The sequence below is a fragment of the Mustela lutreola genome, chromosome 4 (genome assembly GCF_030435805.1).
Source record: "Mustela lutreola isolate mMusLut2 chromosome 4, mMusLut2.pri, whole genome shotgun sequence".
NCBI lineage: Eukaryota > Metazoa > Chordata > Mammalia > Carnivora > Mustelidae > Mustela > Mustela lutreola.
Window position 1 is genome coordinate 177,009,327 of NC_081293.1, and position 288,358 is coordinate 177,297,684.

General features: G+C 34.7%; 1 protein-coding gene across 1 annotated transcript; it reads left to right on the forward strand.

Annotated features, from left to right (window-relative positions):
- The first annotated feature begins 6,668 nt into the window (after window positions 1-6,668).
- On the forward strand, window positions 6,669-7,866 carry LOC131829711 (solute carrier family 25 member 3-like). Its single transcript, XM_059171755.1, has one exon. The coding sequence runs from the start codon at window positions 6,728-6,730 to the stop codon at window positions 7,811-7,813; it is 1,086 nt and encodes a 361-aa protein (XP_059027738.1). The 5' UTR covers window positions 6,669-6,727; the 3' UTR covers window positions 7,814-7,866.
- The last annotated feature ends 280,492 nt before the right edge of the window (window positions 7,867-288,358 follow it).

Below are 288,358 nucleotides of genomic sequence, written 5' to 3' on the forward strand. Positions count from 1 at the left end.
TTCTTACTCATATTGGCCAGAAATTTGTCACATGATCTCTCAAGTGGAATGGGAGAATAGACAAATGGCCATGAGAAAAGTGAGAAAAAGTGAGGTTATGGCATAAAACAGGAAATGGAGAATAGATTTATGAGTAGGCACCTAGACTCTTATTGCAGGAGATAATCCTGGAAGAGAGGAGACTAATTAAATTACTTTTTTTTTTTTCCTGGTAATGTGTACTAGAGAATATAGTATAGAGTCAAATAATTAGAAGGAAATTGAAAGATATTTATGAGGTATCATTACAATGATTAGTGATTTTTTTGAACATGGGGAAGGGGTTGAGTAAGAAGGGAAATACCAGGGTAATTTTGAATACTTGAGTTACGGAGTAGCTAGAGGAACTAGTTTGGATAAAAATGGTTAATTCAATTTAAATGAGATTATGGCTGAGGTACATTAGAACTAATTGTAGATTTAGCAAATAATTACAAACACAGGTCTGGAGAGGTAAGCAGAAGGTGAGAGAGTAATATGAATATTGGTGTCATTTTGAAGAAATCTGAATGTTATTGGCAAGAAAAATATAGAAAAGATCTGAAGGGGAACAAATTGAAATGATTTCCTTATTCTTGTTTATGAAATATTGGGGAAGGGATAATTGAAGATTTTGATGTTAAATCATCAGCAGAAAGGAAGACACCGAAATAGAATGAATTACCAGAAGAGTCAGTGTTGAGAAAAGGAATGGTATGGAAATTTGGACTGTATGAGGGAAACCCCTCTTATTGTAATGGAAAGTGGGAGAAAAGACAGTAACCTCCCTCCCAAAAAACCCCCATGTATTTGTAGTTGTGGGACATAAAGTACAATAACTCATTGTTATTGGCTTCTACTTTCTCAATGAAGTAGAATATGTGATCACTTGGTGATAAAGATATATGTATGGATTAGGATGAGTTTTAGAATAATAGATTTCTTTTTTAAAGTTTGTCTCCTAAATTGTGTGGAATCAAATGCTCTTGATGTCAGAAACAAAGCAAGGATACCCATCTTATCAACTCTATTCAACATTGTATTGGAGGTTCTAGCCATTGCAATAAAACAAGAAATAGAAATAAAAGTCATAAAGATCAGAAAGGATGAAATCAAAGCATTTCTATTTACGGAAAGTATGATTGTTTAATAGAAAATGCTAAGTGCCATGGACTGAATTATGTCCCCCTAAAATTTATACATTGAACCCTTAATCCCCAATGTGGTGGTAATTGGGGATGGGGCTTGGGGAAGTATAAGGCTTAGATGAAGTTATGAGGGTGGGATTAATGCCCATATAAGAAGAGACATCAGAAAATTTGCTTCATCTCCCTTCACCAAGTGAGGGCACAGCAAGCAGGTGGCCACAAGCCAGGAAAAGGGCCTTCATCCTTGGAGAATAAAATTGACCAGCACTTTGATCTTGACTTTACAGCCTCAAAAACTATGAGAAATAAATCCCTGGGTTTAAGCCACAGGAATTTCAGTTTTTTTGGTATGGCATCCCATGCAAACTAATACACTAAACTACCTGAAAATCAGTGTAGCGGACTAATCAGGCAAAAAATAATACTGTATTTTAAAAATTTTAACAGCAATATAAAAATGAAATTTAAATAAATATAAATAAAATTTAATAAAAGTAGTGTGGTATCAAGAAAGCCCACTTAGGAATAAATTTGAGAAAAGTCATGCAAAAACTATACAGAAATGATAACACCTTGCTCAGGAAACTTATAATTCTATAATGCAGAGTTTTATAATTTTTATGAATTGGGAGATTTGATATTTTTACATTACCAATTGCCCCCACATTTTTCAATGGATTCAACATAATGTAAATTATGATCACAGAAGGCTGCTGCTGCTTTTTTTTTTTTTTTGAAGAAACTGACAAAATAATACTGAATTTATCTGGATGTGCAAAACACTAAGAAGTGTCTAAATAATTTTGAAAAAGAAGACCAAAAGTTGGAGGACTTACATTACTTGATTTCAAGAACTACTATAAATAAACAATAATAAAGCCATGCCCATTCTAACTTTTAGGATCTCATTCTTTCCCAGTTATCACCCTGTGAGTCTGGGAATTAAGTTTCTGTTGTAGTTCAGACACTCAGACGATGATTTTCTAATGTTTGGGTTTCATACATCTCAGCTCTGTGGCCAGAGGAGATAAACAGTCTCTTTCAAGGCAGATAAAGAAGCTGTTAGGTCATTCGTGCAGTGCTTGGGCTGGGAGTTTGGATTTCTGAGCTTATTTTCTTGTTCCCCACTTTGTTCAGTGACATTAGGAACAACCAGCCAACCTTATGTTTTTCATTGGTTTGGCAAAAAAGTGCTAAAGTATCACAGAGATGGTCAGACTTTCAGATCTTCGCCTCTTATAAGTGTTTGATTGGGAGTATACAGTGGATATGTTTTGTGTATTTTTATTGCCAGATCATGCCACAGACTCTCACTGTTTTGCTGAAAATAGAGTCATTTTTTGTCTTTACATGTAGTCAGATTAGGGAAGCAATTAAACATATGCCTACTTTTTGACCAAGCCATTCCACTTGTACATATTTACCTCAGGAAGATAAATGCACATGTCCACCAAAAGACTTGTACAAGAATGTTTATAGCAGCTTTATTTGTAATAGCTACATATTAGAAACGACTTAAATGCCATCAATGGAAGAATGTTTAAAAAAAATGTAGTATATTTATTAAATGAAAGATCTATAATAGGGGCATCTGGGTGGCTCAGTTGGTTAGGCATCAGCTTTTGGCTCAGATCATGATCCCAGGGTCTTGGGATCTAGCTCTGTATCTGGCTCCCTGTTCGGCAGGGAGTCTGCTTCTCCCTCTGCTCCTCTCCCTGCTTGTGCTCTCTCTCTCTCTGTCAAATAAATGAATGGAATCTTAAGAAAAGAAAAGAAAAGAAAAGAAACAACTATAATAAAAGGGAATGAACAAATAGGCAACAATACAGATGAATCTAACAGTTATAATGCTAATTGAAAGAAACTAGTCTTTTATTAGGAAACTAGTAAAACTAACCTGATCTAATATTTGTAAAACTAATCTGTGGTGGGGAAAAAAAAAATCAGAACACTGGTTACCTCTGTAGAAAGGGGATTCAGTAGGAAGGGACATGAGAGAATTTTTTGTTCTGAAATAAATCTATATCTTGATTGGGGTGTGGATTACATGGATATCATTTATGAAAATTGGACTCTTAAGATTTGTGTTTTTTTATATATGGAAATTTCATTTAAAGAACTGAGAAGTGGGGGCCTGCTGAGTGAAAATTTTAAAAGAAACAAACATGGCAGATGAGTGATGTTTGTTAATGCAGATGATGGTTGTGTTGGGGTTCACTATGGTATGTGATTTACTTTGTATATATTTGGAATTCTCCATGATATGAATTTAAAACAATCTTTAGAGAACTGGGAGAGTGAAATGCCAACAGGCCCTTGTAGGTACCATTGGGGTTCAAAGGAGTTGGCTTCCAGGGTTGTAGAATATCTCCGATCTGCTTAAATGGAGGCTTGGTAAAAAGTGACAGTGGAATTGAACAAAGGCTCAAGTTTTTGCTCAGTGATTGATGAAAGAACAATAGATCATGTAATGCAGGCTGGGAAAGGAAGAGAATTAGCTTCCATGGAGCTAATAGGTGGAGAAAAAATACTGAGGTGTTTTGTGAGACCAAAAAAATCATTTATGGAGAGAAGCTGATTGAGAGAGTTGGAATTAAATGATACTGTGGTTAGAAAAATTAAAAAATTATAAAAAATAAAAAATAAAAAAAAAGAAAGCGAGATAACTGATTTTATTATTTCAGATAATGAAGGATGATAAATTAAGGTATATATTTGACTGTAAATACAATATTGTGTTCTAAATTCAGAGACACAAATTAAAAAAAAAAAAACTGCCCTGTTTCAACCACTCCATTCTTAAATATAAAGAGGGAATCATTAAATAGGCTTATGAAGAAACTGAAAGGAAGTTCTTATCTGACAACTAATATTAAAAATTCCTAGAATACATAGTTGTAAAGAAGCAGTTTTATGGAAAATGGAGTATTGGCAGATCATAAATCATGTAAAAATGCTGCTGTCAGTTTGTGGAAAGTTTAACTTGTTCTGCTTTTCAGAGCTAAGCTTCAGTGCATATCAGATGGTGGAATTTGGCCCCTAGTGCTATTCAGTCTTTTTCTGTGTGGTCAGTAATTCAGATTGTCACACAGAAAGTGCCCTTGGCAGAGATGCTAGATCACATGGGTATTGAAAAAAGAAATGCACAGGAATTCTATTTGATTTTCATTTTTTTAGGTACCATAGGAGATAAGATGACAACAGTTTAACTAGCTCTAATTAATTCCAATATGCAGAAAAACTACCAATCCTTGTGAAGTGGCTATATATAGAAATCCCATATATATTACCTCATTTAACCCTTAAAATGGCTTTGTGAGATTATCCTTATTGTCCTTGTTCTGAGGTATTTAATAATTCAGAAACCTTAAGTGATTTTAAAAAGGCCAAAATATTAGTGACAGAGCTGGGATACAAATCTAAGTTTTTCATATTCCAAAATCTTTGCATATTCTGTTATGGGAGGATTAATATGGATGTCCTAAATATTATTCATAAAAGCAAATCTGAGTAATAAGCGGAGTATTGCACATTAAAATGAGAAGAGCTCTTAGAATTTAAAGCTTGATTTGACTTTCATACATTTTGCCTTTGTTCTCTTGGACATACTTACAATTTTAGTTTTATGTTATTTCATTTCATCTGGAAAATTTCACTAGTCCTTTTGGCTTAAAATGATTTTTACAGGCCTCTTTTGGGGTGAGGCTACTATTAAGAATTTAAAACTGGGAAGACTTACCTTTACCCACCATTTCACAGGATGCCAAGCAAATGGCAGACCATGATTTGGATATATATTTTATTGCAATTGATTTAGCAAATAGCATGCAAGAATTAAGACAGCGTAGGCTGGTGCTGTGCAAGGAAGTTCTGCAGCAGCTGGAAGCATGTGGTCACTAGCTCTTTCAGCATCTTTTAGTAATTTGGACTTGACTTGGAGTGGGGCTAAGACATAATGGTTTGGGAGCTCACCCTTTGCCATTCTTCACATGTATGGATTTCCCATAAAAGTAGTCTTGCAAAATAGAGGGGATGTCTGAGTAGGAATGTTGCCTAGGAAAGTTGAATTCTAATTCTTGTATGTCAGCTGCAATTATATAGATAACTAGAAAGCCTGGACCATAGCAGCCCTTCCACCTGTGGTGAGAAGGATTTGATTCTGACTTGCTCATTGGCAGCCAGCCAGCCAGCTACTGGAGTAATTCAGTGGACAATTCTATTTGTCTTTCCAAAAATGCATTTATTTAATTTTGGCACCTGACTTATGTATGATGCTTGGAGGGTGGGTGTTGGGAAGAAACCCAATGAATATAAACAATGTATCACTGGTGTCCAAAATTGGAGAGCAAATTTTCAGAATTAATGTGTGAATGTCAAGGGTCCACCAGAAGAATAAAAGAGCAACAGGTGATACAAAAAGAGAAACAACAAAATATTCTTTTTTTTAAACTGTCTTATTATAAAGAAAATTATTGCTTATAACAGGATGTAATTGAAGAGTAAATAAACTACAGTTTGATAAGGAAGTATGTTTCTATGTAGAGAGTGGTTTTGCTTAGCTTAACATTTTTTTTTAAATTTTTAAATTTTTTTTTTTTAAGACTTTTTATTTATTTATTTGACAGACAGAGATCACAAGTAGGCAAAGAGGCAGGCAGAGAGAGAGGAGGAAGCAGGCTCCCTGCTGAGCAGAGAGCCCGATGTGGGACTCGATCCCAGGACCCTGAGATCATGACCTGAGCCGAAGGCAGCGGCTTAACCCACTGAGCCACCCAGGCGCCCAGCTTAACATTTTATAAATGATTACTTTTTTAAGTTCGATTTGATTTTTTGTATTACACTTTCAGTGATACTGGCTGAAATATATCATGAGGTTAATTAAGTTTCTTATTTTAGTTACCAGCAAGTATGGCAATAATTTTGTTTGGGAGACAAGATGAAATATCCATGTAGTCCAGCTGTAAGTTAGTGTGGTTCTAATCAAGCAGATGCTAACTATATTTTTGCTCATTGATTGTATAATTGATTGTATAGTTTATGTGTACAGTTGTGAAATCTAAGTGCTAACCTGGTATTTGACCATAGAGGTCAAAATTATATAGCATATAGAAAGGATTATTGGTGATAGTGGTGACATTGAAATCTCTCTAATCAAGAGCACTGAAATCTATTTGATCAGTAGACTGTTGTAGGTCTCTCTTTGGGCTAACTTTACATATATAAACATTCTATGGTTCTGAATGATTCTCTATTCATTTTCTGTACTGGAGGAATTAGAATATGAAATTATTGTCTCTTTGTAGTTACACTGTCTGAAACAATAGTAAATTGAGAACATAGAAACTGCAGTTTTAATTGTATTACTGATTTATAAAGGTTAGATTTTGATTTCTTCACTGAAAACCAAGGAAAGCTTTGTTGTCCTAAATAATGCAAAGATCAGTTATATATTTATTAAATTTTCCATCTTTAATACTGGTTAATAAGATTAGTAAGAGATGGCTCTGTGAGCCGCAGCCTTTCCGAGGGAGCGGTTGTGTGTTTGCCATCTTAGGAAGAAGATGTTCTCGTCCGTGGCGCATCTGGCGCGGGCGAACCCCTTCAATGCGCCCCACCTGCAGCTGGTACACGATGGCCTCACGGGCCACCGCAGCAGCCCCGCGGCGCCCCCGGGCCCGCCCCGACGTTCCCGCAATCTGGCAGCAGCCGCTGTGGAAGAGTACAGTTGCGAATATGGCTCCATGAAGTTTTATGCTCTGTGTGGCTTTGGTGGGGTCTTAAGTTGTGGTCTGACACACACTGCTGTCGTTCCTCTGGATTTAGTGAAATTCCGAATGCAGGTGGACCCCCAGAAGTACAAGGGCATATTTAATGGATTCTCAGTTACACTGAAAGAGGATGGTGTTCGTGGTTTGGCTAAAGGATGGGCTCCAACTTTCATTGGCTACTCTATGCAGGGGCTCTGCAAGTTTGGTTTTTATGAAGTTTTCAAAGTCTTGTATAGCAACATGCTTGGGGAGGAGAATGCCTATCTCTGGTGCACATCACTATATTTGGCTTCTTCTGCCAGTGCTGAATTCTTTGCTGACATTGCCCTGGCTCCTATGGAAGCTGCTAAGTTTCGAATTCAAACCCAGCCAGGTTATGCCAACACTTTGAGGGATGCAGCTCCCAAAATGTATAAAGAAGAAGGCTTAAAAGCATTCTACAAGGGCATTGCTCCTCTCTGGATGAGACAGATACCATACACCATGATGAAATTTGCCTGCTTTGAACGTACTGTTGAAGCATTGTACAAGTTTGTGGTTCCCAAGCCCCGAAGTGAATGTACAAAGGCAGAGCAACTGGTTGTAACATTTGTGGCAGGTTACATAGCTGGAGTGTTCTGTGCAATTGTTTCTCACCCTGCTGATTCTGTGGTATCTGTGTTGAATAAGGAGAAAGGTAGCAGTGCTTCTCAAGTCCTTCAGAGACTTGGATTTAAAGGTGTATGGAAGGGACTCTTTGCCCGTATCATCATGATTGGCACTCTGACTGCACTACAGTGGTTCATCTATGACTCTGTGAAGGTCTACTTCAGGCTCCCTCGCCCTCCTCCACCTGAAATGCCAGAGTCTCTGAAGAAGAAGCTTGGGTTAACTCAGTAGAATGATCAAAGCAAATGTGGACTGAATCTGCTTGTTGATCAGTGTTGAGGAAAGTACAAGAGGAACTTTTATATATTTGACAGTGTAGGAAATTGTCTATTCCTGGTATAATTACTGTAGTACTCCTGCCAAAGGCGAGAGTTTCAGACCCACTGTTGAAATAAACCCAACTGCTCATGAAAAAAAAAAAAAAAAAGATTAGTAAGAGATGGATAATGAGTGAAAAGAGTGATGGGTGAAGATGTAGTTACTTCTAATACATACCTCTAAAACACACACACACACACACACACACACACACAGATACACACAATATATATATACAGCTAGTATATTGCATAATAAAGATTATAAATTTTCAATAAAAATGGAAAGATAAAATAAAGATAAAATAAGAAAATGAATTTAAAATCATTGACTATTACCTAATTTATTGCTTATAGAATCTTAGATATTCGCTGTTCTTAAGATATAAAACACTTGGACCTAAGAATAATTCATTGCATATATATTGTGATACAGTAGTAAGAATATAACAGTGAGTAGATGTGATTGATAAGCATTTTAACATTGGGGTTTTAGACTTAAAAAATAATTTAAGATTCTCCTAAACCAGTTAGTCAGAATAAATATAGTCAAAGACACTTTGACCAGCGCAGGAGAAACTAGCATGAATTTATTGTATACCTTTAAAGACTATTATGTTTAGGGGGCACCTGGGTGGCTCAGTGGGTTAAAGCCTCTGCCTTCGGCTCGGGTCATGATCCCGGGGTCCTGGGATCGAGCCCCGCGTCGGGCTCTCTGCTCAGCGGGGAGCCTGCTTCCCTTCCTCTCTCTCTGCATGCCTCTCAGCCTACTTGTGTCTACTACTGTCTGTCCAATGGATAAATAAAATCTTTAAAAAAAAAAAAGACTATTATGTTTATACTTTAACCTATGTTCACATATATGAATTCTTTGACATAATAAACATTATTCATGTGTTTTGAAATTTCATAATTAGTTTAATTCTTCATATGTTTTGGCAAATGATTTACTCAACATTATATTTCTGTGTTCTGTTTAAATAGATATGCATGTATCTAATACATTAATTTTAACCATGATACAGTTTTCCATCCTCTCTGTTCTGTAACTGACCATTCCACTACATGGGCCTTCATTTGTTTCCAAAGAGGACTATAAAAAGAAGTTTTGTAAAATATCTCCTTTTTCACATGCAGAAAATAAACCAGCATCTACATGCATTGAAGAATTGCTTAGTCTCATATTTAGGTATAGATATGAATTTTATTAGCTGCTGATTTACAGTTGTGCTGTCAACAGTAATATGTGAATTATTTCTCCAGACACTTGTCAATACTTGATATTACAAGATTAGTTTTCCTGCAAATTTGATATTTGTGAAATAAAGTTTTATTACTATGTTTAATATATATATCTTTTATTTAATATGTATTTCTTTGTTTAATAAGTATGTCTTTGATTATTATTAAAGTTAATGTTTATTTCATATGTTTGTAACACTTATGAAAAATCGGAATCCAGTGTGGTACATTAGTAAGGCAATTTTATTCCTTCCTTTCAGATGCCCAAAAAACACCCAAATATTGGTTCCTTTTTCCAAATCTTTGGATAAAAAAGCCCCATTTTCTTTTAGATCACTCTTACATAATAAATACATAAAATATGTCTGTCTCTTCTAATTTCATAACACTCTCACATCAGTAATTAAGCTTCATAACAGAGGAAGGAAAATAAGAAACACAGTTTATGTGAATAGAACTTCACAGATTTGGTAGTTGTTTAAATGTCTCATGAGGTGCCTGCTGGTTTCTTGAGAAACGTGTTGCTGCTGCTGAGTATCTCTTATCTTTAGTTATCCTTCATAATGTTTCCTCCAAGGGGCGACTTAAGACTTGACTCGGCTCTTGATTCAGGGTAACACATCTAGCATAGTCTCTCTGTTATGGTACAATGCTCCTCTCAATGACCATCTCAGTTCCAAGTCTCAAACTTGTGTTTTTACCGGGACAAAATTTGGAATTTCAGGCTCTGCCTGAAGCAATTCCCTTTTTTGGCAAGGGCTGTCAAAGCAGCCAGTCAGCTACAGTCTTTCACGTTCTTAGGCGTTGGTACTCAACTGTGAAAGTGCTCTGTAGGCTTGAATCCCATGACACCGCATTCAGCAAATTATTCCTCTCTAATTTCCACTCTCTCCCTTTTTTCAGCACCAGGGTTTTTATAACCTTGTTGTGATAGCCGACAGGGCACAAGCACAGGTATTCCTTTACACTGTTTTCAAAACCTGCCTATATATTTGTTTGTTTTTGTCTTTACAGTATAGTTTCTTGGTTTTTTTTTTTAAGTTTTTATTTAAATTCCAGTTAGTTAACGTACAGTGTTATATTAGTTTCAGGTTTACAATTTAGTGATTCAGCACTTCCATGCAATACCCAGTGCTCATCACAGCAATTGCACTCCTCAATCCCCATCACCTTTTAAACTGCTTTAGCTAGTTAATTTGGCATATATTTCCTTAAAAATACTTGTTTAAGACCATGGGTGGGTTGGGACCTAGGTCGTGCAGTTGTTTGAGTGACTGACTCTTGGTTTCAGTTGAGGTTGTGATTATCAGGGTCATGAGATGGAGCCCTGCATTTTCTGCTTGAGATTCTCCCTCTTTGCCTCTGCCCCTCTCACTCAGTCACTCTCGCTCTCAGATCTTAAAAACAAACAAACAAAACAACAAAAAACAATGATGGGTGGGTAAAAGGATTCATTAAAAAAATTATCTTAGAAGATCTGGCTTTCTTCTGTGAACTCTATATTCACTGGATCGTTTATATTTTTCTGTTGGATTCGTAAGAATCAACTTTTATTCTGGAAGCAATTCTTACATTTATTGCAAATAGGTTCTCAGAGTTCACTGCTTAAATGTTGTTTTTTGTATTACAGAGCTGTCTCATTTAGAAATAGTCAGATCTATCAAATTTTTCATTTATGAGCTTTCCTAAGATTTCAAATCCTTTCTTACTTTGTTATGTGAAAGAAGCTCTACTTTGGAGGCAATCAAGATATTTCAATTCTTTTTTTTTTTTTTCAGTATAATTATAACCAGATCATTGTGAGAAAAATATTTGTATCTACATATTATCAGAGTATCTTCCAAATGATTAATTTTGAAGACTGATATATTCCTATCAGGAAATAAGGGTGAATTATAAGAAATGAAGGATTCACTAAACACCAAGTTTGATCAGATTGAAATATTTTACAACTGGAAACAATGTGAATAAATTTGTTATATTTTATCAGTTAAATCATAAATATTGTGAGACATCTTCTCAGTGGTATAAAAAGGTTTAAAATACATATGGAGTGGATCCTTTTTTTGAATTTTTCTTATAAAGTTTATTGAAAACTTCTAACCATAAACTTTAAAAATGATAATCACTGTTTCAATACTGTTTTCACTGAAATGGGGAGTCAGTATGAGAGGGAAACCCACATAAATATGTTTTTATTATTTACATTAGGAGGACTATTAGAATATAATATCTTAGTTATCTTGACTGATTAAGGCTTTCCATTCAGTTTTTTTCATCCATCTTTTTATTCAGTTCATCGCTATCCTTTTAACTCTTCAGTTTGTCTGTGTGGCATCTCAAAGTGAAGGCTGTGCTCTCATGGATGGGGGACAAACTGAATAAAGAGGCAATTTCATGTATTTTTCCTAAGATTTTTGGCTTCATTTACAACTTAGTAACAGTCTTCTCAGTATTTTTGGTGTTACCCTAAGTGAATTGATAGTAATCTACACAATTTTTTTTTCAAAGATCAATCTGCTCAGTTCCCAGGACTCTTTTTAATTGTTTAAAAATCTTAAACTTGTGTATGTATGTGGCGGGGGCAAGTTGGGTGGAATATTTGTGTAATATCCATTCAGAGTCAGGCAGTTTTCAAAATTGGAGTCTGTTTCCTGAAAATAATCACACAGATTGGTATCCTTTTCCAGTATTAGAGTGTTTAGTTGTCATAGCTTCTATTTTCTTCCTGACAGAACCACTTCTGTTGTTACTTTGACATTGTGGGTTCCAAACATCAGTGTAGGCATCATCAACCATTCACGTTCACAACTGCTCAGCTGCCTAGCAAGGTACCCAGGACTGCATGATCTCCCTGATGAAATGAATGATTCTACCTTAAAAAGGTAAAATGATAACCTGTAACAGAGATGACTGTGGTCTTGAACATAAAGATCTCTGCGGTGCATTGAAATGGGAATGAGGAGTGAGAATAAAAAAGCAAATGTTGAGGGACGCCTGGGTGGCTCAGTTGGTTGAGCAGCTGCCTTCGGCTCAGGTCATGATCCCAGCGTCCTCGGATCTAGTCCCACATTGGGCTCCTTGCTCAGCGGGGAGCCTGCTTCTCCCTCTGACTCTGCCTGCCATTCTGTCTGCCTGTGTTCTCTCTCTCTCTGATAAATAAATAAATCTTTAAAAAAAAAAAAAAGCAAATGTTGAACTGCAGCTTTTTAAGCATAGAGTTTTGTGTACCAAGGACTGTTACAGAACGTCATTTGTCAGAATCACCTAGGTCTGCTATTTTAAAAGAAAAGGCTTATTTTGAGTAAAAACATAAATCAAATACTATAAAAATAAAATAAGTCTCAAAGTGTACCTGACATTCTTGGTAAAGTATAAAAGTAGAAGTAGAGATGGGTGAAGAATATTGTTGGGGTGAAAGAGAAGACAGGATTGAAATGAGGAAGAGGGAGCTCTCTTTGATACGTGTTCTACCTTTAATATCATCTTTTCAGGTGACTATTACTTTAAATTTCAGTGTGCTCCTTCTTCAAAATGAAACTGTATAATATACTCTGTGTTGCATATTACTAATAATGAGTAAGTGATTGTAGAATCATCAAATATTTTTCCTGGGTGTGAAGTTAGAAGAAAGCTCAAGAGGAAATTAGAGAGTAGATCATTGGATAATAATTAAGAGCAAATGTGTACATAAGAGGGACAGGTTGTCATATAAGGTAGAAAAGATTATTAAAAGGCCACAGACTGACATTAATACTGGAAAACTATTCCTTTCTCTGTTTCTCCTCTCCCTCCTTCTCTTTTCCCCATTTACCTGAAATGCTGTATCATTGAAGTGAAAATTGGCCAAGTTCCTAGGTAAAGTATCCAACTGGGGAGATTCCAAGGAGGTTTAGGGGAAGATTGAGAGAGACAGTGATACTTATTTTTGTTCTGTTTTTCACTGGTGATAAATAATGAAGAAGACATGGAAATCATGGTGACATTCTTTTATCAGATAGTTCCTTGGGAAGAATGTAGCTATAGGCAGGGTAACTGTAGCTTTTGAAGACTAATATATATTGCATAAGACAAACGCACATTTTGCAAATGGCATTTTGTGTGGATTACTTTTTGGTACATTGGGCATATTTATTTATTTGGTTAACTTCATGGTTTTTTTTTTCATTGTTGCTAGAAATAATATATAAGTAAATGATTTCTTTATTTTTTATTCAAGTGTTTGTGATTGTGTTCATAATTGATCTAGGACATAAGTGTAGAATTTAAACTCAGCTACCTGAATGCTCTGAAATGTAATTTCCAGAATTCTACTAGTGTTAACACTATAGTTAATGTATCATACATCAAAGTTAGAGTAGACTCCATGGTGTATAATTCTGGAAAAGAATAAACATAAGGTATTTCTTAAAGATTTGAGATTATATTTATTGGTGACTATGCTTGAGGGGAAAATAGAATGATAGATGAATAGATGGATAGATAGATAGTAATAATAATCTTATTTACTGACTTGAATGTTTGAAATCTGGATGCCAGGGAAATGCCTCTGGGGAATTTAGGTTTACAAACCATTAGAACTGCATGTGAAAAAAATATTCAACTCAAGGCTGCATATAATCAGTAATTAGTTTTCACATGCAAACACAGCATTTTAAAATCACAAAACTAATTAGCCACTTTACGATCCAATAATATTTTGTGTGTTTATTAAGCCCATAGGATTATTTTTTATTAGAAATGAATAGCTATTAAAATAGTACCTATTCAATGGCTCCCATTTTTCGAATATATTTTATGTACAGATTCTGTTTTATTGCATATATTAAATCCTGAATTGAAGTTAATATATTCAAAATAATTTTTTGCATGAAAATGCAAGTACTTTTTATTACCTCATTATCTAAAATTTCTAGAATTTACAATATAAAAGCAATTCTTAATTATCTAATGGGCAGATTAGCTTGCATTGGGTTTAGTCAATTGTGCACTCAGTTCTGGTCTTCCTCTGGTCAAGGCAGAAGCAGAATTGAGTAAAGACTGTATGTGTACATGTGTGCATGTATTCACATGGTTAATGTGTGCATGTGGGGGTTTGTGTGAGTAAGGGAGGGAGAATGAGAAGAGAGGGAAGGAGGAGAGGAGGGAAAGAAGAGAAGAAGAAAAGTGAATGGGGAGAGAAGGTGAGAGAAGACTTATGTGGTTTGTAACAAATTACTTAATATTTTTAGCGTTGTGTATGTAGGCCGCACTAATTAATCTCTAAGGTCCCTAAATAAATTAGAATACTTTCAGCTACAACTAACAGAACACCCAACTAAAAATGGTTAAATCAATAAGTGGTTTATTTTTCTTATGTCTAGAAGCACAGAGAAAGGATGATTCTATGGCTGATTAATTTGATGACTCAGTGATATTACCAAAGACCTAAGTTCTTCCATCTGTTTTACCTGCATCTTGAGGTGCTTTTTGTTGTTTGTTTGTTTTTCTTTTAGGGTAGATTTCCTCCTAATTCAGTATAATGCCACATTTCCAGACACCACTTCCTTACTTAGTCCTCTTTAGCGTTAGAAAAGGGAAATTTTTCTTCATGTTTCCGACTGAAAAACTAAGAAGCTCTTTCCTAGAAGCTCTTCGGTATTCTTCCTCTTATTGACTAAAATTATATCACATATGTAGCCAAAGTAGTAACAGGTAAGGAGAACAGAATTTCCAGGACGGCTTACGCTATTCAGTAGCCACCCACTTGTTCAGTGAACAGATGACCAAGTGGTCAGAGAGCAACTGAACAAATAGAGGAAAACTCTCCCAGCCACCAAGAAGAAAGTGGCTTTGAATTAGCAGCCAGGTTTTTGATGTCAGTCCCTTCTAATTTTTAAGAATCTGTATTTCTAAATTTATATTAGAATAGTTAACACTTGGGGTGCCTGGGTGGCTCTGTTGGTTAAATCTCCAACTCTAGATTTTGTCTCAGGTCATGATCCCCTGCTCAGCAGGGAGTCTGCTAGAGATTCTCTTCTCCTCCTTCGGGCCCTCCCCCTGCTTTCTCTCTCTTTCTCTAAAATAAATAAATCTTTAACACTGATTTCCTTTAGGCAGACAGCATGCCTGTGTCATTTTTTTTTTCCTTCTTGGTCTCTTTTAGATTTAGTTATTTCAGTGAACTAATTATGAGAAAAGATTAAATCAAGGCTATATGTATGTGTATATGTATGTGTGTGTTATGGAGGGAGGGAGAGAGGGAGAAAGTGAGAAAAAGCATATTCCTCATTACATGCTCAGAGAGAAAGTTATTGAGTATTAGTAGGTTGCTGGCGTCTTTGTAATTCTCTAATGGCTTTATGTGACAATAGATCCATTGCACTTTATAGACTTTGAACCTACAATTTCTGTGTATGCGTCTGTAAGAGAAAAACCTCAGCAAAAATGAATGTCACTAGTACTTAAGCAAAACTCTAGTAGTACAGTATGTGTACAAGTAGCCACAAAGAGAAAAAAGTTACAGTTCTGACAATGTGGATGGGTAATGATGGAATATAGTGGTAGGACAATGTTTGAGATGTGGAACCCTATATTCTTTAGGCTTGTTCAGTTTAATATACTTTTATGCAAGTTGAGACTTTAAATAGGCAATTGGATATATGAGTCTAGATTTCAGGAGAAGTATAATATCTAGAGTCATTTATTTTAGGTTAATTGGTATTTACTTAGTCTTTGAGGTTGTGGGACTGAATGTGATCACTCTGTTATAGAGAAGAAAGTAGAGCCCAGAGCTAAGCCCTAGATAGTTTGACACTTAAAAGTAAAGCTAGAGAAGTTAGTCAGGAGAAAACTAAAACAAAAGCAAAAGAAACAAGACCAAACAAGGCACTGAGTAGCAGAAAATCCTGCAGTTGTCATGGAATGTAAGATACATGCTTAATTGTGGTTTTTTGGCAATAGGCATAATAAAATGAAAATCAATTAAGCAAACATTTCATAGGACAATAAGAGATAATCTGTTTACTTACCCCTGTGCAATTTATAGTTATCTGGTGATTAAAAAAAAAAAAAAAAAAAAAGACCACAGATTCTTTAGCATTTCCCTTGTTAAGTGGTATGCCCCTGTCTTCTGTCCTTTGTATCTATTTGGGAAGCTTGGGTACCTCATTTGTAACCAAAAGAGTTCAGGAGAAGTTATGTTTCATGGTTTCCAAAACTAGGATATAAAAGTTAATGCAGCTGTGTATTTCTGTTTGGTTTGCTTGTGCCTAGAGCCCTGAGCCACTGTATATGAAGTTCAACTGCTCTGCGGCTGCCATGCTGTGAGGAAGCTCAGGCCACATGGAGTGGCCACTTAGAAGTGCTTTAGTAAACAGCCTCAACTGAAATTCCATCTGAGTTCTAGAATCATCTGAAAGCCATGTGAATAAGCCAAAATGGCAATTATCTGGGAATTAGCTAGAGCAAACTAGAGCACCTGCATGTAGCCTGAGGCTCCTCGGAGCATGGTGGCCTCAGGATAGTAGAATTTTTCACATGGAGTTTCAGAACTCCAAAAGACTATAACAGCAAACAAGTAGAACATTCAGATAATTACAGTCCCCGCCACCAGCTGATTATAGCCACAGAGAAACCCCAAGCAAGAACTTCCATCTGAGCCCTTTCATAATTAAATCCTAACCCACAGAATCTGTAGCCTAATAAAATGGATGTTTATGTCAATAAATTTTGTGGCAGCTTGTTGTTCAGCAATAGCGACTGGAATAATCTCACACTCATTACATAGTTTCATTCTACATTTTTTGTTTTATTTGACAGAGAGAGAGATCACAAGTAGGCAGAGAGGCAAGCAGAGAGAGAGGGGGAAGCAGGCTCCCCACTGAGAAGAGAGCCCAATGTGGGGCTCGATCCCAGGACCCTGAGATCATGACCCAAGCCAAAGGCAGTGGCTTAACCCACTGAGCCACCCAGGTGCCCCCATAGTTTCATTCTAAAAATACATTTGATAAATAAACACCAGGATATTTTAAATTCCATTTTTAGATGATAATGTAAGTGTCATACTGCTTAAGCAATTATTCATAGGTTACACATCAAGAATATATATATGGACTAGAAGCCAGGTCTTTTGTCATATTTATATGTTCATATTACATTGCATCATTTTTTAAAGATTCTATTTATTTATTTGAGAAAGAGAGAGAGAGATCACGAGCAGGGCGAGAGCTAGAGGGAGAAACAGAGTCCTCACTGTGTGGGGAGCCCAATGTGGGATTCAGTCACAGGACTCTGAGATTGTGACCTGAGTCAAAGGCAAACGCTTAACTGACTGAGCCACCCAGGTTCTTCATATTACATTGTATCTTACTGTTTCTCTATGAAATAGATCTACAAGTGTTTTAAAATAAAATTCTTTTATTCAGTAAATATGCTGAGTACTCTGATAGGTATTGATAATTTAGTAATGATAGGAATTGATTTTTCTCCCTGAGGTATTTATAGTCTAGAAGGAATACAGGAATTTAATCCTACAAATGTAACACAATCTAATAGATTTTATTATGTTGGTTTAGATGAGTTGTGAAGTAATTATGGGAATAGCACAGAGATTAGATGAAAAACCGAATGTATCTGTCAGGCTGTGGAGGGGCAGTGGTAACTGGAGGCACAGAAAATGGTAAAGAAATAATAGCCATAAGAGTTTAATTAAAATGTCTGATTTATTGTATTGGTTAAGTTCTGTGTGAATCAATAACTGGTTTGGGGTACATAATGTAAATTTCTACATTGAAAAAGAACAAGACAACTGAGATAAGGAATGATCTCTTAAAACTAGAAATACTCAATTAAGTTTACAAAAAGAAAAATGGGGAAAAAAAGAAAAAAGGGAATGGTATATCCATTTATTAAGCTGATAGAAAAAGACTGATAGAAAAAGAACTCCTTCACCCAGTTTTTCTCATATCCTCATACCTGTTTACTGCACTTGTACACATAGGTAGAGAGAAAGGGGACAGAAATCATCTTCACACTCTTTGAAGATTAGCTGGGTGGGCCCTAAATCTAAGAATGAGGCAGAGGGAGATCACAGATGGAAGAGCAGATACCTTTGCCTCCCCACTTTTCTAAGGCACTCTCTCTTCCCTTCCTGTCACATCTAGCATAATAACATGAAGGACCAAAGCTTTTGGAAGAAAAAGCCCAGAGATTTGAGCTGTAGACTCTTTCTTCTTTGGGCTCCATAACAAATCATTGCTTGAAGACAAGGAATGTAACAACTCTGCCATATTTCTGAGGTTAAAGAGGAAAAACTACATGGACAAAAATTTAGTATCTCAGGCAAGATGATTGTGGACATTTCTTTTGAAATCATGAAATACACTTTGAATTCAATATATGTCATTTACTTCTTGGAATTACATATTTTTCAATGGAAATAAAGATATTTCAGAACCCTATGTGCTTGAATGTTCTTTTTTGTGTTAACAGGGAAGATTCTCCTTACACTGACCCCACAGTACTTTCTAACAGGGTTCTCCCTAATCCTATAGGTGTACATGTTTGGGAAGAAGAGTTGGATATTATTTTTTCCCCAAGCATTCAATACTCCTCTCTGTGCAAGTCTTGTACTCCTGAATCACTGGCAGACTTCTTAGCGGTGTGACTTCTCTTGGCCAATGGATATGAACAGATATGACATCCCACTTTTGAAAGAAGCTCTAAGAGTCCATTGTGATGCCATATTGCTCTTTTTTTTTTCCCCAAATACAGCCTAATATTGTTCTGGATATGGGCTGCTTCTTGAGACTCTATTCTAGTGTGGAACAGGGTTCCTGGCTGAAGTCTGGCTGAACAGGGTTGTAGCCAAACCATAGCTGACAGGTAACATAGGTAAGAGATAAAGCTTGTGTTGTCAGCCATGGCTGTTCTGTGTTTGTTTTGTTACACAACATAACATTTATCTTACTTGGTTGATACAGAATTCCTGTAGTTAAGAAATCAAAGGAATCTACTGGAGATTTATTCTTGCATTTGGTATTAAGAATATATACTAAACATGCAGGCAGTACAAAAATCTGACCCATAAAAATAACATTATTTTAGGGGCGCCTGGGTGGCTCAGTGGGTTAAGCCACTGCCTTCGGCTCAGGTCATGATCTCAGGGTCCTGGGATCGAGTCCCACATCGGGCTCTCTGCTCAGCAGGAAGCCTGCTTCCTTCTCTCACTCTCTATCTGCCTGCCTCTCTGCCTACTTGTGATCTCTGTCTGTCAAATAAATAAAATCTTTAAAAAAAAATAACATTATTTTAATATTAAACAAACTTATCATTCCCAAAAGACCTCTGAACAGATCTTTATTGGTGTCTTGGAGACGATATAATAGAAGCCTTGATATCTCCTCCTCATTTTCACTCACTCTTAATGAGCCTGATGCTTTGGAGGGATGATGACAGAATATCCTGATTATGAGACTTTCAAACATACTGTGTTGGAGTCATTCTATCAGAAATATCTCAGACCACTAGAGAATTGAGGGAGGATTTATTTTTGAGTGTCTTTACTTTGATATAGCAAGCTTTGCCAGAGAGACAGCTCCTCATTGGGGTGAGACTAGGGAATGGAGCATGGAAGAGATGGATGGTCAGGAGTCATGGAGAACATAGAGTGGCTTGTATCTATGACCATGTTCTGCTTCTTTTCATTCCTGATTAAGAACTGTCAGGATACCATAAAGATCACCTGGAAGACAAAAATCACTTAGAACAAACATTGTAAACGGTCTGCTTGATGGAACACCACTTGATCACTTGTATTTTCTCCTTCATTTTTAAATTTTTCTATTTAGGATTGATGAAATTGGGAAAGGAGCTAACAGTTACAGAGTTTATGTAAGCACAGGATAGAAGTTGAGGTTATGGGCTATGGAGATGTGCTGTTTATATTTGGATCTAAACTCCACCAGTATATAGTTATGCAACACTTGGGTATTTGTTTGCCACTGTACAGAGAAGTCTTCATCCGTCAAATAGGGTTAACACTGTCTTTTGGAAGATTATAATAAAGGTTAGTAGTAAACGAGTCAATATATGGCAAGTGCTTAGAATAGTTCGTGATATACAGTAAGCTTATATATGTATCATATAGTAATTTTTTGTTTAAATCTCTTAAAATCCGCATGAGTTAGGCAATGGTATGCAGTTTTACTCCTGAGAAAACTGAAGCACACAATGTTTAATCAGTTTTATCAAGGTCATTCAATTAACAGATTGTTAATTCCAGAATATAAATGTGTCTGTCTTACAACATATATGTCCATGTTCAATGAGACGGGCTGTAGCTGGCTTACTTAAATAAAAGGGAGAGCAGAGCATTAGCTAGAAATGTAATAAATGTGCTAAAATGAATTGTGGGAAAGCAAATTTAAGATGCTGATTCAAATTAAAAAATAAAATGGGAGAAAAGATCAGTGATCGAGGTGAAAGAACAGTGTTTTTCCATTAATCTCCCAATTGTTTGTTTGTTTGTTTTAACCAAAAATGGGAGGTACAATGAGGAGTTACCCAAAAGTTCATTACGCTGTGCTCCCAATTTCCCAATCCGGAACCTTCCACTAACTTTATTGGAGCTACTACCCTTTAGGAACCACCAATTTTCAAGTCAGGTCTAGCATGTCTGGCCTCCTTTTGCACTGGTCTATGACACTTATGAGAACTCTGTTTAATTTTTAATTTCTTGCAACATTCATTGTAGGGAGATTTAGAAAGTGCAGCAACCTAACTCCTGAGCTTGTACAAGTGACCAGGTTTTTCAAGGTATGATCCAGACTAAACCTGTGAAACTTGCCCAACCTGCACATTTGGGCAATTAAGAAAAATATCAAAGCAGCCCTGAAGCTTTGAAATATAAGAAAATTATATTAGGACGTGGGGAATACCACGTCCTAATCAGTTAGGGTATACAGCTGAAATGAAGGGACAATTCAAATAAACATCCCATGTTTTACATTAACTCATTGTCTAATACTCCTAGGGAAACATGTTTTAGGGAGTTTAATTGTAAAAACCCACAGCTGGTACTTCTTCTGTACCAGCTAGCAGTTTACAGAGATGCAAAAAGAATTTAAGGCATTCTTTCTTTTTCTTGTTCACATTCATTATTTTATATATTGGATTTGTGCTAAACCTCTAATGCTGGAACCAGATTCCTTCTAGCACAGTCTTCTATACAATTAAGTACTCAGTAGGTGAGTTTTCATTAATGGGAGTAACTTCAAGGAAGGGTTGTATTTGATGCATCTCAATGTCCTCTCTGGAACTGCACCCAGCATTTATTCTGACAGCTGTCTTACAATTTTCACACTTGGGTTCTTGACAATGTTAAGAATTTTATTCATGTTCAAACTGAGGGATGGCTTACATCTCAGCATTTTGTAATTATTTTACTTTACCTCCTATGTCCTGGGGTCATTTATGTTGTGTTCTCTCAGTCTGCTCAGGAATATTCCAAAGCCAGTGTACTTCATGCTATTGACCTTCAGAATCTAAGGAGTTGATGTTGACTAAAATCCCAGCTGCCAGTAGGAAAGGGTAAAGAGTCTGGGCAAGTTAGAATTGTCTGAGAGCAGGTTTTTTTTCTCTTCTCTTGGTCTATGGAATGACAGGGGTCATGCAGCAAAACTCAATTTCTTACTCTTCAACAAAGGTTAATAAATGTGCCTTCGCTCTCTCTGAAAAAAAAAAAAAAAGTCGTGGTGGTTAATTAGATGACAATTATGAAACTCTTTAGTGACTCGGAGAAATTCTTGATGCATATGAATGAATGGCATGCCAGGAGGATTTTTCCCTCTGCAACTTTGAAGAGTAGTCAAAACCATTGAGACGTGTTTTCTGTATTTTGTCATAAATGTAATCTTTAAACTGTGGGTCTCATGACAGTTACTGTAGAACACTGGATGAAATAGTGGTTTTGCATGCCTGATAAGGAAATATCTTCCCATTTAGATTATCTAATGTTTATGCAATATATGGTGGGAAATTCCTTCCTAAGGTAGTAAAATACATATTATATTTATATATGAATATAGTATAAAACTTTTGGGCTACTAAAAAGGAGCCCATTAAAACAAAGACAAATAACAAACTTGAAGTAGGTATAATCTAAAATGATAAAGGATTAATACCTTTATTTTGTTTTTAAATCTTTACCCATCACTAAGAAAACCCCCAAAATGTTATAGATAAAATAGCTTAGAATGTAAAATCTACAAAATTAGAAAAATAAATAGATATGCCAAACATATGAAAAATACACTTACATGTACTAGTAATCAAAAAAATACAAAGAAAAACAATAATCTGATGTAATTTTTCCCATCTTTGCACTTGATAAAGTTTAAAATAGCTAATAACAGATATCTTTATGCCTGTGTGGAATACACTGCAAAGTTTTGTCATTAGGTACCAAAAACCTAAAATAAAATAAAATAAAATAAAATAAAATAAAATAAAATAAAATAAAATAGTAAAGTAAAATAAAATAATAAAATAAAACTTGATCCAAAATTCTATATTTGCAATTTATTCTAAGAGAAATTAAGTTGACTAAAATACATGAAAGAGCATGTATATTACAACATTTTTAGTTTTATTAGTAGCCTTTAATACAGATTTAAATAAATTATTCTGTACTTCAAAAAAGTAGCAGGCAGTTATTAAATAGAGATAGGTAGGTAAATAGGTAGACAGAGAGATAATAGGACATTCATGGAAAACTCGGTTTTACACATACATATGCACACACATGCATGTAAATGCACATATACTAATTTGTCTATAAACAAGATATACTTCATGTTAAATCAAAAGAGAAGGAAAGGCTGGGCGCCTGGGTGGCTCAGTGGGTTAAAGCCTCTGCCTTCAACTCGGGTCATGATCTCAGGGTCCTGGGATCGAGCCCCACATCGGGCTCTCTGCTCAGTAGGGAGCCTGCTTCCCTTCCTTTCTCTCTGCCTGCTTCTCTGCCTACTTGTGATCTGTCTGTCAAATAAATAAATAAAATCTTTAAAAAAAAAAAGAGAAAGAAAGCCTAAGGCAGTCAACAAATAAAAGTTATGTAAACATTAATATCAAAATCAAAATCATGAGCAATACAAGACATGCAGTAGTGGTTATGATTTTGAGAATTGGAACCAAGATTCAGAAAATCTCCCTCTTTCTTACACTCCCTTGAATCAAAGCTATCATCAAATTATGTAACTTCTCAAATGACCAAAACCTGTGAGAAGATGCCTTATCAGTTGCATGAAGGAAGATATCATTTGTTTCATGCATTTTTGTATGTGAGGGCAGTGCTGACTGAAACCAAACTGCAAAGTAGTTATCCCTGGCTTTCCAGTTATAAACCTTTATTCTCACTTCAGTCATATTTTGTACCTTTGAAAAACTGCTCTCAAAAAAAAAAAAAAAAAAAAAGCTCTGAAACTCATTAGCAGGAAAATATAAATTGTAACCTGACCTAAGATATTTGTATTTCATCTCTTAGAATTATCTACAGCAACATTTTCGGATTTAGGGAGCCTGGGGAGAGGTATTAGGAAATCTCCCATTCTGCCAAAACACACTGTGTTGGTGGTTTCCTCCTCTATCTCTGTCCCCTGCAGGGGCCCTGGCATGCACTGATATCTAGGGAAGTGGCCAGACTGCTTACAGGCCTTAAGCAAAGAGTCAGTTTCAAATTATCCTATCAGTCCAGGACTATAAGGGAGAAGTCAGCTTGCCTTCCAAGTCCAAAATGACTAAGAAAACTTAGCAGAGAGGATTCTTTTATAAAACTAAATTTGCCTATATTTCTGACTTTCCAAATGTACTGGGGTTTTCAAGGACTTTTAGATGTGGCTAAAATGCCCTGCAGACTGTTCACTTGGTTTTAAGTTGTGGATGAGACAATAAGGCCAGTCAAGATCTCTGAAGATCTTTTTCTCTACTCATCTAAATTATTTTGCATATGTTACTTACAACAATCTTATAAGGCTGGAATCCTTACTTTATCTTCATTTTACAAATTTAGAAAAAAACTCAGAAAAGAAAGGAAAGTGTTGCTTTGGCTTTGTGTCTTTTTATGGAAAAAAAACAGAATTTCAATCCAAGCAGTTTAATGCCAAGAGTCTGCATTCTCCCCTGAAGCCCTAAGAAGGTTAGTAAGCTTCTCTCTTCATCTCCACTGCTGGGTAATACTTTACTCCAGCTAAGTTTTAACTTGAGCAGGTATTACCACTAGTACTGGTTTGCCATTTCCCAAATAATCCTCTTATAGAACACAAAATAAAATGTAAATGTCTGTTGTTACGCTTATGTATCATCTTCAAGTTCATACACACATTGATTCATTAAAAAATGTATTGAATTATCTGAAGGTACATGCCTGTTTTTTAAAAAATGAATCACACTGTACATATTACTGTGCCACTGATATTTTTCACCAAGATACACACATACATGTATGTGCTTGTGTGTGTGCATGTGTGTGTATAGGTACACACACATATATATATGGACATCTCCTCTGTCACGGAATTTGTCTTACTGTTTCTGTATTTATTATATTATAAGCTGATGATTCTCCTTCTAGATACCTGTCTTCTCGTTTAAACTCTTTAATTATGTTTTCTCTAATCTTTTTCATTCTAACTCATTATGTGTTGATTATGTCTTCATTAACAAACATTTCCTAAGCCCTTTCCATGTGCTGGGTACTGTTTTAGGTGCCTGAAGTAGAGAGAGGTATTTAGATGTGTACCTGCCATCTTGGAACTTAACATACTTATTATTGTCTGATAATATTTCCACTTGATCTTTCACACCATTTAGATTTTAGAAGTTGCCTTGTTTGTTTTTATTTAATCTTTTTGTGGTTAAAAAGTCATTTTTAAAAAAATACTGGAAGGCTTTTTACACTGTAATTTTATGTCACTTAGACTTTTAATTATAAATATATTTAAAAAGTTACCATATTATCCATTTGTTAACCTTCCATAGGAGCCAGTGATTTTATACTTTCTGCTAGATATCCCTCCTACAGTCTACTGATCCTCTTTCAGTGAGCTGACATGTATTATTTTTTAAATTAGTTTTTAAATGACAGTTTATTTAGTGTTCTTTCATTTTCATTTACATTTTATTTTGTGTTCTATAAGAGGATTATTTGGGAAATGGCAAACCAGTACTAATGGTAATACCTGCTCAAGTTAAAACTAGCTGGGGTAAAGTATTACCCAGCAGTGGAGATGAAGAGAGAAGCTTACTAACCTTCTTAGGGCTTCAGGGGAGAATATATCACTTTCTCCTCTGATAACATTTTCCCAGCTCTTGCCTCCCCAGAGGAGGAATCTCTTCACTTGCCCTCTCTTCTACAGATCCCTTTGAAATCACGGCTTTGAGTGTTGTTTATTCTAGGTTTTGTGAATGTGTTACTACTGTTCTTTTAATGTAGAGAGACAGGGTGTACGATAATATTTCAGGGTGGTAAGTTCATTCTCATAATTCTATTTGTTGCATCTTTCTTTATTCCCACCCTCATCCTGCTCTTTTTTCTTTGTACAACAGAAATATGAAAGCAAAATTATCAGAGCTAGTGAAATAATCAAGTATTGCAGTGATCTGAAAGACATAATTCAGTTGGTATTACTAATTTTCATCTAATATGTCCAATAATTATGGTTTAGTATTTTTCCCTTGTTGTATATATATTTAAGTTTTTACTTTAAAAATTTATACAAAAGCATCAGAGAACAAAGTCAGGCTTACTAGCTTATGCCCGGGGGCCACATCTTTAATAACATCATTTGTGAAAGTGTATCTCTGCATATTTGTGAACGCAGCCTTGCATGTGTACTGCTTAAGGGGGAGATGTCATCTGATACTTCAATGTATTCTTTTCACATTAACACAGATCACAGCTGGCAGAAATGTATTGGCTTTTTAGATTTTTTTTTTTTAGGTCCTTACACCAGTTAGATAATAAAATGGGCAGATATTAAAGTATCAGGTTGGGTTATAGGAACTGAGAGCAAAATGTCATCTCATGATGAATGAGAAAATTCAGCTGAAACTTTCTTCCTTTAGGGGTTTGTTCTAGTAAGAGCAGAGCACAACTAAATGGTGTTTTTTGCTCAAAGGAATATTTTCATATATGGTGGGTGGCATCATTCTCTCTGCTTGTGTTGCTTATATTTTCAGTAACCATTGTATTTTGTATTACCTGATTATTAAAACAAAATATGCTAAAATTTGCTTAAAACTCAAGACCTAGATTCCTCATTTTGTTTTTATTTATTTATTTATTTATCTTGCTGAGCTGAAATTTTTATGCCATTTACTTAAAGAGGAAGTAAGCACTCAATAAGAGTTTTATAATTGTGTAATTCGTGACACCAATTTTTAATAAACATAATCATATATATGTATGAAATGTATTTTACATCCCATTGTGAGGCTTCTATCTTCAAATACTCATATATATATTAATTTATGGTTTTAAGAGCTAGAAAGAAACAGTAGGACTTTTAAAAATTAAGTATGTAAACTAAGCGAGGTAATGTAGATAATGATATCTCATGCCAAAGACAACTAAAATTTGTTTCAAGCTGGAGTGCCTATGCTAATCAAGAGAGGCTGTAAATAAATGTACCAAATATTTGCTTCATTCACCTTGTATGCACCTGAAGAAACTTGTTTTCATATAGACATTTACCTTCAATATTTACAATAGGTGGTAATTACAGGCTTGCTGTGTAGTTCTTTGCAACATCCATTCCATATATGTCATATTGCAAACAATCCGTTACAATGAGAGGGTTTTTAAATTTCCTATGAAGTATTTGTATAAAATAAATACATAACTATAAATGGTTATTAATTTTCTACTTGTATATATATATATGTTTTGTATTATTTTATGTATTTACATTTATTTGATTGAAGATGCGAATGGTTGTGAAAATCTGCCACTTTACTTTCAGAGAGTCTGATGAGGTACACATTTACACATACACACACAAACACACAGGCACACACACACACACACAATCATAGAAAATAAACTAAAAAATATGAAAAATAATATTGAAACCTAAATCTCACTCTGCTTTCTATTGTTTACCCACATACTTTTGAGCTTTTTGGTTCATCTACCAAATGGAAAATTATTTACTTCCTATACATGCTGTAAAAAACACAAACTATTTCACACACCATAAAATACATTTGCAACAAATGTTTTTCACACTCTCCTGAGGAGCTACCTGTCTTTAAACATAGTAATTGAATTACACTCAACTGAACTAATTTTATTGGGGCAGATGAATATGATCAGACTGGCCTAAAGCTACAAATGAACCACAAATCTTCCCTAACATTTTAACTTTTGATTTAAAAACTGGGCTCTAACAGTTCTGTAAGTTTTCCTTCATTTTAGAAACCACACAATCATTTGAGTTTATGACTGTAACTGTTCCCAGCTGTGTTGTAGAAATGCATTAAATGAGAATGTGAAATATAAAAACAAATCTCATCTTATTCAATGCTATCAAATAAACCAATACTAAAATGAAACCATATCGCTGTTGAGGGCATGGGGGAAAAAAAAAGACATTCAGTGTGAAGAGATTCAGTGTGAATCTGGACTACCATAATTTCAGTCTTTTCACTTAAAACATGATAGATTATAGTAGATAATGCATTACCTGTTCTTGTTAAGGACCCCTAAACTTTACCTTATTATACAATAGGTATGCACATTGAAGGATTTTATAGACATATATAGTACAACATGATATGATATAACAACATAATATAATATGGTATAATAATGTATAAATGACTAAATCCTGTGGAGGAAAAAATGAAGTAAAACTTTTTGAGATAACGTATGGAAAAGGCTAATCGATTGCCACTCAGCTATTTGTAATAAACCATTCCCTACAGAAACTGAAGTGCAAGATATAGGTCTTATATGTTTTAATGTTTGAGGGATCAACCAAGAATTGCATAATTCTTGTTATGATTGAAAGGAATAGAAAAAACATTTTGGGAGTATAGATAAATAGGTAAAACACTGACTTGACATAAAGGCTTACAGTTAAAACTACATGTAGTAGAAAACCTGTATTTCATGTAATACTTCAGTGTTCAGTTTAATTTGACATACCTAAATTGTGAATCCCATATTTTTATCCCTTATATTACATGGGTAACAAAAGACACAGTTCTATTAGAAATCAGTTTGACAAAGGTAATAAGAAAGCAATGTTTTGGTAATATGTATTTTTCATATAAATAATATAATTTAAAAGTCTAATTTTAAGTGTGTAGGTTACATTTTTTCTCATTTACCTAATCATGAATATTAATGTAATCATCAATGCAAAAATGTAACTGAGTTAGCTCTTGTGTATATGTTGTGTTTAGAGGAAAGAAGGGAGAATTAGCTCTTACTGATTTTCTACTCTGTGCCAACACCAAAATTATAAACTAAATGTGTTCTAAAGAAGGTACCTTAAATTCTTATAACAAACATAAAATAGATATTTTATTCCCTTAAGTAAAATCACTGGAAAAAACTGAAGTTCATTTATCCATTGAGTCAGTAAGTCAACATTTATTGATCCTCTGCTAAATTCCAAGTAATATTCTTGGTTTTGATAACACAATTGTGAAAATGACAGGTAAGGTCTTTGTTTTTATAGAACATGTATTTAAATAAGTGAAACTTGACAAAAACCTTCAAATTAAAACAAGGTGAACTAAAATACTTCTAAGTTAGTAAAAATGAAACTCTTCACTGAGGTGATTATAAAAATTTTCTGTTTCAAAATCCAGTTTCATGTATTTGACTTTCTGCATTAAATCTGGATCTATCCATAAGTACTAAAATTGTATGGTACTGTAATCAACTGATATTCATCTAATGACTTCTGATAATGTACTTATGATAATGTATATAATGAGCTGTGCCTTCTCAATTTAGTCAAAACCTTTACTCCCTTTGTCTTCTTTACATATTCCTAGAAATATGTAGGAATCTGTCTGATAATTTCAAAGGTAATAAGTAAGTCTCTGATGTAAATAGCTTACTGTGTTTAGACTTTCATAACATTTCTTTATTTTTCTAGATAACATTAGTTTTACTTTATTTTTTTTAATTTTTATATTGCATTCCACTTAGTTAATATATAGTGTAATATTAGTTTCAGGTGAACTATGTGGTTTTAAACTTGTATGATGGCAATGGCACAAACATTTAAATTCCGCATTTACCCCTCAGCTTATTTGTTAATTTTTGCATTTATGTAACTGCACATATGCATGCTCTTTTAAGTCAAAACTTTGACATTCATTTTTTTCTTGTTGGCACACCTATCCTCTTATTGAGATTTCCTTTATGTATTTTGGCTTTAACTCTGACTGTCACTGCTACTGACTGGTACTGTACAGAGCATGCTAAACTTAGAAACCCAGATCCAAGAACTAATGAAAACATTTTTATTAATGGCATTTTCCTTTATTCCAACAAATCTATAATAAAATCATATGTTATACAAATTGGAAACTAATATGTGTTCTATTAATATTAATAGATCTAGAAGGTAGAATAGAAGGTACCTAATTAAACATCTATTTATTACTCTTCCTTAATATTAATGATGTGTAAAATATTAGTTGGTCCTTAGTGTTCTTACCAAGGGACCCTTGTATTGGCTGACTAGGATTGAAACCAGCTCCTATGCTGGTTTCTACCAGCTCTGCCTAAGTTGAATTTTTAGCACAGCTGCCCTCAGGCATTGGACTTGATACCCTCTCTCTTAGCTCTAACAGCACATGTTAAAACCCAATTTCATGATGTCACCAATTCTTCTTTCTTCTTAACATCTTTGGGTATGGATTATGACCATTCTCCCTTATTCTCAAGTTTGGAAATGTGGAATTACAGAAACTCTCTTTAACAGTACATTTATTACACAAAAGTGCACTCTGGCCCCAAAAGTGATTTACCCAAATCCAATCAGGTATGGAAAGTAACAAATCCTCATGACCCTACCCTTTAGTTCAGGATTCTTTCTGCTTGACTCATTTACCCACTTCACCCACTATATACATTTCTTAAATCCTAAAGGTTTTCCTTATAGCTTTTTTTATTTTTTATTTTGTTCATTCTGCATAATACCACTTTTCTGATTGAGGCCTGAGTGTCACATGTTAGATATGTCAGCTTGTGTCACACTTCTTATAGTTCTTTTTAAAATATATACCTGAATGAAAATGTGCCATTTTTTTGGCTCCCCTGTATCCAAATACACTTCCTAGTTTGGAGTAGTTTTCCACCATATGAGTGATTGTGGGTGGTGATATCCACATCCCCAACCCCATCCAGAACTTAAGCTTACTTACTAACCTAAACTTTACTTAAACTTACTTACTAACCTAAACTTTACTTACTCTGAAAATGAGGACAGAGATAAGTGACCTAGGTTCAGCCAAAGACTTCGGAGTGAAAGCTAGTGGTTATACTTTTCCCTAGCAATACAATAGGTTAACTATCCTGAAATCACCCCGCTTACTCTGGAATAGATGCTTTTTGTCAGATTGCTTCACCTGTCTTTAGTTGTAGCTGAAAATCTTATGCTCATCCACCCACAATATTTATTATGTTCAAGCTTAAAACTAATAGTGTGCACACAAAATATTTGGCCAATGGTATAGATCATAGAACAGAGAAAGTATGATAAACACAGATGAGGTAAAAGCCAAACTCTATTGGCAGCTGAGCTAAAAAAAGCAGTAACAGTTCTTAATGTTTATAATAAATCCTTGAGTCTGAGCATGGGCTAAGAGGCTTTAAAAAACTGTCTCTAACTCCTGGGCCTCATTGGATATCGCCCTCTACTTTCACACCAGTGTATTTCTTACTTACAGTCCTGCAGTCTCACACATTGGAATTCTTAATTTTTCCTAGAACATGTCAGGCTTATTCCAATTTCATATATTTGTTATTGCATGAATATATGTACATACTTTCCATTGGCAATGTACTAACTTTAAAAGATAAGTATAATATAATTTTAACCTGTGCATAGTGAAATAGTATTTTTTGCCCACACCCATGAATAGTATTTTGGCAGGCTAAAGAAAAAGTGTTCCAGTGACAAATCTGGTACAGTAATAATTTATTATTTTTATTTATAAATAACTTCTGTCTGAATATTTTTATAATATTCTCTTTATTCTAAGGGTTAAAATATTTAAGGAGGAAATAACTTTGGGAATACACCTTTATTTTTTAAAAAATTCCTTAACATACAGAAATCTTTTTTTTTTTTTTTAAGATTTTATTTATTTGACAGACAGAGATCACAAGAAGGCAGAGAGGCAGGCAGAGAAAGGAGGAAGCAGGCTTCCCACTGAGCAGAGAGCCCGATGCGGGGCTCGATCCCAGGACCCTGGGATCATGACCCAAGCTGAAGGCAGAGGCTTTAATCCACTGAGCCACCCAGGCGCCCCATGGAGAAAGTGTATAATTGTGGCTTCCCTTGATTCAGAAAAATGGTTTCCTAATATATTTGATATATATTCTTTCCATTTTGTAGACACTCTGTCATTTGAATATTTGATCTCTTGGATCTATCTCAAGTATATTTTAGTTTAATAATTTTTGCTTTTTTTATTTCTAAGTTTTAATTCTAATTTTTAGTATTTATCTTGTGAATTATGATACATATACTTTTAAATTTTATTTTTAATTTATAACTTTCTAGTTTTTACATTGTCCTTTTCAAAAACTGCTTAATTTTTAACTTCTCACTTAAAATTGACTTTTTAAAAGTCTTTAATGTATTAACTATGGTTAAATTGGAGTTGTTAGAATTTATTACAATCTACACTACTTTAAATTCTATCAAAAAGGCTCAGTGTAAATTCATGTTTTATTTTCCCCCAAATGTACATGACAAGACCAATGATTATTGATAGCATGGTGTATTTTCTCTGTTACCAGACTTGGGGTGACTGACTGGCAGGGGAAGTAACAAATGGAGTAGTCCCTTTCCCAGTAAGTTGGTAGCTGAAAAGAGGTAGAACCTTTGGGGTGCCTGGGTGGCGCAGTGGGTTAAAGCCTCTACCTTTAGCTCAGGTTATGATCTCAGGGTCCTGGGATTGAGCCCTGCATTGGGCTCTCTGCTCAGCAGGGAGCCTGCTGCCCCCTCTCTCTCTGCCTGCCTCTCTGCCTACTTGTGATATCTTCCTGTGAAATAAATAAATAATACCTAAAAAAAAAAAGGTGGAAACTTCTATTTTATTTTATTTTTTTTTAAAGATTTTATTTATTTATTTGACAGAGAGAAATCACAAGTAGACGGAAATGCAGGCAGAGAGAGAGAGAGAGAGGGAAGCAGGCTCCCTGCTGAGTAGAGAGCCCCATGCGGGACTCGATCCCAGGACCCTGAGATCATAACCTGAGCCGAAGGCAGTGGCTTAACACACTGAGCCACCCAGGCGCCTCGAAACTTCTATTTTAATAGTGGAAGAGGGAATACTGAGTCCTCAGAGTTGTGCTTTGAGAGCAGATAGACCATTCCCTTCCATTTGAGGAGAACAGTTGATATCAGGAGGCTAGTTTGAGGATAGTCTGCATAGGAAGACAGATGGAGTAGGAGAACATTCAAGAAGAATTAAATTCCTCCTGGACATAAGAAATTTAAGAAATTTCTTAAACTCAGTGTAATTTACTGGCCATTTCAGAAACCACTAGGAATATCTCATTTCATGCATAATGTAGACCCCTTTCTGCTGCTTTTTTTGAGTTTATTGCCATCATGTCAAGCACCATCATACTATGATACATGGCAGCTGTTTTCCCTTGCACTCTCAATTTGCACTTCTCAGGAGATAGGCTTTCTTCACTGTATAGCCTTCAAATACGGTTTTTATCAAAGGCCTAGAGGAGAACATAGGCAGTAACCTCTTAAACATCAGCCACAGTGACTTCTTTCAAGACCTGTCTCCAGGGGCACCTGGGTGGCTCACTGGGTTAAGCTGCTGCCTTTGGCTCAGGTCATGATCTCAGGGTCCTGGGATCGAGTCCCGCATTGGGCTCTCTGCTCAGCAGGGAGCCTGCTTCCCGTTCTCTCTCTGCCTGCCTCTCCATCTACTTGTGATTTCTCTCTGTCAAATAAATACATAAAATCTTAAAAAAAAAAAAAAAAAAGTCATGTCTCCAAAGGCAAAGGAAACAAAAGTAAAATGAACTTTTGGAACTTCATCAAGATCAAAAGCTTTTGCACAGCAAAGGAAACAGTCAACAAAACAAAGAGACAACTCACAGAATGGGAGAAGGTATTTGCAAATGACATACAAACAAAAGGCTGATATTCAAGATCTATAAAGAACAACTCAAACTCAACAACCTAAAAACAGATAGTCACATGAAAAAATGGGCAGAAGACATGAACAGACACTTTTCCAAAGAAGACATACAAATGACTAACAGACATATGAAAAAATGTTTATCAGTAGCCATCAGGGAAATTCAGATAAAAACCACATTGAGATACCACCTTACACCAGTTAGAATGGCCAAAATTAACAAGACAAGAAACAACAAGTGTTGGAGAGGATGTGGAAAAATCTTCTTACACTGTTGGTGAGAATGCAAGTTGGTGCAGCCACTTTGGAAAATAGTGTGGAGATTCCTTAAGAAATTAAAAATAGAGCTACCATATGACCCTGCAATAGCACTACTAGGTATTTACTGCAAGTAAACAGATGTAGTGAAAAGAAGGGCCATCTGTATCCCAATGTTCATAGCAGCAATGGCCACAATTGCCAAACTGTGGCAGTATATATATACACATATGTATATATTTATATATATACATACATACATACACACACACAATGGAGTATTATGCCTCCATCGAAAGGATGAATACCCAACTTTTGTATCAACATGGACAGGACTGGAGAAGATTATGCTGAGTGAAAGAAGTCAAACAGAGTCAATTATCACATGCTTTCACTTACTTGTGGAACATTAGGAATAACATGGAGAACATTAGGAGAAGGAAAGGAAAGGAAAGGAAAAGTGAATTGGGGGAAATCAAAGGGGGAGACGAAGCATGAGAGACCCGACTCTGAGAAACAAACTGAGGGTTTTAGAGGGGAGGGGAGTGGGAGGATGGGTGAACCTAGTGGTAGGTATTAAGGAGGGCATGCATTGCATAGAGCACTGGGTGTGCTCTATCATAAATGATAAATTTTGGAACACTGAAGAAATAAAATAAAAAAAATATGGCTTTTAGTTGAATAGTTGAGTTGTCATTGGAAGAAATTAAGAAACAGTGATAATCTCCAATATGCTATTAAGCTTTCATCTTTCAAAAAAGAAATCTAAGAAAAATTATACATAGCACATCCTTGTTTTCAGAACCAAACCTACCAAGAACTGGTAGTATATTTTGCTCCTTTACAAAATCAGAGATAAACAAATAGATAAATAATCTCTCTTTTTCTTTCCATTAGAATATACTGTCAAACACACTCCAAACTAGATCTTCTGAATCTGGAACCTAGTGTTTTAGGAAATAATTTGCATTTTTAGAAGCTATATAGGTAATTACTGATAGGTTTATGAACCAGTGATGAAAGTTAACAGTCCCCAAGTTAATTTTGTGCCTGATGACTGGAAATCGTCTTTCTCTAATCAAAGCAGCTCAAAGCCTAGGAGTTCAGAGTTCTTCCCTCCTCCATCAGTAATGATGCCTCAGGTATCTATAAGATCCATTTGATGTTTACACTAAAGTTTTCAGAAATATTAAAATCTTTCTGAAATATTTGGAGTGTCATTTATACTGTTCCTAATTCAAGTATCATAGAAATATAAGATCAAGCTGATTATGATAAAAATTAATTTAAGGGGAGAAGTGGGATTCAAAGAAATACATACGGTTAACTTAAATTGAGAGAAAAATGTAGAGGCATTGTTTCGTAATTAGAAAAGAGTTAGAGTCACTAATGACAAAGTTGTTTTCCAGCAGAGAGATTGCTTGACATAGAAGAAAATGTGTTAATTAAACTCAGTCAGAGCAAACAATGCACTATCAAAATTTTAAATAGCTTTAAAAGTCATGAGATTAAAAAAAAATTGAAAAATGATTTTTTAAATTTGACAAACCAAAGAGTAACCTAATAAGAAGGACAATGTTACGAATTTCTACTTCTTTTTTTTTTATCCTCAAGCTAAAATAAAATTGTAAAGTATTTTAAAAAGGTATGGCAGATATGGAAAACCTTCACTTAAGACTTATGTCCTTAAAATAGATGGTGTGTACTTAAATCATGAATTTAGTAATTGAAAAGAATGCAATTTCTACCATATTGTGAATATAAACAATGAAACAGTTTCACTACTTTTTACAATGTTTCAACTCTGGGGTCCCTGGGTGACTCAGTCAGTTAAATGTCTGTGTTAGGCTTAGGTCATGATCCCAGGGTCCTGGGATCCAGACCTACGTTGGGCTTCCTGCTTATTAGGGGAGTCTGTTTCTCTCTCTGCCCCAGCTCATGTACTCTCGCTCACTCTCTCAAATAAATAAATAAGATCTTAAAAAAATAGATGGTATGATAAAGCAATAGAGTCATACAAATGCTGGGATCATGACCTGAGCCGAAGGCAGCTGCTTAACCAACTTAGCCACCCAGGCGTCCCATAAATTCAGTTTTTACTTCATGGTGCTTTGGCAAATAAATAAGCATACAAAAACTTTCTCAAAAGAGAAAGCAAAAAATAAATAAATAATAATAACAACAACAACAACAAAACCCTGAAAATTTTGAGAAACACACAAAGCTGCCAGTCTTAACTTTCTGTAAGAGGCACCTTGAGAGTGAATAAAGCCACCACATCCTTGGAATTGTACCATATCTTGTTCTTTCTTACCTGTTATGCTTTTCCTTGGCTCACATGCTTTTGGTTTTGTGATAACACTTTCAGTTTCATAATTTGACTTCTCTTCTCTTTTCCATTGTATCTTTCCCCCAGATTTAGAGTTATTCTTTTCAGTTCTCATCCCAAATACTACTACTAATTTTCACCTTAAATAAGATTCAGAGAATCCTATGCAGCTTGGGACCTGGCCCTTGTCCCAGTAGGCAGGAGATACAGCTCAAAGTATCAGAACCAAGGCACTGTGTGTAATCTGTACAGCTTGTTCTATTCATACTTCTTAACAGACTGTGTAGTTTAGATGAATCCCCTACACGTGGATGTTGAATAGGAGAGTACAACTTGTCTTAGATTCCTGGCAGAAATGGAATCAGTTGGGGGTAAAAAAACAACATCAAATTTCCCAGAGTTCAAATGGGAGATACTAAACTATTTGCATTAGAGGACTCAAAAGCAAATCAATGACACTTCTTCAACCAATATTTAGCCTATGTCTTTGAAAAGATAGGAGGTTGATCAGAGAGAGTGAGTTAGAATTCCTTTGAAGAGAATTGTCAGAATGATTTATGCATCATTGTACCTCTGTAGGAAAAGCATGTGAGAAGCCTCAAGGAGTATTTACCAGGAGCACAGAATAACATCTTAACCCCAGAACAATTATTGCTGATCTGTAAAACAACTTAATGCTACTTGCATTGCTACAAAAGTGGAGTAGGTAAGAAAGTTCTTAAATTGTTCCAGGTCTCCTAGACTTAGAAGGGATGAAGACCCTGTTTTTTAGTTTTATCTGGAAAAGTGAAAAAGGTGAGTCTGGTTAAAAGTGTGTGTGTAATCAGAGAAAGGTTGATGACATAGTTGGAATACCCTGGACTTCTAGAATCGGGGCAAGAGGGAAGGGACGATAGTAAAGCTAGAGCCAGTTTCAAATACTTTTCAGAGAGAGGCATCCATTGAGGTAGAGAGACCCCAACAGTAGAAGCCATTGAATGGTGAACATGAGAACTGAAAGAGCCAACTGACACCTGTCTCCTTACTTTATCTCTTTTCATCAGTCCTTATGTGGAGGAATTTGTAACAGCATAATGATCAGAGGAGTAAAGCATAATGATCAGAGGAGTAAAGCATAAAACAAGATGAAAACAGGAAAAGGGCAAACTGCATATAGTTGATTGCAGGTGTCCCTGACTGCTCTGAGCTGAATTGTGTAAAGAGGGAGAAATTTTTAAATTGGAAAATGACCTTATGTTTGGATTTAGATCACTGGGATTATTAATACATAATGAAGGAACTGTTCTAATGCACAGTTTTTCTTGGGAAACTATAGGATTTGGCTTCTGTATCATCCAGTTATGGAAAGGGATATTTTACATTGTAGTCTTAAAAGTAGTAATGAGAATATGTAAAGTTTATTGTGTATATAACTGAAGGAGGCCCATCCATTTGATAATCTACATACACTTGATTTTTTCATTCAGGGAGTTTTAACAGCCTCTTGAAATCTCATGAGTAGGTGAAAATTCTAGTATCAAAAAGTAAATCAATTGAAAAAAAAACCTACAAATTGATATAAAACGTTTACAATTTAAAAGAATATAGGACATTAGAAAGTACTATTTAACTCCTACTAACAAAAAAGTAGTGTTTCTCCAAGTTTGATGTATGATAAACGTGGATTAGAATCTTAGAGGTAAAGGGGGAGTGAAGGTTAAAGAAAGATGTAAATATTTGTATCACATTCCAGATCTCTTATTCAATCAGAGCCTCTGGGTGCTGAGCCCAGAAATTCCATAAGGTCCTTTTATGGTACCTACCAACAAAAATTTGAGAATCTTCTAGAGAAAAGAATAAAGGGAAGAAGCAATGTGAAGATAATAAAATCAGTTTGAGACTCATAAACGACAAATACTGTTTTGCTGAATTATCTTTAACCAGATACTTGTTTTCAGTATCTTTTATTTATATACTTTATGGACAACATTGTCATAACAATTTTACACTAAAAGGATACAAAATGGCAAATGTTCAGGATATCTGGAATGTCTCTCTTTGCTCTGTTTTCAACATGAAGTTTTAGTTCTGTCTAATCACTAAAACAACATTAATTTGCTTATTAACCTGCTATCCTTGATTGCGCTGAATGGTAATAATTTAATTATCAACTAAAAGGGTTCAAATTTAGCTTAGCTATTTGAGACACTATTAGATTTTGAGATTCCACTGTTTGGTAATTTTGGCTCTACATAATTGATTGTATTTCCTGTCTTTTTTTTTAAAGTAGGCTTCACGCCCCACGTGGTGCCCAGTGTGAGGGGCCTGAACTCAGGACCCTAATAACAAAACCTGAGCTGAGATCAAGAGTCAGACACCATCCAACTGAGCCATCCAGGCACCCCATGTCATTTTTGAAATTACTTATTCTAAAACATTACATAGTTTTCCCTTGTATTATAAGTTGAATTGTGCTCCCCCCACCCCATATATGTTGAAGTCCTAACTCTCAGGACTTCAGAATGAGACCTTATTTGGAAATATGGTTATTGCATATGTAATTAGTTGAGATTAGTTTATCTTAAGAATGGTTCCTTGGGGGTGCCTGGCTGGCTCAGTCAGTGGAGCTTATAACTCTTGATCTCAGGGCCATGAGTTCAAACCCCACATTGAGTGTAGAGATTGCTGAAAAATAAAATCTTAAAAAAAAAAAAAAAAAAAAAAGATGGGGCACCTGGGTGGCTCAGTAGGTTAAAGCCTCTTCCTTCAGCTCAGGTCCTGATCCCAGGGTCCTTGGATCGAGTCCCACATTGGGAACTCTGCTCAGCAGGAGCCTGCTTCCCCCCTCCCCACACTGTCTGCCTTTCTGCCTACTCATGATCTCTGTCTGTCAAATAAAATCTAAAAATATTTAAAAATTTAAAAAATTAAAAAAAAATGAATGGGTTCTTCATCCAATATGACTCCTATACTTATTAGAAGAGACACAGACACAGAGACACAAAGAGAAAATATAGCCTCTATGACAATGGAGGCAGAGATTATAATGATTCATCTACAAACCAAGGAATACCAAGGATTGCCAACAGAAACCAGAGCTAGCTGAGGAAAGGTAGGATTCTTTCCTGTAGGTTTCATGGCCCTACGGAGATTGGATTTTGAACTTCTAGAATCCAGGACTATGAGACAATAAATTTAAATTGTTTAGAGCAACCCACTTTGTGGTACTGTGTTAGAGCAGCCCTAGGAATTTAATATGTCTTGTATAAGTACAGATAATATTAAATAAAGTGCAATATTTTTTTAAAAAAGGAAATTTACAAATTTGGGTTTTTTTTAAAAAAGATTTATTTATTTATTTGACAGAGAGAGACACAGATAGAGAGGGAACACAAACACAGGGAGTGGAAGAAGGAGAAGAAGGCTTCCTGCCAAGCAGAGAGCCTGATGCAGGGCTTGATCCCAGGACCCTGGGATCATGACCTAAGCTGAATACAGATGCTTAACACCTGAGTGACCCAGGTGCCCCTACAAATTTGTTTTCTTAACAGGAAAATGTATTTTTAATGTTTTGATTCATAAATGTTTATTATAAGCATGTGAGGACAGTAACAGATATCTTTGTATTTTGACAATTTGCATAAGCTTAGTAAACTAATTTTAAACTTATGCAAGTAAGTTCAATATGACAATATTAGGGAAATAATGTAAAATATTTGTTACATTTGAAAGAATACTTACAGATACATTGATGAAAGTCATAGATGGTATCTTAGAGATTGAAATGGCTTACCTGAATAGAGATGTGTTTGATATGCGAACATGTGAACATGTGTCTCTAAGTTACTCAGGCATTGGGTATATTTATTTTATTTGTTCACATTCTCAAGTATCTTCTTGAGGAGGGACTCACCTCATATCTTCACTACCATCTCATTAATATATCTTTAAAAAAAAAAGTACAAAGCAGTATGATGCATAATAATCCTAGTAGGGGTATATTAGGTGTTAATCAGGGCACTATAGTTTTAATGAAATAACTAAATAAATGAATATTGAACAAAGCTGAAGACAGACAAACTTAAGATTTTAAAATGCATCTTACTGTATGTTTTTTTTTTCTTTTTTCAAAGATTTTTCTTTTTTCTGGAGAATTTTTTTTTTTTTAAACATATAATGTATTTTTATCCCCAGGGGTACAGGTCTCTGAATCGCTAGGTTTACACACTTCACAGCACTTACCCCATAGCACATACCCTCCCCAATGTCCATAACCCCACCCCCCTCTCCCAAACCCCTACCCCCCAGCATCCCTCATTGTGAGATTAGGAGTCACTTATGGTTTGTCTCCCTCCCAATCCCATCTTGTCATTCATTCTTCTCCTACCCGCTTAACCCCCCATGCTGCATCTCTACTTCCTCATATCAGGGAGATCATATGACAGTTGTCTTTCTCCACTTGACTTATTTTGCTAAGCATGATGCCCTCTAGTTCCATCAACGTCGTCGCAAATGGCAAGATTTCATTTCTTTTGATGGCTGCATAGTATTCCATTGTGTATATATACCACATCTTCTTGATCCATTCATCTGTGGATGGACATCTAGGTTCCTCCCATAGTTTGGCTATTGTAGACATTGCTGCTATAAACATTCGGGTGCACGTGCCCCTTCGGATCACTTCGTTTGTATCTTTAGGGTAAATACCCAGTAGTGCAATTGCTGGGTCATAGGGTAGTTCTATTTTCAACATTTAGAGGAACCTCCAAGCTGTTTTCCAGAGTGGCTGCACCAGCTTGCATTCCCACCAACAGTGTAGGAGGGTTCCCCTTTCTCCACATCCTCACCAGCATCTGTCATTTCCTGACTTGTTAATTTTAGACATTCTGAGTGGTGTGAGGTGATATCTCATTGTGGTTTTGATTTGTATTTCCCTGATGCCAAGTGATGTGGAGCACTTTTTTATGTGTCTGTTGGCCATCTGGATGTCTTCTTTGCAAAAATATCTGTCCATGTCTTCTGACCATTTCTTGATTGGATTATTTATTCCTTGGGTGTTGAGTTTGCTAAGTTCTTTATAGATTTTGGACACTAGCCCTTTATCTGATATGTTGTTTGCAAATATCTTCTCCCATTCTGTTGGTTGTCTTTTGCTTTTGTTAACTGTTTCCTTTGCTGTGCAAAAGCTTTTGATCTTGATAAAATCCCAATAGTTCATTTTTGCCCTTGCTTCACTTGCCTTTGGCGATGTTCCTAGGAAGACATTGCTGCGGCTGAGGTTGAAGAGGTTGCTGCCTGTGTTCTCCTCAAGGATTTTGATGGATTCCTTTTGCACATTTAGGTCCTTCATCCATTTTGAGTCTATTTTCATGTGTGGTGTAAGGAAATGGTCCAATTTCATTTTTCTGCATATGACTGTCCAATTTTCCCAACACCATTTATTGAAGAGGCTGTCTTTTTTCCATTGGACATTCTTTCCTGCTTTGTCAAAGATTAGTTGACCATAGAGTTGAGGGTCTATTTCTGGGCTCTCTATTCTGTTCCATTGATCTATGTGTCTGTTTTTGTGCCAGTACCATGCTGTCTTGATGATGACAGCTTTGTAATAGAGCTTGAAGTCTTGAATTGTGATGCCACCAACTTTGGCTTTTTTTTTTCAATATTCCTTTGGCTATTAGAGGTCTTTTCTGGTTTCACATAAATTTTAGGATTATTTGTTCCATTTCTTTGAAAAAAAATGGATGGTATTTTGATAGGAATTGCATTGAATGTGTAGATTGCTTTACGTAGCATAGACATTTTCACAATATTTGTTCTTCCAATCCAGGAACATGGAACATTTTTCCATTTCTTTGTGTCTTCCTCAATTTCTTTCATGAGTACTTTATAGTTTTATGAGTATAGATTCTGTGCCTCTTTGGTTAGGTTTATTCCTATGGTTTGGGGTGCAGATATAAATGGGATTGACTCCTTAATTTCTCTTTCTTCTGTCTTCTTGTTGGTGTATAGAAATGCAACTGATTTCTGTGCATTGATTTTATATCCTGACACTTTACTGAATTCCTGTACAAGTTCTAGCAGTTTTGGAGTGGAATCTTTTGGGTTTTCCACATATAGTATCATATCATTTGCGAAGAGTGAGAGTTTGACTTCTTCTTTGCCGATTTGGATGCCTTTAATTTCTTTTGTTTGATTGCTGAGGCTAGGACTTCTAGTACTATGTTGAATAGCAGTGGTGATAATGGACATCCCTGCCATGTTTCTGACCTTAGCGGAAAAGCTTTCAGTTTTTCTCCATTCAGAATGATATTTGCAGTGGGTTTTTCATAGATGGCTTTGATAATATTGAGGTATGTGCCCTCTATCCTTACACTTTGAAGAGTTTTGATCAGAAAGGGATGCTGTACTTTTTCCAATGCTTTTTCAGCATCTATTGAGAGTATCATATGGTTCTTGTTCTTTCTTTTATTGATATATTGTATCACATTGATTGATTTGTGGATGTTGAACCAACCTTGCAGCCCTGGAATAAATCCCACTTGGTCGTGGTGAATAATCCTTTTAATGTACTGTTGAATCCTATTGGCTAGTATTTTGGTGAGAATTTTCGCATCTGTGTTCATCAAGGATATTGGTCTTTAATTCTCTTTTTTGATGGGATCCTTGTCTGGTTTTGGGATCAAGGTGATGCTGGCCTCATAAAATGAGTTTGGAAGTTTTCCTTCCATTTCTATTTTTTGGACCAGTTTCAGGAGAATAGGAATTAGTTCTTCTTTAAATGTTTGGTAGAATTCCCCCAGGAAGCCATCTGGCCCTGGGCTTTTGTTTGGAGATTTTTGATGACTGTTTCCATCTCCTTATTGGTTATGGTTCTGTTCAGGTTTTCTATTTCTTCCTGGTTAAGTTGTGGTAGTTTATAAGTCTCTAGAAATGCATCCATTTCTTCCAGATTGTCAAATTTGTTTGCGTAGAGTTGCTCATAGTATGTTCTTATAATTATTTGTATCCATTCTGATACCCTGTGTCTTTTGATTGGGGCATTTAGCCCATTAACATTCAGGGTAACTATTGAGAGATATGAATTTAGTGCCATGGTATTGCCTGTAAGGTGACTGTTACTGTATATTGTCTCTGTTCCTTTCTGATCTACTACTTTTAGGCTCTCTCTTTGCTTAGTGTACCCCTTTCAATATTTCCTGTAGAGCTGGTTTGGTGTTTGCAAATTCTTTCAGTTTTTGTTTTTCCTGGAAGCTTTTTATCTCTCCTTCTATTTTCAATGATAGACTAGGTCCAGTAGCTGTTTTTCCCTCTTTTGCTCAGCTGCTTTATTCTCTGTCATTTGGTCTTCTATCACTAATTCTTTCTTCTGCCTCATTTATCCTAGCAGTGAGAGCCTCCATTTTTTATTGCACCTCATTAATAGCTTTTTTGATTTCAACTTGGTTAGATTTTTAGTTCTTTTATTTCTCCAGAAAGGGCTTTTATATCTCCTGAGAGGGCTTCTCTAATATCTTCCATGCCTTTTTCGAGCCTGGCTAGAACCTTGAGAATTGTCATTCTGAACTCTAGATCTGACCTATTACCAATGTCTGTATTGATTAGGTCCCTAGCCTTCGGTACTGCCTCTTGTTCTTTTTTTTGTGTTGAGTTTTTGTGCCTTGTCATTTTGTCCAGATAAGAGTATATGAAGGAGCAAGTAAAATACTAAAAGGGTGGCAAAGACCCCAGGAAAATATGCTTTAACCAAATCACAAGAGACCCTAAATCATTGGGTGTGGGGGGGAGAAATCAGATGAGAAGAGGTTCAGAAAAAAAAAAAAAAAGAAACAATTAAAAAAGAAAATGAATAAAGAAAAAATATAAAAAAGAAAAAAAGTATATATATATATATTAGATAAACTAGTTAAAAACGTTAAAAAGAAAAGGGTAATGGCCAAAAAAATTTAGCAGAAGAAGAAAAAAAATTGAAAAAAAAAAAACAAATTAAATTAACTGCAAGACTAATGAATCATGGGGAGAACGCCATGAGTTCAGTGCTTTGCTTTCTCTTCCTCTGGAATTCTGTTGCTCTCCTTGGTTTTGAACCTGCACTCCTTGGTAGGTGAACTTGGTCCTGGATGGATTTCTTGTTGATCTTCTAGGGGAGGGCCCTATTGTAGTGATTCTCAAGTGTCTTTGCCCCAGCGGGAGTTGCACCACCCTTACCAGGGGCCAGGCTGAGTAATCTGCTCGGGTTTGCTTTCGGGAGCTTTTGTTTCCTGAATGCTTTCCGTAGAGTTCTGGAGGATGGGAATGAAAATGGTGGCCTCCCAGTCTCCGGCCCGGAGGAGCCGAGAGCTCAGGGCCCCACTCCCCAGTGTGCCCCCAGAGAAGCGCCCAATAACCCCCATCTCCCTGGCCTCCGGCCACGCTCTGAGCCCACCCAGGCTCACTCCTCAGCTCTGTCTCTGTAGCCGGCTTCCCCGTTCTAACACCTGCAAGCTCTGTGACACTCAGACACCCCCAATTCCCCTGCGACCCTGTGGGACCTGGGGCCACGCTGACCCCACGTGGGCTTCACCCCAGTCCAGCCTACAGAGCAATGTCCCTCAGTGGAACAGACTTCCAAAAGTCCCAATTTTGTGCTCTGTTGTTCTGCCGTCTGCCAGGAGCCAGCCCCTCCCCCCCGTGGTCCATTATCCCGTCACTTTGGACCCACCTCTCTGCCAGTCCTACCCTTCAGAAAGTGATTGGCTTTCTGTTTCTAGAATTGCTGCTCTTCTTCTCTTTTATCTCCCCCTGGATTTGTAGGTGTCTGCAATGTTTAGATAAGCTATCTAGCTGATCCCCTGCTACCTGATGTAGACTCAGCCTGCTACTTCTCCGCCATCTTCTTTACTGTATGTTCAATAGGATTTATAAAACAAAACAATCTCTGCTAAGTATAACCACACATGATGGTAAGATTAATGAGTCAGGCAAAAAGATTTTTAATATCTAGAGAGGAAAAGAGGAATCTAGATTCGTGGGGACAGATGTCAGAAATTACATCATTTTAACTTCTGAGACAAAAATGATGTTAAACACTTAGATTAATGGAACAAAATAGAAATCCCAGAAATAAACCCAGAAATATTTGGTCTACTAATCTTCAAAAAGGAAGCAAGAATATGCAGTGAAAGACAGTCTCTTCAACAAATGATGCTGGGAAAACTGGACAACTACATAAAAAAGAGTGAAACTGGACCACTTTCTTTCACCACACACAAAAAGTCAAAATGAATTGAAGACCTAAATATGAGACCTGAAACCATAAAAACCTAGAAGAGAGCACAGGTAGAAATTTCTCTGACATTGGCTGTAACAACATCTTTCTAGTTGTGTCTCCTGAGGCAAGGGAAACAAAAACAAAAACAAACTACTGGGACTTCATCAAGTTAAAAAGCTTCTGCACAGTGAAGGAAGCAACCAAAAAAACAAAAATACAACCTACTGAATGAGAAAGATATTTGCAAATAACATATCTAATAAAGGGTTAGCTTCTAAAATACATAAAAAACTGATAGAATTTAACACCCCAAAACCAAATAATCTAATTTAAAAATGAGCAGAAGACATGATAGTTCTCCAAAGAAGACATTCAAATAGTCAACAAACATATGAAAAGATGCCTAACATCACTTGTCATCAGAGAAATGCTAATGAAAACCACAATGAGGTCTCACACCTGGCAGAATGGCTAAAATCTACAGCACAAGAAACAAATGTTGGCTAGGAAGTGGAGAAAAAGAACACTTTTGCACTGTTGGTAGGAATGCGAACTGGTGAAGCCACTGTAGAAGACAGTGTGGAGGACCCTTAAACAATTAAAAATAGAATACCCTATGATCCAGTAATGGTACTACTGGGTATTTAACCAAAGAACAGGAAAACACTAGTTTGAAGGGATGTATGTACCCTATAAAAATGCCAAATTATAGCAGCCTATGCATTCATAAATAGATGAATGGATAAAGAATACATGATATATATCTACTGCTATATATCTCTGGATGTGGTACGCAGACTCTGTGTGTGCACACAGATTCACACAATGGAATATTATTCAGCCATAAAAAATAAAATCTTGCTATTTGCAATAGTATGGTTGGATCTAGAGATTATAATGCTAAGCAAAACAAGCCAGTCAGAGAAAGATAAATACCATATGATTTCACTCATATGTGGAATTTAAAATACAAGACAAAATGAACAAAGAGGAAAAAGGGAGACAAAAACCAAAAAACTAGAACAAACCTTAGAGAAAAAACGGGTGATTACCAGAAGGGATGTGAGTAGAGGGGTGGGTGAAATAGTTAAATGTAAGAGTACACTTATCTTTTTTTTATTTTTAAAATTTTACTATTTAGAGGTAGGAAGGAGCAGAGGGAGAGGAACAAGCACACTTCATACTAAGTGCGGAGCCTGATGCAGGGCTCAATCTTACTTCCCTGAGATCATTACCTAAGCCAAAGTCAAGAGTAGGTCACCCAACTGACTAAGCCACTCAGACACTACTTGAGTACACTTATCTTGATGAGCACTGAGTAATTTATGGAATTGTTGGGTCACTATATTTATTATCTGACACTAATATAACACTGTATTTTTTTATTATAATTTTTTATTTTTTATAAACATGTATTTTTATAAACTGTATTTTAACTACATTGTAATTAAAATTGTTTAAAAATGGTTTGAAATGTGAATCCTATATCCTATACACAAGTTGCCAATTGTGTATTAGGACAGTTTAAGATAATTTTAGGAATAGGAGATCTTAATTTATTTCCTCATCGTGTTTTGTGACATGACTTCTCTTTACATTTTTAAAATTACTGCAGCAGAAGAAAGAAATATCACAAGAAAGAGAAAGATACAGATTTTGGGAAAGAGTAGAACTAACCTAAAGTAGAGCGATAAGGAACCATAGAGTAAAGTTATGCATTTGACCCAAAAAGCAACTTATCAAATTAGAGCAGCAATCAGTAGATCTCTAGAGCAAGTAAAGATGCATACACACAGAAGAGAATTTCAGTCAAGAAATATTTGGTTAAGGACTAAGAAAACTTTGATGGTAAGATTTAAAAATACTTAAAAACAGTTATTACAAATTCCAAGAAATTATCAATAAAAACTAAATATCACAACCAAAAAAATGGTATGATTTTGAAAATCATATTATTCTTAAATTCTTATAATCAATTATAAGAATAAAGTCAACTTGATTTTAATGTTTGAACCATTCTGTCTTAAACATCACAAATTTAGAATCAATATAAATTACAAAGTCCAATACATTATTTTATATTTTACAATGAATAGTTACAGGATCATAATGATTTATTAATATTAAGGACATCTAAGAATTACTAAGGCAATGAGAATATTATGGGCCAAGATCCTATTAAGAAATGATAATCTCTGTGGTAAGCATAACATCTTAAGCTGTATTTCCTATAAAACTGTTTGCCAGTTCACAAAGTATCTGTGGCACATGGCTAAGAAGTTGAGAAGACAGTTACAGAGAGTGGGAGTTGAGAAATCTTTTGGTAATCTCTTAAAACTGAAGAGAGAACAGTGTAGAATTCGGAGATGGCAAGGTAGCCATGCCTGGAGGAATCAGGATCCTTAAGAGAAGTGAAGCACAGAGAAGTAAGCCTCATACACTATACTACTCTTCTGTTTGAGTCACCTGCACATACATAAATGCTGCAGGGTGAAAGGATAAAAAGACACGAAAACAGCTTAAGGTAAGCACAGCTCCTGGCAGTCACATGTTTCTAGAGATAAAAATATTTTTCAGGACCTTCCCAGAATGCAGATATTTTGTCAGCATCCAGCCCCTCACCTGGTACAAGTCAAGGGATTTAGCTTAGGATTAAGAACAAATCAGAAAAATTCCTGAAAATACAGCTTTGATTGCAGTTTCTGATTTAATTTAAGGTTATCTACATTAAAACTTACTGATAATCATAAACTAAAACAAACTTCCTAGATGTAGATAACATTATCTAGAAGAGATGTAGACATTTTTTAAAAGATTTCTAAATTTTGCAAGTAAAGTATTTGGTGTTTAATGAACTATCACCATGCATACAAAGAAACAGATCAGAAAAAAAAATATAGAGAATTACATTGTTATTCACATACAGTTTAGGGAAATTCAAACTTAAAAAAAAACCCTGAAATTCTTATATTTAGCAAAATAAATGATTCCAGAAAACTAGAATTCCAGAGAACTAGGCTTTAGAAAAAACACAGTGACAATTCTAGAGCTGAACAATGTAATATGTCTAATTAAGAGCTCAGTAGATGAGTTTAACATTAGAAAGAATAGAACTAAGTAGATGAATAGTGAATTGGAAAATGGGCCAATAGAAAACACCTAATCTGGAACATAGAAAGTCAAACAAATGGAAAATACAGAAAACAAAACAACAAACAGGTGATAGTTGAAAGAATTTTAACAAGTATAATCTGAGCTCTAACTGCTGTGGAAAGAATGGGACATTCAGTCAAATTCAGGAAGAACTAAGAACTCTAATAATGTGAAGAAAACATACCTGAGTTCTTTATAGTTAGCATGACTATATGTGGTAGTTTATGATATGTGATAGTTTATCACAGTTTGCATAAATAATACTGGGTTGTGTATGTATGTTTGTTTTTTTTTTCTGGTGTCATATTTAATGCTTTACTCTTTCCTTCCTAAATGCTTCCAAGTTGTTTCCAAAAACATATTAACATATTAATTTGGCGTGGGGAAGAACCAATTCAGTCCAAACAACATTGTTAAAGAAAATTGAAATTAAAAACCATATGAAGCTACTAGTTTGATATAAAGTAGGATAAAATTGCTTTTCACAAAATAAGAAAAATTATGAATGGCTGAAAACATAATGATACTTTAAGTTTTAGTTTTAAAAGAAAGTATACTTTAATGTGATTTATGTTATTCTCTTGGTTAAAATGAGAGAGAAACAGAAAGGGAGGAAGAAAAGGAGGAGAAAGAATAGAAGAAGAAGAAGAAGGGAAGAGAGAAGAGGGAGAAAATTGAGAGTGAAATGAATATGGCATTTTGATAGTTCTTTGAGCATGTAAAATGATAAAATGTAAAAAAGAATTTGATAGTTCTTTGAGCATGTAAAACATTAGTGTGTTTGTGTGTATCCTCACACTTATATTGTATTTATGAATATACACATGTAGATTTAAAAATAGAAATACAAATGCATAAGATAAATATGCACACATAGATGTTTGTAAATGTGTGTATATACATACATATGCATATATAGTATAGGAGAATGCACAAAGTTATATAAAATCTAAAGATGTAAAAATGTTCATTGCTGTATGTTTATATTTTTAAAAATGGCAATCTGAATGTTTTTTATTTCTATCTTTGTGTTTTTACCCAGTTTTCAACAATTATTTGTTATTCTTATAATAGGAAACAAACACAATCTTTCAAAACATTTACATTACTTTTCTCTTACTTCTTTTGAGATTACCGAAATATAACAAATGATTTTCAGTCATGGCAAGGATTTAGTAAAGGAATTTACATGCTGATTGAAGTAAAATATCATGGATTTCTTGAGGGGAAAACATTGAGTCTACGAGAGCTTCAAAATTTCGTTGAGTATATTGCTGGTTTTGATAGCTTTGTGTCTATATTCTTAATAGGAGTGCCACCATACAGCATGTAGCAAATGAGAAACAGGCTGCCCAGGAAGTTGAGAAGGAAAGCCCCAAGAAATAAAACTCTCAGATGTTTGAGTTGGACCTTTGGGGCAGTAAAGGAATCATAAATCAACCTCACCAGAGGATCGTGGAAGGTGTGAAAAATAAGATACCTGTACCACTTCTTGGTGGAAAGTAATGAGTAGAATTAATAGAATAATTGTTTCTAAGGAGAAGATAAACAGCAGATAGACAAATACATGTATCTTTATGATATAAAGAGACATTATATATAGATACATTTTTTATAATTATTTTTATCTGAGCAATACAGAAATTATAAAATATATCTTTTACAACCAGGCCCCCCAATTAACCAAAATACATAATTTAGTAAATATATTACTAATGATATTTCTAGTCTTTATATTTATACTTATATATAAAATAATTTAAAAATGTATAATAACTAACACTAGGACTTCCTGTATGGCAAGCTTTGTGGAAAATATTTATTGATATCTTCCTAACAACTCCTTTGTGATAAATACTACTGTTTTCCTTATTTTAGAGATGACTGAATTAAACCACAGAGAAGTTAAATAAGTTTCCCTATATAACACAGCTATAAATTGGCTGAACAAGGATTTGAACCCAAACATCTGGCACCAGGTGGTTCATTCTTAACCATTAGGACAGGTGCTTAGTTAATTTGCTTATTCAGTAAATGATTGTTGAACAGTACTATGTTCCAGGCATAGTTTTAGACCTGTGGAAGTACAGCAGTGAATTCTCTAACTTCACAGAATTCATGAATTAGTTGGAATTCAATTAGTAAACAAGACAAATAAAAATCTTGTATGCTGTATTTTGGGCAACTTAAAGAAATAAATAGTGAAGGGTAGAGGATTAGGCTTAGGGTACACATAAAAATAGGATGACCATAGAAGAGTTTGTTAAGAAAGCAAAATTTTAATGAAGACCTCCAAGAATTGAGGAAGTAAAACAAGGTGTTACATTGGGAAAGATTATTCCAGGCAGTGGGAATAGCAAATGTGAATGCTCTGAGATGGGACTGTTACCGGCATTGGGAATGGCAAGCTGGTCAGTTATGTTTGTGACAGAAGGTATAGTATGGACTATATAGTAGGGGATGATGTAAGGCTAGATAATGGTTCCTGAAGACCCACAGTATGAATTTGCTCTTTACCATGAATGGAATGGGAAATGATGGAAAAGTTTTGAGCAGAGAATCGATATGCTATGAATTCAATTTTTAACGGGTACAGTGGTAAGTCAGTTTTTATTAGCTTTTCAGTTTTTCCATAGTAATTGGTGTATTGAGGTTTTCTTGAATAAATAGAATGTATTTTCCTAGAAAATCATTCCGGGATAAACATGCCATCTATTTTTGTTCTGTTGAATTTTAATTTCAACTGAAATTTTTGGTTGTTTGGGGCTTAGGGTGGTTCTTTATGCTCCATCTGCTGTCTTCATTACATCTTATATTTAACAGCATATATACTGAGTATCTTAAGTTGTAAAAAATTTTTTTCTTAAATTATGATTTATCATTCTAATTTCATCATTTTTATTTTAAGAAAAGTAAAGAAATTGAAAAAGAGCAAGAGAACTATTAGTATGTATCAGTTTACATGCTTTAAGCCTCTAGCATTATGATGTGTCAGTAAAAGTTATTTTAACAATATGAACTCTTAATTATTTCATTTAATATAAAGTCTAGAAATGGGCCTTGCTAAATTCTGTAGGATTTTGTCAACTTGGTTTTATCTTGTGGCTGTCTTTAATTTAAAAGAAGTCATGATCTTGGGGTCCTGGGATTGAGTCCCGCATGGGACTCTGCTCCACATGGAGCCTGCTTCTCTCTTTGAAGTTCCCGCTACTTGTGTGCACTCACTTGCTCTCTCTCTCTTCCTCACACATAAATAAATAAAATACCTTTTTAAAAAAAGAGGAGGGAGTGAGAGGGAGGGGAAAGAAGAAGAGGAGGGAGGAGCTACAGAAACTTCCTAGTTTGTATCATGTCTTAAGTATTAGCATACAAGTCAGAATACAAAGGGCCTCTCTTTTTTTATCTTTTAAAGATTATATTTACTTATTTGAGACAGGTGGGGAGATAGAAAGAGCATGAGTGGTGGGGAGGGGCACGGGGAGAAGGAAAAGCAGACTCCCCACTGAGCATGGAGCCCAGCATGGGACTGGATCCCAGGACCCTGGGATCATGACCCAAGCCAAAAGCAGATGCTTAACCATTTGAGCCACCCAGGTGTGCCCCAAAAGGTCCTATCTTTTTTTCAAGGAGAAAGATTTTATACAGAAGACTCTCAAAGAGTTCCCATGTGTCTCATTGGCAACGAGTTAGTTCATCACAAGCCTACCTCTAAAGCAAATTGTACAAATGAATAAGTTAACACCATTGTGCTAGAACAAAGTTCTGTATTCAATCAGGTAAATCTTTTTCCTGATCTCTCTAAAGAAACACATAGCCATTACCAGCATGTTTGTACACTAAGAATGTGGACATACCTGGACTTTATGGAGATAACTGGGCTCTTACTATGAATTTACACTAATCTAATATGCAACACATGTACACTTTTCAGAATGGGAGCTTATCAAGTTCAACTGATCTGTTGAAATTTGACTAGATTTACTCACAATATAGTCATGTGACTCTGTGACCCATTATGCACTTGTTTCCCCAGTTTCTGACTGCTTAGATAGAATGGACATACTCCATTCAACCTTGCAGAAAAACCATTCATGACCTGGAATAAGGACCATTAATATAGAAAATGTTAAACAAAACCTTTACATTCGCCCTCCTATCAATATAGCATTATATACATGTTCACTTGGCAATCCATTTTTACATGACTAGGGAAAAAAAAACTTTAGGCTGCCTCACCATTAACTATTTTTGAGACGAAAAGAGGGGAATTTCTTTTTGTATTTAGTAATTATATTACATGATATATGTGGGTTTTGTGGTATGTGTGTGTGTGTGTGTGTGTGTGTGTGTGTGTGTTGTGTTTTTTTTGTTTTTTGGTGGTATCTGTATTTCCTTTTTAAAATAATGGGAATTATAGTACTGAGAGAAATTGAAAATATATCAAAATAGGGTACATTTAACACAGTACTGAAAAGAACATTTATAGGACTATATGTTTACAATAGAAAAGAGGAGGGCACCTGGGTGGCTCAGTCAGTTAAGCATCTGCCTTTCACTCAGGTCATGATCCCTGAGTCCCAGGATCAAGTCCCACATTGGGCTTTTTGCTCAGCAGGGAGTCTGCTTCTCTCTCAGCCCTTCACCCCACTCTCGTGCTCTCTCTCTCTCAAATAAATAAAATCCTTAAAAAAAAAAAAGAGGAAATTCAGTAATCTAAGTTTCTACCTTAAGAAAACAGAAAAAAGAGAGCAAAATAAACCCTAAGTAGGCAGAAAGAAAGAAATAATAGAGTCACAACTCAATAAAATCAAAAAGAGGAAAATAGTCGAGAAAATAAATGAAACCAAAAGCTATTTCTTTGAAATAATAAGATTAATGAACCTCTAGCCAGGCTAACCAACAGATCTCTCTTTTTCTCTCTCGATCACACAAATATCTAATACCTGAAATGAAAGGGAGATCACCATCACTAAGACAATGGATATTAAAATTAAAATATAAAATGAGAAACTATATGCCAATAAATTTTGTAGTTTATATGAAATAAACCAATTCCTTGGAAGATATGATATAGTTCACCAAAATTCATGCAATGAGAAATGGATAATATGAATTTACCTATATATATTAATAAAGAATTGAATCAGTAATTGATAATCTTCCAAAAAAGAAAATACTAAGGCCAGATGGTTTCACTAGTGAGTTTTACTGACACTTAAGGAAGAAATTAGAGCAATTCTCTGTATTGTTTTCCAAAAGAGATTGCAAATCATTTGATGAGGCCAGAATTACCATAAAACTAAAACGAGATTAATTATGAGAATGGAAAATTAAAAACCAATTATTTCTCATGAACACAGATGAAACATTGTCAACAAAATAATTAGCAAATCAAATCCAACAATGTGTAAAAAGAATAATATATTATGACCAAGTGGGATTTATTACAATTATGCAAGCCTGGTTTAACATTTGAAAATAAATCAATAAAATTCACAGTATCAGTAGTCTAAGAAAAATTATTCAGTAAAATCAGTAGATGCAGAAAAAGTATTTGACCAAATCCAACATCCATTCATGACTAAAAACTCTGAGCACTAGGAATAGAAGGGGACTTCCGTGACTTGAAAAAGAACACACACATTGTACACACACATTATATACAAAAACCTCTAGCAAGAACATATTTAATTATTACAAGTTGAGTGCTTTCCCTTTAAGAACAAGACAAGAATGTTTGCACTCACCATAATTATTCAAAATGGTACTGGTAGTTCTAATAGCACAAGAAGCAAGGCAAAAAGAAACAAAAACAAAACATAAAAAGACATAAAAATTGCAAAGAGGAAAATAAAGCTGTTCTCATTTACAAAGGACATGACAGTCTACACAGAAAACCCTAAGTATTATATACAGGAACTCTTACAGCTAAGTGAATTCAGCAGGTTCTCAGGATACAAGATTAATACAAACAAAATCAGTCTAATTTCTATATATGAACAATTAATACATGGATACCAAAATTAAGAAGAAAATACCATTTATAATTGATCCAATTAAAATGAAATGCTTGGATATAAACCTAATAAAACATATAGGATGTGTATGTTGAAGATTATAAAATCATTATGAAAGAAATCAAAGAAGACCTAAATAAATGGAGTAAAATATCATGTTCATGGATTATAAGACTCAACATTAGTAAACTGTCAATTCTCTCCAAATTGATCTATCGGCTTAATGCTATTCTTACTAAAATCTCAGTATGTTTTTTGTAGACATTTTAGGTATATTCTAAAAATGATAGGGAAAAGAACAAGACCTAATTCAGATATAACAATTTCGAATAAAAACAATGAAATGAGATTAATCACTCGCTCATGTTAAAGTGTACTCTGTAGTTAGAATAATTAAGGCATTTTGATACCAGAAGAGGAATACATAGATCACTGAGCTATATCAGTGGAAAAAACTAGAAAGCCCAGAAGGAGTTCTGCACAAATATGCCCTACTGATTTTTAACCAAGATGAAACAGCAATCCATCCAATGGAGGAAGAATAGCACTTTAAATAAAGGATGTTGGAACAAGTAAGCATCCAGAGTTGTTATCGCCATCCTCCAAAAAGGAACCTCAGACTAAACCTCAAACATTATACCAAAATTAACTCAAAATTGATCATGGACCTAAACGTAAGCGTGAAAATATAGAACATTCGCAAAGAAGTAAAAAAGAAAAAAGAGGAAAAGGCACAGAGTTCTTAGACTTAATGTCAAATGCATAATCTGTACAAATGAAAAAATTGGCAAATTGTACTTTTTGAAATTAAAGAACTTTTACTCTATGAAAAGCCCTATTAAAAGGATGCATAGACAAACTATACTTGGAGAAAATCTTTGCAAACCACATTTCTGACAAAGGATTAATATCTAGAATATAGGAAGAAACCTAAAATTCAAAAGAAAGATGCAAAAAGTCCAATTAAAAAATGAGCAAAATACGTGAGTAGGCATTTAACTGTAAAGTATGTATAGATAGTAAATATATAGATGACAAGCTGTTAAACATCATTAACCATTAGGGAAAAGCAATATTATCTGGCAGAATGGCTAAAGTAAAGAATAATAATAGCGAATTCTGGCGAGGTTGCAGAAAAATTGAGTCACTATACACACTATTGTTGGGAATGCAAAATAGTGTATCCACTCTGAAATATTATAATAGTTTCTTAAACAATTAAACATATAATGGAGCACCTGAGTGGGTCAGTTGGTTAAGCATCTGCTTATGGCTCAGGCCGTAATCCTGGGCTCCTGGGATTGAGCCCTGTATTGGGTGGGGAACCTATGTTTCCCTCTCCCTCTGCTCCTTCCTGGCTTTTTTCCCCTCCTTCTCTCTCATTCTCTCCCTGTCTTGAATGAATAAATAAAATCCTACAACAAACAAACATATAATGACATTGTGGCCTGGAAAATTTAATCCTGGGCATTTATCCCAGAGACCTAATAATTTACATTCGTACTAAACTTATAAACAAATGCTCATAGTATCTCTGTTTATGATATCCCCAAAATGAAAGCAAACCAAATGTCCTTTATTAGGTGAATGGTTAAATGATCTGCTTAAATCCATGTCATGGAATATTACTTGACAAAAAAAAAAAAAAAAAAAGATTGGTAACACAAAACTTGTTTGACTCTCAGAAGAATTATGCTGAGTAAAAAAGGCTAATCTCAAAATACAGTTTGTAATTATATGATCAAATTTATATAACATTCTTGAAATGATGGGATTATAGAGCTGTAGAACAAAAATTAATGATTGCTAGGAGTTATGAAAAAGAAGCAGGAGAGAGATGGATGTGGATAAAAAAGAGTAGCAGCACAAGACATCTTTGTGATGAAACTGTTCTTATATGAATATGGTGACAATCATAGGATTCTACATGTAAAATAAAATGGCACATACCTGAACACATACATGCACACACACGTATACACACATAAATTAAAATCGGTAAAATGCAAACATGGATGGTGGATTGTATCAATGTCAATTTCCTGGTTGTATTATGTTACTGTAGCTTTGTAAGATGTATCTTTCTCTGTATTATTTCTTAAAAGTGAAAGTGAATCTACAATTATCTCAAATTAAGTAGTTTTAAAACTGCCTAACAAACATTAAAAGAATAGCTTTCATAATTTAAAATTTTTAATATCTTTATTTTGATAAGATTATTTATTTATATATTTATTTATTTGAGAGAGCTTGCTTGAGCGAGGTGGGAGGGCCAGAGGGAGAGGGAGGAGCAGACTCCACTCTGAGCAGGGAGCCTGATGCAGAGCTAGATCCCAGGACTGTGAGAATCATAACCTGAGCCAAAGATTGATGCTTAATCAACTGAGCCACCCAGGCACCCCGAAAACTATCAATATCTTTAAAAACAAAATGAAGACTATCAAATAATCTAAATTAGAGCATAGATAATTATGTATTATTCAAATTTACACTAAACATCAGTTTTTCATACCTTAATTACTAAACTTTTATGTAAGCTGTATTTTATAATGTCAATGAAAAAAAGGAATTGAAGATAATTTTTGCATGTCTGAATTCTTTTAAATATCTACCATAAAATGATCAAAGTGTGACATTTTCATTCCTGAGAGGGCCATCTAGTTGTACCTGAAGCGAATTTTAAACATGTGAAATGCCTCCTAATTGAATTGGTTTATTAGGGTATTTGTGAAAGTTTAATTCATGTAAGTGACATTTAGTAAAATATATGTTTTCCCATTTGTTAGCTTATTTATCCTTACTCAACAGCATATCACAGCAAATTTGCCAAAGAGTAGCTTGAATATTTGCTTGTTTCTGAGGACATTTTATTTACTGTTTTTATATTCATAAATGTCTTGGTGCTGGCTTTAGTAATTTTTCATTAGAGAGTGTATTTCGTATATAACCGATTAAACACAACAGTTTGTAGTTTCTTTTATGTAATTGCTTGCTATATGTAGTTCTGTTTATTTTGCAAGTATCTAGCACATAATCACATTCAGCTATGTTACCTATGGTAATAAAAATGCACTTAAGATGTACATGCTAAATACTGCGTCTGTTATCTTTGGTTCAGAATCAGAAAAGAAACGACCAAAAGTCTTGAAATTTATTTCAATGCGTTCAAAGTACAAAATAATTTTTAGAACACTAATATAAATGTATTTGTTGGTAAAATCATTGAAAAATGTAATACCTTTGGGATAAACAGCATATAGAGAAACATTGCAGATACTAGAATTTCATATATTTAATTAATTTTAACCCTATTTCTAAATATCTCCTATCCAATCTATGCAGCAGAGTATGTTCATGCATGTGATCCATCTCATGCTTGAGTGGTCCCTTGAGTCCTGGGAGAGTGAAGTAAGAAGGCTGGAAGCAGAAATTATTTTGCGTGCAGCATCACAGAATACTTCTTTTATATCCAATAAATCTTTAAAGCTACAAGAATCAACTTCTTACCAAGTTTGACAAGGCTTATATTCCATGAATTCAGAGCATCAATAAACATCCCAGCTAGCCTTCTAATATTTTCAGTACTTCCACTTCTCCCTTCCAGCATTAGCCTTTAAACACCAACATCTATTTGACAGTGTGGGTTCTTTTATTTGTTTTAATATATCACCTAATGGGTATATTAAAAAACCAAAGCCACTCTGGAGGACAGATACCTAAAGGAAACTGAAATAAAAGACGTAGGGATAGGGCAAGTCCTTATTTTGTAAAAATTTGGAAATGAAAATTTGTACTCTCAAGAAATTGTTATTATTGGTAAACGTTTCACTTGCCTGTCTTTCACTTAACGCTATACTCTGACATTCTTTTATAATCTTCCTTTTTGCTATACCTCCAGCTCCACATCCTTCTGAGGATGCTTCTACCTTGTATACTGTTTCCCTTAACTTTGGTTCAGTAAGTCCTCCTCTCTATAGATACGTGTGCTCTGAATTGTTCTTCAAAATATTGAATATAAACAATCCTATTTCATAAAGATTGTAGGATGAGTGGCACTTGTTTCTTTCCATTTCTATTCTGTGATTTTGCTTACAGAAATCTGCATTACAATAGTGATAAAAGAGAATATAATAACGCATGTGTTTCAAATAAGAAGCACTCCTAAATTCCCCTGTCCTCTGATTTGGTGGTACATTCTGTCTCTGGTAAAGTCAAGATCATTAAGAAGAAAATTTCAAATAATATTTATATTTCAAGCATATAGGTCTCTGTAAGTATTAGTAGTTGTAACTTTACCAATAAACAGAACCGAGTGCCCGTTTTATACCATATACTCTATTAGGTGTTGCAGGAACCCACTAATGGACACTATAACTTTAAATAACCTTCTAAAAAAAAAAAAAAACACAAAACTACCTTACCTTAAACAAAATGAAGCATAATTAATTGAGGAAATTAATATTAACAAAATGGTAATTGACATAGGATTTGGGGGAGTACTAGTGCAGTGAATAAATTGAAAAAATAAAATAATATGAATGTATTACTTGCTTACCACAAAATAGGACATTACTATTTGAGGAAACTAAGAAGGGTTGTATGAATTCTAAAAATTTAAGCCAAGTTTGTATAAAACAGACTGTCTTCTGAACTTCTGTAATTGTGTTTAATATGTCAGGGGTATATACCTTTAATATATCCATGTAGAATGACTTAGGAAGACCATGTGTAGGTCACCAACATATCAATCCATATTCCAACTTCTTTCCCCCTAAGTTTTCCTTCTTATTTTGTTGAGAAGGTCAGAACCTCAGGTCACTACTAAACCCCTAACTGCCCTTATTGAGTTCTGATGACAAGCTGTGAAGGCAGTTTTTCTAGTTTTAGCATTTGCCTATTGGCAGGCTCCCAGGGAAACAATGCTGGAAGATTTTAAATTGCCCTTGGGTTTGTCATACAATTTTTCTTCCAGAAGCCGGGATTTAAGTGGCTGTTCTCTCTTCTTTCACTCACTTTTCTTTTTATTCTTTATTATTTCTCCTAAATTTTATTGTGTTTATGTAGAAGAAAATGCTAATCACCTTCAATGACAAAAACCCTTTTTATTGCTATGCTTGCACTTACATAATCAAACTTGTAATTTGGCCTAAGAAGGTGAGCTCTCCCTCCTCAAATCACCCATTCTTCCTTTGAAATGCACTTATATAAATAATGAAAATCATAATATTCTCCATGAAATTCATTTAATTTTTCCTAATTTTTCCAAATTTAGTGTATAACTTAGAGAAAAATAATTTGTACCTGTACTATTGTTTTTTTCTTCTGGAATTTTATTGGGACATAAGTGAAATTTCTACTTCACCATGTTCACTTCACAGAGGGTAAATACTCCTGAATTTGTGATAATCTTCTCATAAAGGATATTGTCTAGGGTTAAGCAAAATATAGTCATTATCGAAATTGTAAAAAATACACATACATGCTGAAAAATTAACTTCTATGAAAGTGGCATACTTTACTAAAATGGGAATATGTGATATTTAATATTAATAAGTTTAATCAGTAACTTTTAAAGGGACATAAGTCTTATTGGATTAGTTTCTATACATTTAAGTACTTTTTAAATTAGAAAACTATATTTCACAAGTTGAATTTGAAAATGGAAGGGCTTTGTAGAAATTTTAATGGTCAATATATTTTTGTTTTAGTTGCCTTAACATGTTTAGCATTTTGTACTGTCTTGAGTTAGAGATACATTTTTTTCATGCTAGCAGCCTCTAGGCTATTCTTCAGCAAATTTTGTGTACTAGAGGTATTCATCATTAGATGAATAGATAGAGATAGAGATAGCTTCTGACATTCATCTTCTCTTAAACTATAACTTTTTACGAACCTTAGATATGGTTTCATTTTTTTCATTTAGAGGATTTTAAGTTTATTCTTATATTTTTAAACAATCATAAACTTGCAAAACAAGAGGTAGAGTATAGAAAAATCATTCCTGACTTTTCTGATAGTAAGTTATTAACCTATGTCCATCATTCCTGAATACTCCAGGGTATATTTTCTATAAATGAAGGGACATTCCTCTAACCTTAGTGGGACCAATATAATAAGGAAATTTACATTGATACATACAATCATCTGATCTTTAAAGACTGTTCATTCTGGAGTAGTTTCCCAGCCTTTCCTTGACTTTCAGTAGGTTAATACTTTTGAAAATGTAGCCTAATCATTTTAAAGAATGTCTCTAAATATGAATTTGCTGGACAGTCCCTCATGATTATATGCAGCCTACACTTTCTGATGAGAATGCCACAGATACATGCTGCATGGTTTTCATTGCATCCTATCAGGTCAGACAAAATTTCTATTTGTACCATAATTGAGGATGCTCACTTTGATCATTTGATTAATGTAGTGTCCGCCAGATTTCTACACTGAAAAATTATTTTTGCTCCTTTGTAAATGTGATTTAGGTTTCACTTTGAAAATACATAAATAACTTTACTCACCAAACTTTCAACTTACTTCATTTATTTATTTATTTATTAATATCTATATGATGGGTGACAAAAACAAATCCTAGTTTGCCCAGGATTGGGGATTTCTTAGCATTCAGTCTTTCAGTACCAACAGTGGAATAGTATTGGACATATGTACATGTCTTTATGTTGAAAAATGTTTCTCTTTATATTGAGTAAATGCATAGAAATGAAATGCCTGAGAATTATGGCAAGCATATGCTTAATATTTTATGAGACTTCCAAATATTTTTTCTAAAGTAGTTGTACCGTTTTTAGTTCCTGCCAGCAATGTGTTACATTCTAGCAGTATCACATCTACTACAAAACTTTGTATAGACAATTCTTATCATTTTAGCCAGTCTCATAAATGTGTAACAGTGTAGAGCCCCTTATGACTTTGGTTTGCATTCCCCTGATGACAAATATTGTTAAATACTTTATCATGTGCTTATTGACCAACTTATCTGTCCAAATACTTGTACTTTTTAAAATGGGTTGTTCACCTTCTTAAAAGTGATTCATAAGGTTGCTTAATGTATTCTGGCTACAGATATGTCACATATATGTACTAAACCTGTTTCCATTTGGTGGCTTGCTTTTTTGTTTCCTTCATGACGTCTTTTTTTTTTTAATAATTTTTTTTAAAGATATTTTTTATTTATTTGCCAGAGACAGAGGGAGAGAGAGCGAGCACAGGCAGACAAAGAGGCAGGCAGAGGCAGAGGGAGAAGCAGGCTCCCTGCCGAGCAAGGAGCCCGATGTGGGACTCGATCCCAGGACCCTGGGATCATGACCTGAGCCGAAGGCAGCTGCTTAACCAACTGAGCCACCCAGGCGTCCCACATGACGTCTTTTGAAGATAAAATATTCCTATTTTGAGAGACTCTAGTTTCTCATTTGTTCCATTATGACTTGCATTTCTTGTGTCTTACCTAAGAAATCTTTGTTTACCCAAGAGAACAAAGATCTTCATTTATGTTTTCTACAGGAAGTATTATAATTTTAGCTTTTTAAAAAAAATTTTTAATAAACATATAATGTAATTTTAGCCCCAAAGGTACAGGTCTGTGACTCGCCAGGTTTACACACTTCACAGCACTCACCACAGCATACCCCTCCCCAATGTCCATAACCCCACCACCCTCTCCCAACCTCTCTTCCCCCAGCAACCCTCAGTTTGTTCTGCAAGATTAAGAGTCTCTTATGGTTTTTCTCCCTCCCAATCCCATCTAGTTTCATTTATTCTTTTCTTACCCCCCAAACTCCCCACATTGCATCTCCACTTCCTCATATCAGGGAGAGCATATCATAGTTGTCTTTCTCCAACTGACTTATTTTGCTCAGCATAATACCCTCTAGTTCCATCTACATTGTTGCAAATGGCAAGATTTCATTTCTTTTGATGGCTGCATAGTATTCTATTGAATATATATACCACTTCTTCTTTATCCATTCATCTTTTGATGGACATCTAGGTTCTTTCTGTAGTTTGGCTATTGTGGACATTGCTGCTATAAACATTTGGGTGCACGTGCCCCTTCAGATCACTGTGTTTGTATCTTTATGGTAAATACCCAGTAGTGCAATTGCTGGATCATAGGGTAGCTCTATTTTCAACTTTTTGAGGAACCTCCATGCTTTTCTCCAGAGTGGTCACAACAGCTTGCATTCCCACCAAGAGTGTAGGAGTGCTCCCCTTTCTCCATATCCTCACCAGCATCTGTCATTTCCTGACTTGTTAATTTTAGATATTTGCAAATATCTTCTCCCATTCTGTCAGTTGTTTTTTGGTTTTGATAACTGTTTCCTTTGCTGTGCAAAAGCTTTTGATCTTGATGAAATCCCAATAGTTCATTTTTGCCCTTGCTTCCCTTGCCTTTGGCGATGTTCCTAGGAAGACGTTGCTGCGGCTGAGATCAAAGAAGTTGCTGCCTGTGTTCTCCTCAAGGATTTTGATGGATTCCTTTCTCACATTGAGGTCCTTCATCCATTTTGAGTCTATTTTCGTGTGTAGTGTAAGAAAATGGTCCAATTTCATTTTTCTGCATGTGGCTTTCCAATTTTTACAGATTGGAGATACTGTCTTTTTTCCATTGGACATTCTTCCCTGCTTTGTCAAAGATTAGTTGACCATTGAGTTGAGGGTCTATTTATGGGCTCTCTGTTCTGTTCCGTTGATCTATGTGTCTGTTTTTGTGCCAGTACCATGCTGTCTTGATGATGACAGCTTTGTAATAGAGCTTGAAGTCTTGAATTGTGATGCCACCACAATTGGCTTTCTTTGTCAATATTCCTTTGGTCTTTTCTGGTTCCATATAAATTTTAGGATCATTTGTTCCATTACTTTAAAACAATGGATGGGATTTTGATAGGGATTTCATTAAATGTGTAGATTGCTTTAGGTAGCATAGACATTATCATAATATTTGTTTTTCCAATCTAGGAGCATGGAACATTTTCCCATTTCTTTGTGTCTTCCTCAATTTCTTTCATGAGTACTTTATAGTTTTCTGAGTATAGATTCTTTGCCTCTTTGGTTAGGTTTATTCCTAGGTGTCTTATGGTTTCGGGTGCAGTTGTAAATGGGATTGACTCCTTAATTTCTCTTTCTTCTGTCTTATTGTTGGTGTAAAGTAATGCAACTGATTTTTGTGCATTAATTTTATATCCTGACACTGTACTGAATTCCTGTATAAGTTCTAACAGTTTTGGAGTGGAGTCTTTTGGGTTTTCCTCATATAGTATCATATCATCTGCAAAGAGTGAGAGTTTGACTTCTTCTTTGCTGATTTGGGTGCCTTTAATTTCTTTTTGTTGTCTGATTGCTGAGGCTAGGACTTCTAGTACTATGTTGAATAGCAGTGGCAATAATGGACATCCCTGCTGTGTTTCTGACCTTAGTGGAAAAGCTATCAGTTTTTCTCCATTGAGAATGATATTTTCAGTGGGTTAATTCTTTTTTAAATATTTGGTAGAATTCCCCTGGGAAGCCGTCTGGCCCTGGACTCTTGTTTATTTGGAGATTTTTGATGACTGTTTCAATCTCCTTACTGATTATGGGTATGTTCAGGTTTTCTATTTCTTCCTGGTTCAGTTGTGGTAGTTTATATGTCTCTTGGAATGCATCCATTTCTTCCAGATTGTCAAATTTGTTGGCGTAGAGTTGTTCATAGTATGTTCTTATAGTTGTTAGTATTTCTGTGGTGTTGGCTGTGATCTCTCCTCTTTCATTCATGATTTTATTTATTTGGGTCCTTTCTCTTTTCTTTTTGATAAGTCTGTCCAGGGGTTTATCAATATTATTAATTCTTTCAAAGAACCAGCTCCTAGTTTCATTGACTTTTTCTTTTTCTTTTTTTTTTTTTTTTTGGTTTCTATTTCATTGATTCTGCTCTGATCTTTATTATTTCTCTTCTCCTACTGGGTTAAGGCTTTCTTTGTTGTTCTTTCTCCATCTCCTTTAGATGTAGGGTTAGGTTGTGTATTTGAGACCTTTCTTATTTCTTGAGAAAGGCTTATATCACTCTATATTTTTCTCTCAGGACTGCCTTTGCTGTGTCCCACAGATTTTGAGCCGTTGTGTTTTCATTATCATTTGTTTCCATGAATTTTTTTCAATTCTTCTTTAATTGGTTGACCTGGTCAACCAATTCTAAAGAATGACTGGTTGACCCATTCATTCTTTAGAAGGACGCCTGGGTGGCTCAGTGGGTTAAGCCGCTGCCTTCGGCTCAGGTCTGATCTCAGGGTCCTGGGATCGAGCCCCGCATCGGGCTCTCTGCTCAGCAGGGAGCCTGCTTCCCTCTCTCTCTCTCTCTGCCTGCCTCTCCATCTACTTGTGATTTCTCTCTGTTAAATAAATAAATAAAAATCTTTAAAAAAAAAAAAAAATAGAAGGATGCTGTTTAGTCTTCATGTATTTGGGTTCTTTCCAAATTTCCTCTTGTGATTGAGTTCTAGCTTCAGAGCATTGTGGTCTGAAAATGTGCAGGGAATGGTCCCAGTCTTTTGATACCAGTTGAGACCTGATTTATGACCCAGAATGTGATCTATTCTGGAGAATGTTCCATGTGCACTAGAGAAGAATGTGTATTCTGTTGCTTTTGGATGGAATGTTCTGAATATGTACATCTGTGATGTCAATCTGGTCCAGTGTGTCATTTAAGATCTTTATTTCCTTGTTGATATTTTGCTTGGATGATCTCTCCATTTCAGTGAGGGGAGTGTTAAAGTCCCCTACTGATATTGTGTTATTGTTGATGTGTGTCTTTTTTATTATTTTGTTATTAATTGGTTTATATAGTTGGCTGATCCCATGTTAGGGGCATAGATATTTAAAATTGTTAGATCTTCTTGCTGGACAGACCCTTTGAGTATGTTATACTGTCCTTCCTCATATCTTATTATAGTCTTTGCTTTAAATCTAATTAATATGATATAAGGATTGCCACCCCAGCTTTCTTCTGATGTCCATTAGCATGGTAAATTGTTTTTCCTCCCTTTATTTTAAATCTGGGGTTGTCTTTGGGTCTAAAATGAGTTTCTTGTAGGCAGCATATTGATGGGTTTTGTTTTTTTATCCATTCTGATACCCTGTGTCTTTTGATTGGGGCATTTAGCCCATTTACATTCAGGGTAACTACTGAGAGATATGAATTTAGTGCCATTGTATTGTCTGTGAGGTGACTGTTACTGTATATTGTCTCTGTTCCTTCCCGGTCTACTACTTATAAGCTCTCTCTTTGCTTAGAGGACCCCTTTCAATATTTCCTGTAGGGCTGGTTTGGTGTTTGCAAATTCTTTCAGTTTTTGTTTTTCCTGGAAGCTTTTTATCTCTAATTCTATTTTCAATGACAGCCTAGCCGAATATAGTATTCTTGGCTGCATGTTTTTCTCGTTTAATGCCTTGAATGTATCACGCCAGTTCTTTCTGGCCTGCCAGGTCTCTGTGGATAAGTCCGCAGCCAATCTAATATTTTTACCATTGTATGTTACAGACTTCTTGTCCCGGGCTGCTTTCAGGATTTTCTCTTTGTTGCTAAGACTTGTAATATTTACTATTAGGTGACGGTGTGTGGACCTATTCTTATTGATTTTGAGGGGGCTTCTCTGAACCTCCTGGATTTTGATGCTTGTTCTCTTTGCCATATTAGGGAAATTCTCTGCAATAATTCTCTCCAGTATACCTTCTGCTCCTCTCTCTCTCTCTCTCTCTTCTTCTTCTTCTGGAATCCCAATTATTCTAATGTTGTTTCGTCTTATGGTGGCACTTATTTCTCAAATTCTCCCCTCATGGTCCAGTATTTGTTTGTCTCTGTTTTTCTCAGCTTCTTTATTCTCTGTCATTTGGTCTTCTATATCACTAATTCTTTCTTATGCCTCATTTATCCTAGCAGTAAGAGCCTCCATTTTTTTATTGTACCTCATTAATAGGTTTTTTAAAAATTCAACTTGATTAGATTTTAGTTCTTTTATTTCTCCAGAAAGGGCTTTTATCTCTTCAGAGATGGTTTCTCTAATATCTTCCATGCCTTTTTCAAGCCCAGCTAGAACATTGAGAATTGCTATTCTGAACTGTAGATCTGACATATTACCAATGCCTGTATTGATTAAGTCCCTAGCCTTTGGTACTGCCTCTGTTCTTGTTCTTCAGTGCCACCTCTTTGTGGTGAGTTTTTCTGCCTTGTCATTTTGTCTAGATAAGAATATATGAAGGAGCAAATAAAATACTAAATGGGTGGCAAAGACCCCAGGAAAATGTGCTTTAACCAAATCAGAAGAGACCCTAAATCGTGGGGGGAGAAAGTGGATAAAAAGAAGTTCAGGAAAAAAAAATTAGAAAAAGAAAGCAAATAAAAAATATGAAAAAGAAAAAAAAAGAAATATATATGTATATATACATATATATATATATTAGACTGATGACTAGAGCAAGGTCACCCACTTAATTTTGGGAGAATTTTGGTCTCCTAGAAGAAACTACCTCCCAAATTTTAAAGAATGAAAAACATATATTTAGGTAAACACAATAAAGGGATGGAATATGCCTATAAAGATGAAAACATTTTTTTTAATTTCTAAAAAAGGAGTTGATAAAGTAAGTTGGTTGGTAGAATAAAGGAAAAGAAAATGGAGAGAATTTGCTCAGGCTGGAGACTAGAAAAAGCCCAGAGCTAGATTTAGGGCATATTTTGATCTATTAGAAGAAGTAGTACCCCAAATTTTTTAGAAGAAAAAACCCTATGTGTATACAAAAGATAAAGTTAGATAACAATGAAGGATAAAATATGACTATAATAATGAAGGTTCAAAAAATATTATCATTTTTTTATGAAAGGTATTATTAAGATAAACTAGTTAAAAAACGTTAAAAGAGGAAAGGGTAAAAGTTAAAAAAAATTAGCAGAAGAAAAAAAAATTAAAAAAAGTTATTTAACTGCAAGACTAAAGAATCATGGGGAGAAAGTCATGAATTCCATGCTTTGCTTTCTCCTCTGGAATTTCGCTGCTCTCCTTGGTTAGTGAACTTGGTCTTGGCTGGATTTCTCATTGATCTTCTGGGGGAGGGGCCTGTTGTAGTGATCTCAAGTGTCTTTGCCTGATGCAGAATTGCACCGCCCTTATGGGGCCAGGCTAAGTAATCCCCTCGGGTTCACTTTTGGGAGCTTTTGGTCCCTGAATGCTTTCCGTAGAGTTCCGAAGAATGGGAATGAAAATGGCGGCTTCCCAATCTCTGGCCCGGAGGAGCCTAGAGCCAGGATCCCACTCCTCATTGCACCCTCAGAGAAAAGCGCTCAATCACTCCTGTCTCTCTGGCTTCTGACCGTGCTTGTAGAAAAGCACTCAATCACTCTGGTCTTGCTGGCCTCCTGCCTTGCTCCGAGTTCACCCAGCCTGTGACCAAGCGTCTCTGTCTCTGGCACTCAGCTCCACATGGTGTCTTCGGACCCTGCAGATTCCTGAACTCCCCCAGGGGTGTCTCCCTGGATCTTGTGGGGACCTCACTCACATAGCAGTGGCCTGTGCCATGGCTTATGGTCCAAGGTAACCCCGAGTTGAGAGCTCACTCCTCAGCTCTGTCTCTGTAGTCAGCTTCCCCTCTCTAATACCTGCAAGCTCTGCGACACTCAGACACCCCCGATCCTTCTGTGACCCCACAGGACCTGGGGCCACACTGACCCCACGTGGGCTTCACACTGGTTTAGTCTCTGGAGCAGACTTTTGAAAGTCCTGATATAGTGCTCTGTTGTTCTGCCGCTTGCCAGGAGCCAGCCCCTCCCCACCGTGATATATCTTCCCGTGGCTTGGATTCACTTCTCTGCCTGTCCTGCCTTTCAGAAAGTGGTCGATTTTCTGCTTCTAGAATTGTTGCTCTTCTTCTCTTCACTCTCCTGCTGGATTTGTAAGGGTTTGCAGTGGTTTGATAAGCTATCTAGCTGATCTCCTGCTACCTGATGTCATCTCAGCCTGCTACTTCTCCACCATCTTGACCTCTCCCCCTATAATTTTACCTTTTAAGTTTAGCCTCTGATCCAGTTCAAGTTAATTTTGGTGTATGTTCATTTTTCTCTTAGTTGTATAACCAAATACTTCTAGCATGATTTTTTTGAAAAACCTTTTCTTTTACCATTGAATTGCCTTGAGATCTTTGTTGAAAATTAATTGGATATATATCCAATGTTTCTGAATTCTGTCCCATTAATCTATATGTCTCTTCTTTCACTGATATCATGCTTTTTGGTGATTTTACACTTATATTTTGCCTTGAAATTAGGTAATGTAATCAGACCACTGGATACTTCTTTTTCACAACTGCTTTGGCTCTAGTGGGTCATTTATATTTCTATAAGATTTAGAACCATCATCAATGTCTCCAAAAATATCTTTAGTAATGTTGATAGTTATTTCCTTGAATCAATAAAATGAATGATTTTCCCAAAGTATAACAAGGTATGTTCAATTTTAGTGTTTTTTGAGTTAGCAGTGTTCTATAGATTTCAGTGTAGAGATACTGCATGGCTTTTGTGAATTTATTCCTGAGTATCTTATTTCATTTTTCTGTTGTGAATGAAACTTTTAAATTTTATTTTACAATTGTTTTGTGCTAGTTTAAAAAGCATACACTTCTTTTCTTACTAATGGAATATAGATATTCTAACTTTTAATATCCTTTTCTATTACTTGTCAGCTGTATCATACTAGGGTCAATCTTTGTTATTTTTCTTGTTGTGATCATGAGTCTTGTTGTCTGCTTCTTTGCCTACTTTTTAGCAGGGTGCCAATGTAGATTTTCCTTATGGATGCTGGATATTTCTACATGCTATACATATTCTTGAGTCAGCTAATGCTGTCAGTTTCCTCGAAGCAACTTAGAACTTCTAGATCTTCCTTTTAAGGTTTTAAGTGGGAACAGTGCATTATTTTATCTAAGATTTGTTTGCCTTCCCATCTGAGATAAAACCTGTCTGAGTAATATCAGTGTCCCATAAAATGCAAGGTTTTCTAATCTGGCTATTATTAAAAGACATTATTCTTGGTAGTTTGTGAACTGGGATTATTTTCCCCTTTAATCCTTTTGGGTAACTCCTCTTATTTCAGATAATTCATTATTTTTCAAAAATGTCACTGAATATGGAATTCTCAATTGACATATTTCCTTTTTATTTCAGCACTGCAAAGATATTTTTCACTATCTTTCAACCTCTGAGATATTTGATAAGAGGTAAGTGATCATTGGCATTATATTTCATGTTTATGTAATTTATAATTTTTACATGAATTCTTTTTTTTATTATTACTCCCCCTTTCCTAAAATCTCTCTGTTTTTTTTCACTTTCCCTAGCTCTCCACTTAAGGTTCCCCTCAAGGTTTTATAACTATATTTTGCTGCAGAATAAGCTTATTAAGAATGTGCATCACATTGGAGGCACTTCCTTAGGGAGATAACAGATACCATATTTACAAATGACATATGTAAAGTGTTTTTTAAAAAAATAAAATAAAGGAATAAAAATAAGTAAAAGGGACTATCAGCCAAGAAATCTTCTACTAAAACTATCATTCAAAAATAAAAGAATAATAAAGACATTAACTGATAAATAAAAACTAAGAGAATCCAGTGTTAGCATATGTGCTCTACTAGAAATACTAATGAAAGTTTTTCAGGCTGAACTGAAAGAAAAATAGTTAATGACTCACATAGCATGGAGGAATAAAGAGAGTGGTAAAGATGATGATGCAAGTAAGTAGTAATGATAGAATATATATAATCTTTGAAACTCTTAGCTTCTCTATTCTCATTTAAAAGATAACTGCATAAAGCAGTTACTATAAGACTATCTCAGTGGGCTATGGTGTATAAAGAGGTAGCTAGTTTGGCAAATAGTATTACAAAGGAGGATGGAAGGGAAGGAACTATACTGGAGCAAAGATTCTGTGTATTAATAAAATTAACTTGGTATTAATTGAATGATGTTGTTTTAAATGTTGGAAATTAATTGGAATCCCAATGGCAACTCCCAAGAAGTCCAAAAAATGTAGAGAGGAAACAACACAGGAACTGGAATAATATACTAGAAAACATCTACTTTCAGTAAACCTCTACATAAAAGCCACAGATTGGTAGAATTAGTTTTTAAAAACTTGATTCAATGTATCTTTTCTACAAGAGACAAACTTTAGATTCAAAAAGAGCTGGAATGGTTATCCTAACATCAGATGAAATAGACATTAAGAAAATACTACTACTAGAGAAAGAAGGATGTGACAAAGAGTTCAGTCCATTAAGAAGATGTAACAGTTAATAATAAAAAAAGATATAACAGTTATAGCCACATATGTACAGACATATATAGGGACACCCACATATAGGGACAGACCACAAGATACATGAAGCTAAACTGAGAACTGAAAAATACATAATTAAACAGCATCCTTATATTAAAAAGGGCAAAAGATCTTTAATCAATGATGTAAGTTTCCATATTAAGAAAATAGAAAGAAAAAGAGCAAGTTATACACAAAGCAAACATAGGAAAGGAAATGAAAAACACTAGAATGGAACTAAATAAAACAAGGAAGAGAATAATGATAGAGAAAATAATTAAAACCAAAAGTAGTTGTTCAAAAATATTAACAGATTTGACAAATCTTTTGTTAGACTGATCAAGAAAAAAAAAAAGACTCGTTACTAAAATAGAAAATGAAAGAACATTAGTCTTGACGTTACAGAAATAGAAAGATTTTAAGGGACTAGTGTCAACAACAGTTTATCAATAAATTAGATAACTTAGATGTCACAGATTTTTCTGTGATGTTTGGCAGGAACAGAGTAGGTATCACTGAGAAGTTGTTGTTGTTGTTTTTTAATCTTGGTAGGCGTCTCTTTTCCTCGCCCTTTAGCTAGATGTAACAGGGTTTTTTTGCTGTTGTTTTCGGTCTGCAGTCAGTTGATATTTCCAGATTGCTGCTTCTTCAGCTCCAGTGCTGAGATATAGGAGATAAAAAGAAACCCCAGGGAACTCACTACTGTGTCATTTCCTGTGTCCCGATGTCCCTAGCTGGTCTGCCTTCTCTTCACACTTGAGATTTTTTTTGTTATGTTATATATATATATTCCTTAGGATTTTTTGTTGTTACTAATATATTAAGTATTAAAAATGGGTTAAATAAGTGATGTGGATTAGGGAGTATGCTTACTGTGGTGAGCACTGAGTGTTATATGGAAGTGTTGAAACACTATGTTGTACACCTGAAACTATTATTACACTGTGTGTTAACTAACTGGGTTTTAGATAAAAAGCTTTAAAAAGTATTAAAAATAGAACAAAGCATGTCTCCTTCATCCTCCTGGGAGCATAAACATCCCTGACTTTTAACATAGGTTTAAAATCACCTTTTTGTGTTTTATTATTTTGATTTGCTATTATTAGAATACTTTACCAGTGTCACATTACTTTTTAGAAATTATAAAGAATTTCTGGCCTTAAACATGCTCATTTCTGGTAAAAGAATTATTTGCAATTGACAACGGTCAGTGTCATGTTTAGAGTATCTCTCTAAATGTATATTAGATAAAGTTTGTTAACTAGTTTATTGAAATCTTATGTATTTTTATAATTTTTAAATTTATTTTTTAATCTGACAATTAGAGTATTATATTAGAATGTCACTGTCAAATTCTAGGTGAATTTGTTTCTTCTTAGAATTCTGTTCTTAATTTTTTGTTATAGATTTCAAGCTTTGTTATTAGGTCAATGTACCATCTTAGTTTTTATTTTTAGTTTTGAAAACTTGTTCCTTTTTTCATTATATAGTATACCATAGTATCGCTCTCATTATTACTTTTACCTGAATATCTATTTCTTCTGATAACAATATTTCTTTAACAAATTTCTTTTGTTTAATAATTATCTGTTTACCCATTTAGCTGTTCTTTTATTCTTGGAGTTTTGATTCACTTAATTTTAGTGTTTTCTTGCACTTTTTCATTTTATTTGATTGTGTACATTTGGGTGAATTTGATCCATGTTATGGAAAATTGATATTTTTTTAAATTTTTTAAAGATTTTATTTATTTACTTGACAGACAGATCACAAGTAGGCAGAGAGGCAGGCAGAGAGAGAGAGGAGGAAGCAGGCTCCCCATTGAGCAGAAAGCCTGATGCGGGGCTTGATCCCAGGACCCTGAGATCATGAGCTGAGCTGAAGGCAGATGCTTTAACCCACTGAGCCACCCAGGCACCCCAGAAAATTGATATATTTAAATTGATTTGCACCACACTTATTCAGCGTTTTCTGTTTGTCATAAATTGTCTTAACTTTATATTTTCTCATTTTGACCTTTCATTCGTGTCACAATGTATTTTTCATTTTATAGATTAATTTCCTTTGTAAATGGTTAACTTAACATTTTAACATTGTATATCACTCATAAAATAATTGAAGTTATTAAACATATCTGTCTTCCTCACAAACAAGAAAATGACCTTGGCATGCTTAAACCTCTGACTGAAATAATACCTCCCATATTCCTTATTACTGCCTATAATTTTCTCTCTATTAAACATAAAATAATTTTACATAGTCTCTATTTTTTACAGGAAAATTTTTTTAAGATTAATTTATTTATTTGAGAAAGAGGAGGGGAGGGACAGAGAGAGAGAATCTCAAGCAGACTCACTGCTGAGCACAGAGACTGAATGCAGAGTTTCCTCCCTGGAGCCTAAACCAAGAGTCTGACTGAACCAGGTGCCCCCACAGGATATGTTAGCATGCCTATTTTATTTTACAAATACATTTTTTTTCTTTTTTACAAATTTTTACAAATATATTTTTCAGACTCTATAGATAGCCGAAGCACCATTTTATTCTGAAGTCTAGTTCAGGTGCTTGTCACACATGTCACACATGTTACCCGTGTCACCTAAACAGTGAACATCTAGCCTCTGCTGGGTTTAGATCTGCAACTTTATATCTATAGATGGTATGAAACACGAGCACCTATGCCACCTCTCCAAACGTGTTCTGATCTACTTCTGCTTTAGTCTCCTCATTTGCATCTCTTGTTTTTCAGTTATGGCTTTATGCTTTTATCTTGTTCACAGTAAATTTTTTTTTTTTTTCATGTTGCTGGCCCATGGTCGATGGGGTTTCTTTCTGAAATCATACTACCATTAAAGGGAATTTGAGAATTTTATTGTCACTCTGCCATTCTCCTTTTAACTAGGGCTACTTGAGTCACCTGGGATACTGTTAAGATTTAGTAGATCTGGGTGGAGCCTAGGATTTCTGCACTTCTAGCAAGCTCCCAGGTTTTGCCATGCTGCTGATCCGTGGAACACACTTTGAGTAATAAAGCTTTAAATATCTATGCCATTTTCTCACAGTAATGAGATTGATGATTACAGCATTCTGCTTACTTTGATCAGGTTTGACCAAGAGCTTATTATAAACTCTTCATTCTTCCAGAGTAGTCATGTTTGCCCCTGCCTTGGAATTAGCCCCTTTAGGAAATAGAATCATCTAAAAATTAATTTTGAGACAGTTGATGATAGGTGAATTTTCATCTCTGTTCTTTTAGCATTTAAATCAAATTAAGCTCACTAAATGATAAAATGTGTCAGCTTACTACTTGTAACCAATCTATACAGATTATCTTGGATAATCAACTGGAAAGTGGTATTTGTGGATAAAATATATGTAGTAGTTCATGACCAGTACATGTTCTATAAAAAAGCATTTATTTTTTAATTCTTGACTTCACTAATGTCTTTAATCAGTAAAGTCCTACTTGAGGGAAATAGCATTTATTTGCTTCTATCTATCTATACAACAAAAGTTTATGTGTAAAAGCAGAACTAATTCTAAGGTTTGTAAGATTTTGAGTAATATATCTTTGCTAACACTCTGCAATAATGTGACAATGAAACCAATGGCTGTCATATAAAACCCTTAAAAACTGTTATGTTTCAAAGCACAAATCACCCTTGTCATCTGATTTCCAAAGAAGATGGTTCTCTCAATCCGGAAACATTTGTTTATGTTCCGCTCATTCATCAAATAACTGAAGGCTGTCCTGCATTTTTATTTATCTTATTTATGTGGTAGGGTCATAATAACGAAGTTCTTATTTTTTTTTTTTTAAGATTTTATTTATTTATTTCAGAGAGAGAGAGAGGGAACACAAGTAGGCAGGCGGGGGGCGGAGGAAAGCAGACTCCCCGCTGAGCAGAGACACCCCCCCCCAAATGCCGGGCTCAATCCCAGGACTCTGAGATCATGACCTGAGCTGAAAGCAGAGGCTTAACCCACTGAGCCACCCAGGCACCCCAACAATGAAGGTCTTATTAAGGGAACTATATTTTAAATCCTAAAATGACTGCTGAACAGAATGGAATCAGTAAAGTTGTGACTGCTTACATTTCACGCACATTGTACCCTGGGAAAAACTGCTGCCAGGTGGCTAGTAAATGGTGTTTACATCCTAACTTTATTATAGAAACTAAAATATATTAATTCATGAGTAAGAGTAACAATTTTTAGCATATTTTCTGTTCCTACTAGGAAGAGTCCAAATTTTCCTAAGGAATAATATTTTACATAATAAAATGGCCTTGAGGAGTTCCACCAATGTCATTTATAGACACAAACAAGTCTTCCTTCAGCATTAGTCATACAGTGACATTGAAAACTCTGGCTTATATAAACATATTCATTGTATTCATTAAAGTAAAATTCCATTCCCTTTTCCTTTCATTTCCATATGTCTCCATTCCACTACCAAGTCAGTGATGCAGCACAAGAATCTTGCCCCAAACACACATTTGCTTATTTTGGATCCTTTCTTACAGTGTGTCATAGAACAGCTGGTCAAGTATAGCTACCTTCTGTGGCTATAATTCTAGTGCTGGGGGATAGTTCCTTCTATTTTTATAAAAAAGGAATATTATTTTCTTTTAGAATCCTAGAATAATCTTATATCATTAAATTGTTACTATAAAATAATTGGGGAGATTATAAGAATTAGAATAACATTGCTAGAACAGACTGTAGAACAGATAATGGCATGACAACACTAAAAATGAACTTGCTTTCTCTGCTCAGAATTAGTATTTGTCAGCTGTCATTTTAAAATGGCCAGCTGAAAATTCCACTTACTATTATTTCAAAGAATTAGGATTATTTAATTATAAATACTGCATATGCTGTTGATTCAGAAATAATGCATTAGCATTTCAGTATTTGTGCATAAGAAAGATATTGACAGACTGGAGGTAAGGAGTGAAAGAAAGAAAGACAGAAATGTTATTTGTGAATAGCTGGACCTATTTAAATATTTATTAGAGTCTATTTTAGAATTTTTTCTATTGTGTTTCTTAGCTAAATATAATTGCTAGTTCTATAATTTGCTAGAGGTAATTTTGAGTTTGTTGTACATGGATCAAAATAAATATTTCTAGTACTATCTTGGAAGCTAATTCCTTTGAATCTCACACTTCTGTTGCCTGATTACAGGGCATTTTATTTACACTGAAATTGTGATTTTTCAAAAGCCAGCTATAAAATGCAAATTTTAGAGGAGCAAAAAACAGAATGAAATTAGATAACATTATAAATCAATATCATTTATATTATATAGCAAACAAAATTTGTACTTTCTTTCCAAAGACTTGATACTTCAAAATACATGCTCTTTTAGTATTCTGTTTACTGTTTACAGGACTGTAACAACAGATAATTGCTGAAGTTTATGTTAAGTAGGACAGCTGAAATGATGGCTACCAGCCTCTTAAACTACAGGGCATTTAAAATGCCTGGGGTTTTGCCTTTTAATAATATTTTTGAGGGCGCCTGGGTGGCTCAGTTTAGCAACTGCCTTCAACTCAGGTCATGATCCCAGGGTCCTGGGATCAAGCAGGGCATCAGGCTTCCTGCTCAGCAGGAAGCTTGCTTCTCCCTCTCCCTCTTCCTCTCTGACTCCCTTTGCTAGAGTTTCCTCTCTTACTGTCTTTCTCTGTCAAATAAATAAATTAAATTAAATTAAATTAAATAATAAGAACAATATTTTTAAAAACTGGGCTGTTTTGAAGAGACATACATAATCCTTCTCTATGCTTGGCACACCATGCTAAACCTAATTTAATGAAAAGAGAAAGGAGAGAGGTAGGGATAGTGAAAGGACCACATAAGCCAAAATTCTGTAAAACTCTGTGTGATGCCCCTGGAATAAATCTAGTTGGGAAACCCATGCTCAAGCATGGGCTGAGGAAACAGCCTTTGTTGATTTATGACCATACAGTATACACATAAAAATAACTGAAATATCGTTATAGGACACAGATAAATAAGAGTAGGGATTGTTGCACACAGATATTTCTTGGGAAGAATCATGATTAGAGCACTGCAAACAATCCAACATGTTGAACTATAAAGAAATTAAAATTGAATCAAAAGCATCAGAGTAGGCAGCATCACAGACTCATTCTTTTTATCTGAAGGTATAAGTTTGGACAAGTTTTGTGAAAATTCTTGAATAAGAGAGTTCTCAAAATGGGTTTCTGGGTACAATATGTCAAGCAATATTTATAATATCACCAAACTTGTCATAGAAGTTTTGTAGGAAAAAGTCTTTCAGTGAAGAATGGTTTCCTCCCAGGCGTTAGAAATGAAAATCAGAAATGCAATAATTAAGGACCCCAAATCAGGGGTTCCTTATTCTCTTTTTGTTTCACTTCTTTGGAGGTAAGAAAAAAGGAAAATAATTTGAAAAAATGAAAAGAGAAAAGAATAGCAGAGGAAGGCATAAAGAATAGTAGTTTTCCCTTATAGAAATGGGAAAGTGGGAACAGTCACCAAAGAGGGCTCTAACTCCGCTTCAAGCAATCAGTCTGGGGGAAAATGAGTTAGGATAGATTTCCCATAATATATTCCAAATTTTGGAACCATTTTATAGATTTATCTACTTAAATAAATGTTTTGATGATCTTTCCACTACAGTAAACACAATTACTTTAATATCTTTTTAACTGTAGAGCTTTTCTGTTCAGTATGATAGCCACTAGCCATGTATTGCTTTTAAGTACTTTGAATGTAGCTGGTCTGAACTGAGAGGTATAATTGTAAAATGCTCCATTTCAAAGACTCAGTATGCAAAATGTAAAATATCTTATTAACATTTTATCTTGATTACATGGTAAAATCATATTTTCAATATATCAGGTTAAATAGAATACATTAAAATTAATTTTACCTGTTTCTTTGAGTTTTATGACGTGGTAATAGAAAGTTTAAAATTACACACATGGCTAACATATATGGCACCAGTTATATTTGTTTTGGACAGTGCTGGCATTCTGACCAAGATTGTCACATACATAAGTGGACCCATACCCAAAATCTGAGCAAATTCAGTTCCTTTTTAGAGACTTGTGACATAGCCGTGCATACGCATTCACCTCTCAGGGACTGGGACAATTCTCTTTTCAAACCAATAAAGATATTAACAAATAATTACTTATTTTCTCAGTGTGAGAAAGGTACTATTAAGCAATTGGGATAGTAGGGGACAAAGAAAGACACAGACCTTCCAGTTACAAGTATGTATTTTAGAGGAGAAGATAGAAAGTAAACAACATTAGTTATAGAAATCAGCTGAGTTAGGTACTAGGGAGAAGTGTGGTGTCTTTTGCTCTGGATATGTGGGGGACCTGACCTAGTCAACATGTCTCTCCTGTTACCAGGTACACCACTGTGAACATAAAAGATGGTATTTTTAAAATGTAAACAAACAAAGAGATTATTTTATTTTTAATATTACCATAAAATTCTGTTTAGCCAGTGAGTTATGTTTTTAACTTACTATATCATATTTCAGGAATTTTAAAAGCATAAAGAATTTAAAAACATACTTTTAAAATACTGTATCTCAAAGACAACTGTATATAGCTAAGGCTTAATAGATTCTGATTTTGTCTATGAATAGTGACTATACATTCTAGAAAATAAATGATCTCATTATATTTCTTTATAAATAGGTACTCTCCTTACACTAAAATTGAACTACCTTTCAAGTAAAAATCAGAGACACTTTGTCTAGGAAAGTGTATCATGGATTCGTTTGCTGAGATTGATAGAACTGCTGTGTTAGTATACTACATTCATTTTAGTTTTGCAAAGTGTATTTAAGTATGCATTGCTAATGAGGGACAACACCACATTGGAAAGATCATGTGTTTTGATTTAATATCAATAAACCTTGTACCATGTCTGTTAATGTGTGTTTTAAATGTTGTCTGTTGGCTTTTGTTTCCAAATGTTATGACCCTTTTGCCTCTATCCAACTAATGTAGTCACTTGTCTTCAGAAACCCTGAAGACTTTTATCTGTATAGACTTTTTTTATAGGTGTGCTTTTATCATATATTATATTTGTATATTGACTTAACCATTCAAACTATAATATGCACGAACTGGCAGTTTGTGAGCTTCATAATAAATCAGTGTTTTAATATATATCATTATAGTATAGAAACATGGTTTTCAGTACATGTTTATTGCATAAATTATTGAAGATTCATTCATTTAAAATGCTAAAACTTTACTTTTTAGCAGATATTTTATAGGCTGCTAGGAAGTAGTTCTAAAAGTAAAATAAGAAACAAAAGTATAAAATTTCAGTGATGTAAAAAGGTTTATGTAGTCAGTGTATATGAAAGAATTAATAAATATAGATATCATAGATATGCTTAATACAAAATATATATTTATATTAGGACTTATAGGAAAATGAGGAGCTAAGTGTGTTCTCTTGTGTGCTAGGCTGATTCTTTGTCTTCTAGAGAATAGGAAGTTTTTAGTAATTTTATTGATCTGGGTTATAGCAAATAACTTTTAAAACATATTGTTACACAGCTGTTACTAAAGGTATATGCATAAATTAAAACTTTATTTGATGCTGAAGTAATGTTATTCTGGGCATGTCTGTAAGTGTCTTATAGAGCACAATAGAAATAATCCTTAAAAAGTCAATGAATTAACCAAAAATTTATTGAAAGAATTTGCTGCTTCTAATTGATTAATTGGGTTCTAGTTTTCAGAAAAATGAAGGAAATATCTCCATTTCTCTTAGAAAGTAAGAGAACTCACTAATTATTCCAAAATAAAAATATAAATTGTTAAGTTGCAGAAGTGTAGAGGGACTTTTAACTCAGTATTTTTGCTATATTTTTTAATAGTAAGGAAAGCATGTGAAGAGCTTGAAGGTAAAAGTTTACACTTGGAAAGAGATAGAAGTTAAAAAGTGGACATCCAGAAAGGTATAAGTTTGCAAGAAAAGTATTCTTTCTTAGTGGGAAGTTACCTTCCCGTTATTTATTTTCTTAATTTTTATTGAAGAAGACTTTTCTTCTTTTATTTCTATTCTGCTCCAATTTACTGATTTAACAAATATATAATGAGGAGCTAGTTCAGTAACTAACATGGGCGCTTGAGATGTGTCAGACACAAGGTAAAATGTCCTATCACTTAATAGTCAAACAAATCGTATAAGTACAGATACCCCTCCCCTGCCTTACAGAGATTAGGATGCTAAATTCCAGAGAGATTAAATAACTTGCATGTGGTCCCATGATAGTAGTAGAAATGAGACTGAAAGAATCATTTTACCCCAAAGCTCTCATTCTCAGATGTTACAGAGGTAAAAACTTTCAGGCATTGAACTGGAAGCTAGGTCTATAATGTCTTTATCTGTTTATTTTTTGCCTCCCTTCACCCAGAGGTAAATTCTAGATTCCCAATGCTTAAAATAATGACTCACCATGTAGACAGTGTGAAATAGATATTTGTTGAATTAAAGAAAAAAGGGGAGAAGTGGGGGGAGGGAAGGAAAGAGGGGGAGGGTAGGAAAGAGGGGAGATAAGAAAGAAGGGGCAGGAAGGAGGTAAAGGGGGAGCAAAGAAGGGAAGGAAAGAAGGAAAGGTTCTGAATGAGATATGTCTGAATGTTCCCTCCTCTCTTCTATTTGTTTTATTCTCTCTACCTCACTAAGTATCACGGGCCTGGCAAGGGACTACCTATTATTTTGTCTTATTTTGTTTTATATGTCTGTGAGATGCACAGCTTGAGCACTTTGAAATTTTTTATCTGACCATTTCATCCTCACATAAAAGTAGACTCTCAAAAAAAAAATAGACTCTCATTATTAAGAAGATACAATCCTAGCATTAATAGTGACTTGCAGACAAATCACTTAACAGTTTGGTTCTATTATCTCATTCCTCTCAACCCACATCAGTGGTTTCAGTGAGTTCAAGATTCTGAACTCTCCTAGCTATTGCAAAATGATGACACATACTTTGATATCCATATGATATTCCTCTGCTTTGAATGTCATTTTCTGTCCTTTTTGCCTGAAAAGCTTCTGCTCACCCTTCAGTTAGTTATCACCTTCCTTGGAAACCTCACAGTAGTGTGCTGCACACGCAGCTGTCTGCTCTGGAGACCCTTACATAGCTGCCGTCCTCATGCTTTTATCCTTTCACACATTGTATTATAGGAATTGTTGACGTGTACTAGATGAAAAGTCTAAAATATTGAGGATCATGTTTGCTTCATCTTTAAAAATTCCATAGCTGAATTCTTGACACATGGTGTATATGGATTCAGTATATTTTTGTCAATTGTATGAATAAATTGTCTACAGGATTTCAAAATGGGCAAAATAGGATGCATTGTAAAAGTCCTGCTAGGGTTCTACTTAACAAATCATCATTTATCATGAGACCCAAATGACAGGGAAAAACGGGCCTACCTTTTTTTTTTTTTAAAAAGAGACAAAACTTACTGTAATGAATGTTAAATAAGACCATAAGTATTATTCAACAAAGCCCTATTGTAGTAAATTTTGTTTTCTAACACTGGAAGAATTTTTTATATCTCTCACATATACTTATATATGCTATTTATGCCAGGGATGTTGTGCTCATTTATTTATTCATTCTTCAATTTATTAAACATTGTCATTGGGTGACAATGTGTTAGGTGTGAAATAAAAACCATATCAGATATTGCTCTTCTGTGTTAGAAGGCCTTGAATCTGGTGTGAGTGGAGTAAAAGTTTTGTGTGGCTGTAATGGGGTGAGCAAAGGTGTGAATAAAAGGAGTGTGAAAATTGCTGAGAGTAGATTTTAAGCACTTTCAAACAACAACAAAATAGGAGCTAACTTTGTGAGGTAATGAAAGTGTTTATTATCTTGATCTTGGTATAACCATGCTACAGCTTGTATGTATATCAAATGTATAAAATGTACAAAGATGTACATTCTAAGTATTCGGAATCATATATGTCAATTTGGGAGGAAAATTGAGTTTGGAGGGGAAAATGTTTGGGAGGAAAAAGATCTGTAGAAAATCCTGAACACTGGTAATTAAACTAGTAAGTAAAGCATTAAAAAAAATGTGTGGATATGTCTGTAGAACTAAACCATGAATGATTATTTTATGAGTAATGTACGTGATTTAGTTTTTTACCCCTAATAATAGCAAAATAATCAGGTATTTTAAGCATGTTGGTGGCAGTTCATTTTTTAAAAGAGGTATTTGTTTGGATAATGAATATGAATTAATGAACACTGAAACTTTGAGAACAGTTAGATATTAACAGTAATCTAGGCAAGCAGGTTGATGGTTTTGACTAATGATATGGCAATGAAGAAGGAAAGAAGTAAGATTTAGGAGATAGAATTGCCAGAATGTAGTGGTAGATTGGATGCAAAGTATATAAGAGAAAGTCAGTTGTTTAAGAATATGGTAATTAACGTGGAATTAGAAGAAAGGAGGGAGAGTATCAGTTGCACCAAATTTTAAACTAAATTAACTTTATAAGATATATAAATAAATATTATAGCAGCAAGTAGAATTTAAAAATGTTTTTGTTGATGCATATAGTAATAAGCATCAATTTAGTGATTATCACTTGATTAACTTTTGATTGTGTTCTTAAATTTTGCCAAGACCAGTTCCACCATAACCTAATTAGAGCTATCTGCAGTTAATATCTAAATTTTCCTTGCCTTGGAATTCATTTTGGCTGACTGTTTTGTTCCCCAACAGTCAATGGAGTTGGAAAAATACTCTTCTGCTGCCTTAAGCTAGAAGGCAAAAATGCCTGGAGATTATGAGACCTCTTGATGTTTAACTGTCATTTTTCCATGGCATAACCTCACTATGTTGTGTGAGGAAAGTATTCCAGATACAATCATTAAAACTCTCTAGTGCTTATGACCCTCAACCATCCCACTAAGCTGTGCCATATTCATGAAATAATGTGCAGTTTGTAAGCTTGTATCTATACTTGTGATACTATATCCAGTCTGTAAGCAAGTCTGACTCTTATCTTCACCATATGCACCTTTCAGCATTGCCACTCTGATGCCCCTAAATAACGTGTTTGAATTAAGCAACTCCCTCAACCCTCAGCTCTCACTAGCAGCCAGTCAGTTATTGGAATGTGGATGCCAGAAATCGAAGAAGAATTTAGCATTCTCCATGAACTCATTCATTTTATTTTTTTAATTTTTCTTTTTTATTTTTTTCCTATTTTTTTCCATTGTGGCAAAATACACATAACATAAAGTTGACCATCTTAACTATTTTTAGCACTGACACATTCATAATGTGCAGCCCTTACCATCACCACTCTCTAACTCTTTCATCTAGTAAAACTCTTGAAATTTGAAAGTTTCAACATCTTGAAACATCTTGAAATTCTCCATCTGTTAAACAGTACCCTGCCCCTCTCTCCCCACAAAGTCCCTGGAAATCATCATTCTGCTTTCTGGCCTCTATAGTTTTGACTGTGCTACATAGCTCATATAAATGGAATCATATGGTATTTGTCTTTTTTTGTTAGTGGCTTGTTTCACTCACTGTAATTGGTTTGCTTATTTTAGACTGCTTTATGATGCAGAAGAAAAGGCTGCCACTGTAGCACCTAATTGTCACACTAAAATTCTGTCTGCCCTCTGTCCCTTCAGTCATACCCTTTGAAATAGGAGACCTTGCACTGTCTACACTTTTCCCAGGAAACTTAAATAAATGAAAATTCTCCTACTGCTCCAAGTTCTTCAGCTATATAGTATGCCTCTTTTTCAATATTCCTTTGGTGATTTTGTGACTTCTCGGTGGCTAATTTTTTTATGTCAGCAAGAGAAGATTAGAATTATTTAGCAGATTTGTCATGGTTACAGTATTCCACATAAAATTTTAGTATTTTGGTACCTTTACACAATTAATATTTTTGTTTGTATTTTTTATAAACATAATTTAGGATTAGTCAGGAAGCAACATTTTTGGATTAAAACATCATTTCAGAAAACAGAATTACATGTGCTTGATGATGTTGTAAATGTTAATTCCAGTTTTACATAAATCTAAAATGTTTGATAGATTTTCAACTTTACCTTATCTTGTTCTGCCTTGATTGTGGGAGTGGAGATATCTGTTGCATGGCATTTAAAGTTCAAGAGAACTGATTGTAGATTGAAAAGATTAACCCCAAAATAATGCTGCCGTTACTATTACCTGGCATTTTTAGTAGATTGGCCTTTCAGATTCTGAAATATTTTAATCTCCCTGTAAGACTGATTGCATTTGAATAAGGTGGCCCTGAAATTATTGTATGGTAATTAGAAACATGCTAGTGGTTTAAATTGGCAAATCACTGTGTATTATTAACTGCTGCTCTGTTTGTTATGTGAATACTTCAGGTTGCTGCCTTGTGCAATGTATGAATTGCTAAAGGGATAAATAATTTACTTTCAAGGCAGTTGGCTGCCACTATCTAGGTTAACTCCATGTTTCATAAAAATATTGCGATATCTTAGCTGATTTTTTGAATTCTTTGATCTTGTCAGCACTTTCTTAAGTTAAGCATTTAGTTTAATTCTTATCTTAATCTGTCTACAAAAGTTCAGAAAATTATTATCCCTGAACAGTTTGTGAAGAATAGGTATTGACTGTTCTTTAAATATTTGGTAGATTTCCCCTGTGAGACCATCTGGCTCTGGACTTTTGTTTGTTGGGAGATTTGGGATTGCTTATATAATTTCTCTGCTCTTATGGGTCTGTTCAAGTTTTCTCTTTCCTCCTGTTTCACTTTTGGTTGTTTACATGTTTCTAGGAATGTATCTGTTTCTTCCAGATAACCGAATTTGTTGGGTATATAATTTTTCACAATATTCTTTTATAATTATTTGCATTTCTGTGGTGTTGTTTGTGATCTCTCTCATTCATGATTTTATTTGAGACCTTTCTCTTTTTGATAAGTCTGGCTAGGAGTTTATCAATTCTATTAATTCTTTCAAAGAACCAGCTCCTGTTTTCATTGATCTGTTCTACTGGGTTTTTTTCTATATCATTTATTTCTGCTCTAATCTTTATTATCTCCCTTCTTTTGCTGTCTTAAGGCTTTATTTGCTATTCTTTTTTTAGCTCCTTTAGGTATAAGGCTAGGGTTGTATATTTGAGATTTTTCTTGCTTTTTGGGGTAAGACTGTAATGCTATATAGTTCCTCTTATGACAGCTTTTTCTATATCCCAAAGATTTTGGATTGTCATGTTTTCATTTTCAAGTGAAAATGAAATTTCATGTATTTTTAAATTTCTTTTTAATTTCCTGGTTGACCCATTCATTCTTTAGTAGGACGTTCTTTAACATCCATGTATTTGTAGTCTTCCGAATTTTTTTTCTAGTGGTTGACTTCTAGTTTCATAGTGTATTAGATCTTCTTGTTGGCTAGACCTCCTTCTTATGATATAGTACCCTTCTTTATCTCTTGTCATGGTCTTTGGTTCAAAGTCTAGTAAGTATTGCTATCGCAACTTTCATTTGAATGATATTTATCCATCTCCTCCATCCCCCTTTCAATCTGCAGGTATCTTTAGGTCTAAAATGAGTCTCCTGTAGGGAGCATTTAGATGGGTATTATTTTTTCATCCATTCTGATCCATAGGTATCTTTTAATTGGAGCATTTAATCCATTTAAATTCAGAGTAATTATTGATAGATACTAAATTAGTGCCACTTTATTATTTGTTTTGGTTTTGTTTCTGCAGATTTTTCTCTGTTGCTTTCTAGTCTTTGTCACTTTCGTTGATTTTCATCACAAGCATTTCTTTCTCAAAGAGCTCCTTTTAATATCTTATAGAACTGATTTAGTGGTTGTGAACTCCTTTAGTTTTTGTTTGTCTAAGAAATTCTCTTTCTCTCCTATTCTGAATAACAGACTTTCTGGATAGAGTATAATTGGCTGCATCTTTTTCCCATACAGCATGTTAAATATATCATGCAACTTTCTTCCTGCCTGCTAAGTTTCTGTGGAGAGATCTGCTACTAACCTTAATTGTCTTCCCTTATAAGTTAAGGATTTATTTTGTCTTGCTACTTTTAGGATTCATTCCTTATCTGTGTTTTCTGCAAATTTTGCTACACTATGTGTTGGTGTTGGCCTGTTTTTATTGATTTTGGTGGGAGTTCTCTGTGGTTCCAGGATATGGATGTCTGTTTCCCTACTTTGAATCTCAGTTATTGCATTTTTTCACTTTGGCCTGACTAGTTTTTAGATGTTTTATCTTTACAGTAAGGGACTCCCTAATATCTTCTGTGCTTTTCTCAAGCCAAATAGTATCCTTATGGTTGTTGCTTTAAATTCTGAATCATGCATATCACTTATATCAATGTCTATAGCAGCATTATCAATAACAGCCCAATTATGGGAAGAACCCACAGGTCCATTGACTGATGAATTGATAAAGAAGTGGCATGTTTATACAATGGGATATTAAAAAAGAATGAAAAAAAAAAGAATGAAATCTTGCCATTTGCAATGATGTAGTTGGAGCTAGAGTCTATCATGCAAAGTGAAATAAGTCAGAGAAAGACAAATACCAGATGATTTCACTCATATGTGGCATTTAAGAAACAAAAGAAATTCATATGGGGGAAAAAAGAGGGACAAACCATAAGAGGTTCTTAATTATAGAGAACAAACTCAGGGTAGCTGGAGGGGAGGCAGGTGCGGGATGGGTTAAATGGGTGATGGGTATTAAGGGGGGCACTTGTTGTGATGAGCTCTGGGTGTTGTATGTAGGTGATGAATTACTAAGTTCTACTCCTGAAACTAATATGCACTGTATGTTAACTAACTGAAATTTAAATAAAAACTTGAAACTCCCAAAAAAAAAAAAAAAAGAGAGAGAGAGAGAGAACAAGAGAGAGAGAGGAAATACACAAACTAAAACTATGTATAGCAAATTATACAACCTCATACACATAGTGTTAAGCAAAAGATGCCAGACACAGATCAGTATATACCTTATTATTTTGTTTATACAAAGTTCAAAAATAGACCAAAGCCCACCTTTGGTGTCCAAAGGCAGATAGTGTGTAGCTTGCAAGGGTAGGAGTTTAAATGGCTTGAAATGAGTATAAGAAGAATTTTTGGTGTGCTGGTAATGTCATTTATTAATCAGGGTACTTAGTACACAGGTGTGTATCATTTAGGAAAATTTATTGAGCTGTATATATATATATGATGTGGCCTCATTGCTTTTTTAGATATTATGACTCAGTTAAAAGATTCATCCCCTCTCCCTAAAAAAGAGAAAATTGATATATCAGAAAGTAACAATAGTCACTGTAGGAAGCTCAAATAAATCCAGCCTCTCTTGAGATGACTTAGTAAGACAGAAATTTATTAGTATTATAAAAATGTGAAGAATAATTAACAATTTGACCTAATTTATCTATCTTCCTTTCTCCCTGTCTCTTTCTCTTTTTTCCTTCTATCTACACCATTTGAGTTTTCTAAAGAAAACAAAACCAATAGGATATATAAGCATATACATATTATAGATATGTATGACAATACATATATACATGTATACATAGATATACACACATACACATATACACAGAAATATTGATTATAAGGAATTGGCTCATGCTGTTATGGAGTCTGAGAGTTCTCACAGTCTGCTCTTGACAAGCTGGAACATCAAGAAAGCCAGTGAGATATCCCATGCCAAGTCTGAAATCTTGAGAACCAGGAGAACTGATGCTGTTAAGACCCAGTCTGAGGACAGAAGAGTAATGAATGAGTCAGGCAGAGAGAACAGATTATATAAATATATAATATATAGTATGTATATTTTCACTTTACTTGATAATAACCCTGGCATTTTTTGAGACATCTTTTTAATCAGTAATTTACTGTTCAGCAATGTCAAATTTGTTACTTCTTTCCCATATTGGGTTTCTAATTTTGGTTATTATATATTAAAATCTTAGATATTTTGTCTTCAAAAAAACTTCTTGTTCAATTTTTAGAAATCATGACTTTTCATTATAATTTCAATACCTCCTTTATATTTTAAGAATACTATAAGGAAACTAATATTCTATAAGTAATAATTATCATTATTATCATCTTTTAGCAGTCTGGCTCATTAACGTGTTCAATGATTTTTTAAAATATTGTGTCCTCGTATTATTTCATTTTTAATTGGTAGGAGTTTCTGGAGGTTGTCATTTGAAGATCATTTTTTTCAGTATATTTGTTTCCATTCAGCACCAAAGATAACTACTGATTCAGGGCTACACCAAAATAAAATATTAACTAGTGTGTTTTGAACCACACAAGTAATATAGATTCAGGTTCATATGGGCATATGATTAGGTATTCTTAAGGGATGATTATTTTATTTTGTTCTACTGTAAGTAGAATTTGAGAAAGACATGTGTTCTTACTCTGTTTAGGATGATTTTTCTCTGCAAAGTGCTATCCTTCGGGGTTCCAAGTTTCATGAGGGTAGAAGTGGAGTATCTGTCTAATATGACCCTAAAGTGTTGGCAGTATTCAAGCTATGTCTCTTGTACTCTAAACCAAACACCAATTAAAACCCAGGCTTTATCCTACCAGATACCCCCAAGGAAAATGCCAGGGGCATAGCTCACCTCTCTTTTTGTAATAAAGCTTTCTTAACACTTGTGTAATTGATTTTCCTGCCATTCCAACCATGGAATAGAAAATTCTAACATTTTATGGAGAAATTATTCAGTAGGTTGGATCAAGAGGGTTTCCTCAGAAAATTCAGTCAGCATTTGCTACAAATTTAAGCAAGTAGTCTTTTTAAATTTTTAAAAATGTGATTATTTTACCTAGGTGAGTAAAATCTTTCAGTAGATCACTTTGATTTTAGGATGAATTATGAAGTACTAAACCTGGTGTCTAAACCCATTTCTCCTACTTAATTTCATGACATCCCAACTCATGCCCATGACATCAGTAAGTTTGACTTACACACTTGCATTACTCAACATATGCCCTGGTCTCTCTGTCCTCCATGACTGTGCTTTGGCAATAATGCCTAATAAAATGCCCTAAAATATTAACTGGTTGCTTAGGAAAGCTTGTATTTATTTATTTTTTTAATGAATGGATTTGCATATCACCTTCAGTTTGGGCAGATTTTGATGCTGGATTTAGAGAAACTTGAGCTAACTTCAGGCTTTAGATTTAGACAGTTCTCTATTTGTCTTCATTCTGAGCATTAGACTAAAGGAGAAATGGCTCCTGGAGCACTTCTTTTTTCTTGCTTGTAGTCAGAAACTCAAGAGAAGAGAGCAGGAATGCACAAAGTTTCTTAAGGCCATGGCTCAGAACTGGCATGTTTTCCTATTTCTGCCTACAAGCAGACACATGGTCAAGCATAAAATCTGGGGTGGGGAAAGGTCCTGCAAACAATGAATTATGGCAGGGGAGGGGTAGGTATATTGTGACAAAATGATACGATTTAACAAATCTCTAAAAAATGACATTATAGCCTTACAATATCCATTAAAAGTATGTAGAAACAAAAAGGGGAAGTATTTACCAGAGTATTAAAACATACATTTATGATATTACTCATTATCTTATCCACAGAGGTAGTGTGTTTAACTTAATTGATTTTATTATGTACTTTATAATAATATATTTTGAAGTTTTAGAAATTGATTTACTTCAAATTTTTGCAGTTTATATTCTAAATTGTCATATACAACACAATGACAATCATCAATGTGTTATTTCATATTACCCTTGCTCCAAAATCATTTTTTCTATTCCATATTGTTTGTAAAATCTTCCTTTCTTATTTTCAGTTTTTCTAAACCTGAATATTAATCTACCATGAGATTTCTCATCATTCTCTTTTTATTTTTTAGCTTCTGATGTTTTATTAAATATAGTTTTTGGGGTAAACCAAAATTAAAAAGGAATATAACACAGTATATATCAAGATCAATGTCTGGATATTTATTTATTAAAGGAGCTTCAATGCTATGTAAAGAATACTTGATTGTATTTCATAGGTATTGTGATAATTGCTTTGACAATGTTAGACTAATATCTGTCAGTTAAAAAAAACATTAGTTGCTATATAATGTGTCTCCTCAGAATTCGTATATTGAAGCCCTAATCCCCAAGGTGATTGTATTCGGTGGTGGGACCATTGGGCTATGAGGATAGAACCTTCATGAATGGGATTAGTGCCCTTAAAGGGACATGACAGAGATTTCTCTCTCTGCCAATAATGGATACAGCAATAAGACAGCTATTTGCAAACTAGGGGTCACCAGAATCCAACCATGCTGGCATCTTGATTTTGGATTTCTCAAACTCTAGAATTGTGAGAAATAATTTGTTGCTGTTTAAACCACCTAGGCTTATAGTATTTGCTAAAGCAGCCTGAAGTATGTTGTTTCATTAGAACATAAACCTAAAATTTGTTTTAAGGTAGGTGAAAGAGTTGGCCAGAATTAAATACATTAAATACATGGAAGCCACATTAGGGTTAATTGTTTTTATTTCAGTGTTCAATTAATTAGTCAATTTAGACAACTTTTATTCTAACCAGTTAATTGTTTAAGTTGAGCTAATTAGTTATGCAACTAAGACTGCCATTCAACAGGAATAAAATAGGTGAAACATCTCTGTACAGATATAATCTGAGAGAGATTTTGTCTTCTTGCTGAGAGAATTATATGACATACTGATTTCTTAAAGTATATGCTATTTGCTTTAAACATGTATAGCTACTTCTGAGGCTCTCCTCAGGTCTCTTCATTTTATCTGAGAAAACTATTTCCATCATAAAAATACTACTGAATTATCATGTAAATAGTATGATGAAAAATGTGAGCTATAATCTAATAAAATATTTGGACATTTTTTCAATAAAACTCAGACTGCATTAAGCTCCAAAACAAAATAAAACACAACACATCCTTGTTTAATAGATATTAATTGTGAAGGAAACTTCAATAATAGTAATATACTTTCTACATAATATAGGATCACTTTAGATTCACAGTAGTATGACTATTGTGCCTGTAGCCTAGTGGCAATATTTTATGTCTTCATTATAGCATTGACACTCCTCTTTCACAGAATTTTTCTTGTGTTCTTTAAATTGACACTCCTCTTTCACAGAATTTTTCTTGTGTTCTTTAAATGTCATTAAAGGGAAATATGAATAAATACTTCTAAGAAATTCTGAAAGGAAATAAAGAAAATTAGGACCCCCCCCCCATTTTTTTTCTTTAAAAAGATAACTAAGATGCACTACAAAAAATTAAATTCTTGGGTCCATTTGCTGAAATCATCAAAGATCTGTCAGTCACATTTGGTGGTCTAATCTCAACAGATTGTGCCTCTCAGAACTATTATGACAGATAATAATTACACAAGCTTTTACCTTTTACCATCTATCTTGAGTAATGGTCACACCCAGCATATGCTATCTTCCAAATAAAGAGCATCATGGAGATACACACACACACACACACACACACACACACACACATATATATATATATATGTTTTTCATAAATGTTTGAATGATTATTTCCCAAAATAAAGATTTCCAAATAATCCAGAATCTAAGGAAGTGTCTACAATAGTTACAAATTTTTCTCCTAAATTTAAGAGTTTTAAATATCCTTCTCAATTGCCTGTTGATAAATACATACTGAATTTTAGCATTGCTGAAGTGATTTCTTAAGTAATTATAATGTTCATAGTTATACAAAAGAATCTGTTAGCTGCCTGAATAGCTTCAAGTTTAAGTTCTAATGAGAAAACAAATTAAATATTAAGAATAAGGGATAATGAAGCATCAGGGTTTTAGAAAGTATCTAATTTTCTCTTCAAATAATATCTTACTGAACATATGTCTTCAAAAGATTTTTAGCATGGATTTTCCTCAACCTCTTGTGTATTTTCTGCAATATCTAGTTACAAAGTGTTCACTCCTTACAAAAAGACATGTAAGGAATATTAGTTACCTTTCTTAAGCAGTGGTATGCTTTAAAGCCTTTTTAGAGTTCTGTTATTCCTTGTAATTAATTTGGTCCAAAGGATGGTAAAATATTTGGCTAATCTAAGCTACAGGACTTCATGTCATTTGGGTTACCTTTATTATGCAGCCCACATATAAGTAAACAAATTAAATTTAAAACAAATATCTTGTCAGAGAGCAAGATAATATATGCACACAAATTTTGCTTGTGACTTTCATCTAAAATTGGACTACAAAGAAGAGCTGAAGAAGCTCCTTTTTTGAAGAAGAAGAAGAGCATCCTTCACCTAAGGGACAGAGGGGAGGGGAAGGGCCACAATCAGAAAACTTGAAGTAAGGAAGTTAGGCTAAACAATATCTGGAGGCCCAGAAATCAGTGATATGAAGAGCAAAGATTCTACAACCATCGCAAGTACATGTAGCAGAGCTAGAAATAAAGGAGAGACTTCCCACTTTGGAAAGCTTACAGCTCAACTTGGAAGCATAAGCAGATTTTTAGAATTTCATGAGTTTAGATCCCAGATTCTGCTAAAGAAAAAGATGTGAGTTCATATTTAAAATATTTAAAGCCATTGTGAACTGATTCTAGCTGAAAATTAAGTAAGCCCAGAATTAAGTAAACTGCCAATAAATTCTATATAAGAAAGAATATGACAGTTTATGGGGGTAAGTATTATTGTTTATTTATTTACTTGCAGTGCAATAAAAGCAGTCATAAAAAATTATAATGAACATACAAAAAAATCAGGAAAATGTGGACCATGGTTGAGAGCAGCAGTGATCATTATAAACAGATACTAAGATGCCCTAGATGTTGGGATTATCACATCAGATTTAAAATGACTCTAACAAAAAAAGGATTTTGTAGGAAAATTTTTAGAAAGAATAAAGATATGGGAATTTTTGTAGATATATGTGAACTACATAAAGAACAAATAGGGTATAAATTATACACACACATACTCCCCACATCAGAAAAAAAGAATTAATTGAATTCATTGAATGAGCTTAATCTAAGACTTGATTCAAAAAGGAAAGCATTATTGAAGAGAAAATATACAAGCAGAAATAAAAATATGAAAGAATTAGAAGAAATAGAGAAATATCAAGAATCTGAGAGAAAATATTAAGTGGTCTACCATATATGTAGTTGGAGTCTCAAAAGAACAAAAGTAAGATAATGGGAAAGAAGAAATATTTAGAGAAAATGACCAAAAGAGACTTCAGAAAATTGATTTTAAAAAATCAGCTCAGAGCTTTAAGAAGTTCAGTGAATGCCCCAAGGAGTATAAAGAGATAAATAGAAAATATATAGGCTCACTTGTACATGCAAATAACACACACACATTGCAGCTAAACTGTTAAAAGTTAAAGTCATATTCTTTTTTAAAAGATTTTATTTATTTATTTATTTGTTTGATAGCAAGAGAGGGAATACAAGCCAGTGGGGTGGGGGTGGAAGAGCGGGAAGCAGGCTTCCTGCTGATTAGGGAGCCGGATATGGAGTCTTGATCCCAGGACCCTGGGATCAGGACCCAAGCTGAAGGCAGATGCTTAATGACTGAGCCACCCAGGCACCTCATCAAATCATATTCTTAAAAGGAGAAATCCGAGGAGAAAACCTTTTTTTATATATAGGAGAAAAATAATGCTATAATCAACTTCACACCAGAAATAATAAATAATATTTGAATATGATTTAAATACTAAAGGAGAAATTATAACTCAAAGTAGAATTCTAACTCTAGTTCACTTTCACAAAATCATCCTCAGAGAGACAAAAGCCAAGTAAGGATGTAAGTAATGAATAAATGAAGAATGAATGTAAGAATGTAAAACTGAATAAAGAGCAGAGGAAGTGGAAAATAACTGGTACTATGCAAACGTAGTTGTTTTCTTAGTTTCTTTCAAAGATTAGTAAGTGATTAAAGCAATCATGTTAACATTATAATGTAACATGTATGGCATACATAAAAAAACTAACAAAATAATAGAAGCAGTAAAGCTTGAATAAGTTTTTTTGTACTGGGGATGAAGTAGCATATCGTTTGAAGCTACAGTGTCATAAAAAATCCACATACTAACACGGGGTTAATATCCAAAATATATAAAGAATTTATACAACATAACACATGTAAAAAGCCAAATAATCCAAATTAAAATGGTCAGAAAACATGAACAGATGGCCCTCAGACACGTGAAAAGATGCTCAACATCACCACTAATCATCAGGAAAATGCAAATCAAAACCATGATGAGATATCACCTCATACCTGTCAAAATGGCTAAAATCAAAGAAAAAACAGCAAGTATAGGTGAGGATGTGGAGAAAAAGGAACCCTCATGTACTGTTGGTGGGAACACAATCTGGTGTAGCCACTCTGGAAGACAATATGGAGGTCCCTTAAACAATTAAAATGGAATACCCTATGATCTAGTGATGGTACTCCTGGGTATTTAACCAACAATACAGAAACGCAAACTGGAAAGTGATATATGCACCCCTATACTTTTTGCAGCATTTTTTTACAGTAGTCAAATGATGGAAGCAATCCAAGTGTTCATTGATAAGATGAATGGATAGAGAAAAAGTGGTGTGTATATGTATATGTGTGTCTGTATGCAATGGAATATTATTTAGTCATCAAAAAAGAATGGAATCTTGCCATTTCCAATGACACTGATGGAACTAAAGAGAAAAATACCATATTTCACTCTTATGTGGAATTTAAGAAACAAAACGAATGAGCAAAGGAAGAAAAAAAAAGTAAAACTAAGAAATAGAGTCTTAACTCTAGAGAACAAAATGACAGTTACCAGAGGGGATATAGGTGATAGGAATTAAAGAGGACACTTAACATGATGAGCACTGAGTAATTTATAGTCACTATATTACACACCTAAAACTAATATAACTCTGTATGTTAATTATACTAGAATTAAGACAATTTTTAAAAAAAAAATGCATTTAGCAGTATCTATGGAAATCACTAAACACAGGAAAAAGAGACATAATTGAGATATCAGTACACGAGATAAAATCAAATACTTGTCTTTACAATGCACTCACCAGGAGGTAGAAAAGTAAGGACAAAGAACAAATTGCTAAATATCAAACAAAGGAAAAAATGGGGACATCATTTTATGAGGCTGTTTGTGTTCCCACAAAATTCATATGTCAAAAACCTAAACCCAGGGAATAATATTAGGAGGTGGAGACTTTGGGAGGTACTTACTTAGGTCATGAGGGCGGAGCCCTCACGAATGGAATTATTGCTCTTAAAAAAGAGTCCCCACAGAGCTCTCTTGTCCCTTCCACCACGTGAGGACACACTGTGGCCGCCTTTAAAAGTGCCCTCATTTGACCATGTTGTCACCTGATCTTGGATTTATAATCTCTAGAATTGTGAGAAATACGTTTTTGTGTTTATAAGTAATACAGTTTGTGGCATTTTGATATAGGAGCCTGAATAGACTAAGACAGGCCAGCATAATTCATATATCAAAACATGAAAAGTAACACAAGGCAAAAGTTAGAAAACATTATCGCTTTTGAATATAGATAAAAATTTTCTTAAAATATTAGCAAATCAAAATTAACAATAATGAAAAGGTAAGTAAGCTGTGTTATCTCAGAAATTTAAGTTTGGTTCAGTTATTGAAAATTAATAAATGTAATAAATCAAATTAGCAGAATAATTGAGAAATTATGTAATTATCTCAATAACTACCCCCCCAAAAAACTTGAAAAATTCACATCTGTTATATACTGTTATGTAAAAAATAATACAATAACAAAACTGTCAGCAAGACTGGAGTACAGGAGAACCCCCTCAGTCTGATAATGGCTATTTATAAAAAATCTAGTTAACACCCATAAAGTTGGAATATTAAACACTTTCCTCCTAAGTTCAGGGAGATGGCAAGGATATCTGCTCATGCTACTTCTATTAAAAATTTCCTACATATTTTAACCTGTACAATAAGGCAAGATAAACAAAACTATAAATATTAGAAAGCAAGAGGCTCTTTTCATTTACAGAAGATATTATTTTCAGTGTTTAAAGATTTTCTTTATACAAACTACTAAAATATATAAGGGAGTTAATACGGTCACAAAACAGTATAGAGCAGTCTATTTTGTTTTTATATATTTTTAATGAAATGTTTTTAAATGTAAAATATGGTAGCATAAAAATCAAATGTCTAGGAATAAAATTTTAAATTGAATTTAAAATAAAATTTTAAATTGAATTTAAAATAAAAATTTTTAATTTGGAAGCTACAAATTGTTACTGAGAGAAATTAATAAAAGATCTAAGTTAATGGGGAGAAGTATCAAGTTGGAGAATTGGAAGAACTGATTGTTAAGGTGACTCTTCCCAAATTTGATATGTAGGTTCTGGTGACATGTTTTTAAGAAACAGACATAATTATATAACTTATGTGGAACTAATAAGGATATAGAATAGCTAATTCAGCTTTTCTTTAAACTGATCAGCTTTCTTTTAAAAAATAAGCTTAAGGACTTAATTATTTAATTTCAAGAATTACTATGAAACTATAGAAATGAGAGTGTTATATTAGTATATAGAATTACATAAGTGTAATTAAGTAGAATGTCCAAAAACAGACTCTCATATATTCAATAAAATGATTTTGACAAAGATGCTAAATCCAATAGAGAAAGAAAAATCTTTTTAACAAATGTTGAAATATTGGATATCCACATTAGAAATAAATGAAAGTCTTCTATAACCCTTCAAAATATCAAAATAAATCATAATAAATCATAAAGCTTTTAGAGGAGAACATAGGAGTTTATTTTATTGGACAACAAGCAAAGAACACAGACTATCAAACAAAATGAAATAAAAAAATTAGTCAACAACAAAAATGTAGATATCTATTCCAGCCAAAGAAACTATTCATAAAATAAATACAAAAAAAACCCAATACTGGTGGACATATATCACAGCATGTATTTATGACTCAAATACATATGAGTACTTATCCTAAATATATATCATATATACCATATACAAATGAATAATAAAATGATTAATAACAATATAAAATGGATAAAAGGTATGAGTACAGACTTCACAAGTTAATACACGCTAATGACCTCTAAGCAAGTAAAAAGATGCTCAAGATTATCAATATGCACATCTAGATTAAATCCACGATGAAATACTACTCTAATGCACCAGAATGTATGGACCAGAAGTTTTTGACAAAACAAAATGTTGATAAGGATCTTTCATCTCTCCATTGCTGCTTGGAGTATAAAATATTTTAAGTTTCTTATAAAATGAACCCATACCTTCTGTTTAATCTCGTAATTTAATTCCTAGGTACTTACAGAAAAGAAATAAGAATATATGCTCAAGTAAACTTAGAGAAGAATGATAAGCCTTCTTTATAATGCGCAAACAGAAACAATCACAATGCCCCAAACCAGAAAAAACAAATCATTTTATATATCTGATAAAATACTAGTAAGCAACAAAACCAAATAAACAATAAAAGCAAATGCATATGAGCTCACATATACAGATGCACAGAATATCATTGATGATTCTTGATCAACTGACACATCATAGATTAATCTCAAAAATTTTATGATAAGAGAAAAAAGCCATAAAAAATAAGTACATACTGCATGGATCCAAAGTCAAAATTAATCCATGGTGATTGAAATCAAATAATATGGAGAGGAAAGAGGCACCAGGGATCTTTCTGTGTGAAAAGAACAGACATGTACTACACCTTGTTTGGGGTGATAGCTTCATAGGTCTTTTAAAACTAACCTAAAGAACTGTTTAAAATCCATGCATCTCTTTTATGCATGTAATTAAGAAGCAAATCCTGAATTTCTAAACACATAGAAGGTGAAACAATATAAAGACATACATAGGCAATAGCAAAGTTTCACATTGCTTGGTCACTGCTGATTTGTCAGACAGAATATCAACAAAAATAATGAAACATCTGCTTTGAAGAATGAGTTCTCTTATCTGATACAAAAATACCACGGGATATTGAAACGATATTTTGTATAAAAGCAGTGATAAAAACTGAGCGTCCGCCGACTTGCCCCTGAAACGGATATGTGTAAAAATATTTTCCAACTTATTTATCTGTTATTTAAATAAAATCTGCTTAAAAAGTAAGTGTATTTTATATATTATTAAGTTAATAAGACTAGTTAACCTTCTAAGTCAGTAGAGATTTTTTCAACTGATAAGAGGGTGTGGAAGATGAAACTCCTCTGGTTATTAATTGCTCTGCAATGTGATTTTCTCAACAGGGTGTCTCTTCTAAGTAGCATTCTACCATTTGCAAGCCCTAGGCAATAAATTCTGAAGATGTAATAGCTGCTTGAAAACTGGACTTTTCAAACTGAGAGATGTTATTTATTCTTTCCAGTATTCTGCTATTTATGTGGTTGGCTATGTATCTATCATGCCTTAATTCCTAGGTAATTATACCTTATACCTGATGCTTGAAATCATAATGAACCGAAAACCAGGGTTCTAATGAAATTGGGACCAAACTATTGTGCTAACAAGTAGCGCAGTGATTGTAAACTATGGCTGCCTATTACAATCAGCAGAGGTTTAAAAATAAGTAAATAAAGAGCCTGCGTTCCATCCCAGAAGAATTTAACTGTGATCTGGGAAGTCATCCTAAGGCATCACTAATTTTTAAAATCTTGTTAGTTGATTTTATTGTGTTACAAGGGTGTAGATTTGATGATAGCAAATACTAAATGTTGATGCCTGAACTGTATCAGAGAATACAATAGGAGAGTAGACAGGTGGGCATAAGAGCCCAATTATTACTAAACCCAGCACAGCTGGGAGCAATAATCAGCTGACAGAGAACCATGATTGGCAGCCTAGAAAAAAAAGTATGGATTACCTTGAGCTACTGAAGGATGAAAACTGAAGAAAGTTATAGTGGTCTATAATTTTATGTACTAAACTTTTTAATTAATGATTTTGCTCTTCTGTATGAAGTGATATTTTTAGCATGAGGAATGTTGCAAGTAGTGGTTCTCATTGTACATGAAAATCATCTCTTTTATAAACTGTAAATGAGGTGTTACTCTAGAAGTTCTTTCAAGTTCTTGGTAGAACTCCTGAATCTGCTTTTTAAATCCTATTTATTCTGATGCAGTTGGTCCACAGTGTGTGTTTAGATAGATAGTAGTCTAAAGCATGAAGATGTTCTAGACAGAATAAATTCTGTGATCTAAAAAGGAAATGAAACCAGTATCAAGGGAAAAAATGTGAAATAAAGAAGAAAGGAAATAAGAAACTCTATCACTTGATCATGTCAAGTCTTTTCATGGAAAAAAATGAGTTCTCTTTATTACAGAAAAATAAGGAGGACTCACAGGCAATGTCAGCTATAAGCAGTAAGAAAATAAGATTACATCTAACATCAGCTGTAGCATTAATATTCTGTGATTCAGTTATCTTTAGGTGATGTGTAGGGTTAGCCATATAATTGGAAAAGCATTTCCTGTTTGTTTACATGTGAGGACCAATTGAATGATTCTAACTCTACATGATTTAATTCGTGATTCAAGAATGTGTTTTGTCTAGTTTCTATGTTAGCAGTGATCAAATGTAGTTGCAGTTCGAATCATTAGGGGGATCTTTCTGAAAACACTCATATTTGGATCTCATGTCTAGGGACAGGTCTTGGGCATTGTCAAACTTTTAAAGTTCTTTGGATGACTGTTAACATGCAGCAGATTTTGAGAATGACTGCCTTAAGTTAAAGTTGGCTTATTAACATTATCACTGAACTAACTGAGAATTATGTATTAAGAATTGTTTTAAGGACCTGAACTTCTAAGTGAGTCTCAGCTTCATATACTATTGTCAAATCACTGCATTATGGATAAACTGAATCTTTCTTAGAGAAAAAAAAAAAAATAGAGTAATTGAAACCAGTACGGAATTATGATTGGAATTTTGCACAATTTACCCCACTTCCCTATTTTTTCTCTGGCCAGTCAAATGAGGCTCCCTGAAACCAATACCAGAGCATATGTTTGTTTCATTTTTCAACAGAAATACTTATATTGACCTACCTAGCACTTCTTTATAAGAAGTTTATAATAAAATATTTCAAAGGCATTCACAGATCCAAAGTCATATGTCAGTGATAAATAATAATTACCCTTTGTGTTTGACTCCCTACTCATTGATCAGACTACAGGTCTATTAGGATCTTATGACTCCAGAGCCTATTCACTTGCCAAATGTTTTAACAGAAGGTATTTTAAGGAAGCGTAATTGCATGTACTCATGCTATTTCATTTTATGGCTATGGCCATAAAAAAATATTTTGTTCCTGCAATAATAATAGTATGTTAATCCAAATAGGAGATATATAGATAGATAGATAGATCTATATCGATATTGATATCTATATCTATCTATCGATATATCATTTAAGGAAATAGTTTAATTCAAATATAAGAAGGGAATAAAACTATCTACTACATTAAAATATCACTTCTGAAGCTATTCAAGTAAAAACATCATCTTAATACTTTGTGCAATATTGCAGATATTGTGCTCCTATTTTTATGAAGCCATGATAATAAATACAATTTTGGGGTCACATACAATTTATGCTTTTTCTTTCCTTTTGATTCCAGACCTATTCACTGTAACACCAAGTTTTGGTTTTTGGTGCAGTCTCTACAATGAAATCAAAAGCTTTCAAAGTAATGTGTCGTGTTGAGGCAGTGAGAGCAAGAGACTGGAGCAGAGAGAGAAAGAAGAGAAGTTTGAACTTCATGTACCTCGGTGGCAAATTTCTAGGAACTGTTTGCTCTCCTTTTAAATGAATTCCCATTGTGGTTTTGATTTGTATTTCCCTGATGCCGAGTGATATGGAGCACTTTTTCATGTGTCTGTTCGCCATCTGGATGTCTTCTTTGCAGAAATGTCTGTTCATGTCTTCTGCCCATTTCTTGATTGGATTATTTGTTCTTTGGGTGTTGAGTTTGCTAAGTTCTTTATAGATTCTGGACACTAGTCCTTTATCTGATATGTCGTTTGCAAATATCTTCTCCCATTCTGTCAGTTGTCTTTTGATTTTGTTAACTGTTTCCTTTGCTGTGCAAAAGCTTTTGATCTTGATGAAATCCCAGTAGTTCATTTTTTCCCTTGCTTCCCTTGCCTTTTGCGTTGTTCCTAGGAAGATGTTGCTGCGGCTGAGGTCGAAGAGGTTGCTGCCCGTGTTCTCCTCAAGGATTTTGATGGATTCCTTTCGTACATTGAGGTCCTTCATCCATTTTGAGTCTATTTTTGTGTGTGGTGTAAGGAAATGGTCCAATTTCATTTTTCTGCATGTGGCTGTCCAATTTTCCCAGCACCATTTATTGAAAAGGCTGTCTTTTTTCCATTGGACATTCTTTCCTGCTTTGTCGAAGATTAGTTGACCATAGAGTTGAGGGTCTATTTCTGGGCTCTCTATTCTGTTCCATTGATCTATGTGTCTGTTTTTGTGCCAGTACCATGCTGTCTTGATGATGACAGCTTTGTAATAGAGCTTGAAGTCCGGAATTGTGATGCCACCAACGTTGGCTTTCTTTTTCAATATCCCTTTGGCTATTCGAGGTCTTTTCTGGTTCCATATAAATTTTAGCATTATTTGTTCCATTTCTTTGAAAAAGATGGATGGTACTTTGATAGGAATTGCATTAAATGTGTAGATTGCTTTAGGTAGCATAGACATTTTCACAATATTTATTCTTCCAATCCAGGAGCATGGAACATTTTTCCATTTCTTTGTGTCTTCCTCAATTTCTTTCATGAGTACTTTATAGTTTTCTGAGTATAGATTCTGTGTCTCTTTGGTTAGGTTTATTCCTAGGTATCTTATGGTTTTGGATGCAATTGTAAATGGGATTGACTCCTTAATATCTCTTTCTTCTGTCTTGCTGTTGGTGTAGAGAAATGCAACTGATTTCTGTGCATTGATTTTATATCCTGACACTTTACTGAATTCCTGTATAAGTTCTAGCAGTTTTGGAGTGGAGTCTTTTGGGTTTTCCACATATAGTATCATATCATCTGCGAAGAGTGATAATTTGACTTCTTCTTTGCCGATTTGGATGCCTTTAATTTCCTTTTGTTGTCTGATTGCTGAGGCTAGGACCTCTAGTACTATGTTGAATAGCAGTGGTGATAATGGACATCCCTGCCGTGTTCCTGACCTTAGCGGAAAAGCTTTCAGTTTTTCTCCATTGAGAATGATATTTGCGGTGGGTTTTTCATAGATGGCTTTGATGATATTGAGGTATGTGCCCTCTATCCCTACACTTTGAAGAGTTTTGATCAGGAAGGGATGTTGTACTTTGTCAAATGCTTTTTCAGCATCTATTGAGAGTATCATATGGTTCTTGTTCTTACTTTTATTGATGTGTTGTATCACATTGACTGATTTGCGGATGTTGAACCAACCTTGCAGCCCTGGAATAAATCCCACTTGGTCGTGGTGAATAATCTTTTTAATGTACTGTTGAATCCTATTGGCTAGTATTTTGTTGAGTATTTTCGCATCTGTGTTCATCAAGGATATCGGTCTATAGCTCTCTTTTTTGGTGGGATCCTTGTCTGGTTTTGGGATCAAGGTGATGCTGGCCTCATAAAATGAGTTTGGAAGTTTTCCTTCCATTTCTATTTTTTGGAACAGTTTCAGGAGAATAGGAATTAGTTCTTCTTTAAATGTTTGGTAGAATTCCCCCGGGAAGCCGTCTGGCCCTGGGCTTTTGTTTGTTTGGAGATTTTTAATGACTGTTTCAATCTCCTTACTGGTTATGGGTCTGTTCAGGCTTTCTATTTCTTCATGGTTCAGTTGTGGTAGTTTATATGTTTCTAGGAATGCATCCATTTCTTCCAGATTGTCAAATTTATTGCCGTAGAGTTGCTCATAGTATGTTCTTATAATAGTTTGTATTTCTTTGGTGTTAGTTGTGATCTCTCCTCTTTCATTCATGATTTTATTTATTTGGGTCCTTTCTCTTTTCTTTTTGATAAGTCGGGCCAGGGGTTTATCAATTTTATTAATTCTTTCAAAGAACCAGCTCCTAGTTTCGTTGATTTGTTCTATTGTTTTTTTGGTTTCTATTTCATTGATTTCTGCTCTGATCTTTATGATTTCTCTTCTCCTGCTGGGCTTAGGGTTTCTTTCTTGTTCTTTCTCCAGCTCCTTTAGGTGTAGGGTTAGGTTGTGTACCTGAGACCTTTCTTGTTTCTTGAGAAAGGCTTGTACCGCTATATATTTTCCTCTCAGGACTGCCTTTGTTGTGTCCCACAGATTTTGAACCGTTGTATTTTCATTATCATTTGTTTCCATGATTTTTTTCAATTCTTCTTTAATTTCCCGGTTGACCCATTCATTCTTTAGAAGGATACTGTTTAGTCTCCATGTATTTGGGTTCTTTCCAAACTTCCTTTTGTGGTTGAGTTCTAGCTTTAGAGCATTGTGGTCTGAAAATATGCAGGGAATGATCCCAATCTTTTGATACCGGTTGAGTCCTGATTTAGGACCGAGGATGTGATCTATTCTGGAGAATGTTCCATGTGCACTAGAGAAGAATGTGTATTCTGTTGCTTTGGGATGAAATATTCTGAATATATCTGTGATGTCCATCTGGTCCAGTGTGTCGTTTAAGGCCTTTATTTCCTTGCTGATCTTTTGCTTGGATGACCTGTCCATTTCAGTGAGGGGAGTGTTAAAGTCCCCTACTATTATTGTATTATTGTTGATGTGTTTCTTTGATTTTGTTATTAATTGGTTTATATAGTTGGCTGCTCCCACGTTGGGGGCATAGATATTTAAAATTGTTAGATCTTCTTGTTGGACAGACCCTTTGAGTATGATATAGTGTCCTTCCTCATCTCTTATTATAGTCTTTGGCTTAAAATCTAATTGATCTGATATAAGGATTGCCACTCCTGCTTTCTTCTGATGTCCATTAGCATGGTAAATTCTTTTCCACCCCCTCACTTTAAATCTGGAGGTGTCTTCGGGCTTAAAATGTGTTTCTTGGAGGCAACATATAGATGGGTTTTGTTTTTTTATCCATTCTGATACCCTGTGTCTTTTGACAGGGGCATTTAGCCCATTCACATTCAGGGTAACTATTGAGAGATATGAATTTAGTGCCATTGTATTGCCTGTAAGGTGACTGTTACTGTATATGGTCTCTGTTCCTTTCTGATCTACCACTTGTAGGCTCTCTCTTTGCTTAGAGGACCCCTTTCAATATTTCCTGTAGAGCTGGTTTGGTATTTGCAAATTCTTTCAGTTGTTGTTTGTCCTGGAAGCTTTTAATCTCTCCTTCTATTTTCAATGATAGCCTAGCTGGATATAGTATTCTTGGCTGCATGTTTTTCTCGTTTAGTGCTCTGAAAATATCATGCCATCTCTTTCTGGCCTGCCAGGTCTCTGTGGATAAGTCAGCTGCCAATCTAATATTTTTACCATTGTATGTTACAGACTTCTTTTCCCGGGCTGCTTTCAGGATTTTCTCTTTGTCATTGAGACTTGTAAATTTTACTATTAGGTGACGGGGTGTGGGCCTATTCTTATTGATTTTGAGGGGCATTAGAGCGTATCATGCTTAGCGAAATAAGTCAAGCAGAGAAAGACAACTATCATATGATCTCCCTGATATGAGGAATTGGTGATGCAACATGGAGGCTTAAATGGGTAGAAGAATAAATGAAACAAGATGGGATTGGGAGGGAGACAAACCATAAGTGACTCTTAATCTCACAAAACAAACTGAGGGTTGCCGGGGGGAGGGGGTTGGGGAGAAGGGGGTGGGATTATGGATATTGGGGAGGGTATGTGATTTGGTGAGTGCTGTGAAGTGTGTAAACCTGGTGATTCACAGACCTGGGGATAAAAATATATGTTTATAAAAAATATATGTTTATAAAAAATAAAAAATTAAAAAAAAATATACGCATTTAAAAAAAAATAAAAATAAAAAAATAAATAAATGAATTCCCAGCTGCCTCACCCCTTGCTGGCATGGACACATTCCCTCGTGTCCTTTATCAGTTGTAAAAATGACTAAACTGGAAAAAGAAAAGAAGTTTTCCAGTAGACCGTTGTAGTGTCTATTTCAAAGTGGACCTCCCTGCCCACTGGTCTTGGAGGTGCTCACAGGAGGACCATTAGGGCAGTCCAGCTGACAAGTTGATCATGGTGTTTCTAGAGTGAAGCAGAGAGTCCAATAAATTCTTACTTGATCTGTAGAAGCAGAGAAGTTTTAGGTCTTGGTCAAATGAACAAAAGTTTTTACCTTGAATCTTAAAAACAAAGAGTCAATCAGTTACCAGATTTGAGTCAATACACAGACCCAGAAGTTCTTGCATGAAGAGGAGGCCAGGTCTCCTTGAGAAAGGACACCAGTACACCACAGATAATTTATACTGTTAATCATTCTCTTAACTTTCCCCAGAGAGGTCTATGACCTTTTGTGGGGGTCACAGTACATGGGGAAAAGAAAATAATCATTCCTTTTCGGTGACTACTGGATGCTGGCTCTGAAATGACACTAATTCTAGGAGACCCGAAACATCACTGGGATCTGCCAATTAATGCAGGCACTATGGGAGGTCAGGTGGTCAATGTAGTCTTATCTCAGGTCTGTTTCACCATGGGCCCAGTGGTTCCACAATCCTGTTGTGGTTATTTACATAGTTTCAGAATGCATAATCAGAATAGATGTACTCAGCAGCATGCAGACTTCCCACATTGGTTTCCAACTTGTACATCATAGGACTATTATGGTGGAAAAGGCTAAGTGAAGTCCCTAGAACAGTCTTTACTGAGGAATATAGTAAATGAAAGTAATACCATTTTCCTAGAAGGACTGCAGAGATTAGTGACATGAGAAAGGACTTGGAAGTTTGCAGAGGTGGTGATTTCCACCACATCCCCATTCAACTTGCCAATTTGGTCAGCACAGAAAACAGATGGATCTTGGAGAGTTACAGTGGGTTATCATATACTGAACCAGGTAGCGACTCCCAATTGGAGCAGCTATGACAGATGTGGTTTAATTGAGCAAATTAACACACCCCCCGATTACCTGGTATGTAGCTGTTTAGCGGGCAAATGCCTTTTTCTCCATCCCTGTCAGTAAGGTCCACCAGAGGCAGTTTGTTTTCAGGTGGCAAGGCCAAGAAAACACCTTTACTGTCCTATCTCAAGGATACAACAACTCTCCTGCCATACATCATAATTTAGTTTACATGGATCTTTATCTCTTTTCCTTTACATAAGATATCACATTGGTCCAGTCCATTGATGATATTATACTGACTGGAGATAGTGAGCAAGCAGTAGTAACCACTCTAGACTTATTGGTAAGACATTTGAGAGCTGGATGGTAGGAAATAAATATAAGAAAATTAAGGGGACTTCTAACCCAGTGAAATTTCTGGGGGTCCAGTGGTACAGGGCATGCTGAAATATCCCTTTTAAGGTAGAGGGTAAGTTGCTGTATCTGGCCCCTCCTACACCTAAAAAAGTTGTACAAAACTTCATGGGCATCTGTATTTTCTATACAACATAGTCTTCACTTGGATGCACTACTCCAGCCCATTTACTGAACGACTCAAAAAGCTGCTAGTTTTGATTAGAGCCCAGAATAGGACAAGGCTCTGAAACAAGTTCACGCTTCTGAACAAATTGCTCTGCCACTTATGCCATATGACCTAGCAGAGCCAGTGGTGTTTAACCTGTCAGTGGCAGGTAAGGATACTGTTTAGAGCCTTTGGTTGGTCCCTTTAAATGAATCACAGTATAGGTCCATAGGACTTGGGAGCAAAGCCCTGAAATCACCCTCAGATAACTATTCTCCTTTCGAGAAACAGCTGTAGGCTGGGTTTAGTTGCTGGGCCTTGGTTGAGACTAGACCTTTAGCCATTGACCACTGAGTTATTATGTGACTGGAGTTGCCCATTATGAACTAAGTGTTACTTGACCCGCTAAGCTATAGTTGGGTATGCACAGGCAAACTCCATCATAAACAGAAGTGGAATGTATGTGATTAGACCCAAACAGACCCTTAAGGCATAAATAAGATGACATGAAGAAGTGGCTCAGATGTCCATTTTCCCACTCCTGCTACACTGCCTTCTCTCTCCAAGGCTGTATTTATGTCTTCATGGGGACATAAATACAGTTCCTTGTGAGGAAGGCTAGACTCAGGACTGTTTTACCAATGATTCTGTATAATATCCAGGCACCAGTCAAAAGTGGACAGCTCCAGCTCTTTTCTGGAATATCCTTGGAGGACAAGTGGTGAAAGTAAATCCTCCCAATACGCACAACTTCAAGCAGTGCACCTGGTTGTTTATTTTGCTTGAAAGGACAGATAACCGTGTACCAATTTATGTAATATGGCTGGATGGTCAGGGACTTGGAAGGAAAATGATTGGGATATTAGTTACAAGGAATCTTGGATAACATCTGTGAAAGGACAAAAAAATGAAGAATTTGTTTTATATGTGAATGCTCACAAAGTGTGACCTCAGCAGAGGAAGAATTATAATTAGGTGGATAGGATGACATATTCTGTGGATACTAGTCAGCTCGTGAAGAAAGTCATGGTAGCAGGGGTGGAGGGGTTATACATGGGCTCATACATGGACTTCCACTCACCAAGGCCAGTGTGGCTGTGACCACAGCTGAATGCCCACTCTGTCAACAACAAAGACCAACACTGAGTCTCCAGTAAGGCACCATTTCCCAGGGTGATTAGCCAGCTACTTACGACAGGTTCATTATGGTGGACTGCTTCTACTTGGAAGTGGCAGGAATTTTTCTTACTGAAATAGAGACTTCCTGTGGATATGGACTTGCATTCCCTAAATGCAATTCCCTACTTCTGACAAAGCTGACATCCATGGACGTGTAGAATGCATTATCCATTGTCATGGTGTTCCACACAGTATTGCTCCTATACAGCAAAAGAGGTGTGGCAGTTAGCTTTTCTCTTGGAATTCACTGGTCTACCATGTTCCTCACCCATCTGATGCAGCTGGCTTGATAGAACAATGGAAAAGACTTTTGAAGACTTGTTGCAATACCGGATAGATGGCAATGCTTTGCAAGCCTGGGGCAGTGTTCTCCAGAAGGGTATGGGTACTCTGAATTAGCAACCAGTATATGGTGCTATTTCTTTCATAGCCAGGAATCACAAGTTCACTAGCAAAATTTTTGCTTTCTATTCCTGGGACCGTATGTTTTCCTGCCCTAAAGATTATGAAGGGAGGAATACTTCCACCAGGAGACAAAACAATGACTCTGCTGAACTGGAAGTTAGGACTGCTGCCCAGCCACTTTGGACTCCTCTTCTTCTCAGTCCACAGGCAAAGGAGAGAGTTGCTGTACTGACTGGGGTGGTTCATCCTGACTACCAAGCGGATATTGGACTTACACTCCACAATAGATGTGAAGAATAGTATGACTGGGGTACAGGAGATCCCTTAGGCTATCTCAGTATTACCATGCCCTGTGAACAAGGTCAGTGGAAACTACAAAAACCCAATCCAGGTTGGACTTCAAATGACTCAGGCTTGTGAAGAATGAAGGTTTGGGTCACCTCACCAGAGAAAAACCATGAGCAGCTGTGGTGCTTTCTGAAGGCAAAAAGAATGAGGAATGAGTACTGGAAGAATGTTGTTACAGATACTAGTTAACAACCACATGACCAGTTATAGAAATGAGGGCTATAATTATCATATATCTCCTTATTTTGTTCTGAACATATTTGGCTAGTTAGATATAAAATATTTTTTTCTTGCTCTTATCCACTAATCATATAAAATATATTGAATTGTATACCATAATATTTAACTATTATTAATACTGCATCATAGTATTTAAATTATGGGATATCAAGAATAAACAGCACTCACAGACTTTCCCTTCTCTTCTAGGGAAGTTTTAGTGCACTTCAGTTGTATGCAGAACAGTTGTATTATGTAAGGTGGAATGATGACCTTATTATTGCCGTCATTTAGAGATTAAGTATAGTTTAAGGATATGTGCTGAATTGAGAAGGGGTAAACTTAGTGATAGTTCATTTTATATATCAACTTGGCGGGGCACAGGATGCCCAGGTATCTGGCTAAACATTATGTCTGAGTGTGCTTGTGGGGGTATTTCCTGAAGAGATTAGAATTTCAACTCACAGACTGAGTAAAGTGGATTGCCCTCCCCAGTGTAGATTGGTCTCCCCATTCCAATTCATAGAGGGCCTGAATAGAAAAAAAGGTGGGGGAAGAGAGAATTTGCTCTCTGTCTCCCTACCACTCCACCTCCCACCATCCCCCCTTTCTCTGTGTCTGTCTCTTTCTCTCTGACTGTATAGTCTAGAATAGCATTTTTTCTTGCCTTCTTTGCTCCTGCTTCTCAGGCCTTCAGATGGAGATGGAATTTATATCATTGGTGTCTGGTTCTCAGGTCTTTGAACTGTACCACCAGCTTTCCTGAGTCTCCAGATTGTTGGAGGCAAGACTGTGGGACTTCACAGCCTCCATAGTCATATGTGCTAGTTCCTTATAACCTCATTTTAGATATATATCTTATTGGTCTCTTTTTTCTGGAGAACTCTAATACAAGTGTGTAACCATTCTTAACTCTTTGATCCTTTGAGTAAAAAAAAAAAAAAAAAAAAAAAAAGTTCTTATTAAACAGAACAATAGAACAATCTGGGTACCTACAGGTGTGCAGTTGGTTAAGTGTCTGCCTTTGGCTCAGGTCATGATCTCCAGGTCTTGGGATCGAGCCCTGCATGGTGCTTTTTGCTCAGCAAGAAGTCTGCTTCTCTCTCTGTGTGTGTCCCTCTCTCCCTCTGCCTTTTCCCACTGCTCATTCTCTCTCTCTCTCAAATGAATAAATAAAATCTTTAAATAGAACAGTCCTAACAACCTCTTCCTACTAGCTCTTGTCTTGAAGGAACCCCTGCACCATGCTACTGTAAATCATGTTGCTTGCCTTAGAACTAAGAGCTCTCTGACTCCCACTGAGAGACGGGAAAGGAGATATGCTTTCCTTTTGCATTTTCTCCTAATGCATTGTCCCCTAATACAGTGTCAAAGTAGTTATCTGATACTCCCTATTGTTTTTTCTTATTTTGTTTGAATTTTTTATGAATTAACTTGCAATTTTCCATACATTTTCTTTATAGTGTGTTTTCATGAACAACATTCTGAACATTCTAATTATTTTTAAAACATTTTGCTTTAACATTGATATATATTTTTTATTATGAAAATATCATAATTTTCTAAGAAAATAAAATATTCAAAAATGGAATAAATTTATCACCCCTCATTTTATAGAGTTTACTGCTGTGCTGCAACTTAAAGTTAATGTCCCTTATGGTGCTGGGATGCAGACTCAAAGAACCATTATAAATGATGTAACTATTTCAAATAGTCTTTAAGCACAAAATTGTTAGGAAATTAGAGAAGCCAGGGACAATTTTAAATGTGTGGGAGCACAAAAGACCAAAAGTGTCAGTCACGAATGCCATCAAGAGTTATCTTTTAACCAGGAGACTGATGTCATTTATTTTCTCATTTGTGTTTCAGTCTTCTACTGAACCAAGGAGATTTTTATGACCTTCTCAAAACTAGTTTCTTTCATAAATCCAAATCTTATTTCAAAGTTTTACTTTATTACTTCATTTCCTTTCCTTTTTCTAGCAAGTGAACCAAATTCACAGAACTGCTAATGGAACTTTCTGAGGTCTAACGTGAAGTGTGATGAATTTTGTTCAACTCCTGTAACAACAAAAGAAAAATCTGAAAAAAGGGTAGTTTATTGATAAAATAAAACCTAGCTTCCCAAAAATACAGTGTAGATGCAAAAATAATTTAAGAGTCAAAGTAATTCACCTATCTTGGCAATAGGTGAATTACCCACCTTGGGTAGGTGACATTTCACCAAATTCTTGTATCTGGACAGTGAAGGCAGGAGTTTAGGAAATAATACCAATTACTTAAAATATATAATCAACCTAAGTAAAGCATTGGGTTATAAATGGATTTTACTGAATGCAATTCAAGTGGTTGACAGACTGATAGATGTGTTTTCTCAATCTCTCTCTCTCTTTCTTATAGAGTTAGCATACAAGTAACTCTATCAATAGGATGCATATTAGGGGCTTTATTCAAGAACTCAAGATTTCCCTTGATTAAGGAATGGAAGGAGAAGAAAGAGGAAGAATCAGGGACATTGTTCATTTTTCAAATCAAAATTTGTACACTACATCAGAATCTCCTGGAGGTTTTGTTAGACCATAGATTGTTGGGTCTCCACCAAAGTTTATGATTCAGTAGGTTTTTCGGATGAAGCCAGAAACTCTGAATATTAAACAAGTTTCCAGGTAATGCTAATATGCTATTCTGGAGATTACATTTTGAGAACCACTGCAATAATATCATGGAAGATAAGTGGAAATTTTCAAGACGATGAGATGGTCCAAATGTCAAATACAATGGTGTATTCAGAAATAGTAAGTACTGAGAACTGACAACTTGGCTTTCTGTTCTCGTATATTCCATTTCTTTGATTATCCTACAAATGAGTTAGAATTTAGTAAGTTCGATTAATGACATTAATAGCATTTTAAAAAGTTGCAAGTGTATGTGTATGGCTAGGAAATTAATGCAGTAAATATAAATTGATTAAAGGGTTGATGGCAAAGAAAGCTTTGAAATGATAATTAAGGGTTTTTTAGGGTCTTTTATTCTGGGTCTCCCAAGATAATGAAAAAATGATCAATTTTTCCCATGCTATGGTGATAATATAGAGAAAATGTTATCTTCCTAGTACTGGTAAAAATTCCGTTGTAAAGAGAGATGAACTTTATAGCACTTGCCAGAAGCTGCAGGTTAGCACCCACACTTTATGCAGAGGAACTTACTGTAATAAAGGAGCAAGAAGGAGGAAAAGAATAAGGAACTTATATAACTCAATACCCAAAAAACAAATAATTCAGCTAAAAAATGGGCAGAAGATATGAACAGACGTTTTTCCAAAGAAGACATGCAAATGACTAATAGACACATGAAAAGATGCTCAACATCATTCATCATCAAGGAATTACAAAGCAAAACTACAATGAGATACCACCTCACACCTGTCAGGATGGCTAAAATTAATGACACAGGAAAAAACAGTATGGAGTATCCTTGCAAAGTTAAAAATAGAACTACCCTATATTCCAGCAATTGCACGACTAGGTATTTACCCAAAGGATACAGAAATACACAATCAAAGGGATACACACATCCTTGTATTTATAGCAGCATTATCAAATTATGAAAAGAGCCCAAATGTCCATCAAGTGATGGACATATATCAATATGGGATATATAGATACAGATATAGATATATGTAGATAGATATAGGTATAATGGAATATTGCTCAGCCATCAAAAAGAATGAAGTCTTGCCATTTGCAATGATGTGGACTGAGCCAGAGAGTATTATGCTAAATGAAATAAGTCAGTAAGAGAAAGACCAATACTATATGGTTTCATTTGTATGTGGAATTTAAGAAACAAAACAGATGGACATGGGGAAAAAAAGAGGCAAACCAGAAAATAGACTCTTAACTGACTCTTAACTGTTGTCTTTTTTTTTTTAGGGTTATTTTTTTTTTTATATAATTTTTTATCTTAACTGTTGTCTTAAGAGAACAACCTGAAGGTTACAGGAGGGGAGGTGAGCAGAGGATAGACTAAATGGTTGTTGGTTATTAATGAGGGAACTTGTGATGAGCAATAAATTCAACATCTGAAACTAATATTGACTATTATATTAACTAACTTGAATTTAAATAAAAACTTGAAAAAAAGAAGGAGGAAAGAAGAGCTGAAGAGGATTGTGAGGAGTAATCTAATGGCCTGGGGCCAGGAAAAGAATCACATCTACTAGAGAGCTTCCAGTTAAATTCTATGGATATGTAATTGTACTTCTCAAATATAAGTTTCAGGTGTTGAATTTTTTAGTGCTCTTCACAACAAGTTATTTTAGAATAGATGTAACTGGTCTTCTCATGGAAGCCAATTAAAGAGCTAACCTGTGCGTGTAGGTTTTAGCAGATTCAAGAACACTTAAAACTGATTAATATTGACATACTAATTCAGTAAATTAGCACCTTAAACAACGTCTTGGTTTTCCTAATTTACATGTGATAAAGACTGAAAACTTCTTCACAGTGATCAGAAAGATCAGTCATCACTATTTTAGCATTTTGCATGAAAAATAAAATTTCTAGTATCTTCAGAAAAATCAGGATATTTTCACTGAAGGGAACCTCATGGAAAACTCTAATTCATTAAAAAAAAAATTCTTTATGTTGTATCCAAATCCATCTCTTCCTAACTTTAAACCACTGGCTTTGATCTGTTGTTCCTTCTAAGTTAGCATACATATAATGCAAATCTCTTCTCTCTAACGTTCTTACAGATATTTTATTTGTTTGTGGTTCTGTTTTAATGTCATCTACTCTTTAAGCATCTCGTGTTTATTCAGTCATTCTTTGTGAGGGTTGGCTTCCATTTCATGTAGTAAAGATAACTGAAGTTTGTCACTATAATTGTCACTATTCCTCTTCTCACACTGTGGTGTTGAGAACCAGATGTGTTTCAGACAATGCTAGGTTGTAATCAACATTTTGCCCCCCCACCGCCTTACCGTTATCTATTCCTTTTTTCTCATAACAGAATTTTCTTTGGGGCATCCCCTTGCCCCCAATACTTTTATATATAATTTAGGGGCACTTGAAAACAACTCTGATCACACAGGAACTTACCTGACTCTGTCATAACCAAACAAAGTATAAAATTATCTGGTAATTGTGACTGGTCCAGTATATGCAGTTGATCCAGACTGATCAAATGCAACTTAATTGTGGGGCTCTATGGAAATATTGAAAGGAGAGAGTCTCTTTTCATGACCTTGGAGCTGTGTTGATTTAAGTCTGAGTTGCTAGAGGGAAACCATGTGGAGAAAGTCTGCTTGAAAATGAAACCCACACAAAAGAAAGCAGAGTCAAAAGAGACTAGTTAACACGACATCCTTAGAGTCTTTGGAGCTCTAGAGGGCAAGTAAGCAGTGCAGCTACAGGAAATCGTGTATTTTCTCTTTCTACTTAAGCCAATTTTGGTTGAATTTTTTTAGTCCTATTTTAAACAAGAGTTAGGAGAATTAGCATAAGTTGAAGAATGCTGGAGGCATACAGCTTGGAGTCCTGCTTCTATCCTAAAATTTTCAGATGGTAAACTTTCAGTGGAGTTCATTAATAATTTCATTTTAGTGCTCTTCACAACAAGTTATTTTAGAATAGATGTAACTGGTCTTCTCATGGAAGCCAATGAAAGAGCTAACCTGTGTGTGTAGGTTTTAGCACAGACTGGTTGTTACTCAGAGTCTGGGCAGTGAAGCAGTAGCACCAGCCCCCTTACCTTGGAGCTTATTAGAAAGGCAGAAGCTCAGCCTGCCCTCTCCCTATACCTGTTGAATCAGACTCTTCGTTTTGAAAAGATACCCCACAAATTCTGTATGCATATTACCCATTGTTTGGGAATCACTGCTATGGATTTATTAGATCTTGCCTGGCATGCTTCTGTTTGGGGGCTTTCACTCTGGCTATTGCTCCTACCTGGACTAATTTTCCCATAGGTTCCTGCATCTCTAAACCTCTTAGAGGTTTTTCTCAAATTTCCAATGAAAGCTCTTTTTTTCCCTCCCTCCCTCCATGAGAATGTGAATTCCTTGAAGCAGAAAGCTTTTGGTTGCTCTTTTGTGATAACCCCCAAACATCTAATGCAGGTGCCTGATACATAGTATGTAGTAAATATTTGTTGGACTAATTGATCAAATTCTTATACCTGTAAAAGCCACTTCATTGGCATCCACTTACCTCTCAGACATCACCTTATATTACTCTCCCCTTTTTTTTTTTTTTTTGGCTCTTGTTAAGGTATACTGCTTTCTTTTTTCTTCTTTAAATATGTCAAGCTAGTCCTGTTCAGAGCCTTTCTACTTGCTTTTCCTTTCTCCTGCATATTCTTCCCCCGCCCCCCGCCCCCATACTCCTGCACATTCTGTACCCAGATCTTCATATGTTTTTCTCCTCTTCATCATTCAGGCTACAGATCAAATTTCATCTCCCCCAGAAATGCCTTCTCTGACAGACTTCAGTCAAAGTTACCATCTCTCCAGGAAACCATCCCTCTGTATAATAACCCTGTCCAAAAAAGAGTCACTATTGTATCAATTTAAGTGTTTCATTTTACTATTGAGATATAATTTTACTTTATTGAGATATAATTCACATACCATAGAATTCATCCTTTTAAATAAAGTGTAGTCAATGTGGTCTTTAGTATAATCACAGAAGTGAATAATGATCACTATCAATTTTAGAACATTTTCATTACTCCTAAAAAAACACCTGTTTCATGAGCAGTGCCTCCCTAATTTCCCCTTTCCCAGCCCTAAGCAAACTATTTTTATTTTGATTTTCCTTTTGTGAACATTTTATTTAAATGGAACCATACAATATGCGGTTTTTCATGACCGGCTTCTTTTATGTAATGGAACATTTTTAAGGTTCATCAGTGTTGTTGTGTGTGTCAGTACCTTTCTATCAGTACCTTGTGTTTTTATGGCTACATAATATTCCAGTGTGGATATTCCACATTTTGTTTATCAGTTCTTCAGTTGATGGACATATGGGCTGTTTTTCCTTTTTTCAATATTAAGACTAATACTACTTTGAACATTCTTGTACAAGTTTTTGTGTGAACATAGGTTTTCAGGTCTTGAGGGTTTATACCTAGGAGTAGAATTGCTAGGTCATGTGGTAACTGTATGTTTAATAATTTCAGAAACTGTCAGACGGTTATCCAAATTCTTCAAGCAATGTGTGAGAGTTTCAATTATCATTATTCTCTCTCTTTTTAATTTTAGCCTTCCTAGTATATGTGAGATGGTTTCTCATTGTAGTTTTCCTTTGAATTTCCCTGATGACTAGTGATGTTCAACATTGTTTCATGTGGTTATTGGCCCTTTGTGAATCTTCCTTGGGGCAATGTTTATTTAAATATTTGAAAAATTTTCAAGTGGGTTATTTGTCTTTGTATTATTGAGTTTATATAAGAATATATATATTCTTGCCAGGTACATGACTTGAAAATATTTTTTGTTGTTATGTGCATTGTCCTTAACATTCTTTTTTTCTTTTTTTGTAAAAATTTTATTTATTTATTTGACAGAGATCATAAGTAGGCAGAGAGGCAGGCAGAGAGAGAGGAGGAAGCACGCTCCCTACTGAGCAGAGAGCCCGATGCGGGGCTCAATCCCAGGACCCTGAGATCATGACCTGAGCCGAAGGCAGAGGCCTAACCCACTGAGCCACCCAGGTGCCCCTGTCCTTAACATTCTTGATGGTGTCCTTTGAAATACAAAAGTTTTTGCTTTTGATGAAATCTATTTACCCTTCTGCCATTTGCACTTTTAGTGTTATATATATTTAAAAAATCATTGTTTATTCCTAGGTTATGAAGATCTACCCCTTTGTTTTCTTTTAATAATTTTATAGTTTTAGTTGTAACATTTAAGTCTATGATTAAGTTAATATTTTTGTATTGTATAATGAGGGATCCAATTTCATTTTTTTTGTGCACAGGAAGTGTAAGTGGTGCTGTATTTGCTACTTATTAGTTATATTGAAAGTCTCCTGTACACAGGTGGGAGAAATCGTGGGGTTCTCTTACATTTTCAAAGGCCTTTTGTATTAATGATCTCATTTTATCTTCATAGCAGCTCTGATACTGGTTGTATTATCCATATTTTTACATGTGGGCACTGGACAGAGAGGTTAATTAGTGAGCCCGTGAACACTGACTTACATATGGGGGGAGTTGTTTTGTAGCATGTGTTGGCTAGCTTCCAGACTTTTAAATATAAAAGACAGCACAGTGTATATCAGAATAATATGTCACTTGATTCTAAGTTGTTGTATAATCAAATACCCACCATTTTTAATAACATTTTTTATCAGTTTATTTTTTAAAGACTTATAATCCTTAGTTGCGTTAGTAAGATCCATCCAGACTTCAGAAACAAAAAGAATGTGAAACTACTGTCAGCAATTTTCAAAGTCAAAGAAGATAATAGATACTTTTTTTCTGATTGTGACCAAATTGTATATTAATATTTTGCCTTGAATTCACTGGGAAATAGAGAGGAACACTTTTTAGGAGTTCAAACTTTTACTGGATAGTAACACCTATGAAATAAAACAGGAGGAAGCATGACTGGGCAGGCAGAGTCATCGTGCCATTACACAGACATGATGAACTCTCTGTCTGCTCATTGAGGAGCTCTAAAGAAAAATAAAAAATGCCTATTAGAGAAGTCTTGCTTTGGGTGGAAATGACTAGGCCTTTGTGGCACCACCTTGCTTAATCATTAGCTGGGAGCCATCCTTAGAAAAGTGTAACCTTAGCCCAACAATGAGGGCAAATATCAAAAAGCTAACAGCCAGAGACTTCCTGGTACCCACATTCCTAGAAACTGGAATGTAAATGAGAATCTTGAAGGATAATCTGAGTGATGTATGTTCATGTCTGTCACATGACACAGTCTCTCATAAAAATTAGTATTTTTAAGCATATGTAAATCATTAATTTCACTGTGGAATTTGCATATTCTGTATAGTCACAAATACCCAAGCAGTTCATCACAACATATACTCCTTTAATTACAGATAACAAAAATTATCATTTTCTGACAGAGGTTTTCAGCAAACTCAAAATTAAATAGATAGGTGTTTATGCATTTACAATCTGATGTTAATTACCTACATGTTTGATCTTCTCAACTTTGGTCACAGAACTTAATTTATATTCAGTAGGCCATTTTCCCTAATAAAAATTTGAGACAAAGTAGCAAAAGTTAATGTATTTCTGTGAATCTAAACCATTTCTAATTGTAAGATGCAGCACTATGTACTAAGGAAATGACCAAGTAAGCAATGATACAATTGTATATTATGACATTTATTGTAAGATGTAATGAGATTTCAGAGATATCAACATAAGAAAAAATGCATATTTTGCAGAGTCATAGAAATGTGATCTTTTGTTGTTGTTGTTATCCCGTTGGTGGTTTTGGCTCAAAAAGAACCAGTAATCATTCATTCCTCTGCCTAGAAGAAAAGCTAACAATATGTTGGAGATTCTGGCTTATGTACAAATCAGAACTATACAGTCTTACCTCCTTTTCCCCCTCCTACACTTGCCCTGGCCTGTGTCTTATTTTCTTGCTTCCCACTATGTAAAAAAGTCTTGGCCACTAAATATTCCTGCTCTGTTATTAGTCAGCATGAGCTAACATTTCATAGCTTTCAGAGCCCCACATCGGGCTCTCTGCTCCTTGGGGAGCCTGCTTCCTCCTCTCTGCCTGCCTCTGCCTACTTGTGATCTCTGTCTGTCAAATAAATAAATAAAATCTTAAAAAACAAAAGACTTATTTTTTACTCATGGTAAGTATTTATGGCTTGAGTGGGGTTGTGCTCCCACATGTCATTTGGGGACCTAATAGAACTGATAGAACTCTACCATCTTGTGATGGGGACATCTTAACATGTAACTTCCAGAGAAAGGTGAAGTTCCTCTTCTTCTTCTTTTTTTTTTTTTTTTTTTAAAGATTTTATTTATTCATTTGACAGACAGAGATCACAAGTAGGCAGAGAGGCAGGCAGAGAGAGAGGAAGGGAAGCAGGCTCCCCACTGAGCAGAGAGCCCAATATGGGGCTCGATCCCAGGATCCTGGGATCATGACCCGAGCTGAAGGCAGAGGTCCTAACCCACTGAGACACCCGGGCGCCCCTGAAGTTCCTCTTCTTGTTACCAAAGTGGTAGGTTCTTTTCCTACTCAGTACCATTTGCCAAATAGCCAAATAACAAAACAGTATTTGATGGCTAGCAGTTAATTCAATGGCTAGAGAATGGAGCAGGGAAGCTCATGCTCTAAAGGCACCTTCTCTGGTTTAGATTTCATGGTCAGGGTTTCATAGGGTAATTAGGGGGGCTGGTAAGTAAACTGACCTCAGAGTTTTTTTGGGAAGAGTGAGGATCAGAAGTCAGAGTCAGGGTCCCACTTCTTTTCTTTCTTTAAGTGGGCACAGTTGGATCTGTGATGGAAGTGGTAGGTGTGTTTTCTAATATTATAATTAGATGACAATTATCTCAAGGTCATCTGGAGGGTTAGCAGGTTGTCCGAACTGGATTGAACCTGTCAAAACCTGGGTCTTGGGGGCTTATTTGGAGCTTGTGACTTCTGGCATCTGGCCTTAGTTTTTTGGTGGCAAGTAGCACCTGTAAGCAGGATAGAAAATTGGGTTTTTGTGGCTTGTTAGTGAGTCCCTGGTGACATTTTGTCTCAGCCAAGAAGACAAACATTACTTCAGCTTCCATTTGTTTCTTAAAACTAATCAGATGGCTTCACCTGAATACAAAGGGCCTGAGAGTCAGTACTTTCTGCTCTTGGTACATTTCCTATCCTTTCAGAACTCTCTCAATTTCCTCAACCCAGAAAAGATAAAAACATATTTATAATTTCTAAATAAAATGTTTATTAATAAATGTCTAGAATCTCCAGTTATTTGAAGTAAGTTATTAAAGTAAAAAAATAATTGCCTATCTTTTCACAAAAGTTAAAATACTATCTTTTTACATTTTTCTTTTATCCTATTTTTATACATTTTCTTGTATTTTACCATACTCATAATTGATGATACTATAACTACTGGTATTGCTCCTACATCTAATTTAATCTTTAGTAATAGTCTCCTTGTTAAGACTAGATCCTAGTGTACAATCATATTTTTTATTTCAAGAATACTTAAGCTCTTTTAGGTCTCTGTTGTATCCCTACTTGCTAATTGAGATGATTACATTTGGTGTTGACCAAATTTTCAGTGTTGTATTTAAATAATTCAAGTTGTTCAGTACAAAATATACCACTTCGATCATACTGTGATATAAAACAGGACATTTCCCCTGATGTATTAATTTACAAGTAATTAAAAATTGGTGTTAACACAGTGGCTATAATGGGTTTACCACCCTCATCACTAACTCTATAACCTATAAATTATAATTGTGGTGAACAAAAATATTCTCTACTGTTATTACCAGTGTTTTTTATTATAACTATTAAGTTCTAAAATATAATTTTGCATCTTTAAGTCTTAATGGGTAAGTGAGCAGGAGAACTGACAATATGTTCATGAGGACTTTCTGCCATACTTACTGCTGTCATCAGTAGGCTGGATTCTACCTCACTGCATTATATTCTGTAATCTGGTTGACTGTCTTTAAAAAAAAAGTTAATAGATTAAAGATAGGTAAATCTCTCTGAACTAGTAGAAGTCTTTCAATTTTTTTTAGCAAAAATACATTCAAATTTGTATTAAATTGTGGCAAGCAAATCATTTTAATTTGAGAATGAAGTCGAAATTGCATTTAACTCTTTTTTTTGTATTACATAAGTTGCAGATGTACTATATTATAATTCAAATTCTGTATTTGAACACCTTAAAGTGATCAACCCCAAAAGTTTAGTTACTCTCAACCAGTAAGCACCAATGACCAAAACTCCAACCACTAAAGAAAATAAAAATAATAATTAGAAATATTAAATCTTTTTTCATTTACTCTAACAGTCTTAATATGAAAGCTCTTGGAAGCAAGGGGCCTTTTATCTGAATACTTTAGAGGCCCCTTTCAGGCAAACAGAAGGGAGAATTCCATTTGTCTCCACACCTAGTTGTCTTCCCCCCTTTAAAAACAGCCCCCACCTACTACCCCAGGGCAGACAGCCACTTCTCAGCTGTCCTGCCTGCTGTTCCTTGCAGTAAACATCTACCTCCTTTGTTCTGTCTTAAGTGAATCCTTTTACCTCTGGCTCCACTGGCTTCCATCTTCACATATTGGTGAATTGAAACATAATGAATTATAAAGCCAGGCATATCTAATTTCAAATTTCAGATCCCCAAGTTGTGTAATTCAGGAAATTACTTCATTTTTTTTTCCCTCTAAGTTTTCATACCTTTTAATGTGTGGTGGGAATAAGATCTAATTGTAAGCAGATTCTATGAAGATTAATTTGGACATTTTTAAGAAAGACACAGTGGCACAAAATGAGTTTTGGATAAACTTCTTTTCATTGCGTTCTATATTTAGATTTAGAATTTATGCCTAAGTTCATAATTCTGTAGCACTTATATCTGTAGAGCACTACAGAGAAAGAAAAGACTTAGGTGGGTCTTTGGACATATAATAAATATAGATGAAAGTTGGGAAGGTTGCCTAACCCAAGGAGTAATCATGTAGAAAAAGAAGCCTTCCATATTCAACACCCATGAAATAAACTAGATGTTGAAGTATCATTATTATTGAGCTTTCCTAATTATTACTCAGATTTGTTGGTGTGTATAGGAAGGCTGTTATATGCAAATGGAGTTATATACTTGTATAACTAAAATGTTATCAAAATATACAAGCCTCTTAACTTCTTAGGTGGAAATATCCATTCATGTAATTCACAATTCTACAAATACTTATTGAGCACGTTTGTCCCAAGTCAACAAACACAACATTATGATTAGGTGTTAGAAGGCTGAGTGATACTATTTCAAAACTAACAGCCTCAGGTTAGATGTTAGAAGGTTGAGTGATACTGTTTCAAAACTAACAGCCTCAGATTTTGTGAGGATGCCAAAAAAACCATTTACCATTCCCTTTGGATTCATTTTATCTAAAGAAGTGTTACTATATCATAACCACATACTTCTATTCTACACACTCATTTTATGAGCAATAGGCAAATGGCAAGGGGTTTTGTTCCTGTGGTTAATGAGAACATTTATGAAGTTTGGTATAGTATTTGTAACAGACTGCAGTAGTAATCTGATTCATTTAAAAATTCATTTGTCCTTTTACTAAACTGGAAATTAAGTTAAACAACAGATTGAATAAAGTAGTTTAATTATCCAAGAAAAGCATTTTTTGAAGAAGCCAAATTCTTCAGTGTCAAGTAACTTAAATATTTCTATGTTTAGGAAAGATATTATATTTCAAATGGCCTTATTTTATCTGTGTTAGAAAGCATTATCGTTCTTGAGAGCACAGAGTTTTAATTTGGTTTGGTAGAAGAGGATTCAGTTCTGGAGCATATTACTTAAATTAACAGAGTATCAGTTTCTCATTAAAAATGTAACTATTAAAAAGGTTTGTATAACACATTATTTGGAACATATTTGGTAAGATTTGATAAGCACTATTGATACTTTTATTAAGTATTTCATATTATCATTTATTTTATAGTATTAATTTAGTTTTTCACCGACTTAAAGGGCAACACTGTTACATTGATATTAGAAATTTGTTTCTGTAAAAGAGAAAAGGTAGTGACAGTGATTCTAGTAAATTCTCAGATGTGATCAGTGTGCTCATTTACCTCAAATGGGACAGAATTTACTTTTTTATTTGTTCTTTTTCCATTAGCAAATTTTATTAGACATAGTAGTTGATGCCTCTTTAGGACAGGATTTCGAAGAACTGTATTTACTTTTTTTTTAACCTGTTTACATATAGGTATTTACCGGTTTATATACAAAGTAAGGGAAATTGAACTTCTCATTCATTTCATGTTAAATTTGTTTATAGTATTTCTTACAGTCTGCTTTTTTTTTAACATGAGAAAAAGGATTTAAAAAGCAAATTCATTACAACTGTATTCAGAGACCTATGGCTTCCTGTTCTGCACTGCTAACATTCTTTTTTATTAAAAAAAGAAGAAGTAAAAGAAAGAAAGAAAACAAAAGAAAAAGAGGAAAAAAAAGTTTTTTCTTCTCCTATGGCCCAGACAGTCACTGGAAATTATCTATTTTTTCTATAAGAGATACCTGAGATCCCCTAGCCAGGTGACTCTACCTGACAAGTCTGTCTTTCACAGCATTTAGCAGACATGAAGCAGCAACATGACTCTATCCCCTGAATCAGTTTGCTTTAGAGACAAGAGAGGATTGTGATTAGATGTAAAAGTAATTAATTCATCATATAGTATTTAACTTCATGATAGAATGTCAAGAGCTCTAATAAGAATTCTGAAATTCTGGATCTAAGGGAAGAGTTTCTAATTAGATGTCTTCCTGAAATATATGGAAATATATGGAAAGGAAGGAGGGCTTTGAATAAATAGGATGAAGATGACTGTTGCTGAGTCTTCATTCTGAGTTGCTTTAATGCATTTGATGCTATAAATGATAAATAACTTCTGTAGTTATAAAATATCTTTAGTCCTCATTCCAGATATTGAAGTGTTTTAGTTGGGTAGATGAGTGCAGTTCAGCTTTAGTGTGGCAATAGTAAGTTTGGAAAGCTACATTTTGAATGAATAGATGAAATATTAAGTACTTGGAAAGCTATGAACAAGAAAATACATGCTGTATAATAGAAATGTGAAATATGGCCAAAAAATGTACAATAGATAGTTTCTTCACAGAATAATATTACTTGTGAAATGTTACAAAGTAGCAATTTCCTACAGAGGGAGAGCTCCCATTTTTCAGTAATAATAATTAGTATTATTATTAGAATATTAACACTTGTACATTATGTAAAAGAGACCTCATGCTTCAAAAAGTATACTAGAATAATGAGATTTCTCAGTTTCAGTTTTATTTAAGATAATAATATTGCCTATCACAGATAAATCTATAGAAGACTAAGGAAGCATGATCTCCTGTGAACTATGATGACTGTTTTTGAGAATGAAAAAAGTACTAGATGTCACAATTAGGTTTAAAAGGAGAAACATAGGCATCTGGGTGGCTCAGTTGATTGCGTGACAGCCTTCAGCTCAGGTCATGATTCTGGAGTCCCAAGATTAAATCCTGCATTGGGCTCCCAGCTCCATTGGGAGTCTGCTTCTCCCTCTCTCATTCTCTCTCTCTCAAATAAATAAATAAAAATTTTTAAAAAATAAAAGGGAGAAACATTTGCTTAGGTGAGCAATATTAAGGGAGATTTTAAAGGGATAAATTTTGAACCCTTACAGCAAAATATCTGAAAAGACTGACACTGTTTTTCAATTATGAAATAAACTTTAAGAACTATTTAATAGTACTATGCATAAGGAAAATTAAAAATGAAGGACCTGTATAGGCTTATTTTAAACTATTTTTGTTACACTGTTTACTCATCTTCAAATATTAGCGATCATGATAATTTTGAACAAATATAAGTTTTTATCCTTCCTTACATTTTGAATGGCACTGCCTTTTCATGAATCGAAAGATGGAATGTATAAGTAGTCAGAAGCCAAAGAAAAAGGCCAGCATGGAGGCATATCCAAATAGTACTACAAAAGATTGTGAAACAAGTGTAATTTGGAAGTGAAGCCAAATGAAATTAGTATAGGATGGGTATAAAAAGCTATGGGTTTCTTGAAAACTTGAAGCCCTCTGCAGGATCACAAGTGAATTAGTTAACACAGAGATCACAGTAAAACTAACTAAACTGTGGAAGGTATTAAAGATGCCATGTTTCGTGCTGGTAGCATGGGAGTATGTATATTGTAACTTCACAAGCCCGATTTTTGATATAGCCTTTCACAAAAGTTTTTATAAACCAGTCCACCCTTTTACACTTTAATATGTTTTATAATTCTCAATTTAGTTTTCCCTCTTCCATAATAACTCTGACAAGGAAGTGATACAGAAAAAGAACATGCATTAATGTTTGTTGTCAAGGCTGTCATCTGGGGATCCAGTTTTCCTCTCTTGAACCTTTCTATGCATCCACTTAACACATCTAAGAAAGTGCCACAGAAGGCTAGAGGAAGGTGATCCTGCTAAGTATCATAACTTCAAAAACCCATATCTATCTATTAGGTGGGTCAAATGCCAATTTTACAAAAATCCTACATAGCAAATATGCATAAGGTGACAGTTTCCAATTTGAATTATCTCATTAAATGTCCTAAAATGTTACTATTCTATGGAACAGGAGAAGTCAGATTACATAAGCAAGAACCGTAATTAAAGAAATATTCGCAGTGAGAAAATAATATCGAAGGCATTATATCAAGAGAGGCATGGATCAAGAATACTATTTTAAAAATTTTTTTAATTTAAATTCAGTTAGCCGACTTATAGTACATCATTAGTTTCAGATATAGTGTTAATTAATTTATCGGTTTTGTGTAACACCCAGCGCCCATAATATCACCCAGTTACCCTGTCTCCCCTCCAGTAACCTTCAGTTTGTTTCCTGTAGTTCAGAATATCATTTTGGGGGCACCTGAGTGGCTCAGTCCTTAAGCGTCTGCCTTTGGCTTAGGTCATGATCCCAGGACCCTGGAATCAAGCCCCACATCGGGCCGCACATGGGGCTCCCTGATCTGGGAGAAGCTATTCTCCCTCTCCCACTCCCCCTGCTTGTATTCCCTCTCTGGTTGTGTCTCTGTCTGTCAAAAAAAAAATAAATAAAATCTTAAAAAAAAAAAAAAACATCATTGTAATGAGTAGCTGGAAGATGATAATGGTGACGATAATGATGATAATGAAATCCTGAGATATTACAGAATCTGGAAATAGTAAAAGTGGTTCTGAGAGGGTCCTATGTGTGTTCTCTTAATCCCACAGCAGATTAAAAATGCTGTGGGATTAAAGGTGGTAAATTTGATTTTTAATAAATTGACAAGAAAGAAAAGATCATATGTTCTAGTATACATTTTAATAAATTGGGAGTTCTATATACATCTGGTGACCAGGAGCAAGTTCTGGGCAAAAGACAGGAATTAAATAATTTTATTGACTTATTGAAGTCCTTTGAGTAAGTAAATTCATTTTAAAAATGTCTATGGAGACTAAACTCAAACCAGTTCAATGATGAGGAAATTTGTTTTGCATGATAAGCCAGAAATGTTGCTACAGATCTGGTACATCAGACCTCTAATTCCATTGTGTTATGATTGTCTTGCCTCAGTTCTCCTTAAAGTGGTTGTTTCAGCTTCAGCTGGCTCTCTTCCTCATACACTGGCAGACCTGAGGCATCATGCTTCCTTATTCAAATCTGGGATAGAAAGAGCAGGAGCAAAGAGGAAAATGTCCTTCCAAAGAACAGAACGAAAATTCTTTCATTCAACTGCAATGAGCTATGTTAGTTTATATGCTCACTCCCGAGCCAGTAAAGTTGGCTGCAGTTTGCCATGTGTGGAGTCACTTAAGAATGAAATAACCACAGATCTAGGGATGGGGGGCTGGTTTTCCCTGAGTTAAGTAAGAGAAAACCGTTAACCTGAACAAAACCAGATTCTATTAAGAATAAAATGATAAATACTTGGTAGGCAGCTATTAATGAATACCGTAGGTAGGGAAATTCAAGCTTTGCTGAGAGAAACCTCAGCAGTACAAAATGAAAGGATATGCAGAGGAAAAGGAATTTCTTGGTGATACTGAGAAGAAAAAGTTAGAAAACTGTGTGTAGGGGAGGAAGGAGAAACAAATGAAGTACTCTGAAATCTAATGGAGGAGAGATATTTTATGAGGAGAATAATATGCAGAAATTTTGGAGACTTTGGGTTTGACGCTGGGTTCGTAATTATTCAATGTTGCAAAATACCTACCTAAAGATAACTAATAATATTTATAATTTAGATTTTGTTTTTCATCGCAGAACTTTCCAACATTCATATTGACCTTCAGGACTACCGTCTTCTCCAAAATCCAGTGGTTTCAAAACATAGCTAGTAATTAAAACCATAAAAGTATTTGCTAGAGTATTGATCCTTGATCTCTGAAGATTGTGTTTCAATAGTTCTGAATAAGACTCACGAACCAGTAGGTCTGATGCACCCACAGTTTCAGCTGATTAGTCAAGTTTGGAAAGTTCTGTCCTATGTCATGGAAACTTACTGTTTATTGAATAATGACCTGTAAATCTTTTTAAGCACATGAAAAGAGTGAGGAACACAATATTGATCAATATAATCAGGTAATATTTTTAGGAAAATAATATTTCTGTGTTTGTAATATATAGACTGCATAATCTTTAATATCCCGTTACTTTTATGTGTGGCAAAAGGAAAATAGGTTGAAAATACCCAGTACAATGTGGTACTGTATTTAGAAAGAAAAAAAGACAGCCACAGATATTGACCACCATCAAAAACTTAATGAAAATCAGTGCAATGTGTTTTGTTGTGTGTGTGTTTTTTTTAAACTTTGTGCAATACAAATATAAAGCTGCACCTGGCATTCTGTTTAGATTTTATCAAAGTACACAGAGTGGATCTGGAAAGTATGTGGAGGTGACAAAGTAAAATCAGGACAAACATGGCAGAAATGAGAAGGAAGTGATTGCTCAGTGAGGACAGGGTGAAAAGGTTAGAACTTTAATGTCTTGAAATAGAGCAACAGAATTGTGGTTGGATCATATAATATAGAAGAATTAAGATATAGGACCTTAAAACGTGAAGAAGTCTAAATAAGACCTCAAATTGTAAGTAGTATGTTACGTACCGGTCAGTAAACTCAAGAACAGCCTTTACTCAGAAAAATGGTATGCATTGAAGTTACAGTTACAAGACAAAAGGTTTAGAGAGCTTTGAGGCTGAAGATCTAGTGTGAATTCCCTCTGCTAATATGGAGTAAATACCCTCATTTTGACCTAAAACCAAGCCCTCTTTTGGCTCACACACCCTTTCCTTATTCCCTCAGGTCAGGGGCATTCCAGTTTTTCTCCTGCATCATTTTTTTTCCATAATATATATTTCATTTCCTTCAATATGTGACCATGTTACTGTTTTGTTTTTGGTAAATAAACACTTTTATAAAAATTAGCCTCGTTTAGACTATTACATTTTTCTGTGGCTTTTAACAAAATTTTTATCGAAAAAATAATAGTAAATAAGGAAGGAAGAAACTTTTGGAGGTGATGTATATATTTATGGAAGACTATGGCAGTTTTAAGGTTGTATACTTCCCTCCAATCCTATTGTGTTGTATACGTTCCAGCTCTTTGTATGTCAATTGTACTTCCATAAAATGGCTTAAAAAAAGAAAAAAAGGAGTGCCTGCCTGGGTGGCTCAGTGAGTTGAGCATCATACTCCTGATTTCCTCTCAGGTCATGATCTTAGGGTTGTGAGATACAGTCCTGCGTTGAGCTCCTCACTAGGCATGGAGCCTGCTTAAGATTTTCTCTCTCCCTCTGCCCCTCCCACCACTCCTGAACTCACTCTCTCTCTTTAAAAAAAAAAAAAAAAGAAAAGAAAGTTAAAAAAAGAAAAGAAAGAACTGTCTAAATTCACTGTCATTCCCCACCTTTTTATTCTCTCAATTGTAGAAATAAACATTTTAATTAAAGTATAACATATATACAGAAAACTGCATGCATCGTGAGCGTTCAGCCTCATGATTTTTATGAAGTGACCATGGAAGTGTAAAACCCAATTAAGTAAAACAAAACATTAAGCCCTACTCTGCCCACAAAAACTCAATTCTTACACCATCTCAGTCACAGCCCACCCATAAGACTGATGAATCACAGACCTGTACCCCTGAAACAAATAATACAATTAATTAATTAATTGAATTTAAATTAAAAATAGTTTTTACTCTACCTAGTGATTACAAAGATACTTGCTTATGTTAGCTTCTACAATCTTTGCCGTTTTACCTGTCACAAAGAAATCCATACCTGGAATTGGTATATTTGTGGACTTTGGAAGGAGGGGCTCAAAGTTATTTTTTTAATGGTTATTTAACTTGATTTAATTTATTAAAATAACTGTCATTCTCCTACTGCTCTACAAGACCAACTTTGACGGAAATCTTTATGCGCTACATGTATGTGTAGGTGTGTTTCTGAAGTCCATGTTGGTTACAACTATTTGTTGCCTTGTGACCTTACTAAAATGACACAACTAAAATTTTGTAAGATGTTTTAGTATCTGTTTTAGAAAAGTTTTGTTCTTTTTCTTCACTATCTTACTGTGTAGTGTTGGCCCATTTCATTTGCATATAAATTTTAGATTTGACTTGTCAATTTCCTTAAAAAAAACCTCCAACTTTTCAATTTCTTTTAAAAAATTCCAAAATTGAGGTTGAGATTATATTAATCTATAGATCAATTTGAGAGGAACTGATATCTTTACACAGTAGTCTTCAATGCATAAACATGAGCTATTTAGATCTTAAGTTTTGCTCAGTTACACAGTTTATCTAACTAGAGATGTACACAGTTTTCAATCTATTCCTTTGCAAAATTTATGGGTATTTGATAGTATATTTTCATTTGAAATAATTTTTTTCCCTAACTGCTTGTTGCTATCAAATGGAAGTACACATTTTTTTTTGTATAGTTTATTATCTGTATTGACATAAGGCTCTTGGAAGCTAAGGTTTTTATGAGCTGACAGTACTATTTGTCTGTGGGAGGGAAAAGTGTCTTGAAGGAGACAGATCCCATCAAGAGAGAAACCAGGCACTTGTTTCATCATTTTCTTCTCCGATGCTTCTTTCAGTTGCCCCTTTCTCCAGAAGTCATTTTATTACATCATTATAAACATTAAGAACAATTTTGAGCTTGACCCATATAGCAAATGCTCTTATACATACCAACAGCATAGAAAGCTATTACTGTATGTCATGCTGCCACTGATTAATTTTAATCTTTCTGAATTACTAGTGTTTTTTTTTTTCATTGACACACAGTAGAGACTCAATGTCTATGTAAAGTAAAACAGCTTAGGTTGCAGTGGAATAATATTTACTAATGAAGATTCCTAATAAGGAAGACTCCTTGATGTGGAATTCAAAGATGCCTACAGAAGACTGCTGTGTTCTGTGAGATACATACTTAAAAACACAAATTGTGCTATTGTGTTTTGGTTATGCATGGTATTATTTCATACAGACTTAAGAGTGGCAAAATTTATAGCATGATACATAAAATGAGAGAGAAATCTAATTTCTGGGGGCAGCAAAACCAGATCATTCTATGCAGTCACTGCTTTTAGACCCCAGCCACTCTAGCAAGAAATGAGCAGGCAGCTGTTAAAAATTGAGGGTGAATCCCCTCCAAGATTAAACAATCTAATTCAGTCTCTTGTGGTCCCTCCTGTAGAGGAGCCAGATGACTATAAAGGAAACCAGAAGGGAAAACAAAAGAAACATGGAAGAATTAAAATATTTTGGAGAAACACATGGAAAAACAGTGCCATATTTCTGCTTTGAAGAAATAAAGTAATATAAAAAATACCCTTTTATAGATATGCAGATACAGTGTTAGCAAATTGTGTCAATTGCTTTCAGTCTCTAATACTTGTTTATAGTGTGTATGTATTTGCCAATTCTAAATCACAAAAATATAGTATGTATTATGTTTGGATAGTAAGAGAGATTTGGTACTTTTACAGAAGAAAGATGAAAAGTTAGAGTGGAAGCAGAATAGGATTTTGTTAATTTAGTTTCATCATTGTGTACTTAGCATGTGTCTGGCTCTTGAATAAGTCCTCATTTAATTTCTACACAAATCCTTTGATTTGTGCATTTTCACCCCCACTTCCCCTTCTACTTATGGTCATACTGATACTCAGTGATATTAAGTGATAGGTGAAGGGTCTTGTACATTAGATGATGTACATTTCTGAATTGATATATTCTTTTTCAATAATACAGAAAAAATGTTGTATTGTTCTCCTTCCCTCAAAAGGTAAATGTTAGTATATAAACACAGACCCGGTAACACAGATGCTTTTATAAACCTAAAACAGTATTTGGAGGAGGAAAATCTTTTGACATGAGTAATATTAATAGTGAAGTCCTAATCCATTTAGTCCTTTTATTCAGTGTAAATGAAGGGTTACATGTGTTGTAAAATGCAGTAAATCATTAATGAAATGTGTTCCCGAGTCACTTCTGGAATTATACTGGTACTAGGATAAAATATTTCATAAATGAAAAGTGATGCAGTTTTCAGGATATACATTATAGTAATAATTCTTAGGTTGATATACAAAAACATGTGCCATTTCTCTCTGTGCCTGTTTTCCTGCAATCCTGTGCCCTCCTGTCAAAACATTTTATTATTCACCTTTGCAAATCATGTCACAAATAATGTAAACAAATGTCCAGAATGTATTATAAGATGAGCATTGAATATTGAAATAAATTTTCCTATGCTATCATTGTTTCCATATCAAACAAGAGTGGTCAGAAAGCTATGTAAAGTAGTCACCACTTTGAGAATTTGACATAAATAGGCTTTTATTCATTAATTTTAAAACGCATCACTTAATCACACTGGTATATAGTCCTAATCTCTTAGTGCCTAAGGAAGTAATGTTAGGTGCCAGTGTTGTTGCTTTAAGATTAATCTGTTAGGATTTACTGAGTATTTTTTTTCTTTAATATTAAAAAGAGAAGAGGGAGAATTGAAACAGAGTTCAGTCACCAGTGACTATTTGCTAACCCCTCTGTATTTCCCCCTTTGATATTTTAAAAGACTATAATCCATTATATGGAATAATATGAAAAAATAATAATTATTGGAACATTCTTAATGTCTCACATGTAGTTAGTGAGTTGGCAACTGACCTCTCCAGCCAGAACGATATTTCTTTTTTTTTTTTTTTTAAGGTCTTCTAATCTCTTCTCTTCTGAAATACCAGCAAAAGTTAACAAGTTTTAGCCCTGATAATTTCCTGAATGTTTAATGGGTTACTTCAAAACTGAGACTAAATTCTGTGATGTTAGTGTAAACATTTAATAATTTTAGAAATAAATACAGAAAGAAAATGTTTTAAGTATGATGACGACAACAACAAAAATGTTCAGGATCTCCTGTATACCAGTAGTCTAGGTTCTTTAGCTATCACTAAATGATAAAACAAGGACAGTGTTTTTCTCTCTCAATAGGACTAGACAGTACAAATTCCCTATAATGGGGTTCTAAGACGTGGAAGGTCAGCATCTTCAGAGCTTGTCTGGGTTAAAGAATAAATGTTATATTACATTGAAAACCATGAATTAACAAGGAAGGACTATAGAGAGAGTGTAAAATAATCTGGTAAGAAGTCTACTCCACTTTTTGTAATAAGTCCTTTCTGAAAATAGCAAAATAGCAGAGACTCTCAAATTAGAGTAGCAATGGTTTTTAGTGCTCCTTATGAACATAATATACGCACATAATTAGTTTTGTATATGGCCCAGAATTTGAACTGTATTAATCTAATCTAGTCCATTTTCCTTTAAGAAAAATGAAACAAATTCAGAATGTCAGTTGCATAACTAGTCAATGGCAACATTTGAGCTAGAATATTTATTTTTCATATCTTATTCTCATGTAATTTCATCTGTTTATTTTGTAGATTGACTATAATACAACATGAGAAATGTTAACATGTTATAAATTTAAAGCAGTATAATAGTTAGCTATAGTCTTTTATGCATTAACATATTTAAGGATAAAGATGGGTATAAAGTAAGATTAATTTGATAATAATTCATGATAAATATGATCGTGTCTTAAAATAGGAGTGTGGCAATGGGGAGTAATTCTTAGGTTTAACAGTGCTCACTATATTGGATGTGGACAGCAGTTATGGGGGGTAAAGAGACCGTATGGTTGTTCAGGTTTCCAACTTGGCCAATTGGAAAGATGCTTGCATGATTATTGTAGATTTAGAATACAAGACTAAGTTAGGTAAGAAATGATTCATTTTGTATTTGCATTGGAGATATACATATGTGGGTAACTAAGTACATTTGGAAATCTGGGTCTGAAGCTCAGGGAGAGAGATGTGGGCTGAGACTTAAATTCAGATTTAATTGGTATATGGATTATAATTGAACCCACAGATTGGGAGGATGAGATGATGGCCATCTGAGACATATCCATTATGAAGTTGAGTGAGAAGCAGATATCAGCAAAAAGGATCACAAGATTTAAAGGTCAAAAGCAAAGAAATGAAAATGAAAAAAAAATCTTTCAAAACAAGATTGCATTCAACAGTTTGAATGCAGGTTAGAGACTGACTAAAAGAAGAACTGTAGAGTCCATTGGCTTAATCACAAAGATGTATCTGAATTTCATGAGAACATTTTCTGTGCCATGGTTAAGTAGAAGCCAGGGTAAGAAAGGCTGAACTGCCCTTATGAGGTAAGGCAGAGAACAGCGGAACTTGTTGGAGGAATGTGATCCTGAAGATGAAGAGATAAAGAAGGTGATGGCTGACTGGTAACATCACGGTACCACCCGTGATGAGAATGCAACTGTCATGCCTCCTACTACCTGGAGTGTAATTGACAAAGAGCTCCAGCTACTGTGCTTTCAAATCCATTACAGTGCTTACACCAAGGCCATACTTCCTACAAACTTTGTCTGACCAATACGAGTCTGAGAAATACTAAAGTAGACCTTTTCTGGGCCACAGGGGCAAACTTGGGTTTAAGGAATCCTTGAAGACTTTGCTGATTTCTTCACTTGTACAACTCGCACTCTACATTCTCTCCGTCTCTTCTTCACTAAAGATCATATTGCATCACTGTCTGACGGGTTCTTTCAGTCTTCGCCAGCTCTTTTCTTATTTCCTTTCACACAGGCCTTTGGTCAAATAAAATCTGCGCATGTCTACGCCATTGTGTCTGCATCTCAGGGGATCTGACAAGCACATCAGGCAGAGGGCTGTGGAAGTGCTTGTTTTCAAATTCATTTGTAGGTAGAGAGACTGTTTAGGGGGAAATATTAGAACTTAAAGATCCTTGTGGTGCCTGGGTGGTCTAGTCGTTAAGCGTCTGCCTTCAGCTGAGGTCATTTCCCAGCTTTCCAAGGATCCAGCCCTACGTCGGGTTCCCTGCTGGGCTAGAAGCCTCCTTCTCCCTCTCCCACTCCTCCTGCTTGTGCGTCCTCTCTCACTGTGTCTCTCTCTGTCAAGAAAATAGATAAAATCTTAAAAAAAAAAAAAAAAAAAAGAGCATAAGGAATCTTTGTGTTACCAACCAGAGTTTCAGAAAACAAAGTTGCAGTTTTGAGAACGTAACGAGCTAGGGAATAGGAGCAGATTAGGTTTGGAAGAAGAGACAATGCAGTCCACATGGTGAGAAACTTCTGAGCCAGAATAAGCAGGAGGCTTTACTTACTAGACGATGATGAAGGAGATGAAGCTCAAAGAGTTTATGTTTTCATTAGATATGATTATTATGGTAAGAACACTTGACATGAGATCTGCCCTCTTAACAAATTTTTAATTGCACAATACAATATTTTAACTGTAGGTACAATGTTATACAGCAGATCTCTAGAGTTTATTCATCTTATGTATTTGAAACTCTGGATAGTTGAACAGGAACTTCTTATTTTTCCCCCGGCTCTAGGAACCACCATTCTGAGAAATAGTAAAGTAGTCCTTCTGTAAGCCTGACTATTTTAGATACCTAATATAATGGGAATCATGCAGTATTTATTCTTCTATGGCTGGCTCATTTCACTTAGTATAATGTCATCTGAGTCCTTCTAAACTGTCACAGATAGCATTACGTTTTGATAAAACTACTTCGAACCATCTCCTAGTGGATGTAGCTTTGTAGCAGTCAGGGCACCAGCTGTCAGATGCTTGCTGTCTTGCCATTCTGGCAAAGGTCCTAGTCATCAGTTTCCTTCAAGTATAAAACAGAGGTTTGTGTGGTCAAATGCCTGGCTGAGGATCTGATAATGGTGGGGGAAATAGCTGTGCTAGACTCTGGGCATGAGCCGGAAATGGAGGCAAAGTCTTGGTGGGGTGGTGGAGAGCCTAATGTATAGGCTAAAGCAGAAACTTCACTGATCAGAAGTGATACAAATATAGTCCTGTGTCTGTAATTTTATTTAATATTTTAACCCATTATCATTAGTGTCAGTAAAATGTAATAATTCAAAATAGATAAAAGAAGATCTTATTTGTGTGGATTTTGAAGCAGCAAAATATTTTAACTTGGGTTAAAATAATCTTTTTAAAATCTTTCAAATAAAAAATATTTATATTTTGGAGGATATTTTAGACTTCCTTGGTCAGAGAGTGGGTACTAGGGAATCAAAGCTTTTGTTGAAAATGTGTTGCTATCAGATTGTGATGAATTAGCTGTTTACCATTACTAGCCCTAAAAGTGATCCATGTTTAGAAAGATCAATATATAAAAATTCCAGACTTAGCCATTTTAAAGCAAATATTTCTGTTGAATTTTGTGCTAAATGCTGTTAGGATGCAACAGGCATTATGGAAGCTTGTGCATCAGCAGTCTGCTGATTCCAGACCTGTAATTAGGAAAATGATGAAACACTAAATAGTAAAAATAAAGCTTAATTTCATATCATAAGTGAGTGTTTAAATTGTCATCTCTGAAATGGTATCTCTTGGTGACAGAAAGTAGTGACTATGCATTTGAGATAAGGGGAAAATTAAAATAAATAATTACCATCCAGCTCTCTGTTTGGCTTGAATGGATTCAGTGATTTCTCTTTATTTACTTAGAGTTATTTTGAAGTTCCAACATTCTCTGACTTCAAAGTTGCTGAAGGCATGGTTTTTGTGTAGTTGCATTTTTTAATTGTTTTGGGGAGTGGTTATTATTCAATGGGAAAGCAAGTAGCCACATTGTCTTCAACAAATGGAAGTTCCCTCTTCTATTTCATTTTGTTGTTGATTATTTTTAGAATGCAGGAAACCTTTTGATTTTTCTATGTTGAACATGTATCTAGCTACTTACTTAGTTTCCAAATGGATAAAACTACTTTGTCTGTTGTTTCCTATGTTTTACTTATATTGCATATGATCAGAGTGGCCAGCATGATTTCTGTCCTTGCAGATTTACTTCTGGCTTGATACAAAGTCATATTCTTTAATATACAAAGCTTCTTCAAGAGATGATTATACAGAGATAAACACCCACAAATTTTATGTTAAATAAAAATGTATTAAATGTGTATGCATAATAATTAAAGTTATGAAACTCAATTTTTCTTAAAGATTTATCATTTCATTGTCTTAATCATATTCCCTAAAATTTGCACTGTAATTTTATCTCATAACTGATATTTAAAAACTCAAGTTTCTTATAAAGAAAGCAAGGCATACATAAATAAAAATTTTACATAATTTGTTAAGTTATCTTAAACATATCAACATAAATAAATTAATAAGGTCAATTAATATTTGTGTAATTCTAAGTGATTCCTACCTTAGGATTTTTGTTATCCCCACTTTTATATGTTCCTAATTTTTTAATGCATCACTTTGCTATCTTATGGTGTCTGCAGTTAGTTTACCAGACCTAAAAGTAAAAAAACTATCTTCTTAGCCCACATAAATTCACAGTATCTTAGTTTTCAATTGATTGTTTCTCAAAATAATACAAGTTTGACCATTTACATAAAGGTGATTTAAAACTAAACAACTGGGGGCGGGGGCTCCTGGGTGGCTCAGTGGGTTAAAGCCTCTGCTTTCAGCTCAGGTCATGATCCCAGGGTCCTGGGATCAAGCCTCACATCGGGCTCTCTGCTCGGCGGGGAGCCTGCCTCCTCCTCCTCTGTCTTTCTGTCTGCCTCTCTGCCTACTTGTGATCTGTCTGTCAAATAAATAAAAATCTTTAAAAAAAAAAAAAAAAAAACCCTAAACAACTGAACATCAGGCTAAGCTTCCCTTTTTTTTTTTTTTTTTAAAGATTTTATTTATCTATTTGTCAGAGAGAGAGGAGCGAGAGCGAGCACAGACAGAGTGGCAGGCAGAGGCAGAGGGAGAAGCATGCTCCCCACCAAGCAAGGAGCCCGATGTGGGACTCAATCACAGGACACTGGGATCATGACCCAAGCTGAAGGCAGATGCTTAACCAACTGAGCCACCCAGTCGTCCCTAAGATTCCCTTGATAGATAAAATTCAATTGACAAAACCAATGACATTTTATTTCTAAGTTTTTTCCTTTGAAAAAATTTTTCAAAAAAAATTTTTGAATTTTTTGTGTCTCCCCTAAAAGTCATATACTTTTATTATATATCCTGTCATCCTTTAATGAGGATATATTGACCACATCTGTTACCATTATTAAAAACATATGTGTCTTATCATTGTCTGATTATAATTCATAGAAGATCAATTGTATTCATTTCCTGGGATATGGGAAATCAGTTCCTGGCTTCTTTTGTATATATCTGGCCAATTCAGAACTATGGTACTTACTCCACAATCTTTTGCTGGGTCATTAAGTGTGACACGGAGCTGATTACCCCTTCTTTTTCATGGTCTTTTTCTTCCTAGGATAAATTGGCCTTCTCTTTTTCTCTTTTTAAAATTTTTTTCCAGCTTATGCAGGTGGTATGAAATTTGTTTCAGAGAATTGAAAGATTGAAGTCAAGTTACAAGTAGTAAATGTTTGGTAAAAAGTCATCTGTAATTTCTTGGAAGGCACATACTCAACTTAATGCACTTGTACTCTAAGGGAGAAAGTATGTGAGCAAGCAGTATGTTAGCATTTTGATTTTGTTGTTTGTTTTTGATGCATGTTACAAGAGAGATGAGCTGTTTGCAAGCAAAGAAAACAGGGATAGAGAGATCTCAGAAATGTGGGAAACTGTAGGGTAGAAGTAAGCACTGTTTCCATAACTGAAAACAGTAATGACAATGAGGAAAGTAACAAATTTATGTGAAGGTGATTAAATAAATGCTGATTTAAACAGAGTCATAAGATGAGGCAGTGATTAAAGAGTATGGAAAGAGTATTGATCAGAAGATGGAGGGAGAGAGTTTGCGGAGAGTTGTTGAGGTTTTGTTTGAGCCAGGCTTGGAAGAAGGTCACTTCAGGGCCACCCACGTTCTGTCATTCAGAACTCAGTTTCCTGGTCATGAAAACCTCAGGGGAAGTCCTGAAATAGAGTACAGTTCTTTGACCAAGAGGAATAGAAAAGGGGTTTGGTAAACACACAGCAATCTCTATCATATTATCCGTTTCTTACTTTTTGCCTAATTCAAATTGCTTTCTGAAGGGGACCTACTTACACCTCCAGATAATGGTATAGATTTTTTCAGGTTCTCTTTGCATTTGATTCAGCATGTATTTTATTTTATTTAAGATTTTATTTATTTATTTGACAGAGATCACAAGTGGGCAGAGAAGCAGGCAGAGAGAGAGGAGGAAGCAGGCTCCCTGCTGAACAGAGAGCCTAATGTGGGACTTGATCCCAAGACCCTGAGATCATGACCTGAGCTGAAAGCAGAGGCTTTAACCCACTGAGCCACCCAGGCATCCCCAGAGTTGGATTTTTAAAATTTTTTTATCCCAACCAAGATTATCTAATTTTAGTGATGTAAAACGTTAATACTGATTGTGATTTTTATTTAATGATATGTTTGACTAATTTATTTTACATATTCTATGTAACTTCTTTATTTTTCTTCATTATCTCTAAATTTATATTTTTCTTCTTTCAAGTTTAAGACATGCCCAGGGCTTCACATTTCAGAATTAAGGAACATTTCAATGCCTGATACCAATTATTTTATTAATATTAAATATTATATCATGATATTTATACTATTTATGGGCACACTTTAAGATACCTATGAATGAAAAATATAGTTCTGTAGATCTGGATTGTTCAAATCCTATACGTTCCCAGGAAATGCTTGTCTTCAAGACTGGCCCTTGGCTGGCTCTTAGATGATGAACTCTGAGCTCATGGGATATTCTGCCTTATAAAGATATTTTTGTATCCCTGAGACTTTGGCCCATGCTGTTCAATTTGACCAAATAATTTATGCTAACAATGTAATCTGTGGTGAATGCTCCATTTTATATGCCTGAGAACAGGGGCCGTGCTGTACCAGTTTGATCTGACAGTTTATTTAACAGTATAATTATGGTGAACATGCGTTTTTGTTCTGAGGGAGCTGGAGTCTGAGTAGCTGGGGTTAGTCGTGCAGGTGCTGCATTCCTGGATGACTAACCCCAATAAAAACAAACAAAACAAAACAAAAACCTGGACACAAGGCTCAGGTGAACATCTGTGGTTGGCCACACTTCTTACAGGTTGATACATACTACTGATGCTTGAAGTAAATGTGTCCCTGTGACTTCACTGGGTGAGGACACCTAGAAGCGTGTGCCTCCTTTCTCCTGGCCTTCACCTCAGACGTCCTTCCCTTTGCTGATTTTCATCTGTATCTGTTTCCTTTAGTAAACTCTGAGTGTTGTAACAGCTTTTGAATCTTGTGAATCCTTCTTGTGAATCACTGAGCCTGAAGGTAATCTTGGAGATCTTGGCACAACCTCTGAGTCATTAATATTATTACACAAAAAGCCATCTTGAGTCCTTACCTTGAGGGTTTGTTTTTTGTTTTGTTTTGTTTTGTTTTCCCAGTTTATAGTTTTTCATTCTACTTATAACTCTTCTTACAGCCCTCCACCAGGGTGCCCTTGAGGTGCCCTTGTTTTCTTTTTCCTAATCACCAAGCTGTCCTTCTGTTCTTTGTTCTCAGCATATACCTTTCTGTTCTCCTCCAAGCACTTATGTCCTTTCTTAAACTGAATCCAATAACATTGGATTAAAGTTTCTTCTCTAGACCTTCAAAAATAGGAAAGAAAATCCCCAGGTATCTTTGTACACAAATCTTAGGTTCCTGAGACTTACATGAGACTAACATCATTCATTTCCTACCAGAGGTATGTGACTTCTTTTATTTACAAATCACTCACTGATTATCAGACAAATATTTGTTGAGCCCCTACTATATGTTTTCTTTGATCATTACCCTGTACCAGATAAATCAAGCATAGGTTTTAACTTCTAAGAGCTTAAAATGTAGTAGAAATTTAAAGAGTAGCAAATGAGTGATAGAAAAATTATAAGAAAGGTGCAAAGGGAGATTTGTGGAATACTTAAAGGCACTGCTTTCATTCAACACTAACTCAGGGGTCTTGTTGATTTTTAATTTTTATGTGTCTCCATGTTTTTATTTCTAACTTTAATTTCAAATTCATGCTTGCTGTTAATAGGCTGGCATCATGCCTACTGCAGTAAAATATAGAAATAGATATATGGAGTTTTTGTTAAAAAGTTGGAATTATTTTAAAGGCATATTTTAAAATCAATTTTTAAAAACACATGTTACTATAAATAACATTATTAAAACTACTCATGCTTTTAACTTCAGCTTCAAAGGATTGTCTCAGTTTTCAACATTGCTTTTGTGTGTTAGCTATTGATTATAATTTTAGTTAAAACACAAATAACTAATAATTATAAACTTATTCTTTAGCAGTATTAAGCAAACCTTTATAGTAATCAATAAATATATTTATTTACTTTGTAACATGATAAAGGAACAATTGCTTATTAAATAGAGAACCTTTAACATTCAGTATCTTGATTCAGTTATCCTTGTTCGCTCATTTGTATTTTCTAGTTACCCTACAGAATGATATATGAGTTTGTGACCCACTAGCTAGTGCTTGAGGTTTATAACATTCAGTTAAAATGTTGAGTATTTACATCTTACCTGGCTATCCAATGTTCCTAATTGACTATCTATATTGCAAGTTATGCAAGTTACATTCTAAACTATATTTTTAAAAAATTGTGTATGATATTTGTGAGCTCAGATGCATTTTATAGAAACAACTGTGTGAGCTTGAACTTCAGCTCAGAATGAAAAGGGACAATCTCAAGGTCATAAAGTAGTTGGTGATATAGCTGAGAAACAGAATGTAGCACTACAGTGTTTCAACTTGCAGAATAAATAAATAAATCAAAAATCTAATGTCCTCATATATTTTATCTAATGGATATGGCATCATTAATATCACAGTGATAAAATAAAAACAGCACACCATAATCAACAAAAAGTGTAAGCCACAGGCCTTAGGAAAATTAATTATTATCTTGAATTCTTGATCCTGTTTCAAGTATCATTGAAAGACATTATTGAATTAATCTGAAATAAGAGCTTTAATTTGTAACCTGTAAGTTGTAGGTAATTAAAAATAGACATTCGGGGCGCCTGGATGGCTCAGTGGGTTAAAGCCTCTGCCTTCGGCTCAGGTCATGATCCCAGGGTCCTGGGATCTAGCCCCACATCAGGCTCTGTGCTCAGCAGGGAACCTGCTTCCTTCTCTCTCTCTGCCTACTTGTGATATCTGTCTGTCAAATAAATAAATAAAATCTTTAAAAAAAATAGACTTTTGCTTTACCATAGGTGCTAGTAGTTTTCTTACTATTAAGATAATATGACAGAAATTCATTAATTATTTTATCAAGTCTCTACTAAATGCCAAGCACAATACTAAGTTTTATGGAATGCACAGACTATAGACAAAGTTATTGCTTCAGAGAAGTCATAGTCTGTGGGGGGAACAAATGCATATTTTTCTTGCATGAGTTAAATGCAAAAGGACAATGATTACAGGTGTCCAAAATGTTGTTAAATTCACTTTAAAGATTTTGTTTTGTTTTGTTTTTTGTTATAAAAGAGATCTGCCTGGCTCTGTGGAATGCATTGCTGAAGAAGACAAAAGAATTAGAAATTAATCTGATTAAAGGGTTGACTTCACCCAAAAGCAAAGCCAGATCTCTTAGACAAAGTGTTCAGAAATTAGTAGGAAATTTTGGACACATGTGAGGGTTTTATTTATAACAATGTTGTAGAGTCTGAGAAAATGTGATCCATAGAGTTGAATATGGAAAAGAAAGGCTTAGATGAACCTGGAGACAGATAACTAGGAGATATTGGTCTAGCTAGTTATGTCAGAAGGTGCTACCATTACGTGCGAAAGTAAGTGAAATAGAGTCTGTTTACCAAGAGACAGCTCCAGGGACTATTTCAAATGTACCTAAGGTCACTGGGGTAGCTGAAGGGTTAAACAAAATACAAAACATTTCTGTTTTACAAAGACTCTAAACTGTTTCTGTTTCTGTTCTATCCCAGACAAAATTAGTTTTGAATTAGTGCTAAGATGTTAATATAATGGTATGGTTTTCCTCTGCTCTCCGCTCCACCCTAAAGCTGTATTGACTAAAGACATGGAAGTGAAGGGCCAGTGTTACAGCTCATCAGTTGTGTCCAAATGTAAAGGCTATCATTTTAATTAAGTGGTGTACTATATTATTGTACTGTTAACACTATCAGATACAAAAGATGTATCCTGATGAATTCAGGAAAAAATTCAGTTTCCTTTTATCTGAATATTATTCCCATTAAAAACTTCCCCTAGAACAGTATTTCACTAAAATGTGCCTAACGTCAAGAAAAATGTTCTGTATTACTTCTACTTGTAGTAATTTGAATTTCCTTTCTTTTTTTTTTATTGCTGTTTCTGCACTGAAACATTTTAAATGATGTGCTTTAGTTATTAGTTTTAAAACTAGATATACATATTTGTGGATGCTATTACAATAAAAACCCTGCAGAACAACTAACCCTTTGGCACTATTTCTTTCCATTACTTATCATATCTAAGACTTCTTCCAGAAAAGCAAGAAAAAATTAAACTAAATTAATTCTTAATAGTGACAAATGCCATTTCCCCCCCCCCAAATTTTAATGCTAGTATTTGAAAGGAGGAAGCGTTTGAAATATGGAGAGATGATGTTCTCATGAATTCCTTTTGAATGCAAGGGATTGGTACTATTCTTCACCATTACTAAATTAGGTCAGCATCTGTCTGCCCTTTACTATCTCCACACTGAGATTTTGACCTGGAAATGTGGGTATCATGAATCCCAAATGTATTTAACATTCCCAAGTATACACATGTATTTGGTTATTATAAAGCATCTTGAGACCTAGGTTTGCACCCAGAACTACTGCTCTGCTTATAACAAAACAGAATTTGCCTCAGCATCCTGAGACATAATTTATTTAGGGTCAGATTATTCATTTAAGGGTATATACTGATTTACAGATTTATTTCATTGTCTTGCTCCTGCATCTATCTCACAATACTGATATTAAATTTTCTGAATATAGAAGTAACTAGCTAACAAGTAGATTAATTCTGTTGTTAGTCCCAAACTTTGATTTTTATTTAGATCATCTAATTTTTCATTTACTCATTCAGCAGGAATTTTTAAGTGCATACCATATGCCAGGAATAGTTAGATGGAGAAATGCTACAACAAAAAAATAAATATAACATGATTCTTTCTCTCTAAATGTTTTGGATAATAAGAAGAAAAAAGATGAATTAAAATGAAAGCAGTAAATTCTTGCAGGCACTATGATAGAAGTTTTTATGGTACACAGCGGGTCTCCAAAAGAGGTCATTGTGATTTATATTTCCAGTTTAAAAAGGTTCTTAGAGGATGTATCCCCAATTGCAAATTATTTTTTTTCCCAAGAACCGTGGAATATGTGTTTTTTGTTGTTGTTGTTGTTGTTCTAAAACTGTGGCATGCATGTTTCAGTGTTTATGATATTAATATCATAGCCATTTATACTTGCCAGATTTTTTATTTTTCTTCTTCTTAAACTATGCTATATTTAAGTTTGAATAATTAGTTCACAATTATATTTACAAAAGCCTACAGTTTGTCTGTTTTACTTACTCTGTCCTTCTCCCTCTACTCATCCCCAAGAAGACTTATATTTGCAGCCTTTATCAAGAAGCCCCCTTGGCTTTTCTGATGGAGTCCACTATTGGGAGACACTTGCAGAATAATCAGGGAAGATAGGTGAATGGTAGATCTGGAAGGGTAAGCAGGAAAAATTGAGAACTTTTGAATGAAAAAAAAAAAATCCCATAAATGTATACTTTTTAATACATGGTAATGTGTTTACTTACTATTTCCTAACTTCAATTTAGTTAGTGCCCACTGCACTAATTTGTTATGGACATGCTTCCTTAAGAACAATAGAGAAAACAGAATAGTCTACAAGTTTCCAGATATAGTGTTTTCTCTCTATGATGACTATGGCACTTTTTTCCAACCTACTATGTACTGAGCAAATACTTAACTTTTTTTTTTTTTTTTTAATCGTTTTGCCTTTGTTGGTGGGGACTTGAGAGAAGAAATTTTGTGTATAGCATTTTTTTAATGTGCTAATTTCCACTGCTAGGGTTTATATATTTGTTTCATGAAACATTTGAGCTTTGTTCTTTTATCCTAAGGCAAATCTATCAAGTGTACATAACATTACAAATGAAAACAAATAGAATACCTTGCGGCACTTTTCTTATCGTATACCATACCAATTCAGATATTAAGATTAACCAAAAGAAAGATCAGAAGCCAAATGCTGAAGTTTTTCAGGAGCATTGATTAATAAATACGATATTGTATAGCTATATGGCAATTAAGTCCCCCCTAAAATTTAACTCTTTGTAAAAGAACTCTATGAATTCTAAACACTTGACGCAATAAACCATTTGTTTGATTCCCACTTGGTCAGAAAATATCAATTGAATTGATAGTATGTAGGAAGCTTAATGCTAGGCTGTGCACATATAGGATGAATCACTTCAAAGTAGGTAGAGGAATAAAAAGGCATTTTCAAAACAGAGTGTAATAAGGTTAAAGTACAGGATGCTATGGGAGTATAAAGGATGTTTATATAGTCCAGCATTGAGGGCATGAAAAAGGGAGTGATATATCAAACTCGAGTTAGGAAGGGAGAAAAGGAATTATCCAAGGCAAAGAGAACAATTTCAGGGGAGAGATGTCTAGGCGTAAACAGAGGTCTAGGGGTTGGGAAGGAGCTCACTCGGTGCATTTAAGCATAGGTAGGAGAAGCTTGGTGTTTCTGGAACTTGGCGCAATACTTACGAGGTTGGATGAAAGGGGAGTAGGCTAGAGAAAGAGGTGGTGACATGTTCATTAAGAGTTTCCATTTAAGATTAAATTGGGATTCATCTGCAAAGATGGGGTGTCATAAAAAGAATTTTAAGTGGAAATGGTAAGAATTACATTTTTAAATAGCTATTCCAGAAGCTATGTGAAAATCTGTTCAGTGTGAGGGAATTTATATCACCTTTTGTTGCCTAATGTCGTTATGCTTTTTTCTAACTATTTCTGTCATTCTCATCAAAATCTTTACTTAATTCATCATAATGTAGACTTCCTCCCACCTCCTTTGCTGGAGTGGAAATATTAGTTGTATGTTTCTGTATGGAGGGGTGACTTTTAATAATGAGGCAGTTTGATATATACATGCTCCCTTCACCTTTGTGCCATTTTATCATTCTTTTTTGCTAAATCAAAGAGAATGGCAGAGTAGCATGGCTGTCCTTCTATCTGTCTGGGTTTACTCCTGGCTTGTGCTAGAAGTCTGTCTATAGAATGAGTAGCAACAATCCCGGGTTCTTGCTAAAGAAGTACCCTTTGGAGTTTAAGGAGGACTTTGTCAAGTCAAAGCTTGCAAAAAGCAGTGGGAAAAGTCAAAAGCTCACTTGAGCAAGGTTGAAGGGTAGAGGAGTTTGTTGGGGGCAACTGCAGAAGGAAAAGAAATCTATACATGACCTAGAAAAGAGTTGACCAATCTATAACCTGTCCAAGACTATAAGCTATTTAGCCTATATACAATATGTAGAAGTAGAAGATCAAAGTTTTCAAGTCAATAGGTTAGGAGAAATGTCAGAGGATTCTAGCTCCAACTCCTTGATAATAATAGGGAACCCAGCAACAGTTAAAATATTTGAATTGGTCCAAGATATCCATCATTGTGCAATCTCATCTGCCTTTTCCACTAAAGTGTTCTCAAACTTGCACAATTCTTGCTGTCTACAAAATACATATCTCACCCTTGCAACAAAGGAGCAGGGAGTCTATAGTCTTTGGAGTTGCTCCAGCATTGTTCTTAAAGTGAGCTCTATTTTTAAGTCATCTCTAACCCATTGGGTAAATACGCATGTGAACTTCTTTCCTGGAGCAAATGAATCTTTGTTTTTTCTCTTTGAGCTTCAAGGATTACTGACAAAAGCAAGTCATTTTTGTCTTGGATTTTTGCTCCTGTTTCACAAGCTGTTTCTATTAAGTTTCTTGAATTTCAACTTTGTTTCAATTATAAAGCCTTTTGAATAGGAATCCTAGAGCCCCTCCTTCTTAGCATGACATCAGGTTCCAATATGTGTGTTAGTAATATTAAGTAAGAACTTCAGCTATGCATTCCAAAGCCTATTAACCTGAAACAAGGTAAACAGTTAAGGAGAGCTGAACTGCTTTTGGAGACAGAGTTCTAGATGAATTGAAATCTAACAAAACACACATGAATATTTACCAACAGAACTAATCACTGCAGTTATTAAGAATTCATAATAATTGTTTAACGGTATGCATTATGTGTAGAAGAATTGATTTTTTTTCTTGTTTTTATATAATATGACCAGTAGAAATTCCACAAAGAAGTTGAATATACACATACATACACACAGATTAATAAAGAAAGGTCATAAGTTTTGAGTTAAACCTGTGAACAACTTTATTCCAATAAAATCCCTTTGGGAATTTGATTCATATTTGGAAACTGGTTCTAGGTTGAATGGTATGAAACCGAATTTCAGGAAACCAGGTAATGTTCTTCTTTTAAAGCTTTATTATCTTTTCTGTGGTGATACCCTTTTGAATTATCTGATCATTTCTCCTTCATTTTCTTTTTATTATTTCTCTCCCTTTTAAGTCAGGACAAATAACTAAACATACTTCCATAACCTCACCCCCAATACAAAGAATGCTTTACTTCTGATTTTGTTTGCATGTCAGATCAGTATTTTGGGTCCTCCTCATTTTATGTATTCTCCTGAGAGTTACTCCCACTTTCTCTTCATCTTGTATGTGTGTGGGTATGTGTGCGTGTGCTCAGTGAGGCTTAGAATTAAAGACTCTATTCTACACAATGCATCCACTCCATCAAGAGCCAAATTCTTATCTTGCTTTGAACCCTCAGGGATCATTGACTTCAAAAGAATATATTATGTTCCAAAGTGGCTCCATACAGCTGTAGAGGAAGGCATAAAATTGGTCCCGAGAGACTAGTTCCTCAATTCAATGGGATGTTATTCTGCTGCATACATAAGTAGCTCTGTCTTTCTCTCTGGTGCATGAATGCCCGTGTGTTTGTGATCAAGCATACTTAGGCAAAACAGAGTTCTGGTATTCTTTCTGTTATTATTCTCAGGTAATAGTAGAGATCATATACCAAAATAAAAACTCATTAATATTTTAAACTGAAGGTTGTTTTATGATTTCTGTTATCTTTGAAATGCAAATAAGCAGAAAGTCAGATTAAAAAACAACAACAGCAGATCCAGTGTGCATAATAAATATCAATGGCCAATTCTCTAGGTGCCTTCCAAACTAAAAGGTTTCCAGAATATCAGTTTACTTGTTTAATTGAAGTAATTATGATGGGGTCTCAGATAGAAAGCAAAAATCACATTATAGAAAATGAAAAAAAAAAAGTGTATGATCACTGTGTGTGCATGAATGCCAGCTGATACACACACACACACAACACACACACACACACGGATATGTAACATCAGTTTGTTTTTATGTAGTTTTTTATGTGTGTGTGTATCAGGTGGCATTCATGCACACACAGTGATCATACACCTTTATGTAGACTGTTTTAAAAGAAATCTGAATTTCTAGTCATGGATGTATCGCTTTTAAACTTTCCCCTGCCCAATCTAACTGTGCAGGATCATTTGGGATTTACATTTTCCTGTAGAACTATTTTTCATAACATGTATTTTATGTTTAAGTGTTAAGCAAAAAGATAAAACAAAGTTCTAAGGTCAGATACATTTGGGAACTTTGACGATAAAAAAAAATGCTTGCCAGATTTCTTTTGTTTAGTTTGTAGAGCTTTCCCTGTGCTACATTATTCTACAAAAATAGGATATGGAGTATTCATCTTTCTCAAAGTGTACTCGACCACAGAACCAAGGCCACCCCACTATCCCAGCCATGCCTCGATATTAGTTTGCCATTTTGCAGGAATTTTTGAACTTCTAGGTATACATTTATATTTATTAAGATGAATTTCATTTGATTCTTTTAAGTTTCCCCTTCCACATTTTTAAATCTTTTTGTTAATTGCTTAAAAATGAGCACCACTATTTACTGTCAAACACACCCATAATTTTGTATTACTTGACAGTTTGGATTTGGGCTGGTGTGTCAAGTTGATATTTTAGCCAATGGATAAAAATGGATGGCTTTCCATCTCTAGACATTTAAATTTTTCTGGATATTATGTATGGGCATAGCTAATGAACTAAATGTTGGCAACCTCATTTGTAAATATAAGAGCAATATCTTTGGGCATATTAAAAGACACTATTTTATTTATGCCCTTATAATTAGATATTAATTAGATTTTTTAAAAGATTTTATTTATTTTTTTGACAGACAGAAATCACAAGTAGGCAGAGAGGCAGGCAGAGAGAAGGGGGAAGCAGGCTCCCTGCTGAGCAGAGAGCCTGATGTGGGGCTCGATCCCAGGACGCTGGGATCATGACCTGAGCCGAAGGCAGAGGCTTTAACCCACTGAGCCACCCAGGTGCCCCAGATATTAATTAGATTTTAACTATCATTACCTATTCTTTCTTCTTTTGGCAGTATATATGGGTATCCCATTATATACTGCTTTTAGGTGGATTATAAATCTTATTATCTAACCATATTGGAAATTTATGGTACACAAATCATATTTTGGCAAGATTGGATTGGTACATAGAGAAAACGCAGTCAGTACAACGAGACAAAGATAGTTGTTGGTCCCAACCTTCTTCAGCCTAATGAATTAGGCATTAGTTGTACCATCATTGCTTTTTACCAGTGTTTTCCTAAAGAACCCAAGAAACAATAGGATAGCAAAACCAATAGTTATTTTAGTGGATCAGATACATTCATAATTACAAGACTTCTGCATCTAATTTCCAAATGTATACTTCATAATCTTCTGGATTCAAAGTGAGGAGGAAAGCAATTTTATGTTTCTTTCCTAGAAAAGAAATGAGTACAGTATGAAACGCTAGATAAAAATCACTTACATAGTGCTTTTCCTAACTTCTGATTGTGATTCATAGGAAGTTACATAAGCACTAATTTGTGACAGAAAGAATAGAATCCAATTTATTAGAATATAATAACTAGGTGGGAGATAGGCAAAAAGATGTAATTCTGAATCTTGAATGTCTTTTGAGTGGTATGGGCAGAATTTTTATATGTAAAATATCCAGTGTAACTATTTCTCTGTTTATTAAATTATGTTTCATTATTATAGTGTTTCAGGTCTGTAAATTTTGTTAAATTGTCTATATTTTCACTTTGAAAGAGTACTCATACCAGAAAAGTAAAATACACTAATTGAAAGAAACCTAATTTTTTTTGTCCCCTTGTATATTTCTCTATGACTATATATACATAATTCCACAACTTTTGTAATTTCAGTCAATACAATAATAATAAAACATATTAACATGTGCCTGAAAACCCATAAGTTAAACAAAAGTAATGACAAAAATTGGGTTTGTAGTGGCCTATAGACACAACTCAAGAGTAAGAGAAATGGTTTCAGAATATGTGATGCTTCTCCTAACTATGTTTTTTGGCAATTCCACAATATATATCTGAAAAACATTGAGCATTTGCTTTAATTTTACAATTTCAGTTTTACATTTTCTTCAGGAATAACAGCAACACATGAAAATGTACTTTTAAATTTGTTGAAGGAAACTTAGAGATTACAGGCAAATTACCTAAATTAGAAATTGGTGAAATGAAATTTTAAAAAACCTTTAGCAGAGCATATCAAGTAAGTGCTGCTGTGTTTCTGTGAACGTCTGCATATATGATTTGAAGACTAAGATGAGTATTTTATACTGATGTCTGTGTTTGGAATCTTCTGAAAAATAATTGTTATTTTTGTTACCATCATAGTAATTTGCTACTAGTTGTTTACTCATAGTAGTAGTGTAGGAGCCATAGTAAGAGTAATAATAGTGGTAGTGATATCACCAACATTGTTATTATTTGCCATAAAATTTGTGTGAGAACTCTTCTGATCAGAAGGTTGTCTTTTTTTTTTTTTTTTTAAGATTTTAATTATTTATTAGAGGGAGTACAAGCTGGGAATGGCAGGCAGAGAGCGAGGGGGAAGCAGGCCCCCTGCTAAGCAGGGAGCCAGATGCAGGGCTTGATCCCAGGACCGTGAGATCATGACCTGAGCCAAAGGCAGAGGCTTAACCCACTGAGCCACCCAGGTGCCCCAAGAGGTTGTCTTTTAATATTAGAGCCCATAAATCCAAGTTAAGAGATATTGAAATGATCATATTTGGAATCTAGATAGGCTATGCCTTAGCTATGTAAATAATCTCACATTTTAAGATCTCTTTTAGCCATAGATCTGTCATGGCTGCATAAAACTACTATTACAAAACATAGTTCAAATTGTAGCAGGACCTACTTCTCATTAATTGTCCCTCCAAAGGTATTATGAACCTACTTAGAATAGAAGAATAAGTAGCTCTATATTGTATGATTGCTTAACAGAGGATTTCAATAAACTATATTCTGTGTAATATACACTGGAGTTATGTCCCCATTTTAAGGACCAGTGCTTTTCCTTTAAAGACCTTCACTCACCATGGAATATGCCAATACCTATTTTTCACTACCTTCTGTCTTAAAGTGCAAATATATGTTTAAGCTGTCATTAATTTTCATATAGTTATAGGTGACATCAGTTAACATTTTATTTTAAAAATATATAGCTGTTGGGGCACCTGGGTGGTTTAGTGGGTTAAAGCCTCTGCCTTAGGCTCAGGTCATGATCTCAGGGTCCTGGGATCGAGCCCTGCATCGGGCTCTCTGTTCAGCGGGGAGCCTGCTTCCCCCTCTTTTGCCTGTCTCTCTGCCTACTTGTGATCTCTCTCTATCAAATAAATAAATAAAATCTTTAAAAAAAAATAAAAATAAAAATATATAGCTGTCATGGTATACTTAAAGGGGATAACTGAAGGCTATAGAGCACACAGAATGTGCTGTTTTCCCAAAGTTCTCAAGAACATGATAAAAGTAAGGGACATCCATATTTTTGTAATAGCATCAAGGGGGATAACTATTTAAATTTAGAGTAATTATTTTCTTATGAGAATAATTTCCTCCAATGGATTACTTTTAATAAGAACCCAAATAGAGTACTTGAAATATAACTACATTAATAAAATATTGATTTAATAACAATAATTCAAGAGAATACCTATGTATTAATAGACATATCTATAAATTATCATTTTACCTAAATCAAATTATTAGCTTATAATAGAATCTCATAAATGTGTAATCACTATATGTTTTTTACAAAATGAATCAAAGTTTTTCTTTAAGATACCCTGACTGCATTCAGTAACTATAAACAATTTCAGCTACTCAGTATTTGAAAACAGCCCACTAGGAAAAAAGTATATATGAAGAAAAAAGAATGGGACTAGATTTAAGCAACAATTTTCAGCCAAATAAAAGCTACATTATTGAAATTTTATGCCTTCTCATTAAGTTAGCATGAAGAAAATATAAAGAAGCCCATCCTACAGTCTATAATATTATCTCCTTCCTTGGGCTAGAACCTCAATGCAATCTTACAAAATAAAGTGAAAAATATTCCTAAACAAATGGACTTTTCTTTTGATCTGTGAGATACAGACACACACCCACAGAAATTTTTGTGTAAGCTTTATCCATACTTTTCTAGTGGTAGAAGCTGGTGAAAATCAATATCTCTTTGTCAATTAGGGATGCTTCCTGTAACATTATGAAGGAAACTGAACTGGAGCTCAGTTCATTCCTGTGTCGGAATGTCCTTAGTTTCAAGGAATAGGGGAACTTCATAAATTGTATTCAAAAGAGATGTATAATGAATTTTCCTAGATTGTCCATAAAAATTTTAAACACGTCTGCGTAACCTCCAAATTATGCACTGTTTTTCAGGCCACATAATCATAGCATTGATAAGATCAGCAATACGGCTTCCTTACCTATAGAACAACGTGGGGCAAGGTGGTAAACAGGCTGAAGTAAATTGAAGTCTTGGCCTTCTTCAGCACAGAGTTTGACCTGGGCTTTCTAGACTTCCTAAACCATGGATTCATTTTTCTTTGTAACACTTATTACCCCCAACATATTCTATTTTACATTTGTTTATTATCTCCACTAACAATCAAATTTCCAAGAGAAGGATACTTTTTTTTTTTTTTTAATTGAACTACTTCCAGTATCTAGAAAAGTGCTTGATACATGGTGGGTTTGCAATAAATCATTTTTCAATGAGTGGAGGAAGCTCTATTCAGGAAAGTTTACTGGCAAACACAATGTGGTAATTAATTCATGATTGTAAATACCTTGTGAGACATGGTGTTTCAAAACCTCTTTAAAATAAAGATATTTAAAAATATATAGCAAATGGTTAAAACTAGTAATAACTGCAGGTCCATTAACTACAGAGGAAATAACATATAAGGGAAATCATGACTGTGATATATCTTGAAACAGTTCTATGGCAGCTTCTCTTCAGTATGGCCATTGTCAATTCCTTTTCTTGTATGTGCATGTATATGGGCATTCCCCCTTCCAGAGCTGGAGTCTGTTCTTCCCCACCTTGAATCCAGGATAAAATTTGGTTTACCAGTAGAATGGGTGAGAGAGATGTTCTGGGACTTCTGAGGTCAGATTATTAGAAGGCTTGCACTTTTACCTAGACTGATTGGAACATTTACTCTGGAGAAAACAAACCAATGTGTAAGAAATCCCACTACCCTGAAACGACCAAATGGTGAGAAACACAAGCCACACGGACAGACCCAAGGTATTAAGATGCCATGCAGAGAGAAAGAGAGACCAAGTAGTATTGGGCACCAGACATTTGAATAAAGAGGTCATTTTGAAATTGTGTCCTCTAGCCCCAGATATCCAGCTGACGCTGTCACGGATCAAAAACAAACTGCTCAGTCAAGATCTTCCTGAATTCCTGACCCACATATCAAAAGCAAATAAAATACTTGTTTTTAGTCTCAAATCTTGGGGTGGTGTGTTACCATAAATAAATATATGGCGCAAGTTCCAATACCATTATTAGACAGCAGAAAGACCAGTACTCTGAGCTTCTAACACAGAAGAAAAGGGTGTATTTTGTTCAGGTTAAATTATACAGCATGTGCTAACTATGCCAAAATGTTTGTCACAGATTTAACTGAGACCATTCTGGTTCAAAGGGCAAACTACAAAGAAATGACTGAAACAGTTTTGATTATTGGGTCAGAGAATACATCAGAGACTCCGATATTGCTTTCACATATATTTTCATTTTGTTGTCTTTGTTTTCTTGCATCATATAGGTATAATATTCGTAAAGTGGCCCATGGCCCTGTACTAACGCTGCTAATGTTTTATTTATGATACTAAGGTCTTTCTTTGCCTTTTAGCTAAGCTGTACAGGGATATTTCAATGAATTTTTAATCTTCGTTTTTACCCTCCCTTAAAGCGGAGTTACAAGTGTGTCTCACAGACAGCTATGCTGAGTAACCAGGTATTTGTCAGACTGCCACATGAGTCATTTTTTCAATGACAAAGCAGGTGGCTGCCCCGGAGGGGAACATAAAAGGAATCTCAGTAATCATGTCCTACTTGAGTTGCCTACACACTGCTGACTCAACAGCTGGTTCTTTCCAGAAGAAAACAAGGCAGGAAATAAAATATAAACTAAAAACAAACAAATGAAAAGAAACGTAATAAAACCACCACTGAAACAATAACTGCCTTTTTTTTTCCTTTCAAAGAATGATTTCTTAGCATGTATGCCTTAAATGAAAATGTCTAAAACAAATTATAGACAGAAATCTTTAGACTTTACAGGACGTTGGATCTGGTGTTTCATCGATAAAATCTGCCAGGAAAATTGGAACCACATAATCATTGCTTTCTTATTTGCTCAATGGAATATCCAAGCCCAGAGGGGTTCTAGACGTTTTGAATAGGGTATTGGGCCAAGATCTGAGTCAGGAGTTTCCAGGCCACATACTCACCACATGATTTACTGACAGCATCATTGGATAAAAGGAAATGTAACTTCTGAAAATGCCCACAATTAGATACTAAGTAGACACTTGCCATTCTCTTCTTTAATCCAGTGGTAGACAGGCAAAGTCCCTCTAGTGGCATGTGGGGCCTTGATAACAATCACCAGTATCTCTGAACGCATTAAGTGGGCTTCTGCGACAAGATGGTTTTCCATTTCTGAGGAGACACATTCTTTACAAAAAAAAAAATGCTGTGAAATTACATGAAAAGGTTGGAATTTCTGGATAAGTAACAAAATATGGAGAAATTCAGAGACCTCTTCTTCCCTAGGTCACCTTAAAAGCAAAGGAAAAAGAACCATTCTGTTGGAAGAGGCCATTGATAGGGTTACATCCCCAGCTGAGACTAGGGAATATACTGGTGGCTGTGCTGAAGAGTTTCTTTTTGGAAGTGACCGCTAGAACATCTTTGACAGTGAGACAAGAAGACTAACAACAGGTACTAGGAAGGAAGAGTGAAGATGAATAAGGAAAGGGAGCACAGGTAGATCAGTCTGAAAGGGCACCAGGACATGAATAAAAGGCAGAATGAGAGTTCAGCATTCCCACAGTGATGGTCTAAAAACAAATCAACAGCAAACATACCTGCAAGATAACAAAATAATTTTAATATTTCCATGTTATAGTTATCAATGCCTGACAAAGTGGTTTTGCAGACCCAATCATGAATTCTGAATATTCACATGCTTCCATTTTTTATTGTGTAAATTTGAGTTATACAACTTGATGCATGTATCATTGTAAAATAATAAGCGCCATCAAGCTAATTAAAATAATAGATCACCTCACATGGTTACCTTTTTGTGGGGGAGAGGTGAGAACACTTAGGATCTAATCTTTCAGCAAATTTCAAGTATATAATACAGTGTTGTTAACTGTAGTCACCATGCTATACATTAGATCTCCAGAACTTACTCATCTTGCCTAACTGAAACTTTGTACCCCTGACCAGCATCTCCACATTTTTTTTACCTACCAGCCCTTTGTAACTACCATTTTGGTCTGCTTCTGTAAGTGTGATAGTTTGCCATTACTTCTGAAACAAAATCATTCCTTACTGCTGAAATCAGAGTTTGCTTTTCTGTATCCAGCCTTCTACTATTTGTACAACCAGCCATACTGGCCACCTCAACAACAGCTGATTCTCAGTCTCTTGCTGAGAATGTATGTACATATGCATACATTTACTATTCATTCCACCTAGAACACCTGTCCCATGTCCCATTATTGCTTCTTTTGTCAGTGCCCAATATACACAACTTAACCTGTGTAAATTTGGCCTTTTTAGGTTTTCAAAGCCTCAAGTAGTCATTTCCTCAAGGAAAACTTCACCAACCCTTTCAGAATGGATTAGTAACCTGTTCAAATGTATATATTTAAATTCTTGGCTGTGTGTTAGCTTTATCACATTGTGGGTCAGCTCCTTCCACCTACTGCTAGGTTCACTCTTTTTGGGGCAAATGTCTGAACACGGCACTCTCTGTACTTCTGTGTATATATTTAAGCTTTGTCAACATACCATTGATTACGGACGATGTAGCTCTGCATTAGGGCTTATTAAAATTCAGTACAGCACATGTCTGCTCATGTAAAAATATAGAAGTAATATCCATATACAGAACCTGAATGCCATGCTCAATTAAATGCCAAGCACAATCCCAGCGCATCTGCTTGGTACATGCTCTGGTCACAGCCTAATAGTCAATTGTACAATGACAAATAAATGCATAATATATCATGTTAAAATAATTTTGTATTTTAGAAAATCTTAGCTGTTTCAAATTTTGAGGCTTTGTGCTTGAATTTTTTTTATTGTGGAAAGTAAGCAGCAGTTCCTTCAATATTGTTAGTGATCTAACTTGAAACCAAAAAAAAAAAAAAAAAAAAGTCTTACTATTCTTTTAAGCTGCCGTTATCAGTTTAGTTGAGGAGTACAAACATGAGCCATTAAAAATGCAGCTTCTTAGCCTATGAATCAGAATTTCTCCATGGTCTATAAACCAAAAAGTACTAATCAATTATATTGCTTTTTCCATCATCTTTAAGCCTGGATCTACATTTTTATGTATGGCTAAAGAGTCTCATTTCTCTTGACAGACTCTCTTGTGCATAAATGTTGTGCCTTTAAATTTATAAACCAGATTTATAAAATACCACTTTAAATGTATAAACCATATCTATTTCAATAAAATGCCACTTTAATTTTCAGCGATTTCCAGTTTGTGGTGAGTATGAACTTTCTCCTCCAACCTAGGATATAAAAATGACACATCTCTTTTCTTTGTTTAAAAATCGCATTTTAAAAAATTATATTTAATCTGCTTTATGTTTCCAAATCCCTGATGTGAAGAAATTCTATTTCAGTCATTATTGGGCTTCTCTCCTCTGTAGAGTCAAACATCTTGCAGTTATTGTCACCATTGGTATCCATGTGATTCCTTTAAAGGGAGACAGTTCCACTGCCTATCCAGGAAACCTCCTGAGATTAGGACTGGCCTCCTTAGGCTGTCATGCCATTTACCCCCAAATAAAGGACAACTGGGATGAGGAGGAAACACAGAACTACTTGTGGAACCCACAAAATCTTGTCCCTTCATAGTGAGGGGTTGAGTTTCTTAAATACTCACTGAACTTTGGCCCCAGATGTTACCAACCTTTTTTTTAAGGCCTCAAGGGTTTCTAAGAATGGTAAAGCGGAATGTTAGAAAGATCCTTTTGAAGTGCATGGGTGGCTCAGTTAAGCATCTGCCTTCAGCTCAGGTCATGATCCTGAAGTCCAGGAATTGAGCCCCTCATTGAGCCCCTGACATCAAGCCCCACATCAGGCTCCTTGCTCAGTGGGGAGTCTGTTTCTCCCTCTGCCTCTCAGCTGTTCGCACTCACTCTCTCTCAAATAAATAAAATCCTTAAAAAAATAAATAAATAAAGGTTGCTTTTTCCAAAAACCAACTACAAAACTAGATAAAATTTTTGCTAACAATTCAGGGTTCTTGAAGTTGACTAAATATAAGCACACATTGGGAAATATTTATTCAAGAAAAATGACTCACCTTTGGGTAAGAACAGTGGGAATCTGTAGCATTCTTCCAACAGGCTGTTCTAACCAACTTCTCTCCTTGCCCAATATCAAAATCAGTAGGCACAGTGCTGCTGCCAGGAGTGGACAACCCACAAAAATCAGTTGGTTCGCTGGGAAGAGACATACTTGATTTTGAACAAAGGGCACAGAAGCCACGCCCAGTAGTATTTGTGAGTAAAATGGCAAAATTGGTAGGAAATGAACAAAGGAAGCTAACAACACTTCTAAACTGAGATTGTAGTTGTCCTTGGAGTGAGCAGTAAACTGACCAGCCAGCAACTTAATAGGCAAATCCTGGAAATGGATCCATGGAGGGCCTAGATCAGCTTTCCACAAATCCGTCAACTAGGGGAAGCTACCCCGAAGAGGAGAGAGAGACTTTAAAATACCCAAAGACATCATTTAAAAAGAAGCATAAAGAACAATGAATAATTTAGACCCTTACCTAACACAATCTACAAAAGTCAAATAAAAAAACTGTACCTTAGATTAAATGTAAGAGCTAAAACTAAATTACTTCTAAAAGCAAGCAGAGGAGAAAATGAGACTTTGGATTAAACAAAGACATCTTAGATATGACACAAAAAGCCAATCTATCAAAAGACAAAAAAAAAGAAATAAATAAAAATTGAACCTCATTAAACTTAAAATGCTTCTGTTCTTCAAGAAAGACTTATACAAATAAAATATAAGCTATGGACTGGGAGAAATACATGCAAATTATGTATCTGATAAAGGATATATGATATATACTCAAAATAATGAAAGAAATTTTACAACTCACTAAGAAGATGACAAGCGACCCAGTTTAAACATGAACAAAATATTTTATAACACATTTCACCTAAGAAGATATATGAATGGTTAAAAAACACATGTAAAGTTGTTTAATGTAGTTAATATTCATTTTGTCATTTTGCCCTAAAGTCTCTAGTGAAATGCAAATGACATACTCCTAGACATCCACTGGAATAGTTATCATCAAAAAGTCTGATGGTACTAAGTATTGGCAAAAAACAGAGAGAAAATTGAATCTCTGTATGATCTTGGTAGGAATGTAAAATGGTACAGATTTTTTTGGAAAAAAGTTTGACAATTTCTTAAAAGTTAATAATAAGCTTAATTCCATTCCTAAGTGTATGAGATATAAAACATAAGTCTACACAAATTCTTCTATGCAAATGCTCATAACAATATTATTTTGAATAACTAAGAACTGGAAACAATCCAAAAATCTATTGACTGTTGACGAGATAAACAAAATGTGGTGTATCTATAAAATGAAATTCAGTTCTGCAGTAGAAAGAACAAATTGTTGATACATATGACAACATGAATGGACCTCAAAAATTTTATGCCAAGTGAAAGAAGTCAGGGACAAAAGACTATATATTCTGTGGTTGTATTTGCATAAAATTTCCAGGAGAGGTGAAGTCATAGAAATAAAGGTAGATTAGTGCCTGAAGCTGAGCCGGAAATGGAGATTTCCTGCAAATGAATACAAAGAAACTTTTTGAGTGATTGGTCTACAACCATACAACCATACAGTATTATGGCAAGCATTGTAACTATAAATTTCATTTAGAATATTGAATTGTGTGTTTAAAATGAGTTTATTTTATAGCATCTGATTTATAGTAAAAAAAAAAAAAACAATAAACTAACATTCACTTCTTAATGCCCTTTAGTAAAGCAATGCTTGAATCTTTTAAGGAGGTTGCTGATATTAAGATTAGTTAGAATTTTCTGACTCTCATTTCATGTTACATGTTACATTTATGTGAAATTTGCTTGTGCTCCTTTAAAAAAAGCTTGAAAACTAAAATAATTATAATTTTTTTCAGTTTATGTTTTTAAAACTATTAATACTTACTATGTATGGTTGAGTGATGTATTTTTGATAAATGGAAATATTTTTGCTTTTGAAAAGAGAAGAAGTAAATCATTTGGAAAACCTTCCAAAAAGGATCTTCTCTGTCTGTGACTTGGCTAACACTTAAAATCGGGTTTTTGTTTTTAGTAAATTGAATCAACAAAACAGTTTCCTTCGAGTCATAGAAGATAACAAATCTGTTAACATAAATTATAGATGTATTTATTTATAAAACTAATACAACTAGTATTTTCCTAGAATTCTCTGAGTTGAGAGTGTATGAATTAGTCTTAATTATCAAATTAACATCAAATCATTAAGTTCTCCCACCAAGGCTTTAGTGACAGTGAGGTACTCTCACTTGTGCTTACAAATGACATCCTCTTGCCTATCCTTTAGCTTCTTCCCCTGCTTCTCCGGGTGATGACCACACAGGTCATTATAGCTACATAACCTGCCGTCCTTCCCTAAGCTTCTTGGCCGAGAGCTATGCTGTTGTACAGAATTCTTAAAATTAACCGTGAGTTGCTACTATGATGAAAATATTCTGAACTGTTTTTCATCAATGGCAATGCTGAAATAGAGAACTACCTTCTTCATCCATTCAGTATACTCCTTCTTCTACTAGGTTAAAAAGCAGGCCTGCCTTCCTTGCTTATTGTTTTGTTTTTTTAGGTAGTCACTGTTAGAATACTCAGCCCCAGCTTTCAAAGATAGCAGGGCAAACAAATAAGCTAGAGCCCGATGTTCTCAATATCATACTTCCCCTTCATTAGCCAGTTTTTTTTATCTTGAGTAACAAACTACCCATAATGTTAGAGACTTAGAAGTTCTTAAGGGTTTTGTTTTTGCTTGTTTATTTTAGTTGCTCATGGATCCCTAGGTTAGGTAAAGTGACTGCTTCCTTAGGCTCAGTTTTGTTCAAATCAGTTTCATGTGTCTTCGTGATTCTGGGTCCACTGCTTACTATGGAATATACTTCTCACTAATGATCATGAGAGATCAGGACAGAAAAATAAATCAAGAAAACATTTTTAAAAAACCTCTCCCTAGGGGCGCCTGGGTGGCTCAGTGGGTTAAGCCGCTGCCTTCGGCTCAGGTCATGATCTCAGGGTCCTGGGATCGAGTCCCACATCGGGCTCTCTGCTCGTCGGGGAGCCTGCTTCCTCCTCTCTCTCTCTCTGCCTGCCTCTCTGCTTACTTGTGATCTCTCTCTGTCAAATAAATAAATCTTAGAAAAAAAAAAAAAAAAACCTCTCCCTAAAAAAAACTAAAAAATAAAATAAAATCTCTTCCTATATCATATAAACTAGCCAAATCCAACTCAGCAGGGTGGGAATATGTTTTCCTTCCAGATGGGGAGATATTGCAAATTTCCATGACTGAAAAACATGGTCGTATTACAGGGAGTAGTAACTGGAACAGCAACAAATCCCTTCATCAGGAATCTATTAGCTCAAAACCAAGAGTGTATTTCTTAACCTTCTTCCTTCTCTTCTCTACAGAAGTTTCTACCTATAAAAATACTCTTGTCAGTCCTATTCCATCTCTTCGCTTTTGCTGCTTTGGGTTTGATATATAACCACAGCTATCTTAATACCATGCAACAATAAACATGTAGTTTTTACTCACGTTTGTTGTACTTGGCTGGGACAGCTCTGCTTCAGGCTGTCCCTCAATGGGACAGCTAGGTGGCTCTCTTTGTTTTTGAATCAAGGGGGAGTGTCTGTCCTCAATGTATTTTTCTTATGGGCCAGAAGGCAACCAAACTGCATAAGCAATAATACCAGCCTCAGCGAGTGTTACATTGCTCACATCTAACTGGTCAAAGCATCACATAGCCAAACCTAGAGTGAAAGGAAGGAAAAGTACATCTGATGCCCCATGAAGCCACAGTTACCTACCTTAGTCACATTTAGTCATTTCCTTCACATACACCCCAAGGCTTTGTCACTTACTTTTGATTTAGCATGCTACAGTTTTATTTAAAAGCAATGAAATTTCTGGACCTCTGTTTGCCCACTTAATTTCCCTTAAATTGGCCTGTTTTGTGCTCATCTTCCCTTTGTCATAACTGTCACGGTAGCAAGCTCATGTTTTCAAATCTTTGCATCCAACTTTCTCGCACCAGTATAGCAAGTTCCATTAGGTGCATTGTCTGGAGTGCAGTGTTTTGCCACTATAGAATAGAGGTTATCATTTTTGCAGCCTCAGGCAAAATACACTTATTTTAGGTTTTTTGTCATGACACTACTCCTACCCACACAACTAAAATCACTACCGGTCAAGGTTTGGTCACAAAAACGGAAGCCACTCTCTATATTATGAGTTAAAACAAAGCTTAATACAGAACTAAGTTGAAAGAGCACGGAGGTCAGAGAGGCTGCAGCACTAGGTCCAAGGATTTGACACTGAAATGGTCGAGAGCTTGTTCTAACCAGGCCGTTGCTGTGCCTCTTCCCTACTGACAGACCTCGCTGCAGCCCCGGTTTCTGCTTTTCATCTGCCTTCCAAACCTAGCATGAATTCCTCTTTTGGGCAAGGAAACCAGAAAAATAAAGAGGATTCTGGGAAACATAATAATTGGCCTTAAAATATGCGGGAACTTAGTTGATAGCAGAAAATCCAGCACGGTCATGTTTTCACAAATGGATACACGTTGATCTGCGAGATTGAAAAGTTGAGTTTCTCACTCTGAGATTCCCAAGCACTCTAAGTTAAATCAAAACGCTTATGCATTTACACCACGGATTTACGACATCAACCTGGAATGAAATGGGCTAAAGAAGAAATTATGAGACACAGATATACCCGTTTTAAAACAACTGTTTTCTTTCTTGAGCAGAATTTGATTGAAGCCATTACCCAATGTAAGTGTAGGAGTCCAGTCTTTTAATAACAGTGAAAATATTAAACATCACTGGTAATGTACAAAAAATATCTTTGAATATCTTTTATTTCCTATTTTCTTTCTATTTTATTAATTTTATTGTAATGCTTTCCACATGCTGTCTTTCAAAATACACACCTTCCCACACCCACCCACACACTCACATAATAAATAGATATATAAATATATTTAAATTTAAGAGCCAATGTAAAAGTATCTGCTATTTGGGACAAGTATACCATTAATAAATATAAAACATACTTATTTGTATAAGCTTGGCGATATCTCCTTTTTTAATTTTTTTTGGAGAGAGACGGTGGGGAGGGGCAGGGGAGAAGAAGAGAACAAATCTTAAACAGGCTCCATGCCCAGCACGGAGCCTGAGGCAGGGCTCCTTCTCACAACCCTGACATTATTACCTGGGCTGAAATCAAGAGTTGGATGCTTAACCAACTGAGCAACCCAGGCACCCTTAGCCTGGAGATACTTCCCGATAAGAAGTTTGATCATGAAATTCCTACAAAAAAAAATGTATTTCTGCAAGGTTAATATTGATAATCTTGAAACATAACTGATAGGTTTAGAAACAAGAATAAAAATGGAAAACTAGGGAGTCAGTGAGCATCCTGTATACTTCATGCTTCATAGTAACAAATAAAAGTGATTGTAGATATTAAGTGTTGGTTTGCAGTAAAGGATAATAGAAAAACTTTCAAACTAAATATTAGAGTATGTGAGTCTTGGTTTGTTTTTGTTTTTGTTTTTGTTTTTGTTTTCCCCATTAAATGTGTGATCTGGACTAGTTGATTAACCTAAGACCTGCTTTCCTGAATTGTAAAATACAAGATTAACACTAGATTGTCTCTCAGGTAATTGTCAATTTCAAATCTATGATTTTGAATTATTGAAGATATTTTAAGCATATAATTTAAGCTTAGAAAAATAAAGATGTAAAGTAATCCAGATATTTATATATTTTTTGTTACTGCCTGAAAGTTTTCCCAAAACTTAGCGATTTAAAACAACAAACAAGCATTCCTTATTTCTCACTATCCTGAGGGCCAACAGAGCAGTTCAGGTCTGGGACATTTTGTCTGGGGCCAGATTATCTAGGACAGCATCCATTGCTTGTTTGATAGCGAAAGGCTTGTTGGTTTCACAGGCAAGTTGGCTAGGGTGAGATGGTTTAGTCCTATAGCACATGACCTTTCATTCTTTCTGGTCAGCTGCCAGGCTTTTTCCATGTGGCAGTCATAGGGTCCACATACCAGCAAGAGAAGGCAAGTCCAAATGAGGGCTCTTCAAGCCTCTGCTTGTATTAAATTTGATAACATTTTATTGGCCAGAGGATATCACACAGACAAGCCTAGTTCACCACATGAAGAAATGGATCCCCCTTCTTAATGGAAAGAGTAGCAAAATCACATTGCAATGTGAATATGAATACATGAGTGGGAAGAATTTGTGACTAGTTTTGCAGTCTTCCATCCATCCTGTTCTCCAGCCAAACTGAGCTGCATGATTTCTTAAATATAATTCATACAATCTTCCAGATTTGAGTTCGTTCATATATTTCTGGACCTCCAAAACATCCTCTTGTACTTACAGATTCTTGCAGTTCATACCACTTGTAAAGCACAGAGTTACTTAGCAACTGCCAGTTTTTTTATTGGTGTAGGTAGAGGGAATAAAAAGATGAGACAGTGCCTGGATTTTGCAGGTGTCAAGCGGGCTTCACAAGAGACCTACACTAAAGGATAATGTAAGGATGCTAGATGCATAGAGCTTATGAGGTTTTCTTAAGGCAGAAGATGGGCACAGAGAAAGAATTGTGAAAATAGGTTATTTTCATCTCAGTTTTATCTAGAAATAGTTTTTTCTTTTACAATGCAATTGAGTAATGAGACTACCCATTTCAAGAATGATATGTTGTTAGGACTTTAATGCATATATATTACGAGATTTAGAGAGACATGGTGTGCTCTTATATTTAAAACTTTGTAGAAAGAAGGCATGTAATACTAGACTTATGAAAATATAGAAGTCTGTAAAAGGAGAATAGCTAAACTACATGATTCTTGTTAATTTGAACTAATAAGGTCATGAAATGCAATTCAAATTTTACAAAATCATTACATTTTTGTTCTCTCAATGACAGATTTTATTTGTTTACATTTCTTAATGTGTGAACCCATGAACCTAGAAAAACCATTTGGAAAAAACAATGAGATCTCTCAGTTTCCTAAAATATTATCAGTATTTGTTACAAATGATATTTAAAAGCATGTGTAAATCCTATTTATTTTTAAATATTTACACAAATAGGAAAATTTTGCAGATTAGCCTCAGAATAGGTTTTATGTTTACTTTGAGTGGACAATTTTAAGTGATCTTCCAAGTCACTTTGATTTGTAACTTTCTACACTCCACAAAATATAATAAAACTTTCTTTGGCTTTAGAGCTAGTTGAATACATCACTTAGACTACTGATTAAATATTCAAATATTTAACTAAATATATTTGTTATTAACTTGAAGTTTTAATCCAGATCGCATAAATAATGTCACATTCTTTTTAGAATTTTTTGGGGGCACCTGGGTGGCTCAGTTGGTTAAAGCCTCTGCTTTTGGCTCAGGTCATGATCCCAGGGTCCTGGAATCGAGCCCCGCATCGGGCTCTCTGCTTGGCAGGGAGCCTGCTTCCCCTCCCCTCTCTCTGCCTGCCTGCGATCTCTGTCTGTCAAATAAATAAATAAAATATTTAAAAAAAATTTTTAATTATTCGTCAAATGGAATATATAAAATTTTAAAAATATCAGTCATAAAAATTGGAGAAGGGTGTCAAGGAGTACTTAACAATAAAATTCTAGATGCTCAAGTGTTTGGATACCTTTGTATATGTAATTGCTTACATGACTTCTAAATATTTGAAAGTCATATAGTGAAAACAACATGTGCTTCCTACCAACTAGTGGTAAATGGCACCTTTAGCACATAATTGATGCTCGATTTTAGGCAAAGTACAACTTCTCTAAACTTTAGTATACTTATATTATATGAAGACTGAATCATACCAGCATTCAGTAAGTTGTTTTCTGAATGAAATAATTTCATGCATATTAAAGCCCTTTCAAATTGTACACAAATACTTACATAATTTTCACTCCATTTTGTGTATCTATGCAAAAGGAACAATATATAAAGAATACCTAATTTTAAAATGTTTATAGTAATACTCAATAATAATTACAAGTTTCATTTATCATATGCTTACTTTGGGCCAAACACTGAGCAAAGATTTTAAAATTATTGTCTTTAATCCTCATTATGTCCCTATAAGATAGTCTTTACATAGTTTACAGTTGAAGAAACAGAGCCATTTATTATTTATTTATTTATTTATTTATTTAAGATTTTATTCATCTACTTGAGAGAGAGAGTGAAAGAGAAAGAGAGAGAGCACAAGCTGGGAAGGATAACATGGAGAAGCTCTGAAACAGATCCATTTTCGAACTTTATTTCATTATTTGCTAGTTTTGTGTATCTGCTTTTCAGCATTATGTCAGCTTTTCCAGTGTCTAGTCTTCGAGTAATTTGTAAAGATTTTATTTATTTATTTTATAGAGAGGACATGGCAAGAGAGGGAGCACAAGCAGGGCAGTGGGAGAGGGAGAAGCAGGCTTCCCGCTGAGCAGGGAGCCTGATGCAGAGCTAGATCCCAGGACCCTGGGATCATGACCTGAGTTGAAGGCAAATGCTTAACTATTGAGCTACCCAGGCGCCCCAAACCCATAATTTTTTTAGGAAATAACACACAAGGGGCACTTAGGGCTCAGTCAGTTAAGTATCTGCCTTTGGCTCAGGTCATGAGACTGAGATCTTCCCTCCCTCCCTCTGCTCAGCAGGGAAGCTGCTTCTCACTCTCCGTGTGCCCTCACCCACCTCTCCTTGTTCTCTCTCTCTCTCAAATAAATGAATAAAAAAATTTTTTTAAAGAACGCACAAACTGCATAATATATTAAGGTTTATGAGATATATTGTAATAAATACTCTTCTTTAAGTGTGTTTGGACCTGAAATTCCCAAATGAATAGTTTAAATTGTACTCACCTTGTGTTCACTTCTGCTTGTCACCTCTGCGTGCATGGGTACCTGAGTATGTGCTTACCTGTGTGTTACTGCAGGGGCAGGCTTCTAAGTCCTACTGTATTCAAATTTCATGATTTGATGGACTAATTATAAAATTCAGATATTTATATTTAATCTGGATGTTCAGGTTATTTGCTTCTAACCTCGTTTCTTCCTTGGTATATGCATGTGGCTTTATTCACTGCACAGTATGGTGTGTAAACCTTTCTCCAGCATTGCATTTGGAGATCATTCCTATGAGACTGTTACTTAAAAAAGCCCTTCCTTTAAGAAAGAAGCTTTAGATTTGTCAAGAGATCATGTAATTTGTTTTCCCCCAAGAAGTAGAACTTTTTGATGAGCCCATGTTGATACTTGATGTTTTTTATGCAGTTGCTTCATGATTGTAGTGTTGGCGGTTTTGCACTTTAAGATCACTGTTTCATCTATCATTTGGGTTTCTGACCTTTGTCAGTAATGCCTTTTAAGTAACAGTCTTGCTATGGTTGGATAGGAGAGGACAGTGGGATATTTGGAGGATTGCAGATGGAAAATAAGCCATAGGGCTTGATCAGAGTTGATGGGTAGAGATTGACAAGCAGACTTCGAAAGATCTAATAAAGTTGTTTTGGGCAATATTAGAACCCTGAATGGATTTACCACTTTCACATCTTTGTTATATATATATAGTAGTAGTTCGATTCTAAAGACACTATTGTGTCTTTTACTCCACCAATACCACTCTTCTTAAGAAATTACTGCACATTTGTAGTCTCGTTATCTGAAAGCAAATTTAAATATCTTTTAGAAAATTTCTTTGCTGTTCTTTCATTATACTTCCTCTATAAAGTTTCAGAACCTATTTTAAAATTTCATGATAAATATAATTACATTGTATTAATAAATTATTTTAGGAAGAACCAATATTTCTCTAATATGAAATATTACCATTCTAATTTTATATGTATATACCTCTTCTATTTGGTATATTCTGTCTAGTATCTAATGAATTTTTAGGTTTTAAACTTACTGTTACCACAATTACTATTATAATTACTATTATCACAATTATTAATGAACAAATCTGGTATAAATGAGATCTGTTGCATGTTGAAGATTATGTTTATTGACTTTGCTGTACTTATATTGCTTCTTTTTTATTTCATTTAACTCTTGGGATTTTTTACATAGGCAGTCATATCTTATGCAAATCATTACATGGTTTTGCTTTTTCTCTTCCTCCCCATTATTTATGCCTTTATTTCTTTTTCATTTCTTATTACTTAACTACCTTACAGTGCAATGTTGAATAATAATATAGTGGTAAGAATATCTAACTTACAGTTGAGTTAATGGGTAATGTTTCTAATGTTTAGTTTCTAACTGCAGTGGAATTCCAGTAATTTTTCTTTATCAAATTGTGTGTCTGTGTCTGCTCATTAATTTCTGCCATTCCTGTCTTTATAGGAGTTTGCTATCAGTTGTAAGGGATACCATTATATTTCTTCTGTCACTACTAGCCATTCAGATTTTTATTTCTTCTTGAGTTTAATTTAAAACATAATGGCAAACCATTTATTAATTGTAGTTTTTTAAATTACTGCAAAGAATGATAAATAGAATTAGATTAGAATTGTTATATTCTATGTGGGGATAAACTATTTCTGATGTTATGGTGTCTTTTCATTTCTTGTTCAGATTGGCCACAGTCTATTTTATTAACCTTTTAAAGGAATCCCGTTTATATTTAATTTATTGAATTTAATATAATAAAATGCTGTTATTTTGGTTCGTATACTTTTTATTTTATTTTTGTTAAAGATTTTCCTTTAGTGTGCTATTTTTTTTCCTCTTTTCCTGAGATGGATCATATATTCATTTACTTCCAATATTTCTTATTTTCGCTTATTTTTGTAAGATTTATTTATATATTGGGATGCCCGGGTGGCTCAGTTGTTAAGCCGCTGCCTTTGGCTCAGGTCATGATCCTAAGGTCCTGGGACCCAGTCCCACATCTGGGTCCTTGCTTGGCAGGGAGCCTGCTTCTCTCTCTGCTTCTGCCTGCCTCTCTGCCTGCTTGTGTGTACTCTCTTTCTCTGGCAAATAAATCAAATCTTAAAAAAAAAAAAAAAAAAAAAAAAAAAAAAGAAGATTTACTTATGTATTTTAGAAAGAGAGAGTAAGCAGAGCAAGAGGCAGAGGGAGAGAAGCAGACTCCCTCCTGAGCGTGGAGCCCCATCTTACAACCCTGAGACCAGGACCTGAGCAAAACCAAGGGCACTTAACTGACTGAGCCACACAGGTGCCCCAAATATTTATTTTCTAATAAATTTATTTATAGCAGACAGTTTTACTTTGAACTTCTCTGAGCTTTAAACTTAGTAATTTAAAGCCATCATTTATTTTAGTCATATTTTTGTTGGTCAGAAATTTAGTAAGTGCTCAGCTAAAGGATCACTTCCAAAATAGCTCTGTCTCATATGATTGGCAACCTAGTGTCCCTCTTTCCATGTGGCATCTATCCCCCATTTTTGGGTTTTTCCCGCCATGGTAATCTGAGGTAGTGAGTCGTCTTCTGAGGAGCTTGGCCCTCTAACAGGAAATGTTCCAAGGGGTATTAAGTAAAAGAAGCAAACTGATACGGCTTCATTTCTGCAGTATTCTGTTGGTTAACACCATCAGCTTTGAAACCTCTGCTTCTTGTTGGGAGAATGTGTTTGTGGCTCTCTTTATTTCACCACATGCTCTACAGCTCTGTATTTTAGCCCTTTATTTTATATTCTAAATAATTTATTATTCAGGGCTCTTGTCCCCTAACAAGTGATTTGGAACAGAGTTAGACTTTCTTTTCTCCCTCCCTTCCTTCCTCTCCCGTCCTTCCTTCCTTCCCCCCTTCCCTCTTTGTTCTTCCCCTCCCCTCCCCTCCCCTCCCCATCATAAACACTCCTTAAGCTATCTTTTATCCTTTAAAAATATTTTCAGGGCCCTTCCCTGGCTCAGTCGGTAGAACATGCAACTCTTGATCTCTGGGTCATGAGTTCAAGACTCATGTTGGACATAGAGATTACTTAAAAAAATTTTTTTAAATCTTTAAAATTTTTTAAAAATTTTCTAGTCTTAATTTCTGTTGGACAAAATATGACCAACATAAATGTTAATTTTTTTAAGTTTATTGACATTTTCATTGTGACCTAATATATGCCTATTTTTTAATACCTCTGAAGGAACTTGGTTTATTGAACTATTCAAATTAATTACCCTATGATTTTATTTATTTTCCCCTATTTTGGCTATGTATCTTAAATTCTTCCCCTTGTGATGTGAAATGTACCTGATTCATTTTGTATTTGTTACAGTTCATGCCTTAAATGTTCTGAAGTTATTAGGTTTATGAAGATGATTGATATTTAATTTGCTTATTCCTTTACTACTTTTAATATAAAACAGTATTGTTCTTATGTAATACATGATTAGTGTAGTTTATCCAATAATACTAATAACATCTGTGCACCACATCATTCTTTTCTTGTATGTTCTTTATAAATGTAATTGTTATATTTTCTATATACAAAAAATTCTTAATCACTCAAGTTGAACCCCATTTAAAAATGCTAACTATGTGTCACCCTAATGTGAAAATAAAAATCCATATTTTGAAGGGAACAGAAGCTTTTTAACTTGCTAAACTTTCTTGCTTCAGTAATTTTTTAAAAAAATATCCTTTTGAATTTGTGGAAATCAGTTCTGGTACCCCTGAAGTAATCACACAAGGGAAGTCTCGTCTGTTGGTAGTCAGCCACAATTCAGGGAGAGACTTGTGTAATCTTGTTTTAGGATGGCAGAGTTTCCACATAGAAACTTTCAGAAAATGTCCCAAATGGCAGCTTAGCAATAGCCACCAGCCACAAGTCTGAGAAAGTACAAGCTGTCACACAGAATTGCTGTCAAAAAGCTCTTTACTTGTTTGTTACAGAGACTTGGAATGCTTTCTTCTGTTTTGTTTCTTCAGAGCAAACCCTTTTTTCTTAGCTTTTGTCATTCAGTTGTCATGGTAAATGCCTTGGTAAAATTCCTTTCTCGGTACCCTTTGAGATAGTTCAGTTATTGTGAGAATAGTTATCTGGTTCAATATGATCATATAATTCTAAAATCAGGTATCAGTATATGTAGTTTTACATTTTCAGCTTATTGTAACCTCTCTAATATACATCCTTTAAATGTAAACATCAAGTGAAATAGTAACTCGGGTAATGCAGCCCTAGAAATAATCAGATTACCAAATTAACTGAGTTTCTAACATTCTGGGGCAAATTTTAAATAAATAGTAGTTTCAATTTTCTCCCATATAATTCTATAAATATGTAATTATCCTACGTATGATAATATATTTAATATAATTTATTTTATAAAACTTATTAACAACCTTCACCTTCAAGTTCAGTTTTTCCAGTTGAAGTTTAATACACTTGGTGGACAAATGTAGAATATGGGATGAAACTATTTTACACCATCTGGCAATGGACAGTACCTATATTTATATTAAATAATAATAGTGTTACATTATTATGTTTATATCATATATAAACATACGTACCTATCAGTATGTATGCTCTTATTTTTTTTGTATGCTCTTACTGTATGATTTTCTGGTTTTAGAATCTCTGCTCACTCCATGATGTATTATATTAATCATAAACTTTATGACGAGCTTCTACTGTAGTTTGAATTTGAGGATAAACTATTTTAGTCATAATGAATAAGTTTTGAAATGTTTGAATGTCAGTAGATTTTATATCATAGCTCTGTAATGTGGCTGTGATGTCAAAACATGCATCATTGCCTATTCTTCCTCTGCCCTGAGTATTCTAAGATGTTAGGCTTTTGATTAATTGCATAATTTTCTGACCTCAAATATGGGTATTAACCATTAATTTCCCTACTTCATGTAGTTGAGAAAAATAGTATTTTCACTCATTGGAAATTGGTTCAGTACTGTCTTATCAAATGAAGAAATTAATGGTTAATACCTATTAATTGAGTAGACTCAACAGTGTGAGTGTTGGATAGAGGGGAAGGAAGAATAAATCATCAGTAGAGTTGAAAATGACACAAAGTAAGTGTCCAGTTTAAAAATGTATCAAGCACAGTTATCCAGTTTGGAATCCAGAAAAATAGTATCTTTATTCGAATATTGATGATATGCTACTGAGTGTAGTAACAGGTCTCAACACTTCTCAGGATTCTGGTGCCTTGCAGTAATTAAGCAATAACATTTTCTCAAGGTGCATGCATGTGTGTTCAATTGAATGCCATAGATAGATAGCAGATTGCTACACTTCCAGAGAAATCTATTGCACTGGCAGCTTATGTTTTGTTTTGTTTTGTTTTGTTTTTTTAATACCTCAGTCTTGAATTTGCCATAGCATTGTAACTGTACAAAATTAGAACATTTAAAGAAATAGGTTTGGGAGCATGTAGGATGTGTATATAAGGAGAGAGAGAAAGGCACTGTGAAAACAGTTTAAAACGAGAAGGTACTCAGGGGATGCTGCAGTGTTTTGTATGATATGACTGAGCAGTCACCAGGCAAGCTTGGAAGCTATCACCATGAACACCTTGACTTAAGTACTAATGAAATCATGTTGTTTTAAATTCAGTATGGGATTCAAAATGTGAAAAGAAAAACCCCATTTGCAGTTTAAAAAATTACTGAAATGGATTTTGAGAGAATCCTATCCTGTGGTTTTTGAGGAATCATAAATCATTCTCAGTCCTCTCATGGTTTTGATGTAATTTGTCCCATATAGATCACTGTAGGCCCTGGACCCTCATTCATGGGGCTAAAAGGCCATACATTCAACAGTAACTGAGCGGTTTGTTTAAGATCAGGTTTTACCCACTGGGTGCCAGAGTCTAGCACTCTGTTCTCCCCCTCCTGCTCCATGAATATTCAGCCAACTGCACCAATGCTAAACACAGGAGTTATTTCACAGTCTGAAATTGGGGAAAAATCATATACTTCAACTTGCAAAATTTTTAAAGCTTAGATGAGAAAAAAGAAATATATAAAAAGCCTGTGGGGTAAAGAAAGGGTTTCTAAAACAGACCACTTTTGCTGTCACTGTTTTCAACATATAAATTATTACATTAATGTGGATTCTCCATAAAATTTGTGTTTGGTATACCATTTAATGTCTTATAAACAGTATTCTCTGGTAAGGACATTTTTTAAATGAATTAACAACAAACTTCCTAAAATGTTTCTAACATTTACTACGAGAAATTAAAGCATATACAAAAACGGTGAGAAAAGCAAAATAATCTCCCATGTAACCATCACCAGTTTAAACAATTATTGTGCATTTTAGTTTTGTTTTCTTCCCAGTGTGGAAGCTTTTTACCTTAATGAAGTCATTAGTTCATTTTTGCTTTTGTTTTCCTTGCCTAGGGAGCTGTGCCTAGTAAAAGTTGCTACCTCCTGATGTCAAAGAGCTTGCTGGGGAGGTAGATGGGAGATGGGCTAAATGGGTGATGGAGATTACGGAAGACACTTATGATGAACGCTGGGTGTTAGATGTAAGTGATGGATCACTAAATTCTACTCCAGAAACTAATTTTGCACTATATGTTAACTAACTAGAATTTAAACAAAAACTTGAAACATTGAAAAAAAATAAACAATTATTCTGCAGTGGCCAATCTTATTTCATTGATAGCCTACCCAGTAAATCTCTTGGAACATTGTAAGTGAAGGCCTGATAGCGTATGAGTTTAACTGTAAATACTTCTGCATATATCTCTAAAAATTAATTACTCTTTTTTAAATAATACCAAATTCCTATGAAAATAATAATCCCTTAATGTCATTAAATATGCAGTTAGTGTTGGCAGTCCCCAGTTGTCCTAAAAAGAGTGTTTTATTGTTGGATTTTTAGTATCTCGATCTGTATAAGATTCATACATTGTTGGGTATGTCTAACATTTGTAACATTTAAGTTCTCTCTCTCTCATTTGAGAATTAACTTATGAACGTGAAACTTCGTTCCTATTTCATAGTTCAGTGAACAATTTTCAAAAGGTAAGAAAATGAACATTGAGAGAATACTATTACATAGTGTACCAACAGTCTTTTCTTTATAGGAATACCAGAATTCTGGCCAGGATCTAATCCAGTAGATCACATTTTCATAACGCTTGGTCTCCTTTAATCTGGAATACTCTTTCTTTGTCCTTCATAAATTTGAAGTTTGGAAGAGTACAGACCAGGTTTCACTTTGCTTCTTTCCTTTCTTTCTCCCTCCTTCCTTCCTTCTTTCTTTTTCTTTCTTTCTTTCTTTCTTTCTTTTACAAAAAGTCACTTAATATGGGTTTCTGTGATGTTTCCTCGTGAATAGGAAACGATCATGCATCCTTAGTTGAAAAACCCAAAGATGATGTTTAATGCTTCTTAGTGTATCATCTTGGGAGGTATATGATTTTTAGATTGTCCCATGACTAAGGATGACAATTTTAATCATCTTGTTAATATGGTGTCTGCCATTTTTTCATTGATAGCATTTTCACTTTTTTTTTTTTTTTAAGGTTTTATTTATTTGTCAGAGAGAGAGAGAGAGAGCACAAGCAGGGAGAGCTGCAGGCAGAGGGAGAAGTAGGCTCCCCACAGAGCAAGAAGCTCAGTGTAGGACTCCATCTCAGGACCCCGGGATCATGACCTGAGCCAAAGGCAGAGCTTAACCGACTGAGCTACCCAGGCATCCCTATTTTTCACTTTTTAATCAGTAAGGAATTGTGAGAAGGTACTTGAGACTATGTAAAACTATGTAAAATACTATTCCAGATCAAACATTCCCCACCAGTTTTAGCATTACTAATGACTCTTTTGTGAATCATTTATTATTGTGATGTTTGAAAAATGTATTTTTCCAATTTCATCAATATGGAATTAGGGATGTTGGTAATCAATATTTTGATATTTTTGATTGACATTCTGTTATAAGGAAGAGCTTGTATCCCCCATAATTTATTTAAACAATATTTACTTGCTTATGTGTGAATTTATGGATCTTTTCAATGTACTAACACTATTTTTTTTCTGTCCAATCTTAAGATTTAATCCTTAGTTAGTAGTAATTAACCAGTAGGAGACCCTACAAATGAGCTCCTTTATTATTTTTAATTGCTGACATAAAATGATATTCTAGTTCCTTTTACTGTTTCCCTGTTGCAGTTTATAAATACAAACTGATGGTTGCCAGAGGGGAGATAGGTGGGAGGCTGGGAAAAATGGGAGGAGGGGCGTAGGGGATACAGACTTCCAGTCGTGGAATGAAACCAAAGGCACAGTATAAGGAATGTGGATATGATAATAATGTTTTATGGTGACACATGGTAGCTTCACCTCTGATGAATATATCATTATGTATGTCATATCACTACTTGTATACCTGAAACTAGTGTAACATTGTACGTTAACTATATTTAAATTTAAAAATTATAAAAAAGAAGATCCACATCCCTTAGTACAATGTTATTGAAAAAGAAACATATATGCCTACATATGGGTGTGTGTGTGTGTGTGTGTGTGTGTGTGTGTATTTATTTATATAGTTTGCATGCTATGTAAGATCATTATTACTGGGTATCATTGGTTTTATTCCTTCTCGGCATACATAGCTAGCAAATGTGTTTATGTCTGTATCAATATCTATATATCTTACCAGCCATGAATAAATTCTAACCCAACAGGATATGTTTTATCCTAACTTCCATTTCTCCATATTTGAAACAACCATCTCAACGTATTTCATTATTAGCTGCCTTAAATACAGACACTAATCTCAAACCTACTAACCCACACTACTCAAAATCAAAACCAAAACAATCCCTACTATTTAGAGTTCAATATTCATTTATAGTTTTCTTTTCCCTTTTGGTCTTGTGGTGGTCTATGGGCAGAATACATGGCTCACAAATTATTTGGGTTCTTGAATTCCATCACCTCTTGCCTTCTTGCAGACTTGGTTCCTGCAATGATCCCGTTGTAGCTGCACTATCAGTTTTACCTTGTCCTTTTCCACCAGCATGCGTACAAGGGTGCTTTATTCTCACTCATCTTAAAAATTAAAAAATGAAAAACTTCTTTGACCCCTTTCTTCATTTCTGTTTCCTTTATAGAGAAGCTTCTCAAAGCAGTTAATGAGGTTCACTGATTCCACTTTCTCAACTTTTGTTCATTTTCTCCTCCAGCTACAATTTGGGCTCTACATATAGCCACACTGTTAAAATAGATGTTGTTGATCACTTAACATGCTTAAACTTTATTTTCAACTTAAAATATTTCTCCCTACTTCCTTGGTTATACTATTGTCATTTTCATTGCTTCTCATTGTACCCTCTTTCTCAATATGTCTCCCAAACCTCTGTATCTTATAAAGAGCTTTAAATTTAGAAATGTCCTCTCTGAGAATTTCTTCTTCAAGTGATCTCACTCAGTTCCAAGACTTAAAATACCATATATACGCTGATGACTCATAAATTCACATTTCTAGCTACCATCTCTTCTGAGCCTAAGGTACATATATCCACGTAAATACATGCTATTTCAACTTGCCTGTCTTAACAAACACCTCAGGCCTCCCAAGGCTGAAACAGAACTATCCCTTCTTTACACACACACACTCTCTCTCTCACTCACTCTTTCCAATGCCATCCAAGTTTCTACATCTCAGTACATTGCCAACTATCCTTTAGTTATAAATCAGTTGCAAATCTAGCAAACCTTAGAGTTTTCTAAATTTCTCTCTTTCATCTCTTGCACACATTCAATCTATCACTAAATCCTGATGGCTCTATCTCTGAAATACATTCCAGTTGAACCACTGATTGCCATCCCTACTACTGTAATCCTAGCCAGAGCCACCAACAGAGCTCATGGACTTCACTGCAGCACGCTGTTAGCAGCTCTTTCTGCTTCACTCCTGCCCTTCCACATTCAGCTGTTAACAAAGCAGGAATGGTTTCACGTAAATCGGTTTGTATCATTCCAGTTGAAGACCTCCCTGTATTTTCTTTTTCTCCTCAAGACCTAAACAAACAAGACTTCCATTCCATAAACTCCTAAGTGTCTGTTTGACTTGCTTTCTGCTTCCTCAATGACCTCATTCCACCAAACTCTACCTTTTCATTTATCAAGCTTTTCCCTTTGGCCCTAAGTGGTAACTGAGTTCAATTCAGGGAGAGAGAGTAGACTATCCTTTATTAGCTTCAAAAACAAGACAAGCTCTAGAATCTAGCTTTCACATTTTAACTGATAAAATTGCCATTGCATTTGAATTTTTGTGTTTAATTATGTTTAAGTGGAGGAGTAAAGAGTAATTTTGACTCCTCAAATTTTCCAAAAATAAATAATAAAAATATGCATAGGGATTTGATTGTGACATATTTACATTGATTTTAAAGTAAGTAACATCTTTACAACATTCACTTACATGTGGTATATATTTCCTAATATTAAAGCTTTCCTTTAGATCCCCTACTTCTTACTTACAGTTACATGATGATAATATGGCTCACAAGTAATGAGTGTTTACTATATGCCAGGCATACTGTCAGTTTACATTTATTATTCATGTTTTCCATGTATAGCTCCTTGTTGTTTTATAGTCACCTAATTAATAGTATAAATAGAATTGTTTTCCAGATTTTGTATTTTTACATTTAAAGTGTCTTGTATAAAGTTTATAGTTTATGAGTTATAATTCAGCATCTATTTTAAATACTCAACTTGATTCCATTACATTTCTTATCATAAAATATGGTTGATCTCATGTCCATCATTTTTGTATGTTTCAACTGAAATGCTTGCTTCAGATTTTCCTGGTATTCCATAAATTTTCTTTGTGGTTTGTATTTTATTTACTCTTTCAGGAAAATGGGGAACACATTTATAATTCCTTTGCCAAAAAAAACTAGTTTTTTGTGGGGAAAAAAACCAACAGCCTATTATGATTGCATCAGATCTTTTTCACTGTTTACTATTACTGATTTATTACAGTAGATTTTAGTAGTTTTTTTGTAACTCTGTCATTATGACAACTAACCATTTCTATTTCTAATATTTTAGTGCTCATCTGAAAGCCTCGAATGCAATAATTTTTCTACTTCTATGTCATTTTGCTTCTTATTTTGATGAAAAATAGTCTTTCTTCCATGCATCCTTTATGAATGATGTAGGACCTTCTTCATGTAAATTCTTAGGAAGAACTTATGTGAAATATATGTATAACCACTGTTCCTCCAAATTAGTGGAATCAGTTTGTTTTGCAAGAAATAACTCCACATCTTTCAATACTATGTTACTCTCCTAGGAAGGAGAATGAATTTTTGGTGTCCTCCACCATTTTCCCCCCCAATCTTTGTAGTGTTTAAGGGAATTTTTTTCCAGTGGTGGTTAACTCCATTCCTACTCATGTGATTTCAACACTAATTGAGGTAATTCATGATCCTAACTCCACTTCTGCTTTTTGGTCAGTTTAGTCAACTTCTAGTCTAGGATAGGTTGGAAGCATACTTAACTCTACCTTATTTTTTGGAGCTCTGACCTTCAGGTTTTTGATTTTTGTTTTTTTCCTCTTAAGTTTGAATTCAGACTTTGGAATTTTTGAATATCTGTATTATGGTATTCCCATTTGCCAGAAGCCCACAAACAGTTAATATAAAATATGTTATCTACAAACATTATCTGACCATCTAATTGAAATGAACAGTTAATTTCAAAAAGAGAAGAAAAAAAAACTTGTCAAAAATTGATTTTTTTGGAACGCCTGGGTGGCTCAGTTGGTTAAGCAGCTGCCTTCGGCTCAGGTCATGATCCCAGTGTCCTGGATCGAGTCCCACATCGGGCTCCTTGCTCAGCAGGGAGCCTGCTTCTCCCTCTGCCTCTGCCTGCCATTCTGTCTGCCTGTGCTCACTCTCTCCCCCTCTCTCTCTCTGATAAATAAATAAAATCTTTTAAAAAAAATGATTTTTTTAATGCATCTTCAAAAAGTCATGTTTTTAACCAAACAGGGTTTTAATCTGTTTACTTTAGGTGTTTAATCTATATTGTAGATGGACATGTTTTATTTTCTCTATGTATCTGTATATTTGCACTTCTATGTTTACAGTTTTTTAAAGCCTTTATCTGTTCTAGGTTAGGAAGTTTTGTTTTCATTCACCATTATGGGAAAAAATAACTTGTATTTAAAATGTTCTATATTTTTTTATTTGTGTCATAGTCATATGGTACTATACATTTGTCAGAAAGCATTGACCTACATACTTGGCATCTATACATTTCACTTTATGAAATTAGGAACACAAATTAGAATCACCTGGGATTCTTGAAATAAAGATTGAATTATTGGCATATTAGTCTGGTTGAATCTCAGAAAACACTATACTGAATGAAAGAAGCCAGACATGAAAGAGAACATCATTTATAATTCTATTTATATTAGCTTCAAAAACATGAAAAACTAATTTGTGGTGATAGAACACTAGTGTATCCATGGGAGTGTTAGGGGCAACAGACGGGAAAGGGATGTGGGAACATTCTGAAGGAATGGGTTTGTTTTATAACTTGGTTGGAGTGTTGACGTGATAGGTATATAATTTGATAAAACTTATCAGATTGTACACTAAAATCCATAGATTTCATTGTACATAAATTTTACCTTAAATGTTAATAATAAAGCTATATATTGCAGAAAAATATGTATTATGATTGATAGTGGGAAATTGATTTTCTCTTCCTCTTGCTCTGGGGAAGGTGTGAAAATATCATACCCTTTACTGTGAGGAAGTCAAAAGCGCCCAGGTTTTTGGATATCCACTCCTCATCGTTGTAGATGACTTCTTAGCTATCAATTCCCATTTGCCAACAGCTCATTTCTAGTTCAACTTTGGATTCATAGAAGCTATAGTCAGGATGTTACGACTCTTCTTTTCATTAAAGTAAGCCACGTCCTCCATGATTTCCACCAGTATGAGGTATCTAAAATAGTCAAACTCATAGAAACAAAAAATAAAATGGTGGTTGCCAGGGGCTGAGGGGAGGGGGCAGTGGAGAGTTGCTGATCAAAAGATATAAAATCTATGCAAGATGAATGAGTTATAGAGATCTACCATACAAAGTTGTGTCTAATAATAACAATACTCTATTATATTCTTTAAAAAATTGTTAAAGAGGTAGAACACATGTTAAGTGGTCCTTTCACAAAAGAAGAGAACAGAAAAGAAAGAAAAGAAGTCTCAGGTATTCTTTCTGTGTAGCCTGGTAATGGAAGTCTTCACGGATAGGAAAACCATAATCAATGTCCTGGGGTTAGTGGGAAAAGGTACTGGTAATTTTAGTTCATGTTAAAGACCCACCTTGCCTTCCAATATTTAGCTATTAAAATGAAGATAACTTTAAAGGCAATTGTGCCTTAAAACACATAATTACTTTTGCTGTACATCTGAAAATTTCCACATAATATTTTTAAACGAAATTATGTAACTATGTTTTAAAGAGAAGGAAAATTAAAAATTTAAAAGGTGGGGCACCAGGGTGGCTCAGTGAATTAAGCCTCTGCCTTTGGCTCAGGTCATGATCCCAGGGTCCTGGGATCGAGCTTCACATCGGGCTCTCTGCTCACAAGGAGCCTCCTTCTCCCTCTTACTCTGCCTGCCTCTCTGCCTAGTTGTGATCTCTGTCAAATAAATAAATAAAATCTTAAAAAAAAATTTAAAAGGTCATGACTATTGATAGTGATTTTGCAGTTAGCTTAACTGCTAATTTTTTATATCTGCCTGATTTTTAAAATTTATAAATGAAAGAAGGTATTCAAAATAAAATCTAAGAAAACACAGAATATACAAAAATATTGGTTGGCTAACACAACTCAAAGAAGGCATACAGACCCTTGTCTCAAAGAATGGTGCTTCCAAGGTCCTAGCCCAGTCAGAGGGCTTGTCCTCCTACATCTCCTCAGATCTAGAAGCTGTGCACATAGACTTCATGAGATGCACAGTCCTGCAAGTGGTGCAAGAGGGGGTTAGGTCTGGGCTAGTGACCTGGGAAGGTGACAGAGCTTTCTTTATATATTGTGTGGGGTTGGGGGTATGATTGCAGGGTGGTTGTGCATGTTAGTGTCCTGGGGAAGGCAATGACCTCAGCATGATCACTAATGCACATTGTGGATTAGGATACCCTGAATCTAAGAAAGACAGCAGATCTCCCAACCACTGGTTTCTGTACTCTGGCCTTTGACATTGTCTCTGTTTGTTTTTATTATTATAATACATAAAGTGAAATCTGGAAACTTAAATGCTAGGTTTTACTTTATGTAAAATTTCTGCATTTTTCATTACAGCAATAAAATTAGATAAACCTAGCATGCCACATAAACCTATCTATGCATTTATTCAGTGGAAGCTCACATACACTGTTCTTTTTCAAGCTCAAAAGCCTTATCAACTTCATTTCCTTAGAAAAGCATTTAAGACTCCCAAATTGATGGAATAGTTTGAGAGCAGGCTAAACACCATCTTGGAGATTTTAACACCATTGTCATAGCAAGAAATGAAAAGTAGAGTGTTTAGTGAGAAGGGATAGTGGCGGCTTGTCAACTCAGAAAGAGCTTCTCCTGAAATATCACTCTTTAAGGTAGCATTTCCAAATGGGCTTAAGAAAAAAAAAAATGCTGAAAATATACTTTGGTGAATAAGCAGTCTATTTTCAATCAAAATCTTCTCTGAGAAATGTTCTTTTTTCCCCTTCTCAAAGAAAAATTTTTTTTAAAAAGTGCACCTTGCCTATTTGCATTTTTAGATACAAGTAAAAAATAGGAGTAAATTGACACACCTATTTTGAAAAGAAATTACAAACACATAGTGACATTTCAAGTTAGTTCTTTGAAAAAGAAAAATGCAGTTTTAATTGTTTACCATGGTTTTCTAAATTAGATGCTTTTATTTTAATTTGGAGAGTTCCAAAATGAGTTTTCTACACTCTTATGAAATTTCATTCCAATGTATAAAGATATGAAATGCATTTGTCCTTGTCAGTGATTAGTTTTCTTTCTCTTTTTTCAAAATTATCGATCTTGAAGCATAGTTTTTTGTTAATAAAATAAAACTGTGGTACAAATCTTCATTATTACAATCCATGCTACAGCTTTTTCTATTCTTACCTCAGTTCTATTATCCTCTCTGATAACACTATAATACTTTTTAATTGTCTGTGGCCCAAGTTTTCCAAAAACAAATTCAGTAAATGGGTCACACAATTTCTGGAAATGAATTTGAAGTTATAATTTTATTTTATTTTATTTTATTTTATTTTATTTTATTTTAAAGATTTTATTTATTTACTTGAGAGAGAGACAGTGAGAGAGAGCATGAACGAGGAGAAGGTCAGAGAGAGAAGCAGACTCCCCATGGAGCTGGGAGTCCGATGCGGGACTCGATCCCGGGACTCCAGGATCATGACCTGAGCTGAAGGCAGTCGTCCAACCAACTGAGCCACCCAGGCTTCCCTGAAGTTATAATTTTAAATGCAAATTAATTTTCAACAAAGAAGGAAATAAAGAACGACTCCTAATTTTAGTGTGTGTTTACCTCTTGTTATATACCTGTAATTTTATTCTAATGAGCAGTTGATTAGATGATAAAAATCAGTAATGTCAAGGATAAATTTTGGATTCCAGACACCACTACACTTTGTTTAGAATAGAGGTTGCTACTAGGGAAAAAGCTGCCAGGTCTCAGTATTGAGAGATAACGAGAGCTAAATTCTGATTTTTCCTGGTAATAGAGAATAGCCAAAGATCATCTTTTATACATCACTTTATGCCTATTACTCGTTGAACTTTATTTTTTTAAGAGCAGAAATTAAGACATGGCTAGAGGGTTATTAGACGTTAGATCAATGGTCTGAGCAGGCACACAGTAGTCTGGTTTATATGACGTGCTTGCCCAGGATGGATTGGGTGGGGGAGGAGGGTGGCTAGCCCTATGGAGGAAAGAGGAATTGCACTAACATGTATTAAGCCAAATTCTATGCAAGACACTCCATATATTTATCTCATTTTCTCCTATCTATAACCTTACAAAGTAAGTATAATTCATGAACCTATATCATGTTTTAATTTCGACAAAGGTGGTGGATTTCAGAAGTGCAATGTAAAGCAAAGACTGAATTCTCTTCATTAAACCATATTGTCTCCTTTAATTAAAGGATCATGATCTACAGAAATACATTCATATTCTCTGACTGAAGAACTCTGAGCTATCAATGCGAATATGATAAGCAAATGAGATAGACATGTTAAATCATTTTATACTGAGATGTTATAGGGTGTGTATGCCCTGGATTAGAAAAAGTTCAGGTCTTAAAGTCCAAAGACTTAAGATTTATTCCCTGCTTCATCATTAACTATATGCACTTACACAAATCAGCCTTTCTGACTAGCCCTTCCTTCATCTTCAACACTCTCTTCTTGGCAATGTTGTGAGGATCAAATGAGGTAGTGTGTTTAATGGGATTCTTAAACCATAAAGCATTATGCATGTCTTTATTATGGACAGAGAATTATTATTAGAGTGGTAGTTTCATACTCAAATACCTATAGCCGAGGTATTATAATGGCACCTTAAATTTTACTATCTGAACTATAGATGTTTTAAAGTTGAGTATTAAATATGTATTCTTTACTTACAAAGAGCTATGTAGTTTCCCTCAGCTTTTTTTAGAATCACACTATGCTTTAGGTGTATTTTTATTTTATATTTTTTGATAAGAGATTTGTTTGTTGTGCAGGAAACTTTTTTTCTTTCCTTTTTATTTTACATGAGGAAAATAGCATCCTAAGTATAAAGAATAAAAATTGGCATCAGACACCTGTCCTCAGAGTTAGAAGACCATAGGAAGGCTTGACACATTGGCAACCTAAAAAACCACATGTCCTGTGGCTATGGGAGATGATAGATACAATATAGTCAGATTTCTCAGTTTTTAAAAAAGAGTCTTTGTTTCAGAATTTCTGTAATTAAATCCAAAAACTAAAGATTACCAACTAGTTATATATATGTATATATAAAATGTTATTTATTATATATAGTACACTAACATTGACATATGATATATTCATATGTATGGTTCATATACATATTAATGTATTTACATATATTCATATGTAGATTTGTATGTATTTAGATATATTTGTATATATATGTGTGTATGTAAGTGTGGCAGGCAAGAATTCTACCACTGAACCACCAATGCTGTGTATGTAAGTGTGTGTGGGGGGGTTGTTTTTCCAGTAAATACCAAAAATATACTGAACTGGGTGTCCTCTCACACCCAACCTGAAAAGATTTCTGCCACTATTCTGATGAGGAGAGAAAAGGTCACATTATAGCGTTTGGCTTGTGAGTACAGTTTTCAAATTTGAGCACTGTAGCATCACTAAGCCTTAATTTTAAGACAGTTACAGACCTCTAGGTGTTTCATAAGCTTAGTTGTATATTTAATGACTGTAGGAATAGGCAGTTTTTGACATTTGCTTGACTAATGGGAGCATGAGAACATGTTCTTCCTTGCCTACCGCAGAGGAGACTGTGTCTGAGTGGCCTGTTGAGCAGTCTCTCCAGAAGAAGAAACCATTATGACCAAAAGAAATCTCTCCCTTCTAATAAATGAAGACTGCAGAGAATATTCGGCCAGGAAAGTGGTAACTTCTAGGTATTTTATACCAAAAAATAACTTCATACAAGAAATTGGAAGCCGAAAAAGTTGGAACTGTTGGCAGAAAGAGGATCAGGGAAGCCACTATAGTATTCTTTAAAATAGGAAGTGCAGAAATAATCAGAAATTGTTACCAGTGATACCAGGTGTCTACGCTACCAAAGTGAGTGATCCATAAGGGGACTCTCTCAACCTGCTGACAAGAGTTCTCCTTGGTTACCCACAAAAATCTGTGTCCTGCTCACTTTGGTGGCATAAGCAATACTGACTTCTGCTTCCCTTCTCCTTTCCAAACATCAACAAGTGTTTGTTTTGGCAACATCTAAACTGGAACTCTATTGGCAAGGGGGTTAGGGGAATTGCAGGTATGGAGAAAACCACAAAAAAGTTGGGGTAAGCATGATAAACAATATGACTAAGACTGTGTTCTGGAAGAATGGAAACCTTTTCTTCCTTTACAGTCACTGTATTTTAATGGGAGATTATCTATAGACAAGGAACTTACTAACAGATTCATATGAAATATTATGCCAGGCAAAAGTAAGTGCTATAAACAACATAGAGCAAGATAAAGAATGAAAGATGGATGGGCTGGGGATGGGGATGTGCTTCATTAGTTAAGGTGTCAGAGATGTCTTTGATTTGGTGGCTGCTTATAAACTGATGTGTTCCCCCCAAATTCATTGACTGCTAACCCCAATGTGATTATACTAGGAAGTGGGGCCTTTGGGAGATGATAGGTCTTCCAGATAAAGCCCTCATTAATAGTATTAGAGCCCCTATGGTAGAAACCCCTTAGAGCTCCATTGCCCACTTCTGCCACAAGAGGATATATAGAACAGACTACATTAGTGAACCAGGAAGCAAGTTCTCAGCAAATACTGAATCTGTAGGTGCTTTCATTTGGGGCTTTTAGTCATCAGAACAGAGAGAAATAAATTTCTGTTATTTATAAGACACTCAGTCTATGGTATTTTATTATAGCAGTCCAAATGGACTAAAACAGAGGCTTTTTAAATGTGTTGCAGATATTTTCTCCCAATCTATTTTTCTTTGAAATATGTTTATCATGAGCTTTTATGTAAATGTTATCATTTGATAACATCTAACAAATGAGTTTTTATGGATATATTTTATAGAATTTATATGCCTTGGGACACCTGGGTGGCTCAATCTGTTAAGTGTCCTACTCTTGGTTTCAGTTCAGGTCATTATCTCAGGGTCTTGGAATTGAGCCCCATGTCTCCCCAGTGGGGAGTGTGCTAGAGATTATCTCCTTCTCCCTTTTCCTCTGCTCCTTCCCCTGCTCTCTCTCTCTCTCAAATAAATAAAATCTTTTTAAAAAAAGAATTTGTATGCTTCAACATCATACATATATTCTATTCTATTATTTTTATTTTTTATGGATGGTTAAATTTAGAAATTAACTTTTTTTGGAATTATTTTTTCCAAGTTATTTTTTAATTAGTCCACACTTCTCCACATATTTTAAATGCCACCTAAACCAAATTAAATTCCCATATGCCCATGCATCCTTAATACATTCATTGTCAAGCTTGGAATGAGGAGTGAAAAGGTATTAAAGTTGAGGAGTAAGTAACCTTCCAGGACCATGTTATTATTTGAGGCCATGTCCTGTTGTCAAAACTCTTTATCGAGTAAGATCTTTCTTAAGGTACACCCATGAGGCTTATAACCATGTTGAAGGAAACATGTTTTATATTCCTTGAATATTAGTTAATTTGATGATTAGAGCAAAGTATTTATCTATACTTTACCTAGTAATTATAAAATAAGATACTCCCCATTTCTTTTCTTAGTGTTTTTTATATTACATTTTATTAGCATGTGAGAATTATTTGATTATTTAGTATAAATCATTGTTAGTAATTATTCTCGGGAGTTGAATATCATTATAATATTTTTCTTTTAAACTTAGGTTTTTGGAAAAAATGACATTTCTGGATCCAGTATTTTTCTTTTAAAAAAATATCTTCCTTCATTGACAAAGTGAATTTTGTAATTAATTATATAACTTTTTTCTTTTGCTCACAAGAAGATAATGAATCAAATATGTAGCCCAATTTGAAAAATTTCATTTGGCACATATCTATGTATTTGCTTAATTCACACTCTTATTTCTCATGATAATGTATCTTTTGCTATGTTTTTTTTTTTACTATATTGAGTGTATTATAAGAAAACTTATTCAAATTTTCTGTGAAATGAATCTGAGTATAGTTACATATATGACATATTTAGACAGCTTAAAACACAAACCACAAAAATATAAATAACTGTGGAAATAATGAAATGTATTAATGGTAAGGGAAATAAAATGAAGCCAGGGATGAAGCACATGCAGTAAGGTCCTACATACTTGTTAGAACTGGGCCACAAATTTACTATGAACTTCTAGCCATCACAGTCAAGGAAGAAAGATCTTCAGCTACATGATTCACAGTGCCCAAAGTTAAGACAAAGTTAGCGAAGTCTAGTCCCATTTCTATGACCTCACTGAATCTTGTCCCATGAATCCTCATAAGAAGAACTATACACTGTGATGTATAGAACACTATCATCAACAATGTCCCTGCAATAGATAACTCCAATATCTGTTCTCTGGCAAAATACTCACAAAGCAGAGATTTTATGTCACTAATTCAAAGAATCCCATATGGTGTAGCAGTAAGGTAACAGTGGGCAAGGTTAATTCTCTAGTGTGAAAGCTGGGAGCCAAAGGAAGACTCATGCCTGAACTATAAGCTGCTCTATCTACATGTAATTAAAGATTAATAACGTAAACATCTAAATAAATAAATAAAAATTCTTAATTCCAGTGTTAGGAATAAGTGTAACATTCTATTGAAAGACTGCTTTAGGGCATTCATATGTGCATTGCCTTGCACAGTGGGGACATATCTAGTGTATTATTACTCCATATACAGTAGAGCAAGATGTTTTATAGTTTGGTTTAACCACGATCTGAACTGAACAAGGTACATAAGTTTTTCTAAATGAATAGTGGAACTGACAACACTTAACCTGCAGATATATTATAAAAATAAGTGTAATGAGTGCTTGGGAGGCATTGCATATGTACTTTCTGTAAACATTCTCTGCAATGCATGTATCCCATGTAAAACAGTAATAGCGACAAATTATTGTAAGGGTGCTAGAATTCTGTTTAATTCCTCAGCTTCCATATTACTGTGCACATTTATTATGGTCTTAAAATTGCATCTTGGCTTTAATGCCTTTTTAACCAAGGCATTGTAAGACAATAAAACTACCAAAGACTCCAAAAGCCACAGAAATCACGTATCATATATAACCATTTTAGAAAGCAAATATGTCAAGAAAAAAAAAAGCAAATATGTCTTATTGCTGCCTTGCCTGAATAGACACTCATATAAATGTATATTTTGCACCTACTTAAAATTTAAGTTTATAAAATTTTTACTCTAGCTTAAAGATGTCTTTAGACTTAGCATAGGAAATGAATTGGTGTGAAAGAATATTGTTCTGTGTTGAAAAGGAACATGCATATAAGATCTTTGAATTGTGGTGATATCACCAGTAATCCAGCATTGATGAATTCTGATGTTTTTTAAAAAAAGATTTTTATTTATTTATTTGACAGAGAAAGACAAGCGAGAGAGGGAACACAAGCAGGGGGAGGGGGCGAGGGAGAAGCAGGCTTCCTGCCAAGCAGGTGCGGGGTTTGATCCCAGAACCCTGGGATCAGGACCTGAGCTGAAGGCAGACACTTAACGACTGAGCCACCCAGGCTCCCAGAATTTTGAGATATTTTTATAAAGTCTGTTTTGCTTTGATATAACCACTTCTTTATCACAGCTAACAGAGTGTACAGGCAAGCTCCTTAAGCTTGATTTTATGTGACCAATGAAAGTAAAATGGCTTCAATTATGATTATATATACCACTACCTTAGTTCGATTAGCACTATGACCTAATCAACTTATATAATCAGACAGAAGGACAAAATATAACCTAAGTAAAACTCTGCCAGAAGAAAACACTACTGTTTCTCTGGATTTCATTTTAGGGAAATTGTGTGATTTCCCATTATTTGCATTGTTAAGAATCTGTATTCCTTAACACTCTTTTTTTTTTTTTTAATTTTATTTATTTTGAGAGAGAGAGTATGGGTGTGCATGCAAGGGAAGGGGAGAGAGAGAGAGAGAATCTACAGCGGACTCCCCACTGAGCATGGAAGCTGATTCTGGGCTCCATCTCATGACCCTGAGCTGAGACCGTGACTGAACTGAAATCAAGAGTTCACAGACCCTTAACCAACTGAGCCACCCAAGTGCCCCTCCTTAATACTTTTAATATCCAAAGTTTAATAAACATTGTGACTATTTGTTGTCAAGTTAATGATAAAAATGTATTTTAAAAATACTTCAACAGAGGGTGCCTGGATGGCTCAGTGGGTTAAAGTCTCTGCCTTCCACTCAGGTCATGATCCCAGGGTTCTGGGATTGAGCACTGCATCTGGCTCTCTGTTCAGCAGGGACCCTGCTTCCTCCTCTCTCTCTGCCTGCCTCTCTGCCTACTTGTGATCTCTGTCAAATACATACATAAATAAATAAATAAATAAATAAATCTTAAAAAAAAAAAAAAGAAAAATACTTCAACAGAAATTCAATGCCATTTTTCTGATAAAGGAAGTTTTTACTATATTTCTATTTATCTTATATTACTTATAATATTACTTGTAAGTGCTGTGTCATTTCTAGTCTTATTTCAAATGTGATTTTTTAAATAAAAGTTCTTAAGAATCATTTTCAATATGGTTGAAGAATTCTTATATTTTTATATAATGCAATTTATTAGGGAAGTAAAAGTTATTAAAATTTTTCAATTTGAAAGAAAAATGGGGCTCAGCCTTATATAAGAAGAATACATTCTTTGAAAATTTCTCTTTTATCTTTTAATAAACTAAATTTGTAAATCTCTTGCATAGTTAACGTATTTAATCTGCTTTTAGTCTTTGATAGATTTGAGGAACTCACTAGTAAAATTCGTAATTCTGACTCCAAACAAAAATTGATACAGAAATCTGTTTAAAGCTCAGAAAATTTTTAATTACTTCTTAACTTTTGTTCCCAAGAAAGATAAATATCGACTCTAATTGTTTGAAGGATTACCACCATTCTGTTGCCAGAGTCTGGAATGGTCACAGAGGGTTTGTGAATATGGCATCGAAAAAAAAAATTAGGTACAGAAAGCCTCAGAAGATGGATTATGTCTCAACTTGAGTTCATTGAAATAAGTACTATTCCAACCGTCTCTCTCTCTCTCTCTCTCTCTCGATATATATATATATATATATATATATATATATATATATATATATTTTTTTTTTTTCTTTTGACAGAGAAAGAGAAAGTGAGAGCTGGGGGAGGGAAGAGAGAGAGGGAGAGAGAATCTTAAGCAGGCTTTATGCTCAGTGTAGAACTGGACGTGGGGCTCCATCTCACAATCTTGAGATCGTGACCTGAGCCAAAATCAAGAGTCAGATGCTTAACTGACTGAGCCACCCAAGCATCCCCAGTCTATACTTTGTTTTAAAGTAATACTTAGTTTATCTTTAAAATTAAATGATCACAACTAAAATCCACTCTGTAATATACTGCCAGACTCAGTTTTCTAATATATCACTCTCCATTGGCCAAGCCTTTGGAAAAGAACCTGTAATATTGCCCAACTAATCATTTTAACAGGATAAAAACTGATATTTACATCTATTTTTACTAGGTGAGATTACTCACTGTCCCTCTATCAAACTTATGTTTTATTTAAGTAATATATTCTGAGCGAATAGTGTGTTGCAGAAAGATACAAAGGGGTGGGTGTTATAGGATTATATTAACCTCATTAAAGACTATCTGCTGTAAGTGTATATCCTAAGCGCACTTAGAGTCTATGAACTTTTTTTGAGGGAAGTAATAAAATTTTCATTTCAGAATGGTCTTTTTTATTAAATGGAGAAAGATAATTTGAAGAAGGGTAGATCTGGTTAAGTTGGTATTTATTACATCATTATTCATCTCATCTCATCTAATCTATGTCTAGTTTTCTGTTAAATATGTTCATTGTATTCCCAATTAAATGTAAAATAACTTCAGAATATATATACAATTCTTTTTTTGCAGATTCCCATTCTCTGTCAAGTATCTTTATCTTTTAATTTATTTGAGCCATCTTTCCATATTTTATTTTATTTACCATATTCATATACTTATTTTAAAATCTTTTATTTTATTTTATTTTATTTTATTTTATTTATTTAGAGACAAAGAGTGAGAGAGAGCACGATGGTGGGGATGAGCAGAGGGAGAGGGAGAAACAGAACCCCCACTGAGCGGAGAACTTTATTTGGGGCTTGATCCCAGGACCCTGGGATCATTACCTGAGCCAAAGGCAGATGCTTAACTGACTGAGCCCCCCAGGCACTCCTATACTTATTTTAAAATCTTTGTATGCAAACTCCTAGGTCTGGATTATTTGTGTGTTTTCTTTTATTTTTAATCTTGACTATCAGTCATATTTTCTTGCCTCTTTGCAAATTTGTTTTTGTTGTTGTTGTTGTTGTTGTTTTTGTTGTTGTTTTTGGATGCTAGACATTTGTAAATAAAAAACCCGAAGAATCTGTAAGATATTATCGTCTTTCGGAGTAGGTGATTTCTTTAATTACACAAATTAAGCTTGGTCAGATATGGGTTGCTATTTAAGAAGTCTCAGTTTATCTGTGATTTCTCCTCTTTTCTCTGAAAATAGTCTTCCTATGATTTTGATTGTGTGTCTGGTTAGATATCTGATTTTGCAGCATTATAGACATTGGACTATGCTATCCTTCGGGTGATCCAGCTTTCCCCTTAAGTTTCCAGCGTACTATTTAGCTTCCTACACTGTGTAGCTTAAAAATATGGCTTATGTCTTAACTGGATAACTGGCCATGTTCTCTGACTCCAGTCCTTTCTCCCAGTAGATCTTTGTTTTTTAAACACCATGAAACTCTAGAAAATTTCACTTTACAAGGTTTTGGTATAAATTAGTGCCCTTCTACATAATCTTAGAACCTAGCAAATAAATATTCTTTGCGCAAACCAGATATATATTTGAGGATTCTCAATTTCCAATCCTTTTCACTTCACTAGCTCTCTTTCACAAAAAAAGTTTTGGTAGTTTCTCTACCCCAGAATAGGCTCTCAAATCCAACCCACACTATTAGGCTATACCAAGGGTTAATGCATATCCTCAGGAAGGAAAGAGATGGATGGCAGGAGTCAACATTATCATTTTACTTCAGAAAGTCTTTTCTGTTTTTGAAATTTTTTTTATTCTATTCCTCATTCCTTCCATAGCACTTGAGCGCTTTCTAAAATGTGGGATGTTTTAAACTTAGTTGGCTTTTTACAGTTTTAGCTAGGTCATTGGCCTGCAGCATTCCATTTTTACCTCAAAGAAGAATACCCAGGAGTCTTGGATTTAATGGCCAAATAAGAAACAGAAACAAAGGCATAAGAAAGGATAGGCCTAGGGCACCTGGGTGGCTCAGTCGTTTAGCATCTGCCTTCGGCTCAGGTCATGATCCCGGGATACTGGGATCGAGCCTCACTTCGGGCTCCTTCTCAGAGGGAAAACTGCTTTTCCCCCTCCCACTCCTCCTGCTTGTGTTCCCTCTGTTGCTGTCTCTCCCTCTCTTTGTCAATTAAATAAATAAAATCTTTTTTTAAAAAAGAAAGAAAGGAAGGACAGGCCTAAACACACACACACACACACACACACAAAACTTTGCATACTTTCACTGTAAAGATACATTAAAATAATAGGCATCAAAGGGAGATGCCAGTGTTTTCCCCTGTCTTAGTATGTTTTAGGGAGCGACAAAGCTTTTGGTTAAATCTGTGAATTAACACAGATTGCTCCTGGACTAATAGTGTGTCTAGCAAAAGAAAACACAAATTAAGTTATCCTCTTTATTTGGAGGATAGGATACTGAAGTCATGGAATGTGAGATACCGTGATTACCAAAATTATCACCAGTGGTATAAGATGAAGTATTATAGATGGAAAACAAAATATTGTGTAATCAAGGACCTTTGATCCTTAGTAACTTTGGTGAAAATGGTGGTTACAAAGGTGACAGTATATTGTGGTAACTTCTGATATCATAGGAAATTTACATAGGGAAAAGAAAAAGCAAAGTCTTAGTTCCCAACTAATATCTTAATAGAAAAAAGATCTCTTCGTTTCATGCAGGTGGGTATTTTTATCTTCTTTAACTTAGGTCAGGTAAAACTGAGGGTGGAAACAATAAGACAGAATCCTATGGAGCTATAAAAATTAAAAATATATATATTTACTGAATTGCTATGGACTCATTGACAGAATATATTTTAAATGGAATAAGGAAGCCATGATACAGAAGAATATATACAGTATGCCATCACTTGCTTAAGTAAAAGTAAATAATATATATATATATATTTTTTAATTTTTTTCTTCTTATTTTTGTAAAAGTAAATAATGGACCAAAACCTGGTCAAATTGATTTTCTGTGGTGGATGGAAGTGATATGAAACTAGCAGGACAGGAAATGAAGCTTTTTTGCCTACATCTTTTGTTTTGTATATTTAGAATATAAACTTAATTCAGTAAAGATTCAAGTTTCGAGATGTCATTGTCCCAGTGCCGTGTAGCTGGGAAGAGAAGGACTGATAGCATTGGGAAAAATTGCTTAGTGGGCAGGGAGTGGAAGATAATCCCATCATGGAGACAAAGAGACAAACAAAAAGTCTGACATTAGCTGACTTCTGTGGTGGAAACCAAGGGAGAAAGGCTACTTTCCACTCGGGACCACAGGAGGGAAAATAATAAACACGAGGATGATACATTGAAATTTGGCAATTAGGAAATAATTAACTAAAATATAGAAAGGAATTGGGGAGTGAATAAAGAGGGAAGGGAAAGCTATAAATCAAGCAAGGAGATCAAGGTGTTCTTCAAAAGGCAAGAGTTCATTCACCGTTTGCCCAAGCCTCTCTCCAAGATTAATATATTTGATGAACTGGTTTAATTCAGTTCAATGTTAATACAAGGACAGGAGAGAAAAGTAAAGTAAAATAAAACAAAACTAGCAAAATAAAAATGAAAAAAAGCACAAGAAACCCTCAGATGATAGTTTAAATTAATCTCTTAATGACAGGATTTGTTTCAGTTTTTCTTTGTTTCTCTGTGTTCAAATCTGAGTCTTTTGCAGGGAAGCATGTACAGAAGTAGAATAATTCTCCAAAGACCTTACACTGGAAATCCTTTCAGGATTTTTTAGTCGTTTTTCCATACACAATATGCTTTGCCTCTGAGCCCATTGTTTGAAATGTCTGTTGCTCTTCAGGTCACAGAAGAGCAAATCTTTCAAAATGGCCATGCTGGCTTAACCCGGGGAGAGGAAAGTCAACATACAAGAAGTTCAATTACTGTGAATTTAAAACAACAACAAAAAAGAATGTCTTTCTGAAGTTATAGTTATGTTCTAGAATGTGTCCACATTTCAAAAATGGCATTTTTCTGTTTTAAATTTGCCAACATTGCTATCCTGCTGCTCTCCCAGGAGCTAAGCCAGTGCTACCAATTGGATTGCTCTATTGTGCTGTGACCAGAATAGTCAAGGTGACTTCACATGGGCTTTCCATAAGTAGAGCCATACCTGAACAATGAAAAAGCTCTTCGTCTATGATCCCCCAAATAAAGGCTATTGATGATGAGGATACAAAGAAAATAGATGATAGATTGATTCATGCATACATATATAGATGGACAGACAGGAGGGAAAGGGAACTAATGTTATTTGAAGCCCACATTGGAGTGGAAACATAAGAGTTTGCCCCCGCCCCCCATAAAGCAGAGGAGGCAAACCCTAACCTTAAAAACAAGAAGTTATATTCCTTTTGGAGCTTAAGCATATATATATATACTTGTGTCATTTCCAGAAACAATAAAATCTCTAGTTCCTTGTGCCATCATCCACAAGTTTATAGTTCTGGACCTCATCTTTAGCATTGCCAAAGATCCTAAGAGTAGCTCAGTGATGTTTACAGAAAGAAGCTTAAGTACAAAAGAGGAAACATTCTGGCCTGAATGTCAATCATTCTGTACTAGGTTTTTATAGTTAGAATGCCCATATAACTTATCTCCCAAACTGAGTCATTTATGAGAAAGAATAAGCTGGAGGGAACAAATGTTGAAATAGGCAGGATTTTGGAAAGGCAAAGCTACACCAAAACTATCCTAGGTAAAGCAGACTATATAGACTATATAGTTACCAAGTCTATAGTCTGTGATCTGTGCACACAGACTTAATTGGGGAAATCCTTATAATTTTTAATTTAATTTTCTAACTGTATTTTACCACATCTAGAGGTGATTTGGGGACTGGGTAGAAATCTACCTGTATCCATGATCCATATTTTAAGTGTCATTTAAGATTTTTAGTATGTTGTGGAGTTTATTTATTCATTCTTGTGGCAGTTCAAACTACAATAATACTTTTCAAAATCTTCTGATTTCCATTTCTTCTTTGATCCTCCAGTATTTTTTGTGAGCAAACATCTTAAATTCTACTCATGGTAGCTATAGTCCCTGCCTCTTACACAGGAGGAATTGCTTAGGCCATTAAAGTCTCTGTCTGTGATAAGGATTCTTTTTGTCCCTAAATTTTATTGCAAAGGAAGTATCTACATTAGAAGATTAGTGAAATTAAACTTCTTAAAATGTGCCTTAAGCCTATATCCCTGAAGTCCAAGGAAGGACATCATTATGGCATTAACATTTCAAGAGAAAACCTTTGTCTGGAAACTTGAATATGACAAGATATAAGTAGTATATCTTTCTTTCTTTCTTTTTAAGATTTTAATTTATTTATTTGACAGACAGAGATCACAAGTAGGCAGAGAGGCAGGCAGAAGGAGAGAGAGAGAGAGGAGGAAGCAGGCTCCCCGCTGAGCAGAGAGAGACATGTGGGGCTCAATCCCAGGACCCTGGGATCATGACCTGAGCCAAAGACAGAGGCTTTAACCCACTCTGAGCCTCTCAGGCGCCCCCATAGTATCTTTCTGCTAGATATCTGTTTTTCTTCTATTTTCTGTCCTACTTCTTTTCTCTTCTCCTGTCCTCTCCTTGTTTATAATCCTTTAAAGTTCAGTTAATATCTGTCTTTCCTATTCTGGTAATACCTATTTTTTCTCCTACTTAATATTATGTCACCTTGAAGTTCTTTTGGTAGTGCTTTGAATATATGCTGAGTTTTTCTGTATTTTTCTCTCGAAACTACCAAATTTCTTTCTGTTTGGGTTGTCTATTCAGATCCACAAGAAATATTAATTGATTGTGTGTTATTGGTTCTCTTTCTCCAAAATTAAGAGGTATATCTCAGTAGTTTCCTAGATTCCAGTTCCTTCTTCAATAGCAATATCAGAATGAGCTCTAAAATAGTCTCTTTCCTTCTTTCAATTGTAATCTGGCTTCTGCCACTGTAAAAGTCAGGACCACCATAGAAAATAGGTATCAGACTCAAATTGGGACAATGCAATACTAATTAACAAGGCACTATCTACACACTTTGAGTACAAAGTGTACCACAAGGGACAGTGCAGTGCCCCAGGATTAGTAGTGTGGACAGTTAACATATTTAAACCTAAATGGATGAGGAGACAGAGAGACTGATAGGAATTAGAAAAGTAGAGTGGTGCTGCTAATAACAAGCCCAAATGGATGAAGGCAGGGACGAGTTAGCTAAACCCAACAGAATCATATAGAAAAGACCAACTTGAAAGAGAGCCAAATTGTGAACTTCCGCAAAAGAAGAGAGCCAAGCTAATGAGAGCAAAAGGCTCAGTGGTCCTCCTCGTTCCTTCTGCTCTCTTTGCAGGGCTCACTGGGGACTGAATCAGAACTGAAACCAGATGACATGGGAGCCCTGTCATATAGCCCATATATGTTAGATTCCTGAGGCAGAGAACAAAAGGGAAAATGGTAGAAACTAGTTCTGAGGGACAAGTGGAAGATAATTGCAACCATATATGCACCTTATCCTTCAGTAGCCTCTCTCTCCTTTGTGTAGTGAAACATTTGTGTCTCAATCACAGATGATTCACAAATTACTGTCAGGATATGATATCATCTCAGGTTGATAGCAAATGTATTATGTTAAAAAAAACTGGAATATAGAGAATACCAATAGGTATTCTCACCTTCTTTTGTAAAAAAGCCTGTTCTCTGGTCAAAGGCACTATTACAAGAGATGCCATGGCTGTGTATAAAGCATACATAAGTGGAAAAAAAAAAAGTAGTATCGACAAAACCACTACAGCAGTCAAATCCGTACCCAGAATGTATGTTTTCTGGTAACACTAAAGTGCCATGTCACTGTAAGAGGAGAATTCAAAACCAATAACCCTACCACTGTCAAGCCAGTTTTTTTTTTTTTTTTTTTTTCCTCAGAGAATGGTGATATATCAAGGGTTGGCATTTGCCTCTGCTACTGACAGGTTAAATACTAAAGCAGACTTCTTTCACATTATGTAATTACGAGCCAAATTTGCCACCAAAATTATGCCAACTGGGAAAGTTTCCCATCAGTATTTAAGTATAAGATCCCTGCTAAGTGTATTGATAGTACAAAAACCATCGACCTCAGCCTGGAACATAGTATCAGGAGGGTTTACCCACATGTGATGCCACTGTTTTTTTCTTCTGTATTAACTGACCATAAAACCAGTAAAGTAGTAACTCTGAGAATCTGTGTTCTAATTCTTCTTTGGAGTTTTCTTAGATACTCCTACAGTATAATTCTTTGCCTTAGATCTTCCAAGTGGATCCATGTGGTAGGGTATCTTGACCTGTCTGGACCTGCTGCAAAAATTTGTGCTCATGGTCTCAATCATAATTGTCCTCCAGGGGTTATCTAAAAAATAGGCAGAGCAGAATAATCAAATGTAGCATTTTCTGCTTCTGAAATTCAAGAGGTCTCATGGAACACTGTGCCTCTTTCTTCTGATGAGTAGTGTAAATTGAAGCAAGGTTTCCCTTACTTTAATAGGCAACATCTCTAAATGCTCCATACTGTGGATGTGTCTTAAATTGGGGGTGGGGGGTGTTAATTACCACACTCTGGGAAACATCTAACAGTAAATCATGCAGTATTATTGCTACTTACTCATTATTGGATCCAACTACATAAAACAATGTATGAATCAAGAAGATGTTATAAGGGATATCTAGAAGACCAAAAGTCCTCTACATAATATTATAACAGTAAGAAAGACCAAGACAATAAATGTATACTATTGTCGTTGCTACATAAGTGGAAACTGCTTCTGATTTTCCTTACTTTTGGGAATATAACCAACTGCATTTGGCAAGTCTGTCACTACATACCAGGTGCCAGGGTTATGAGTATTTTCTCCAATAAAATATTGTATCCAGTATGGCAGCTGCAGTTGGCATTATCATCTCATTCACTTTATGAAAACCTACTATCAATTTCCCAACAACATTGGACTTTGCACAGGCCAAGCAGGTGATATAAATGGGAATGTGACAGGGTTCACCATCCCTGCATCTTTTGGATTTTGATGGCAGTTCTGTACTCTACATTTGCCCTAATGAAGCTATATTATTTTGATTTACTATTTTGATAGGGGTTGGTGGTACTTCCAAGGGTTTTTACTTGTCCATGCCTGCCATAATGACTCTCACTTCACAAGCCAGGGAAACAGGACAAGGAATCTGTCAGTTAAAATCTATTTCCCTTATTCATTCTGAAATAACCACAGGATGGGTTCAAAATGACTATCTCCTCTTGAAGCTGGACTCTCTTTTCTTTCTGATGACAGGAACTGTTTTGACAATAGCCATAGGTGATCTCCAGTGCCCATGTATAATCTCCTTGCCTTGAATGGTGGTGGAATCTATAACTTGCCTCTGAGCAATTGAATATGGCAAAGGTGATAAGATACCACTGCCATGTTTTATTGCAAAGGAGAAAGGATTTTACAGGTGCAATGATGGTCCCTAATCATTGATTGACTTCAAATTACCTGTATTAATTGAGTGAGCCCTTTTTAAGAGGGCTCAGGGCTTTCCTTAAAGCTAGAACTCAAGAAGAGGCAATCTCTCTTTCTCTCAGTCTCTTCCCTTCTCCCCCTCTCCCTTCCTCCCTTCCTCAACTTTTTGCCATGGCTTCTACATTATGAAATGAATTCTGCCAGCAACCTGAGGGAGCTTGGAAGCAGATCCTTCCCCAGTTGAGCATCTGTATGAGAATGTGGCTGAGCCTACACCATGGTCACAGTCTTGTGCAACCCTGAGCAGAAAACCAAGAACGCAGCTAATCCACATCCAAACTTTTAAACTTTAGAAACTGTGAGATAATAAACAGATACTGTTTTATTGTTTTAAGCTCCTGTTAGTGATAATTTGTTTCCCACTATAGAAAATTAATACAGGAATTCTTACGATGGTTGAGCAGGATTTTGCAACTTCAGCACTTTGAGAATTTTGGACAGATAATTCATTCTTGTCAGGGATTATCCTATGCATCTTAAGATGTTTAGAAGCATCTCAGGCCTCTATTCATTAGATGCCAGTAACACCTACCTTCCCAGTTGTGACAATGAAAAATATCTCTAGACGTTGCCAGATGTACACCAGGGGACAAAAATCACCCAGTTCAGAAACACTGGTGTAGAGGCAACAAGAAGTGGTAGGAATTGGTTCACTGCAGAATCAAGATGCTCATGTGAAGTTGTACAAAGTCATCAAAAGTGTAATTATTAAAAATATTTTTTAGATAGGGTTGCCTGGGTGGCTCAGTCAGTTAAGCATCTGACTCTTGGTTTTGGCTCGGGTCATGATCTTAGGATCATGGAATCAGTAAAGTTTTCAAATTTTCCTTCTCATTTCTCACTCATATCTTTCCACAAGACTCTATGCCTTAGGAATCTACAGCTCCCCCAACAATATCTTACTTCAGACTTAGAAGATTTTGTCCCCCATCCTATCAGATTTTTTAGAGCAGTTGGGAAAATTAAAACAGTGACACTGTAGCTGCTGTTTTTCTTGAATATTTTAAATACAAATTTTATATCAAATTTCACTGAGCTCTGAAAAGACATGCTAATCAATTAGAATCCAGTGTGTGAGTTTTACTCCCAAACTTTATCAAAATATCACAAGTGCTTCACATTTTTAAGTGTTTTGACAAGCAGGACTATCTGGGAATGACCCCAGGAGAGTGCTCTGTCACCTGAACAATGTAACCTGCAACCTAGGACCCACATCTCAATAGAAGTAGATGCACCCAAACTCTGCTATTCTAAGGTCTAGTGCCTTCCTTCTCCTGGCAGGAGGTGCTATTCCTGAAACCATCTTCCCATGACTCCCATAGTACTCCAGATAATAGGTAGTTGTCTTTCCCAGGCTACAATTCTAAATAGCTGGAATTAAAACTGAGACTCCTTGGAGCCCCAGTAATCTCATCATTCCCCTGCTGGAAAAGTTATCTTCTAAGAAGCTAACTTCTACTATTAAAAGTGAAATATGATACTGCATATCCAAAAAGTTCTCCAATCTTCTCTGCTTTGGAGGTTAATGAGAGCTCTGGGGGAAATGTACTACCTCTTCTTATTGAAAACCTGCCATTTACATGTCCCCTAGTGAAGTCCATTCCTTAGATCATACTGTGTATTGTGAATTTGCCTATTTCATGAGAGGTGGTGACCACAAAAAGATCCACTTTGCATAAGTTCCAGTGCTTTCTAAATCTAAACACATAAAACAAGTAGATCCTTCTTTATTCAAATTGGAAAATATGACTTCAGTTCAACAGATTCTTTATGTATATATTCTCAGTAATCAAATGTTCAAGCAGCTTCTCCATAAGTGGCCTGAGGTGATCTCTGAAAATGGTTTTCTATCTACTTGGTCTAGAAAACCCTACAAAATCGTACAAATCAAGAGCTTCAGGTTTAAGAACACACCTGAAACTGCTCAGGCCATCAGGTTATGTGCCTATCTGAAAAGCCACTGTGTATCTGAAGGATTTAACTTTGCAGAAGCAGTGTGCCATTCTGTCACTACATTGGTGAAACTGGGAGGTATTCCCAGGCCAGAAAGTGGGGCTGCACAGTCTTGGTGGTCCAAAAGAATGCTGAATTTTTACTGTGTATGCTTAAAAATGCAGAGAGTAATGAAGAACTTAAGACGTTAGATGTAAATTCTCTGGTCATTGGTCCAGGTGAATAGGGCCCCCAACATGTAGCATAGGACTTACAGGTCTCATAGTCAGATTAACCCATACATGAGCTCTCCTTGACACATTGAGATGATTCATACTGAAAAAGAGAAGATCGTTCCTAAACCAGAAGAGAAAGTTGCACAGAAGAAAAATATCCCAGAAGAAACTGAAGAAACAAAAACTTAGACCAGAGAGTAAATTCTGCATACAATAAATCATATAAAAATAAAAACAAAAAAAGTTCAAGCAAACCCTTGTGATTTTTTATTCATTTGAAAACTGAGCAGTAAAATATATATATGATATGGTATGTACAAATAAGAGAGCATAGTATACTGTACTACTATGCATTACATATATGATGTATATGTATTACATTATATAATACATTGCACTATGAAGATATTTTATGTAGCTACCCTAGCAAACTAAGCTATGGAAATCTCTTTAATTTGGTGGCATATTATTTACAAATCAGAAGTATAATTGCATTTCTGCAGTTTCTAACCTTAGCAAATTTTCTTTATTCAGTGATGGAAAATAAACTTTAATAAATGAATTATACAGGCATTACTGAATGGAAAAAGCAAGTATCTTTTTTGCAATGTCAGCTCTATTCTATGTCATCGTATAAATAGCCAGAGGCAGGCTTGAATACTTTCATCTGAAATCGGCTAATGATTTCATGTTATTCATTCCCTGGTACCACCACACGTTTTATTTGTTTGTTTGTTTCTTTGTTTATATTTTAATTTAAACTCTGTTTCTTCAACCTAATGGAAGAAAAGTTCTAATTAGCCATGGCAGTATTTCACAAGTCTCTGTATGATTATCTCCATTTTAAGCATGAGATACGGGGAAGAAATGAAAGGAGGTAAATCAAGCCTTCTTACAAAAAATTCCATAATTCCCATCTTAGCCTTGAAGCATAAGTTGTTAATGGTGCATAAACAGTGAATCTTAGAACACTGAAAAAATAAAATTAAATTAAGAAAAAGAAAATTCCAATATTAAACTCACACTCTATTATTTCTGTCTTCATCTATACCAAGTATTTCCCCATATATTCAAACAGAACCCTTGTTTTATTGCTGATATGCAGCTTTTGTTTCATATGGTACATGTACAAAGGAATGAATAAATATCGATAACCATACATTTATATTTGCAAAATTATTTTAAGTATCTGCTACTTTTTTTGTCTTCTCCACTGTGGGGACTACCTTCCTGAACAAGCACTCAAATATTTGACGACACCAGTCAGAGCACGCTATTCTTCTGGACCAAAGTTCTAGTGCAGGAGCATGCATGTAGCTCCAGTACGGTGAATTGGGAATCCTTTGAGGAGATTGATAACAAGAGATGTGAGGTTGATGGTCTCTTTCCTTTTCAGACGGTGAGCTATATGGACCATGTACACCTGAGGGCTGTCATTCAGATGGGAAAGCCAGAAAACCGAAAACAGGAGTGAAACGGTGAGTGACAGCCATGCAATAGCTAAGAAAGCCAATATATTTCATTGTTTATTTTGGTTTTGTCTTATTGCAGTTTTAAAAGTCATTTTAAGTTGTTTTATGACATTTGGAACGGAAAGACTTCTGAGTAATATAACTGTCCTGTGTAATTTAGTATAAACTTCCTCCCTACAAATCAGAATTCCATTTTGACCTAGTTTGTCTTTTAAGAGATAAAGAGTACATTATTTAGGTTCCTGGCAGGAAACAGATCCCATTCCCAATGGGTAAATTGAAAATAATTACTGAGGAGACATACAGAGGTGGACAAGGTCGGAAAAACCAACAAAATACGATGAAACTAAAATAAAAAGATCCTGAGTTTCATAATGTCTTAGAAATCAGCCTAGTTCTTCAGCATATGCAATAAATATTTTAATTGAAGGCCTTTTTCCTTCCACTAGTGAAAATGTTATACAAATAAGGTAATGATAAGCTTTTTAGTACAATCTTGCAGTAGATAGAAATATTTATTGGAAACATTTTTCTTCCAGAGAAAATGCATTTACCAAATCTAGAAAAAAAAAAAAAAGTAAAACAATAGTCAAAAAGTATGACACTCCTCAACCAAATTAAAATCTTTCTAACATAAGTGAGATTTCTTTTCACAGCATATGCCCAGAAAGAATATGTAAGTATTTAGAAAGTTTTGTGAAGACATAATAACATGTCTACAGATAGGTTTTTTAGAAAATGAAAGAATTGTCAAATTTTCCTTAAGTCTATTAGAAATCTCTGCTATAGCTTACTTGAAAAAAGAATGCCCCCAGTTAAATAATATTCATTTATTTTAGGTACACAAATGTTTGAGTACACAAATGATTGAATCATTTAGGGAAAATACACACTTAGAACAAATTATGAAAGCCATTCTGTAAATAAAATGATTTGTTTTGTCATAAGTTCTATTTGTAACTTGATACTAACCTGGGCTGGGAATAGTCTCAACTAGCCTGAAGTAATCTTTGAAGATATTCTTAGAAACAAGAAAAACCAATCATATCACATGTGTTTTCTAAATATGCAGGATATACTAGGTTCACATTTTAATCACTCTAGAAGAGCAACTTCTGCATTATTAGAATACTTATTTGGCCTCATTTGCTTTATTCACTCAGTTTTCCTAAATGAAAATCTATAATGCTATCTAATAGTAAAAAAGTAATGAATATCTGAAACTTGGTTCAGCATATCAGAGTATTGCTGTTTTATGGGCACTAGGGTGTTAATGTGAATTAGCATTATATAGTGGATTCTTATTGCAGGAACATGTACTCTGGGAATACACTTAATGTTGAGTTCTATATGAATATTAGAATTAAGTAAACACTAGGAGATTGCCTCATTTTAATATTTATTCAACTGAGGTCTAGATAGCTTAAGGAACTTGTTTAAGCTACTTCAAAATAACCCAAGACTACAGGCCAGGTACAAATTAGGATTCTTTAGATTCTTGGTGGAGATGTCACAAAAAATACAAACTACTTGATCACTGCCATTAACAATAGGTTAAGAATCATTAGGTTTTTGTAGTTTCTCATAAATTTTATCACTCGTATTAATCTCAATATGCTGGTTTTAAGAATGTGCCATACATGATGCACATGTAGAACTCCCCTAGAGTTCTTATCTAGAACTCCAGGTAAGATAGTGTTTTGTACCTCCTAAGTATTGAATAAGAAATTATACTTTGCATCTGTGTCACCTTTCCCCAAGCTCATAAGTCATGGCTGTGATGGTTAGGTCCCTTTTTATCATAGATCTCTATCACTGAAACACAGCTCTTGAATCTCAAAGTTAACTCTGCTGAATAATTGTTTTCTCTAAATAAGGATTCCATCACATGTAGATAATAACTTGATTTTCCAGGACATGATTTCTAAATACTTTGAACTGGGATTTCCTAACAGATAGTAGAGGATATATTTTTAAGATGAGTATGAAAAGATAACTCTGTTTATGAGAAAGAGTTCATTCTTGGCAGTAATAAAGTGATACTAAATATTTTAAAGTGTAAGCTGAAAATTCTTGGTCAAGGTGATGTGGTAATTCATACTGCTGAAATTTCTGAAATGATAGCTGGAATAAAGCTTCAGCTTTTCTAAAAAGCTTTTGGGAAGTTGGTGAACTAAAAGTTTCCCATTCACCTAGTGATTCTTGTGCAGTAGGAAATTTGTTTGATGGCTTGAATTAAACAATTTTTTCATGTAAAGAAAATAGAGATTAAATCATTGTTGTAAATTATAGATCTACTTCCTACATTTTGCAAAATCCTGGGGAGCAGAAGATCTCCTAGAGAAAATTCAATATAAAACCGATTTTAGAAAAAGTTTCTCAGTCATGATGAGGAGTTGAATTATCATTTAAACTGCATAAGATTAAGATGTAAAAGCCATAACAGATACAGTAATGCAAAAAATGATTGTTTAATGAGGACTGGTTCATCAGGAAATGTTTCAAGAAAAGATAGAACTGAAACTGTTATTTGAGGAATAGTTATAATTTGAATTTGGCTTGATTTATGATGTTCTTGATACAAAAATATTTTACTGATAATCCTTTCAGTTCCCCTAGACCAAGCATCCATTTTGTATCTGGTTTTTGTTGTTTTGTTTTAGCTTTAAGATTAGTTAGACTTCATCAGTGGAAAACAAATTAAGCAACACTTATGTAAGCCAAGTAGTTAAGCATATTTTCTTCTGCAATTAAATATAGCTAGAAGGATTTTGACCCAAAGTACTTCCTAAGTCCTCAGACCAGTAATAAGAAAGATTAGCTTCTGGACCAGATATATTTAATGAACTACTCAGGTAGTTATCATTTTTTTTTGACTCTTACATTAAAACCAAAATGATTTTATGTCACTAAGCTAGAATATGATTTTAAGAGCTTATGGAATATGCCCAAGGACATCTACTGTGTCATCTATTGCTGTCAAGTAAGGAAATCCACCTAATTGACTTATATTTCAGGATACTTAAAAATAAAGACTGAGTGAAATGACTAAACTGGCTGTTTGGCTTCTGTGAGGAAAGCTAATATGTCTTTAAAGAAGGATTATATTTGCTTAGAGGACTGAAACCTCGTTTACCTCTTACGACAATATTCAGCTAAGAAGTATTCAGTGATGCTTCCCATCTCTATTTTAGGAGCTGCATCGAGTTATGACTGATGCATTTGGTTCTCTCCATAATGTTTCTAATAATACAGCATACTCAAAAGCAACTGAGCCTGAGCTAGCCACTGAAGCTGGAGAACAAAGCATTTTGTTCGATCATTCTTAAAAAGGACAGTAACTTTTTGTAAAACCCCAAAGCCCTTAACATGGCTTCATTTCACATTCTTTTCTGTATGTACTGTTCTCAGCATGAAGCAGTTCCAAAAGACATTAGAACTGTGAGATTCAGGAAACCTTTGGATCAGATAATTACCATTTCCTTCATTTTATATTAATTCAGGATGGTTGCTCTTTTGTTTCTTAAGAATAAATATGGTGCCATATTCCACCCCCACCCCCCTACCCTGGAACAGTTGGAATGTTTCTGTTCAAGGCAGCTACTTAGGTTACCAATATATTTTTTTTTCTTGAACAAATACTGAAACATTATTTGGAAGTGAGAAGACAGATCAGGGCAAGTGATTTCCAAATGTTCTTCCATTCAAGAATGTTATATATTATTTCAGCATATTTTTAGAAAACAGATACTCAGTATTCCATTTTTCACATAATATTTCCCACAAGGTCACAACAATATAATAAAACATGTGCTGTGCCCACATATACATATGTACGTATGTTGCTCACAGGGACAATAAAACAAAACCTCACGTGATTGCAGGCCTTATTTTTTTTATAAACATATAATGTATTATTAGCCCCAGGGATACAGGTCTATGAATTGCCAGGTCTACACACTTCACAGCACTCACCATAGCACATACTCTCCCCAATGTCCATAACCCCACCACCCTCTCCCTACATCCCTCCCCCCAGCCACCCCGAGTTCATTTTGTGACATTAAGAGTCTCTTATGGTTTGTCTCTCTCCTGATCCCGTCTCGTTTCATTTATTATTTTGCTACCCCCCAAACCCCCCACGTTGCCTCTCTACTTCCTCATATCAGGGAGATCATGTGATTGTTGTCTTTCTCCCACTGACTTATTTCACTAAGCATAATACCCTCTAGTTCCATCCACGTCATCGCGAAGGCAAGATCTCATTTCTTTTGATGGCTACATAGTATTCCATTGTGTATATATACCACTTCTTCTTTATCCATTCATCTGTTGATGGACATCTAGGTTCTTTCCATAGTTTGGCTATTGTGGATATTGCTGCTATAAACATTTGGGTGCACATGCCCCTTCAGATCACTGCATTTGTATCTTTAGGGTAAATACCCAGTAGTGCAATTGCTGAGTCGTAGGGTAGGTCTATTTTCAACTTTTTGAGGAACATCCATGCTGTTTTCCAGAGTGGTTGCACCAGATTGCATTCCCATCAATAGTGTAGGAGGGTTCCCCTTTCTCCGCATTTTTGCCAACATCTGTCATTTCCTGACTTGTTAATTTTAACCATTCTGACTGGTGTGACGTGGTATCTCATTGTGGTTTGGATTTGTATTTCCCTGATGCCCAGTGATGTGGAGCATTTTTTCATGTGTCTGTTGGCCATCTAGATGTCTTTTTTGCAGAAATGTCTGTTCATGTCCTCTGCCCATTCTTGATTGGATTATTTGTTCTTTGGGTGTTGAGTTTGCTAAGCTCCTTATAGATTTTGGATACTAGCCCTTTATCTGATATGTTGTTTACAAATATCTTCTCCCATTCTGTTGGTTGTCTTTTGCTTTTGTTAACTGTTTCCTTTGCTGTGCAAAAGCTTTTGATCTTCCCAGTAGTTCAATTTTGCTCTTGCTTCCCTTGCCTTTGGCGATGTTCCTAGGAAGACATTGCTGTGGCTGAGGTCGAAGAGGTTGCTGCCTGTGTTTTCCTCAAGGATTTTGATGGATTCCTTTCTCACATTGAGGTCCTTCATCTATTTTGAGTCTATTTTCATGTGTGGTATAAGGAAATGGTCCAATTTCACTTTTCTGCATGTGGCTGTCCAATTTTCCCAACACCATTTATTGAAGAAGCTGTCTTTTTTCCATTGGACATTCTTTCCTACTTTGTCGAAGATTAGTTGACCATAGAGTTGAGGGTCTATTTCTGGGCTCTCTATTTTGTTCCATTGATATATGTGTCTTTTTTTGTGCCAGTACCATACTGTCTTGATGATGACAGCTTTGTGATAGAGCTTGAAGTCTGGAATTGTGAAACCACCCACTTTGGCTTTCTTTTTCAATATTCCTTTGGCTATTCGTGGTCTTTTCTGGTTCCATATAAATTTTAGGGTTATTTGTTCCATTTCTTTGAAAAAATGAATTGGTATTTTGATAGGGATTGCATTAAATGTAGGATTGCTTTAGGTAGCATAGACATTTTCACAATATTTGTTCTTCCAATCCAGGAGCATGGACCATTTTTCCATTTCTTTGTGTCATCCTCAATTTCTTTCATGAGTACTTTATAGTTTTCTGAGTACAGATTCTTTGTCTCTTTGGTTAGGTTTATTCCTCGGTATCTTAGAGTTTTGGGTGCAATTGTAAATGGGATTGACTCCTTAATTTCTCTTTCTTCTGCCTTGTTATTGGTGTGAAGAAATGTAACTGATTTTTGTGCATTGATTTTATATCCTGACACTTTACTGAATTCCTGTACAAGTTCTAGCAGATTTGGAGTGGAGCCGTTTGGGTTTTCTACATATAGTATCATATCATCTGCAAAGAGTGATAGTTTGACTTCTTCTTTGCTGATTTGGATGCCTTTTTTCTTTTTGTTGTCTGATTGCTGAGGCTAGGACTTCTAGTACTATGTTGAATAGCAGTGGTGATAATGGACATCCCTGCCATGTTTCTGACCTTAGCGGAAAAGCTCTGTTTTTCTCCATTGAAAATGATATTTGCGGTGGGTTTTTCATAGATGGCTTTGATAATATATAGGTATGTGCCCTCTATCTCTATACTTTGAAGAGTTTTGATCAGGAAGGGATGCTGTACTATGTCAAATGCTTTTTCAGCATCTATTGAGAGTATCATATAGTTCTTGTTCCTTCTTTTATTAATGTATTGTATCACATTGATTGATTATGGATGTTGAACCAACCTTGCAGCCCTGGAATAAATCCCACTTGGTCGTGGTGAATAATCCTTTTAATGTACTGTTGGATCCTATCGGCTAGAATTTTGGTGATAATTTTTGCATCTGTGTTCATCAAGGATATTGGTCTGTTATTCTCTCTTTTTGTTTAAGATTTTATTTATTTATTTGACAGAGATCACAAGTAGGCAGAGAGGAAGTCAGAGAGAGAGTAAAGGAAGCAGGCTCCCTGGTGAGCACAGAGCCTGATGCGGGGCTTGATCCCAGGACTCTGAAATCATGACCTGAGCCAAAGGCAGAGGCTTTAACCCACTGAGCCACCCAGGCGCCCCTATAATTCTCTTTTTTGATGGGATCCTTGTCTGGTTTGGGGATCAAGGTGATGCTGACCTCATAAAATGAGTTTGGAAGTTTTCCTTCCATTTCTATTTTTTGGAACAGTTTCAGGAGAATAGGAATTCATTCCTCTTTAAATGTTTGGTAGAATTCCCCTGGGAAGCCGTCTGGCCCTGGACTTTTGTTTGTTTGGAGATTTTTGATGCCTGTTTCAGTCTCCTTACTGGTTATGGGTCTGTTCAGGTTTTCTCTTTCTTCCTGGTTCAGTTGTGGTAGTTTGTATGTCTCTAGGAATCTATTTCTCATTTCTTTTTTTCTCATAGGAATCCATTTCTTCCAGATTGTCAAATTTGTTGGCATAGACTTGCTCATAATATGTTCTTATAATTGTATTTCTTTGGTGTTGGTTGTGATTTCTCCACTTTCATTCATGATTTTATTTATGTCGGTCCTTTTTCTTTTTCTTTCTTTCTTTCTTTCTTTCTTTTTTTTTTTTTTTTTTGTTAAGTCTGGCCAGGGGTTGATCAATCTTATTAATTCTTTCAAAGAACCAGCTCCTAGTTTTGTTGATTTGTTCTATTGTTTTTTTGGTTTCTATTTCATTGATTTCTGCTCTGATCTTTATTATTTCTCTTCTCCTGCTGGGTTTAGGCTTTCTTTGCTGTTCTTTCTCTAGCTCCTTTAGGTGTAGGGTTAGGTTATGTATTTGAGACCTTTCTTGTTTCTTGAGAAAGGCTTGTACCGCTATATATTTTCCACTCAGGGCTGCCTTTGCTGTGTCCCACAGATTTTGAACTGTTGTGTTTTCATTATCATTTGTTTCCATGAATTTTTTTCAATTCTTCTTTAATTTCCTGGTTGACCCATTCATTCTTTAGAAGGATGCTGTTTACTCTCCATGTATTTGGGTTCTTTCCAATTTACCTCTTATGATTGAGTTCTAGCTTCCAGAGCATAAAATGTGCAGGGAATGATCCCAATCTTCTGATACCGGTTGAGACCTAATTTATGACCCAGGGTGTGATGATCTATTCTGGAGAATGTTCCATGTGCACTAGAGAAGAATGTGTATTCTGTTGCTTTGGGATGGAATGCTCTGAATACATTTGTGATGTCTATCTGGTCCAGTGTGTCATTTAAGGCCTTTATTTCCTTGTTGTACTTTTGCTTGGATGATCTCTCCATTTCAGTGAGGGAAGTGTTAAATTCCCCTACTATTATTGTATTATTGTTGATGTGTTTCTTTGATTTTGTTATTAATTGGTTTATGTAGTTGGCTTCTCCCATGGTAGGGGCATAGATGTTTAATATTGTTAGATTTTCTTGTTGGACAGACCCTATGAGTATGATATAGTGTCCTTCCTCATATCTTATTATAGTCTTTGCTTTAAATCTAACTGATCTGATATAAGGATTGCCACCCCAGTTTTCTTTTGATGTCCATTAACATGGCAAATTATTTTTCACCCCCTTACTTTAAATCTGGACGTGTCTTTGGGTCTAAAGTGAGTTTCTTGTAGACAGTGTATAGATGGGTTTTGTTTTTTTATCCATTCTGATACCCTGTGTCTTTTGATTGGGGTATTTAGCCCATTTACGTTCAGGGTAACTATTGAAAGTTATGAATTTAGTGCCATTGTATTGCCTGTAAGTTGACTGTTATTGTATATTGTCTCTGTTCCTTTCTAATCTACTACTTTTAGGGTTTCTCTTTGCTTAGAGGACCCATTTCAATATTTCCTGTAGAGCTGGTTTGGTGTTTGCAAATTCTTTCAGTTTTTGTTTTTCCTGGAAGCTTTTATCTCTCCTTCTATTTTCAATGATAGCCTAGCCAGATATAGTATTCTTGGCTGCATGTTTTTCTCGTTTAGTGCTCTGAATATATCAAGCCAGTTCTTTCTGGCATGCCAGGTCTCTGTGGATAAGTCTGCTGCCAATCTAATATTTTTACCATTGTATGTTACAGACTTCTTTTCCCGGGCTGCTTTCAGGATTTTCTCTTTGTCGCTAAGAATTGTAAGTTTTACTATTAGATGATGGGGTGTGGACTATTTGAGGGAGGACTTCTCTGCACCTCCTGGATTTTGATGCTTGTTCCCTTTGTGCAGGCCTTATTTTGTCTTGGTAGTTTTTCACCAAAAAATAAGATTTATAACATAAGATTTAAGCAGTCAGCAGATATGCCTGATTATGTATTGTGGATCTATTACTGTGCCTCTGCATGAGATAAAAAATAAAAAGGCAAAATCCTTGTTCTTAAGGATCTAGAGGAATTCCGTTTATGAGAAAGATTAGTAAACACAGTCAGAACCCAGGGAGATGAATGCTACAGTGGAAGCAGGCAGGAAACAGCACTCCAAGATGCAAGGACAATTTGTGGTGAAACTCTACCTAAAAATTGTTTAAGAATTCCTTTCTCTGACATGGAGGACAGTTCTTTTGGATAAAGTCCCAGCACCTGCATAGTCTTATAGATGTGAGGAAAAATGGTCATGCAGGTAACAGAAGGACATTTCTTTAAAGGAAATAGCAAACAAATAGACCTCAAAAAGGGGGAAGTAAGGAAAGGGAGCACTGATTAAAGCTAGGAGAGATGATTGTGGCTGTTTTTTTCAAATAAGGAAACCTGCAGTTAAAACTTTAGAAGGATAAAAACAGGTTTAGGTACAGACCACAGAGATACGTTTTATAATACTCAAGTATGGAATTTTCTGAAATAGAGCCAGAATAAAATCCTGTGCCAGAGGTAGCATTAATAATAAACTATGGAGGCATAAGGTCTAGCACTCTTTATATACGGGGCCATTAGTTGAATCAACCAAGTAAACTGTTATCATTCTGAATAAAACTTCACTTGTGTACCTAATTTTGTATTCACAATTTTGTGATATATATTTTTAGAGTGCCTCCAGATTATATGAACTTTGGGCCCAAAAAATCCTACATTTACTTGCCTAGAGGATAAGTCCATGGTAGTGCTAAAAAAGTAATAACTAGAAGTCAGAGTGTCAAAGTAACTGGCTTAATTTTGTAAACTAAGTTGTTAGATTATAAAAAGGCATCATTGCTTAGCTATACACAACAGACAAAATAGAGCTGTTTCATCCTCACTTCTAAAAAAGTAGTGTTTTGTTTTGTTTTGTTTTGTTTTTCACTGATAGGGATTTACCTTTTGTCTTGCACCATCCATCCCAGCCCCTGCTTGGGGAGAGGTCTGCCACTGATCACAAGAATGCCTATTCCTTGTTCCTCAGAGACATAAGCTATGCAGTTTGACGAGAAAACACAGGAATTCTGAAATGTGGTCCATGACAGAATTATGCAGAGTCTCTGTCTACCATTGAAAAAGTGAATAAACAGGGATCAATTTGAGTGAGAAAGGTTTGAAGAAAGGGATATACTAGTGCACAATCAACTACTTAAGATAATAACCCCAAAAGATTCAGCATCCAGATTCCAGGGAATTGTACCAATGTTGCTAAGCAGATTTTTACAAATATTTTATTCTATGCCCCGAATTTTCTATATTTGTAAGGGTCGTTTGTTGAATTATTAAAATCAACTTTTACAAAGGTGGGAATATCTCACCTATTGAATCTTGCATGAAACAAATTAGGACCCCTACCGTCTGACAAATCATAAGTTTAACATACATACAGATAAGTGACATATCTATCTTCAAACATGTATATTCAGTTAATTTTCACAAAAGTGGATATCCCTGTATAATCAGCATTCACATTATAAATAGCACCTCAAAGGGTCTTTTTGTGGACCCTTGCAGGCATTATTTCTACCTAAAGTAATCACTATCCGCATTAGTTAGAATAGCTTTAGAGATAAGTTTTGTCTACTTTTGAATTCCTTTGTACCCAGTTTCTTAAGTATATCAATACAATTCTTCCCTGTTATTGAGTATAATATTAAATTCCATTGTATGAACAAATATTTCAAACTGTATCCTTTTCCACTATTGGCTAACACCTGGGTTGTTTTGAATTTGGGGCTCCTGAAAACTCTGCTATGAATATTCTGAGTTATGAATGTTAGTGAATATATGTAACATTTGCATTGGGTTTAAAACTAGCAGTGGAATTGCTGGGTCAGGAAGTAAAACCACATATTCCTTTTTAGTAAATAATGCCAAACAGAATGCTTGTGAAATTTATATTCCTAGTAGCAGTGTTTAAGAATTTTACCTGCTCTACGTATCTTTAATTATTGCTATTCTGTTTGTTTAGTAGCATCTCACTGTTAGAATTTTTATTCCCCTGATGATTAATGAGGTTGAGTCCATATCCATATGTTTACTGATAATTTGGATGTCCTCTTTTTTGAAGCGCTTACAATTACTTTATTTGCCTATAGGATCATCTGTTTTCCTTTTTTCTTTTTAATATGAAGGAACTCTTTATATATTCTGTATCAAAGACTTTGTCAGATAAGGAATAGCAAATGTTTTTCCACTTGGAGTCTTGGGCTTTTATTCAGAAATACTTTCTAAAGAACAAATGATTTTAATTTAAATACATGTACTTATGCCTTTCTTATTTTTGTAATCTTCAAGTAAACATTTTGTTTTAAGTAAAGAATATGTTTTCCTGCATGCAGTATATCAGTGAATTCTATTTAGAGAGTGACCCCTTCTAAAAATGAAATAAGTAACCTGTGGTCAAGAGAAAATATTTGGGTTCCCTATGGCAAAAAAAAGTAGATAAATAAACATATTGTTGTCAGACAATTTAAATTCTCCCTAAATAACATCATTAATTATGGTTTAGGAGAAGGAGCATACCATGGAAACAAGCTGTTTTCTTAGCCATGTATTATCTCTGCATGCCCTGTTTTTTAATTTACTTTTATAATATGTTATCTATGTATATACATATAAAATATATATCTGATACTTGTGGGAGAGATATTTCTCTTCAACTCAGTTTTTTTTTTTTTACTGTAGTTAAAAAGATGTCTAAACTCTAAATAATTTTCAGTTGTATCTATACTTAGCTAAAATTCAGCTGTTTATCAGTAGTTACTTAACAATTAACACAGACAAATGAAATTTTAAGAAAAGTAAGTTAACTCGGGGTGCTTGGGTGGCTCAGTCAGTTAAGCAGCCAACTCTTGGTTTTACCCCAGGTCATGATCTCCTAGTTGTGGGATCCAGTCCTACTTCAGGCTCTATGCTCAGCAAGGAGTCTGCTAGAGATTCTTTCCCTGTTCCCCATCCCTCATTCATTTATGTACATGCTCTCTCTCTCTAAAATAATCTTAAAAAAAAAAAAAGGTAAGTTAATAGCATTTACTTTTCAGTGTCTACATGATGGAAATACCAAAAAGAAAAAAAACAAAGAAGAAGAAAGGAGAGAAATGAGGGGGGGAAATTGTATAACTCTCTCTATTTTAGAAATAGGGAAAACAGTGTTTGTACAATTATGATAATCTTTTTTCTATAGTGGAGTAGTCATATTATCATAAAAAATGTATTCAGCCATCTGCTAGATGACTAGAGATATGTGTTTGATCCACAGCTGCTGCAATAAATGCTATTTGTAAGTTGAATTGGACTGCTTGTATTGTTCTCAAATTTGAATATATATTTCCAGATGACATGTGCCACTTTATGACATGCTGCAGAAATATTAAGCAATTACAATGGCAGAATATTATCTCCAAGCCGTTCTTCTACCATTCATAAACATAATGCCTTCATGTTCATACCTTAAATAATCAATCCAAGACCAATCCCAGTAGAACCCTGGCTTTCATACATATGATATAGGAAGTGTGCCTAGAATCTCCATTCCACCCTTACAATGACAGATATTAGGATATGTTAATTAGCCTGATTATGGTGATGATTGCATGATATATATGTACATTGAAACATCAGTTGTACACCTTAAATATATACATTTTTACATGTTATTTTTATCTCAATAAGACTGATTAAAAAAGAAGGAAAAGAAATTTCATCAAATCTGAACATTTTCCTTGAAGCAGATGAGTGACTAAATTATCAAGTCACAGAGTTGTCTTTCTCTTTTTAATGAACTCTAGGAATAGATCCTCTTAAGCTTTCTCAGTAGAACTTCCAGTGTTTTATTTCTCTTATCATCTGAGGTTGCTCTTTTCAGTGTTTAACTGAAATGACTGGCTGTAGTGTTAAATTTCATGGGTGTAGTTATATATTCATAAGATCCTTCATTTACTTGTAGCCATCAATTAAGTCAGTCCATAGTCTTTTTAAAAATTTTCCTTGCTTTAAGCTAAATAGATCTAAATGCTGTGACCTTTCTTTATAATATGTGAATTCCATTTCTTTGGTCATTTTTCTTTAGTATTTGTGAATCATCATCATCACCATTATCTTTTCTGGATTAGCTACAGTACATTCATTCAGTTCTGAAACTTGTTGGTTTTCTCATAAGAATCTTAAAGAAATCTGTTATATGCATTAAAAAGTTCAATTTTAATAAAAAGAATACTCATAATGAATACTCCCTCCATTACTTCCCATTATGTGACTTGTATTTTATAGTTGTCAGTGCTCAAGTAGTCTTTCAACATTAGCTTTATTTTCATTTTTCATTTGCATTTGCATTTTCACTATGGGTCCACCTTCAAACTCCTCTAAATTGAATTTAATTATTTAAATGATAAATGGAGTGATTATATAAGAATATCAATGCTTTATTTTCAAGTTTGATGACTGAAAAATATGCTAGTGATAATTATGCAAGAGTCAAATAGTCAGAATGCTCTGTGTGTTCTAAAACAATCCTCACCAAATTGTATACCTCCTTATCAGTATTAAGAAAAGATCCACTCATCTTCCATTCAAGAAGGCACCCCACAACTCAGAGAGTTCTAGATAAGTTCCACACCACTCCCCTATGCACACCCCAGATCTCTAAACATCTGTGTCAATTCCCTCCATCTCTGCAGCCTTCATACCTTGGTGACGTTTGTCCCTAGCAAAACTCCTACACCTCTGCTAATAAGTCCAACTCCACAACAACCAGCAGTGCCTGGGATGTGAAGGACTATTGTTATAGGCCTTTTATCTCTGTTATATCTGTACTTCCCAAGAAGACAAGAACTCTCACCCACTCATCCCCCATTCTCTGATTCTAATCTATATTAATTTTGTGTTAGCAATAAGTAACACTTACACCATACCCATCACAGTTTCCTCCTCAATTTCTGTAAACAGCACTTATCAGCTTGACATGGTATATGTTTTACTTGTTTTTCTCCCTTTAAGTGAATGTACGCTCTAGAAGAGTTGAAATTCTTGTCTATTTTATTCACTGATGTATCCTAAACAACTAGTATATTGCCTGACAGTAGATAAATATATGTTAAATTTCTAGGTATGTTAAGTTAATGTATAAAAACAAAATTTTAAATAAATACTTAAATATGTACAAATATATAAAAAGTAAAAGGTCTGAGTCATTAATTAAAATTGACAGTGTACATTGTATGTTCACAAATATTCGGGCCTAGACAATTTTGTATTATTCTGCTTGTATTAATTTGTTGCACCACAGTGGAAGACCAATACAACTATAAAGTCTTTAAGAAATATGTTCCATCTAGTAGGAAAAATAAGTGTGGATTTTCCTAAATTAATACATGTATTACAAAAAAATGTGAATAACAGAATAGTTTTTCCACCTAAAGAAAAATATATCACAACATATTAATAGTAATTTTTCCATTAAACAGGTCTAATCTCATAGTAGGAATATATAATCCTTGTGTTAACATTGCTTAAATTCTATTTTTTAACTAAGAGAACTCGTGGCTCTATGACAATCTTCTGAGAGTGTTTTCATTTTAAAATCCCTCTATAGCCAAGAACATGTCTACTTGAGTAATTACCAGACAGTGGCACCACTCCAGATCTTTTTTTTTTTTTTTTTTTGATCCTCTTATTGAAAAAAAGAGAAAAGAAGGTGGTAAGGTGAGAGGAGAGGGAGAGAAATAGAGGAAAAGGAGAAGGAGAAAAAGAAAAGGGAAAGGAGAAAGAAGAAAAGAAGTAGAAGGAAGAGGAGGTAGAAGTGGGTGAAGAAGAGGAGGAGGAACAATAATAATATGTTGTGAACATTACAGTGGGTAGAATAGAGAGATTAGTAACTTCTATGTCACACTTCAGTGTATTTTATTGGGTTCTTATCTTGTTTTTCTATACTTACATGTTTTTATTTGTAAGAAGAAAAAATGTCTAAAGGAAAAATTGTAACGCCATGCCCAACTGGAATCAGAACTGAAGGTCAGCTATGCTGGTATTTAGAATACTTTTATTGCCACAGAAATGAGCCATTTATCTTGATTTTTCACAATGTTTGGGGATTTCTTATAAAGAATTTGAACACTCTCAATTACAATTATGGTTTAGTCCTAAAGAAGTGTGACTGACAGATTAAGGATGGGATTTGGGATGATGTGAGCCAGATTACACTAAAGGACAGTGGAGCCCTCAAAAGTAGAATGAGTAAATGTTAAGGAATAAGTTAGAAGAGATCCAGCAACTTTTACTGAAAGGAACAGAGGTTGCTGCATGTATCAGAAAGACACAAAGAGAAGGCCTGAAGTAGGTGGAGACTGAGAAGATGAAGGAAATGGTTCTTCTAAGAAGCTGGAGAACAGAAATAAAGAACACATAGAAAGGGGGAAGAAATGCAGAATGCAAATTAGTTAATTAGATGAACCATTTGTAGAGGACTATATAGATCACATTAAGGATTTTTGAAACCTTTAATGCTTTCATGAAAAATGTGAGACAGTTCAGTTTGTATTTTCTGAAGATCATCTGACTTCAGGGAGTTAATGGGGAAAATGAGAATAAAAATGAATACCAGGGACCAGTTTGGAAGTTCCTGAGGTAAAAAGACATGTGTGACCCTGATTTCAACTTAAGTGATGGTGTAATTGAAAGATATTAATTTTTCGATAATAAAATAACTTACAACATCATGATCTTATCCTGTTATGCCATGATTTAGTCAGATTATCATGGTTTTATTGTTATCTTCCATATCTTAAAACTCAAGAATAAGTGAATTCTAAATTATGGTATTATAAAAATCTGTATTTTTAAATTTGCCTTGGTGGTCAGCTTTCCAGTACTAGGGTCTAAAAATGCTAATTCTTAATTTCTAAACAAATGTTTCTGGCAGAGTGAAGGCATGGTCCCTATGCCATAAATTCAATTGTCTGCCTTTATTTTTATAAGAAACAGTAAAAAATACCAGCTTGAATATCCTTGTAATTATTATTCATTGTCTTCCTTCAGGTGAATAATACACAGTCTTAGAATTACACGACACATAGTTTATGGTGGCCTTTATCAGTGTCCACAGGGCAAGAATGTTTTAGTATTTATTGATTTTATATATCCCTTCACAAATTGTGCAGTTTTGTTCTTTAACTCTTGAAATGCTTCCCTTTTCCTATCTTCCCTCATATGTCAAGAAAACAGAACAAGAAAAATAAACTTTGACATTCAATTCCATGACCATTTTATGTAACTGATCTTATATGCAAGGGGTATATGATAAATTCAGTATCCAGATTTTATGTGAAAGATTAACTTTATGTAATCCTGGCTAAGCATGACACACAGGGAAGGTGCTGGTGTGAATTTAGGGTCAGAATGTGGCAAGAGCTAGACTGGTGATGCCAAGTGCTTTGAGGTCACATGGAAACATCAACATTATAGTGTTGTGGGGAATGTGATGAAACTCCCTGGAAGAGAAGGAATTTCCATTTTATCTTGAGAGCCACATCAACGTGGGAATATAGAATCACTACATCATGAAAACAAACTGCCATTCTAAACAATGAGGACAGTAAGAAATAAGAATCAAGAATAGAAAGAGTAAAATGCTAAACATGGAGTGAAAACTGAAAGCAGTCTTTCATGCTGCTGTATTTTGGAAATAGAATAATCTCAGATATTTTAGAAACCAAATTATCTAGTGCCTTCAAACTGAGGTCAACATCTGGATGTTAATTTCTAGGGTGTAAAATTTCCAGGTTAATTTTAATTTTATAAAAACTTTGGATCACATTTTTCAAGAAAAAACATGCAAACGTTACAATTTACAACCAAGGAAATTAAAATTGCCCTAGTTGGTACAGAGATAGAAGAAATAGGAATAGAATCATCAAAACTATACTCAAAATTGGGTGTAGTAGTGAGGAAACAGAAGTTACAGAGAAAATGAATTTTAAGTTACAGTTTGGAAGGGCCAACTTTGTTTGGACGGTGGGTCTATTTGTGAAAAGAATGAATTTCACTTTAGTTGTACTATGTTTGAAGTTTCTGGGGTATCCAAAACACAAGAGAGATTTCTTAGAAGAAATACATAAAGAAGCATTTATCACCAGCCACAGTAAATAGGTTTCACTGCTACTTCTATTTTAATTCCTCCCATAAAAAAGTACATTATACTCTGTATACGTTAGATGGTAAAGAATTGAAAATGCCAGATTAAAAATCTGATTCCCTGTCGGTGGAATGAACATGCTGTTGCAGTATAACCCACAAATTCTACTACTCAAGTCCAGCATTTTATAGAAGGAGTTTGCAAATTCATTCACAGATCTCTAACTTTCAACTGTCTTCCCCCATCTGAGCTCATTGTTTTATCCTGAAATTCTCCATTGAGATAAAGTTTGCATTATTTGTATATTTATTTACTATTTAAGAAAATTTTTAAAAGATAAATCCTTGAGTTATTGTATTAATATACATATTATTAATATATATTATTATATATAATATAATTATATATATTATTAATATATATTACTTTTTCCTTCTAAAATGTTATATATAGAATATTATAAATACATAATTTTATGACAAAAATCAAGTATCCATCACATAGATTAAGCAATAAGTAATTAAATCTTAAATCTTAAATAAATAGCTAAATCTTCCTTGCATCCCTACCTAATCATACACTCTTCCATGTCTTCCCTCCCCACACACTCCCACCCCACACACATACACCCTTCAGATAACATCTTTGTTTGATTTCATAGTAGTCAATATCATGCGTGTCTTTACAGTTTTGAGGTAGATATGCTTTCCTAAAAATATGTTCAATAATATTTTGCATGTTTATGTTTTCTCTATAATAAATGATACCTCATTGATCTTTCACTTCTCAGTATTATATTTGTCAGCATCATACTCAATGATAAACTGATACTAGCCAATTTTTATCAATTTTAACATTTCATTATGTGATTTTACTGAAATTATTTACTGATTTTACTTCTAATAACATAGAAGTGATCTTTAGTTGTTACTGCTGTGGATTACATGAATATGAACACTTTTTTACATGTTACCATGCATATCAATATGAGGAGTTACCTAGGTATATACATAAGAATGGAATTGATGAGTCTGAGATACTGCCGAATTGTGCCCCAAAATGTTTATATCAGATGTCATTCTTATTGGCAGTGTCTAAGAATTCACATTGTTCCACATTTTATTTTATTTTTATTTTTATTTTTATTTTTTAAAATATTTTATTTATTTATTTGACAGAGACAGATCACAAGTAGGCAGAGAGGCAGGCAGAGAGAGAGAGGAGGAAGCAGGCTCCCTGCTGAGCAGAGAGCTCGATGCAGGCCTCGATCCCAGGACCCTGAGATCATGACCTGAGCCGAAGGCAGAGGCTTTAACCCACTGAGCCACCCAGGTGCCCCTGTTCCACATTTTAAAAAGCCTAAATATTTATTTCCTACTTGATAGTATAATAAGGTAACTCTTTGTAATCTTTAATCTTGTAATCTTTTAATCTTTGTAATTTTGTAATTTTGCTTACAAAAGAAAGAGGTTTTTGTATATAGTTCATGAATTTAACAGATTTATAGATTTATGATACTACCATCTCAATAAGGATGCACAATAATCCCATCATCCCCCCAAGTTCTCTCATGCTGCCCCTACATGGCCAAAGTTTCCTCTCACTTCAACACTTGGCAACCACAGATCTGTTCTCTCCCTCAATTCTTCCTTTGAAAAAGATTCATATAAATGGTATTATACAGTATGTATACTTTTGTGACATCAACATAATTCTTTAAGATTCATCCATGTTAGGGGCGCTTGGGTGGCTCAGTCGTTAAGTGTCTGCCTTTGGCTCAGGTCATGATTTCAGGGTCCTGGGATCAAGCCCCGCATCAGGCTCCCTGCTCAGCAGAAGGCCTGCTTCTCCCTCTGCCTGCTGCTCCCCCTACTTGTGTGTGTGCTCTCTCTCTCTCTCTTAAAGAAAAAAAAAAAAAAAAAAGAAAGATTCATCCATGTTGTTGGTTATGAATACTTTATTTGTTTTTATTTCTCAGTAGTATTCCATTTTACAGTTGTGCTATATAGTTTCTTTATCCATTGACCCATTGAAGGACATATGCAAGACAGACATATGAAGCACCTGTGCACATATGCAAGAATTTGCAAGAATACAAGTTGTCTTTTCTTTAGGGAAAACACCTAGAAATGTGATTGCTAAGTATATATTTAGCTTGCCAGGAAATTATCAAAGTATTCTCCAGCAAAGCTGTGTCCTACCATTAGGTTGTGAAAATTCCAGTAACCTTACACTGTCGCTAGCACTTGGTATAGTTGACTGTGATCATTATAGCTATTCTACAGGAGGGTGGTAGTACTGTCATCTCCTTTTGATTTCAACTTAAATTTTATTAGGATAATTCTGTTGACCATCTTTCCTGAACATATTTGTCATCTGCATATCTAATTTGGTATAGTGGCTTTTCAAATACTTCTCCATTTTTAAAATCGGGTTTTTTGTTTCCTCATCGTTAAAATCCAACTTTTTTTGTGGATTTTGCTTTTGTTCTCATTTTTAAGAACCTTTGCATAACCCAAGACCATTGAGATGGGCTCCAGTGATTCCTTTAAATGGTTAATAATTTTATGTCACACCTTTAGATACATTATCCATTTTGAGTTAATTTCAGTAAAGCTGTGAAAAACAGATAGAGGTTCATATCCAGGTGTTCAAACATCATTTGCTGAAGACACTATTCTTTCTCCATTTGATTTCCTTTGCATAATTGTCAAAAGTCGACTGATGATATTTGTGTGACAATAGTAATTCTTTCTCACTAATCGATGAGCCTATCCTTGTTCTAAAACCACAAAGTCTTCATTATTGTAGATATATAGCAATTATTAAAATCACATCGGATAAGCCCTCCTAACTTTTTTATTATCAAAATAGTTTTGACTGTAATTTGCATTTTCTTACAAATTTATTGTCGTTTGCATTTTCTTATACATTTTAGAACACCTTCTTGTACTTACAAAGAAATACCGCTGGAATAGTTTGGGAGACATTATCTACTTATTTGGTAGTATGATGATAGAGTTTAATAAGACAAGTTGAATTGCTTTCCATATATTTCTATTTTCTGAAAATATTATGGTATGACAATTATGTGTTTCTTAAAAATTTTTTAGTAAACCATTTGCCTTGAAGTTTTGCCCTGGAAGTAATGTTTGGTTGCATTTCCACATTCCTTTAATTGCATTAAATCTATATATAAATTCAGAGGATTGCCATCAGAACTATGCTGGGTCCTTAAATTCATGAGTTTTATACGTCTTCAATAGCAAATCATTCATTCTTTTTATCTGGATTTTATTTTTAAAATGCAGGTCTCTTTTATTTTTTATTAGATTTATATGTTAGTATTTCAATATTTTGTAGGTACAGTAAATAGTATAATAAATTGGCTCCCAATTGGTTTTCTTGGCTTTTTTTGTTTTGGTTTGGTTTTTTGTTTGTTTGTTTCTTTTAAGAGAGAGAGAGTGCATGGACACAAGAGCAGGATGCGAGAAGGGCAGGAGAGAGAGAGAGAGAGAATCTTTTTTTTTTTCTTGATATTTTATAATTTTTTATTTTTTATAAACATATATTTTTATCCCCAGGGGTACAGGTCTGTGAATCACCAGGTTTACACACTTCACAGCACTCACCAAAGCACATACCCTCCCCAATGTCCATAATCCCACCCCCTTCTCCCAAACCCCCTCCCCCCAGCAACCCTCAGTTTGTTTTGTGAGACTAAGAGTCACTTATGGTTTGTCTCCCTCCCAATTCCATCTTGTTTCATTTATTCTTCTCCTACCCACTTAAGCCCGCATGTTGCATCACCACTTCCTCATATCAGGGAGATCATATGATAGTTGTCTTTCTCTGCTTGACTTATTTCGCTAAGCATGATACGCTCTAGTTCCATCCATGTTGTTGCAAATGGCAAGATTTCATTTCTTTTGATGGCTGCATAGTATTCCATTGTGTATATATACCTCCTCTTCTTGATCCATTCATCTGTTGATGGACATCTAGGTTCTTTCCATAGTTTGGCTATTGTGGACATTGCTGCTATAAACATCCGGGTGCACGTGCCCCTTTGGATCACTACGTTTGTATCTTTAGGGTAAATACCCAATAGTGCAATTGCTGGGTCATAGGGCAGTTCTATTTTCAACATTTCGAGGAACCTCCATGCTGTTTTCCAGAGTGGCTGCACCAGCTTGCATTCCCACCAACAGTGTAGGAGGGTTCCCCTTTCTCCGCATCCTCGCCAGCATCTGTCATTTCCTGACTTGTTGATTTTAGCCATTCTGACTGGTGTGAGGTGATATCTCATTGTGGTTTTGATTTGTATTTCCCTGATGCCGAGTGATATGGAGCACTTTTTCATGTGTCTGTTGGCCATCTGGATGTCGTCTTTGCAGAAATGTCTGTTCATGTCCTCTGCCCATTTCTTGATTGGATTATTTGTTCTTTGGGTGTTGAGTTTGCTAAGTTCTTTATAGATTCTGGACACTAGTCCTTTATCTGATATGTCGTTTGCAAATATCTTCTCCCATTCTGTCAGTTGTCTTTTGATTTTGTTAACTGTTTCCTTTGCTGTGCAAAAGCTTTTGATCTTGATGAAATCCCAATAGTTCATTTTTGCCCTTGCTCCCCTTGCCTTTGGCGTTGTTCGTAGGAAGATGTTGCTGTGGCTGAGGTCGAAGAGGTTGCTGCCTGTGTTCTCCCCAAGGATTTTGATGGATTCCTTTCACACATTGAGGTCCTTCTTCCATTTTGAGTCTATTTTTGTGTGTGGTATAAGGAAATGGTCCAATTTCATTTTTCTGCAGGTGGCTGTCAGGATATAAAATCAATGCACAGAAATCAGTTGCATTTCTCTACACCAACAACAAGACAGAAGAAAGAGAAATTAAGGAGTCAATCCCATTCACAATTGCACCCAAAACCATAAGATACCTAGGAATAAACCTAACCAAAGAGGCACAGAATCTATACTCAGAAAACTATAAAGTACTCATGAAAGAAATTGAGGAAGACACAAAGAAATGGAAAAATGGTCCATGCTCCTGGATTGGAAGAATAAATATTGTGAAAATGTCTATGCTACCTAAAGCAATCTACACATTTAATGCAATTCCTATCAAAGTACCATCCATCTTTTTCAAAGAAATGGAACAAATAATTCTAAAATTTATATGGAACCAGAAAAGACCTCGAATAGCCAAAGGTATATTGAAAAAGAAAGCCAACGTTGGTGGCATCACAATTCTGGACGTAAAGCTCTATTACAAAGCTGTCATCATCAAGACAGCATGGTACTGGCACAAAAACAGACACATAGATCAAAGGAACAGAATAGAGAGCCCAGAAATAGACCCTCAACTGTACAGTCAACTAATCTTCGACAAAGCAGGAAAGAATGTCCAATGGAAAAAAGACAGCCTCTTCAATAAATGGTGCTGAGAGAGAGAATCTTAAGCAGTCTCCACACCCAGGGTGGAGCCTGCTTTTGGGCTTCATCTCACAACCCTGAGATCATGACTTGAGCTGAAACCAAGAGTCGACACTTAACTGGCTGAGGCACCTAGGCACTCTAGTTTTCTTTTTTTGTTTGTTTGTTTGTTTGTTTTTGTTTTTTTGCTTATTAATTGATTTATCAGAGGGATCTCTTCAACATAAAAAAAAGGAGGAGTGGCAGGGTTGGGGAGTAGGGGTGTGGAGCTGCATATGTTATTTAGGGCCAAAAGTGGCTGCACAGTTATATACAGAAATAAAACTGATTTTTGTATGATGACTATGTACTCTGCAACATTCTGAACTCATCTGGTTTGAAGAGATTTCCTGTAGATCTTTTGGGATTTTTCATTTGAACAGTTGTCTGAAAATAGGGACAATTTTTTACTTTATTTCTCATCTTTCTGACTTTATTTTTTGACCATAGTTCATTGGTTAGGGCTTCTGGTTCAATGTTGAATAGGAGGAATGTTTCCAGTTTTAGAGGGAAATAATTCTGACATTCACAATTAAGAATAATGTTAGGTTTGGATAGATTCCATTTACAGGCACTTCAATATGGCAGAGTTTTAAACATAAATTATGTTGATTTTTTTCAACTGTGTTAGTGCAATTGATATGACTGTTTTTTTCTGTTTTACTTCCTTACAAAAAATAGTGAATTATATTGATTTCTTTTCAAATGATGAACCATCTGTTCATTCTTGAACTCCAGTTGGTCATGGTGTATTTTCTACTTTTTGTTAGTTTGGTTGTTTGTTTTAACTAGTACTCATCACAGATCTAAATATGTCTATTTATATGTATTTCTCCATCCTGCCATTAGAAGGACATAAGCCTTTGAAAGCAAGAATCCTATAGGGCTCTTTTTAAAATATTTTACATATTATATTTAGCCCAGTACTTGGCACAGTCTTGGTAGTCCACACATTTCTGAAGGAAAGGAAAAGGAGATAAAAGATAGAAGAAATAACAAGGAAATTTGTGTTTCCATGACAGTGTATTTCCAATCAACTATGTGTCAAATATTCTGTACCCTAAATTTCATGCCGACATCACCTGCCAGAAGTTAAAGTTCAGTCAATTTAAATAATTGTTTAAAATTTTGATAGCTTGGGGGCACCTGGGCGGCTCAGTTGGTAAGCTAAGCATCTGCCTTTGGCTCAAGTCATGATCCCAGGGTCCTGGGATGGAGCCCAGCATCAGCCTTCCTGCTCTGCGGTGAGCCTGCTTCTCCCTCTCCCTTTGCCTGCTGCTCCCCATGCTTGTGAGTGCTTGCTCTCTCTCTCTCTGTGTCAAATAAATACAGTCTTTAAAAAAAGTCAATAAAATTTAATTGTGATAGCTTATAACATAACAATAGCTGAATATCACAAAGAATCATATTCTAAGATATCCCAAAAAAAGTCTCAGAAAAAAAAAATCTGGTACACACAGAAGAATATCATGTACTCGAGAAAATAACAGTGTGAAATAGGTAAACAATATGAAATGCATAATCTTTCTCTTTCCTAATTAAAAAAGATACACAGGAGTAAATTGAGTAGTTAATAATATATAATACATTATTAATTCCTCAGTGAAGTGTTATTTAACATTATTGTAAAATATTCTGTCACATAGATTTATTCACACATATATTACACACATATATTACATACATAGTGTGTATGAGTATAACTGTGAAGCTCAAACTACTTATATAAATATTGGCTATTAATCATTAGTTGTTCATTACTATAAGCATAATGTGACATTACTATAAATCTATCTTATTAATCTTAGGCTCATATTCTTACCCTCTATTTCATGATTATATAAAACTTTGAACTGAAGTGTGGAAATGTTCAGACACTGAAAAAATTTTCCTCATTATGTAATAATCATATCTATACTTCGTCCAGTTTTTCAAATGATCTCCAATCTCACCTGATTATCCTTTATCAAAGAATGAAAAACCTGCTGTCCATTATTAAAGAACAGTCTCTCCTTTATACAAAATCATGTAAACACCAATGACATTTAACTGAATTTATTTTTATCTACTACAGGATTGAATTAACCAAATGTTTTTAAAGCTTTGAACACTGGATTGTATAGTAGGAGATTTTCTATTTGAGAAATTTCAATGTACTGAGAATGCCCTCTGGATCTGTAATGCCACCCTCAACTTTATTTGCTAGGGATTAAAATGCCATTAGAACTTTGTTTCTTTGGTTATAAGCTTTTTCTATAAATGAAATGCTCAGTAAAAGAATGCACTAAATATTTTCTATTATTTATATAATAATGAATAAGATCTCAAAGAAAGATTATCGAGATTGGAAAGGAACAGAAAGGTCACTGAACTTGAGCCAAGTGTCACTGCCATAAAATAGTTCTTGAACTTGCTAAGTTTAACTTTTTCTGTGTCACAGTTAGGTCTTAGCCAGGGTGGCAGGTGGCACAAAAGTTCATAATGGGGCAATAACCGGAATCCGGCATACTAGAATCTTACAGAATTCCTTTGTGAAGTGTTAAAGTTCACTTTTGAGAATCTTCTCACAGCAATTTTTAGATGAAAAGTTGTGGGTGACTTTCCTTTTTCCACTTGGGACCAGATGGAATGGTATTCACTTTTTAAAACCATCTGTCATACAGCACCTTAATCTTCTTACATCAAGTAGAGGAGAATAAGAACATCTGACTTTGCAGAGATAAAGTTAACACGACAAGATGTCAACCAGACTCTTTTATATGGTGCTTCCAATATTTTGTCAAGTCACTTTGAGCTCTTTTCAGTTAGCTGTCTTACGGGCTTTAGAAAGCAGAGAACACAATGCCTATTTTAGAAACTGGTAAATGTCATTGCTTCCTTGCCAATATGTTTTTTTAAAATTCATTTAGTTCTTCAGAAGGTCAGCCTAAGCTGAATTTCCCCCCTGTGGAGGTGACATTGCCTAGACTATATTTATTAAAGCATCATCAACTGTAAAGCTTACCATAAATAATATTTTATTGATATCAAGTACCAGTGTTTTCTTTAAAAAGAATCTTAGGGAAGACTAAGTATAGAAGAGGTAGACTGCAGTCATCTTTTATGCTTTACTTGAAATATTTGTGTAATTTAGAGTCCCCAAAGAAAAAAGCTAGCACAATGTAATTGGGGCACTTTAATGAAGAAATAACTTTATTTACAAAGATAAAAGTAGAATTATGAGAAAAAAGTAAAAGTAAACAACCCAAAGGTAGTAAGAGCTGAGAATATTCACCACTCCTTGTCTTGAAGAAACTAAGGAAGAGGTAGGATGCTAGAATGCAAGGAGAGCTAGAGCTGAATTAAAAGGACCACTTGACCCTAAAAACAAACTGTGTGGACTTAGCAGGGAGGGGGGCAGTACCTACTTCCCATTTTAGGCTATCAAGAAAGAAACGGGAGGAAAATGTACTCTGACCTCTTCCCCTCTCATGGTACTGGTGCCCCCTATTAGCTAAACCCACACAGAAACTAGAGGACAAGAAGCCTAATTGATGCAGCCACAAAAAGTCAACTTCCTGAAACATTAACTTATAAAGAATTGTAGAAAGTGGTCCTATAATGAGAATTAGAAAATATCTAACACAATAATCCACTGAAAGTATTGTATTCCCTTACCACTTTTAGACTCAAGAAGGAGTCTCTGGAAGACAGAGTGTAGGGAATTATTTAGTCAGCCAATTAACAACTGGAATACAGAAAAAAAATTAATCATATGGAGGTCTCCAGAGAAGAGCCATCAAAATCTCAATTTTGAGGATACTGCTTCAAGAATTTTTTTTTAAAGATTTATTTACTTATTTATTTGACAGAGAGAGAGAGATAACAAGTAGGCAGAGAGGCAGGCAGAGAGAGAAGAAGAAGCAGGCTCCCGCCGAGCAGAGAGCCTGATGCGGGCCTCGATCCCAGGACCCTGGGACCATGACCTGAGCTGAAGGCAGAGGCTTTAACCCACTGAGCCACCCAGGTGCCCTGCTTCAAGAATTTTTAAATGTAACATCAACATGTAGGTAGGTGTTCATTGGACTTACATTAGATTACAAATATTAGACTCTGTATATTGATGATACAGGAGATAGAAGGTGTAAGACTTGCTCTCAAGATGTTTTATCTAATTTGGAGAAGAATAACAAGCATATGTCAAAAATAACAAATGATACAAGAAGAAGTACAGATCAGCCTTTTTCTGTTTGGTCTAGACTTAAAGTATTATAAGTACTAAGAGGACACAAATAGATATAGTAGTAGAAAACACTTACTGAAACATTTATGTCTCCAACTAAATTTAGGCCATGTCAAGAAAAGAAGACATTCCAGAATTTTTAAGAAACCAGCATTAAATATATTACATAATTAGGAATTGGAAGAGATTGAATCAAACATGTTGAAGAATTTCAGAAAAATGCTTTTAGAGAAGTTATTTAGAGTCATATAAGAAAAATATAAAGGCAGATCTATATTTTACTGCTTCTTTTCTGAAAATGTTTAGCTCTTTATGGCACATTTTTTAAAAAGCCTAATATATATTAATGGAGAGGGAAGCTGAAAGGGAAATATGTCAAAAGAGAGGAAAAGTATTATTTGCCTGACCATGAGAAATCTACATGAAAACAAAAAAAATACATCATCAAACTAAATCAAATATGGTTTAGAAACTCACTTCATTCCCCGGAGGTCTTTTTCTGAGCCAATATCAACTATTCTAAGAAATTTTAAGTAAAATCTCAAGCAATGAACGTATCTCTACTTCACTCAAATATTAACAATCAATCAAGTCTCTCTTCTTGATGATGTGCATATCATTATAAATATAAATTGTAGTAGTGGATCAACCATGATGTGCCAAAAAATGATTTTGTATAAAGAAAAACTATTTTCTTCTGTCCAGACTGACTATGAAGCTCTGAGGTATCTACTGTACATTTGTAAGTTTTCAGTTAAAATTGTCTAGAAATCTAAAATCCATAAACCTTAAATATAAGATTATTTTTCATGATTTAATCCTAATCCTTAAGGAGAAATTATCCATAAAATAAAATGTGAAAATGGCTATTATCTGACAGTATTTAACATTTGAGTTAGAAACACTGGAGCTAATATCAGAAAAGCAGAAAAGATGTTAAAAAAAAAAAAAAGGTAGAGGGTGGAGAGTTACAAATGGGGCGATTGTCAAATCCTCCTAGTTTTCAATCACTTTTATTTCATTTTTGGCCAAAAGTTGTAAATTTGAAGAAAGTTAGAAAAGTAGATCTAGACTAAGGGGACCAAATCGATGTAACAATAATTTAAGCATAAGTTATCTGCTATTCTTCTTTATAAATTATTAGCTGTTTTAAAGTAAAATGTGAAAAGAAACTGGCATATGATGAACAATAATATGTATGAGTATTACTGGCTTTCCTTTACTAAAAATATGAAAAAGTCCCAGAAAAACAGCTAAAATCATGAATTATAATTGGCAAGCCATTTTAGAATAAGAATACCATGGAATATTACTCAGCCATAAAAAAGAATGTAATCTTGCCATTTATAACATGAAAAGAGCTAAAGTATTATGCTAAGCAAAGTGAGTCAGTCAGAGAAAGACAAATACCATATGATTTCACTCATATGTGGAATTTAAGAAACAAAACAAATGAACATAAGGAAAAAAAAAGAGAGTGGCACACCAAGAAAGAGACTCAACACTAGAGAACAAATTCATGGATACTAGAGGGGAGGTAGATGGGGAGGTTGGTTAAATAAGTGATGGGAATTAAGGAGTGACTTGTGATGAGCACTGGGTATTTTATGGAAATGTTGAATCACTAAATTTTATATCTGAAACTAATATAAAAAGTAGAAAAAAATAAATAGAAATATCTTAAAATCCTTCCAGACTTTTTCTACTTCAGTAGCAATAGTTGTACTGAACAATTATTTCACTAAAAGAAATCCTTTGCATAGCTTATTTCCTATGATGAAGGTTCCACTTTATTTTCCATATAATATTGAAAGTAAAACAAAGTAAGATATCTGAGTGGATAACAGTATATGTTATAAAATAAGTTAGAGAATAAGACATCTAATAGTATGTGTAATCAAATTGTTTATAAGTAAGATAGTAAGATACACTTTAACTGAAAATATTTCTGCTTTTAATATTGTTTTTGATACATTTGTAGTAAAGATTAGGGAAGAATACACACTGTAGATGTAAAGGTATATTCCTACTGGATTGATAATTTCAACATTTCAAAATGTCCCTTTACTCACTGGTAATTCATATCAGATATATCACTCCAGCCTTCTTATTTTTTACTGTTTGCATGGTTTATCTTTTCCCAAACATTTATTTTCAGCTAATCTATATACCTATGTCAGCGTATATCCTTGCAGACAGCACATAGTTGAGTTTTTTTTTTTTAACCCATTCTGATAATCTTGGCCCTTTAACCACAGTGTTTATGCCATTAACATTTAATTTAATTATAGATATGGTTATGTAAAATGGATCTGTCATCTATTTGTTTCCTGTTGGTCTCCTGAATTTTTCCTCTGTTGTTTTTATCCTGCCTTCTCTTGAGTTATTGAATATTGTTTATCTTCATTGAGAGTGGTGGGAATGGCTTATAAAACATAAAACTCCTAACAATGAAATAAATGGGCAGGCAGCAATAAGGAAGCTACTCAACGTATGCAGCTAGAAAAAAGCAAGAATGGATAATAGGATGATGAAAATGGTCTCCCAAGTAAAAAGACATCACACTTTGCTCAGTTCTTAGAAGTCAATTTTTAAATCACCAAAGAGGTGACTGCATCCTAAAAAAAGCGATACCACATTGCTGCAATACCACTTTGAGTATATATTATAATGATATAACCAGTTCTACCTTATTATGAAAATTTGGCCATATACCAGAATGACCATAAAACTGGTAAAAGAATATCAAGACAGCTGAAGATCATTTAACACAGGATCTGAATTGATACTGATATCCAGATAACCAAAGAATTATCATGCAAACCCTGTTAGGTTTGGGTTTTATTGAGGTCAGTTAAATGAAGAGCCCTAGCCTAAGTCTCCTTTGCAGTGAGATCATTGTTTTTCAAGTAGTAATACCCAGTAGTTGTGTCTTCACCCTTTGTTTGTATTATTAGAATTAGGCCCTTAGGTTGTAGAGTAAAATCTATCATAGTGGAAAGAGTGAAGAAGCAGCCTTTGGAATAGTCATTTCCATTTTAAGGAATGCCAAACATTTTAAGGAAGTAAATGTCATGGGTGCGAGTAGGGATTAGCTGTCTTTAAAAACCTAAAAGATACAGAGTTGGTGTTCTCTATTATCTGTCCCTTTTATTTGCCAGCATAGCCCTGAAGTAACCAAATGAATAGTTCCTGAAGAATGGCTGTCGACTGCTACAGGCTCAACCAAGTTGTGGCCTGCAGCATAGCCGGTTAGCCAGACATGGTGATTTTGCTAGAACAGAAAATAAGGGCATGGCTACATGGACATAGTAATTTATTTAATAAATCCACTTTTTGTGTGTGTGTGTGTCCTCGTTAGAAAAAGAATCATAAGCAGTTTGTAATCATTTTGGATGGACCACAATATTCATTTATATTTTACCTCAGGGCAGTGTTAATTCTGCTGCTCTCCGTCCAAGATATAGCCTGAAGAGATCTTGGCCACCTGAACAGCCCAGGAACAGGACCCTGATCTACTACATCAATGACACCATGGTACTCATACAAGATAAGATGTGTGGATCATATACTGGAGGCCTTGATAAAATATACGCACTCCACAGGAGAGAGAAAAACCACCAATTCACTAAAGTGTTTAGGGATCTAGTGGTCAGGGATATGCCTTCCAAAGTGAAAGTCAGACTGCTTCATGTAATCTCTACTACCACAAAGAAGGAAGCACAGCATGTGGTAGCTCCTGTAGGTTCTGGAGGCAAGACATGCCACACCTAGGAAAACTCATCCATGTCTTCTGCAATGATATGGAGGGCTACAAGTTTTGAGTGAGACTTGGAGTAGTAAAGGGGTCTTCAGAAGGCTAAAGCTGTGATATAAGAAATATTTTTGATATTACCAGATATATGTTTCAACTTTATAGTTTATAAAGCATTTACACCAACCAACCATGAGCTTTTTCAATGCCTACTACCTCATTAACTGATAATGTCTTAATGTATCATAATGGCAAAATTCCCACAACACAGTTATTGACAATATTTGCTATTCTACCCCCAAAGGAGATTGATAAAAATATACTTAGATAATCATACATGCTAAGAATTGGGCAAAAGATTGATAGAAGGTAATATGGTATTTTGTATTCACAACATTATTAACCAATAAGAATCTGAGCTATTCTTTTTAGGTTTCAGAAGATGGTTTTACTTTTATATTCTCCCTCCAATTTCAGGATTCTGTTAATGTTGATATATTTTAATTACTTCTAGATGAAATAGAACTAATAGATCTTCCATTACTCTCTCCTGAAAGGAATTCAATATGCATCCATTAGAAGGCTCCTCTGACCAAGCCATGAATTGAATCAAGATTTGGCCATTTAAACATAATAATATAATAAAGTTAGCAGGAGGGAAGAAGTAATTGCTCATCTTACATAGGGAAAACTAAAAATTTTTATCTGAGACTGATAATTCAGAAATAGGTGTATTTTTTAAAGATTTTATTTATTTATTTATTTATTTGACACAGAGAGAGAGATCACAAGTAGGCAGAGAGGCAGGCAGAGAGAAAGAGGGAAGCAGGCTCCCTGCTGAGCAGAGAGTCCGATGCTGGGCTCCATCCCAGGGCCCTGAGATCATGACCTGAGTTGAAGGCAGAGGCTTAAACCATTGAGCCACCCAGGCACCCCAGCAATAGATATTTTAAAATACTATTTGAACTTATACAAATAACCTCTAAGAAAAATAAAGTAACAATTTAACTAAAAATCATGAGAAAGGGGGAGGAGAAGTAGATAATTGAGAAAGTACTCTAAATTTTTCAGCTTTCACTGGGAAATAAGAGATACTAGGGTTTTCAAGCAGAAAATAAATTTAATTTTTCATGTTAATATCTGTATTTCATGATCTTACCATTATTCTATGTATTAATTAATTATATTAATTTTATGTTTTATGATGTATTATTTTTGAGAGGAATTGATTTCTGCAAAGAAAAAGTTATATATTAGATATGTATAACTCTGAATTAAAACAAAAGAATAACATGTATGTTATATAAAACCATGTGTTTTAATATAAGAAAAAAGTCTAGTATTGTCCCAAAGTCTAGTATTGAAAGTCCTAAGTATTTATTTTATTTTTAAATGTTTATTTGAGTATCTTTGGCATACAGTGTTGCATTCATTTCAGGTGTACATCATAGTTATTCAACAACACTATATGTTATGAAGTATAGTTACCATCTGTCACCATACAATGCTATTACAATACCATTGGCTATCTTCTCTGTGCCATACCTTTCATGCTTGTGACTTACTCATTCCCTAACTGGAACCCTGTATCTCCCACTCCCCTTGCCCCACTTTGCCCATCCCCCACTCACTCCCCTCTGGCAGCCATCATTTTGTTCTATTTATAGGTCTGATTCTGCTTTTTGTTGTTGAAAATCCTAAGTATTTAAAAGTGGCATCCTACTTAATCTTCACACCAATTCTATATTAAAAATATTATTACATTCTGTAAAAGATGAAGTTCAGTTAAAGAATTTGCCCAAGATCAGATAGGATATATAGTAGTTGAGTCCACTCAAAATGACAGCAAACTTGAGATCTTAAAAGTGTAAAAGCAGATGTGCAGAGGGAAACTGCATGGAATATGAAAATAATGGCAGAATTAGAATCTATATAATTGGTGATAAAACACAACTGACATGACTGGTCATCATGTGGAGAATACTATTTGAGGCTCTTTCAAGAATATAAAATAAAACAATCAAGGAAAAAATAGGAAAGAAAATTAAAACCTAGAAAGCCAATTTAATAGTTACATATTTTCCCCAAAATAATTATTTTACTGAAAGAAAAATAGCAAAATCTATCTTTCATAGCATTATAAGCATGTAAAAGAAGTGGTCTTTTATGGTTCCACACAATTTTTAGGATTCTGCTAGCTCTGTGAAAAATGTTTATGGTATTTTGATAGAGACTGCATTAAATATATAGATTGCTTTGGGAAGTATAGACATTTTAAAAATATTTGTTCTTCCAATCTATGAGCATGGATTGTCTTTCCATTTCTTTGTATCATCTTCAATTTCTTTCATCAGTATTTTATAGTTTTCAGAGTACAGGCTTTTCACCTCTTTGGTAGGTTTATTCCTAGGTATCTTGCTGTTTTGGGTGCAACTATAAATGGGATTGATTCCTTAATTACTCTTTCTGCTGCTTCATTATTGGTGTGTAGAAATGCAGCACATTTCTGTACATTGAGTTTGTATCCTGTGACTTTTTTGAATTTGTTTATCAGTTCTAACAGTTTTTGGTGGAATCTTTCAGATTTTCTATATGGAATATCATGTCATCTGCAAGTAGAAAAATTTTTATTTCTTCTTGCCAATTTGTATGCTTTTTATTGCTTTTTGTTTTCTGATTGCTGTGTCTTGGACTTCCAGTACTATGTTAAATAACAATGGTGAGAATAGACATTCCTCTATTTTCCTGATTCTAGAGGAAAAGGTCTCAGTTTTTCTCCATCAAGAATGATATTAGCTGTGCATTTTTCACAGATGCCCTTTACTACGTTATGGTACCTCTAAGCCTACTTTGTAGAGGGTTTTTATTATGAATGGGTGTTGTACTTTGTCAAATGCTTTTCTGCATCTATTGAAATGACCATCTGGTTCTTATCCTTTATTTTATTAATGTAGCGTATCATGTTGATTGGCTTATGAATATTGAACTATCCTTCAACCCAGGCACAAATCCCATTTTATTGTGTTAAATGATTTTTTAAATGTATTATTGGATTTGGTTTGCTAGTGTTTATTGCATCTATGTTCATCAGAGATATTGGCCTATAGTTAGTTCTCTTTTTAGTGAAGTCTTATCTAGTTTAGGTATCAGGGTAATGCTAGCCTCATAGAATAGATTTGGAAGTTTTCTTTCATTTTCTGCTTTTTGGAGATAGTGTGAGAAGAACAAGTATTAACACTTCTTTAATCGTTTGGTAGAAGTCCCCTGGGAAGCCATCTGGTCGTGGACTTTTGTTTTTTGGGAGTTTATTTTATCACTGATTCAGTGTATCTACTGGATATGTTGCAGTTTTGGTCGTTTATATGTTCCTAGGAATATATCTATTTCTCCAGGATATCCAATTTGTTGGCATATAGCTTTTCCTAATATTCTCTTATAATTGTTTGTTTCTGTGGTGTTAGCTGTTATCCCCCCCCCCATTTTGTAATTTTATTTATTTGGATCCTCTATCTTTTCTTTTTGATAAGTCTGACTAGGGATTTATTAGTTTTATTAATGTTCCAAAGAATCAACTCCTGGTTTCATTGATCTGTGGTTTTTTGGTTTGGCTTTTTTGGTTTTATTTGTTTTTGTTTTTTAGTTTTTACACTTGTTTCTGCTCTAATCTTTATTATTTCCTTCCTTCTGCTGCCTTGGGATTCATTTATTTTCCTTTTCCATCTACTTTAGGTGTAAGTTTAGGTTGTTTATAAGTAGGCTTGTATTGCTTCACTCTTAGGACTGCTTTTGCTGCATTTCAAAGGTTTTGGACCATTGTGTTATCATTTTCACTCATTTACATATGTTATTTATTTATTTCTTTGACTTCCTGGTTGACTTTAACATTGTTTAGTAACATATTATTTAACCTCCATATATTTATGATGATATAATTTTTCTTCAGGTTTGTTTTTGTTTGTTTTACTTCAGGTTTCATATTGTGGTCAGAAAAGGTGCATGATATGATTTCAATCTTTCTGTATTTGTTGAGGCCTGTTTTTATATATATATATTTTTTTAATTTATTTTTTATTTTCAGCATAACAGTATTCATTATTTTTGCACGACACCCAGTGCTCCATGCAATCTGTGCCCTCTATAACACCCACCACCTGGTACCCCGACCTCCCACCCCCTGCCCCTTCAAAACCCTCAGATTGTTTTTCAGAGTCCATAGTCTCTCATGGTTCACCTCCCCTTCCAATTTCCCCCAACTCCCTTCTCCTCTCTAACTCCCCATGTCCTCCATCTTCCCTATGACCCTGCCATTGCACTACTGGGTATTTACCCCAAAGATACAGATGTAGTGAAAAGAAGGGCCATCTACCCCAATGTTTATAGCAGCAATGGCCACGGTCGCCAAACTGTGGAAAGAACCAAGATGCCCTTCAACGGATGAATGGATAAGGAAGATGTGGTCCATATACACTATGGAGTATTATGCCTCCATCAGAAAGGACGAATACCCAACTTTTGTAGCAACATGGACGGGACTGGAAGAGATTATACTGAGTGAAATAAGTCAAGCAGAGAGAGTCAATTATCATATGGTTTCACTTATTTGTGGAGCATAACAAATAGCATGGAGGCCTGTTTTTGACCTAATATATGATCTATATTGCAGACTGTTCCATGTGCACTTGTATTCTGCTGTTTTGGGATGGAATGTTCTGAATGTATCTGTTCAGTCTATCTGGTCCAGTGTGTCGTTCAAAGCCATTGTTTCCCCTTGTTGATTTTCTGCTTAGATGATCTGTGCATTGGGATAAGTGGGGTGTTAAAGTTCCCTAATATTATTGTGTTATTATCAATTAGTTCCTTTCTGGTTGTTATTAATTGTTTTATATATTTGGGTGTTCCCATGTTGGGTGTGTAAATATTTGCGATTGCTATATCTTTTTGTTGGATTGTCGCCTTTTTGATTATATAATACCCCTTTTTGTCACTTTTTACAACCTTTGTTTTAAAGTCTAGTTTGTCCAATTCTTTTCAAGTATACATGGAACATTCTCCAGAATAGATCACATGTTGAGTCACAAATCAGACCTCCAGAAGTACAAAAAGATCAAGACCATACCATGCATATTTTCAGACTACAAAACTATGAAACTTGAGGTCAGCTTCAGGGAAAAATTTGGAAAGACCACAAATACATGAAGGCAAAAAAAAAAACACCCAACTAAAGATAGGTGACAATTGTTTGTTTTGCTCTGTTTAGTTTTCTTTTTGAGTTTTATTTTAAGCCTCTCTAGGATGAATCTAGCTCTAAAGATTTCTAACGTGAAGTTGTTCTGACCTATTCAGTGTACTCACGCTATTGTTTCTAGTTAGAATTTGAACATTTCCTAACTTTTTATTAACTGTGAGTATTTTTACTGTGCTCATGTAATTTTTCTGTTCTTGGTATTTGTTCTTCCTGGCTTTGTAGTCTTTTATACTATTCATATCAAATACTTGGTTTGACACTAAACCAAGGAATGACTCAAGGGGATAACTCTACTGATTTCTAGGTCTTTTACTCTACATGGGTACCTCCTCTGCAATACCCTACCCTGAAAATTATGTCTGCTTCCACATCATCAATTTTTACTCTTGGAATATTAGAGCAAGCAGGAATGCTGGTCTATACTTGGTATCTTTCCTAAATTACACTCCAGATTAAAGAAACTGACATTCCCAACTCCTTTGCTCTTTTTTTTTTTTAAGATTTTATTTATTTGAAAGAGATCACAAGTAGGCAGAGAGGCAGTCAGAGAGGGGGGGAAGCAGGCTCCCCGCCAAGCAGAGAGCCAGAGGTGGGGCTCAATCCCAGGACCCTGAGATCATGACCTGAGCTAAAGGCAAAGGCTTAACCCCCTGAGCCACCCAGGCACCCCCCCAACTCCTTTGCTTTAGGTTTCAAAGTTATTAGAGTAACTTGGTTTTTGTGTTGACCCGTCCCTAGAACATATAATGCTCTAAGTAATGTTCAGCAAATTCCCTGTGGCAAAATTCACCAGGAACTTAGAATAAATAATCTAAAACTCAGTCTTCCACACCAGTGAACACGATGGATTTGGGGGAAATGTGGATTTTGGTTTGTGAGGCAGCTTGTAGAGAACTCATTATTGTGAAAGCTCTACATTCTAAGGAGCAACTGTGTGACTTAATCTAGAGCTGTAAGTGTGAATTCTATTGATCATGTGTTTTCCATACAGGCATTTCTCTTATCTTTTGTATGTCATGATAATGATACATTTGTTCCTCATTTTAGGCATTTTTTTAACAAAATATGAAGGAAAGCTAAAAATATTGTGAACATGAGAAGAGCTTCCTCATAGAATGTTTCATTAAAGAAAATGATAATTTTCCTATGTGAATATTAGTTATATTTTATGTTCTACTACTTTCTGATATTGCAAGAAAATGTTCTTATTATAAGATGAAACCCTTTAGAAAATGAATACATACAAAATTCCAAAAGATAATAATAATAAACAATGTTAGACAGTGTTGACTTTAGAAAGAAAACAAAAAATATATCCAGTCAGTAATTAGTTTTACTCTGAGTGAAGAACTCTTCTTACATAGCACATGTCCAGTGATTTCAGTCTTATGTCTAATTTAGTTTCCCTGCATAATTAAATTGCAAAGTCAGAAGTGCTATGAGGAATTGTTGTCTGCTTACTTCCATTGGCCCGCAATACATTTTTTCTTTGTGCACTTCCCTGCTATTTTTGGTTCTATCTTGTACTTCGGAAAATTGTATCTGCTAAGAATTCCTAGAATAAAAGGTCTTTTCTAAAATCCAAAAGTCCAATAATAATAAGAAAAACACTAACATGAAATGAACACATAATCTATGGATGAATCATTGTATAATGGATGAGGGAGTGAATTAACACAATTTATTTTATGGCTAAATGTTCTAAATGAGATAAAATCTAGACCAAAGAAAATGGAAGGTTGTAATGAGAGAATTAGGCAACTTAAATCTTCAGAAAACGAAGACCTCCCCCATAGGGAGAAAAATGATAACAGTTAATAAAGCTGTTAAGTTCATCTAAAACTGTAAATAACCATCATTTTCTTTTATGGGTATAGCTAGAACTATGGGTAACATCAAAGGGCATATGAGGCACATTATATGGAAAGAGTTGGGCCATTTAAATTTCTTTTAATTATTTTAGTATTAATGATAGATTACTAAACTATAAAGTCCATGAGGTCTACAACCTTACAACCCTTGCTCATTCCTAGTGTTTAGCACGAAGCAGCTTTTCAGTACATATTTGATGAATGTAAGAATGAATGAATGAATTGATGGAAATTCCTGTATTTATAGATTTTTAAGAGTATATATTACTCACACAATTATGTCAATATTACAAAATGAGAAGCAAATCTTCCCTTTGCCAGATTGATAGAAAATTTTGCTCCATATTTCAGTAGAAACTTTAGACTGTTTCTTCAGTTCTTCTGTTTATTTATCTTCTTTTCGAAATCTGTACATGTTCCAAAAATATTGTGTCTTTTTCTCAAGTAGTTCAAAGAATTTGTTCCTTAGGTTTCCTGTTTTAGCCCATCTTCAAAAATAAAATGTGAAACCTGCCTTAATTTCAGTGAAATAGTATTGAAGGTGAAGTGTACTGGTGGAATGGCATTCATTATTGGGCTTTTCAAATGAATGTATTGAACAGTAACTATCACTTGAGACACTATACCCCCTCTCTTCCACTGGAATCCTCAGAGCCATCACCCCAGGAAATTGCTACATGCAGCCTCATTACCAAATACTAGATGATCTATAAACAAATATTTAAATCCATCACAAACTGGATACTTAAGGATATCTAAGAAAAGCAAATTATTTTTGTGTGTAAAAAGTTATTCCTCTATAAGTCTAAATAGAGAATTTTATAAAAATGGACTTACAGTAATGCTTGTATTAATAGTGTAATGACAAAGACAAAGGTGTTGAATTTAGCAACTAATGAAAATATGTAATTAGTCTTCTTGGTTTTATTAGAAGAGAAAAAAGGTTTTGTTTTTGTTTTTCTCAATTGCTCCTTCTTTTAGAACCCTCAGCCCAGCTCCAATTTTTGGATATATGCTGTAGTCAATTAAAACACAATTTTATATTTTAAAATGTATGCATCAGTTATTTCAACCAGAAGAAATACTTTTTATGTTTCATATTATTTACAATTGGTATAAATTTACATAACTTAAATTTTGCTTATTTTCAATATCTCATAGAGAAAATGCAAAAAAAAAAAAGTCCTCTTTTCCTTACTTGCCACTAAAGGAGCAAAAACCTTTTTAAATTACAAGAGTACTAGCAATCCACAGTGACTAGCATAGAATGTTAGCATTCATATTCTAGAATGTAGGTGGTAATGTCTTCCCCCCAAAATGTAGAGATTTCAAAATTTGTGGTTGACTGAGATTCTGCTCCTTCGTTTAATGTAAGTGATTCTTGAACTCTTAACCTCAGATCTGGTTTAAACAAGTAGAATGTGCAGTGATCAATATAAAGAGAATTATTAAAAAAAAAAAAAGGCGAAAGATTTATGCGATCCGAAGAGAAACCAGAGAAATGAAATTGGACCATTTCCTTACACCACACACAAAAATAGACTCAAAATGGATGAAGGACCTCAATGTACGAAAGGAATCCATCAAAATCCTTGAGGAGAACACGGGCAGCAACCTCTTCGACCTCTGCCGCAGCAACATCTTCCTAGGAACAACGCAAAAGGCAAGGGAAGCAAGGGAAAAACTGAACTATTGGGATTTCATCAAGATCAAAAGCTTTTGCACAGCAAAGGAAACAGTTAACAAAATCAAAAGACAACTGACAGAATGGGAGAAGATATTTGCAAACGACATATCAGATAAAGGACTAGTGTCCAGAATCTATAAAGAACTTAGCAAACTCAACACCCAAAGAACAAATAATCCAATCAAGAAATGGGCAGAGGACATGAACAGACATTTCTGCAAAGAAGACATCCAGATGGCCAACAGACACATGAAAAAGTGCTCCATATCACTCGGCATCAGGGAAATACAAGTCAAAACCACAATGCAATATCACCTCACACCAGTCAGAATGGCTAAAATCAACAAGTCAGGAAATGACAGATGCTGGCGAGGATGCGGAGAAAGGGGAACCCTCCTACACTGTTGGTGGGAATGCAAGCTGGTGCAGCCACTCTGGAAAACAGCATGGAGGTTCCTCAAAATGTTGAAAATAGAACTGCCCTATGACCCAGCAATTGCACTATTGGGTATTTACCCTAAAGATACAAATGTAGTGATCCAAAGGGGCACATGCACCCGAATGTTTATAGCAGCAATGTCCACAATAGCCAAACTATGGAAGGAACCTAGATGTCCATCAACAGATGAATGGATCAAGAAGATGTGGTATATATACACAATGGAATACTATGCAGCCATCAAAAGAAATGAAATCTTGCCATTTGCACCAACATGGATGGAACTAGAGCGTATCATGCTTAGCGAAATAAGTCAAGCAGAGAAAGACAACTATCATATGATCTCCCTGATATGAGGAAGTGGTGATGCAACATGGGGGCTTAAGTGGGTAGAAGAAGAATCAATGAAAGAAGATGGGATTGGGAGGGAGACAAACCATAAGTGACTCTTAATCTCACAAAACAAACTGAGGATTGCTGGGGGGAGGGGGTTTGGGAGAAGGGGGTGGACATTGGGGAGGGTATGTGCTTTGGTGAGTGCTGTGAAGTGTGTAAACCTGGTGATTCACAGACCTGTACCCCTGGGGATAAAAATATATGTTTATAAAAAAAAAAAAAAAAAAAAAAGCAGTGGCCTATCTAAAATTACATTTTATGGGCAACTTTTTATTGGTTACCTTAATAATAACAACTTTTCCTGCACTATTTCCTGCACTATTCTGAGATGCTAGAGACTATTCTAGCATCTCAGAAACCAAAACCATATAATAATATACACAACTCACTCCTCTATGTAAACAATCAGTTAAGATGTCTAATGAGGGATGCCTGGGTGTCTCACTAGGTTAAGTGACTGCCTGAAACTCAGGTCATGATCCCAGGGTTCTAGGATTGAGTCCCACATGAAGCTCCTTGCTCATAGGGAAGCCTACTTCTCCCTCTGCCTGCTCTGCCTGACTCTCCCCCATTCGTGCTCTCCATCTCTCTGACAAATAAACAAAATCTTTTTTAAAAAATGATGATATTGTGAAACCTATTGCTATCATAGTTCTATTTTTCCCCCATAATATCTATACCAAAATTTTAATTTGGAATAACAGACAAGTATTGAAGAGCTGGGGTTCTTGAAGGACAATCCAAGGTAATTTCATTACATTCATGTAATGAAATTCTTATCGTTTTTGTAGTACTTTGCTAGGGCTGTCATAATAAAGTACCGTAGACTGCATGGTTCAAACAGCAGAAATGTATTGCACAGTTCTGGAAGCTGGAAGTCTGACATCAAGATCTTGTCAGGGTTGGTTCCTTTGGAAGACTGTGCGGGAGAATCTGTTTCAAGCCTCTTTTTTTGTCTTATAGAGGGTCTTCTCCCTGTCTCTTCACATTGTCTTCTCTCTATATGTGTCTCTGTATTCAAATTATTCCTTTTTATAAGGACATCAGTAATACCAGATTAAGGTCCACTGTAATAATCTCACTTTAACCTGACTACTTCCATAATGATCTTACCTCCAAGTAAGGTCACATTTTGAGGTACTGAGTATTAGGACTTTAGCATATGAATTTTAGGTGGGCACATTTAACCCATAACAGCATTTCATATGAATAAGACATCTATTTTGCTATTAAATGATTAGCTTAGTGATTAAGAGCAAAGCCTGTGGATTCAAAGTTTGTGGGTATATATTCTGACTCTACCTGCATGTCTATTTAAACTCTTTGTGCCTCAGATTCTAATCTATAATACAGATTTGGTGTTAATCCTTGCTTCTTTGGGTTGTTGAAAGAATTATGATTGTACACACAACACACACATGTGCATACCCACACATACATATGTATTCTTGCAAATGAAAACGTGATTTAAAAGTTTTTGCAATAATTATTACCAGTTTTGATCAATTTTCATTAATCTCAAATATATTACAGATAGATGCAGTTTTTTTTTTAAGATCTTTTTTATTTATTGGACAGACAGAGATCACAAGTAGGCAGAGAGGCAGGCAGAGTGAGAAGGGGGAAGCAGGCTTGCTACTGAGCAGAGAGCCCGATGTGGGGCTCGATCCAAGGACCCTGGGATCATGACCTGAGCTGAAGGCAGAGGCTTTAATCCACTGAGCCACTCAGGCGCCCCCTAGATGCAATGTTTTAATCTGTTATACTCCTTGTTATCTTTGTTTCATATAAAAGAAATAGTGCCAACGTACAACTATTGTCAGATATGCAATTCTTTTTCTTAAAATAACCTATTAAAACAGGGCATGGTGCCAGAGTAGCTATTCAAGAGGATAAGACTTTCAAATGAAATGTAATCGGTTAAATAGTTAAATAAATTATGTGTTTTTTCAACTATTGGTCAAGTACAAAAAAGAAGATACTGATGTAGAAACAAGCTGAAAGAGACAGTATAAAGTACTAGTTTCAGAGCCCAGGCTTTGAGTAAGATGAATGTTTTTTTCCACTCTCTCCTGTTTGAGAGTGACTAACCTTTACTTAACCTTCTGAAGTCTTTAGTGGCAGTAGCATAGCCAATGAGGTTTATCCGAGGTGTGATCATTGGTAATTTTTTTTTTAAAGATTTTATTTATTAATTTGACAGAGAGAAATCACAAGTAGGCGGAGAGGCAGCCAGAGAGAGAAAGAGAGGGAAGCAGGCTCTCCGCTGAGCAGAGCGCCCGATGCGGGACTCGATCCCAGGACTCTGAGATCATGACCTGAGCCGAAGGCAGCGGCTTAACCCACTGAGCCACCCAGGCGCCCGATCATTGGTAATTTAAGTGTCCATTCTCTCAGGTATAAAATGAAGTGAATAAAACTAACTAAATCATTAAATGGTGGTGAGCATTAAATAACATATAAGGCATTTAGCAAATATGCTCTCCTGTGGTAAATTCTCAATAAGTCATCACTAGATATATAATCTTGGGCAAAATACTAAATTTCTTGAGCCTAAAATCCCTAATATGTAAAATGGGGAATATTGGTGTCTAACATCTCAGTCCTTATCACACTAAAATTTTGTAGGTTTTTTTTTTCAATTTATTAAACAATCTCAGGCACATAGGAAACACTCAATGAAATGTAATTTTTCTTTCTCATTCAAATAATATTATTAAATTCTGTCTTTTAAAAAAGATATAGGTAATATTTGTCTTTTGATGACTGACTTACTTCACTTAGCATAATTTCCTTAAGGTTCATCCATGTTATAACATGTAGAGAATCTTTCCTTTTTTGCTGAATAATATTCTATTGTATATATATAACCCATTTGTTGTTGTTCATCCATCTGTCAGTGGACACTTAGGTTGCTTTCACCTCTTGGCTGTTATAGATAAGGCTGCTATGATCCCGAGTATAGTATGAATACATCATTTCCCTAAAAAATCAACTCTGTAATTGTTAAAGTTACATTAGTTTGAGACTCATAGATTCTGGGTTTTTATTTCTACTCAGCCAACCATTACAGTGTATTGACTGGTAGCAAATCACATTTAACACTGAGCCTCAGTTTCCCCTTTTATTATCTTATGTCATCAAAAGGATAATCAGAATAAGAAATTATCTTTTTATTATCTTATGTCATCAAAAGGATAATCAGAATAAGAAATTTTTTTAAAAATTGAAAACTTAAAATATTAGAAATTATCACTAGGGAAAATGCAACACACATGGCATCTTATTTTATTATTTATTTGATCATATTTTTCTTGTTAAGATATTCCACTAAACAGTGAATTACTAAATTATTTCAGAGGATGGTGAGTTAATTTTTCAAAGTGTCTTAAGATTCTGGTCTTTTTACAATTAAATAAATTGGTCACCAGAAAATTCTAAGTGAGTCAAAGGTATAAAGCAGAATAGAGTAATTAGCATAATACCTGAACATTGTGGACATTCCATAAGTATTTGTTGCACCGAAATTAATTGGAAATATTGAGTATTTATACTGGTATAGCATACAGGTAATTATCTTTGGGGTGCATAATTATATAGTTGTTTTGCTTTTGTAGACATAGCAGTGATGCAAAATAGTGTTGGGGGAAAAGCACAAGATTCAGTGTCCTACAGATTTATTTGAATGTTTCTTTTCTCAAACCTGTGACACGGGCAAATGATTAACATCTCTAGTTCTCACTTACTTATTTACTAAAAGAAGAAATAATTGCATCACATTTAGAAAAATAGGAGGTATAGTGCTCTCAAAACTAAAAATTAAAAGCAGCCATCAGTTTTTTATATCTTGAAGAAAAAATTTTGTGACCATAGAGGGACAATGGATATATTAATTTGGAATGTATCAGTGGACATGATAGTCTCCTAAAGATGTTTTTTAGTATTGCTAATAATCTAAGATTCTGTTATCTTAGAAATGGAATTTAATGTGAAATAGCAAATGTATTTCAAATAAATTTTTGGACTAAAAATTCTAAAACTAGTGTTAGATCTTTTTCATATTTTAAAAATGACCTTTTTTTGGAACCAGAGAAGACCCTGAATGGCCAAGGCAGTCTTGAGAAAGAAGAACAAAGCTGGAGACATCATGCTTCCTGATTTCAAACTATATTATAAATCTATAATAAACAAAATAGTGTGGTATTGGGGTAAATACACACACACACACACACACACACACACACACATCAGTGTAACAGAATAGAGCCCATAAATAAACCCACACATATATTAACTTACTACAGAGGACCCAAGAATATACACTAACCACATCCAAAAAAAAAAAAAGAAAGAAACTAGACCACTGCCTTAACACTGTACACAAAAATTATCTCAGAATGGATTATAGACTTGAATATAAGCTCTGAAACAATAAAACACTTAAAAATTGTTTATTACTTTGTTATCACCATGTTTATGTTTTCCTCTGTTTAAATATATGTAGTGTATTACTGATGATAGTTCTTTCAAATGTCCTATTCTAACTCTATTAAATCTATAATATTTAATGGAGTAAGAAATTGTAGCCAGCCTTCAGGGAATGAGCAGAACCTCCAGTTGACAGCTGAACAGACAGAAAAAAGCCTGAAGCTATCCATATACAACTGTGAAGAACAGAATGTTGCCAACCACAACACAAGTGGGGAAGTGACTTCTCCAGTTGGGCTTCCAGATGAGAAACTAGCCCAGCCCCTTGATTGCAGCCCTTCAGGGAACTCAGATACGTCAAATCTGGATGCCTGACTCAGATAAACAGTAATAAAATAAATGGGTTGTTTTAAGCCACTACCTCTGTGGTAATAATGTTATGCAGGGGTAGAGAAATCATACAGATTTTGGAGTTGGAGGGGGAAAAAGGGAGGCAACAACCATTTGGTGGCACATACATGTTGTTAGTGATCTACTGACTTGCTCTGTTGGTGTAAAGCAGCAGCTGGGTCTTCAGTTACTTTCCCTTCCCTCTTGGATAGTGAGTTCTTCAGTTTCTTTGACTCCTGGCCAGTATCAAGATGGTGCTTGTCCTTGTCACCATGGTCGGAAGCAACAAGAATGGGACAATTGTCCTTCTGATCTCATGGGATCCCAGCTGTGATCTCAAGGTTCTGGAGTGCATATGATCTTCCCTTTCTGACTGACTCCTGTGGAATTTTGGGTTCCAGCATTACATATAGAAACAAACTTGCAGAAATTGCTTAGCCAGATCCCATAATTGTATAATTGAATCCCCTTATAAAAATACATTTATTACATATATAAACATATTAATTACATGTTTATATGTTATATAATGATATATATGTATATTATATGTTCTATAATAATATAGATTATAATGACTGATTTCCTACTGGTTCTACTCCTCTGGTGGAACACTGACTCTAACTGATACACCTGGTAATTGATGGTCAGTGCTAAACATTTTGAACCGTATATTTGGGTGATGGATTTTGTTGTATTCCTTTAAATAGTGTTGGATTTTTGCCTGGAATGCAATTAAGTTATCTGGATCAGTTGGATCCCTTCAAGGCTTGTTTTAAGATTTGTTAGAATGGGCACACAGCAGCTACGACTGTGTACATAATTAAGCTCCATTATTAATTCAGTAACCTTTTCAGGCCATGCATGTTCTGTGGGTTAGGAGGTCTTTCTGTTATAGCTGATGAGAAGATAAATTCTTCTCAGCCCTGTGTGAGCTCAAGGAATTGATCAGCATACTACTTCAAATGATTCTTTCCATGATTTTATGTAATTGCCTTTTATGCTCATATCAGTACTCAGCTAAAACTTGAGCAGGTCCTCTGTGTAGCTCTCCTTTTTCTAGTATTTTGCCACTCAAATTATAGCTGCACTAGGCTATGTGAATTCTGGTACTGATTCATCAACAGAATGAGATTTCTGGATTTCATCTGCATTTCCCTGCATGCACAAGGTTCACCTCTGCTGTTTCCCTTACCTCAGAGATCAAAGCCCTATCTGACCTGTTGTCACACATGAGAAAATCATTATTTCACACATTCTATTCAGTTTTCTAGTGAAATATGAGACAGTGCAGTCCCTGGTACTCCATTACAGTTGGAACCCAAAGTCTTCCCACTGAATCTGTTATGTTTCCTCTTTTTTTTTCTCTTATTTACCAACACTTATGATTATGATTATGATAGGTAATGAGCTCTTTGTGATGATTATTGTGCTGCCTAGCCTATTCATATTTACACCAGATAAGGTAAATAGATACAATCCCGATCATTTTCTTTTTTGTCTATTGTAAAATCCTCAAGTAGAAAGCAGGGATATTTACTGTCAAGTTAAACACTTCCTATGATTGTTTACATATTTGTAATTGGCTGTCACAAACTGACATAAGCCAGTTCTTCATTAGGTAAATGACAGGTTCTTCTGGTAAATATCAGGAGCTTTTGAAGATTGGATGCAGGTGGGGTCTGAATGTACTTATCTCTGAATGCTGCTAGTAGGTTGTGCATCACAATGAAAGCAAGTGCATATTTTGCAATTCTGGCAAGAGAGCAGGGGAATACAGCTTTGCATTTTGTCTAAAGTCCAAGGTGATCTTTCTCTCTTTGACCTCAAAATCAGAGAGTAACACCTCAAATGATATGACAATGTTTTTATGCTAGGAATAGAATTATAGTTGAACTAAATGATATATTCTTCTATGAAGTGAAATCATTATAATGGACCAATCTGGTCTAGGCCCCAAGTGCTGAAATAATAGAATGTTTGGTTTGTTACATTATGACTCTATTAAATAACAGCAATCAGATGCTACTTTTATCATTTCTCATGATAAATTTATCTAAGTCTATAGTGTTAATATAAATTTGAATAAAATTTTTTACCCAAACATGCAGCTTCTAGTACTCATAATGAGATATTAACAAATAAATCACCATCAGTAAAATATATCATTGTCCTATTACCAAGTAGAAAAATATCAGTGATAATTGGGGTGCCCAGCTGACTCAGTTGGTGGAGCATTCAACTCTTGATCTCGGGGTCATAAGTTTGTACCCCACATTGGGTGTAGAGTTTACTTGAAAAAAAATTTTTTTTTAAAGATTTTATTTATTTATTTTACAGAGAGAGATCACAAGTAGACAGAGAGGCAGGCAGAGAGAGAGAGAGGGAAGCAGGCTCCCCGCTGAGCAGAGAGCCCGATGTGGGACTCGATCCCAGGACCCTGAGATCATGACCTGAGCCAAAGGCAGCGGCTTAACCCACTGAGCCACCCAGGCGCCCTACTTGAAAAAAATTTTAAAGAAAAATATAAATGAATATGACATGATGGAGAACAAGAAGAAAGTTGAAGCCATGAGAAAAAGCTGGAAGACTTGATGACAACCTGGAGCCCATACATGACCTTATCATAGCCAGCATCTATAGTGTAAGCAATCATCTGAAGAGATGTGCTCCCTCACCACAGAGCAGCTATGTGCCTCCTATCTTGGAAGAGATTAAGTTGGAATATACTAAATGTTTGTACTCTTAAAAGTGCTAGAAAGGGAATCAGCCTCTGCCCCATGATGTAATATCAGCCATGTTCTCTGAGCAGTTATTCAGAGGAATTATCTTTCCTCTCTACTTTGTGTTCCCTTGCACTTTTTCAGCTTTGAGAAGACAGAGAAGACTTTGTTGGTCCATTCAGAAGCTCCCTTTCGGAGGTGCTGAAGACCTGACTTATCCGCATGTTTCTGATTTTGACTTTCCCATTGTAATACCAAGGGAAGTCTAAAACGCCAAGTTCTTTAAAGAATTTTTTTATTTTTTGTCATTCATCACAATGCTACTTTTATCAAAAAACAGACTACATAAGACATGCTATAGATTGTATGTCTATGTCCCCCCAAAATTCATATGTTGAAATCCTAACCCCAATGTGATGGTATTAAGAGGTGGAATCCTGATTTCAGTATTATTTCTACCCTGGCCTATCCTTTGCAAAATGCTAATTTTTTCCAGCTTTATTGATGTATGATTGACCAAAGAACATTGTACATATTTAAGGTGGAAAAAAAAAGTTCCCTCTCTTCTGTCTCTCCTCTCCTTCATTTTCCATTTCATGCGGTTGATGCACTTGAAGCTGTTTACGCGTCTCTGAGTCTCTGTTCCTCTTTCCCCATTCTTTTTTTCTCTATAGCCTGGAACTAACTCAGGTTGTAAGCTGGGGGAAATGTGATTCAACTCTTTTGTCTCCATTCTCTTTAACATTCACTACCTGTTGCCCAATGACAGAAAACTATCATTTCACATATATTGTCCTATTGTCACATATAAAATGGAAAGTGGATCATGAAAGGATAGTTCTTATAGCAGTTAATAATACCTAGGCCCATTCTTTATTATGTGAATATTCTATGTTTATATCCTTGTTTCTACATTTCAAAACAAGGTAGCTATATTATTTCACTATGAATAAAAAAAGTATAAAAACTGCATTTAAAACAAATATACAACATTTACAGAAATAAGGATTTCATATGTAATTTAAGTGAATTTTTAACTTTCTTCCTTACAGAAAATTAAGGGTATAAATATTATATAAAGGCAAAATTGGCACCTGTGAAATAGGCTGATTCAAATCTCATTTCAGTACTTCAAATAAAAAACACATAAAGAATAACTGGTGCAGATAATGTGTTTTTTTTCTAATGATTTGTGATCCTGTAGCTTCATTGATTTTCTTACCATCTGATATTAACCACTCACTAACATAACCCACCTACTATAATAATGTTGGTAATAATTATATCCTCCTGGCTTCTCTTGCAGTGCTTTCATATGGCTAGTATTTTATTGCTATTTCTTGCTGAGTTTTATCCAGCACTTTAAATTCCCCACTGCCTTTATTTAAAGTTACTGAAGCATATAAACAAAAATATCACTTTCTTTGAAAATAGATTTTGAGGCTAGTAGAAAATCCAAATCTCTCATTTTTTGGAAGAAAACTCAAACTCAATATTATTAGCATAAATCTAACAAAAGAGTTGCTCATAGTTTGAAAGACTTATATTGTGGGTAAAATATTACTATATAGAACACTATAGAATGGCCTAAGATATTTGCACAACAATAAAACAATTGTCCAATTTAAATCTAGCTTTGGTGATTTATATACTTACATTTTTCTTAAAGCAAATAAAATATTGTTTATAAGGACAAATCACAAAAGTCCATAAATCCTTTCGAAGACATTGCTTTGAAATAGGACAACTTACAGTAAAATTATATTTAAGAACCAGAGAGCTTTTTTCTTATGAACTATTTGGTGATATTACTGAAAAATCAGCAGACATATATAATAATTACACTTGTCCCTAAAATGTTATATTTAAAGAATAGCAATATTTAAGTATTCTATTTTTATAACTGTTTTAAGTGATACATAATTCACAAATCATAAAGTTTACCTTTTTAAAGTATACAATTCTTGTTTTTAATATAAAGTTGTGCATCATCACCACCATCTAAATTTAGAATAATCACCCCAAAGAGAAACCCTATACCCATTAGCAGTCACCCTTTATGTTCTCTTCTGTCCTTGCCACTGGAAAATTATTAATCTTTCTATGGATTTTCCTGTTCTGGTCATTTCATATAAGTGGAATCGTACAATATAGTCTGTTGTGTCTGGATTCTTATTTCCAATCTGTCCCCATATCACAAAACTGCTTCTGAAGTACTCCTCCAATATATTCATGTGCCTCTACTACTACTACTAGAAATCAGTTTCAAGCCATCATAATTTATTATATAATTTTAGCAAATTACATATTTTTACGATGATGGGTATACAAACATATTCATCTACTAGATTATTTTTTTATCTTTGTTTATAGTCAGTCAGTGACACTTCTCAGTAAGCTCATGAGAGAGAGAGGGGGAAGGAGAGAAAGAAGTGGAGGAATGGGTAGAAAATGAACGTTTGTTTTGTTATTGCACCTTCATCATGAGTTACATTGACCTACTCATCAGAGGTGATAAAAACATGTTTGGAATATATATATATATATATATATATATATATATATATATCAGTGAATGAGTGAATGGTTGCCTGCATGACTGGAGGGACAGATCTAGGCTTATGTCCTGTAGTCTGTTACTGTAGTGATTTTTTTCAATACCATTGAATATATTCCATATGCATAAGTGATTTTTCTAAATGTAAATCTAGCCATGTCACTCTCACTGTTAAAATCTTTTCTCCATTGCCTTAAGTATGAAGTCTGTATGATATAGGATCTGAAGAACATATTTAGCATCAGTTTTCACCAGTCTTCCACATATCCAGTATTTAGCTTACACTCGGCCCTTTCATTTTTTTGGTCCTTCTCTGAAAACACCATTTTATTGATCTCCGTGTCTTTATGTAGAATACACCCAGAGCACTTAATTTTTTTTTGATAAAATGTACATGTATTTTATTACTCAGCAAAACATCATTAGGCCATAATACTAAGGCATGCATAATAATAATAATTAAATTTAATCATTCTTAACGTTTGCCAACTTTCTGTCATGTAAAAAAAATAACTTTACCCACATTTTTTATTTCTCATAATGAAGATACATGGGAGAAAGAAAGAACATTTTTTTTTTGAAAGAACATATTTTATTTAGCAATATGTTAGCTTGATTTAGAACCACAGAGCACTTTAGACATTCACTTCCTGTAGGAAGTTGAACATATTGCTTACCTCTATCACAGTGTGAGGATACCACGTTCTATTAATTTTGTGACCTCTGCTTTCCTTTAGGTGAATCTTTCCAGGTACAGATAGAAGCTTTGCATCCCCAAGGTCTTTTATACTCTCCCGCATTCAGTAGACAAATAATATATAACATAGAATTTTTAAAAAAATTAATGAGCTAGGACACACAAAACAATGTGCTGGTGCATTCTGGTACTTGCAGAAGTTTTTTGTTTTTGGTTTGTTTGTTTGTTTGTTTTTTTCCTGAGGTATCCAGGCACTTGAAATGTAGACTTAAAGTAAAATAACTAAAACTGAGATGTAGGGAAGTTGGGAATTTATATTTCCACCTTGCTATACGTTGACAAAAATTACAGGAATTTCCAACAAAGGTTGGGGAAAACATGGCTACAGAGTTTTCTAAGAAACTGGTACTTATTTTAAATAGATATTCAGACATTAGTATCCATATTTTAAAGTCAAGGAAATTGAGGCTCTGAGATGTTTAACGTTCAATTTCATACAGATAAAAGGAGAAAATATCAGAGTTGCCAAATTCTAATGTATCCTTCTAGACCCAAAATAATAGAGCAGCCACTATCTTGAACTCTGATGACCTCTTTAACACAAAGAAAAGTGAGATGTCTGGAAACTTACACCAATAACTAAAAGTATTGCCTGGGAATAACTTTTGTTACTTCCATTAACAAGTCATTGACTGAACTAAATTACATGAACACATTTAGAAGCATATATGTTTGTTATTGTTACATTTTCCTTAAGGTTTGACTCTTTTGTCATGATAAGAGCTCCTTCCTCCTCTCTAGTAATGATTTTTTTGTGAAGTTTATTTTGCAAGTAAGGTTTGATATTAATATAGCCATGCCATCCCTCCTCTGATTACTGTTTGCATGGTATAGTTTTGTCCATCTTATTACTTACTACTCATTCCGTCTGTGTGTCTTTGAATATAAAGTTTGTCTCCGGAAAACAGCATAGTTGTATAATGGTTTTTTAATCTTTCTGCTAATCTCCAGCCTTTAATTGGAGTGTTTACTCCATTTACATTTGATTACAAAAAAGATTGTTTTACATTATTTGCTATATGTTGTCTATATGCTATATACCATTTTTGTTCTTCAGTTCCTCCGTAACTACCTTCTTTTGTGTTAAATAGATGCTTTATAGTATATCTGTATGAGAATGAATGATCTTTACCCAAAGAAAGATCTGACCTTTGCCCTATTCCTGAGACATAGTATCTAAGTCCTTGGAATATCTTGTCTGATGAGGTTCTTTGCTTATATGGGATCTTTGAGCCACAGCAAATAGTAACAGTGTGATTTATTTTATTTTGGGTCATGAAGTACAGCTCCATCTCTGGAAGGGCTGGAGGGTAAGAGCAACCATGATGTGGTCAGCCATATCTACATGATAAAGCACCAATAAAAACTCTACGCACCTAGACTGGTGATCTTCCCTGGTTGGCAGCGATCCATGTATATTAACACACATTGCTGCCAGGAGTCAACACTCTCCATGACTACTGGGAGAGTACAACTGGAGGCTCTACCTTTGTAACTGTCTAGGACTTTGCCCAATGTATCTCTTTCCTTGGCTAAATTTAATCTATATTATTTCACTGTAATAAACTTTAACAGTGAGTATAACAGCATAGTGAGTTGTTTGAATCTTTCTAGTTTAATGATCAGCTCTAAGGGTAGTCTTATGAATTCCTGAATTTGCAAATTCATGTTAGAGTGAGGGTGGTCTTGTGGACTACTTTCTAACTTTACAATACCATTTAAATTTTTATGTTGCTTTCATCTTAAAGCAATCTAGTTTGAATTAATGCCAACTTAATTTCAATAGTATAAAAAATTTTGCTGCATTATAGCTCTGTTCCACCCTTTTTATGCTATTATTGTCATACAGATTACATTTTTATACATTGTAAAGCCATTAACTCAATTTTATATTTATTGCTTTATATAACTGCTCTTTATATTGGGGGAAAAGAGAATCACAAACAAAATATTCATACTTTTTTTTTTCATACTCTTTTTAATAGGTACCTACGTAGTTACCTTGACCAGTGCTCTTTTTTTTTTATTTTAAAAATTTTAACCACTTTATTGTAAAAAGTTGTACATATTTTATATTTTTTAATAAAATTTTTTATTTTTTATAAACATATAATCTCATTATCTTTATGTTATATGATTCTTTCTTCTTCCAGTTCAGATATGCTGGTGAGTTCTTCTAGTGAATTTTTCATTTCTTTTAATTCCAGTAATTTCATTACTTTTAATTCCAGAAATTCTGTGTTATTCTTTCTTTTAGTTTTATATCCTTATTACTATTCTGTATTTGTTGACATTATTCTCATACTCTAATTTTTTTGATATGTTTTCTTTAATTATTTGAACATATTTATAATAGTTCATTTAAAATCTTTTATAAGTTCTGTATGTGGGCTTCCACAGAAAGAGTTTTCTTTGGCACTTTTTTTTTTTAATTTGCTGTGTATAGGCCATAATTTCTTATTTCTTTATGTGTCTCATTATTTTTTCATTAACAACTAAACATTTTAAATAATAGAATATGGTATCCCTGGAAATCAGATTTTACCTAATTTGTTTGGATTTGTGATGGTTGTCATTGCAGGAGTTCTTGATGATGATTGTTTGTTTAGCATTTTTCCTGGACTAATTCTTCCTAGCTTGTATTCTTTGGTAAGCACAGCCACTGAAGTTTCTGCTGCATTAACTCAGTGGTCAGATAATGGCCATAATGTTTCAGTGGTCAGAAAAGATATCTTTCAATACTTCAACCAGTCTTTGCCTAAGAATTCTAATGCTCTGGGTAGTACTTTTAATGCTTCAGCAGGAAGTTTATAATTCTAACTTAGACTTCACTTTCTGCTTGCACAGCCACAGGTGAGAAATCAGCCTTTCTTCTCATGTCTTTCCTTCATATGGTACTGCACCCATGGGTGACCTTTATATCCCTTTATATCCCTAAGAATACATCAGATCTTTGTCAAGCTTCCCATGGAAATCTCTTTCTCAGTTAGACCTTCTAAGACTTTGGTCAGACTTAGCCCCAACTCATAACATCATGTCCGTCAGCAGTGATGTTAAACTCCTGCTGTTGACTGTTGTCAACAACTGTCCTAAAGACGGGGCTATTCAAGAGCTATTTCAGAATCAGATCAAGTGAAAACAAATCCTGATAATGGAACATGTTAAGGAACTGCTAGACACGTCAAATAGTGACAGTTTTCTCCAAACTACTTTGTCATTTCTGGTGACTCCTAGGTTTCTGTTTTTTTCATAGGTGCTTTACTTATACGACTGGTGGTTTTCAAGGCTACCACAGAGATATAAGAAGAAAAGTATGAGAATAGGATAAATGAAAACATCACAAAGCTCACTTTTATTACCAAGATTCAGCCATTTTTTTTTCCCTGAATAAACTCTCCTTGGAGTGTTATAAGCTTTTGGTTCATTTCCAAAGTTCTGAAAAAGTGTTGATTTTGATAATTGTTGCCAGTGTTATTGTATTTATAGAGGAATGCACTTTCACAGATCCTATCTCCATCATTCTGAAATTGCTTTCCTCCAGAGCAAACTATTTTTTAGTTGATTGATTTTGTATATAAAACAAGATCCAAATATGAAACATGAGATTTACATCAAATACTATAACACAGAGTGGGACAAAAATCAAAATAATAGGAAAAATAAGAGAGCAGTCAGATTCTGATGTCTTATTTTAATTTTTATCATCAGTTTCAAAATGAATTAGTGAATGAGTGTGCGGGTATGTGGGTGTGCGTGTGTGTGTGGGTATGTGTATATTTGATTCACCAAGCTTTGGACCTGACTTTGTGAAACAGGTTCTGAAGAAAAACAAAATTAATATTTTCTGTGATTTCATTATCCTGGACTTTCTAGACATTAATAGGATGTGTTTTGTAAGAAACCGCTTTGGTCATACTTATATTGACCCATATAAAATCTGCTAATCTAATAGAAACGTGCAATGGACCCACATAATATCTACTAGTATAATAGAAACACACAATGTCAGGTTTCCCTGTAGTTTACCAACAGCTAGCAGTGCCATAGAATTTCCATTAGTCAGTGAAAGTCAGCTGCAACCCCAGAGGAATGAGATCAGATAATGTGCAGGATGATAAGCTGAAAAGCTCAAGTAAGAACACCATGTATTTATTTGGTTGCTGTATTATTAGTATAAATGCTGCTTTTTGGTGAATTCTGGAAGGATCCTTTTCTTCCCTTGGATATTTTAGTGACCTTGCACCTCTGAGTGTGATTCAGACAGCCCAGGATTCTATTGGAAGTGAGAGAGAAAGAGAGAGAGCAACAGGCAAAGACTCTTATGCCAGCAATTTTGAGACTCTTCTTTTCCGGGAAAGAAGTCCCCTTTCATTTCTTACATAATAACTGTGACTTTCATTTGTCACAAATGGTGTTTAATTCATCTGGTGGTTCCTGCTCTAATCCAATCTATACTAAACTACCAACTTGATAAGGTGAGGTGAAAGGGGTTAGAAAAAAAAAAAAAAGACACACCTTAGATTGCTATAATATATGAATGTTTAATTTGAGAAATCTCAAAGAGGAATTTATTTTTCTTTTTCTCAAAGGAAAGGCATAATTTATTATGGTGACTTTGATATTTTTAAAAATAATGTGTGCTTTGCCTTACATTTGATACTGTGTGCTAAATGAAGATAAATGTTATAGCTATGTATAATTATATTATGTTCTCTCTACTTGCCCTAAGTAATTTTGATGAATTTACATTTATCATTATATTATCTTAAAATAGAAATACATATGTGAAAATGTAACCAAATAATTTAGATTTATAGAGATTGATTTTCAGCGGCTCTGCTTTAAGAATCCTAATATTTCTTTCATGCCTAAATTAAATCAGACACATTTTAAGAACAGAGTGTATGCCAGCAGTGGTAGTGATAAAAATCTCAAAGTGGAAATCCAGAGTTCTTTATTTCAAAATAGTATGTTTTATCCAATTAAAAGTAAAATGATGTCAAAACAAGTAACACAAGATAACCTGCAAATAACCATGTTTGGGAGATTTAACTCTACCACTATAACCATTTACCAGTTACTTGATTGTTGCCCAGGGTTTCTTCGTATTTTTTTACTTGAACCTGTGGTGTGGCTATGTTGAACCTAAAAATATAGACCTACTATAATAGCTTTGAAGAATAACTTACATTATTAAATGCATTACTTAACTGAGAGCATAATTCATTTCAACAAAGAACCTTTAGAGATGACTCACTCTTCTAGGATCCATTTAATGATATATCTTGTGAACTAAAGAAGTTTGGTTTTGAGCCAGCATATTTCTTGCTTATTATTATAGTACCCTAGTATAACCGTTGAATTTGAACTCTAAATAAGAGAATTAATTCCTTTTGTAGCTGGCATTATTTTTTTCATAAATATGGAAAACACTGTATCTTCCCTAGTCTAGAGAAGGCACTAGAACTGAGTGCTTTGATTTCATCATTGTTTAGGAACTATGGTCAGGTACTTAAATAAAGTGGAAATTCAATAAACTTGTGTCATTACATTGGGAAATTCAATAAACTTGTATCTTTATACTCATCATATTTTATGAACTATGGTCAGATACCTAAATAAAGTGGAACTTCAATAAACTTGTGTCTTTACATTGAGAAATAATTAATTTACTACTAAGGTTACTAAATAACAAAGTGTGCTTTATTCACTAAGCTGCTTATGTAGTGTGTGCATGTATGTTTTATTTCTGTGTGCATATATATATAATATAAATTTTAAGTGTCAATATTTTGTGTCAATATTTCTTAGCCATAATTATACAAGAAGATAACTCAAGCACTAGAAAGGCAAGGAGTCTTTTCCTGTCATGTTTATTAATGTGTCCCCTTCATTCCTAGAAAAATATCAGGCATGTGTTTGGTCTTTTCCTGTCATGTTTAATAATGTGTCCCCTTCATTCCTAGAAAAATATCAGACATGTGTTTGGTGCTCATTTTGTTATTAGTTAAATAATTTCCCAGGCACTCCATAATGATTTTTAGAGTTATGTTTATTTTTTATATTAATTAATAAAAAATTAAACAAATGTTTAAGAAATTCTAAAATTTATTTACTTTAAATTACCTTATAGTTGAGAAGTGTTTAATAAGAAATTATATTAGTTTCAAAATATCATATTTGATTTTCTGTATACATTCATAATCTCAATATATATATATACCTCTAAATTATCCACCACTGAACTGTAAGTTTTAGAAATTATCGGATTCCTGATAAATTATTAGACTTATTGAGAATAAATTTTACCTATAGGATTTATAATTTAAAAATAAAAATAAACTATTTTAAAATTATTTTTTTTCCGCAAATGAAAATGCTACCCACACCACTTTTGTAGCATGAGACAATTTCAAAGTTTTATTATTTGTTTTTAGTAACAATGAGTACAATAGACATATCTAACAGTTTGTTGTAGGGCAAAGTTTATTTTCACCATAATGATACCTGATTGGTACTATATTATAGAGTGTTATGTAGAGAAACTGATTCAATAGGATATTAATGTGTGTGTATATTCATAACATATTTATGTATATAGGCAGATATCTATTCAGTTTTAAATATATATTGATATATATATATATAAATACATGGATATATATTTTTACTCTCTCTCTATATATATACATATTATATATATGTGTGTGTGTTTTAGTATAAATAATCCTATACATATCTATTCATCTTATATAAAGACAGACATAGATATGGATATGAATATAGATTTATTTTAAGGAATTGCATGCACAATGGTAGCTGATGAGTCTGAAATTTACAGGTCAGGCTAGTGGGCTAGAAATTCAGGTAGGAATTTATGTTTCAGTCTTATGGCAAAATTTCTTCTTCTCCTGGAATCCTCAGATTATGTGCTTGAGACCTTTAACTGATTGGATGAGGACCAGTCACATTATGGAGGGTAATATTCTTTACTCTCAGTCACCTGATTTCATTAACACACAACCCATGTTAACCACATTAACAAACAGCCTTCACAGCAATGCCTATATTAGTACTTGATTAAATTACTGGATATTATTATAGTAAATCAAAGTTGACACATAAAACTAAATACCACAGGTACATATCAAGGTCTAATTGCTTAGATATATGTATTTTTTTCAATCTTACTAAATTGTATCTATTAGATGCTAAGTATTTTCTGCAATAATAGCAACTAAATACACAGAAGAAAACTTCACACTAGTAGTTAATGAATTAGGTATCTAGTTTTTTCAGATATCAGAACAAACTGCATATACAACATAATATCTAAAAGCTTTAAATCAGATAGGAGTTCAAAGATCAATTCTGCTACTTTACTTATTAATGTTTCTTTGAACAGTTTGTGTAATCTCTTTCTGAATTCAATATCTTCAAATAGAAAATCGAGTTTAATAATATGTCTGATACATTATATGTCCAGCACATCCTAAACACTCCTTAGAAATTAAGTTTGATATGGGGAAGTATTTTGTTTTTTCAGCTGCATTTAAGAACGGCAAAAGAGATGTTTTTGTTATTTATAACCCATAGTCTTTCTACTACTCAACTATCATCCCCCTACTCTGTCTTTTCTAAATGGAGTGGATTTTATTAATTGGAACATTTTGTTTTCTGAGCACAAATTCATTCTCGATATAAAGAACTTTCACATACTTAGAGGATATTAATTGTTGGTTTTGAAAGAGCCAGGGCAGAACTAAATAAATTTACATGCAAAATGAAGGACCAAGAACAAAGTGTTTGAGGAGGCTGAAGCCTGGAGCCAAAAGACTGGAGCCCGGGGAAAGCTGAGAATCTGAAAGAAAAAGAATTAGGAGGAACCAATTTTGGTAAAGAGAAATGTTTAATATGAACTGTTAGCCATTATTACACAATATTCCCCCTTCCTCTAAAACACACTTTCAGTAAAATTCACACTTTCTTCTTTGTCTCCTAGAATATATTTTATTTTAGAAGAATAAAGATAGTCCAGATTTGATGCCAGGTAATAATAATGGTCATCATAACAGCTGCTCCTGAAAAAGAGCCATACTAGCATTTTTATGCCAATCATTTGGTCCTGGCATTAGAAGAATAAGGATAACCAACAAAACAAAAGAGAGTGTCTAAACATAAACTTGATTATATTCATATAGAAATAGTGTATGTGACGGGAGGAATTTCAAGTAAGAAGAGAAGAGCTGGGTTTGTTCAATACTGTCTGATGAAATGGTGAACTCTTTGGGAAGAGTGAAGGCATTACACTCGATAATTTCAACATTGATTTTAAGTGTCAATATTTCTTAGCCATGTACAAGGAGATAACTCGAGCACTAGAAGGGCAAGGAGTCTTTTCCTATCATGTTTATTAATGTGTCCCCTTCATTCCTAGAAAAATATCAGGCATGCGTTTGGTATTTAGCAGATATATATTAAATTAATGAATAAAACCCTGTGATAAATATCTTAAAGCATAATTTTTTTGTTGTTTGTCAGATTTTTTTTAAAGTAGATTATCAAGACTAGCCAGGATTTCTACTGCAGCAATTTTCTTCTAATAGTCCCAAGTAAAAAGTAAGTGGCTCTTGACTAAAACCATTTCAACAGTTAGAATCCACCTCTACCCCATATTACCTAGAAATAATGCTTCTTTACTTTCACGATCAATATCTCTGAATAATCCTGAGTAAAACACATGCTATCCAGTAAAACCTAAAGAAACTTTCCAAAATTTATGGACTTCAGAGGGGATTTTTTTTTTTAACCTGTAAACAGTCTGGACACTTAATTAATATACAGCATGACCGACAACTAGTCTAGCTTTTAGTGCAGACTTAATAAGTGTGCTTAAAATGAAAGGATCAATCAGACTGGATGTAATTTTCCAAGGTATATTTCACGGAGGTGGTAAATTGAAGGTCTCAAAGAAAATGAGACAGTCATTGGTGGAGAGAAGAGAATGGAGCTTTTCAACTGGTGGCAGTGAAATGAGAAATGGATAATTAAGGATTGAGTTAGAGTTTTGCGCCATCACTGGGGGCATCAGTCCAGGAAGTAATGCTGAGCCCTCAAGGCCTGATATCACTTAACAGGAACCTCAGGGAACCCAGCTGCACGCCGGCAGCAGCCAAGGTTTGGCTGTCACTACTCTAAGATGAAACAGTTTTTGGTGACCTGAAAGCTCGGAACTAGGTTGACCTTAAAGCTTTGTGAGGCTTTCAGCGAGATGCTGAACGGTGCAGATTTACAAGTGGATTAGCCTATTCAAAAAGTCCAAATTAAAAAAAAATGGAAAATTGTCTCTCATGTCCAAGTTAATTTAGCATAGAAATATAATCGATCATGAAGGTATGAAGCTAACGCCACCAGTTAAACCTCTCCTCTATCACTAATAGTTTCGTTGCTTCAGAATTGCAATGCAAGGGGCGCCTGGGTGGCTTAGCAGGTTAAGCTTCTGCCTTCTGCTCAGGTCATGATCTTAGGGTCCTGGGACTGAGACCCACGTTGGGCTCTCTGCTCAACGGGGGGCCTGCTTTCCCCCACCCCCGCCTGCCTCTCTGCCTACTTGTGATCTCTCTCTCTCTCTCTGCCAAATAAATAAATAAACTTAAAAAAAAAAAAAAAAAAAGAATTGCAATGCAAGAGTGTTCTTACTATACAGGAGTTCATTGAAATTGTAGCTGGATTTAATTAGAATATTTCTTCTCTCCTCTCCCAACAAAAACAAAACAAAACAGTAGATTGGTTTCTTGTTTCAGTGTATCTATATGAGGGCTTCTTATTATTAGTCATATGAAATATGAGTGTTAATTTATAATATGGAATAGCCACATCATCCATAAGTAACTTATCCTTATATTTTAGAAATCATGTATATTCCTAATTATATATTATGAATTAACTTATAGGGAATTTTGAACCTCAAGATTTTTTTAATAATGTACCATGAGTAATACATAAAACCAAAACAACAACTGAAAGTCCTCAGATAATAATTTATGACAGTATTCCATACCGGTGAGGAGTTGCTCTTCACCATACCAGAGCAAGGGAAATTGTTGGCACATTGCAACAAGTAAGTCAAATAATAATATTTATGTGACTTCATAAAAATATACATATAACTATTTATATAATTTTAATATAGCTAATATTCTAATATAAAATGCCATCTTAAAAATCACTAAAAGAACATGCACTGAATTTCAATTTGCATTATTTTCTAAAAACTGTAGAAAAAGTGTTGTATCTTCTTTTTATCCTTCTCAGTTATATATACATGTTGTTTTAACCAAATTTCTTTGACTTACTCTTTCAAGAATCTATAATTAATTTTTCATGTTCTCTTGCTTCTGGAGATTATCATTCTCTATGAATTTATTTTGTTGTCTCTTACTATCACTTTTCTGTTGTGGAAACTAAACATTTCCCCCTAGGGCAGCATGCTTGTTAGTGATTTTATTTTCACTTTATATTATCATACTAAATCCAGTATTTCAGAAGAACTGAGGTAATTTATAAAATCAAATACTTTTAATTCTAAGAAATTGTGTAGTAGCCATAGAAGTTTTGCCAAAACTACATAGAAATTATAATGTCTATTTTAATTTTTTTGTTTTAATTATGAAAAAGCTCATGGATACAAAAGAAAAGAATATATGCTAATCATAAATATTAACAAAGACACAAACATACAGTTAGCCCAACAGCAAGCTTAGGATAAAAAACTATATTTTGAAGAATCCAAGAGTCCCTCCAGGATACTGTCCACCCTCCCAGAGATGATTAATATCTCCAATTTTGAATTTATTGTCCAGTATGCATGTATGTGTGTGTGTGTGTATGTGTGTGTGTATATATATCCCTAAAATGTAGTGTTGTCTATGATTAAATGTTATGCATGAACCCTACTGTGTTTGGGTATGAGGTTATATCAAATTAGTGTTTTTCTTAACCAACAAAATACGATGAAACGAAAATAAAAATATCCTGAGTTTCATAATGTCTTAGAAATCAGCCTAATTCTTTAGCATATGCAATAAATATTTTAATTGAAGGCCTTTTTCCTTCCACTAGTGAAAATGTTATACAAAGAAGGTAATGATAAGCTTTTTAATACAATTTTGTAGACTCTTCCTTAAATTTTATTTGCAGTAGATGGAAATATTTATTGGAAACATTTTTCTTCCAGAGAAAATGCATTTACCAAATCTAGAAATTAGTGTTTTTCTTGCTGTTTAACAAATTTATATTTTTTATAGAAAATATCTTCTAACAACTTTAGCATTGATCTAAATCAATGCTAATGTTTTGAGAAAATTTTCTCATTAGTCCACACAAACATTTGCAAAATATACTTGGTGGTATGGGGTGGTATCCTAAGTCTATAGACTAAGGACATCTTGAGTCTTAGTCTTTAATTCTTTCAAGTTATACTTTTATTTTTTTCTTTGTATCTTTTTTTATTATTATGTTCAATTAGCCAACATATAATATATCATTAGTTTTTTATGTTGTGTTCAAATTTCATTAGTTGCATATAATACCCAGAGCATACTTTTAAGAAACTTAAGAAAATAAGTTAATGTTGAGGTAAACTGTGACCTACACTGAGGGGTAAGGGAAATTAAGAGATAGTGAGAAACATTCCAAACCTAGTATGAATGAATCATATGATGGTTCTGCATTTACTGTGATAGAAATGAATTAGCTAAAATAAGTTTAATTCTAGGACTATCATCTAACTTAACCTGAATGTTTTTGTTTTTTAACTTTATTTATTAAAATCACTGATTTTATTCCAGCATTGAATTTAATTTTAATTTTATATTTATTGGGGATTTTAATATTTTGGGGTGCCCCTTATGTACTAGGTCCTGTGAACAATTATATATGAGCATGAATCAAGCAATTGTGTAAATAATTTTATGTATATAAACTATTATTGGGTTCTGAATAAAATCTGGTTTGAGGCAATGATGTAGCAATATGATGTCTATCACTGAAGATGGACAATGAGAGCAGGAACCCATACTATCTTCCTTCATTGGTAACATAAGGTATAGAAATGTAAAGTTAACCTTTTATTCTAAGCGGCAGTTTTCTTAGGTACCAAAAAACAACAAATAAAAAAACACACTTCTACTTATCTATATAGTTTTAATTATTCCTGGTGTTTTAAAAACTAAATCATAAGAATATTATTTATCTAAATAACTCAGACTAAAGGGGAAAAAAGGCTAGCTCTAAGATTCTGGTCAGACAATAAAATACATTTTAAAAAATTGTAATTATTATGTCATTCAAGTTTTTATTCAGACCTTCACTTTAATAAACTTCCATTTAACAATTTCTGTTTCTATCTATCTAAGCATTATGTAGTGTGCAAAATCAAGTAGGAATCTGTAATTTGGAGATAATGATGATAATGAATAAATTACAAGACAATACTAATTGTAGACTTAGATGCAATAATTTCTTAATATCAATTGAAAGCTGGACCATAATATTTTACATAACTGAATATTTTACATAAACTGAAAACACGGTTTATGGATTCCTCATCTATAATCAGCATTCTAAGAATTACTTTCTATTCTTGATCCATTGTTCAAGAGGATCCTATAAGCATTCAACTATATAAATGCATCTTTTTTAATTACCATAGAATGATTTATTCATGCGCTATTTTCTTTTTTGTATTACATGGTTATGAAATCAATAGAACCATGTTGTTTCCTTGCAGATTCTAATGATAATTGGTGAGATGACTTGAGTATCAGAATATTCCATTTCATCAACTCTCAGAAGGATAACTATAAGACTTCCATTTATTTTAGTATTTACTTTGCATCATAGTCAATTCTCAATGTTGTCTGTTCTGTAGCAGCAGTAATTTTGCAAAGATATAAGTGAAGACAACCAGGAAAGCATACTTTTAAATGTGTACTTCTGAATGTACTGAACATTAATAAAATGAAACATTAATTCTAGGATATAAGTCTGTCAGATTACACTGATGGTAGTCAGAACAAGAAAAGCATTTATGTACCTGACTCTTGCCCTGTAAATGAGAGAGTTCCTTCAAAGTGTATGAGGTGATAATATTCTAGACACTTCAAAATAATAATAATAATAATAATAGTAATAATAATTGTAAACTAGAAAGGAAATGCATGCAAATGTTATTTCCCTAATGGCTTTCTCAGATTGCCTATAGGATTGTTCTCTGAGTGATTAAAAGAGGAGTACATAAAAATGTTTGGCCTTACTTGCTATAATAGGTAGTCTTAGGTGGCTGAGTGGTTCATTTGGCTACTGCCTTTGGCTCAGGTCATGATCCTGGTGTTCCAGCCCTTATTGGGCTTTCCCTCTAACCCTCCCCCTCTCATCCTCTCTCCCATTCTCTTTCTCTCAAATAGTTAAATAAAATCTTTTTTAAAAAATAAATAGGTTGTCTCTGCCCATAAAAGTAAATAGAACAGACTGCAATTATACATACTAAAGGCAATACAGACCTATAACTTAAACTAATATCTGTATGAAATACACACATATCAGTTCATAGAACTGATTACAGAATTGATCACAGTTTGTTCACAAAACAAATAAATTCACAGAACCACACAAATGAGTTCACAACATAGAAAAATTTATTTCAGTGTAAACCAATTCAAAAACAAAATGGCGTGGGAATTCTGTATTTTTTCAAGGCAGAATTTAGTTGAGAAAAATATTTATCAACTATCTACTATGTGAAAGATAACCCAGCCAAGGACTGCAAAAATTAAATCACAAAATTCAAGTATTTTTCCCCAAGTAGCCTATAATTTGGTATACATGAATAAATAAAATTTAGATTTGAAAATTAGATATGGACAGGAAGATCAGAATATATGAACAAAAATTTTCCATTGTTAAGATTTTATTCTATGAAGTAAGGTAAAATATCATTATAATGCATTGTATTTATTGTCAACATACTTATTTCATAATTAACTTCATCTTATTTAAAAATGAAAACACAGTGGGATTATGGACATTGGGGAGGGTATGTGCTTTGGTGAGTGCTGTGAAGTATGTAAACCTGGTGATTCACAGACCTATACCCCTGGGGATAAAAATATATGTTAATAAAAAATAAAAAATTTTAAAAAATGAAAACACAATTAGGAAACTAAAAATGTTATCACTATATCATTTAATGATAAAGAACAAAAGCTTGGAATAAAAGTACTAACATTATTCATTAATAAAAATAATTGTAAATCATACAACAGAAGCTGTGTTTAAGAAAGAATGAACAGAAATAATGCACTGTAAGTTTAATAATGTATTCTAAATATAAAAGATTGAGAACAGAGATGTAAGGAAAAAATGAATGGCATAAAATAGAATTAAATTGCTCATATTGGTTCTGTATTAAACAAAATTATTCTTAAATATAAATAGATGGCGAAATGAAAAAAAAAATCAGAGATCAAAATGGAATGCAGAGATGAAAGGAATAAATAACTGTAATTAGAGAAGTTTTTCAGCTGTTCACTTTAAGAAAGGGGGTGCCTGGATGGCTCAGATAGTTAAGTGTCTGTCTCCACCTCAGGTCATGATCTCCAGGTCCTAGGACTGAGCCCCATGTCGGGCTCCTGGCTCCGTGAGAAGTCTGTTTCTCTCTCTCTCTCTGCCTTTCCCCTTGCTTGTGCTCTTTCTCTCTCCATCTCTGTCTCTGTATCTCTCTCAAATGAATAAATAGAATCTTAAAAAAAAAAAAAAAGATTTACTTCAGGTTTCAGCTCTGACATGTAAAGAGATTGGAAGTCATCAACCTCATCTTTACAATAATCAAAATCTGAACAGATGGAAAACTTCAGTGACTTTTCTTGGAGTTATCAGTGCACTGAGGTCACAAGGCAAACTACCATTCCAAAATCTGAAGAGACAGGTACAACTAGAGAGATACAGCCCAGATCTGTTCACAAGGAACAAATGCTTGAATGGTAATATTAATGAATTGCTGGAAACACTGTAGGCTACCATGAGTGTAAGAAACCTCTGAGGGTATGTAGTCTAAAGGGAATTTCCAAAATTTAATGGGTTTTCTGCCAGGAATTCTACCAGGTTCTCAAACCAAAGATACCAGAAAAATCCCTTCAGGTTTCTGATAGTAGATTCTGAAAAGACAAAGGCGCTCTACATACTAACAGTCCATGCCTCTTACTAACACTGAAACCACTGGATGGCCTTAATACATTATTAAACTTACATCTATCAACAGGCTCCACTCATTTGTGTGTGGCCACCCTTTCCTATTATTTTCCCTTTTTTATGATTTACCTTTTACTATTGTATTAATTTATTGGGGATTCTGAAGACATGCCAAGTAAATGTTTATGCTCATTTGCCATTTTGAACTAGAAGCCCAATTGTTACTCTTTAAAATGCAATCATGTGGCTAACATACACATGTAGAAACTTGCCAAAACTTACAAAATCAAATACTCGAAATGGATGCATTTTATAGTATGTTGGTTATATTTCAGTAAGTTCTGTTAAAATAATCAGGTAACAATAGCCTTAGTAGGATAATTATTATTAGGCTGTTATGATATCAATTTACCAATAGAAATAAACTGGTTTGGAAATAAGATTGGTAAAATAATCACATTTATCTAACTTTTCAAAAGACTAGAGTGATAGGTAAAACAGAGTTTTCTCCTTCTCTTTTAGAATTAATAAAAAATCTTGAGGTCTTCACAAGAATGATAACTGATCCCTTAAATTATGCATGGTCACCCACTCATCACAAAACTCAACATTCTAAGGCCGTGCTAACATAACTCAGTAGGGAAACAGTAAAAGAAGTAAACCAGTTTCCTATATAAAGAAAGATAATCCAAAATGCAATGTTCTAACATCAAATAGGTAATGCTGAATTGCCTTTATTTATATGCTTGCTTTATTTAATTAAAATTTTCTAGGGGCGCCTGACTGCCTCACTCCGTTTGGTTAAGTGTCTGCCTTCAGCTCGGGTCATGATCCCAGGGTCCTGGGATTGTCCTCATTATAAGGCTCTCTGCTCCCTGGGGAGTCTTCTGCTCCCTCTCCTCTTCTGAACCCCCTGCTTGTGCTCTCTCTCTCTCTCTGTCAGGTAAATAAAATCTTTAAAAAATCAAAAAATGGGGGCACGTGGGTGGCTCAGTGGGTTAAGCCTCTGCCTTCGGCTCAGGTCATGATCTCAGGGTTCTGGGATCGAGCCCCGCATTGGGCTTTCTGCTCAGCAGGGATTCTGCTTTCCCCAATCTCTCTGCCTGCCTCTCTGCCTAATTGTGATGTGTCTGTCAAATAAATACATAAAAATCTTTAAAAATAAATAAATGAATAAATAATTTAAAAATTAATTAAATTTTCTACACCATATCAATAGAAAAATTGTTCATCCTTCAGGAAATACATATATCACCCTTTCACAAATATAAAATCTTCTCTGAGTTTCTAACAGAAACCTCCTCGTGTTTTGCTTGATATAAGAACCCACTTTTTAAATATGCAACACGTTCAATATGGTTTGGTTGGAATAGATGCTTTCATCCACAAGGGAACGTACATGACTCAGCCTTGATCACTTATAATACAGCATCTTAATAGCCACCTTTCCCACCAATTTGAAGATACTGGATTGAAAAGCAGAGAAAAAGATGGAAAAAGAGAACAATTCCTTATGATATCGTTAATAATCCTCTATCATGATTACCCAGTTAAATGAGTTAATATATCTTTACCTCTTTAATCTACTGAGTTAGGTTTCTTCCAAATAACAACAAAAAATAGTATTATAATAGTTTTCCTTTTTAAATAATATTGTGAAAACTGTGTACAACATAACCATTTAGAATATTCAGAGTAAGCACATCAGAAACTAAGCAGTCATTTTCATTTTTTGTCTTTTTTGCTAGTTTTCTACCTAATGTTCTTTCACAAGTGATAGGTTTTAAGTGGCATTGTTTAACTAGTGACAAGAAAATTTTATATAATGAAATAAATATAATGTTACTTTATTGTAATAGTTGCTAGTTGAAAGGGTAGAATGAGAACTTAACTACTGTAGTTGACTTCTTATCAGTGCCCAGCTATGTCTCCTCAGTGAAGTGATCACATCAACCTCTCCTTACAGGAGGTTGTCACCTTCTTAAATTTGGGACCACTTGATAACCCTCCATCCTTGGCTCTCAGAAATTATAAGCTAATTTGTATTTTACAATGTGGAAAAGTCTACCTAACCATAAAGTGGGACTGCTAAGTATTCCTTAATAGTCAGACTTTTAGCAAATGATCATTACATTGATATACACTCTTGGATGAATGGATAGTGTTCCTTGCTAGCCCAAAATAATGTGAAAGTATGATTTTTACTTTCCTGATTTTTATTATTATGTGATCAAAAAAAAAAAAATTTGCACTTTTCTACATTCTAACTCGAAGTTAAAGTCCAAATGCCTTTAAAAGGAATAAACAGAGGACTCAAGCTAGCTAGTTGCCAGCTCAATACTGAATTTACTTTTTCCGATTCCTTGGGAAGTGCTTTTTTTTTCCATCAGATTCTTTGGAAAGTGCTTCTTTCATCAGAATCACTGATGAATTTAAAATAAACAACTTCAAGAACCCCAGACACATTCACAACCAAAACAGCAATTTGATCAATTAGGCTAAGCAAAAATAATCTGAGTGCTATGTTTTCCAGAATTTTATTTCTTACCTGTGTCAAATGAACCTAACAGGCTAAGTGGGGACTCTAAACTTCCCTCAATTATCTCAGAACCCTTTGGCATGCTTAGCTGGTTGTCACCTCAATATCACATGAACAATGCTGTAAACCAAACAGAGATTGTTTTTAAATTGTCTCTTTAGACATTGCTAATAAGAAGAGGAATCGTAGAAAAGTCAGCTCTTGATAACAGATATCTTAATTCATTCCTGAAAGAAAAAAAAAGCTTTCCAAATACCTTTCAAGAAGAACATGTAGGTATATCTCTGATATATAGCTCATCCTTGTCTACTTGACAATTTAAGAAGGATGAATAGAAGCTAATTCTGTCAGGATTGCTCAATTGGAACACAATTTAGAATATGATATTGCTGCTGCAATTAACTGATCTCTCACTTTGAGGGGCAAATAAATGCACCACTGATTTATATAGCATTAGCATTCTCAGTACTGTTTAGACAATGACTCTCATCTGCTTACTGAATTCACTGAGATAAAATGGAAACAGGTTCTGTGCTGAATGTTACTAACATTACACAAAGAGAATTAGATTTGATTACAAGAGTAAAGTATAGGGCATTTTAGAAATGGATCTCTTTGTTTCTTTTGTACCCAAAAGAAAGAAAAATTCTTGCTTTAGAAACTTAAATTATCCAGTTTAAATATCCTGAGGGTGAAGAAGAGGGAAAAATAAGTGAAGCAGTATTATCATCATCATCATTATTATTATTAATTTACCTTTTCTAACATTCTTAAAGAAGTAATATTTAATTACTCTGGACTGTTCTAGAGTTTAGCATGTTGGAAAAGAAATTAAGCAGTCAGGTCATGGGCAAATTTGATAATGATTACATTTTATTAATTTTTACTATGGATCAAACACCATTTGAAAGGTTTGCTTACATTATTTCATATATGTAAAGTGTGTAATATTGGCTAACTTTTCAAAATTGGGTAAAGAAAAGCATTGTTATGGCAATAGGAAGAAAATACAGATAATACATAGGTTTAAAGATAGATGTTCAGAAGTCTGACATTCTTCTAACATGCGTAAAGAAGTCCATTCTTTTTTCTTCTTACATAAAAATATGGATTGCTAGGGAAAACTGTCACCATATAAAAGTTAAAGATATTTCTTTAAAAAGAGTTGCATAAATAACCTAAGGTAGAACAAATTCTCAGGTGTTTTTGAAAAAATGAAGATTATGTATCTCGCATAAATTATTTTAAACAATTAAGAACTTGATTTCAAATCTAGTATCTTTCTTCTAATGAAAGAAGTCAGGTAAAGAAAATGTTATTTTATGATATGGGAAAGTATCATGAACATGCTCTAGCTTTCTTGAAACAAACATCACTTCTTTGAGGGGAATTTTGATGAGTTTGGAGGAGTTACAAGTAGTGGTCTCAAGAAGTTGATGTTCCAGTTGGGAGGGCAGAGTTTAACATGATGAATTTATGAAACATTCTATAACTACTCGAGATATGTTACAAGTGAGAATATAAGAGACTACTGAGTGCAAATGTCTGAGCAGAGAATGCCGTCATTCTGGGCCAGCCAGCTGATACTTCACAGTATAAGGAGTAAAAGTAAATTTCAAGGATGGATAGGAGGAGAAAGAAAAAGTGATTGCTCTAGTATGGGGGACTCCAGCAAGGATATAAGTTTATAGTATTATATTTTATTTTTCTTAAGGTTCTTGATTGTAGTAAACATACCCCAAAATTTGTGAGCTCTTACATGTATTTGAAAGTTAAATGGGGCTATATAAACTATATAAATTTACTATATATATCACTTGATTTTAAATAAATAACTTTTTTTGTTTTATCTCATTATCATATCTGATGGATGATTTTCGTGTGTAAAAAATGATTCAGGGAAAGCTCAATTTAAAATATACCAGTTTTGTTGTTTTAAAAGAAGTGTGATTTTTATGTACAAGGCACCAAGTTTGGCAATTGCCTTCAGTCTTTAATATTTATAATAGTCTATAAAATTTCATCCACCAGTCTTATTCCTTGAATAAATTTGTAAACTTTCCAGCTCTTATTATTAACTTTTTTTAACTTTCATTTAATATTCTAGAACTGTGTAAAGTCCAAAATTTGAAATAGTATCTCAATTAAAGTAGAAAAATTCCTCTATCTATAAAATATACATGCTGGCTGAATAGGAGAACAAAAAGATTCTATTAAGGGCATACTCAGATTGATTTATAGGCACCTTAGGTTTAAGAGCTCTGTCTGATTATGGAAGAAAACTGTATGTATACAATTTTGTTCTTTTTTGCAATCTCTTGGACATCAGAAACAGTCTATAAACAGAGAACTGGTTTTTTCTGACTTTGTTTCCCTTTTTGTAATTGAGAATTAATGGAGATTAAGAAAAATGCCTGCATAGTCAGCAAGGAGAGTTAACAAATGAATAAAATTGTAGTTTCCTTATAGAATGAATCAGATCACATTCGAATAATAGGCACAATTTCATACTTCTGGAATAGCCAGTAAAATGATAAAAGTGAAAAAGGAGCTAATATGCAATCTGGTTTTAATTTCCCAGAGCTAAGAGCCAAAGCTAGTAATACAGTAAGAGTATGGGACTTGAAGTCATCACACTTAGATTTAAAGATTGGTTTTACCATTTCCTGGTTTTCCTTTGTCACTGAATGGCTCAGAATTTGTTTTCTCATTTGCATAATTACACATCTCATCACTTGATACTGCTTTAATAATTTCATTGCAGTTATTAAATCAGATAATGTATATAAAGTTAAAATGTAAGGTATTAAGAGAGAAAGAAGCTTCTTTAAGACACTTGCATAGGTTAAGTGAGCATCATCTTTTTTATCCTTTTCCTGTTATTAAAATTCATCTTTGATTGTCAAAGTTGTTCTTATTGCATGCCTTCAGAGTTGGATTAAAGTATTTTGTGGTGTTTATTTTGTTTATTCATTACATTGTTTTCCTCTCAGAATATTTACAAACATAGCTAGTGAAAAGTTCAATAAAAGTAATATATCTATAACAATTAATGTTTATATTGCTGTGATAGCAAGATGTGTCTTACCACCTCCTCTAGAAAAAATGATTATCTAGTATCCTCACACTACTTCCATATAATTATGGATGTATTCAGCAAATGAAATAAAAATAGAAATTGTTTTAAAAGGCCCAGGGAACAAGCCTGAATGATGGGCGCCTGGGTGGCTCAGTGGGTTAAAGCCTCTGCCTTTGGCTCAGGTCATGATCCCAGGATCCTTGGATCGAGTCCCACATCGGGCTCTCAGCTCAGCAGGGAGCCTGCTTCATCCTCTCTCTCTGCCTGACTCTGCCTACTTGTGATCTCTGTCAAATAAATAAATAAAATCTTTAAAAAAAAAAAAAAAAGAAAAGAGTTGATGTGTGAATGTGTTGCTTTAAATTATGTTTTTTGTGTTTTTTAAAACATTTTTCCATCTGCATATATTACTTTGACAAAAATAAAATTTAGAAATAATAAGAAAAATTAAAATACTTTCCTATTAGAGAACACAACACCAATGATCATGTAGGTTGGAACCAGCACTTAAAATACTATGATATGCAAGGGTCAGTATTCCAAGACACCTGGTTTTATAGGGAGGAAGGAAGGCAATCTCATTTTGGGCATTTATTCACAAAAATTGTTGCGGAGCTTTACTGTTTTGGTCTTTTCTTATCCTTAATCTACTCAAAACCAGACAAAGATGGAAGGGTGTATAGAGAAACTTAACTCAGTTCAACAAATCATTTGTTACCTGCTGTATGTTGTGTATTGTACTGGATAATAGGGATACAAAGATGAAAAGTCAAGGTCCCTACCCCCTAGGAACTTAATGGAGAAAAATATGAGGAACTATACAAGTTGTCACCGTATCATCTATATTTCGTGTTACCTTCAAAATCCTACAGAAATTTTAACTTCTGCATGCTAAAAGGAGTGGGGCAGAGAGACACTGCAGTAGAGACGGTGCTTCCATAAGGAGATCATGGCTATTAGGGAGCTAAGTAGTACCTCAGAAATGAGAAACTGACAGCCATATAAAGCACTAAGAGAAGTATTGAGAATAGGAAGGACAGAGGCTCCCATTTAATAACCATTTTAATGTATGCAGGGAATAAAAAGAAGACCACCATAGCAAGTGGACAGTCAGCCAAGAGTGGGAGGAGAGGAAGTCTGAGAGGATGACAGGGACCAGGCTTTGCAGGACTGTGGAAACCAGAAATGGAGTTTGGATATTACTCTAGGTACAACAGACCGTCACTGGAGTTACAGCTTAGTGTCTTGGAAGAGATGACACTAACTATAGTGAGGGGAATAATAGTGTGAGAAGTGTGAAGGCATGGATATATGTTGAAGGCATAGTACCTTCCATTTGCTGTGTGGTCAGGACCAGCTGATCCTGTTGTCACAAACACCACCAACATCACAGTGACTCACAGCAGCAAAGGTTTACTTTTTACCACACATCATTTTTATTGTGGGTGGCTAAGGTCTCTGCTATATGCCGTCACCGTGCTCAAGTTGGGATCTAAGCAAAGGATGCGTGCATTCTCTGGAAATTGTCATTTACTATTTCAGAGGAAAAAAGACTAGGTAAAGTATAGTAATCTTTTATTACAGTTTCTGCTAGTAAGTGGCGAGCGTCACCTCTGCTCACATTTCATTTGCTAAAGCAACCATATGACCTGATCTGATTCAGAGGGCCAGGATGTATAATTCTTCCTCAGGTTAGGGAAATGGATACTGATCAATAGCAGTACTGTCTACTGCACCAGACAAGAGATGGAAGTGGCTTTGATTAAGGTAATTACAGTTTAATAGAAATACATGGAAATATCCAAGATTTATATTTGAGGCTAGAGCTAATAGAAGTTGATGATAAACATGAGAGCCCAGAATGTGCAGGCTCAAGAATGAGTTTTTTGGCTTGAATTCCCATGTAGATGGTGGTGGGTCCAGTAACTGAGCTGAGGAAAACATGAGGGTGTCAAGATTAGGAGAAAGCAGCAAATATGAGTTAGATTCCAGCATGTCCATTAAGACATAAAACTGGAAAGATAATCTTACATCTGTATCTGTATCAATAGATAATTTTCAATTCTGATCTTTTCTTTAGCTCCACACTTAATATCTTACTACATATATATGTATATATATATAGATAGTATATTATGATATGATATGTATCACATCATTATATATCTGTCTATATATACCATTAAAATATAGGATGTAGGCCATGAGACTGGATGAGCTCACTGAAGAAGACAATTCGTAAAGAGAAGAAAAAAGCTCTCAGAAAACTCCCAAAGCATGCACAATTTACTGGTAAGGCACAGGAAAAGCAATAGAAAAGAAAGCTAAATTGTAGCCATCCGTTAAAAAAGATGAAAGACAATGTCCAGCTTGGTGACTATAGTTAACAATACTTTACTGCATATTTGAAATTTGCTTTAGAGTAAACCTTAAAAGATTTGTCAGAAGAAAAAAAAGATTGTAACTATGTATAGCAGCAGGTGTTAATTAGACTTATTGTGGTGATCATTTAACAATATACAGATAATCAAATTATCACATTTCATACCTGAAATTAATTTAATGTTATAGGCCAATCATATCTCAGTTTTTAAAATGGATGGAAACCAAAAGAAAAGCAAGAAGAAAACGTGTCAGAAATAAAGGATAAGGCCACTAAGTAAAAATGCTGCTGTGACCCCAGAAAAGTCAGAACAGGAAATAAGTTGCTGGTTTGGCAGCATAGTAGTTGTTAGCAACCATGATAAAAGCAATTTCAGTCATTTGGAGGGAAAAATTTGATGTGGATAAGGTGGATACACTAAGCATTAGAGGACATAAGCCTACAGGTAATATTTGAATCAATGGGATTAGATTAACTCAGTCACAAAAATGTTTGGAGAGTGAGAGCAAATGGAGCAGAGTTTAGAAAGCTATGAAACACCAGTATTTCAGAGGAAAGAAGAGGAAGATGAAGAGACAAACAATATGAAAATAGAAGATAGGGAAGAATTAGGAAAATTAAAATAGTACACTATCTTAGAAGCCAAAGAAGTAAAAAGTGCCAACAAAAATAGAATAAATGAAAGTATCAGAAATTAAGCTCAATCACATAATGAATGGAACATTCATTAGCTATTAGGGAGCTAAGTACTACCTCACATAATTATCAGTGCAATCTCAGCTAATGAGGAGTTTCAGTAACGAGGCATACGTCTACTTTGAAAGTGTGGAGAGTAGGATTAGAGCCAGCTCTCAGTACAGACAAATGAGTTGGAGTAGGTCAGCAAGACCTAGCTTAATACTACCCAATGCCAGAGTATAGGGTAGGGTCGAGGGTGGGACTAACACCAGATGCCAAAATAAGTTTAAAACACAGACAAACAAAACCATAATCTGGGTAGTAACATTAAAGATTCAAATGTTGACTATCAATTGCGGGGGGTAGGGGGACAGGGACAAATGAGATTGCAGGACAAGATGCAAGGTTAGGGTAAGATAACTGATGAGTCAGAGTATTTCTTATACACTGAAATGTCCTAATATTCTGGTCCTGCTAGGACCAGATCCCCCAAAACTGATCCCTCTCACTGTACTCCATTGCCTACCTTTCTCTGTTCATCCTGTAATGCATCTTGTCCTTCCTAAAATGAATCTTATACATCTGGTAGCTCATTGAATTCTACCTGGACCAAAGCATAGGATGGCAGAAGATTGTAATTGCAAATAGAAAATTGAGGCTGTCTTGTAAAAGCATTGAAGAAATAAGCAAAAAGGTACTAATTTGAGGTATTAAGTGTGTACTAGGTATAGGTGGAAAGAAGACATCCTTAGCATCCCAGGAAATATTTAAGTGTAAAGGTAACAAAGAAGAAATTAAATAAAAGCTAATTAAAAGGCACAGATGGTGTGCCCAAGTGGTGCAGTTGGTTAAATGTCTGACTCTTGATCTCAGCTCAGGTCTTGATCTCAGGGTCATGAGTTCAAGCCCTGCATTGGGCTCCACGCTGGGTGTGGAACCTACTTCAGGAAAAAAAAAAAAAAAGAGATAGAAGTTAAAAATTAAAATTAAATAAAAATTTCAATCGATTAAAATTGAGTATAAATATTAAAGGATAGACCTTGAAACATGTTTGTGTGCAATTAGATACAGAAAATATATGAAGAAAGAACAAGGGAATATGAGTACAGTGATAATGTGGATATTAATATACACCATGATATGGTATAAGTAAATACACAATGTCTTAGGATATTTGCTTAAGTGGAAGGATAAAAAATGTAGCAGAAAACTTGAAGGCCCCTCATTGGTTGAAACCCAGTGTTATTCAGTTTCATCAAACGGTTATCTAATGGGAAATGATTAGGAATAAAAATCCATATAATAAATAATCTAGTATTTTAAACTCATAATCAAAATCTATTCATAAATTTCAAAGGAAGTACTGTGTTAACAAGGAATTTTTTTTATCATAAAACATACTTTAAAGACTAAATCTGATAGTACATATTGTTACTACTGCCCTCTGGGCACTTTTTTTTTTTTTTTTTTTTAAAGATTTTATTTATTTATTTGACAGAGAGAAATCACAAGTAGACGGAGAGGCAGGCAGAGAGAGAGAGAGGGAAGCAGGCTCTCCGCTGAGCAGAGAGCCCAATGCGGGACTCGATCCCAGGATTTTGAGATCATGACCTGAGCCGAAGGCAGCGGCTCAACCCACTGAGCCACCCAGGCGCCCCCTTGATGCTACATTCCATATGCTAAAATCCTTGATGTCAGAATAAAATTAAATAGATACCAAAACAATATTAAAGCATTCAACTAACTTGTCTTGAAATGTATGATATTGGCAATAGAGTATATTCCAAGTTCCCTTTCTTGTGGAGGTGGAAATACATATACTGTTACAAACTTTCTCATGTTAGCTGTACATTATGAAAAATAACTACTTTAAATGGTTAGTTTGTAAAAAGTCAAAGACCGGGGAAAGGAACCAAACAAATTAGTTTTCATGAGGATTAAGTGTATGCTTTTATTTCTCTTTTGGAGTATTCTCACTAACTGAGCCACATAATATAAAAACAGTCATAAGTTATTTATTTGAGGTAGTGTCCTATAACTAGCCCAGGTTCAAAAACATGAAGCATAACTCTGGAAGGGGGGTTGCTTCAGAATACTTTTTTCTTATCTAATTACATAAAATGTCGTAGAAGTAATGACAATCTCATGAATCACTGAAGTATATTATTTGAGCACACTAGGAACTCATTAAATAAGTTACTGTGTTTTGAAACTTGGTGCACTAAATTCCATTAGAACACAGGAGTTATGTATTTTCTTAGAGTAAATGACAAATCAAACCAAAATCATCATCTAATTACTTCAGTATTTTGCTTATATTAAAAAAGTGGAAATCGAATATGTTAAAATTTCTTTTATTTGAAAGTAGTGCACAGGAAAAAGGAAATGGGAAATAACAATCACCTGTGTTAAATAATAATAGAATATTGACTTTTAGTTTGAAATTTCTTTATTGCCATTTAGTAGTCAATTAATATAGTATTGGAGGCTCTGCACCTAATTTCAATGTGTGAAATGGGGGTTTTATTCTCACACCAGCAAAAATGCATGTGACACCAGCCCAGTGTCCTACAATTCAACTCAATTCTGACATTATCTTCCTGGAAACAGTATCAGATTCCACAGGTAAAGGGGCTTAGTTCCACAAGACCACCCTTCACTTCAGACTCTGAACACAAATCCAAGTTATAAGCTGTGCTTCTTACTGTCTATAAATCAGAGGTTCCCAAGTCCCTTCTTTGGGTTCAATTAATTTGCTAGAGCGTCTCACAGAACTCAGGAAACCTGTTTACTCACTAGATTATTTGATTCAGTGCAAAGGATATTAAAAGATATGAATGAACAACCAGATCAATAACCTTAACAGGGTAAGGTCTTTAACAAAGAGGTCTCTCTCCTCCTGGAGTTTGGGGCCCAGCATGACAGCAGAAGGAATCATTCTGGTTCCCCAGCCACCATGTTGTCCAAACTTCCTCCTTTTGGGTTTTTATGGGACCTTCATTACATACATATGATTGATTAACTCGTTCATTGTTGGTGACTGATTTAACCTCTAGCTCCTCTCCCACCCCTGGAAATCAGAGGGTGGGACTAAACATCTATCTGCCTACTGGGGATTGGTTTCCCTGGCAACAAGCCTCCATCCTTAGGGGCTTTCCAAAAGTCACCTCATTAATATAAACTCTGTTGTGGTAGAAAGGGGCTTATTATAGAAGACACCCGTTTCACTCTTAGGCTACTTAAGCATTTCTAGGAACCGAGAGCAAGAGACCAAATATTATAAGGAAGATTATCCCATTGCTCTTGTACTCAGGAAATTCCAAGGATTCAGGGTACTGTGAGCCGGGAACTTGGATGAAAAGCAAATAATGTGAGGATTATATATTTTAGTTATTTAGGTGGCCAGATATATACTTCTTATAAATCACGGTATCACAATTAGTAATTGGTTGATTTTTTATGTTTTGTTAAGTTTTATTACATATAAATGTATTATATATATATATATATATATATATATATATATATGAGACATATTTATAACATCTTCTATTAGATTGAGAAGTTAGAAGACATTTCTGTAAAAGCTAAACTGTGTCCAAGTGTTTTTTCAGAATGTGTTAAATGCTTGATGCATACGACTTGTATGGTCTTGGTATTGCCTAAAGTCTGACTTTACCTGATATAAATAGGAAAAAGGAAACAGGTCAGGGTTTCTATCCTTTCTTTCAGCTGTTGTGCTATATCTGCCCCTTTCTTTCAGCTGTTGTGTTGTATCTAATGTGGACCCTTAGCCATCATTACTTTTACATATCCATAGTTCAGAAATAAAGAAGTATAAAACATGGAACTAGTAATTAAGCAAAGCTTGCAATATTATTTTGGTGAGACCACAACTTTGGCACATGGGTTCAGTCTTTCAAAATGAATTGATTTCCATATAACGCAATACTTCTGTCATCTTATTTTCCAGTGTGGTGTCCAATGTTTCAACTGCTGCTATTTCAGTGAAAAATGAGTATATTATCTGCGCAAGAATTTTCATTTTCAAAGCAAGCAAACCTCACCTAGCTAAAACCAATCCCTTCATTTACCAGAAACCACCAGAGAATAAAACTAAAAGAGGATAGAAGGGATGATTTGATATTTTGACATCCTACTTTACTCAAGATCCAAGATGACTAAAGATCTGACAGGAAATAAAACAGTTCTGAAAAGTTGGATAAGGTGACAAAATTGAATCAGATGATAACATTTATAGAAAGTAGCACCTTCTGTGAATGACCATTTATCAGAATGGATTGACTAAGGTTAGTGAGCATGTTCAGAATATAAAACAATGAAAAAGTAGCAAATGCACAGAAAAAAATTCTTATGAAGAAAATTTGGGGTAATTTTTGAAAATATTTTTCAGTACACTATTTCTTTTAGCATTTTGGGAAAGGAATGCATCAGGAACAGATATCAATATTGTCACTACTTTAACAGTGATTGAATTATTCCTCTTACTTGCCACAATCTGCAGATGTTAGAAAATACAGAAGTGCTCCCTTATCCATGGATGTCTCTCCACAGTTGCCATTACCAGAAGTCAGCTGTGGTCCAGAAGCAGATGCTCCTCCCCCGATATATCATCAGAAGGTCAATAGCAGCCTAACACTACCTCACGATGCCTATGTCAGTCTTCTCACTTCCTTTCACCAGGTAAGCATTTTATCATCTCACGTCATCACAGGAAGCAGGGCCAGTATGATAAGCTATTTTGAGATGAAGACCACATTTACATAACTTTCATTACAGTATAGTTATTATTCTATTTTATTATTGTTTATTGTTATTGTTCTTAACTGTGCCTAATGCATAATCTAAATTTTACCATAGGTGTTACATGTAGGAAAAAACATAGTACATATTCAGTTTGGTACTATCTGCTGCTTCGGGCATTCACCAGGGATCCTGGAACATATTCTCTACAGTTAAGGGCAGTTAAAGGATGACCACTGTATGTTTCACTTTGCATTTTGCCTTGCAACTGGAAAAAATAGAACCATCTGTTCCAAGTATATAGAACTTATGTCTTTAGTTAGCAAGTTCTGGTTATATGTTCTGGTTATATGTACGCTGTGTGCCTAACATCTCTGTTAACACCCACAAATAGTAAATCCTTAGTTAACTAGAATGTTTATACTTCCTAATAAAAGAACCCACACAAAAAACATTTAAAATTTTCTTTAGCAAATGAGATTTCTGTGTTGCTAAAGGATGATTTCTCTAAATACCAACTTCTACAATTCTAGAAATGTAAGTATGTCAGTTGATTTGATTAACTAGAGACTTAAAGTGACTGATTCCCATTGTTTTACATACTTCTTTCTTTCTTATAGTAAAGTCAGGAAAAAGAATGCAGTAAAATGTGCTAATCCCTACCCAAACCAAATTAAGAAAATCAGGGCAGTTCTTCAAGAAACTTGTAATTTAGACAGATAAAAAAGAATAATAATAAAAAAGAAAAAAAAATATGGACAGTTTTAATATAGAAAAACTGCCAATTTTCTATAGAAATAGAAAATTATATAGAAGCAGAAATGGTTTTGCAGAAAAAATATATAGTAGTTGACAGTTACTCTTGGCTCTCTGGAACCCACTTTATTTTTCTTTATATGCTTTTCATCCTTCTCTTTTTGAATCGATAGAAATTGCATTATTCGTATTTTATTCTAAAGCTGCTTTCAGTTGACTGTGATATTATAACAGAAGGTAAGACTCCTGAGTGTGTTGGCATTAATAAAAATGCCTCAAAAATATTAAAGTGCTTCCAGAATAAAACGACAACACTGATGGAATGAAAGAATATGATAGAAATTCAGAAACAGGGAGTCCTGCCTCTGATCTCTTCCAATCACACTTAAATTACATCTGTTGTTAGGACAGATTCTATTAGGAAATGATCTTTAGCAAGGTAGAAAGTGATGTGATGTAGTTGTTAAAAGCAATGAGAATTTGGAAAATAAATAAATGATATATTTGTAATGTATAGGAAAAACTTCACAAGTACTTGGAATATAAAGGACATCCAATTGTGTCTTTACCTCAGAAAATCAAAATGATGCTACCCTTGGCTTCTTGTCCCTGAGATAGGAATAGCTAGCTCTGTTCTCAGTCTGTTGTGCTAGAGCGTTTGACCTGAGGCAAAGGCCGCACATACTTCCTTTACTGAGCTTTTTAAGAAGCTGTGTGAGATCTTCTATGGCCTGCAGAAGGATCTTGAAGAAATGTTCTGAGTGGCTATGAAAGACTACAGAGATTAAAGAGAACAGTATCAGAAACTTTAACAAAAGGGAAGAGAAATGATGACAAAAAAGGACATTTTCCATTCATCTCATGAATGACAAGTGTCAAACCCATTAGAGGGATCTCATTGTGCAAATGGCCTCCACATCCTTGCTACCTGTGCCAGAAGCTAAAACCAATACAAAATAGAGAACAGAGAATAAGCATATAAATGGGCTTTGGTCTCAAAGGCTCTGTGAGCCTGAGTGAGCCTCCCAGATAATTTTGTGGTCTAATCAGAAAGACATTGAAAAAACTAGAATCAGGGTTTATAAAAGGCATGGCAAGTAAGTTGATAACTTCCACTCTCACCTTCTGAAGCTGGTCACTTTTGGGGTCTTATTTATTATGGTATTTTTTTCCCTCTACCATTGAGCTTTATGTCATTGGGCAAAGTCAAATCTCCACATATCATCCCTGTCTTAGCCAGGATGGTGCTAAGGAATTAAGGCAGAAAGAATCTGGGTTCACAACCAGGAGGCTCATTATAGAGCAGGAGGCATGGGACAATGGACAAGTAATAGGAATTGTTTACATATAAAGCAGTGCCCACAAGTTACCAAGGGCTGTGTTCCTGCGTTTCAAGAATAAGGAGAAAGAAAGGAGGAAGAGGGGTCAAGAGGAGGAGGTGGGGTGAAAGAAGAAATAGGAAGAGGTGAGAAATGAGCCAACAGAGGAAAGAAAGTTAAAAGCATGAGCCAAGCACAGATGTTGGGCACTGTATGCGTGGGAGAAAGCATAATGATTTCCGTAACTAAGAACAGCAACTCCAATTGGGGGAGCAGGACAAAGGCTTTCATCTCCATGCAAAGCTATTCATTAACATTTCCTGAGTAGGAAGTCTTATGAAAAGTGCATGGGTAAGTCATAGATAATAGCTTCTCCGTGTGAATTGGGAACTTGGAGGTCAACACGTTTAACCTCCTGTTAGATCCTATGTACCTATCAGAGATTAATCTCACAGCTTAGTTATTGGAATGAAGAAAAACCTGTGAGTTATTAATTTCTTAATGATTAATTCAACAAAATGATTTAGTCAAACAAAAGAAGGCTCCTCCCTTGTGAAAGCCTCAAGTCTCATGAATTAGAAATACCATGGTAAAATGAGAAATATTTGATCGAGTTCTGTGTCTGTCTCAATAATGAAGACCTCATTCACTATTCATGAGGTTGATTTTTTTATGAATTATCTTCATATAAAATTCAGATATCACAACTCCAACCTAAATGATCACTCAGGGAAACCCTAACTCAACATACCATATGAATTAACAGTGCTTTGGAAAGTATTGCTCACTAGGCTGGAGATGTGCTTCTGCAATGCAGATTAATTAAAGGAGAATACTGAAGATGAACAAATCATGTGGCAGTGACACAAAAGGGAAGTAGCAGACTTAATTCTCAATATTATTTAGAATTCCAGGGGAATAGATTTTAAGTTCTGCTGTCAGAATTTAAACTTTAGAAAAGAACATCATTTTGAAATTAATACCACCAAATATCAGTTAATACTTAGCTGTAAGTAGTTATATTGGGAGGAATTTTCTGAAGGATACTTAATACATTTGCTAGATTTTTACTGTCACCAGGGGATTGGCAGAACACACAAAGTCAGGTGGTGTACTTCAGCATTGTTTAATTAACCCCAAATTGCCACACCCCATCCCAAGTGCACCCTACCCAAATACCACACTTTGAAGTGCACGATATCCACATTCTACATGCACTGGATTGCTTTATTGATCGTGCTCTGGTATGAGGACATGGGGGATTACATTAAGGGTTACCGTGAATCTTGGTACTGGAATTGTGCGAAAGCCACTGAAGTTGAACTGTGTCTTACAGTTATGAAAATTCTTGGGAGAAACTTCTTTATGACTTAGTTTCGTGAAAATTTGTGCCTTTTCCAATTAATGAATTTGCTTTCTGTTTTGGACACTGTGACTTATATCACTAATCACCTTTCTCTCTCACCGGTGGCTAGGAGTAAGCTTTAGGTTTATTAGAGTTCTACTCTTAGCAAATATAACGTTTTCATGGTGTGCATCAATTCTAGCTCCATGTAGAGTCTCAGCCTATGTTTTCATCTATTTCCAGTGTTCGGCATCTTACATCATTTTATCTACATTAAACACTGTTGTAACTCCACTTTTATCAAAAACATTTTTTTAACTAAAATGAGAGGTGAAAAGATGGTAACTTTTCTAAAAGAAAATGTTTGTTTTTCAGCAACCAGTTATTTGAAGGTAGAGGTTGAGAATAATATTTAACACAATATCAGTGTATCTGTACATAACACTCTCAATAGGAAAGCAAAATATAAATAAAATCAATTGAGAGCTTTCCATTTCTACATAAAGAAACTAGCTACCTAGAGAATAGTTTCAGTCAACAAAGCACTTTTGAAATCTGATTTTTACTCAATATAGTTTAACTAGAAGTATACCTATAGACTCAGTTAATATAAAGGTGTACCTACTTTTAATAGCTTAGATATGATTTAATAAAAGCTCAAATCTTTTCTTCTACCCAACACTGTGATCAAATCTGCAAGAAGCTGCAGCTCTCTTTTCTTAGTTTTGAGTACACACAGAGTATACATTTCATCTATAAATGGCTTGAGTTTAAAAACTATTAGGTTATACAAGATACTGCTATATTAAATTTTGATGCTATTATGATTATATGAATAGAATGATTTTTTAAATGATATTAGAGAAAACTTAACATTTAATCTAGCCCTTTCTGGTTATGTTGATCATACTCATTTTCTAGTTTTATCAGAGCTATCTTAATTACATTTCCTAAAAGGAGTTAAAACATCTGTTTAATGGGATAATTTAAAAATGTATTTTAAGGGACCCCTCAGTGGCTCATTGGGTTAAGCCTCTGCCTTCAGCTCAGGTCATGATCCCAGGGTCCTGGGATCGAGTTCCATATCGGGCTCTCTGCTCAGCGGGGAGCCTGCTTCTCCTCTTTTTCTGCCTGTCTCTTGCCTACTTGTGAACTTTCTGTCAAATAAATAAATAAAAATCTTTAAAAATATATATATATATTTTAAGGAAAAAAGTATGAGGATAATGAGGTATCATATTGTATCTATGATTAATCAAAGTCATTTTGAAGATAAAGGAGGAAAATGTACTTCATAATGATAATCTATCAACTAGCTGTATGAGTCAGATAGTGTAATAAATTGTCATTTGGTAACATACCTCCTCTCAGCTATCATTATGCACCACTTATACATTTTATTAAACTAAAAGACATATTTGGATCTTGTCCATTTCATATAATGAAAGTACTTACTGTATATCTCTTGGACTTTAAACATAGCTTGACCCATGTGAAAACGCCAATAAGAAACATCTTTCTATTTCACATAAGTGAACTGTAGCAGTAATTTCATGCTTTTTTTCCAAGGAGAAATGGAAGATATTTAGGAATTTACTAATTGTTCCCTTGCTAAGCCCATTAGTCCCACCTGACATACAGAAATTTAAAACTGGTAGTTTTACTAATACTTTGCAAGAAACTTCTTGCAGATATGACCTTGTTGAAGTTACTTTACTCACTGGATTCCCCACCATTGACAAGAGTTAAATGGTAGTGTGACCCTATGAGATGATGTTTTCAAGACAAATTGTTTCTAAAATATCATTGTTATTATTCTATAGCAGCTATGCCTCTTCAAAATTGCTTTGTCGAACTTTAAATACCCAGATTTAGAATCTGCCCAGCAGTTGCTACTAACCAAGATTATCAAAAGTGAAAACAGCAGACTTGTGCTCTAAGACAGATTGAAATAGTCTGCATTTCCTGCAAATCTGCTAGCACTATAATCTGTGCATTCCAGGTTCCCTTTTTTCTTTTGTCTGGAATTTCACTTGCTCTTTAAAAGTACCAGGTTTTTTTTTTTTTTTTCCCCACTTGTTGAAATGTCTATCAGTAATTATTTGATCAGTGAGTAAAATTTCCGTGAAAAATATACTCAAGGGGCACCTGGGTGGCTCAGTGGGTTAAGCCTCATGCCTTCCGTTCAGGTCATGATCCCAGGGTTCTGGGATCGAGCCCTGCGTCGGGCTCTCTGCTCAGCAGGGAGCCTGCTTCCTCCTCTCTCTCTCTGCCTGCCTTTTTGCCTACTTGTAATCTCTGTCTGTCAAATAAATAATTAAAATCTTTAAAAATATATATATATATATCAAAAGTTTAGAGTTGACTTAATATGAAAATTATAATAATAAATCTAGATGTATTAAAATTCCATACTGAAATAGTATTATAAGCACTTAATCTCAGATTATTGTGACAAGCAAGAAGAAAAAAAATGCATCTGTAAAAATAATGTAAAGTAGTCAAACAAAAAGAGAAACATAATTCAATTAAATAAATATTCAATTAAATAAGGAAAAAAGAAGTCGAGTTCTGGAATGTAGCAGCTTACCACAGGTCCTTATATTGCCCCAATTGCCAAAGTCATAGTGGTAAGGTGAACAAGTTCTTAGAATTCCAATACAACTGTATTAGTTTCATGTGGCTGCTGGGAAAAAATGCCCAAACTTGGTGGCTTAAAATAGCAGAAATTCATTATTTCACAGTCCTGAAGTTCAGAAGTCTGAATCCGGTATCACCAGGCTGAAGTCAAGATGTCAGCTGAACCAGGAACCCTTTGGAGGCTCTAGGAGAATCCATTCCTTGCTTTCTCCAGCTTCTGGTGTCTGTTGGCATTCCCTGGCTAATGGCTACATCCCTCCATCTCTGCTCTGTCTCCACATGTCTTCACATCTTCTACTCTTACATCTATGTGAACTCTTTGCTTTTCTCTTATAAAGGATACCTGTAATGGCATTTAGGGAACAGACTGATAATCAGGGTAGTCTCCCTATCAAAAAAAGCCTTAATTTAATCACATTTGCATGCATCCTTTTTGCAAATAAGGTAACATTTACATGTTCCAGCGCTTAGGACTTCTTATCTTCAAGAGGCCATTTTTCAGCCTACCATGACTATGAAATTTGAAAAGAAGCATGGTCATGTATTTTTTTTTTTTTTTTTAGAGGAAGAATAAGAAATTATTGCTAGGGTGAAACTGCTGAAATGTTGAAAGGTCTTAAAATGTTGAAGGTCTTAAAAAAGTGAAGTTCAGTGACTATGCATTGGATTAAGCAAATGTCCCACAGGATAAAGGCCTCGGTGTTACTACACCTGTTTGCTGGATGGAGTCAATTCTGATACATGAGGCATTTGACAAGTTCCTTAGAAGAGAGAACAGGGTCTTGGCTTTTTATACACAATTACACTCCAACATTTTAAGCTCTTTCCACCTCTGGCCCTGCCTTCTATGCCACCATCCCCTCAAGCTACAGAAGGGTGTGAAGGACACAGATTTTCAGTACTCCATCCAAGAAGAGAAAACCAATAGTTCTACATATAATTAAAAGAGATTCA

Bases quoted from the DNA above. Each gene is read 5' to 3' on its own strand.
- LOC131829711 (XM_059171755.1), top strand. From the start codon at position 6,728: ATGTTCTCGTCCGTGGCGCATCTGGCGCGGGCGAACCCCTTCAATGCG.